At 42.0% G+C, this 243,793-nt stretch overlaps 2 protein-coding genes, 4 long non-coding RNA genes, 1 other non-coding gene and 2 pseudogenes across 17 annotated transcripts, besides 10 other annotated features; 4 read left to right on the forward strand and 5 right to left on the reverse strand.

Annotated features, from left to right (window-relative positions):
* Positions 1-4,393: 4,393 nt before the first annotated feature.
* LOC105370187 (uncharacterized) lies at positions 4,394-60,375 on the reverse strand. 3 transcript variants are annotated; one of them, XR_941932.3, is made up of 5 exons: positions 59,998-60,375; positions 53,605-53,766; positions 53,303-53,517; positions 51,595-51,742; positions 47,965-48,268 (listed from the first exon to the last, which is right to left on the reverse strand). It is a non-coding gene; the product is annotated as an uncharacterized LOC105370187 (long non-coding RNA). The 3 variants fall into 3 exon arrangements; XR_941934.4 differs by lacking the exons at positions 47,965-48,268; positions 53,303-53,517 and adding an exon at positions 4,394-4,808 and having other exon boundaries at positions 59,998-60,340; XR_941931.3 differs by lacking the exon at positions 53,303-53,517 and having other exon boundaries at positions 59,998-60,338.
* Positions 60,376-68,726: 8,351 nt separating this feature from the next.
* LOC107984619 (uncharacterized) lies at positions 68,727-88,555 on the reverse strand. Its single transcript, XR_001749860.1, has 2 exons — positions 87,082-88,555; positions 68,727-68,941 (listed from the first exon to the last, which is right to left on the reverse strand). It is a non-coding gene; the product is annotated as an uncharacterized LOC107984619 (long non-coding RNA).
* Positions 81,502-81,573, reverse strand: TRE-TTC2-1 (tRNA-Glu (anticodon TTC) 2-1). The gene has a single exon. It is a non-coding gene; the product is annotated as a tRNA-Glu (tRNA).
* Positions 82,079-82,408: an enhancer, noted in NCBI's record as "active region_7675". NCBI's record gives its function as "activates an Ori minimal core promoter by ATAC-STARR-seq in GM12878 lymphoblastoid cells {active_cell/tissue: GM12878}" and the evidence as "EXISTENCE:reporter gene assay evidence [ECO:0000049][PMID:35858748]".
* NUFIP1 (nuclear FMR1 interacting protein 1) lies at positions 102,824-153,046 on the reverse strand. Of its 2 annotated transcripts, NM_012345.3 has the most exons (10): positions 152,600-153,046; positions 145,647-145,729; positions 144,297-144,395; positions 143,465-143,527; positions 142,765-142,841; positions 129,419-129,511; positions 122,956-123,149; positions 113,297-113,413; positions 107,017-107,249; positions 102,824-104,897 (listed from the first exon to the last, which is right to left on the reverse strand). In NM_012345.3, exons 1-10 carry the CDS (start codon positions 153,009-153,011, stop codon positions 104,781-104,783), a joined length of 1,488 nt encoding a protein of 495 aa, NP_036477.2. In that variant the 5' UTR covers positions 153,012-153,046; the 3' UTR covers positions 102,824-104,780. The 2 variants fall into 2 exon arrangements, 1 of the variants encoding a protein (NP_036477.2); XR_941559.3 differs by lacking the exons at positions 102,824-104,897; positions 107,017-107,249 and adding an exon at positions 121,442-121,571 and having other exon boundaries at positions 113,330-113,413.
* Positions 136,709-137,003: a silencer, noted in NCBI's record as "tiled region #6953; HepG2 Repressive non-DNase unmatched - State 8:EnhW". NCBI's record gives its function as "represses a minimal TATA promoter and a strong SV40 promoter by Sharpr-MPRA in HepG2 cells {active_cell/tissue: HepG2}" and the evidence as "EXISTENCE:reporter gene assay evidence [ECO:0000049][PMID:27701403]".
* Positions 152,584-153,222: an enhancer, noted in NCBI's record as "H3K27ac hESC enhancer chr13:45563144-45563782 (GRCh37/hg19 assembly coordinates)". NCBI's record gives its function as "activates a minimal SCP1, AML or CMV promoter by ChIP-STARR-seq in primed H9 embryonic stem cells {active_cell/tissue: H9 hESC(primed)}" and the evidence as "EXISTENCE:reporter gene assay evidence [ECO:0000049][PMID:30033119]".
* Positions 152,584-153,296: a biological region, named in NCBI's record as "H3K27ac hESC enhancer GRCh37_chr13:45563144-45563782".
* Positions 152,847-152,916: an enhancer, noted in NCBI's record as "active region_7676". NCBI's record gives its function as "activates an Ori minimal core promoter by ATAC-STARR-seq in GM12878 lymphoblastoid cells {active_cell/tissue: GM12878}" and the evidence as "EXISTENCE:reporter gene assay evidence [ECO:0000049][PMID:35858748]".
* Positions 153,107-153,296: an enhancer, noted in NCBI's record as "active region_7677". NCBI's record gives its function as "activates an Ori minimal core promoter by ATAC-STARR-seq in GM12878 lymphoblastoid cells {active_cell/tissue: GM12878}" and the evidence as "EXISTENCE:reporter gene assay evidence [ECO:0000049][PMID:35858748]".
* GPALPP1 (GPALPP motifs containing 1) lies at positions 153,113-201,244 on the forward strand. 8 transcript variants are annotated; one of them, XM_047430436.1, is made up of 10 exons: positions 153,113-153,317; positions 167,880-168,012; positions 169,777-169,878; positions 172,370-172,454; positions 178,527-178,658; positions 179,007-179,171; positions 183,905-184,003; positions 191,360-191,578; positions 192,814-195,682; positions 196,811-201,244. In XM_047430436.1, exons 1-8 carry the CDS (start codon positions 153,230-153,232, stop codon positions 191,576-191,578), a joined length of 1,023 nt encoding a protein of 340 aa, XP_047286392.1. In that variant the 5' UTR covers positions 153,113-153,229; the 3' UTR covers positions 192,814-195,682; positions 196,811-201,244. The 8 variants fall into 8 exon arrangements, with proteins under 8 accessions (XP_047286392.1, NP_001303881.1, XP_005266501.1 ...); NM_001316952.2 differs by lacking the exon at positions 192,814-195,682 and having other exon boundaries at positions 172,370-172,575; XM_005266444.4 differs by lacking the exon at positions 192,814-195,682.
* Positions 153,223-153,859: an enhancer, noted in NCBI's record as "H3K27ac hESC enhancer chr13:45563783-45564419 (GRCh37/hg19 assembly coordinates)". NCBI's record gives its function as "activates a minimal SCP1, AML or CMV promoter by ChIP-STARR-seq in primed H9 embryonic stem cells {active_cell/tissue: H9 hESC(primed)}" and the evidence as "EXISTENCE:reporter gene assay evidence [ECO:0000049][PMID:30033119]".
* RN7SL49P (RNA, 7SL, cytoplasmic 49, pseudogene) lies at positions 165,725-166,022 on the forward strand (annotated as a pseudogene).
* Positions 201,245-209,740: 8,496 nt separating the features above from the next.
* Positions 209,741-211,589, reverse strand: LOC105370188 (uncharacterized). The gene is made up of 3 exons (XR_941935.2): positions 211,518-211,589; positions 210,168-210,316; positions 209,741-210,040 (listed from the first exon to the last, which is right to left on the reverse strand). It is a non-coding gene; the product is annotated as an uncharacterized LOC105370188 (long non-coding RNA).
* Positions 211,590-211,721: 132 nt separating this feature from the next.
* On the forward strand, positions 211,722-223,298 carry LOC107984596 (uncharacterized). Its single transcript, XR_001749861.1, has 3 exons — positions 211,722-211,811; positions 217,858-218,213; positions 223,241-223,298. It is a non-coding gene; the product is annotated as an uncharacterized LOC107984596 (long non-coding RNA).
* Positions 219,060-220,259: an enhancer, noted in NCBI's record as "P300/CBP strongly-dependent group 1 enhancer chr13:45629620-45630819 (GRCh37/hg19 assembly coordinates)". NCBI's record gives its function as "activates an origin of replication core promoter dependent on BRD2, BRD4, P300/CBP, MED14 and CDK7 cofactors, with strong dependence on P300/CBP, by STARR-seq in HCT116 cells {active_cell/tissue: HCT116}" and the evidence as "EXISTENCE:reporter gene assay evidence [ECO:0000049][PMID:35650434]".
* Positions 219,060-220,283: a biological region, named in NCBI's record as "P300/CBP strongly-dependent group 1 enhancer GRCh37_chr13:45629620-45630819".
* Positions 219,989-220,283: an enhancer, noted in NCBI's record as "tiled region #4080; HepG2 Activating non-DNase unmatched - State 3:PromF, and K562 Activating DNase matched - State 3:PromF". NCBI's record gives its function as "activates a minimal TATA promoter and a strong SV40 promoter by Sharpr-MPRA in HepG2 and K562 cells {active_cell/tissue: HepG2 | K562}" and the evidence as "EXISTENCE:reporter gene assay evidence [ECO:0000049][PMID:27701403]".
* On the forward strand, positions 224,304-224,661 carry RN7SKP3 (RN7SK pseudogene 3; annotated as a pseudogene).

Consider the following 243,793-nt stretch of genomic DNA (forward strand, 5'->3'; position numbering starts at 1 on the left):
TAAATCATTAGCAAACAAAAAGCGAGAAATGTGCATTGAAATGATGTATAATGTAACCACATTTATTTAAGAATGCATTCCAGTGTCAAACAGCAAATTTCAACAATGAGAAAACAGCAATTACTTTTGCACCAATATCAGCTGTACTTCCAAAATATGTACAGAATCCAATCACCTCTCACCATCCACCTGCCAGCATCCTGCTTTCACCTGAATTACTGTTTGGGGTCCTGACTGGTCTCCATCACCCTTGTTCTCCTATGGTCTTAACACAGCAGCCAGAGTGATTTTTTCAAGTGTAAGTTTTCTTTCCCACTTCACTCAGAGGAAGAGCCTGGCCTTCCCTGCCCCCAAGGCCCTGGGCTCTGGCACCTCAGCCCCACCTCCTGCCTCTCTCCCTCCCATCACTGCCCCAGCCACTCCGGACCAGCCTCCTTGCTGCTCCTGCGTCAGGCCTTACCTGGACTGCTCTGCTCCCAAGTCACCCAGGCCAGCCCCCTCACTTTTTCAGTTCTTCACTCAAAAGCTACTTACAAGGAGGCCTTTCTTGGATGCCTGTTTTAGTTCCTCCAAGCTGCTGTAACAAAACACCATAAACTGGGTGGTTTCTAAACAACAGACATTTGTTTCTCACAATCCTGGAGGCTGGGAAGTCCAAGATCAAGGCACCAGCGGACTTGGTGTCTGGGAAGAAATTGCTTTCTGGTTCTTAGATGGTGCTTTCTAGCTGTGTCCCTGCATGGTGGAAAGGGCTAGCTGGCTCTCTGGAGGCTCTTTTATGAGATGCTAATCCCATTCATGAGGAATCTACCCTCTTGATCTAGTCACCTCCCAAAGGCTCCATGTCTTAATACCATCACATTGGGGATTAGGTTTTCGACATATGAATTTGGGGGGACACCAGCATTCAGTCCACAGCACCACCATTTCTAACATCACAGCCTGTGCTTCCTTTTCCTCTTCACTGCTTTGTTTTCTGCCCACTCATTACTTTCTGACTCACTGTGTGTAAACTTGTTTATTTTGGTTATCTGTCTCCTCCAGTAGAATATAAGCTCCAAGATGTCAGGAATTTCATCTGTTCAACAAAATATCACTAGAGCTTGGGAAAGTATCTGGCACACACTAGGCTCTCAATTAATATTTATTGAGTGAATGAACAAATGAATCTTCCCCTTATCATACTTTTTAGTGCATACTATGTAAAAAGAAACATGAACTTTATGATGCCTACGGAATATAATTCAGCTAATGTTAGCTATGGCTCCAAATTCAGTTTCAGCATAACACATTTTTTGTTGTTGTTGTCTGAGACAGGGTCTGGCTCTGATGCCCAGGCTGGAGTGCAATGACACGATCTCAGCTCATTGCAACTTCTGCTTCCCAGCCTCAAACCAGCCTCCCAAGTAGCTGGGATTACAGGTGCACACCACGCCCAGCTAATTTTTGTATTTTTTTGTAGAGATCAGGTTTCACCATGTTGCTTAGGCTGGTCTCGTACTCCTGGGCTCAAGCAATCCACCTGCTGCGTCAGCCTCCCAAAGTGCTGGGATTACAGGCGTGAACCACCGCACCCAGGCTACATTTTTTTAAAGTAATATTTTACAAAATCCCTGCAAAAATATTAGTATTCAAGACAGCAGATTCTTCTTTGCAGTACTCAATATGTATAGGTATTTAATAATTTTCTCATTGACAAATGAATAAATGAATGCATAAATAAACAGGTGAGCCCACCATTCAAACCCGAACTCTGTTTTAATAAGAATGTGAGTGTCTCTCATAGGAAAGATGCACCAGAGAGCCATTCGAGTTTCATAATAGGAAAAAAGAATCAATATTCTCCTAAAATTTGGAACACTGCAGTACTTCTAGGAAAGGATTTGTGTAGGGAAAAAGCACCAATGTCATGTTATAATTAACTGCACAAAATCTAATTGTCAGGAGAAAAATGTGTTAGAGAATGGATGAGAAAAGGTCCAGGAGGAAAAACCTGGCTAGAAGTCAAGTGCTGCTTTAACAAAAAGGCAGATGGGGGAAGATGAAGGAAAATATGAATTATAACAACAAAGCTTTTAAAAAGTCTTATCACAGAGGAGTGAAAAGAGTCCACAAGGAGTATGCCTGAATGAGTGCTGCCCTTACGTGACATATTTACAGAACTGTTAAAAATGACAACAAAATATAATCAGCCTGGGAAGCTAGGGAGAAGACATCCTTACAGGGGGTAAGCGATGTAGCTAAAAAATTTTTTGTTGTTGTTTATTATGGTAAGTGTCAAATATACACAAACACATAGAGAATAGTATAATGAACTCCATCTATCTACCACCTCATCACAACAATCATGGCCTATCTTATTTCCGTTTAGTGCTACCCATTCCCCTTCCTCCACCAAATGAATTATTATGAAGCCAATCCCAGATATCACATCATTTCAATATGAATCTCTTAAAAGATAAGGTGGATACCTTTTAAAAATCACAACACAGGGCCAGGCATGGTGGTTCCCACCTGTAATCCCAGCACTTTGGGAGGCCAAGGCGAGTGGATCACTTGAGCCCAGGAGTTTGAGACCAGCCTGAGCAACATGGTAAAACCCTGTCTCTACAAAAAATACGAAAATTAGTTGGGCATGCTGGCACATGCCTGTAGTCTCAGCTACTCGGGAGACTGAGGTGGGAGGATCATCTCAGCCTGGTGAGGTCAAGGCTGCAGGGAGCCATGATGGCACCACTGCACTCCACCCTGGGCGACAGACTGAGGCCCTATTTCAAAAACAAAAACAAAACGAACAAAATCTGAACACCATACTATAAGCACACTTAAGAAAAAGTTAACAATAGACCTAGAGATACTGAAAATCAGCAATAAGGAATGAGCTATATTCTAGTCTAGATAACTAGAGGTACAGGGCACCTGACTACAAACTTCAAATAGGGAGACAAATTCAGCATCCTTAGAATTTGCACTGGCCCACCTGACTGCTAATCAACACCTCCAATTTCTCTTTCACTTGCTCATTTATGGTTTCAAGGTCATCTGGCCACAAAGTAAAGTAATATCAAGTAGACTTCTGAAAAGGGCTTGACCCCAGCTATGTCACATATTACTGTGTGAAACTGCGCAGAGCATTAAACTCTTGAAATCTCCTCTGTACAGAGAGGAAAATAATATAAAAGTATTTAGCTTGCAGGGTTTTTATAAGGACTAGATGAGCTAGTGCTTGCATTCACTCAGCGAAGCAAGTGCAAACTCTATTAACTTCTGCTATTATCATTGGAAAAGGTGGTGGTGGGTGACGGTATCACAATCAGGATTAAGAGTGATGATTTTCCTAGGCCAGGCATAGTGGCTTACATCTGTAATCTCAGCACTTTGGGAGGTTGAGGTGGGCAGATCATTTGAGGTCAGGAGTTCAGGACCAGCCTGGCCAGCCTAGCAAAACCCCACCTCTACTAAAAATACAAAAAAAAAAAAAATAGCTGGGCATGGTGGCGCATGCCTGTAATCACATTGGCCCCTCTACAGCTACTCCGGAGGCTGAGGCAGGAGAATCACTTGAACCTGGGAGGCAGAGGTTGCAGTGAGCTAAGATCACACCACTGCACTCCAGCCTAGGCAACAGAGCGAGACTCTATCTCAAAAAAAAAAAAAAAAAAAAAAAAAGATGATTTTCTGAGATATCTAAGGTATTCAGTTTTGAGCCAGTCACTAATACTTCTAGGCAAATTTTGATTGTGGATTTTTGAGTGCCCAAGTATCTTAGACTCCACTGAAATAGCCAGTAGAAATTATTTATTTTGGCTTCAGTAAGGCATGTTATTCAAAAGCATGTGACATTTTTATTGTAATGCCAATTTCCATATCTTGGCCAAGAGCATCCTAAAAATGGGCTATGTCCTAGTAAAAGCGTTGTATAGCAAGGAAGATGATCACTGTGAAAGAAAATACTGTATTCCAAAAGACCATTTTGGGGATTAAACACATTTTAGTCTTCACCACTAACAAGACAAAGGAATGAAATAAACACGTGAAAAACTTAAGAATGACCATCAGTTGAAGGCACTAAGAACAACAGGAAACAGTGGGGGAAAAATCTTAAGACTTTATAGAATGGGAAGAAAGTTAACCTTAAAAACAACAAACTAAGTCTAAAAGGGTAAAAGAAGCTAAAATAAATAGTCTCTGGGATGAAAAATCCCAGGGAGAGAGGGTGATGAACAAGACGTAAAAGCTGAGGATGTGTAAAGGGAGAGGGAAGCAAAGCAAGATCTGAAGCTGTCCATGCAGAAGCAGCATCACATTAGCCCCTCTACACAAGGGGCAATCATTCTGGGCTCCACCTGCGGCTTCTGAGAAACAGAGAAAAACTCAAAAAGAACCAAAGATGTAGTGGGGGAAAGTTGTTTAATTTATTTTCACTCTTTCTTAGTGCATCAAGGATTCGAGGAGATTAGATGGTAGGATTGCAGTGTCCACTGTCGTTCTTGCCTCTGGGACTTTGCACATGCTGTTGTTCCTGCTGCTTGGGATGCCTCGTTAGACCGCACGTGACTTTACTGGTTCTTGATCATTCTTTAGGAGTCAGTGGCGACATCAGCCCTGGAAAGGCTTACCTGACTTCTCAATCAGATAGGGGGCACTCCTATGGCATCTCAACTCCGATCACATTATGCCCTACTATTTACTTGCCTGTCTACATCTGTGTACTGTCAGTCCCCGGAGAATAGAAAACACATCTTGTTCACTACTGTGTCCTCTGCATCTAGCATAGTGCCTCATCAATGGTGGGCATTCATTAAATACTGTTGAAAAAAAAATCAACGCATACATTTACTCAATGCTTACTGTGTGCCAGCATGTAAGTAAACACTTACCATGTGCCAGGTTAAATGCGATTTCCATTTAATCCTTTCAACCCTATGAAGTAACTGTTGTTATTTCCTCCCCACCTTTTTTTGAGACAGAATCTCACTCTGTTGCCCAGGCTGGAGTGCAGTGGTGCGATCTCAGCTCACTGCAACCTCTGCCTCCTGGGTTCAGGTGATTCTCTTGCCTCAGCCTCCCGAGTAGCTGGGATTACAGGCACGTGCCACCAAGCTGAACTAATTTTTTGTATTTAGTAGAGACAGGGTTCCATCATGTTGGCCAGGTTGGTCTCGAACTCCTGACCTCAGGTGATCCGCCCAAAGACCTCAGCCTCCCAAAGTGCTGGGATTACAAGTGTGAGCCACTGTGCCCAGCCTATTTTCCCCATTTTAAGGTAGGAAACTGAGGTGCAGGAACTCTAAATTATGCAGTTGGGATTCAACAAAAAGTCTGACTCCAAACCTACCCCCTTCATTGATCATACTCATGGAATGAAAGGAAGAACTGATGGAAGATTCAAGAAGAAAATACACACATACAGCGCTCAGAAATTTCACTAAGCAGTGACCAACAGCAAGGTGAAAATGTTTTAAATATTAGTACCTGAAGGAAAGGACAAATATTATTTTGCATAAATGAAAGGAACAGAAAAATAGCCCCTTTTTTCCGGGTGAGAAAAATAAAAAATTCAGGATGCCATTTCTCATGGGGTCAGCTGTAGATCAACATTTACACCAATAACCCCTCACTGCCTTGCTTGAAAAACCTTTGTCTCCAATATCCTAAAGTATCATCACTGGAGGTTATTATTATCTAAAGGGGTATTCTTTGAGCACAAAAATGAGAGGTTATGTTCTCTACCTTCTAGAATAATAAAGACTTTTCCTCTTTTGATAGTTAAGAATCAAGAGAAGAACCTCAAATATTCTTAGGTAAGAACTAAAATACATTATGAACATTCATTCTGGATATGTTAATCTTGTTTCTAATCTAGAAACCAAAACATCTTTAAGGAAGATAGAATTATAGAAGGAAGCATAGCTTCTCAGGAAGTGTGACTCACCCATTACTGCATTTTTGTAAATACTGACCCATTAGGGACCTATTTTTACTCCTACAGAGTTAGGCCATTTATACAAACATTAATTATAAGTCAGTTTTTGTGTATTGTTATGTTTCCTTTTAAAAAGTTGATGGAGCCAAGTGCAGCGGCACATGCCTGTAGTCCCAGCTACTAGGGAGGCTGAGGTGGAAGGATCACCTGAGCCCAGGAGTTTGAGGCCAGCCTGGGCAACATAGCAAGACCTCTTCTCTATTAAAAAAAAAAAGTTGAGGGAATAGAAATGGCATTAAATATGGAACAGGTTTCACTGTTACTGTCAATTTGGGTTCACCTCTTTTGTTTGTGTGCGTGTGTGTGTGCATGCATACATGTGTGCTGAGTGACTGTCATCATACCACGGCATAAGTGACAACAGAACTGGGCAAGCCAGAAGAGACCAGGAGTGGAAGTCCTGCCAGACTCGGGAGATCAATAAAATGAATGGGCCAAGGCAAGGAGTCAACAATTATAGACAGACCATCTTAGACCTAGGCAAGAGGGCTCCTGGGCCCACACCAGAGAGAGAAGGGGCTCCTGCAGCCCCTTCTGGCCATGCCCTTCCCCATCATGTGAGAAATCTGTTGAACCAAAGGCATGGTCCACCTGGAGCCAACTCCTAGATTATGTTCCAGGTACCCAGGGCCCTGGAATTGCCTGCCCAAGCAGCCCAAGCCCTTACCAGGTCTGTGGAGGCCTCTCTCCAGAGATCATCCTCCCAAGGATGCACATCGCTGCCAGTGTGACTGGACCTCTAGGCCCAAGTGGTGGCGAGCGATCAGCTCGGATGTGTGAAATGGGGTGTGCATACTCGTGAGTGTTCAGCTTTTCACAGCACAAGACAAATTCAGAGCAGGAAGGAGCCAGCGGGGAGTGGGAGGAGAAGGGGGGTGGAGATGGGTCCCCCCCACTGCCATGTCCCGGCTCAGAACACTGAGGAGCTCAATACTTCTCAATTCAAACCTGGCCCTCCTTGTCATTATGAAGGGAGAAAGAGAAAAGCAAAGTGGCACCATTACCCAGACCAGTGTCACCAGGAGCTGGCTCCAGCTCTCAGATGGGTCCTGGTGTTCTCCAGTTGAACCCAAACAATTTCACAAAATACCAGCATCAGACAAGGCCACTCTGTGACCAGGATGGAGCAAGAGGAAAACAAGACCAGTCTGTAATCATATCTGAGCACAGACCAAAACAAGAACATTATCCAAACCACAACAATGACCACATCCCTTTATCCTTGCTAGTATGAGTGATCACTACTCCTTTACCAATCAGGGCATGAACCCTGCTTTGTTAAGATACTTACTCACTGAACTACCCCCACTTTCTGATGGCATCCATTTAATTCAGAGCAAAGTCATACCTCCTTGAACCCTCCTCGCAAGTCCTCCATCATCAGCCCAAATGCTCCAACAATTCCCTTCTACATGTGATTGAGATGCTCCATGGGTCCCCATGGGGTATGATGTCAGTGCAATGAGTCAACCCACCCAACTTTGTTCACTCCAAATATGTTCCTGGTGGTCTTTGCCTGGAGGGCATCGACAGAAGGTATATTTGCCAAGGAAGTAACAGCTCATAAACTTGCTTTCAAACATTTATGCACTTAAACAGGTGTCATATGGGCCTCTACTTGGATTCTCACCCAGCTCCTACAAATATGCCAGCAAACCTGCCTCTAAGGCAGGGCTTCAAGACGGCATGCCCTACTGTGACTGTTGACTTCTGGAGAGCAGAGCCGTGTCCCAAGGAGATGGACTTGGGAAACCCAGCGACAGAGTGGTTTCTAGGGAGGCAATGAGAACTAAAACAGGTTCCAAGGTGGACAAGTTGAAAATAGTGCTCCAGGGTCCCAGAAAATGTTTAGAAGGTCAAGTAAAATACGGTATGAGGACAGATCCTAGACATATGCCCATTTGGAGATGCCGGGGGGACAGCAGACACTCCATGTGAGAGTGGGCTCCACAGAGTGCTGTAGTTACTGATGCCAACGTGGGCAGGGTGTCCTCAGGGAGGGGAAGCTTACCAGAGAGGAGCCCTTCAGCATCCGCACGGAGGAGACCACAACAGGAATTCTAGGTTATAGCCATGACTTCCCAAAGATGTCCACGTGTCTGTATGAAGTGTTTTGTTTTGTTCTGGCATCTCTCTGTGTGCCATCTGATTGTTCTGAAACTTTTAAGGTAGCACACCTTTTCATTTGTCCTTAAGCAGGAGCTGAGGATGAGAGTACTCTTAAAGTGAGAACTTCAAATCATTTCTTTTTTCTTTCTTTTTTTTTTTTTTTTTGAGACCAAGTCTGGCTCTGTCACCCAGGCTGGAGTGCAATGGCACAATCTCGGCTCACTGCAACCTCCGCCTCCTGGGTTCAAGTGATTCTCCTGCCTCAGTCTCTCAAGTAGCTGGGATTATAGGCGCACGCCACCACACCTGGCTAATTTTTGTATTTTCAGTAGAGACGAGGTTTCACCATGTTGTCCAGGCTGGTCTCAAACTCCTAATCGCAGGTGATCCACCCGCCTCAAACTCCTGACCACAGGTATCTGCCTGCCCCGGCCTCCCAAAGTGCTGGGATTATAGGCATGAGCCAGCACGCCCAGCCTCAAATCATTTCTTTAAGTGTTAATATGAGGTTATTTCCTGGGTTTAGATATTACGACTCACCAGAATAGGTTTTAATTGGAAAGCAATTGAAAATACTTCCCCTCATGCTGAAGTTTATTCCTAATATGTTTTTAGTAAGATGTTAATACTTTAGTTATTACACAGGTAAGTAAAAAAATGAAAAGAAAAATAGCATTAGATGCACACCTATCATAAGTCTAGAACTGAGCTGGTTCATTTGGGTACATTATCTAGTTTAAGTAAGGAAACTAAAACGGATGGCTTGCAGAATTGAGCAGTTGAGCAATTGAAGCCTTCTAGATGTGCCTCTTTGGGTCCTTCCCTTAGTAGACCCTTAATAAAGGACTTGAAAGCCATCTATCGAGGTCCAGCTAGTCAGCCACTGCACCAACGCTGTCACCCAAAGTCCCTTGAGCAAATCAACTTGAATGATTCCCATGGCAGGAAGCTCACAGCTTACCTCATCTGAAACCTTTTTTTTTTTTTTTTGAGACAGAGTCTCCTTCTGTCACCCAGGCTGGAGTGCAGTGGTGCAATCTCGACTCACCACAACCTCTACCTCCCAGGTTCAAGTGATTCTCCTGCTTCAGCTTCCCAAGTAGGTGAGATTACAGGCACTTACAGGCACCTGCCACCACGCCTGGATAATTTTTGTATTTTTAGTAGAGACAGGGCTTCACCATGTTGGCCAGACTGGTCTCGAACTCCTGACCTCAAGTGATCTGCCCGCCTTGGTCTCCCAAATTACTAGGATTACAGGCATGAGCCACTGCACCCAGCCTTTTTTTTTTTTCTTATTTATCCTATTTATCTTATTTATCTTATTTATTTAATTTTTTAAATTTTATTTTATTTTATTTTATTTACATTTTTATTTTATTTTATTTTTATTTTTTTTCTTTTTTTTTTTTTTTGAGAAATGGAGTCTTGCTCTGTCGCCCAGGCTGGAGTACAGTGGTGCAATCTCGGCTCACTGCAACCTCGGCCTCCCAGGTTCAAGCGATTCTACTGCCTCAGCTTCCCAAGTAGCCGGGACTACAGGCATGCACCACCATGCCCAGCTAATTTTTGTATTTTTTAGTAGAGATGGGGTTTCACCATATTGGCCAGGCTGGTCTCAAACTCCTGACCTCAGGTGATCCACCCACCTTGCCCTCCCAAAGTGCTGGATTACAGGCGTGAGCCACCATGCCCGGCCTTTTGTTTAAAAGTAAAAATTCCAAGCTGGGCATGGTGGTTCATGCCTGTAATCCCAGCACTTTGGGAGGCCAAGGCAAGAGGATCCCTTGAGCCCAGGAGTTTGAGATCAGCCTGAGCAACATAGCGAAACCTTGTCTCCATTAAATTTTTTAAATAGATAAATAAAAATAAAAATTATATTCCTATACAAAAGTTGAAAGGGTAGCAGCACAGTGGATACGCTTCACCTAGCTTAGCCACTCTTTCTATTAACATTTGCCTTCTCTCCTTCTCTCAACACACACACACACACACACACACACACACACACTTTTTTTAGGTAGACCATTAAAACTAAGTTGTATTCATTCTGACACTCCACTCTTAAATACTTCAGCATGCATCTCCTATGAATAAAGAACTTCTCCAATATAATTACAGCACTATTACCACACACACCCAAGAAATTAATATTAATTGAATAATACCATCTAATATGCAGCCTTTATTTAAACTTCTGCAATTGTCCTGGACAGAATTTATTTTCTTGTTTCTTTCTTCCCCAGGATATAAGATCTTTTCAAGATTTATGCATCATATTTGATTGGTTTGTCTCCATCTTATTTTTCAAGCAATTATTTAGAGGAATTTTAGATTCAAGCCAAATTGAGAGGAAGATAGACTTGCCATATATCCCCTGCACACACACATGTGTAGCAGTCTCCCTTACTATCAACCTTCCCACCAGAGTGATACATTTGCTATAACTGATGAACCTACATTGGCACATCATTATCACCCAAAGTCCACAGTTTATATTAGGATTCACTCTTGGTGTTATACATTCTATATGATGGATAAAGGTATAATGACATGTACCACTGTTGTATCACAGAGAGTATTTTCACTGCCCTAAAAATCCTCTGTATTCTGTTTATTTATTCCTCCCCCACAACTCCTGGCAACAATGATTTTTTACTGTCTCCATACTTTTTCCTTTTCCAGAATGTCATTGTTGGAATCACATAGTATGTAGCCTTTTCAGATTAGTTCTTTTCACTTGGTAATGCGCATTTAAGTTTCTCCTACATCTTTTCATGGCTCAACAGCTCATTTCTTTTTAGCATGGAATAATATTCCATTGTCTGGATGTACCACAATTTGTTCACTTACCTATTAGAGGACATCTTGTTGCTTCCAAGTTTTGGCATTTATGAATAAAGCTGCTATAAACATCTGTCTACAAGTTTTTGTGTGAACATAACTTCTCAATTCCTTTGGGTAAATACCAAAGAGTGTGATAGCTGGATCTTATAGTGAGAGTATGTTTAGGCTGGCGAAAAAAAACAAAACAAAAAACCCCATCAAACTGTCTTCCAAAGTGGCTGTACCATTTTGCATTACCATCAGCAAAGAATGAGAGTTCCTGTTGCTCTACATCCTCACCAGCATTTGGTATTGTCAGTGTTCTGGATTTTGGCCCTTCTAATAGGTGTATAGTGATTTCTGCGTCCTATTTTCAGCATCACTGATTCCCAATAAATTTCTCCCAACATTGAGCCAACATAACCTCCCTGTAAATTTCACTTCTTGGCATTCTCCAGTGGTTCTCAATATATTCCTAACACACCTCTGCAAGTACGAGTGACAAGATTAAACAAACAGAGTTTAATATCTAGCTCATTCCAGACTTACAAATGGTTCTAAAAATGTCTTAGAGCAAAGGTCTCAAACTAAATGCCTGCAGGTTCCTTCCAGACAACAGATACATATTGCTTGTCCCATCCGGTGGGTGTGCACACATGTGTACATATGTATATACTCAGTGTGAATTTGTTGCCAGAACTTAAAAATTAGGATTTTTTTTTTAAAGATCTGGATTTCTGGTTCTTCCTTAAAAATGAAATCAGAAGAACTGGCAACACTGGCGCATATTCCCAAAAAACAACAGTTGGTTGGAATTGAGTAGCAGCTGTTGCCTTCAGATGGGCCTGGACCCCCATATTCATAGTCCACCAGCTGGATAAAGTCTCCTAGTGTTGGCTGCCATTTTTCCTTGTGATGTTACTGTCACTTTTCTTATTCCTGGATTCTCTCTCACCTTCATGTTTCCCACCTGGTCTCAGTAGGCATTTGTGTAACCCATGCCAAGTGCTTCTTTACATTCAAGCACCTACATATCATTGTTCATTCTTTTTTGTTTTGTTTTGTTTTGTTTTTGAAATGGGGTCTTGCTCTGTCACCAAGGCTGGAGTTCAGTGCCTTGATAATGGCTTACTCTAGGCTTGAACTCCTGGGCTCAAGTGATCCTCCTGCTTCAGATTGAGCAGCTGGGAATACAGGCAGATGCCACCATGCCTGGCTAGTTTGTTGTTGTTGTTGTTGTTGTAGAGTAGGGTTCTTGTTTTGTTGCCCAGGCTGGTCTCAAACTCCTGGCTTCAAGCCATCCTCCCGCCTCTGTGTCCCAAATTGTTGGTACTTCAGGCATGAGCCACAGTGCCCGGCATCCACCTTAATCTTGAACTAATCTTACAAAATATATAGGAATATTATTATCCTCATTTTTCAGATGAGGAGACTAAGATTAGTATGTAGTTTCCCTGTAGTAAAACAACAATTTGATAAGCTATAGGATTCTAGGAATGACAAAATGTGTAAAACCTGTGATGTGGAGGAGAGGATTCTTTAAGAGACAGTCAACAGAAGTATAGGGAATCTAACCCTGCTACAGACAAGAGACACCTATTTTAAGCAATGTTACATCATTTTCATTAAGGTTGTCGTAGATGGACTTGAATAGAGCCATCAGTTGGTTGCCATGGAAACCATGAATTAGTGAAGGCAGTCTAGTAGCCTGGGTCATGTGGATTTAAAAGAAAGAAACTTTTGAAAATACCTAACTAAAGAATTTCTGGAATGAGAAGAAGGATAAATTATTCAAGGTGCTTATGAATTCCGTCTGGGAAGCACATGCTGATCAGAAATCATGACCAAGGCTGAGGCCACGCGAATGAACCCTCGTGCTTTCCTGTTTTGCTTGAGAGCTCAGACGCCTGCTTGGAACTGAACCGAACATCTCGCAGTTCTGGCTGTGGGTCTTCGTGGGCTAAGTTATTGCAAAGAGATAAAGGACCTTTGTACTCATCTTAGCTAAACATGATCTTGTCACAGGCTCCTCTCCCTGACTTCTTCCCTTTGCTATATGGCACATCTGCTCATGTAAAAATATAAATCAACAAAGATTCACAAAGACCTTCTTGTCTATTGAAGCGGAACGGAGATCACAGGCTTCACTCCCAAACTCAACTTGGCTTACATGTTCTTGCTCAGATAATTAACTCTCCAATTAAACTCAGATCTGGAAAACAAGGCCACAAAGTCCTCTGAAATGTTGGAGCCAGGAACAAATGGACATGGTTTAACAGTCAGAGAACACCATGTTCCAGGACAGTCAAATATAGAAGCTTTCAGGGCCAGAAAATTCACCGAATCTCCAGAGTGATTTATTTTACAATTCAGACAAGTTTTAGGATAAAGATTTTAAAACTCATTTATTTTTAGGTAAACCTCCCTCCTTGCTAAAGAAATACTCCCTAACTGATGACCATAAGAGGAAGTCAAACTCCACAGTACCAATAATGGTGAGTAAAACAGAGAGTGCATTTCTCCAGCACAGTCCCCAAGATGGGTTCAGTATCAATTGCAAGTAAGCAATTGATATTCTTTATTAAAAATAGTCATTAATCTTCATAGTAATGACCAGCACAGAGAGGATCTTTGTTAGAAGTGAGAGCTCACTTGAGAAATCAATGCAGAATAAGACTGAGCCCCAGGGATGTGGAGGAAATACTGGTACCTGTGCACAATGTCACCAGATGTGGGCTCTTCAGGAATCACATTTCATTGGCTATGCAATTTTAAGAAAGCAACAGATGAAGAAGTGAGATTAAACCCTGGAAATAGTGGTGAACAGGATAACACAGCTTCTACACCCATGGAGTCATGAGCCCCCGGGAACAAGCATTTAGCACGTTTTTACAAGCATGTTCAGTGATTTAAGAGTTTAGAATCTATGGGTGGATCAAGTAAGAGCCGGTGCACTGGTTGAACCTCACTCTCCACAGTGTCCTGGACACGGGGTCACAAGGCCTGACTGTGCATGCCTTTCCCAACTCAGCAGTCAGTGACCTCATGTTGGTATCCCAAATTCAGCTCTGGAAAGAATATTCACACCACAAAACTTAGTAAATCTCCTCCTCTGGAGAGCTTCTTGTTGAACAATACCAGCACGCTATCGCTGAGAGAATAAAAGATGTAACACAGGTGGTAGTGCACGCCTATATTCCCAGCTACTTGGGAGGCTGAGGTGGGAGGATCTCTTGAGCCCAGGAGTGCAAGGCTGCAGTGAGCTATGATTGTCCCACTGCCCTCCAGCCTGGGTGACACAGTGAGACACCGCCTCTAAAAAACAAATTTTTAGAAATATGATTATTAAATCATAAAAGGTGAACAAATGTAAGGTGACAACAAAAAGCAGTAATGAGTAAAAAAAATGGTGCTATCTTTTTTTACTCTGAATGTTTATAAATGTAAACATGTAAAGAAAATAGGACAACAATATTATGGCATTTCCATAAATCTTCAGTTTTGGTTACCTCTGGTTTGGGCTACACCTATGTGCAGTGGCAGAATTTTAATTTCATTTCTGAAGATTCCCCTTATTTGCCCACCAGGGTAGTAGAAAACAAAGGATGTAGACATCCACAAACCTGAGTTCTAATCCAGTTCTTGGTGAGGAACTGGGTGAGTGTTATGTAAAGATCAGCATCTATCCACTCTGCTTCAGGGTACTCATCCGACAAATGGTAATAACGAAACATATGCTACCATCATGTCTACCATCATGAGGATGTTTCAAGAAGCCAAGAGTCATAAATATTTCGATCTGGAAACTGAGTGGTCAGCTGGCCCCACCCATCACCTTATGGATGAGGACAATGAGGTCCTAAGAGATTGAGTGACTACCCAAGGAACAGCTACGCAGCAAGTAGTAGAGCCACAACCTGAACCCGAGGCTTTCACCTGTAGTCTTTCCAGCAAGCCGTGCTATTTACGCATAGAATGAAAGACTGCTATATAAATGAATCAAAGAAGGCTTCTGTGTATTAGTCCCTCAGTTGTGTTTTCCTCCACTGCAACCTGAGACCAATTAGCTCAAAAGCCTGCAGGCACCAAACTCAAACTTTTATACATCCAGTTATTTTTAAAAATAGCCCAAACAAGTAGACTATTAGCCATTTAGAGCCCACCTGTTTTGCATACTCCTTGAAACCTCACCCAGCATCTGTTGGCCATTGATAAGATACAGCATTGCAATGATGAGACCCCAAGCTACTACCGCACTTTGGGGCTCTCTGATCCAGGGACTCGCCTCTGTGCTGCTGAACAACATCACCAAGACACAGAAGCCCCCTCACTGATCCCTCCTCTCCTTCTGGATGTTGGCCCCCTGGAGCCTCTGGCTATCTCATGTTGTGAGGGGCTTCTCTTCTCATGCAACCCTCACATCACCCAATAAAGCTTGTGTGTGACTGCCTCTTGTGGTCCCCTCTTTCCTTGATCAGCCCCCAAGTCCCTCAGACCTACAGAAGATACAAATGTGCAGAAGTGATAAACATGGACTAGGCAGGGCACGGTGGCTCACACCTGTAATTCCAGCACTTTAGGAGGCCAAGATGGGCAGATTGCTTGAGCTCATGAGTTCAAGACCAGGAAGGGGAACATGGTGAAACCTTGTGTCTACAAAAAAATTTAAAAATTAGCCAGGTATGGTGATGTGTGCCTGTAGTCCCACCTACTTGGGAGGTTGAGGCGGGAGGATGGCTTGAGTCCGGGAGGTCGAGGTTGCAGTGAGCCGAAATCATGCCACTGCACTCCAGCCTGGGTGATAGAGCAAGGCCTTGTGTCAAAAAACATTAATTAATTAATTAAATTAAAAAACATGGACTATATTCAAGGTCCCAGCATGAGCAGATGTGGGGAGCAAATGCCACAGAGATGTTTGGTGCCACCACTAAGACTAAGAACCAGGGCAAAACGAACCCCAAATGCTAGTTTCCTGACTCCCTGCAGGTCTTCTTACTACCGTGCGACAAGAGAAACTGATAGGTCTTAGTCTTGGCCATATGTAGATAAGGCCTGGTAACTTGGCCTGATCAAATTTTACACCTCTCTTATGCCATTCCCAGGTGTCAAAGAAGAGATTAAGAAGACATCCATATCACGAATTGGCCCCTGTGGCCACAAAGCATAGATGCATTCCCTTGGTGTGCATCTGGAGCACCAAAATGAAACTGAGACTCCAGGACAACGCAGAATTCACACAGCATGTGGCTGTCATTCAAAGGCAAAACTGCTTTAGAAAACTAGGGAAGGAATTCCAGCTTTAAACGGAATGCTTTACTCTTTTGGAAAGCTCCAAAATGAAAATTCCGCCCCTCAAAATGTAAATGCATGCACTTTTACAAATAGTATAATCATGCAAAACTACTCAGCTGCTTCAGATGTTTTTGGCAAGCTGGAGTACAAGTTGACAGGTAACTAGTTAGAATTATTCTCACTTCCTTTTGCCATGGGAGTGGGGAGAGGCCATTTTATGAATTTTTAAATGACAAGTTTGATGAAATCATAGAATAAACTATTTCAAGTATATTTTCCTGGTTTTGGCTACTAAATAATTGCACCAACATTTAAAAAAAGCTAAGCTGTAAATTCAACTGAATTTCACTTGGCTTGGAATCGCCACATTTTGAGATAATTTAACACATTCATCCTTTGTACTAAGAATGATAACTAATAATGGTGGTTGCCACCGGTTGATCAAATCTAAGGTTTTAAATATATTTACACATATCATATTCATGACAAATCCAACAAGATAGACAGTATCATTATTTTATTCCCATTGTAGAGATGTGGAAACTGAGGATGCTTAAGTAACTTGCTTAAGATCAGGCAGTTTCTCAGTCAATTCATTTTGGCTCTAGAACCACCTGCCCAATACAGTAGCCACTAGCCACATACAGCTATGAAGCTCTTGAAATGTGCCTAGTCTGAATTGAGATGTGTGGTAAGTATATATTTTGATTACTTGTATAAAGAAAAGAATGTAAAATATCTCACTAATAATTTTTAAAATATTGATTCCATGTTAACATACAAAAATAAAAATGGGCTGTTAAAATTAATAAATAAAATATGTATGCTATTACAATTAATTTCACCTACTTGTTTTGACTTTTTAAATGTGGCTATTAGGAAAGTTAACACTCCTGTGCTTGGGCCTCACATTATACCCCTATTGGACCACACCGTTCTACAGCCCCAACTCTACCATTTTTTACCCTCCAAAGGAAAGAGTTTATACTATTTACATTTACAAGAAAGTGTGATCTTCTTTCATTGCAAGATTTATGTATTGTCTGTATGTGGAGAAATTGAGGCATAAAATAGTTAAGATCTAAAGTTAAATATTAATCCTAAAACAAACTTCAAAGCCTGCTGAGAACAAAAGATTGCATCCTCTACTCAGCTTGACTTGTTTGACCTGCTTTCCAACCTGGACTGAAGCCATGGAGTTCAAGAAGTTTAGCAACTGTCTGAGGTTTAATGCCTAATCGAAAGCCAAACATAGCCGTTGCTTGTGTTTTTGCTCTTGTTTTATGCCCACTTATGCTATGCTCAGAGAGAAAAACACAGCAGGGTTGGGAGGACACCAGCTCGTGTGGCTTTTTTCCAGGGGTCATGTGTTGGGTTATATAGGATTCTCTAATTATTTAATGATAATCATTGGGTTTCCATTATCAAGGAAAATATATAAAACACATGCTGATGGGCAGATTCATTGAATGGCATAAGGACCCCTCAAGAAAGCTCAAGCTATTTATGAACCCTACTCATGACTCGGATACTGCATTAGTTCAGAGTGGAGGCTGGATTTTCACTTATTCCTCTGAAAGTCCCTAAGCAGAAAATATTTCCTGAAATATGAGCAACTCCTCAGGTGCCATCTAATAGAACAGGACTTGGCAATTAAAACCAAAGACATTCTTGTATTTTCTGCTGAGCTCCTGGTCCACCCCAGCCCCATCCAACTCTGAATATTTGACATCTGTGCTTATTTACTTAGTTCCCTGGAGTACCGGCAGCTTTTCTCTGTCACTGTGTTCACCTGTGAGAGGTCTATTTAAAGCGCCTTCATAATGTTCTGAACATTTACATTTGAGCCAAGCCCTCAGCTCGACCTTTCAACATTCTCCCTCTCTTATTTTTTCTCAACACCTCTCTCCCACTGCAGTCCTCTCCTTTTTTCTCCCTTGCAAACCTGTGAAGGGAGAGGCTGTGACACTGAAAACCTTCCTGGGGAGGTGGTAGGACTGGCCCTCCGCCCTGCAGCCCCTCCTTAATGAGGATTAAGTGTTCCTCCCTCACGTCCCAACACTGGGCAGCTGTCCCCAAGCCATTTAGGACCAGCCAATGACATGCCAGAGAGCTACACTGGAGAGAACAGAAGCCGCGTGCCTTTTTATTCATAGGACAGTGTGTGCTCATATAACCTTTCTCTGTATATAGACAGACCCAGCTATTAGCTTTCACAGTTCCTCCTTGTTTAACCTTATCTTTCTTGACTCATTGTATATTTGATGTTCCTAATGGACAGTATTCCATGTGGCACGGTGGAAGGCTACTGAAAGCCTGGAGGCACACATTCTAACTGCTGTTCTGCTGCTAACTTGCTGTGTGATCTTGGAGATGTCATCAAACTCTCTGGGCCTGTTTCCTCAATGAAATAGAAAGTTGGATTGAATGATACCTAGAAGTCCTTGCTGTTTTACAATTCTATGATCCATGAACTTCTCAGATCCTCTCTAGTAATTAGTATTCACTTCTCATAATATGTTTTTCCTGTGGCTGACTCCATGGATTTCCTTCTCTTTGGAGATTAGGGGCTGCCCAGTGATAAGCACACTGACCAGGTCCCCTCACAAGGTGATTAACATGACTGCATCCCAGGCTCCAGGACAAGGCCCAGGCGATACGCAGCTGCACACGAGTTAAATAGAAACATTTTTAAAAACACTTCAAGGGGAGGAAATTGATTTACTGAAGAGTAGTTTGTAGGAAACAGAATGTGGATAAGGCCCACATTAATTCATTGAAGAATCTCATGAAGTTTTTTTTTTGTTTGTTTTTTGTTTTTTTTTGAGACGGAGTTTCGCTCCTGTTGTCCAGGCTGGAGTACAATGGTGCTATCTCAGCTCACTGCAACCTCCGCCTCCCAGGTTCAAGCGATTCTCCTGCCTAAGCCTCCCAAGTAGCTGGGATTACAGGCACCTACCACCACACCTGGCTAACTTTTGTATTTTTAGTAGAGACGAGGTTTCACCACGTTGGCCAGGCTGGTCTTGAACTCCTGACCTCAGGTGATCTGCCCGCCATGGCCTTCCAAAGTGCTGGGATTACAGGCATGAGCCACCGTGCCCAGCCAGAATCTCATGAAGTTTTTATGGTTTGCTTTGTTTCTTTGTTTTCTAGAGTCTTGGCTGAAAAGAGGAAGCCCACCTTCTACCCCACGGGGTACTTCCAGAAGTACTGTGCGATCATCACAGCATGTCTCCCTGCTTCTGGTTCTCCCCACTCCGTCCCATTTTGCACACTGAGGCCAGATAAACATCACTAAAGCTGCTCCTATCACTGTGCCCCCTGCCTAAGAGCCTCCCAGCCCCTCTGGGCCACCTGGACTAAGCACAGCCCGCTTGGCCTGGCTGGTCAAGGCTCCCATGTTAAGCCCTCCATTGTCCTGACCAGCCCTTCTCACAGCTGCTCCCTGAACACAATGCCCAGGGCTCTCCCGCACACCCAACCCACTTGGCATTACCCTACACAATGTCATTGTGCAGTCTCCTCTCTCAGGAGGGCCCTCTACCCTTTCCAGCTGCTCAGTCCAATCGGTTCTGTAACATTCATGTCAAAACATTAACTTCATGATACACTTTCTCTTTCCTTCAAAACCCCTAAACCAGTGCTGTTCAATAAAAAATAGATGCAAGTCACAAATGGAACTTAAAATTCTCCAGTTGTCCTATTAAAAAAAGGAGGAAAGTGATGAAATCAGTTTCTGTAATATTATTCTATTTCACCCAAAATAGTTAAAATTCTTTTATCTTGACATGTAACAAACATAAAAACTAACAATGCTTTATTTTACATTCTTTTTTTTTTTTGTACCTAATTTTCAAAATTCATTTGTGTTTTCAACTTATAGCACATCTCACTTAGAATGCTAAATTGTTTTTTGGTTTGGGGGATTTTTTCAAGACAGAGTCTCCCTCTGTCACCCACACTGGAGTGCAGTGGTGTGATCATAGCTCACTGTAACCTTGAACTCCTGGGCTCAAGCAATCCTCCTCCTTCAACCTCCCGACTACCTGAGACTACAGGTGCATGCCACCACACCTGGCTAATTTTTTATTTTTTGTAGAATCGGGGTCTCCCTATGTTGGCCAGGCGGGTCTCAAACTCCTGGACTCAAGAGAAGTTCCTGCCTGAGCTTCCCAGTCTTGGGATTGCAGGTGTGAGCCACTGCACCCGGCAGGATGCTAAGTTTTTATAGGAAGTACTTGATGTGTATGTCAATCTCATAAAATTTACAATTAAAAAAGTAGTTTCGAGTGCCCAAGTTTGTTCCAAATATACTAAAAAGTCTGCCAATCACTGAGTCAAGTATTCATTTCTAAATTCAAACCTAAATGAATTAAAATAAGATAATATTAAAATTCCAGCTCCTTAGTTCTCTAGCCATATTTCCAGTGTTCTGTAGCCACATGTGGCCAGGGGGACAGTACTGGACAGCATAGCCACGAGCCTGTATGCCTCGGAGAGGTGTCTATCACATTTGGTCTTGTTCAAGGTTTCGTTTTTGTGTAACCTCAGCTAGATCACCTAACTCCCAGAAGGCAGAACTGTCTCATCCTGTCTCACCCCTCTATCCCCACTGTCCCGCCAGCCCCAAGCCTGACACACACCAGGCTCTGAGTCAATACTTTATGAATAATAGGAAGAATTAGCAGATGAGTAAATGATCTCATTCTTCCTATCAGGTTATTAATTATTTGAGCACATATTTTATTCTTCTCAGCAGTTTCTATTGTGCTAACACAGGGCCATGCCCATAATAGACAGTCAACAAGCATTTCTTCCTCGCTTAGATGAATTTAGGATGCAATGGCCATGTAGGTTTCACTCTTCACATTATTTTGTACTCAAGCACACAAGAAGCACCTGTGTCTCATACATCAAAAAGAGCTTTTAAGGCTTCACTTTTTAAAATTCATTTTAGTGTTAAAATCAATGGATTTAACCACCAGATGTGTTAGGATCATACTGTAAAGTTAGCATAGAAATACCTTCCTTCTTGAGCAGTGATCTCAGCGGGAAGTTCTGACAGATTCTCTCTTTCCCTCCTTCCTTCCCTCCTACATTCATTATTCACCAAATCAAACACTTGACTTCTGAAGACATACAGGCACTATAAAAACTTTAAACAAGGTGGAAAAAAAAAGAGACTAAGAAGGAAAAGAAACTAAGACTAAGAAGGAAAAGAGGACAATGGTACCACGTGCAAAGCCCCCTACTACCAAACCCTCCCAGGGCAGCCGGTCCACGCAAGAGGGTGGGGCCGGGTGGGCGCAGCAGGGGTTACACCAATTTCCAGGGCATCGGGTGCCTCATCTGAAGGTCAGTTTCTTGAGACAGAAATCTTGTGTCTATGGCAGAAGTATTCCTATAAGAGAATACGCTTCAATCTCATCAAATGTTTTCATAAAGACGTGGAATCAGTCCCATTTCTTCATGGAAAAATTCATAGTCAAGCCAGGTGAGGGCAAAGAAGCTGAGAGTGGTACAAATGCAGAGTCCTTGACCTTCAACGCTGAACATGAGCGTAGGGGCTCTAGGGACGTCTATTCTGAAAATTCCTAAGGACAAGTGGGTTAGGAGCTTAAAGAATTTATGATCCCTCCCATACCACAACCTTCCACTGACTGACTGCACCCCAAGAGAAGGATATCAGCCTTCATTCTTCCGCTCTCTTTTTTCTCTCTCACTCCAACAAAATGAAACTAATGATTGTTGTCGTTGTTGTTGTTGTTCAACCCTTCAAGGCCCCAATATGCTGCTGATGAATGGATTTGCCTTGAACTGAGCTACTCCTTGCCATTTATCCTAATTAAGTCCTTGTGACAGAGTGGGGATGCCAATTAAAATCTTCCTACCACACATTCCATTTGTCTCTGCACTAGTCCAGTGGCTTCTCACCATGGCTCTATTTATCCAACAGTACCTGACATCTGAGTAAGAGACAGCAGAGTCTGCTGCAGGGCAGTCGCGCAGCACAGCACAGATAATCGCTTGACCGGGATTCCTAGTGATTTCAATGTGGTTGGGGGCAGGGGCTGCCTTCTTTGTTTCTTGCCTTTTTGTTATTTCTAAATATATTGAAGGCTGTTTTCAAAAAACTTGTTTTGAACAAAATTGAAATTATAAGACTATCCAAGGCAGCACTTATAAATGGAACCTCACTTTTAAGCCTAAAATGTTCCACCCGAGTTGGAATTTCCTGCCAAGTTTCCTCCCTTGAATATTTTTCCTTATAGTTGCATGATTTCCAATTGATTTTATATTTAGTAGTGGTTCCCAGAAGCCCTAAGACAATAGCCATTTCAAAAAAAAGTTACATAACTAAATGAATCCTCACCTTAAGGGAATTATGGCAGTGAAACAAATGTGATTCAGAAGCTAATCTTTATCATCAGATGAAGGATAGACTAAAACTATCCTTAAGGCAAGATTCAGTGACTGGATTACTGAGGACCCTTTAGAGTAGAAGTGACAGAAAACCAACTCAAACTACTCAAGCAAAGTAGTCTCTATTGCCTTATATATCTAGCATATTTATGAATGAATCTGGACTTCAGGCAGGGCTGGATCTAGGTGCTAAAACAAAGTTGTCAGGATTCTCAACATTCATGTACTCCATTTCTCAGCTTGCTTTCCTCTGAAATTGTTAAATTTTTATTCACTCCTGTTTCAGCAGGCTTTCTTTAACATCTAGGGGGAAATGGCTATTGGTTATTCCAGACCATATGCTCCTGGCTTGGAAGTCCTGTTGGGAAGAGAAGATCTCTTTCCTAGTATGTAAATCAACCAATCCTTAGAAGGATCCTCGTTGGCACTGATTTTGTCACATGCCTTCCTCTGCAGTCGTCACTTTTTCATGGGAATAGGGATCCAGAATGGGTCATATATGCACAGGTGATTGGAGGGAATGGATCGTGAATGCAAACGTGATGGCAGGGCAGGGAGTTTTTTATCAGAAGGACAGTGGGGGATAAATACTACAGTGGCTACACCAAGGAATGGCTGGGAGGAGTAGCAACTACTTCCCTAAATTTTCATTTTAAATGTATTTATTAAACATCTACTCAGCTATGTAATGAACAAACCAAACACATTAAAATGCCTGCTCCCTCGCAGTTTATAATCCATTACAATAATCTTTATCAAAATTTAAAAGCCATAACAACTAAATGCAAAGTATGACCTTTAATGGGATCCTATATTAAAAAAAAAAACTATAAAGGACATTCTAGAGATGGTTGGGGAAATTTGAAGGTAGACTGTGTATTCAATTACATTGTTATAAAATTTTTGGAGTCTATTTACATTGTTTTATAGTTGTAGGAGAATATCATTTCTCTTAAGAGATGCATGCCAAAAGATCTAAGGCTAAACAATGATGATGATGCCTGCAACTAATTCTCAAGTGGTTCAGCAAAATCAAAGCGTGTGTGTGTGTGTGTGTGTGTGCGTGTGTGTGTGTGTGTTTTCATCTGCAAGCCATCCTTAAACCATGAAAACCATGGAATCCAATTAACAGTAGTAGGTTTAGAAAAGCAGTAGGTTTACATACCCTGGTCTAATGCAAGTCCCTTAACCCCCTTCCAAATTGATAAAAACCTTAGCTCAACCTACAGGAAATTCTAGAACCCCTACTGTCCATTACTATGGGCATTTAGTGAAATCAAGTTACCTAATCTAATCAAATCCTAATAGTTACCAAGAAGTTCTTTTACATGCTATTTCACATCATCCTTGTCTCAATATTAGGTAAGGAACAGGGCACCATTCAGGAGAACCCTCCACTCCAGAGACTCTACACGTTTTGAAAACTTTACCAACCTATGAAACAAAGCACATTCTTTCCTCCAGCTGCAGCTCTCTGTTCTTACTAAATCCAGAAAGGGTGTGACACCTCTGGATGAGTTTCCTATTGCTGCTCTAACAACTTGCCAACCCAGGTGTATTCTCCTGCAGTTCTGGAGGTCAGAAGTCTAAAATGAAGGTGTTGGCCAGGCTGCATTCCTCCTGGAGGCTCTAAGGGAGAATCTATTCCCTGGTCTCCCCAACTAGACTATGCACATAAACAAAATTACCAGGCACCTTTTGCAACTCCTAAAGAAAGCGCATGTCTAGGCAACAAGCATCAATAATGACTGTCAAAACCAGTGGATCACAAGTTGACTGGGGATTCTGAAAGGTCTGGGTAAGTGGCCAGGATAACATCACCAGGACCCTGTGATTAATCTTAATGTCTCAAGGGGAGAGAAATTCCACCACGTGAAGTGGTGCAATAGGAAGTACACATCACGGCCTGTGAAGAATTTTGCCCTAAAAAATATGATAACCTGAATGTGATCAAGCTTCTAGATCTATTTATCAGACTATAAGAAATACAGAGGATAGGCCGGGCACGGTGGCTCACGCCTGTAATTCCAGCACTTTGGGAGCTGAGGCGGGAAGATCATGAGGTCAGGGGATGGAGACCATCCTGGCTAACATATGGTGAAACCCCGTCTCTACTAAAAAAAATACAAAAAAATTAGCCGGGCGTGATGGCGGGCGCCTGTAGTCCCAGCTACTCGGGAGGCTGAGGCAGGAGAATGGCGTGAACCCGGGAGGCGGAGCTGGCAGTGAGCCCAGATCACACCACTGCACTCCAGCCTGGGCAACAGAGCTAGACTCCGTCTCAATAAATAAATAAATAAATAAGTAAATAAATAAATAAAACAAAATAAAATAAAAAAGAAATACAGAGGATATGGAAGGTTGTTAAATAAAATCTCAAGGATGCAACCAACCAAATCCAGTATGTGGGAAATTCTATAGAACAAAGTACTCATTTTCATCAGTAAGTATCATGAAAAGAAAATAGGAGAAAAAGGTAATTTAGACGAAAAGAGACGTATAGGCATATAATCCAAGGCTATGTGTGGACCTTCTTTGGATTCTGATTTAACTAAACCAACTATAAAAAGGCATTTTTGAGACAATTGGAGAAAGTTGAACACAGACTGTTTATGATAATATTAAGGGATTTTTGTTCATTTTAGTGCTATTTTTGTTATTTTAAAAGTCCTTGTCTGTTAGAAAATCATACTAAACTATTTATTTATTATTATTATTATTTTATTTTATTTTATTTTATTTTTGTGTGAGACAGAGTCTTGCTCTGTCACCCAGGCTGGAGTGCAGTGGCACTATCTGACTCACTGCAAGCTCTGCCTCCTGGGTTCACGCCATTCTCCTGCCTCAGCCTCCCGAGTAGCTGGGACTACAGGTGCCCGCCACCACGCCTGGCTAATTTTTTGTACTTTTAGTAGAGACGGGGTTTCACCGTGTTAGCCAGAATGGTCTCTATCTCCTGACCTCGTGATCCACCCACCTCGGCCTCCCAAAGTGCTGGGATTACAGGCGTGAGCCACTGCGCCTGGCCCATACTAAACTATTTATAAGTGAAAACATAATGTATAAGATTTGCTGCCCTCTCTCACCACTCCTATTCAACATAGTGTTGGAAGTTCTGGCCATGGCAATCAGGCAGGAGAAGGAAATAAAGGGTATTCAATTAGGAAAAGAGGAAGTCAAATTGTCCCTGTGTGCAGATGACATGATTGTATTTCTAGAAAACCCCATCGTCTCAGCCCAAAATCTCCTTAAGCTGATAAGCAACTTCAGCAAAGTCTCAGGATACAAAACCAGTGTGCAAAAATCACAAGCATTCTTATACACCAATAACAGACAAACAGAGAGCCAAATCATGAGTGAACTCCCATTCACAATTGCTTCAAAGAGAATAAAATACCTGGGAATCCAACTTACAAGGGATATGAAGGACCTCTTCAAGGAGAACTATAAACCACTGCTCGACAAAATAAAAGAGGATACAAACAAATGGAAGAACATTCCATGCTCATGGATAGGAAGAATCAATATCGTGAAAATGGCCATACTGCCCAAGGTAATTTATAGATTCAATGCTATCCCCATCAAGCTACCAATGACTCTCTTCACAGAATTGGAAAAAACTACTTTAAAGTTCATATGGAACCAAAAAAGAGCCCGCATTGCCAAGACAATCCTAAGCAAAAAGAACAAAGCTGGGGGCATCATGCTACCTGACTTCAAACTATACTACAAGGCTACAGTAACCAAAACAGCATGGTACTGGTACCAAAACAGAGATATAGACCAATGGAACAGAACAGAGCCTTCAGAAATAATGCCACATATCTATAACTATCTGATCTTTGACAAACCTGACAAATACAAGCAATGGGGAAAGGATTCCCTATTTAATAAATGGTGCTGGGAAAACTGACTAGCCATATGTAGAAAGCTGAAACTGGACCCCTTCCTTACATCTTATACAAAAATTAATTCAAGATGGATTAAAGACTTAAATGTTAGACCTAAAACCATAAAAACCTTAGAAGAAAACCTAGGCAATACCATTCAGGACATAGGCATGGGCAAAGACTTCATGTCTAAAACACCAAAAGCAATGGCAACAAAAGCCAAAATTGACAAATGGGATCTAATTAAACTCAAGAGCTTCTGCACAGCGAAAGAAACTTCCATCAGAGTGAACAGGCAACCTACAGAATGGGAGAAAATTTTTGCAATCTACTCATCTGACAAAGGGCTAATATCCAGAATCTATAAAGAACTCAAACAAATTTACAAGAAAAAAACAAACAACCCCATCAAAAAGTTGGCGAAGGATATGAATAGACACTTCTCAAAAGAAGACATTTATGCAGCCAAAAGACACATGAAAAAATGCTCATCATCACTGGTCATCAGAGAAATGCAAATCAAAACCACAATGAGATACCATCTCACACCAGTTAGAATGGCGATCATTAAAAAGTCAGGAAACAACAGGTGCTGGAGAGGATGTGGAGAAATAGGAACACTTTTACACTGTTGGTGGGAGTGTAAACTAGTTCAACCATTGTGGAAGACAGTGTGGCGATTCCTCAGGGATCTAGAACTAGAAATACCATTTGACCCAGCCATTCCATTACTGAATATATACCCAAAGGAGTATAAATCATGCTGCTATAAAGACACATGCACACATATGTTTATTGCAGCACTATTCACAATAGCAAAGACTTGGAACCAACTCAAATGTACAACAATGATAGACTGGATTAAGAAAATGTGGCACATATATACCATGGAATACTATGCAGCCATAAAAAATGATGAGTTCATGTCCTTTGTAGGGACATGGATGAAGCTGGAAACCATCATTCTCAGCAAACTATCACAAGGACAAAAAACAAATACCACATGTTCTCACTCATAGATAGGAATTGAACAATGAGAACACTTGAACACAGGAAGGGGAACATCACACCCCAGGGCCTGTTGTGGGGTGGGGGGAGGGGGGAGGGATAACATTAGGAGATATACCTAATGTAAATGACGAGTTAATGGGTGCAGCACACCAACATGGCACATGTATACATATGTAACAAATCTGCACGTTGTGCACATGTACCCTAAAATTTAAAGTATAAGAAAAAAAAAAGATTTGCTTTAAGATATCTTAGCAATAAAATGTGAAAATTGATGAAACAAGAATGGCAGAAGGTTGATGATTATCAAACATGGGTGATAGATATATAGCTGCTCAGCACACTATTTTTTTTTACTCTTCCTTGCATTTAAAATGTTCCATAACAAAAAAAAATTATATATATATAAATACAATGTGCTGGGGCAGAGATTATTTCCCACTCCACATCATTCTCCCTTCCTTCTTCATAAAAGAAGCACTCAATATTACTCTCTGTACTCCCAGAAATTACATTTCCCAGTCTCCCTTGCATCTGCATGTTCAAAAAAGTTCTGAACCATGAGACGCAGATGTATGCAGATGTAAAGTGTGGGACTTCTGAGAAACTCCTTCAAGGAATCTGACTTAAAGATATGCTTTTAGCCCTCCCCCCTCAACTTTCTCTTTTCTTGGTTCTGAAATGTGCAAATGATGGCTGGCACCCTAGCAGCTATACTGGACCATATGGTGATGTTGAGGATAAAAGACACACTAAGATGATGCAACACAAAAAATAAAAGGTTCCTGGGTTCCTGATGACTGTGGGGCTGTAGTGCCAGCCCTAGAGCACCTACTTCTTGTCATCATCTCTATAAGAGAGTATTCTTTTGTGTGTTTAAGCTACTCTAGTGGAGTCTTTGTCACCAACAACCTAAAACACAATATCTACATGATACAAGGGCTATACTGGAAAATAAGAGATTACTATGAGAAAAATAGGTAAAAGGGACGACATTGTGATTAGGACAGAGGATGAAGGGGGCAGGGAAAATTTCTTTGAGGAGCTGACATTTTCCTGAGATCTAAAACATGAATAAATGTTTGCCGTTGGTGTATGTCCATCAAATACTAAAAAAAAGAGGGGCTGAGTATGGTGGCACATGTCTGTAATATCACGCTTTTGGAGGCCAAGGAGGGAGAATCGCTCGAGCCCCAGAGTTTGAGACCAGCTTGGGCAACATGGTGAGAGCCCACCTCTACAGAAATTTAATTAAAAAAAAATTTTTAATTAGCCAGGCATGGTGATGCACACCTGTAGTCCCAGCTACACTGGAGGCTGAGGTGGGAGAATTGTTTGAGCCCAGGAGGTCAAGGCTGCAGTGAACCATAGAAAGTGAGACCCTGTCTCAAAAAATAAAAATAAATAAAAAGGAGGAATATTATGAAAATAAATGTCCAAGTAACATCCTGAAATTTGCAAAAATATTACACTCTTCCCAAGTTTCAAAACCTATTTGCTGAATGAATTAGGGCAGTGAATGATTAGAGTAATATGGGCTGTCGGTGACAGAAGCCAATTGGCAGTTGTCAGTCTTAATAACCTGACTCTATATATGCACTGTCCCCCTTTTTCAAAGTGTGGATTTCAGGAACTCTGTCCATTTTTGCCCAGAATAACTCTAATTCAATGGGAACTGAACTTTTCCACTGGGCTCTGAACTCTTCCCAAGCCACCCAATCTCTCCTGCCACGAGCACTGTCTCCTTGCGATGGTCCAGGTTGCCTCTCACCTGCCCCAAGACAAAGTATCCCAAGGTTAAATGTGGGACTCTGGAGAAACCAGAGAGGAAACAAGAGTGAGGCCCAACCACAGGGAGCCCAAGACTGGGCCCAGAGGAAGTGCGAGGGCAGGGGACTCGGGCTGAATGAAGGTCATCTGAATTTGGGAGTGTGTACCCAGTCTGCAAGATGGGAGAGCTGATCCCAGCCATCCTCTGACTCAAATGTGAACTTGCACCAATCGCTTCACCGCCCTACCCCTGAGTCTCAATGTCTTTTCATTTGTATAATGATGGTGAAAATCATGGTGGCACCCCTTTAGCCCTTAGGGATTCAGCTGTAAGTTTTCAGTTATCCCAATAACTTCGGGAAAGGCATGTTGGTACAGTTCATCCCTACAAGCAGAAGGCTGTCAAAGAGTTGATTCTGGACACAGCATCCAGAGGGTGGTGCAGAGCCATTTTTATCCCAACCCAGCACCTCTTGTTTCACCATGAATGGGAATCCTGGCTATCTTGTCTCTCTGGCCTTCCTCCCTTTCCGCCCCGCCTCCCAAAGCTCGCCTGTCTTTTCCAGTTCCTCTTTCCCCGGGACCGGGGAGCAACACAAAGTGTTGCCTCCAGGGGGGCAGGGCAATTGGGGAGGGTCTGTCCTGAGTCTTTTTTGAGCTTCAGAGGAGGAGACATCAGATTCTACAAAGTGGACTATCTACAAGAAAAATAGTCTTGCGAACATTGTTGGTTTTTTAAAGACATAAATTTGTTATATTACAGTAATAAATCACAGTCTCTGCTGTGCTTACCATATATTCCCTACCAAAGGAAAGGGGCAAGGGAGTGAGAAAGACAGAAGATAAAGAGGAAATAAAATTCCATTAAACTGTAGATATAAATTATCATCAAACACTGTGAGCTATGGAACATTTTGTGACAATTTGAATACAAACATCTGCCAGTTGCCTTCTGAGTTCACTTTTAAGGATCTTTGTGTACACTGGGCCCGCCCAGATCATCCAGGACAATCTCCCTATCTTAAAGTTAGCTGTTTAACATCCTTAATTCCAACCTTAGTTCCAGACTCAAATATAGAGAATGAGAAGACAGAGTCGGCAAGAGTAGGTCTATGCATCGACTAGTTCTCAGAATACTTAATAGCTAACTCCCTATTCTTTTTAATATTGTACTTTCTTGGCCAGGCACGGTGGCTCACGCCTGTAATCCCAGCACTTTGGGAGGTCAAGGCGGGCAGATTGCCTGAGCTCAGGAGTTCACAACCAGCCTGGGCAACATGGTGAAACCCCGTCTCTACTAAAATACAAAAAATTAGCCGGGCGTAGTGGCGGGTGCCTGTAGTCCCAGCTACTTGGGAGGCTGAGGCAGGAGAATTGCTTGAACCTGGGAGGCAGAGGTTGCAGTGAGCTGAGATCACGCCATTGCACTCCAGCCTGGGTGACAGAGCGAGACCCTGTCTACAAACAAACAAACAAAAAAAGTCCAAAATGGGCCTCACTGGACTAAAATCAAGGTGTCAGCAGATCTTCATTCCTTCTGGAGGCTCCGGGGAGAATCCATTTCCTTTTCTTTTCCAGCTTCTAGAGGCCACCTGCATTCCTTGGCTGGTGGCCCCATCCTCCATCTTCAAAGCCAGCAGCAGTGAGTTGGGTCCTTGTCATGCTGGCGTCTCTCTGGTTCTCTCTTCTGCCTCCTTCTTCCTGATTAGCAACTTTTAAGGACCCTTGCAATTACATGGAGCCCACTCACATAATCCAGGACAGTCTCCCTACATTAAAGTCAGCTGATCAGCTACCTCCATCCTCCTTTGCTACATAATATAACATATTCACAGCTTCCAGGATTCAGATGTGAACATCTGTGGCAGGCCATAACCCTCCATGCCACAACTTGCAAATCCCCTCTTCAGGGCTGGAGAAGAAAAGGCCTGGATCACAACAAACCATGTCGAGGTGTCAGGGTCAAGAGTGCTGTGTCTGCTCCTGCCCCCACCAACCCCTCCACACCTATGCGCTGGTCCCGGTACTCAGTCAGCCGCACTACCAACCCACAGCCTCCACTTCATGGCTTTTCCAAGTAGGCCTCTAGCCCCTGAATCCTCAGGCGTCCTAACGATCTGATGTTTCTAAAGGCTTCTTCCATCCCAGACCCCAGATTTAGCTTAGAGCAGGGGAGGAAATAAGGGTCAGCCAACTTCCTATGACCTCCGTGTCCCTCTGCCTCACTTACACATCAGCAACCTCAGCAGAAGTCTCCCGGCCGTTCTCTTCCTCACACCCCTCCTCCCTCAGGGCTGACTCCACAGCCTCAGCCTGAACCAGCACAGGCAAGGGAGGAAACGTCTGGACAGTGTGCCGAAGGAGCTCTAATGATTCAAGTTCTCCAGGCATAGTTCTTGATATGCTAGATTAATTTAGGAATTTCTTCCTCTCACCGCCCTCCCTTCCTCATTCCCGTAAGCCAGTAGTCTGGCTAAGGATTAAATCTAAAATATTTTTTTAACAATTAAAACTGACCAATTGCTTTATTGATCTATTGGCTATCTGCCTTTCACTCGAAGCTCCCAAAACCCATTGCTTCTTTGAGTGCCAAGCCCCCAGGCTAACAAGGTTTATAGGCTATGGAAACACATCTGAAAATATTTCTAAAGTACACTCTGATTTCTCTAATATAGAAATATGTATCAACTGAGAAGTAAAAAAATGGAGGGTTACACTAGAGTCCAGGACAATCTGAAACCAATCTGAAAAGTGGTTAAAGCAGCTTCTAGCAAAGCCCCGAACCGGAAGGGAAATTTCTCTACCTGTGGTACGTTACTCACTTCTCACAATAAGCCACAGACATTGGGCAGGTCAGGAGGGAGTGTTTTTAGTCACAGGCTGTGAGAACATTTCATGAGAAGGTATTAGAAGCTATTAGGCTTCTTGTTGCTACTCTTCTTGACACTTACAAATCATGTAAAACCCCCCATCATAACCCATTGCCATCATTTAGTTTCTGAATGCATTTGGCTGAATGTGCTGTGTACTTGAATTTAAAAGCAAGGGAGCTTTTCCTTTGAGATACTGTGAGGCAGCAGGGTTTGGTCTATGATTAAAAATCCAATTCAAAGCCCCATCATTCAGGGGCCAAATGATCTTGTTACATAAAAGGGCTTTTAACAGAATTGTGCACATCTTAATTATGGGAGGACTGGGATAGGGTTTGGTACCAACCTCCACTTAAAGGGCACGATAAAGAAGGAGCCCTGGAGCAGTGAGGGCCAGAACCTGTAGACGTGGCGGGGTCGGTGGGGAAGAACAGAAGGACGCATATCCTCTTCCTTGAGAGGAGCCTTTTGTGGCAGGCCACAGCCCAAGCCATAGGAGGCAGGAGAAACTGGGCACACTGTTCAATTTTATTTTTAAGGAAAAAGGAAAGGAGATTTCAAAGATTCAACAGCACTAATGGGTCAGTTTCTTCAAGCTGGGTTGATAAGATGTGCCTGGGGTCTTGCCAGGGAGAGGTCCCTGGGCAGTGCCCACAATTCATCCTCCCACGAGTTTGTTCTGTCTGTTGTATTTTGTTTGTTTGTTTGTTTGTTTTTAAGACAGAGTCTTGCTCTGTTGCCCAGGCTGGAGGGCAATGGCGCAATCTCAGCTCACTGCAACCTTGACCTCCCAGGCTCAGGTCATCCTCTCACCTCAGCCTTCCAAGTAGCTGGGACTGCAGGTGTCGCCACTACACCCGGCTGATTTTTTGTATTTTTGTGGAGACAGAGTTGCGCTGTGTTGCACATGCTGGTCTTGAGCTCCTGGGCTCAAGCGATTTGCCCACCTCGGCCTTCCAAAGTGCTAAGATTACAGGCACGAGCCACTGCCACAGCCTTTCTGTTGTCTTTCTAGTACAGTGTGGAATGTGTCACACAGGATTATTTAAAAGTCTGCCAAACCGGCCAGGCTTAGTGGTTCACGCCTATAATCCCAGCACTTCAGGAGGCTGAGGTGGGCTCATCACCTGAGGTCAGGAGTTCGAGACCAGCCTGGCCAACAGAAATACGAAACCCCATTTCTACTAAAAATACAAAAATTAGCCAGGCGTGATGACGGGTGCCTGTAATCCCAGCTACTTAGGAGGCTGAGGCAGGAGAATCGCTTGAACCTGGGAGGCACAGGTTGCAATGGGCCGAGATTGCACTGCTGCTCTCCAGCCTGGGCAACAGAGCAAGACTCTCTCTCTCTCAAAAAAGTCTGCCAAACAATGTTGGTAGTAGTGATGCTCAGTAACATACTGATAAGTGAAAAAAAAAAGCAGTTAACAATACAGTATATATTATATCATTCTAATTTTGTTAAAAGCATTATGCAGATATGCTTTACATATGTGAGTATGATGCTAGAAGAAAATGCACAAAAATCTTAGAGTGTAATACTCATGTGTGATTTTAAAATGTTTCCTTTTTTTGTATTTCTCAATTTTCTACAATCGATATGTGTTGCTTTTATTATCCTAAAAACAAAGATTAATTAAAGCAAAACGTCAGGTCAGCCTCTTGCTAGGGAGAACAAAGTTTAAATTCCCTCTTCTCCTCCTCCTTTGGCAGATGATTCCGTCTTCTAATGAATTGAAACCAAACTCTGCAGAAGAGAAGTGAGGGGATAAGAATTTCTGGGTGAACTTCTCTACACACGGGTAACCAAAGGGTTAGTGGGGCTGCAGAGGTTGGCAGGTCCCGTGGGTAGGGATGGGGCGGGTCCCATGTTGCTGAGAAACCTGCTCTTCTCTTTGGGGGCTGCAAGGCACTCATCCAGGGCCCTCTGCTGGATACAGAGGTTGTCCTCACAACCTCTGGGTCTGGGTGACCAGGGAGATTTGAAAACAGGGCAGGTGGCCAAGATCCTGGGCAGGACTAGTTGAGTCTTTGAGGTGTCAGGTGGGAAGCAGAGAGAGTGAAGTCACAGGCTGTGTTTTCTCAGCACAGCCAGTTCCATTTGGCAGGCAGGTGTGGAGGACAGAATGTCCACAGTTCCTGAGAGCACAGCAAGCCAGCTGGGCGCGGGCAGCTTCCACAGCCATCTCCCAAGGACAACATCCTGCCCAAAGGCAGGCTTTCAGAGAGGTCCCCGCCCCTGACTCCAGGTATTATGGTGTAACAGAAGGAGCTCGGCCTAAGTCAAATGAGTTACCTTCTAGCTGTGTGACCGTGAGCAATGGCTGAACTTCCTGAACCTGTACTCTTATCTGTAAAAATGGGAATAATATAGTAACAATCCCACTGAGTTGTTGGGAGTTTTAATGAGAATGTGTATATTAAACACACTCTGTAATTGTGCCATAGTAAACAAAGCCTTGTTATTCTCATAAGGAGACAGGAGCCTAACCTTCTGCGCCCCTATTCTCCATCAAGGCAGGACCTGATTAGGCAAAGGTCACAGTCGTGAGCCATCTGAACAAAGAAGCCCCTGTCCACTTTTGCCATCTCCTCTGCCACCCTCTCCTACACATGCCAGCTTCCAGCAGAGCATGCACTCATGGTCTGCTCCCATGAGAATGATGGGCACTAAACGTTGTGGAAGGGGTTAAATTAGAAGTTTTCTGCTGGGTAAAGTGGCTCACGTCTGTAATCCCAACACTTTGGGAGGCCAAGGCAGGAGGATCACTTGAGGCCAGTAGTTTGAGACCAGCCTGGGCAACATAGAGAGACCCCATCTCTACAAAAATTAAAAATACAAAAATTAGTCATGTGTCTGTAGTCTCAGCTGAGAGTCTGAGATGGGAAGATCACCTGAGCCCAGGCGTTTGAGACCAGCCTGGGCAACATAGGGAGACCCCCATCTCTACAAAAAATTTAAAACTTAGCTGGGCATAGTGGCACACACCTGTAGTCCCAGCTGTTTGGTAGGCTGAGGTAGGAGGATCACTTGAGCCCAGGGAGCTGAGGCTGCAGTGAGCTATGATCAAACCACTGCACTCCAGCCTGGGCAACAGAGCAAGACCCCAACTTGAAAAAAAATTAGAAGTTTCCACTGAAACACTGAGACAACAGACAGTAGACACTACATTAAGTTGTGAAGCAAACCAGCCTGGAGCCCTAGCAAAGGTGGGGATTGCCAAGAACAGTCCAGAAACTCAGATCCTCCTACTGTGGAGGGTATGAGGGGACTCTAGGAAGAGGGATTTGGGAGGACAACTTTTGAAGAATCCCTTGTTTGCTGAGTCCCACTCTCCCTAAAGAGAAAGGACAGAGGTTGGGTCCCCGTCTACCTCAATGCAAGAAAGCAGAGCTTTAAGGAGACCACCTGGAGATTGATGTGAATCCCTTCCAGTTTGGGGACAGGAACAGGGAAGGCTGGTGTCTGTCTCCAGGTGAGAAGTCTGAAGAGCACAGGGAAGCCTGGATAGGTGCTCCCAAGCAAGGGAGAGCTGCTGCATTGGGAAGGCACTGCCCTCCCAGGATCTACTGGGGCAAAATGTGTCTAGAAGTTCCCAGGGCCCCACTCTGGGTAGGGCAGGAGGAGGCTGTGTGGGGCTTCAAGCTGCTGTCCGCCCGAGAGCTAGAGGCAGACTGCTGGGACACGAGGGGCTGGGAAGGTCAGACTAGAGCTGCTTCCGAATTCCTGGGGATAAATGGAGGGGGTGGGAGGAAGGCTCCCAAGAACCCACAAAAGCTCCCAGGAGAAAACAAGTCAGCTCTGAGCCCCTGGCAGCACGGAGAGGACGAAGCCAGTTATGACCATGTCTGAGGCGGAAGAGCTTCCCGTCGCCCTCATCTCCCTCCCCACACCCCAACCCAGGGCAGCTCAATCGCTACTAGACCGTGAGGAAGCGAGCATGGAAGGAGGTGAGCAAGGAAGAGAAAGGAGGCGACCCCATGCAGATTGTTGACCATGGCCAGACCGCTGGACAGAGCAGAGGACTGCAGTGGTGACCAGTACATGAGCATGGAGATCTGATTTCTGAAAGTGAAAATGACTAAACAACATTGTATTTCCTTAGTGAATGCTTACCATTTGATGTTTCCTCGGCATCCATTTTAAATCTAGGTTTAACTTTCTTGTACCAGAAGCAGGGCTTAATCACCCTTGACACAGTTTCCAGCTCTCTGCCTCCTCCCAGGTCTTCAGTGTGGTCAATCCAGTTATCTCCTTTCTCCCTTCGGCTCCCAGGGGCCACCTCCCTCCGGGACAGCTGGACACAGCCTGCTTGACTCTCCCACTGACCCCCGCATCCTGCACGGACTGGGAAGATTTGCTGCAGTGACTCCACAGAGCTCGTGGTCACTTGCTGTACACCAGGCAATTAGAACTCCCTGTGGAAAACCTGCTTGGGTAATACCCTGAACCGCAATAAAAGCTTCAGCCACCCGGGCGCGGTGGCTCACGCCTGTAACCCCAGCACTTTAGGAGGCCGAGGCAGGCGGATCACGAGGTCAGGAGATCCAGACCATCCTGCTAACACGGTGAAACCCCGTCTCTACTAAAAACACAAAAAATTAGCCAGGCATGGTGGCGGGCGCCTGTAGTCCCAGCTACTCGGGAAACTGAGGCAGGAGAATGGCGTGAACCCGAGAGGCGGAGCTTGCAGTGAGCCGAGATCGCTCCACTGCATTCCAGCCTGGGCCAGAGTATGAGACTCCGTCTCAAAAAAAACAAACAAACAAACAAAAAAGCTTCAGCCTACAGGCCTCTCCCTCTCCTGCTCCCCATCCATCAGGCAAGGGCAGCCCCCTTCTTCCCCTTGGCCCTGAAAGACGTGCTGCCCTCTTCATTCTGACCGGTAAGACATCCACAGCTTCTGTTGTTTCGTGTGCTTCATTAAGTGGCCTCCTCTGTGTCTCACCTGACCCCCAGACCCATACCTCATTTCTCTCGTGGTCAGCACTCTCTAGAGAGTGGCTATCTCGGGAGGAATGAACTGCACACAGGTCAGCCAAGAGCCACAGGGAGTTGCCAGTATAAACAAGTTTCCTGTGAGTGGGACACCTGGTGACAGGCCAGACACCAAGGCATGAGGCTGTCCACGAGGATAAAGAAGCATTCTGTGAAAGGCACGTGGGAAACACTCACAGCCACCTCCCCTGGAACCCCAGCAGGAGAGGGCTAGAGTGTATAGCCACTTTCCTGAGCAAGACCGCAGGACCAGATTAGAGGAAAATACAGCACCCTCAGAGTCACCAGGGAAGCCCTGAGACCTTCCATCCGGACACACAGGGCAGTGGGAGAAAGAAAACCAGGCTGCTTTCCTGACTACACCGCAGGAATTTCCTTATTCAATGAATCAAGGTGCAAATTACACATTTACTGAGCCTGCTGAGCACTGTGGCAAGCCCTATTCCTAGCCCTTTACTATTATTAAATCATTGAACCCTTACAACCACCATATAATGTAGTATCCCTGTGTTTACGATGAGAAAACGGAGGCACAGAGAAATTAAGTAACTTGCCCAAAGTTCACATGGATGGAAAGCAGTGGAGGCTGAGTTTCAAGCCAGATCCATCCTTCAAACCTTCACTCAAGGGCTCCCCCAGCGCCATCTTTGAACTCTCCAGGATCCCAGAGCAACTCTTAGGGTGTGTTTCATGCTGAACTGCAATTGGTGCTGAGGCCCCAGTTAGGCAGTGATCTTCCTCGGCACAAGGGCTAGATCTCACTCATTTTTGTGGGACAGGACCGAACCTCGGGGCATCAAACTGTTTAGTCATGCCTGTCTCCTCTCCCCCGAAGACAGCTCTGGCCCCACACACCCTTGCTCTGCCCTGGCCCAACCGGCTCTTTGGGTTTAGTGATGGCGAGCTGGGAGCTGGGGCAAAAGACACAGAAGAGGCCGGAAGGCTAGGGAGGAGTTTTTCAGAGAGTTTGGGAGAGGAATGGGATGACTGTCAGGGGTGAAGAGAGTGGAGAAGAGAGAAAAGGCATAATTTAAGGTACAGGCCAGAATCCACTTAGGGGTGGTCAAGAATCACATGCAAGATTTGCTAGAGATTACATTTTTGGTGGCTGGACTGTGGCTTTTATTGTTCATTTCATTTTGTTTCTGTCGAACTATGCTCTGAGGCTGACTGTGTCCTGGCTTCCCAATCCTGCCGGATCTCTATTCCCAGAACCTAGTGTCTGATGCACAGTGGGTGCCTGGTAAATGTTTGCTGAACTGAATTGGAAGTACCTTGCTAAGAATTCTGTAACTCACAGCCCAGCCGCGTGCTTCAGAGGGTGAATGGGGACTGAGGAAAAGCTGGGAAAATAATCCCGGAAATGCACACTGAGAGGCAGCCTTGGGGTAACTTGACCTCAACTATTTAATAAAGACCTAAGAGTTAATTGGTGTGTGGTTTAGGGTCGGGCAGGCTGACAGGAGCCTGGGCTGGTGCTCACACTGTCAGAGCTTGGGCAAAGTGGGTAAGTGTAAGGCCTCCCTGACTCCTACACCTAGGCTTCAAATTGTTCCTCCGGGTGGTGTGAGTCAGAGGTGAAGGTGGGCGATTTGACCTCCCACAATCCCAGCTTTGCCACATCTGTGTGGTTAGAGCGTGGCCTTCCAGCCCTTTTTGATTAACTTATATTTACCTTCTTCTACTTTTAGGTAACCTTTGACAATGCCCACTCTTTGAAATGGTCCATCCAAGGGATTTCAAGAGGTCAGCATCTTGTGTCAGGTATTTTATAAAGGAGCCTTCTTTCCTACATGTGGAGCCCAGCTGGGGAGAAGTATGTTAAGAAGCCAGCCTTGAAATACCCATATGACACATCATCAATTCAAGACCAGTCCTCACTTTTCTGCCACTTCGTTAGGGGATTTTTTCAGACACTGTGGGACAGGAGGCCTTGAGAGGGGTCAGTGCTCTTTCTATCAGGAGTTCAATGAAAAGTCTTATCTTTGCCAGCCTCAAAAATAAGGTCAAGAAGAAACAGTCTCTCGGTTTACAGTTGGACAGTTGTAGCCTCAAGAACAAATGAGGTATTAATATTAGCTAGGAATCTCTGACAAGGACCAGAACTTGCATCCTCAGATATCTTCAGTGTTGTGGGTCTTCAGCACAGCCTTGAAGATAATTCCTAAAAAGGCTCAGTCCACAAAAATATCACCAACTTCAAAACAAATTCACATCACATCATTATTGCTCAGGAACAAATGCTTCAGATAAAAGTAGAAAAGCCAGATAACTCAAACTACAGAGGAAGAAATGAGACCTCAAACTTTTGCTGCCACTTGGGAACAACATTTTTTTTTTTAGATAGGGTCTCACTCTGTCACCCAGGCTAGAGTGCAGTAGAGCAGTCTCGGCTCACTGCAGCCTTGACCTCCCAGGCCTAGGTAACACTCCCACCTCAGCTTCCCGGGTAGCTGGGACTACAGGCATGCGCCACCACAGCCAGCTAATTTTTGTATTTTTAGTAGAGATGGGATTTCACCATGTTGGCCAGACGTGTCTCAAACCCCTTACTTCAAGTGATCTGCCCGCCTCGGCCTCCCAAAGTGCTGAGATTATAGGCATGAGCCACCGCACCCAGCAGGAACATTTTCTCCTCTCCTGCACGTTTTCAAGAATTCCAGGAGAGGGACCTTACTCCTTATTACTAAGCTAGCAAGGGGCTCTTTGCAAACACAAACAACAGAGAAATATTGTTGTGAACAGGCACTTGGCTGACTTTTGTCAGAGTGGTTTTAACTATTTAATACAGAAGATAAGAAATAGGACTTTGTTTTTCAACTTGGTATAATTTCAGTAGGAAGTTTATGTCTACTTTTCTGCTTAATGTGTTTCTTCTTAGTGTAACATGGAATTTTGGGGCAGAGATTAAGAGGTACCTGCTGAGGAAGATATTTATAAATTATGACAGCCTTCCCACGTCTGGTGGAGGGGGGCTGGAGGTTACCTGAAGGGGAATCATTACCCCCTCCCCTGCATCATATCAGGATCTCCTTTTAGTCTTATGAGCCACACAGTGTTTAAATTATATAGAGCCAGAACACATCTGCTGCCCAGAGGGAAGGAGACAATGGAACTGTTTGCGGCCAGATACAGGTTCCCGAAAAATAAATATCCTTTGGTTTGCCCAGCAGATCTCTAGGGACAAATGGGTCACTTTCATATTTCAAAATGGCATGCATACGGCAAGATGACAGCATACTTCAAAACAAGGCGCTGCGGAACGCCAGGGACATCTGGGCGAAGTCCTGGGCTTGCTCCTTGGTGGAGCAGTGTGCAAGGCAGATTGCTGGAGACACAGCAGGCATGCTCAGGTATTGCGAGTGAGCACCGAGGAACCGAGGCAGCTCATGCGGCACACCTTGGCTGAGTCCGACATGGAACAAGATATGGGCGGTCATCTTTCAGATACCCTCTGTAGCGGGGACCATCCCAGGGGAGGAACAAACCATGCAAGACTCGTCTCCAACAGCGACACCGTGTGGCAGCTACGCCAGCTGCAGGCGTGGGCCGCTCAGGCTCGTATCTGGCTCAGCCGGAAGAGGCAGGACTGAGTCCCTTTGGCTCAATAAGGCCCTGGGATCATAAGCCCTGTGCCCCAAGCTTGGGCAGCCGCTCGTGCCAGTTACATTCATTTTCATCTCTCTCACAATTGCTCTGTGTGTAAGCTCTATGTGTAGCTGTATTGATTTATGGGTTGCTTGTGTCTCTGAATTTCTGGCCTCTTGGTAAAAGTCAGGACTACCCTTAATAGGCCCTGTTTTGGGGCCGGGTGCGGTGGCTCACGCCTATAATCCCAGCACTTTGGGAGGCTGAAGCGGGCGGATCATGAGGTCAGGAGATCGAGACCATCCTGGCTAACACGGTAGAACCCCGCCTCTACAAAAAATTAGCCGGGCGTGGTGACGGGAGTAGTCCCAGAGAATGGCGTGAACCCAGGAGGCGGAGCTTGCAGTGAGCCGAGATCGCATCACTGCCCTCCAGCCTGGGCAACAGAGTGAGACTTCGTCTCAAAAAAATAAATAAATCATAAATAAAAAATAAATTAAATAAACCCTGTTTTTTGAGAGGATCTTATAGAAGTCCCTCAGAGTAGCAACAGTATACACACTGCTGGAAAAGTACCGTTCCTTCCTGATATGGTTTGGCTGTGTCCCCACCCAAATTTCATCTTGAATTCCCATGTGTTGCGGGAGGGACCCGGTGGGAGGTAACTGAATCATGGGGGAGGGTCTTTCCCATGCTGTTCTCGTGATCGTGAATAAGTCTTACAAGATCTGATGGTTTTGAAAAACGGGAGTCTCCCTGCACAAGCTCTCTCTTTGCCTGCCACCATCCACGTAAGGTGTGTCTTGCTCCTTCTTGCCTTCCACCATGATTGTGAGGTTTCCCCAGCCACGTGGAACTGTGGATTCTCCATTAAACCTCTTTCCTTTGTAAACTGCCCAGTCTCCGGCATGTCTTTATCAGCAGCATGAAAACGGACTAATACACCCCACTGACTGGGTAAAAAAAGGACTCAGTGTTTCCAGGGCTCAACTGGCTGCTGGAATGCTATCAGACCCCTCCTCTTCGGTCCATAAGCACCCACCCCACTCGAGGTGGTAAGAAACTGTAACCCCTAACTCTGCTCTTTGCGCAGGGATCTCCCCTTTCTTTCCCCTGGGTCTCAGGAGGTCAGCAGTGCCAATGCAGCTTTCTCCTGTCTTCCTCAAATGCTGTGAGTGTGAACTTCCTGCACAGAGAACAGCTGCAGTGGGGTCCACCCTGGGACAGTGCTGCTCAATCAGGTATCAGTCAAGTGAGCATAAAGACTAATGTCACATACCTCTCTTCCCTACAGCAGAAGAAAGTGCCTGAAAAAGAGACCGAGTGGGCTGGACTAACCTTTAGTATTTAAGTACCGTTTTCTCACATGTCTTAGTCACGTAGGGAAGCCACTAAAAGGTGAATTGTAAGTGGGGAGAAGAAAATGGATCTGTGGAAATTAAACGGAAACTTATTTGAAATATGATGGAGGTGACACTCTGCAATTTGCCTCCCAGCCCAGGTCACAGACTTTCCATCCATCTCAGTGTGTCTCACTCTTCACTCAAAGCACCTGTTGATGCCAGGTGTGCTGGCTATCTCAGAAGACCATGAATGAATATAGGATTCTTCAGACGTCCCTATTTTGTTAGGGAGTATAATCCCAGGGAGCAGGGCCAAGGGAGAAAGGGAAGGAAGCAGAGAAGGAAAGAGAACCAACTCAGGAGGGCCAGTTACTGAGCTGCCTGCCACCAGGTGCCAATGATGGCTACATCTGTGGGCACTCATTCAAAATATATTTAACACTCATTAAACCCCAGGTGCTTCTCACAGAGAAATCATGTGAATGGCATCTAAAGTCTGTCCATGGGAATGCAGGGAAGGGAAGAATTGACCATCATCTCTTGCCTTCACTGGGCAAAGATTCACCCCAGAGGGCATTAACTCCCCAACACTTCCAGCTTGCACATGTATGGGCACCAGGCAGGTCTCTGCCCTGAGCCGGGAGGTGACCAGTGTGCACATAGGCAAGGCACTGTTGTACCTGTGTGATGTCAACTGGAGCCCATGTGCCACAGCAGCTGAGACAAGAGGCAGGTGAGGGCAAGAGGATCTGAAGCACCATCCTGGGAAGCATTAGAAGAACAGGACTATAGCAACTGTTTGCAACTCTGCACTGGGACATCTAGACCTGTGTCTTGGTGGCAGCCAGTATAATGTGAAAAAGCCAGACTCTCCCAGAGACCCAAGTGACACCAAGCACGTACTAAGTCTGAGCAGTAAATGGGACTTCACAGGCCTTTGTGGTCTTCTGAAAATGTTCTACGCTCTGGTTCATAATCCACATCCTCCACCACTTTGGAACCCAGCAGAATCATAATCCAACCCTCTCTCCTCCAGGAAGGCAGTTAGAAAAGAGGTGTCACAAGTCTGCAGTCAGCCCATGTTCAAGTACCAGGTCTGCCACCTACTGGCTTCGTGACCTTCTGCAAGATTCCTAAACTTGCTTGAGCCTCAGTGTCTTCCTCTGTAAAATGGGAAGTTGTGCTATCAAATGACATCATTGAATGTAATGTTTAGCCAGCCCATTGTCCAGCTCCAGCTCCCCATAAATCCTCCACAAATAGAAGTTGTTGTGATTATTATGCCGCCAAACTCTGTGTACCTCCGGGAGCATCAGGTTTCTCAGGGGAAAATTAGGATGGTGTGATACACCGAAAGGATTCTAAACCTTTAAATATATCATCAACTTCTCCCCCCTTGTGGGCAAATAGGAAACTTGGCAACAGGAAAATGGGCTGAAACAGAAATAAAATTGGGTAGTAAAATTAGCATCACATTTTTCCATCTTTGTTCAGGCCCCATCAGGAGTGGGTCAGTTCTGGAAGAAGGGAAATGAATTCATCCTAAAAGAGAATCTGGTATTCTTTGCCCCACTGTCAGACTCAGTGTTTCATCCTCAAGGTGATGCTTGTGAATGACTTCATACTTTTATGAAAATAGTCCCGAGTGCTTAACTTTTCATAAGCAGACATACCCTATTCCTTGACACAAAGAGGATCCATGCTACTTTGCTTTTTGAGTACTTAACAATCAAGGCCGGACACAGTGGCTCACGCCCACAGCAATCCCAGCACTTTGGGAGGCTGATGCAGGTGGATCACTTGAGCCCAGGAGTTCAAGACCAGCCTGGCCAACATAGTGAAACCCTGTCTCTACTAAAAATACAAAAATTAGCCAGGCATGGTGGCTTGCACCTGTAATCTCAGCTACTCAGGAGGCTAAGGCAGGAAAATCTCTTGAACCTGGGAGGCAGAGGTTGCAGTGAGCCGAGATCGTGCCACTGCACTTGAGCCTGAGTGACAGAGTGAGACTCTGTCTAAAAAAAAAAAAAAGAGGAAGAAAAAGAAAGAAAGAAAGAGAGAGAAAAAAGAATCGTAGCTTTTTTTTCTTGCTTTCAGTTAGTTAAGGACCTTATTGCCCCCCCCCCCACCCCCGCCAGGTGTCTACACAGCTCTGAATTTGTGCCAGGCCTCACACTGGGCTTGGGGATAGGGAGCTGAGCCTCTAGGGGAAAATTGCTTAGAAGGGAACACACGTCCCGAGATAGGTGCACATAAAGAGGCAGGCATTTGTTTAACAGACACTCACTGAGCACTTCCTAAGCCCAAGAGCTGTGCTGAAAGTCAAAGACTGAGTGTCAACCGGGCACAGTGGCTCATGCCTCTAATCCCAGCCCTTTGGGAGGCTGAGATGGGAGGATCGCTTGAGCTCAGGAGTTCAAGACCAGCCTGGGCAATATGGTGAAACCCCATCTGATTTTAAAAATAAAATTAAGACAACACAAAGCCTTAGTGCCTGCCCTCTGCAAACTTAGTGTCTAGAGGAAGATACTGACAAATAGATGATTACAATACAACGGGGCTGAGAATGGGAACGGGAGAGCACAGCAACATGCCCTTTCTAGAGATGTAGCTCCAAGAGTCCACACCAAGCTTCAATGCAGCTAAGCCAGCCTACACTCAGTTCCCGGCACACCTCAGTCTTCCAGTCTCTGGTTATTGGTTCAGACCACTCCTTCCACTTAAATGGAATGTTTATATTTTATGTTTATCAAATAAGCATCCATTTTTTAAAGGATTAATGAGCATTCATCTACAAGATCCTTTTCTACCCAAGTCAAAGCCACCAATTCGTATTACCAAAATTTCCCAGGGCCCAGGGCCATGAGGTTTAGAGAGAGGGAGAATTTCCTCTCACCCCATAAAAGGCCTGCTTAGCAAGCTCCTCTTTCCAGTCTCAGAACTTCCCAGAGATGACAATGTGCAAGTCCATACCCTTCGGTGGAAGTGTTCCACCCCATGCCCAGGAGCTGTATCAGGGGAGGCTATACCCATGCAGTGTGGGGGGCGAGGGAATGGGGATGTAGCTCTATCTCCCAAATTACCCAAAGAATGGACAGCTCCTTGCCTTTTCATTTTCAAATGTTTTATTGATACATAACATTCATATAGAAAATTGCACAAATCATAAGGTATAGCTAGATGAATTCTCTCGAAGGAATACCTCCCTCCATAAAACTACCCGGGTCAGCAACTATGTTTACACTTTTGATATGTCTTAAACTCTAGGTTATTCCATCTTAAAGAGTTGAGATTTGCTGAGCCCAGACCAAGTCTGTGTGGTCCCTTCTCCAGCACGAGGCCAAGGTGATGCCAGCCTGCTCTTCCTATGCGCTTGGGGTCTCTGCTCCTCCTTCCAGCAAACAGCGAAGTTGGACCTAATATACACAGCTCCACAAGAACCACAGCAGTGTTTGCAGACAAGCCACAGTGTGAGTCCACAGGCAGAAAGAAGCCGTTTCCCAAAGGAAACATTGGCTGCAAAGATATACCTCTGCCTACCATGAAGACAGTCTTTGAATCCTTAAACAGGGCAGCAATGACTGCTTCCAGCCATAGCCTCTCAATTAAACAGCCCATTCAGGTAGACTTCTCTTAAAAAGGGACAGTTTCCATTAAAAGCATATTCAAGACTTTACCCCTTGCATGACTAGAAACCCTTGAGGGTGCTGAAATGATCTTTTCCCCATCTTTTATCTAATCCCAGAAATGTTTCAAAGAACTACAATTAAATTTCACTTTCCCCCAGAGGCCTCTGAAAGGAGGACGCTTCTCCCTAGCACACGACATAGGACAGGGAGCTTTGCCAGGAGATGGAGGCAGCAGAAGAGACATTTCACTGCGATCCTGGGACCACCTGCCATACCCACAAATACTCTCTTTCCTTCACGATCAGCTAAAGTGCAATTCCTGCTCAGCCTTTCATGCCCACTCCAGGGACCTCATCTGGTATTTGCCAAACACTTTCTCATATACTAAATCTTTTCACTTGCCCTGGTACTTTATGGTTACCTAAGGCTCAGACAAACTCATTAACTCCACAGACTTCCCAAACATCCCCTTGGTGCCAGACACTGAGTTAGGAGCTGAATACATCAGGGACAGCTTACTGATCACCAAATTTTATCTCCCCTTTTAATAAAGTTGTCCCTGGGAGCTGGCTTCCAGACCAGGAACTACATCTCCCATCCTCCTTGCATTAGATGGGGCCACGTGGCCATTTCTCAACAAAGGTAAGTGAGTAAAAGTGATGTGTGTCATTCCTGAGAATAAGTGTTAAGAAGTGTGGCTGCCCTACCCCCTCTTCCCTTATCCACTGGCTGGATACAGAGGACTCCAAAGCAGCAAGGCATGGAAAAGCCACAGAGTAGGAGCCAGAGTCCCCAGATCACCAAGGAAGGGAAAATCACCCACCAACCCAGAATATCTGCATGGGCCTATTATGTGATTGAGAAATGGATTTCCGCTGTGCTAAGCTACTGAAATATGTGGGATTATTTGTTACATCACTAGTATTACTCTGACTTTACAATGAACAAGATATGCTCTCTATCACAGAGATGCTGATGTACAGAACATTTAGTCTTGCATTTTAGAAATCTCTTTCTAGGTCGGGCACGGTGGCTCACACCTGTAATCCCAGCACTTTGGGAGGCTGAGGCAGGCGGATCACCACGTCAGGAGTTTGAGACCAGCCTGGCCAATATGGTGAAACCCCATCTCTACTAAAAATACAAAAAAATTAGCCAGGCATGGTGGCGCACACCTGTAGTCCCAGCTACTTGGGAGGCTGAGGAAGGAGAATCGCTTGAACCTGGGAGGCAGAGGTTGCAGGGAGCTGAGATCGTGCCACTGCACTCCAGCCTGGGCAACAGAGCAAGACTTTGTCCCAAAAAAAAAAAAAAGAAAGAAAGAAATCTCTTTCTAGCAACAAGATGGAGAATAGACTGAAGTGCCTCCTAAGAAGGAAGACACATATAGATATAGATATAGATACACACACACCTATATATGTATATATACCCACCTATATATACATATATCTGTCAGCTATTAATTTTATTTTTTCAAATCCAACATTTATTCTCCCTTCTTATAACATCCTAATTTTTCTTAATCCATGTAGTTTAAGTAGAACTGATTAAGTAGAACCAGTTCTAAAGGTCAATCAGAGCCATCAGAGCTACACTGGGGCCTTTTCTGGAAGAATGAGAGAGAGGCATCCTCTTTCCTCAGTGGTCTACTAAGAGATAGATTGTGGGACTGGTGCCCATGGCAGCCATCTTGCCTCCATCAGTGGAGATTGCTGAAAATGGAATGAAGGAGGAGAGGAGGTGGAGCGGGTTCAAACATCTGGCCTATGATCCATTTTCCTCTCAATCACTAGGGGGATTTGTAGGGAAAGAGGACAAATGACCTGGTCTAATTTATTTGTAAATATGCTGATAACTGACCTCTTGATAAATAGTTTCAAGAAGAAAAGTCCTTATTTATGGAATGTTGTTAGCAAGATTTCCTTGGCCTAGAACTGCTTATGGTAAACAAATGTAGAATCGATGGATAAATGAGGCACATAAAAATTGAAAATGGCACATAAGCTCAGCAACAATCTTGGAAGAAAATGGAGATGTCTCATAATATAAACACTCCTTGCTGTGTAAGATGAACACAAACATTACTTAGAGACCTCATCTTATTGCTCTCAGCCAGAAAGTATGTCTCATACAGGAAAGAAGGACCTGGGGAACCACATGGGATATCTCACAGCTCTCTCTGTATTCAGTTATCTATTGCTGTGTAACAAATTTCTTCAAAATTTAATGGTTTAAACAACATCGTTTTATTCTCTCTTGTATTCTCTATGGGTCAGGAATTTGGACAGGGCACAGCTGGGTCAGATTTTCTTTGCTCCATAGTGTCTGAGGCCTCCCCTGGAAACACTGAGAAACTGGAAGTGACTCAGTGGCTGGGGCTGGAATTGCCGGAAGTCCTGTTCACTCGCATGTCTGGAGATGGGTGCTGCCTGGGAGCTCAGCCCATGCTAAGGATGGCATTCCTCCCCACGTGGCCTCTCCACAGCTTTCTTTGCTTCCCCACAGCATAGTGGCTGGACTCCAAGACTGCAAATCCCAAGAGGAACAGGCAGAAGCCATATCACCTTTTACGACCTAGACCCGAATGTCATCTAGTGCCACTTCTGTTGTGTTCACATGCCCACCCAGGTGCAATCGAAGGCAACATGGACCTCACCTCTTGAGGGAAAGGTGACAGTGTCACACAATGAGAAGGGCACATGGGATGGGAGAGCTTGCTGGGGCCATCATGGAAAGTGCAGTCTGCCTCATGCTGGTTTCCCCTGTGCCGTCAGATTGCTTATATATTTGAAATTACTAGCAAAGGTGAGATCTCCAATTTGACAGAGGAGTTCAGAGTCAAGAGATAATGAACAAGAAAACGACTTAATGGGCCGGGTACGGTGACTTATGCCTGTAATTCCAGCACCTTGGGAGGCCGAGGCAGATGAATCACTTGAGACTGGGAGTTCAAGACCAGCCTGGCCAACATGGCGAAACCCCATCTCTATTAAAAAGTACAAAAAATTAGTCGAGCGTGGTGGTGCACACCTGTAACCCCAGCTACTTGGGAGGCTGAGGCAGGTGGATTGCCTGAGCCTGGGAGGTGGAAGCTGCAGTGAGCCAAGATCGCACCACTGTACTCCAGTCATGGTGACAGAGTAAGACTCTGTCTCAAAAACAAACAAACAGACAAACAAACAAAAAAGAAAGATAGTTAATAACCATGTCTGTGCTATATATCTGACTGTGCCTGAAGTCAAAATAATCCTAGCGCTGCCCAACTGCATGAGCCAATACATCCTCCTTTTTATGTAAGCCTGTTTGAGTTTTCTTTCCCTTGTAATCAAAATATTTAAGAATAACATAGTGTGTATATATTATTTACCACCCTATAAGGTGGTACTTTAAACTGTTTTTTGTTTGTTTATGAGATGGAGTCTCACTCTGCTGCCCAGGCTGGAGTGCCATGTGGCACAACTTGGGCTCACTGCAACCTCTGCCTCCTGGGTTCAAACAATTCTCCTGCCTCAGCCTCCCGAGCAGCTGGGATTACAGGCAGGTACCACCACACCCAGGTGATTTTTGTATTTTTAGTAGAGAAGGGGTTTCACCATGTTGGCCAGACTGGTCTCAAACATCTGACCTCGGGTGTTCCACCCACCTTGGCCTCCCAAAATGCTGGGATTACAGGCATGAGCCACCGTGCCTGGCCACTTTAAGCTGCTTATAAAAATATATACATACTGGGCTGGGTATGGTGGTTCATACCTGGAGGCCAATAGTTCAAGACCAGCCTGTACCACATGGCAAGACTCCACCTCTACAAAAGAAATTTTTAATTAGCTAGGTGTGGTGGCTCATGCCCTGTCATCCCAGCACTTTGGGAGGCTGAGGCAGGAGGACTGCTTGAGGCCAGTAGTTCAAGATCAGCCTGGCAACATAGTGAGACCCTGTCTCTTCAAAAAGTAAAAATAGAAATACAGATTTGGTCAGCAATAATACTTTTAAAAGCTGACTATAGACAAGACATTCTGCTAAGTGCTGAAGATAAATGGATCAACACAATAGGCAAGATTTCTGACCTCATGGAGCTTCCTTCCAGCAAGAATCATTGTCATCGGATAAGTGACAGTTGAGGCCATGAGTGTGCATGAGGCCAACCAGGAATGTAGTCTTGGGTAAGTTGCAGACCATATTTCAGGGCTAAGCTGAGGCAAGGATCCCTCAAAGGAGATTGAGAAGTAATGGCCAGAGAGGGGAGATTAAAACCATAAGGAATGTCCTAAAAGCCACCCAGGAGAGAGTATGTAGACTATATATGAAAGTGTTTAGGCCAGGCACGGTGGCTCACACCTGTAATCCCAGCACTTTGGGAGGCCAAGGTGGGTGGATCATGAGATCAAGAGATTGAGACCATCCTGGCCAAAATGGTGAAACCCCATCTCTACTAAAAATACAAAAATTAGCTGGGCGTGGTGGAGGGCACCTGCAGTCCCAGCTACTCGGGAGGCTGAGGAGGGAGAATCGCTTGAACCCGGGAGGTGGAGGTTGCAGTGAGCCGAGATCGCGCCACTGCACTCCAGCCTGGCAACAGAGTGAGACTCCATCTCAAAAAAAAAAAAAAAGGTTTTAGTAAGGTATTATGCAATAATACCTTCAATAATTATTATTTTTTGCTCTCATCTCTACCTTTTTAAAATCATTTTTTAGGTATTTGCCTTACCTGAGTTTCTTGAGGATGGGGACATTTTCCACCTTGGTGCCCTTGAATGACCTGGTGAGTGTCTTCCATGCTAAGTCAGTGTTTGTGGAAGTATCATGTCTATTCATTATTGTGAGTGAGAGAAAGAGAGAGAGAGAGAGAGAGTGTGTGTGTGTGTGTGTGTGTGTGTGTGTGTGTGTGTGTGTGTGTGTTAGATAATCAAGCTACTTGAGGGCAGGGGCTGGAGAGAGGCTTTGGTTTGAGTTCTTTATCATCAGATGCCCTAGCAATTCAGTCACTCAATCAATATGTGTTGAAGTTATTTATCCTCTGTTCCAGTAGCTAAGCCTTCATGTATGATCTCTGAGCTCAGATGTGCCGCCTGTAGGGAAACGCTTTGTTTACTGCTCTCTAATCCCTGTTGTTCCTTTGCACAGGGTGTTCTCACAGGACTATTTTCGTTTCATTGTTAGAATCAAGGTTTCCAAGACTAATAAGCAGAGCACTTGACCTAAACAAACCAGTTCAGCTGAGATATGAATAGGCAGCCATAGCTGCACAGAAATCATGACCAGAAAGGACCTAAGGGGCATCTAGTGATGGATGAGTCTAGGCCAGCCCCCTTGTTACACAAGTGAGGAATAAGTATACAGAGAATTTCCAAAAATTGTCCAAGGACACAGCTAGTTAATGGCAGAGCTAGAATTGGAATTGAATACACAGACTCCCAGGCCTTTGATCCTTATACCATTCCCAAGGTTTCCTCTTAAACTGAGTTCATCTATAAGCCTCGAGTACTGCACCCTAAGTGATTCTGCAATTCACATATGATGTGATTAATGCTCCAGAGGGACTGCTAATAGTCCAGCTCTCTGGGTGGGCACAGATGAACGAATACATGAATTGCTGATCACACCACTGCATGGTTATTTCCATACTTATATACTAATGTTTCTAATCAACATTCATTATGGCATAATATTTGTAAAGGCCTGAGACTGGAAAGTTCTTCAGACTCAGATCTTATACTCTTTGCAAGACCTTTGTATCACCATCTTTCTTTAAGCAGCTGCCACTTTAGGGCAGCTGGATGAGAAAATACCATCAATCATGCAAAGCAACAGCAGCAGCAGCAACTTTAAAGTGGTCGTCGCTCCTGTCATCTCACCTTAGGTCCTAATCCTTTTGTGACACGATCGTCTTCTCCAGTGGCAACTAATTATGATGTCACAAATAGAGGATTATAACTGTAGTCGAGGAACAAACAGTAGGAGAAGAAAGATCCTGTTTCCATGTCAGTGTTTCTGGAAAATTTGCTTTTAGGGAAAACACAAAATAGAAAATTGACTTTAATTTCACATTTAATAATAAGAAGAATAAGAATATCTAACATGTCTTGAGTCTCTTTCTAAGAGCCAAATACTTTGCTGAGTTCTTTTTCACATACGTGATCCCAGTTAATATCTATAACAGTCCTGCAAAGGAGAAATTAGTCACAATTCACCAAAATGGAAAAGTAGATTTAGAAAGGTTAAGTGAATTCTCCAGAGTTTTTATAGCTAGCAAGTGGCAGAACCAAAATTTCCTACAAGTGAGCTATGGGATGAAATTAGATCTTCAAAATGTGGAATAAGATATGGAAAAATTCCATAGACCCATAGGTTCTTAAACCACAAATGGCAGACAGAAGTTATTGTCCCTTTTATAGATGAAGTTCCTGACACCTGGAGATGTTAAAAAGCTTTCCCAAATTCCCAGAGTTAGTAAGTAGCAGAAGAAAAAAACAACAACAACACCGTTCCTTTTTTTTTTTTCTGAGACCTGGCTTTGTCACCCAGGCTGAAGTGCAGTGGCATGATCTCTGCTCACTGCGACCTCTGCCTCCCAGGCTTAAGCGGTCCTCTCACCTCAGCCTCCCAAGCAGCTGGGACTACAGGCATGCACCACCGCACCCAGCTAATTTTTTTTGTTTTTTTGTAGAAATGGGGTTTGGCTTTGTTGCCCACACTGGTCTTGAACTCCTTAGCTCAAGCAATCTGCCCACCATAGTCTCCCAAAGTGCTGGGATTACAGGTGTAAGCCATGGCACCTGGCCAAAAAACCTTTTCTGTTCATACTCCAGCACACTGCCCTATAAGTAACTTTAATCATTACTGAGCATCTAATATATACTAGGAACTGTTCTGGACACATAAATTATCTCATTGAATTCTTGCAACAATCTTATCAGGCAGTTATCACTATCCTCATTTTATAGATTAGGAAATTGAGGCAAAGAGAAATGGAAAATTTAAATACACCAAAACCCAGGTCTCCCTACCTCTGGTTTGACTTATATCACGTTATGTACTAAACACTGGAAGACTGAATTTCCTTCATCATCAGAAAAATAAGCTTTCACTCACCTACCACGTGCTTCAAATTTCTGCCATTTGATTCATTCCTCCCAAATTATGATATTATATTATTAGAAGAAAATGTCTGCCAGGTGCAGTGGCTCATGCCTGTAATCCCAGCACTTTGGGAGGCCGAGGCTGGCAGATTGCCTGAGGTCAGGAGTTCAAGACCAGCCTAGTTAACGTGGTGAAACCCTGTCTCTACTAAAAATACAAAAATTAGCCAGGCGTGGTAGTGCACGCCTGTAGTCTCAGCTACTTGGGAGGCTGAGGTAGGAGAATTGCTTCAACCCGGGAGGTGGAGGTTGTAGTGAGCCAAGATAGCACCACTGCATTCCAGCCTATGTGACAGAGCAAGACTCTGTCTCAAAAAAAAAAAAAAAAGTCAAACGTCCACCAATATCCATCTTCCCCTCCTCATTACTAAGTCCCCTTGCAGTTTGCAGTGGAATGTAAGGAGAAGCAAAACATGCTACCTACCTCTGGCCTCCACCTCAAGACCATGGGTGTGTCTCCTTTGTGTGCCCTTCCCTGTGGCTGGACATTGACATGAAGGCACCTGAGCTTCAGCTACATGGATGAGAGCAACACCCTCAGAGATGGTGGAAAAGTGAAATGGAAGAAGCCTAAATCCTTGAATGACTCTTTGGAGCAGACCCACCTACCAATCTGGCACATTTACTTCATACTGTTTTCTGAGAAAGAGGAAAAATTCTGTCCTTTTTGAGCCACCAAATTATTGAGCAATAATAAATATCTATTGTTTTAAGCCACTGAGTTACCTTGTCACATAGCAGTAGCAGCTGATGCAGGTAGTATACTGAACATCTTTCACCAGGCCTCTTCATGGTTCTAGCAACAGGAAGTGACTAGCTAAGCAGAAGATAATTTCTTGAAAGACTATTGCATGATCCATAGAATTAAGAGGAAGCCTGCAGACGCAACTTCAGGAAAACAGGCAGGAAGAAGGGAAGTTAGGCAGTTGGACTTATGCCCCAAAATTATTATACCATAGGAACCACTTGGCGATGTCACCCCAGTGGCCACTGCAGGACCCTGGACACTAGACTCCAGAGCTAACAGCAGGAACTGGACGTCATATGTGTCACCATGACCACCATGGCTCCTGGAGTCTGTTGTCACTGCTATCAGAACAAATTTCCCCCCATCCTTGCTTCCTTGCCTCTCTTGTGCCAGAGTCTAAGCCAAGGCCAGAAACTCCGACTGGCCATAGCTAGATTAAGTACCCAAGCTTTGCCTGCTCAGGAAGGGGGTACGTAGCCAGCTTTTTCAGCAATTCTAGTCCCATTACGACTCCTATAGGAGAGATGTTCAGTTGTCAGGCAGCCAAAACATAAAAATAAAAAACTACAAATTGTCCTCCCAGAAGAAAAATGCTTCCAGATCAATATGGTTCTGTGGAAACTCTCAGGTTTTAAAAGCTCTCTGATGGCTGTTGGTTCCTCCAAGCTCTTTATATTCAACTTCCTGGTTTATCTTCATCAGGGGCTCTTTCCATTATGAGTGACAGAAACTTAATTAAAACTATTACGGTATTTTTTTCAAAAAGAAGAGGGCTTACAGGCGCAAACAAGTAAAAAGCACAGGCATGTCTGGGTTCAAGGGCCTGCATGATGTCATCGGGCCCCTTCTCTCCCAGTCTCTGCTCTGTGTCCTCGAAGGCCCTCCATTGTCACTGTGGTCCCCCCGTCACTGTGGCAAGACACAGGGCTGCCTCCTGAGGCATGCGTTCTCTCCTCCTCATGCACCCAGACCAGAGAGAGATCCTCTCCCCAGCAGTTCACAAAAATCTTGGGATGGCATCTCAATGGGATCTAACATGTCATTGCTGAGCCAGCCACCAAGGGCAGGGAGTACAGCAGGTCACATTGCTACACCGAAAGACAGCTCCAGCTGGGCACAGTAGCTCACCCCTGTAATCCCAGCACTTTGGGAGGCCGAGGCGGGTGGATCACAAGGTCAGGAGTTCAAGACCAGCCTGATCAACATGGTGAAACCCCATCTCTATTAAAAATACAAAAATTAGTCGGGCGTGGTGGTACACGCCTGTAATCCCAGCTACTCGGGAGGCTGAGGCAGGAGAATCACTTGAACCTTGGAGGCGGAGGTTGCAGTGGGCTGAGATCTTGCCACTGCACTCCAGCCTGGGTGACAGGGTGAGACTCCGTCTCAAAAAAAAAAAAAAAAAATAGCCAGCTCCACCCAAACCAAAGGGCAGTCAAACCAAAGGGCAGTGAATGCAGGCTTGCATTCACTCAGGAAAAGCAGGCTGCTAATATCAGAGGGAAAAGGGAAAGGAAGCCGGGTAGGCAAAAACAAGAGATGTCTATTACAAGGGTCAATCAGCGGCCTAGCCCAGGGTCCCACGGGTTGCAACAGAGGTTTTAAAATATAAACCAAATAAAGGAGCCCCAAGAAATCAGGGGTCTATCGCCCACCTTCTGTGAAGCTTAGCTTTGCACTAACAATATAGACCTAAGCATTTGTCTGAAAGGATAAAAACACAGTTTGCTGTAGTAGAACAGGGTGTCTCAACCTCGGCACTGTGGACATTTGGGGCTGGCTGATTCTTTGTTGTGGGGGTTGCTGTGTGCGTTGTAGGATGTTTAGTAGCATCCCTGATCTCTGTCTGCCCACTGGATGCCAATACCACTCCCACCTTCAACTGCTGCTGTGAAACCAAAAATGTCTCCAGACATTGGCAAACATCCCCTGCGAGGAGAAATTGCTGCCCCATCCCCCACTGAAAACCACCACGGTAGAAAGCATGAGAGCAGAAAGTTCTAAACATGAGGCTCAGCCGGGTCCCTCTGAAGTCCTGGGGCCTACACAGTTGGAGTCCGGGACAGGAGAACTGGGTTTGTAGAGGCTGGATAACAGAGCCAGAGATCTCCAGGCCTGTTCAAATCCTTGTTTGGGCCTGGCCTCAGTGGCCCCAGGGTCTCTCCTCTAATTCAAGTTTAACGTGATCACAAGTTCTACCACTTACTGAGTGCCTTACAAGGCCTCCCCAGGTGCACTTTCTCACTTAACCATCACATCGACACTCCAGTACAGGTGTTACCTTCATTTCACAAAGGCAGAAACTGAAGCTCTGAGAAATTAACTGCCCCCAAAATCACAGTTAGTAGGCCGGGTGCAGTGGCTCACCCATGTAATCCCAGCACTTTAGGAAGCTGAGGTAGGTGGATCACTTGAGCCCAGGAGTTCGAGACCAGCCTGGCCAACATGGCGAAATCCCATCTCTACTAAAAAATACAAAAAATTAGCCAGGCATGGTGGCACACTCCTGTAACCCCAGCTACTCAGGAGGCTGAGGAGGGTCAGCTGAGCCCAGGAGGTCAAGGCTGCAGTGAGCCGAGATCGCACCACTGCACAATAGCCTGGGCAACCGGAGTGAGACCCTGTCTCAAAAAAAAAAAAAAATTACAGTTAGTAAATGCCCGAACTGGGATTCAAATCGATGTCTTGGTCTCCAGGGTCCTTGCCCAGTTCCAATATACCCTGGGGCCTCTCTGCATTTCCACCTTTGGTGGTATTCCCCATCCAGGCTCCCATGACTGTGGTTTCTGTTCCAGGTTCTCATTTCTTTGAGATTTTATTTTATACTTTCTCTTATTCTTCTCTCTGAACTATGTGGATTATGCTTTAAGAACTTAAATCTCTTTATCTCTCTACAGGTCTAAAATAACAAAGGAACCTAATGACAGTAATGATAACTATTGCTCACCCTCACATGAATGACCATACTTCACTATTTCTCTTGGAGATCTGGGCATTTTAAAGATTTGTTTCATGCATTGATTTAGAATTACAGGATTTAAATTTATCACTTAAGAGGCATCATAGCATGCTGAAGGGGCAAATGCCTGGGACTCAGAGGACCTGGGTTTTCACTCTGGTCCTGCTGCAGACATGCTGTGTGACCTCAAGAAAATGACTTAACATCTCTGGATCTCATTTGTTCAACTATAAAATTGGGAGTCTGGAATTTTTTTTCCTCATAGAGACAGGGTCTCACTCTGTTGCCTACGCTGGAGTGCAGTGGTATGATTGAAGCTCACTGCAGCCTCAAACTCCTGGGCTCAAGTGATCCTCCTGCCTCAGCCTCCTGAGTAGCTGGGACTACTGGCTCATACCACCACACCTGGCTAATTTTTGTATTTTTTGTAGAGAAAAAGTCTCACTATGCTGCTCACACTGGTCTCAAACTCCTGGCCTCAAGCAATCCTCCCACCTTGGCTTCCCAAAGTGCTGGGATTATTGCCTGGAGCCATCACACCTAGCAGCCTGGAATTATCAATCTACAAGAATTCTTCCAGCAATTTGATGAAGGCACTAGTCTAAAGTTAACTCCATAACCATTTAAAAAATCTTTAAAATATTCAGAATAGGTTTAAAATAAGTAGCAAGTGCTGCTTCACCGGGAGGTGGCTGGAGAGAGCTCTCTGAGTAAAATAACAGCTTATAGTTGACTTCAGTTCCATGAGGACAGAGAAGGGGGCAGGGCTGTGTCACCTGAGTCTTGATATAAACATTAATTAAAAATGCATGCCCAGGCAGAAGGAGGACACCCGGTGCATTAGTGATGGCCCTCGGATGTCTACGTTGCAGGATTGACAGGGATCTGGACAGGAGGCAGGAGGTGAAGCATGCCTTGAGGCCCTGCCGAGGAACAGGGTGGACAGAGAGCCGGCTCAGAAGTCTCTCCCCATGGGGTTTAGGGTGTAACCCTGGCACAGAAGGAGCCGACCACTGAGTATTAGGTGAGCATGTTTCATTTAGCAAGAGACGTGGGGACAGACACTGCATCTCTCACACCCCAGAGCACTCACAGGCCAGCCCCCAGCCTTCTGCCTCGAAGCCTGCAGGCCATGACAGAAAACAGCTACACCACAGTCAGAAACGGGAGCCCTGAAGCAGAAAGGCCTGTCCCTCCTGCCAGGAGCCAGTGACCTCTGGAGATAGGAAGGACTTTGTAGCGTGGGCACCCTCCCTCGCTCTCCCTCTCTCTCGCTGATCCCTAGGCCAGCTGCTGTCCAGTCGTTTCTGTTTTGAATCCTCTAATGGATCCTCAAAGCCTAAGAATCGGAAACTTATCTAAGCTTTGTGGTAGAGAAGGTTGGAGAACTCGAGGACAAACCCCTGGGGAATAGCCAGAGAAAGGAGTCTCCCCCTCTTTCTGCCTCCACCATAGGCCATGTCCCTTCCCACCTCCTGCTGCCTGGCCACAAACTCCATGTGGGACTATGGCCCAGTGGATCTGAGAAGCCACCCACTTCCTCCCCCGGCTCCTCAAGTCCTGTGCAAATACAAAGGTCAAGCTAGGTAAGCACAGGTTTCTGTCCTGGTCACAGTAACAGGGAGTCTGTTGCAAGCAATGGAGAGGATTTTGGAATGTCGCATAGCTCCTGGCTGGGCAAGGTGGCTGGGAGTCATCCCGCCTGCAGGTAGACAGAGGGTGTGGAGCTCAGGGATCATGAGTAAGCAGTGGGAAGTGGACATTGGTTTTTGTTTTGGCTTGGGGTGTGGGTTTTTTTTGGTTTTTATTTATTTATTTATTTTTGGGACAGCTCTATTACCCAGGCTGGACTGCAGTGGTGGAATCATAGCAAACTCCTGGGCTCAAGTGATCCTCACACCTCAGCCTCCCAAATAGCTGGGACTACAGGTGTGTGCCAACACGCCCAGCTAATTTTTTAAAGTATTTTGTAGAGGCAGGGGGTCTCACTATATTGCCCAGGCTGATCTCAAACCCCTGGCCTCAAGTGATCCTCCCGTCTTGGCCTTCTAAAGTGCTGGGATTACAGGTGTGAGCCGCTGTGCTCAGCCCAAGAACGGACACCTTGAGAGTGGCTAGACTTAGAGTCTGTATAGCAGAAGCACGTAGGCTGAGAAGACGGATTACAAAAAACATCATAGTAAAATTTCCTCCTCAACACAGATGAGATGCTGTGTTTCCAGTGCCAGATCACTTTAGGATTATCAGGAAGTACAATGGTGAGAACAGTCATATAAAAAGTTTGCAAAAATTCTAAAGTCACAGCTAAAAGAATAGTCAGCAGTGGCTCCTCTGTGCCTTCCAAGCTTTTAGCGATGTGCTAAGAAAGCTTCACTGACTCCTCCAGGCAGAATGAAGCATCCTCCATCCACTCGACCCATACCTCCTCTATTACATCCAGAGAGGGTGTGGCCTTCATCTGCTTTGTTTACCCTTGGACTCTCAGTATTTGGAACAGACTCTGGCACATGGGAGAGACTCAACTATCTGAAGGTTGGATGAATAAATGAATGATGATTTATAATTATTCATCTTCCTACTAAACCATATACCCCTTTAAATAATTATTTTTATATCCACAGCCCCTGTAGCAGTGTCTGGTACACACTACGTGATGATTAAATGTTTTCTGAATGAAGTGAAAGTTTCTGACGCCAACAGCAGGCACTGTTTGCTCTCTGGCTGTCCTGGGAATTGGGCACTTCCACCCCACACCCTCATCCCTCATCTAAGATTTAGATGAATTTCTGAGTTTTTCTCTTGACAAGGAATACATTCACTTCTTTCCCCTCCAAACACATGTGTGCGAATCATTTGTTTTGGCTAAAGATCAAGCCAGGCAAACACCTAGCCCCCTCTAACGTCAGAAAAACAAACATAGGATAAATTGAGGATGCAGCTTCAAGAGGAGAAAATGTCTACCCCTTTTGGCTCATTTGGGGAGTTTATTTTATAAGAAACTGTATTTGTAGGATTATAAATGAGAACGTCCAGACCTCCCAGGCTCTATGTGGGGACGCTAAACCTCCCCCATCAATCCCCTCAGGGTGTGTGGCTCCGGGACAGCACCCCCACCACCATATCTGCATAATAGACATAATTACTATTATCAGGGTGAGTGACAGAAACACTGTCATTAAAGATGTTGCATAATCTTACTTTTTTGTTTTTGCCTATGGTAAATTAAGATAGTTTTGCTCTTGCCTTGAAAGGATTCAGCTGTCCAGCTTCTCCTCCCATCCTCCTTCCTCCCGCCCTCCCAACCCATTTCCCTCCCCCGTTCCCCCAATTCCTCCTCCCTTTTGTTCCTATACCCATTATCCATGGACTGGACTCCCAATATTTTTCTCTGGACTCTAACCAAAAGCCTCACCTTTGTCCTTTCAATGTTGGGTTGAGACGTGTTCCCTGATTGGGTCACCATCCTCTGTTCAGGAGTCTGGGGAGCCATTCCTCCTGACCCCCACCCCCGCGGGCTGTCCAACTGTCTTGTCCTGGAATTACTGCTATGTCCAGGCTTCCGGAACTTCAGAAACGCATTTGTTGCACAGAACTCTCGGCTGTGGCTTGTTGGTGCAGTGGGAACTGAGCTTTATTTAGGTGGTGGTGTTTGAAGTAACTCCAGTGGTAGAGAAGCATGGGGCAAAGGCTAATCTTTGGCTGGAAGTGGATACCAGTTCTGAAAAGCAGGGAGTCTGAGCAGAAAGCCCACATGTTAATAAAAAACTAAAAGCAATTATAAAATTACCATTCGTATCAGTTTCCTAGGGCTGCAATTACTAAAAATTACCGTTAACTGGGTGGCTTAAAACAAGAGTGTACTCTCTCACAGTTATGGAGGCTGGTGCCACACACCATGTGCCACACGCCATGCTCCCTGGGAAACCTCTAGGGGAGGAGCCTTCCTTCCCTCTTAGCTTCCGGTGGCTCCTGGCTATCCTTGGCATTCCTTGGCTTGTAGATTTGTCACTCCAATCTCTGCCTGTGTCTTCACTTGAGCTTCTTTCCTCTGTGTCTGTCTCTGAGTGTCCCCACCTCTTTCAAAAACACCAGTCATTGGATACAGGGCCCACTTTAATCCAATATGATCTCATCTTAATTACATTTGCAAAGACCCTGTTTCCAAATTGGAGTGGACAAGAATTTGGGAGGGACACTGTTCAACCCAGTACACAATTTAAAAGACATAGGAAGAGAAACAAAATTTTAAGGCATTTTCTCTGGGTTTTTGTTTTTTTTTTTTTTCATATTCTCTTGCATAGCTTTCATATATCCTCTAGGGGAGAAGGGAAGCAATAAAAGGATATATTTTAATTTCTTGGTGGTAAAAATAAACTAAACCAATTTAAAAAAAAATAAGAAGCATTGGTTCTCAAGCAGGAGCAATTTTTGCCTCCGAGGAAACACTTGGCAATGTCTGGAGACATTTTTCCTTGTCATGACTAGGTGAGTGTCGCTGGCACCTAGAGATCAGGGATGCTATTAAACATCCTACAACGCACAGGTCAGCCCTTCACACAAAGGATTATCCAGCTCAAAACATCAGTAGTGCCGAGGTTGAGAAGCTCTGATCTGGCATGTAGAAAATCTCTTTAAAACCACGCTTTGATCATATTTCTCTCCTACTCAAATTGCTGCACATTATCTTTGAGAATTCAAGCTCCTTGGCCTTTCAAACCTTCCAGAATTTTCCCCAGGGTTCTCTTTCCAGCCTTGTCTCTCTCTCTCTTTTATTTATTTATTTATTTATTCTATTTATTTATTTTTGAGACAGAGTCTCACTCTGTCTCGCAGGCTGGAGTGCAGTGGCACCATCTCGGCTCACTACAACTTCCACCTCCCGAGTTCAAGGATTCTCTTGCCTCAGCCTCCCGAGCAGCTGGGACTACAGGCGCCTGCCCCCTTAGCTGGCTAATTTTTTGTATTTTTAGTACAGACAGGGTTTCGCCATGTTGGCCAGGCTGGTCTGGAACTCCTGACCTCAGGTGATCCTCCCGCCTTGACCTCCCAAAGTGCTGGGATTACAGGCGTGAGCCACCGCACCAGGCCTCTCTCTCTTTTTTTTTTTACAGCAAGAATTGTTTTTATTATTTTTCTTCAAAATTGCCTTGACTATTTTTGTTTTTTTTTTACTTTTATTTTTAAGTTCAGGGGTACAGGTGCAGGCTTGTTACATGGGTAAACTTTTGTCATGGAGGTTTTCTGTACAGATTATTTCATCACCCAGGTATTAAGCTTAGTATCCATTAGTTATTTTTCCTGATCCTCTCCCTCCTCCCACCCTCCACCCTCCGAAAAACCCCAGTGTGTGTTGTTCCCCTCTACATATCTATGTGTTCTCATCATTTAGCTCCCACTTGTAAGTGAGAACATGCAGTATTTGGTTTTCTGTTCTTGTGTTAGCTTCTAAGGATAATTGCCTCCAGGAGCTCCATCCATGTCCCTGCAAAGGACACAATCTCATTCTTTTTTATGGCTGCATAGTATTCCATGGTGTATATAGACCTCATTTTCTTTATCCATTCTACCATTGATGGGCATTTAGGTTAATTACATGTCTTTGCTACCAGCCTTCTGTCTTACTACTCCCTAACATGAACCTTTCCTGCCCAGCCCCCGGCTTGCACATACACTGCTCAGGCCCCTCACAGATCACTCTGCTTTGAAAATGTTTCCTTCCAGCCTTGCCTCAATCTCAAACCTCACCTGTACTTCAAGGACCAGCCCAAGCTCCACCTCCTTCTAGAAACTGTCTAGGACCAGCCCTCTCCCCTTCTCTCAGTAATCTCCAGCCATGTGGGTCACTGCACTGCCTAGCTAACACAGGAAATTACCTCTTCTTCTACCTCTCTTCTCCTCTTCTACCTCTATTCTCCTGGCTCGTTGTGTGGCTGACCGCTTCTTACTCTTTAGGTTTCAGCTTAAATGTCATCGACGCAGGGAGGCCCTCACTGACCTCCCGTTTACTCACCACGTTCTCTGTCATGGCTCTCTTTGGTTCCATCCTCATACTTGGCCCTGTAGTGTATCCTGTCTATTTAACTCAGCTTCCTTCCCTGCCTTTTTTCTCACACTGAGAAGAGGAATCTTGTCTACCTTGTTCCTCAATATATCCAGCCCCTTCACAATACCGTAAGTCTGATTTCCAATAAGTATTCTATCTGATAAATGAATGAAAAAATGAGTACCTTAACTCATAAGTAGGTGATTTGTTATTGAACTCTCAGGGTACATCTCTCTTATTCTCAAGAGCAGAGCTGCCTGCCTACTAGCACAGAGTTATGCATTGGGTAGGTATCTTGTAATTATGAATAAGTGCCTACCACAAATTTAATATCTACGGAGTTTACATTTGAGTATTTCTAGATTTAGACTCCACAGTGATCCTGCTTTATAGTTAATTCTAAATGGTTGATGGTGGGAGCCTGAAGCAGAATTCTGACTGATTAGGTAAATTACCTGGTAGGCGCTACATTCTAATGAAGATTTCAAAATTGCTTGCAGCCATGAAAAGGAATAAGATCATGTCCTTTGCAGGGACATGGATTAAACTGGAAGCCATCATCCTCAACAAACTAACACAGGAACAGAAAACCAAACACCGAATGTTCTCACTCATAAGTGGGAGTTGAATGATGAGAACACATGGACACAGGGAGGGGAACATCACACACTGGGGCTAGTTGTGGGGTGAGGGGCGAGGGGAGGCAGAGCATTAGGACAAACAGCTAGTGAGTGCGGGACTTAAAACCTAGATGATGGGTTGATAGGTGCGGCAAACCACCATGGCACACGATACGTCTGTAACAAACCTGCACATTCTGCCCTTGTACCCCAGAACTTAAAGTAAAATTAAACAAAACAAAATAAAATTGCTACACTTGTGCTGTTTAATGGCACTAGTATACCTCATATATTATCACTGGGCTTTATTGTAGGAATACATTTTCATCGGTCTGCTTGTCAAAAATCTATCCAGTTCTTTGCTCTGCAAAGACCTGACAGAGAGACTTCCACTCCCATTTTATTTTCCTCCCCTGGGGCAGATGCAAAGGAGAATTTTCACTGTATTTACATTGGCATTTTGCCATAATTTCCTCCATCGCCTGTGACAGAGAGGCTGTCTACTGATATCCCTGTTCCTTTTCTTTCATGGCTGTAGAATTTTCAGTTGGGCCACCTAGTTAGAAACCACATTTCCCAGCCTCCTTTGCACTTAAGCATGGCCAGGAGATAAAGTTATGGCCAGTGGGTTGCAAATGGAAGGTATGTGTGCAGCTTCCAGATCATGCACTTGAAAAATGAGTGTCTTCCCTTTCTTTCCTTCTCTGGCTTAAATGTGGATGTGGTAGTGCCAACCATGCAAATGAAAACAACATCCAAAGATGGCAGAACAACAAAGTGGAAGGCAACTGGGTCAACAACCTCATAGCCGCCATGCAGCCCAGATGAGGGGTCAGAAGGTTCCACAAGATAGAACTTTCTATTTTAAGTGACTGTTATTTGGGATCTTTTTTAAAAAATGCCCTTGTAGGCCCCACACTTTTCTACCTTCCCCATTAAGAAAAGTCAGCAGTATCACCTCCATTTTGCTAAACCGAGGTCAAGATAGGGTGTGCCCCTGTTGCTCAATGAAATCAGCAGAAATTCTAGATGTTGAGCCACCGTCTCCTGCGACGCGTTTCCTCGGCTTCTTCGGCCGCCCAAGCTTCTTCTCTTCGTTGAACTATCCTTACCCTTCTTTCAGCTCCTGTCTTGATCTTGCCCGGGGACATTGATAAGCCTGCACAACAGATCTGAATAATGGATACTTTGAGAGACGCTAAGCAGGCTTATCTCCTACTAGCAATATTTTTTACATTCCCAGATGGAATTTGCCCCATTCCTTTTTCTCAGCTTTCCCTGAGGTTTCATTTACCGTACCAAAATAGAAGCACAGTTTCTTTCGCCTTAGAGATGCCTCCAGAACATGTGATCTGAGCTTGTCACTGTGGATTGTTTTCAGGTTATTAGAGACCCCTCAGACATCAAAAATATCAAAGCCCATTCACCATTTGTTGAACAGAGATGATCATCATGTCTCTAAGTAGTCTAAATGAAAGCAGCCAAGAAAAAAGGTGGGGTAAGTCAACTCGTTCCTGCAACAATTGTTTGTCAGGCACCTGCTCAGGTACCATCCTAGGCACTGGGGATACACTGGTGAACAGACAGTCAAGGACACAGAACTCTCATTTTAGCTGGAGAGAGACAGGCAAGGAAGAAGAGAAGGAGGAGCAGAGGAAGAAAAGAGAGGAGAAGGGGAAAGAGAATGGGAAGAAGAAAAATGGAGAAATTTCAGACTGCTAGGAAGACATTCAGTATGCTATGAAGAAAACACAGTGGGTATGGATCAGGGAAGGTCTCTCCCAGGAGACACTGATTGACTTGAAGTTCCAATGACAGGAAGTTGTTGGTCCGGGAAAGGGAGCAGCAGATGCCAAAACCCCCAGGTGGGAACACACTGGGTGTGTTGAGGGGAAGAACCAAGACGCTTATGGCTACAGTGCAGTGAATAAGGGGTGAAGGGCATGAGATGGAGTCAGCTCATACTCCTTCCGGCCCCTCTTTTCACACATTGGAAAGGTCAGGGAAAGAAGCAGTGAGATGCCCACCTTTAACTATTGTTCTTCCCAACAAGAAGAGAGGAGCTGAAGAAACCTCTGTGAGTCTGGGTTCCTGGGCCCAGTCCCCATCTATTCAATGTCCTTTAAAGAATACTCTGCCTGCAGTGTTTACACTTGTACGCGTGGTAATTCTGATAGTGACAATAAGTATTGGTAATTGACAGCATCGCTAAACTTCCATATTGAGTGTATCCTCCTCTTCCAATTCCAACTCCTCTAAGATACATATCTTTCAGCACACTCAGATTGTAAAACCTCCTTTTTATTAAGGCTGAATGTTTAATGGAACAACTAATCCTAAAAGCAAGGCTGAGAGTGACAAAAAAGAATCTTGCCTTGAAACCCCTTTTCTCTGCATTTAGGACATGGCAGCTCAGATAGCCCCATCTCAGCTTTGAGCCACCCAAGACAAGGGTTCCAGTCAGGTCTCTGGGATAGATGAAATGGGCTCATATGACTCTGTCTTCAGACTTCAGGTTTACCTTTGAAATGAACGTAAGTATCTCAGAGACTAATGTCAGCTAATTGGTATGTAAATTATTGAATATACTTTTTCTCTTTTCCTGGAAATCATGATAACTTCTTCCTCTCTCTGCGGCATACCTGTCATTCTCCATAAATTCAAAGAAATCACTGCAGACCTGTCTGTGGTCAGTTATTCATTGCCTGTGCTGTCAATGGGGAAAGCACATGGACTGGCCACAGTCCCTCAAGTCTTGTGGACACAGATACTGTGCAAGTAATGTCTGGGGTGAGAACCATTAGGGAGGAGAAAATCAGGTCCCTTTGCAAACAACCATCTTCAATGTCCAGCCCTGGGCCTAGAGAGCTAGGTGAGTTCTCACCTTGGGTGAGAGTTCTTAAAGGTCTCACCCATCATGAGACATTTGTTCTGTCCTTTAGAGATTATTTTGCTTTGTGATGTATACTGGAGGAAAAAAATAGGAGCAACTAGTTTTGCTTTCTAGCATCCGCCTCCATTACCCTATCTCCCAAAGCATGACCCCATCCCATTTTTCTTACTCCAAACATCATCAAAATATGGGCGATGTAACATAGAAAATGATGTGGAATGGTGGGAAAAGGCCAGCATTTGGCCTGAGATGATCTGGGCTTTCATCCCAGCTTTGCCTCTGAGAAGCCCCTCCACACTCCGAGGATAACTCCCATCCCCACTCTCACGGGTTATTGTGAGGATCAATGTGATCATTTACATGAAAATGCTTTGCAGACCATGGAGCATTATTCTCATGTCAGCTGCTGTTCCACAAGTCGTAGCGTATTCTGGACTTCAGCTTTTCCTGACACTCAGATACAGATTCCTGCTATTCTTTTGTGACACCCTTCATGACATGCCCCTCCTTCCATCTTTTGTTTGTGTTCATTTAAAATCCAGGCTAGAATGGCTTTCCCTCAGCGCCATGCTGGTTCCTTTAACTGCCTCTCTTATTTTCTTCCTTGTTGTTATTTTCTGTAATGTTCCAGATGAGATGTCATTGCAGGCTTCACAACCTTCCCAGGGTCTTTCGGAGTCATCCCCCAATCCAAATCCCAGGCACCCCCCTATTCCATTTTACCAACTTGGAAAATCAGAAAATTCCTTTCAATCCAGATCAGAGTTGTCTCTCTCAGACTGGTGTCAAGTAAAGATTTATCAAACCCTTGGCTTGTCCATGAAGTCTGTCCCGTTTGCTGTGGCCCAGGAGGAACTCTACAGAAGCCAGGGGGTCAGAATTCCTTTTCAGGGTCTGACATGGTGGTTCACAGCCTCACTTGACCAGAACGTTCATCCGCACACTCAAAGTTTTCTTGGCACTTCCAGACCTACTGTGAATCAGGCCCAGCCAAACCAAGAAGCCTTGCTCAGCCTGGCCTTGCTGGCTGCCATGTCTTTGTTCACTGCAGAGCATGACCTCAGCCTCCCAGGCAGTTTGCAGCAGCTGGGGCAAGCTTGAGAGCTGATTTACACTTGGTCTGGGAGGCAAGTCCTCTCTCTCAGGACCTACCAGAGGCAGCTCAAGCACGAGCTTCCTTTCTTCATCCAGGCTGGCCACCACTGACCCTGGTGGCAGCTGGCCAGCCGCATTACTGCCCTCTCTGTTCCTAACAGCCACAGAGGCCTTTGCGTTGAAGCTCTTGGAGTCAAAACAAGAATGTCCTAATCCTCTGCTTGGGAAGCTCCAGCAGTTGCCAGGTGACATCATAGGAGGGGACTGGGGAGAAGTCCTGAGGCAGGCAGGGAAGCAGAAGCTGAGGATTAAGCCGGTGTTTAAGTACAAACATGGGAAAACTCAAGCATACAGAAAGGAAACTAACATCACTTTTTTCCACTTCACTTAAAGAGGTTGCTGGATAATCGCAGTTCAGATGCAACTCCTTCATTAGAGGTGCCTTGTAGCCAGCGACAGTGACTGGGGAAGGAAGCAAGGTGCATGATAAAACACTGGGGTGTTAGGGGAAGGGGAGGAGGGAACATCATGATGCTGGCAAAGACACTATGGAAGCAGGTCCTTCCAAGCTGTGGGCAAACAAGCCAGGGACCCAGCACACTTCAGCTGGGGTTCTTATCCTAGAATCCACAGCTTTCTTCCTGGCCTGGGCGTGTGGTTTCTGGAAACATAGAGAAACATAACCAAAGAGCATCCCAGTAAAACGCATATGGTCCTTGAGCAAAAAGCCCAATCATGGCAGAGTGGTGGCTGTACCCCAGCTCCCAGCCTCTGACCTTTGCTTTACCAAGCACCTCTCTTTAGAGTGACTTATAAGGAATCTCAGAGGGTATGCCTGTGTTTTCAAACAAAGATGCAGAGCTGTTTGGTTACTATGCAGGAATGAGTCTTTCTTCTTTCTTTCCTTTTTTTAGCCTCCTTAATTCAATCTACCCATCTTCCATACTCATTACCAAATGTCACCGAATCCCCTGTGTCAGACAGAAACAACAATTGTTTGCTTGAAACACAGGTTCATTTATATGCTGGAATATGACACATCTTACAAATGGCAAATCGAGAAGCATTCTGAAAAATAAGCACTGGCTGGGAAAAAAAATGTAACTTTATATTGTCCAAAACACTCAACGGGGAAATGCCATTATTTTCACTTGCTGCAATCAGAGCCATCAATAGACCTCATCTTTTTTAATTCTGAGTACTTTTTAAAAAGTGTGTCCGTTTAGGTTCTGGCAACTAAAGCCTGAGGATTTTGTTGTTGTTTTGGTCACAATTTCGGAACTGTTTAAGGATTTTCTTGGAGTTATTTAAGAAAGTGGCCCCTTTTCTTCTTTCTTTCTTTATTTTGTTTTGTTTTGTTTTGTTTTATGGAAATATTGACCCATCAGGTTTTACTTAAATCCTCCTTGGTTATGGGCCTCCGAAGACAAAGCCATATCCATGGCAACCACAGGCCACACAGCAGAAGAAAGAACACATCCAGACACAGCGCATAATAGCTCTGTTTACTGATGACTAAGATCTTGAAAGCACTACTGTACATTCCAACTCCCAGCTCAGGGCAGGACTCCAGCCCGTCCTCATCTTCCAAGTCCAGCATCTATAATCAGAGCCACAGAAAGGGAGAGAAGCCCTTTTCCCAGCCCTGGTCTGCTCCTCCCTGGGGGTGAGGGATATGCCGCTTCCATCAAGGCTCTCGATGGTCCTGCAAGAAACAGTAGGCCAAAATGAGAGGGAGGCTGGATAGGGACGAGTTATGTGGGGAAGTACTGGAGCCCTTACAGTTCTAGGGGTTTCTCTGCCTAATTCTAGCTGTGGTGGCTGCCTTCTGAGGTCGGCCCTGCAGAAACAGCCTCACACTGAGGCCATGCTCCAGAGACAGGCCTTCAGACCCCGAGAGGTACTTGAACACACAACAGCAAGTTCAAGTTCACATTCAAGTGTTTTGTGACTTACCCTTTGACCCCTTCACACACCAGCATACCTCATTCCATCACTCTTTTCCATGTGCCAATAAAATCCTGGTAAACACATAAGCCCAAGTAAAAGGCTGTGCACACCAAGTGCCTCCCAGCTTCCTGACACACGGACACAAAACAAGAATGGATACAGCTCTCCTCAAACTGCTAAACAAGAACAAAGAAGTCTCAGGCTTGCAAAGATCTCTCAGGCAGCCCAGCCGTTCCTCTGGAAAATGAGTTCGTCAGAAAAAAACACTTGGAATGGAAAGGACTCAAGTCCAGAGGGCTTTTATTTAAACCCCAAACACACAGAGCCCTCTACGGTAAGGTTTCAGGTGCCCAGATCTGGGAGGCAGGGGCCACGGAAGATGGGGAGCAGCCAGGGGCCTGCGATCCAATCCCATGTGCCCTGCAGGGACTCCCAGGCAATGAGAAAAGCCATCTCTATGGCTCGTGAATTGTGGAAGCCACTGCTAAGGGGAGGAAGAAGGAACAGAATCAGTGCTTCATTTGCAGCAGCTTGAGTTTTTATCTGTTTTCTGTGTGTGATTCTACATGCATATTTGATTGAATTTTTTAAAAGTTCCAGCAGTTAAAACACCTTGAAAATCACAGTTTGAGAAAAGAAGAGGAATAGCAGGAGGAGGAGGAGGGAGGAGGGGTAGGAATACAGGTGTGCCAACTGGGCGGCATGCACACACACACACATTAGCTAATTTAGCCATCATCCCATTAACCTTATCAGGCAGGCACTGTGTGTTCTATTGCTTTCTATAGATGATGCCGGGATTTGAACAAAATACAGAACTTTCCCCAAGGTCACACATTGGCAGAGTCATCCCAAGTCATGCATCAAGGCTGACGCTGCTCCCCAGGGCTAACTAACTCTCTCCCCTCCCCACCAGCTTTATTTCTCTGCAAACTTGTAGCTGTTTGCATATGATTACAGAAAATAGGAAAGGTAACCTAAAGAAAGGTAACACGGGCTGGGACAGCTCTACCAAGAAATTCCAAATATTAAGCGCTTGCTAATGTGCAGTACTCTCCAGGCTGAATCAGTCACTGTGACAACCTTTGATGGCAAATGTATTCTGACTTCTAAAAGCTCCATCCTGAAAAGCAGGACTCTCTGTTTCTTGTCATCAGTGCCTGAGGTACTCTTTTAGATCTCCGTGCTTTGGAGATGTTTAAGCTGCTCCAATTTTTACCATTACAGAGAACTTCGTAGAATTGCTGGGAATTGGAGCCAGCTCTCTATGCACAGGGAATTTTCCACAGTGTCCTTGCCAGAAAGGGAGCGTGAGCTCAAGTTACAAGGCCAAGTGAAAAGGATTTGTGAAGGTTTCCTTTCAGAGCCGTGTGCTGGGCAACCACTTACAACGAGGAACCAGCTTTTGGACTCAAAACGGCTGGTGAAAGTAGCCAAGGCTCTGTGCCCAGATCTGCTGGCTTTTTTATAATTTGAACTAGTTGGAAAACTCACTAGAGAAGGTTGGGTTTAGCAGGAGCATCAGGGCTGCCAGAACGGGGGAAGTAACAATGCCCCAGTATCAGGCTTTTTGCTTGGTGTCTGGTCATTGAGTTCATTTTGCTTGCCAGGGGCTTATGGATCAAGCAGAAGCTGGAGAATGAATCTGTGACACGAACTTCATAAAGAATCTTGCACTGGCTGCACGGTTGATCCCTCAGAACATCTCCAAGGGTTGTTGAACTTGTTTCACCCAGTTCAACTTTGGGTGAAACAAGGAAGCAATTGGTGGTGAGGAAGGGAACAGAGAACTGCGATGCCAGGGACTCACATCTACACCTGGTCACTCAAAACTAAAGAACCAACAGAATACAGCAGCTGCTTCGTCTATGTGCTGATGGAGCAGTGGAAGCATAGGTATTCTCTTCCAGGCCCTCTGACTCCTTTCTACCACTGACTCCCAAGCCAATCACCCTCATTCAGCAGTGACCTACCTTTGTCTTTGTGTCATGCACTTAGGTCCGCTGGCAGATTGTTGTGGTAGTCAGCGTATTGAACCCACATAATCTATAGGTTCCTTATGTTTATTCTTCTCACTAAACTTTTTAAAACTTTGTTTTGAAATAATAATAGGCTCACAAGAAGTTGCAGAACGCTTAAAATTTAACAATAATTTACTTGAGATAAGACCCGTAGCTTTTGTTTGTTTGTTTGTTTGTTTGAGACAGAGTCGCTCTGTCGCTCAGGCTGGAGTGCAGTGGAGCAATGTCGGCTCACTGCAACCTCCGCCTCCCGGGTTCAAGTGATTCTCTTGCTTCAGCCACCCATGTAGCTGAGATTAAGGGGCCCGCCACCATGCCTAGCTAATTTCTGTATTTTTAGTAGAGATGGGGTTTCACCATGTTGGCCAGGCTGGTCTCGAACTCTTGACCTCAAGCGATCCACCTGCCTCAGGCCTCCCAATGTGCTGGGATTACAGGTGTGAGCCACCATGCTAGGCCTAGAGCTGTGGTCTTACTCACTGTATCTTCCTTTCTTGGAGGTCTGTTTGCTCTATGGGGGACACAACATGAGGACAAGAGTAACAGGAGACTAGACATTCATGAACACTTAGGGTCTAACTTTCTTACAAGCAGAATGATTTTATATATATATATATTTATATACATATATGAATACACACATATATATGTGAGAGACAACCACTCTGGAGAAGAAATCCATATATATACATACATATATATATACACACACACACACATACATATATATGTGAGAGACAGAACCTCTCTCTAAATATCCAAGCTTTTCATTCTGTTTTTATTATTGCTGAGCCTCCTAGGAAGTGAATTTTATTTTCCCTTTTTATTACTGTATTTGTCATATCTGACATTGGCCTCTTTCCAGCTTGTGAAAGTACCAGTTGTTTCTGCTAACCCTTAAATAAGAGCTCAAATTATTGTAATTCTCGATATAGAAATTCATTCTGATAAATCTCCCCAGGGCCTTCCACACCCAGCTAAGGAATAGCAGACCAAGACTCCACCTTACAAGAATTTAAGTTTAAAAAATAAATAAATAAATAAACAAACAAAACACCTTCAATTTTCATTTGCGAGAGAATAAGGGAAGGTGCACTCTGACAAGAGGGAAGTTACCCAGAGGAAAAAAATCAACGGGATCTAGGTTATGCGGTTAAAAAGTCTTCAAATGCTAGAGAAGAGCATTTTGTGAGTGGTTGACACTTTTTGTTTACTAAAAAATATCACCTATAACCAAAATAGCATTTCCTGTGCAAGGCCCAAGGCATCTAGGTTTCGTTTCAGGGTGAGAAGAGGGACCACCCGCCTTGCCCTGGGGGAGGGGAGGAAGTGGTGCAGCACAGCTGGCTTGGAATCTTGTCCCTTCTCTGCCATCATTGCGGGTGATGCTGTTGTTCATCATTGTTCATAATCTGTATCTTTGCCCTTCTTTGATACTTGATGTATCAAAGATGTAGATTTCTGGAAGTAGAATTACCAAGTGAAAGGAAAGGCATGCTTATGGCTCTTACTATGTATTACATGCTAAGCAACTTTCCACGAAATGTGTACCAATTCACCTTCCCAGTGTATCCCACAGTCACACGCAGAGCCTGCAAGATGCTAAGTGCCAACATTAAAGCATTTACAAAATTATTGCAGGGTCTTTGGGGAGTCAGGTTCTTTGACTGATTCCTCACATAATATAACAAGATCAGAAGGGATTGGAAAATTTGCAGGCTTTATTGACCAAGACTTGTGAAAAATGGAGTAACAAGCACCCCAGACCCCCTGTTAGCTCATACTGTAATGTTGCAAACATTAAAAATCACATCTTCCTCAAGGCACTTTACTCCATCTGTCGGAAAATGATCATAATAAATATCAAATCTACAATGACTGCAATGGACAGGCAGGTCCTTTGAGCCATGTGGTGCACATTTGCTACTCTCAAGATGTCTGCCACTGCAGGTCTAGAGGATTCTATGCCAAAGTTTATCTCTGTCACTGAAGGCCAGATACACGACAGAACCTGTCACACCTGCTGGTGCACACACTCAGTCTCCCTCCTTCCTCCACCACTCCGTGATCGCACCAGCCAGGCACTGCTCAGTTAGAAAACCCCTAAGCCTCCTATTTGCCTGGAAATTACAGTTGCCCCCAGAGGTGTCTGCTTTCAAAGGTGTTCCAGTCTGTGTTTCCTGCCCTCTTAGGTTGCTCCATTTAGATATCCCAGCAGTGCCTCAAATTTGTCAGAGGAGACAAATCTCATTCTCTCTGCCCCACTTCTCTGTCTCTCTGGGGATGCTTATCATCTTGGGGTTGTCAACAAATCATCCCTTCCCTTCACGCCCCACCACCAAGCTGTTGCCAAATTCTGATTATTCCTCCTTCACTTCTCTTAGTGTTTCGCTCTCTCTCCACCTCCCCTGAATCAATTAACCCCAATCAGGACATTAATGAGCACAGGTTATGGAAAATTACTCCAACTTCTGATAACTGTCAAGTTTACTGCTCCTACCTTAGACTCAATGAACACATTGAAGACAATCCCCCTGTATGAGTGCTTACAGTGGAAAACAGCACTGGATGGAGAGGCACCCAGGGGCAAGAAATAAATGGTGAGGTCGATGCTTAGATTCGCTAAGCTTATGCATAATGAGAGAGTCAGGTGGAAGGTGGTGCAACTGCACGGGCTGCAGGTGTTCAGCCAACAGAGCCAAAACCCACTGGGGGCTTCCCTGACAACAGCAAGGTGAGCTCCCCAGGTCCACTGTTAAGTGCTGCAACATCTAGGCAAAGTTCTGACAGGCCCCCCTTTGCTGCACACAGCAGCATTCCAATTCTGCAACTGCTTTGAAGCTTCCAGTGGAAATCCTAATGCGGGCGTCATCCCCGCAACTAACCTGCAGTTCTGATGACGCAGAAATCCCCAGCATCAGATTCACCCCAAGGACCTACTGTTTCCATTTTAAAATTCAGGGCACACAAGGCAGGCCTCCCATAAAAGCTGCTGCTCCTCCCAGCCCCTCCTTACCCCTCTTTTGGGAACTTCCCCTTGGAAAGTTGGGAGAAAAGATGGAGAGAGGTCAGAACCAGCATGTTCCAGGTTTCCCCTGAGCTGCTGCTCTGAACACTTACCTATCTTTTGGCAAACAGTTTGTGGCAATAGACAATCCTTCTTCCTTCATCTCTACTGAAAAGAAAACTGGAAGAAATAATGAGTGGTAGGCCAGGTGTCGTGGCATACACTTATAGTCCCAGCACTTTGAGAGGCTGAGACAGGCAGATCATCTAAGATCAGGAGTTCAAAACCAGCCTAGCCAACATGGTGAAGCCTCATCTCTACTAAAAAATACAAAAATTAGCCAGGTGTGGTGGTGCATGCTTGTAATCCTAGCTACTCAGGAGGCTGAGGCAGGAGAATCACTTGAACCCAGGAGGTGGAGGTTGCAGTGAGCCAAGATCACGCCACTGCACTCTCGCCTGGGTGACAGAGCGAGATTCCATCTCAAAAAACAAACAAAGAAAAAAAAGAATTTGGCTTTGCCCAAAGAGAGGTCTGGCCTTTGCCTTCATCTTCTGGGATGAAATCTATGTCATTTCTCATAGGAGGATCTTTGTTTAAGGCAGGGGCTGATCCCTTCAGATTGTAGGGTGGGGCTGGCCATACTCAGTAGTCTTAGGGTGGGAGGTAGTCGTGCTAGAAAGACCAACCATGTGCCTTAGAGTGGGGGCTTTGTGTCACATGGTATCACTCAAGCTGGAGGCTGAGTTCAATCACACAGACAATCAATCAATCATGCGTACATAATGAAGCCCCAATAAAAACTCTGGATAACAAAGTTCAGGTGAGCTTCCCTGGTTGTCAATACTGCATGTATCTTGTCACACATTAGTATCAGGAGGGCCCACACACTCCACATGGAAAGAGGGCAACAGAAGTTTTGCAGTTAGAACCCTCCCAGACTCTGTCCCTTCCTTTGGCTGATTTCAGTCTCTGTCTTTTCCCTGCAGTAAACCATAACTGTGAATATTGCAGCTTCCACTGAGTTATTGGAATCTTTCTAGAACATCATCAAACCTGAGGGTGGTATTGGAAACTCCCCCAAACTTGCAGTTGGTGTTAGAAGTGAGGGCAGTCTTGAAACTGTGCCCTCAAATATTGCAGATTTGCTAAATCTGGGCAAATAGCCTTAAAGCAAAGCATACTGTGATCTGGGTTAGTCCACAAGGAAAACTTTATTTTAGGACAAAATTGCCAAATTCTGAAAATGAGGGTTCTGGAATCCATCTCAAGAGACCTCTTAAAACAGTCTCATCTTCCTTCCAAGGTGTGGTTTGTGCTGACCACAGCAGAGCACCAGCCAGAAGGCCCTAGAGTCCAGAAGGTCCTCATCCAGGGGGTGGACCTCTCTCCACCCCTAAACCTCCAGAGCTTTCCCATCACATTTAGAATGAAATCCAACCCTCTTACCCTTTTTGTGTGTTTGTGCGTGTGCTATTTCCCACTACAGTGTAAATCTAGATAACTGCCAGCACATACTAGACACACTGTAAATGTTTGCTGAATACATGAATAGCCCAAATATAAAGAATATAGAAATGCTTATTTTTGCCAGCAAGATTTCATCTCTGGCTTAATTTTTTCTTAATTGAGATATAATTCAGATTCCATACAATTCAGTCTTTTACAATTCAGGGCTTTTTAGTATGTTTACAAAGTTGTGCAACCTTGTAAATATGGTAAATCACCACTCTTTATGTTAAACTACCACTATTTTAATTTCTCTGGCTTAACTTTAATACCAGTTCATCCTTCCTCTCTACCTTGTGGTTCTAATAGGAGCTGCCAATCATAATACCCCATATTCATCAACCCTAGGCAGGGCCCAGGGCCTAGGCGAGGTCACATTCCCCCAGCACTTTCCAACAGAAACTAAGAAAGACCTTCCTTCTCGGGTGGGGAAGCTGGGAGGAATGAGTACTGAGCCAGAGTGCCCAGATCCCTTGCCATGTGGAAGCAGTTGGTCCATGATAGCTAAGAATAAATCTGACACACAGAGAGAAAACACTGATTCTGATTGTCCCCAAGGCCAGCCATCCCATTCTACTTCACACAGTTTGGTTACATTAGCCAACAATCCTCCCCTAGTGGAGTTCCAATGGCTTTCTGTAACTTGAAACTTAAGGTATTCCAATCAATAAAGTCCTTGTCCTGCTCACACATCCTTCAACACATGCTTATTAAGTGTTTACTGTGTGCACGGCACTGGCCTTGGAGAGTAAAATCTAGCAGGGCCACAACAAGTGTGGTAAATGCAATGAGAGGGAAATGTGCAGAGAAAGCATCTCACCCACAGTCAGGGCAGAAATGACATCTAAGCTAGGACCTAACTTTAGAAAGGAGTAAGTATAGGAAGAGAAGTACACAAGATGCCATGGGAATCAGAAGCAACCAGCATCCACAGGAGAGGTAAGGGAAGCTATAGGAACCATGTGATGTTCGAATTGAGCCTTAAAGGATGGATAAGATGTAGATATTTAGAGAAAGGGCATAAGAGCGTCTCAAGTAGAAGAAAAATTGAGTAAAGGCCAGATACAGGAAACAGTGTGAAATTAACAGGAATCTAGGATACATGGAGGGAAGAGGTAGGAATTAGGCTGCAAAGGCAGATTGGGAGCACTCAGCAAGACAAAGCTCTTCGGGTTTAGGGCAGGGAAGCAGCATGTTCAGCTCTGCGCTGTAACAGCCAGGAGAATGCAAGATAGAGAAGATGGGCAAGATGGGGTCAGGGAAACCAGTGTGGTGCCTATTGCAATAGTCCAGAGAACAAGATGATTTAAACCAGCAGAGTGGCCAGGGAAGTAGATAAGAATATATGTGAGCATAACTGAAGAGGTAGAAATAAGATTTAATAAAATAATAAAATAAATAAATAGTAAAATAAAATAAGCTTTAATTAGACGTGGTGCGAGTGGAGGAGAAAGAGGGACTAAACATGCCAATGATGACAATGATGATGATGGTGATGATGATGACGGTGATGGCCTTAAACTGGGCTAAGCCTTTTATGCGCATTATGTCATTTAATCTTCACAACCCTATGAAGTAGGTCCCATTCTTATCCCCACGTTAGATTCTAGAAAACTGAGGAACAGAGAGATTAAGTAACTCAAACAAGGAGATCTTGGATGACACTAAAAAATAAGTAATCCAAGTAGAAAAGGACTTGGGAAGGAGAAAGAGGTCACTTTTGCACATACTGTGTTGAAGTTGCCTATTTGCATAAAGCTGAGCCCCCAACTTCAGTTTGACTGTATCCCTATGAAACAGGAATAGTCTTACCTACATTTTCTTTCTTTCTTTCTTTCTTTTTTTTTTTTTTTTTTTTTTTTTTTTGAAACAGAGTCTGGCTCTGTCTCCCAGGCTGGAGTGCAGTGGTGCGATTTCGGCTCACTACAACCTCTACCTTCCAGGCTGAAGCCATTCTCCCATCTCAGCCTCCTGAGTAGCTGGGACTACAGGCGTGCACCACCAGCTATTTTTTTGTGTTTTTTGTAGAGACGAGGGGCAGGAGGAAGCGATTTGTGTTTTTTGTAGAGACGGGCGGCGGGGAGGGGTAGAAGACGGTGCCGGGGTTGGGAGGGTGTCTCGCTTTTTTGCCCAAGCTGGCCTGGAACTCTTGAGCTCAAGCTATCCACCCACCTCGGCCTCCCAGAGTGCTAGGATTACAGACATGAGCCACCATGCCGGCCATACCTACATTTTCTTAATGAGTACACAACAAGTTGCAAAATCCCAAGCTTTCTTAAATCAGGATAGATTATGTTGATTGCTCCCCCATCTACCATGGCTGTCACTCTGCGACAAAAGGAAATTAGATTCATCTGATAAGCTTTGTTTTTCACAAAGTAATGTGGGATGATTACCCAGTGCCCTGTGGTCTTCTAGAAGTTTGCAAATTGATTTTTTGATTATTTGTTCCAGTGATTTTCCAAGTAGTCAGTGTTTTTCCAAGTTATTCAGCTTTACAGTGTGGGTGAGTTAAAATTCATATTTGCTTTCATATTAATATATGAAGTGTTAATGTAATTATTTAGGATATTTTTGCATGCGGCATCAGATATACTCTGAGGGAACATACATATGAATCTGCATGACTATAAATACACTTGTTGAGGGGCACAAAGCAATTTTCATGTGGAATCCATCAGAGTTTATGACTATATGCAAAAATGAAAGCATACAGGAACACATGGTTAGTTCAAATACCCCAAACAGGTTAAGCTCATCACTTTCTAGAAATGATTATATATGATGAATTTTTTTAAAAAAAAACTTCACGTAGAAAAATTACTACTATGTTTATGCAGCTATGCTGTGAACACTGACCAAAAATACAAGAGAATATTTTTTTGGCCAGGCACGGTGGCTCACGCCTGTAATCTCAGCACTTTGGGAGGCTGAGGCAGGCGGATCACTTGGGGTCAGGAATTCAAGATCAGCCTGGCCAACATGGTGAAATCCCATCTCTACTAAAAACATAAAACTTAGCTGGGTGCGGTGGCGCACACCTAAAATCCCAGCTAGTCAGGAGGCTGAGACCCGAGAATCGTTCCAACCCAGGAGTCAGAAATTGCAGTGAGCTGAGATCGCGCCACTGCACTCCAGTCTGGGTGACAGAGGGAGACCTTATCTCAAAATAAATAAATAAATAAATAAATAAATAAATAAATAAATAAATAAAAATAATTGAATCTTCTCTGCACTCAATCCCCCTAAGCCCCGCTCCTTGACGCCAGGATTTGGAGAGAGTGGTGTCTGGCTAGAGCACCAGACAGGAATTCAATCTTTTGTGGATACAATCTAAAGTCCAATACTAGGGAATCAGAGAAATAAAATCTCAGAATAGATGTTTCCCGGGTAAAACGAGGGTCTAAGTTAAACGACTGCTAAGGGCCTTTCCAGCTCAAATAGTCTATGAATCTAAAGACTATGAGGATGATGAATGGAAGTTATGGCAAAATGTTTTACAAAAAGGGAAAGCCATAAAAATGCCAAATATAACTGAAGTAACCATCTCCCCACAAAGTGAAACCCTTTCATATCATTAAGTACCTGTCTTCAGAAATATCTACTATGCTCTGAGTCCACCAAATATTACAGCCATCTCAAGAAAGCTTCTGTCAAATCCATGAGGTCAAAACTCTATTTTATGAAAATGAATGATTAATAGGATGAGTAGACATGACAGCCTTCATATAAATGGAATTCACCTGCCATCTGAAAGCAGTTTTGTCTTGCTTTTTGGAGACAGGATCTCACTAGCCCAGAATGGAGTGCAGCAGCAATCATAGCTCACTGCAGCCTCGAACTCCTGGCCTCAAGCGATCCTCCCACCTCAGCCTCTTGAGCAGCTAGGACTACAGGCACGCACCACTGCCTGGCAAATTTTTTTTTTTTTTTTATTTTTTTATTTTTGAGACGGTGTCTCCTTACGCTGTGCAGGCTGGTCTTGGTCTCCAATTCCTGCTCGAGTGATACTCCCACCTCGGCCTCACAAAGTGTTGGGATTATAGCCATGAGCCACTGCCCCTGGCCTAAAAACAAGTTTAAAACAAACAAAAACTACACAGCTTCTGCCTGGCAGCCCCCGGCATCAGCTATCCTCCCTGGCCTTGCCCCTTAGGCTCAGGAGCTGTGAGAGCTGCATTACCCCTTCTTGTTTCCCTAAACCCTAAGAAAAACTTAAATAATCCTTGATTAAGCACTCTGCTAAGAATATATCACGAGTTTCCTACAGGGCCGCGATTGATACAGGGATAATAATATCATCTGAGAGTAAAATAATCTAAAATAATAATCAAAAAATAAAAATAGGCCCGGTGCGGTGGCTCACGCCTGTAATCCCAGCACTTTGGGAAGCCGAGGTGGGTGGATCACCTGAGGTCAGGAGTTCTAGACCAGCCTGACCAACATGGGGAAACCCCATCTCTATTAAAAATACAAGATTAGCTGGGCATGGTGGTGGGCCCCTGTAACCCCAGCTACTCGGGAGGCTGAGGCAGCAGACTCGCCGGAATCCGGGAGGCAGAGGTTGCAGTGAGCCGAGATCGTGCCATTGCACTCCAGCCTGGGGGACAAGAGCGAGATCATGCCTGTAATCCCAGCACTTTGGGAGGCCAAGGCAGGGGGATCACGAGGTCAGGAGATCGAGACCATCCTGGCTAACACGGTGAAACCCCGTCTCTACTAAAAAATACAAGAAATGAGCCGGGCGTGGTGGCGGGCGCCTGTAGTCCCAGCTACTCGGGAGGCTGAGGCAGGAGAATGGCGTGAACCCGGGAGGCGGAGCTTGCAGTGAGCCGAGATCGCGCCACTGCACTGCAGCCCGTGCGACATAACTAGACTCCGTCTCAAAAAACAAACAAAAAAAATTATAGTCTTTATTTTAGTCTTTAAATATAGTCTTCATTTTAGATAATCTCATCTAATAACAAAGGGATGCATTTATTTGCATAACAATTGGAAACTGTCACAAGTCAATACTAAGACTTCTAATTCTAATCTAGCATATCACAAATTCTTAAAGTTTTTTTAAAACAATGTGTCAAATAAATATATCAAGAGTAAAATGTTTTGGTTTCGTTTTGTTTTGTTTTGTTTTGCCATCGGCTGGAGCCTCAGTATTTGTTATAACCTAATTTTCTTCCCCGCCTTCCAAACTGGTTTAGTTAACTCTCTGCATCACAAACACAACAAATTGTACATTGAACTACCCTGCCTTTAATATATGTATTTTCTAGAAATCTTGTTGTCCTAGAATGACTTTAGGTAACTTAAAAGCCCTGCAATGCCTCCCTCCCTCTCCCAGCATCCTCCTAACAACAACAAAAAAACCCTATAATGTTCTAAAATTGCATCTTTCCTTTTTCTTTCAAAAAAGAGCACTCTTTTGGTCATTTGCTCATCTTCACAGTACAAGGAGAAAATACTGGAGAAAAACCAGCGGGTGTATTTCGGCATGCGACCGCTTGGTTCCCCCGCTTTCCTTCACCTCTGACCTAATCTCTCACTTCAAAAACTGACTTCAAGCTGTTGCCAGATACGTCCCTTCCGCCGCCTGCCGCAGGTGGCTAGGGTCTGAGCACACTTGAACCTCACACCCGCCCCAGGGGTAGCTCCTTGGTTCCCTTCAGCCCCGATGTGTCCCTCGTGCTTTGAAATGGAATTACAGTTTTGGTTAAAAACATGCCTTTTCCGAGTTAGGAAGAATCTAAATCGACTGAACGCCAGTCTAAAATTTCGGCGTTCCCACACCGGGAGTCGAACCCGGGCCGCCTGGGTGAAAACCAGGAATCCTAACCGCTAGACCATGTGGGAGACGGCAATAGCGACTCCAAGCCTAGACAAATTGAGTCTTCTCGGTCGGCTTCCGCCCACTCCATCGCGTTCATCCGTAGGCGTCAAACCTGCTCCTGCGCCTGCGCGGAGTCTGCAGCGGTTTAAACCGTTCAGGTTCGCATTCTACTGTTTCTCTCCTTGCAGGGGCCCTTGAATCTTTCTTCAATCTACTCTCGCGTCTTTCGTGATCTCATCCAGTCTCCTGGTGCTAGGTACCATGTCGACACCAATGTAGACACTAGATTGGATGAGTCATTGTTCACAATTCCTCACAAAACTCCTGCAAAGTCCAAAAGAACTGGGGTTTGAATGTTAGAGGCTGGTGAAGAAGTGAGGACCACGGGGCGTCATAACACCGCGCAGTGGAGGCCACGCTGCACTGGCCGGTGTCCGCCGACAGGGTGTGTGCCACAGACGCGCAGTGCCTTGCCCGAATCTGTCCCTCCCCTCAGCGCTGGTCCAGGCTGGCCACAGGCACCACCCCGTCCCTGAAAGTGGATCTTTTCCTCTGAAAAAACAGGAATGAGAACTGCCCGGAAGCCTGGAACATTCCAGGTTCTGATGACTCAGCGGCTGAAGGCAGGATTTGTGTCACCGAAAGCAGCCAGAGTGGCGGTCTGTAAATGTAGCTTAGAAAAGTGGAGAAAGTCTCTTACTGCAGGCGTTCATGATAGATGGAAACTCCGTGTGGTTTCCAAGGCCCTCCTCGATTTGAAGCATTTCAAGGGAGCGGTTGATGCCTTAGCAGTCTACTGTTTGAATTAGGGAAATGCAAAGAGTCAGCCATTGGGGATAGCCGGCGGAGAGGAGCTGTGGCTCTGGTGTCCTCAGTGGCTTAAGCTACACATAAGTTGTGTTTACTAGCAGAAACTGTGTTAATGGAAGTCTGGGGACAAATTGTGGAAGTTTCGAACAGTTCAACTAGCAGAGGACACTTTGAAGCCCACTTAAAAGCTAAGATCACTCCTCACACCCCCAACTGCCGCAGGGACTTAGAAGGTCCTCCTTCTCCCTCTCAGGCTAAGGTTCATCTGTGACATTCATCCTCAACAGAGGAGGGGCGAGAATAGACTGGAAATAGAAATTGTTCTGCCTCGCACTCATTACCACGAAGAAGCTCCCCAACAGGGAATGAACGCAACCCAACATAATTAAAAGTGAATATGGGCCGGGCGCGGTGGCTCACGCCTGTAATCCCAACACTTTGGGAGGCTGAGGAGAGTGGCTCACATCTGAGGTCAGGAGTTCGAGGCCAGCCTGGCCAATGTGGAGAAACCCCCGTCTCTATTAAAAATGCAAAAATTAGCCGGGCGTGGTGGCGCACGCCTGTAATCTCAGCTACTTGGGAGGCCGAGGCAGGGAGAATCGCTTGAACCGGGGAAGTGGAGGTTGTAGTGAGCTGAGATCATGCCACTGTACTCCAGCCTGGGTGACAGAGTAAGACTCTGTCTAAAAAAAAGAGAAAAGAAAAAAAAATGGGAATGTGGCTCTGAAAAAAACCAGAAGCATTGACAGCAAACCTACTCTGTGTATCAGACACATTCAAATGTGTTTATTTAATCCTCATAGTGTACCTATGAGGTAGGTCTTACCCACATTTTAGTTGGTTCTTCCTGTACTATCTTTGAACAGAGTACAGAGTTTCTTAATCAGACAACTGCTTTCCTTTTGAGGATATTTGCTTTGGAACACCAAAGAAAACTCTCCAAAACAAACGCCCTCAACTACGGAATACCTGACATCTGTGGTTCTCAATTTGAGGGCTCAGATTTCATAAATACTTTTCAGTTTTATATTTCCCTTTGATGATAATTCTTTTTAAAAAAGACATCTTACAGGTTTTCAAGATCTAATTTCTCACAGTAACCCATCCATTGGACGGGCACCATCCTTAGGATGTAACCAAAATGTGAATTTACTCTTGGTTTCTCACGATCACTAAACTGAAATTTGTTCCATTTTTCTCTTTACCAGTGGATGAAAACTCAAGCAGTAGCAGAAAGCCCTATGGTCACTTTATTTTTATTGTTTATTTTGAGACAGGGTCTCACTCAGTGACCCAGGCTGGAGTGCAGTGGCTTGATCTCGTCTTACTGCAGCCTTGACTTCCCAGGCTCAAGTGATCCTCCCATCTCAGCCTCCCAAGTAGCTGGGACTGCTGGTGGCACTCACCACCAAGCCCAGCTAATTCTTGTCTTTTTTGTAGAGACAGGGCTCCACCATGTTGCCAAGGCTGGTATCGAACTCCTGGGCTCAGGAGGCCCACTTTGGCCTCCCAAAGTGCTGGGAGCCCTGTGGCCACTTTAAGTAATAAAACACAATCCAGCGCAATACACTGTTTAACAGCTCAGTCCTCATTCTCAAATAGTTTGCCCCAGCCCAACTTGGGCATGATTTCCAGCTCGAAGTGGTGGTTTGCTGGAGCAGGCTCTTACTGCCTCACAGGAGCCCATGGTGGGCTTCTCTTCCTAACTCTGTGTTCAGTGACATCATATTGGTAGCCTGAGATGGCCACACTGGGAGTATTTACCCCATGGAAATAGGTAAATGCTACAAGGCAGGGCTTTTTCCTTGAAAAGCCAGTGTGCTGGTCAAAAAATAGCAATGTGCTGGTTAAATATCACACCAGGAATGAGCCACTTCTTTCTTTCTTTGGCCTTCTGCCTTTCGAGGCTCTGGGGTCCTCCAAGATTGGAGTGTGGGGAGGGGAACGAAAAGGGGCACAGGGCCGGGTGTGGTGGCTCACGCCTGTAATCCCAACACTTTGGGAGGCCAAGGCGGGTGGATCACATGAGATCAGCAGTTCAAGACCAGCCTGGCCAACATGGTGAAACGCCGTCTCTACTAAAAACACAAAATTTATCCGGGCACAGTGGCAGGTGCCTGTAATCCAAGCTACTTGGGAGTCTGAGGCAGGTTAATTGCTTGAACCGGGGAGGCGGAGGTTGCAGTGAGCCAAGATCGTGCCACTGCACTCTAGCCTGGGCGACAGAGTAAGACCTTGTCTAAAAAAAAAAAAAAAAAGTGGGGGTGGGGCACAGAAGTTCCTACTCAACTGGCATTGTCCAATGTCAGCTTCCAGCTCTCTGGGCCTAAACTTGTTTTAGGGCTGACTCCTTTTCTCAGTGGTACTCTGTGGGTTTCTCAAAGGCTTCCCTGGGCCTCTTGGACAGGGCCTCACAGAAGGGGGTAGCAGTGTTTGCCCCGTGTGGGCCTCAGATCACTGGTATTAGGATCGTCAGTGGCTTTTTTCACCTGCAGATTCCCAGCCCCACCCACCCAGGACTTACAAATGAGAATCTGAATTTTCACAAGGACTTCCCCCTCCAAATGATTCTGATGCCAGTAGAGTTTGAGCAACAATGAACCACACGACAATAAATCCCCTTCAGTCGCTAAAAGCCCATGATCCCTGAAGCACAGTTTCTATCATTTCCTGTTCCTGCTCAAAAGCCTGGAAAAATGGCATCTCGTTGCTTGTTGAGTAAAATCTAAATTCTCTGGGCAAGCTTTCCAGGCTCTCCATAATCCAGCCCTGACATAGCCTGCTAATACTATCCCGCCGCAGCCCTCTTCAGAGGGGCCACATTCCAGATCACCCGACCTGCTCTGTCCTTCCCGTTCCTTTGTTCCACCTTGCTCCACACCACCCTCCCACTCTTCTTTCCAAGCCCGACCTCAATCCCAAGGCCAGCTCAGCCTTTGAAGTCACCTCAGGTCCTCTTGTTCACAAGGCACTCCCTCCCGCTTCCTCTGAATCCCAAAGCACAGACCTTTAAAAAATGGTGATATAAGCTTACGTCTTGCCACCCTTATTATTTCAGTTATTTAGTAGGAAAGTCCATGAATAAAAATCAGATTTTGTAATCCCCCTGGGAACCCAGTCCTGCACTCAATCATTCTGTCACATAGTCCTTCCTTTTATCTAACTTAAATACTTCCTGCTGTACTTCTATATGAAAGCTGCCACCTTTTAACCACCAGCAGGAACAAAATGTTCCTGGGAGGAGGAAAAAAAAAAAAAAAACATGAATTTTTGAAGTTTGGCCAGACCAGTAAGTGAGCTGCATTTCTTTAGTTCCACACACACAAAAAAAAAGCCTTCTTGTTGACACAAGAAACAGTTATTCCTGTTCCCATGCATCTAGGTCTGATTTTCAGTGGGCAACTGTCCCATTTTATCCACCATTTGATACTGGAAAAAAGCCCCAAACACATTGTACTTGCCAGGCATCTCCATTAGCCAAAGCAATCTGGGGTGTGATTCAGGCTTGTGTTTGCCAGTCATTTAGGAGTTAGAATGGTTTCCACTTTAGTAGGCCCAGGAGTCATGCTTTATAAGGCCATCACAAATAAGCACCAATTAAATTCCACTCTCCCAAGAACAGCTCTGGCCAGCACAAACTCAGCCTATGGCACAAGGTTAAACCTCAAAGCTCTCTTGAGTAACAGCACCTGCCCCTGCTGACCAGTGTGAATTAATCTTCATGGCCTAACACTAGGTTCAGTTTCTAAAATAGGGTTTGATCTCAGGAGGCCACTGGAATGACAGAGCTTCCTCGAGGGCTTGTTTAGATCATAGAATTCTGCCCCTCCCCTCTGTGCCAAATCTAGCAACTCCTACTTGTTCTGTGACTCAGGGCAAACATCCTTGAACGCTCAGTGCTGGGTGAGGTGCTCATTCTGGATTATCATTAGGTTGGATGGAGTTCCCTGTTTCCCTTCCTGTGGTAGACAGTAAGCTCCCTCATGGCAGAGTCTGGGTCTTACTCTGTTGTATTCCCAGCTTCCAGCACAGTGCTTGGCACACATAATGACTTAATGAATCAGCATTTTAATATAGTAACAATTTAATTCTCACAATGGCCCAATGAGATAGGTACCAATATTCTTCCCATTTTACAAATTAGAAAACAGAAACATAGGCGATTAAGTAAGTTACAGAAGCAGGATTCAAATCCAGGCATTTCATCTGGGCATAATTACTTAATTAATCTTTTTTTAATATATATATTTTTTTCATGTAAGACTTCCTGCACCAACTTAATGAGTCTCTTAAAATATCTTGGTTTCTTTGGGGATCCTCCTATAAAAGTAACTTTTCCCCTTAAATCAGCATATAACAAGAGAGAACTATTCCTCAGCTAGGTGAAAATATCTCCACAGCATCTTTCTTTACACATCATCAGCACTCAGTGCATGTTTGCATGATTGATCGCTTGCTTCATTCATTCATCCAATAATGAATCAGTCCATCTCAGAGAAATAGTCTTGGTTTCTACCTAGCACCGAAGTGGCAAAGCAAACTAATTGAGAGTCTCAGAAGGCCATAATTTTAATATTTAAGTAACAACAACAAAGAACAAGAAACTACATCCCTGTCTCCTAATATCGCTGGCACACACTCTCTTTCTTCCCCTACCTTCCCTTCACCTGATCTGATAGCCCAAGACAGGAAGAGCTTCACCAGCCCATCATCATACTCACCCTCATTTGTGTGCTCCTACCAGGGCTCAGACCTGGTTTTTCTTCAAGAACACACTTAGGAATTGTGAGTCCAAGCACTTCATGGCCTGACATCCGGAAAACTTGCCCACCATTGTAGGTTCTTGTTCCATGTTGCCGTTGCTCAAATATTGAAATTATGGCCCGCCGAGACCCTCAGTTAATTTGCTTTGCTCCTGAGGTGCTAGGTAGAAATCAAGTTGGACCTTGTATTGGAGGTTAAAGGTATTTCTGGTTTATTTCTGGACTTCTCAGCAGTAGTTCAGAGTGGAGTGAGCTTTCTAAACTCATTTTCTTCTTTCCTCGTGAGATGATCTATCTCAATAATCTTCAATAGGTCCATGGCCAGGGATTATGCCAAGTTTAATGTTCATCATGACTACCCGATATATATTTGACAGTGCTTGATATAAAAACAATAGCTATCACATATAGGATTCACTATGTGCCAGATAATTCTAAACACTTCAATAATTAACAATTTAATTCTCACACTGACCCAATGAGATAGGTACCAATATTATTCCCATTTTACAGATTAGAAAACTGAAACATAGGGAGGTTAAGTAACTTGCCCAAAGTCTGACAACTTATAAATAGTAGATGCGGGATTCAAACCCAGGCATTTCATCTCTGGAGTCTTAATGTATTTTCATATACCTTAATAAATCTACCCCTACTATTATAAGCATATTGCATAAAACAGGGCACTGTCATAAATAATCATAATGATAATGCCTTCAGCAACAATGGCAGCATACATTCTGAAGCCTGATGGCATCTTCAAAGGAGAATGAGGAAGAGGTTATGGGATCTTCTTAAACCAATAAAAATAAACATTTTGTGATCTAAGACTTCATAGATGCTAACATTGGAACGGAGAAGATGTCTGTCCCTGGTCCCTTCTTCCCTCCTCATCTATCCATTTTCAGAAATAGGGGCTGTTCAAAAATAAACTAATGTTTCTCTCTCTCAACCCAGTCTAGAGACAGAAATCTCATCAATTCCCCCTGCAACCTCTACTCAGATAGAGCTTCACTATTGTTCACTGATTGGTTAATTGATTGGTTCATGCAATCAACAAACCAGGCTAGAAGATTCATGAGGCATAAAACATCCTATCCCTCTAAAGCTGCAACCTTCTTGGCATCTACACATGGGCAATTAATGAGGACCTCAGGATTCACATAGCTAAAGCTGAGCTCCTGAGAGTCCATCCCCAACCGCACTCCCCAGCCAGCTCCCTCTGCATCTTCTCCATTCCAGTTAATAGCAGCTTTATTCTCCCCATTGTTCCAAGCCAGAACCCTGGAATCACCCTGGATTCCATTCTCTCTCAGCCTACCTCCAACCCCTCAGAAAATCCTACTGGCTCCATCATGAAAATAGACCCAGAATTGGATCACTTCTCCCATTCCCCTGGTCTGAGCCACCATCCTCTCTCACCTGGGTTAGACTGTGCGCCACCTCCCCACCTCTGCAGCCTATTCTCAACAAGGCAAGCAGAAGGAATCTTAAAACAAATCAGCTCATGCCACTTCTCAAAATCTTCCAGTGGCTTTCCATCTCACTCAGAATAAAAACCAAAATCCTGACTATAATCTACAAGGTCCTGCATGACAACCACCCCCTCCCATTCATTCTCCTCCCTCCCCATGCACCGAGGCTCCACTTGCCATTCTTCTAATCCTCTAGCTATGTCCTCACCTCAAGGCCTTTGCACTTGTGTGGGGAGGAAAGAGCTTTCCAGCCACCTGCATGGCTTGCTCCCTCACCTTCCCCAGGTCCTTTAGAAATTATCTTCTCAATGAGATCTTCTCTGTTTACCCTATCTGAAGCTTCAGCAAATGTCCTGCAGTTTTCCTGCTTTTCACTTTCTCACTAGCACATACTGATATTTGACATACTGTGTGTGTGCTACATTTATCTTGCTTGTTGTCTGTCTTTTCTACCGTGGCACAAACATTTTTGCTGTTTCGTTCACTACTATATCCCCCGCCTGGAACAAAACTTGAAATTTAGTAGACATTCAATAAATATTTGTTGAACAAATGAATGAATAAGGACAGTAACACAGATGACAGCATTCAAGGGTATGCTGAGTGATAATGACCACCATGAGAATTAAGAGGCATTAATTCTTAATTCTCTCCATGAGAATTAAGATCACTTCTGGTGAGGGCAGTCACAGAAATGTCAAAAAGAAGGTAGGACTCTAGGTGGTGGACAGAACCTAGCACGCGGGATGTAAATGAGCATAACTCGGAAGCAGATTTGGAGAGGGGCCATTCATTAGAACATGTAGTTAATTTCCGAGCAGTTGATAGACAGTTCCCTACCATGAGAAACTGTTGAACAATAATATCTTTCTTTGGAGTTCTTCTGAGGATAATAATTTTATAAAGGGACTCGGATGTACTACTGAGTACAGGTTAAGTCAGCTGCTGATTACTGGCGCAAGAGGAGCTGAATCTCCTTTTAGCAATCCTTTAAAATTAAAAGGCTATTCAGACTACATCAGAACAGCACTGTCTTCCATTTCCTGTTCTCTTAAAGGTCAGGGTCTTTCCACTCTACCTACAAGTAAACGTTTAATCAACAGCATTTCCTAGTGATCCTGCAAACACTCATCTGCATTGCTATTAATCTTTTCCCCTATTTCCCTGGACAAAACGTTGAGCAAGGAACAGTGCTTGCCAAAGTAGAAGCAGAAATGCAAGAGAGAAGCTACGCAGCAGATGAATCCGAACCACCAGCAGCAATATTCCTATGGAAATAAACAAAGACAACTAAATGAGAAAAGTTAAAAGCGGTTTATTCAGAACTTGCCATAGCAAGGGAGCCAGCCACCATCGCTTGTGTTTTGGTGAGACTCCAAGGCAGGCAGAGGAGCGGGAAAGCTTTAAAGTGAGAAACAGGGAAGGTTTCAGGTGTGCCTTGATTGGAGGCTGTCTGCATGGGAGCAGGCTAACTAGAAGAGGAACATCTTATGGGATTTTAGTGGGGGCATATCTGGCTTTCTCTGGTTGGTCCTAAATTAAAAGTAAGAACAAAAATTAGAGGCTGGGCGTGGTGGTTCACGCCCTGTAATCCCAGCACTTTGGGAGGCCGAGGCAAGCAGATCATTTGAGGCCAGGAGTTCAAAACCAGCTTGGCCAACATGACGAAACCCCATCTCTACTAAAAATTTAAATAACTGGGCACAGTGGCGCGTGCCTATAGTTCCAGCTACTCGGGAGGCTGAGGCACAAGAATCGCTTGAACACGGGAGGCGTAGGCTGCAGTGAGCCAAGATTGTGCCACTGCACTCCAGCCTGGGCAATAGAGCAAGATCCTATATCAGGCTGGGCGCGGTGGCTCACGCCTGTAATCTCAGCACTTTAGGAGGCTGAGGCGGGGGGATCAACTGAGGTCAGGTGTTTGAGACCAGCCTGACCAATATGGTGAAACCCCGTCTCTACTAAAAATACAAAAATTAGCCTGGCTGTGGTGGCGCATGCCTGTAGTCCCAGCTATTCAGGAGGCTGAGGCAGGAGAATCGCTTGAACCCAGGAGGCAGAGGTTGCAGTGAACTGAGATCGCGCCACTGCACTCCAGCCTGGGTGACAGAGGGAGACCTTGTCTCAAAAAAAAAAAAAAGACCCTATTTCAAAAAATTAGAGGAGCTGTAAGTTATTAATCAAGTCCTGGGGCTTCTTAGTACAGAAGCTACTATTTAGCTTCCTGGATTGTTCTAGAGATAGCAGTGTGACTTCCTCCAAGTCTGACTTACAGCAGGCTGGTTTCCTGGGCTGTTTATTATGGAGATGGGGCTGTTTCCTGGGCAGGTTGCTGCAGGTTGCGGGCCAGAGCTCCATTTTTACATGTGGTCCAGCCATTGCCCATCTGTGTACACAGTCTCTCATTTCCAAGAGGGTCAGCAGTCTCACTGCAGCTTCAAAACTCCTCTGCACGACAAGATATAATCCAGCGTCCCCTCACTTCTTCCTTCCACTTACCAGTCTGCGCCCCTCTCCTAAGGCCCAACAATGCTAAATTTTCCCTTCGTTTTTTCCTCACTGTAGCATCTCTCCTACCTCACCTATTTGAGCAAGATATCTCTTTTATATTTAAAATCCTTTTGAAAATCACCTTCAGCCAGGTGCGGTGGCTCACGCCTGTAATCCCAGCACTGTGGGAGGCCGAGGCGGGTGGATCACCTGAGGTCCGCAGTTCAAGACCAGCCCAGCTAACGTGGTGAAATCCTGTCTCTACCAAAAATACAAAATTAGTCGGGCATGGTGGCAGGCGCCTGTAATCCCAGCTACAAGGGAGGGTGAGGCAGGAGAATCTCTTGAACCCTGGGAGGCGGAGGTTGCAGTGAGCCAGATCACACCACTGCACTCCAGCCTGGGCGACAGAGCAAGACTCTATCTCAAAAAAAAGAAAGAAAGAAAGAAAATCACCTTCATGCAGTCTCCGATACCAGCCCCCTCCCAAAAAACTCCGGTTCCCCTTTTCTCTCTACAGTGTTTATGGGTCCATTATTTATTTACAGGTACACATACTTATCACGGGGTATTAACATAAATAACAGTGGCTATGTTTGTTTCCCAAGATTGCTCAGAGCCTGGGATACTGCCAGAGAAGTGCTTAGTAAATGGTTCTGAAGGATAAAAGACAGAGCTATGCCTTGGAAAAACCGAGAGCAATGCCAGTCAACCAGACAGAAGAGTTTCACATCATCTGCTTAACCCTGGGTGATAGCTTTTCTCCTCAGACCTTCTTTTATTTTAAATTTAGAAACACACCAGAGGCATTTCAGAACTGTGTGCATCCTCTGCATTTGGAAAAACAGTTTCCCAGCTCTGTTTGAGGAGTGGTAAAATAATATATAACACCCAATATTATATGTATATAAACATTAAATAACATTTAATAGTTATCATAGGTGAGAATTTAATTAAATCAGTATCTGGATCTGTAAACGAAATCCAGGTACTGATTTAATTAAATTTTCACCTATGATAGCTATTAAACTAAAGCCACATGGCAATAACAAGAATGAAATCAGCCTTCCACATTTACAATCAGAACTACAAAATAAATTGAGTAAGTATAATAAAGACGAACATAACAGCATCGCAATATGACAATGCTCTTTACCTAGATTCAGATTGGCTCCTGAAACACCTCGGATCATCCATCAGGAAAGCCTGATGTGGCCTGAGCTTTTGTCCAGTACTCAGTACCAGCACTATAATAAGTTCTATTCAATTAAAATAAATATATGGCCGGGCACGGTGGCTCATGTCTGTAATCCCAGCACTTTGGGAGGCCAAGGCAGGCAGATCACCTGAGTTCAGGAATTCAAGACCAGCCTGGCCAACATAGCAAAACCCCATCTCTACTAAAAATACAAAAATTAGCCAGGCATGGTGGCACACACCTGTAATCCCAACTACTGGGGAGGCTGAGGCAGGACTACTGCCTGAACCCAGGAAGTGGAGGTTGCAGTGAGCCGAGATGGTGCCACTGCAGTCCAGCCTGGGTGACAAGAGTGAAACTCTATCTCAAAAAATAAAAAATTTAAAAAAAAAGTAAAGTAAATAAATTTTAAACCCTCCATTATAAAGCTTTCAAATACATATATGGTCAAAATCAGTTCACAGCTATTTTAAAACTGCAACAGTATGTGCACTACCGCTCTTTTTTAAGACATTCACCCAGTTTATCTGGGTTCAAATTCTAGATTCCAAAAGAATGGCCATTATGTGTAAACACCGAATCGGAAGAGTGTAAAACTATCCTGTTTATTTTATAAGTTCTGGCCGGGCACAGTGGCTCACGCTTGTAATCCCAGCACTTTGGGAGGCCAAAGCAGGCAGATCATGAGGTCAGGAGTTCGAGACCAGCTGGCCAACACAGTGAAACCCCGTCTCTACTAAAAATACAAAAATTAGCTGGGTGTGGTGGCAGGCACCTGTAATCCCAGCTACTCGGGAGGCTGAGGCAGGAGAATCGCTTGAATTCGGAAGGTGGAGGTTGCAGTGAGCCCAGATCATGCCACTGCACTCCAGCCTGGGTGACAGAGCTAGACTCCATCTCAAACAAATCAAAAAACAAAGCAAAACAATAAAACAACAAAACAAAAATTTATAAGTTCTGAGTGTTTACTCTCTGTAATTTTGATCTCCTCTGAAATCCTCTGTTGAAGATAGAAACCCATCATCTGCCTGGAACTCAGCCAATGGCCAGAAAGGATACAAATAATAAATACCACTTCTCATTTGCATACTGCTTTATAGTTTACAAATCAGTTCATGTGAAAGTCATGTGGGCCACAAATGGTGGGTGAGGCATAATCAAACATCTGCCAAGTTCTTTCTCTTACAATATGGCAGTCATTAACAGGGTGGGGGACAGACACGGGAATTTGCGCAGTTCTCTGCAAAGCCCATAAAATTGTATGCAATCTTAAAAAGTAGCCAGTGGGGCCATCTTCCCTGCAGCATATGAACATGTTTCTTTCTGCCTCCTTCCAGCATGCTCTACAAAATAGTCCTGGTAATCGCCCATGTTACCAAGTCAGCTGTCCATGGCTGCTCCCTTCCCCGACCTAAAGAAAGATTCAAGTTCAAGTTAATGCTGGAGGACCCCTAGGCAACTGCCCAACTCCCTCCCAGGCCACTCCCTCCTCCCACTTTCTAACCTGTAGTCAAATAGCCTTTTAAAATCCTGTGCTGATTATTTTTTATCCTTTGGGATGCTGGGACTGGGACTCTGCAGCCCAGGCTTATTTTGGCAGCTGGCTGTCTCTGTTTGGCTCTGCCAGGAGGGGTACTAGAGGAAGGGAGCTGTTGGCTTCCTGTTCCTAAGAGTGACCATGATCACACCACCTCATCCCGGCAGCAGCAGTTGCTTCCAGTGTTTCCACCATTTCCAGAAGCAGCCTCACCACCTCCTCCCCATCTCTCTCTGCTCAGAGACACCAGCACCTACTGGCTGGCATCCCCTCCTCAGCATGAGGCATCGGGGCCAGCCAAGCGGGACCTTCCTAGCCCAGAGGGCTGAGTCCTCACCCTGCAGGGCCCTGCTCCAAGCCCCTAAGTTTCAAAAAATATTTTTTCTGACTTTTGTTCACCCAGCCCCAAGGGTGATTGCTGTTTCCTATTCTTCTTTTTTTTTTTATTTTTTGAGACAGAGTCTCACACTGTCACTCTGGCTGAAGTGCAGTGGCATGATCTCGGCTCACTGCAACCTCTGCCTCCCTGGTTCTAGTGATTCTCCTGCCTCAGCCTCCCAGGTAGCTGGGATTACAGGCGTGCCCCACCAGGCCCAGCTAAATTTTGTATTTCTAGTAGAGTCGGGGTTTCACCTTGCTGGCCAGGCTGGTCTCAAACTCCTAGCTCAAGTGATCTGCCTGCCTCCACCCCCCAAAGTGCTGGGATTACAGGTGTGAGCCACCGCACCACACCCAGCCTGTTTCCTATTATTCTTACCTCTGTGATACCTGAGTATCCCCACTTTGCCTTTCTCTTGCCTAATACCTGGCTAACAATCCTTTCTATTAAGTTATCTGTTGAAATTCCTATCGTGGTTTCTGTCTCCTGACTGAACTCAGACCAATACAAGTCCCTTATAGGAACTCTTTCCATCTGCCTTCTTATGAACAATTAAGAACACAGCTGCTGTTGCAATCTCCCAGGAGGTCTTTATCTTTATTAATTCCTGTTCCAGGGGCTGGTCCTCAACTTGTTAGGCTCAGAAATTGGCTGTGTCAGCAAAAAACAAAAGGGAATCTGTCCCTCATGTCACTGTCGTGAGGAGAGAGACATCTGGGCCAGCATGACCACAATTAGCCTGCCACAATTTCATGGATGCTGGGAGGCACAAAACCTCTGAGTCAGAGACAAACGGCTTTCTATTCATGGCCTTAGCAGTAGCCAGAGTCTCAGTATTTGTACTGGTTCCTCAAGCCCCAATTGCCACATGACACCGTGAAGAGGACTAGGTGACATCTGCATATGCAGTGGATCGAGTTGCATAGGGAACCCTGCTCTTAGGAAACGCATATATTTTATAATGGGCAGTAAGCCTGCCTGCCCTGTGCTCCATGGAGAGCCACCGTGTCTCTTTTCCAAGGCTGTGTGCTACACAAACATCCTTGAAAAGATAGTCCAGCACAAAGGAAGCGTGAGGGACCCTTGGAGAACTATCTCCCAACGCTCATCTAGAGCTTGCAAGTCAACATGGACTTCCAGTGAGGGTAATTAGTTGGATGATTCAATTGGTTTCCATAGCAAAGATCTATCTACAGGAACTAGAGTAATTGAGTCTTTGGGCCAGGGTCCCCCTGATCTTTTCTTATTTAGTGCCATTGTGACTCTCTGAATCTAGATTTTTTTTTTTTTATTTACAGCATACCAACTCCCCCCAATTTTTTTTTTTTTTTTTGGAGACAGTCTTGTGCTTTTGCCCAGGCTGGAGTGCAGTGGCGCGATCTTGGCTCACTGTAAACTCTGCCTCCTGGGTTCAAGCGATTCTCCTGGCCTAGCCTCCCCAGGAGCTGGGATTACAAGTGTGCACCACCACACCTGGCTAACTTTTGTATTTTTAGTAGAGACGCGGTTTTACCACGTTGGCCAGGCTAGTCTCAAACTCCTGATCTCAGGTGATCTGCCCACCCCTTGCCTTCCCAAAGTGCTGGGATTACAGGCATGAGCCACCACGCCACAATCCCTTTCTTATTGACATAGATATGGTTTGGACATTTAAGTATTGTTAGTCAAGCCTTGTTCTAGCCAGTAACCAAACTACCCTGTCTCTATAAAGTGAGTGCGTTTTCTGGACATTACCAGTTATGAGATTTAGAGGGCAGTCCTATTTCCAATTCGTTGGAAATCACCTTACTATCTATCCTTTGGCACCACCTATCCCCAATTCCATAAAAAGCCTTAGTTTAAAAATAAAATTGCTTTTGCTGTTTTTCCTTAATATAAAACTTAAAAAATTACTTTTATCTATAGATTGTATCTTTACAACACACATTGTGGTTTTTAGAATCTCAGGGAAAAAATGCTATCTTAAATGTTAGTAGACTAAGATTCTTGACCTCCTAAATCAGTGTCAAATGTGAGATCATAGCTGATGCCTGGCCTATGTAGTCAGCACTCAATAAATAGTAGTCGTACTGTCAGGACTCTGGAAAATAAGAGAAATGAATCTGAGCAAAAAATAGGAAATTATAAGAATAGCAGTATCTTCTAGAAACACGCAGGCAGAAATGCAGCCAAGTTTGGAATACCTACCCTGCCCTTGCCACTCTGTTTGTACAGTGTGACCCCATTCATTGCTGCTCATTCAGCTACTATGTGCCAGGCACAGTGCCTGAGGCCGGAACACAATAGGAACACAAACAGATACGGTTTTTTACATTGTAAAGCACAGAGGTTACAGTCTAGTGGAGAGAGACAAATCAAATTATCACGCAAGGAAATAAAAAACTGCCACTGTGGTAACTGCTGAGATAGGCAAGTACATGGTGCTGAGTGTGTATAAAAGGAGTGACCCACTGAGGGAGGTCAGCAAAGGCTTCCTGAGGAAGCGATGACCAAGCAGAGACTCAAGTTTAAGCAAGCAATAAGACAATAGGGAAACGAGAAGAGCTTTCCAGACTTAGAGAAGAGCAAACGCCTCCTGGCAGGCGGAAGCACACTGAGGAAGCATGGCTGGAGCTCAGGAAGATGAGGAGACCTGCCAGATCACAGTAAAACCAAGGTCACAGAACGAGGGTTTTGCCCACAGCTACACAACTTCTGGGATACTTTCCTTATACTACCACCTTCCTAGTCAACAGACTTCATTTTCTTTCCTCTCCAAACCTTCCCCTGGGACAGAGGTCCATCAGTTAATGCTCATTCCAGGGTAAAAAAGAAATCACGAAGTAGAACATGAAAAGGAAATGCAAAAACTTGAGCCACAAAAACTGGAGACCTCGCTATGGAATTTTTCTTTGTTGAGTGTGCCCAGGAGTCTTGGGGATGGTCTATGTCAGTGGTATTCAAAGTGTGGTCCCAGGACCAGCCACATCAGCATCTCCTAAACACTTATTAGAAAAGCAAATTCAAAGGCCCCACTCAAAACCTATGAATCAGAAATATGGGAGGTGGAGCTCAGCAATCTGAATTTTAACAAGCAAAAAGCCCCACAAAAAGGGTTCCTGTTGCACAGACAATAGTCTAAATCAGTGCTTCCCAAACCTGTCTGATCATCTGAAGCAACTGGGAGCTTGTTAAAATATTCCTGGGCCACACCCCAATACCTACAAAAATTGAAATCTCAGGGCAAGGCTTGGGAATCTATATTGAGATGATCATCCTGGTTTGAGAACCACTGGTCTATATCAAAGTAACACATTGTCTGACACAGTGAGCAATTAATTCCAAGTGTCATTTGTCCTTGCCAAGTAATTAAGGGTAGTAAGTACCTCAGGCTCTGCCAGTCCAACTCAGTACATTATTTGATTTATATCTTCCATCTCCTTAGCTCTTCCCAATTTTAAAACAATATAAGACACTTCCAATTTTGACATTTGTTGAGAAATTTCTCCTTGTCTCTCAGTCTTATATCATCACAGCCACCACAAACTGTATGAGACTTAATAAGTGCTTACCAAATTCAAGCATTATGCTTTTAGCTGCAGTCTAAAAATCTGTTCTGGAAAATATCCCTTTCAAAATATCAAAAAGAAAATCATCCAGCCTTGTAATACAAACAGGCACCCAATTCAGAACTTTTTTCTCTGCCTCTGCGAGGAAATGGATTTTCTACTATCGTGACTCAGTATTTTTTATTTATTTATTTATTTATGAGACAGAGTCTCACTCTGTCGCCCAGGCTGGAGTGCAGTGGTACAATCTCAGCTTACTGCAACCTCCACCTCCTAGGTTCAAGTGATTCTCATGCCTCAGCCTCCGGAGTAGCTGGAATTACAGGTGCCTGCCACCATACCCGGCTAATTTTTGTATTTTTAGTAGAGATAAGGTTTCACCATGTTGGCTATGGCTGGTTTCAAACTCCTGACCTCAAGTGATCTGCCCAGCTTGGCTTCCCAAAGTGCTGGGATTACAGGCGTGAGCCACCACACCCAGCCTCAGCACTGTTTTAAATAAACATACAAATAAATATGGGATGAATTAAGACAATATTACGTTAACAAACAAAAAACCTTCCAGAGCTGAAAGAACAGATAATATCATAGATTCATTTTCAAGTATCAGCATTTTCAAGAATTTTCCCATATGCTGAAATTTATGCAGCTGATCTACAAATAATATTGACTGGTCTCTTAGAGGTAATTTTACATTTCTCAGAAGCTCTTAAGCAAGACAATGATATGTGACTCACTTCCCACAAGATTTAAGAAGGCCACAGCCCTGGTAAGAAGTGAAAAAAAAAAAAAATGAGTGGTCGCCTTAACATGTAAAAAGTGTGTAATTATTGGTTAGGATAGTTTCAGAAAGTTTAGTGGTTACAGGCAGCAACCTTTGAGTACATAAAATCAGAATTTATGAAGTGGCTGCTGCTATGACTCTAATAAAACAAGGAAGCAATTTAATAGTTTTAAGAAAATGGAAAAGAGCACAGGAAGGAAGAAAAGATAGGCTTGAGTAAATTACTCTGCCCCTGAAGATAGAAAAAAAAAAAAAAACACTAACTGTAAAATTGTATAATAATAATGAACTGTTTGCTGTGGTATATGGTATTATCATGTTCAAAGGAAAAAAACCCTACAAAACCTAGAAGGCATTATCAAGAAGATAGGCCATGTTACCTGTAAAAGTAAGGGGATTAGAGCAAAAACAAAAAAAGTTGAAGGTCCTCTTCTCTACTTCTATAAAATAGAGAATTTAAAAGAAAAACCTGACAGATCCCTATCTCATACCATATGGAAAACAGATTAAAGACTGATATGTAGTATCACAAAAGTAATAGAAAAAAATATGTATTGGGGGGTGACACAAAGCCCCAAAGCCAAAGTAACAGATCCAACCTCTGCAAAAGTTAAAATACTAGCAAGAAATTGAAATATTTAACAAAAGATTGAGATCTATAATAAAGTATTTGTACAAATCAAGAATAAAAGGCAAAACAACAGGAAAATAGAGAAAGGATGAGAACAGACAAGTCACAGAATACAAGGGCCAAAAATATACATATTTGAAAAAATGCATGGCTTCACTAGTGTCAGGGAAATGCAAGAGAAAAAAAGGCATTCTCACCTGACAGAGTAACATTACCATATTTGCTGTTGTGGGATGTTCTTGACTCTCAGTAAGGTCATCTAAATGTAACCTGTGTTGTGTTTGAAAAGTCCAACACTGGGATCCCTGCACTACTGTTCTGGACTGGGGGCTGCTGACTGACTGGATCAGTCCTCAGGGTAGAGGGTGCTCCAGAAGGAAAGGCACAACTCCCTAGCCAAAAGCCATGTGGGGTATGAAAAAGGAGGCCTGGACACTACCTGGTCCTTCTTCCAGTCTCACACTCTCCTGAAGCACCTGAATGATAATCCCCAGCTGAACTCTGAGGAAAATTTAAATTTTTTTTTCTAAATTAGGATACATCTTACACACTGGCACATTTCACGCATTGGCAAAACTAGTAGAAAGATTTGTAATACATTGGTAAGAACATGGGTAAAAAGAAATTCTCATGTACTAGTCAAATAATAATTTTCAGAAAGTAAAAAACATAACAAAGTAAGCACAGGTCAAAAAACTTATTAAACTTATTACCATAGGACCCTGCAAGATGACAAAAGAGAATGTCACAGAAGAATGCTGGAATAAGATCTCATAGTTAAATGCTAATGTGGTTAATGTTCTACAAGGCTAAAAAACTGTAACCTCTTTTCTATCACAGAAAAATAACATACCACTCTACCAGATCATCGTTTGCAGCTTATCAAATGATGTACAAGTTAACATCTAGCTCTAGAGTCTGGGCCTTAACAACAGTAAATCATAGTCACAATATGTTAATTACCCATTAGGTGAATTTGTTTGACAATGCTCTAGTACACTGTTTCTCAAACTTTTTTGTTGTTGTTAATTTTTTTTTGAGACAGAGTCTCCCTCTGTCACCCAGGCTAGAGTGCAGCGGTGCAATCTTAGCTCATTGAAACCTCTGCCTCCTGGGTTCAAGTGGTTCTCATACCTCAGCATCCGGCACAGCTGGGATTACAGGCATGCACCATGCCCAGCTAACTTTTATATTTTTAGTAAAGACAGGGTTTCGCCATTAGATTGTACATGAATCTAAGTGCACCATTAGATTCTCATAGGAGTGCAAACCCTATTATGAACTATGCATGCAAGGAATCTAGGTGCACTCCTTAGGAGAATCTAATGCCTGATGATCTGAGGTTGAACAGTTTCATCCCAAAACCATCCCCCTGCCCTGTGCATGGACAAATTGTCTTCTGTGAAACTGGTCCCTGCTGCCAAAGAGGTTGGGGACCACTACTCTAAATCTTCAGCCAGTTAACAAGCTCCCTTCTCAGTCAAGGTTAAATGCAGAAAGACAGCTTATACAAATGCAGGGAAAACATACACCAACTACCAAGAGGGAATCCCTCTTTCCTAGCTAAGGGGGAACATTTAAGGACAACAGACAGCACACAGAGCCAATGATAATCAAAGGGGAAAACAAGGAACAGAAAATGTGAAAATTCTGATTGATCTCCTCTGAGATGTAAGGGTACTACATGTATGAAACAAGAATTAGAGGATGGGCGTGATGGCTCACGTCTGTAATCCCAGCACTTTGGGAAGCCAAGGCAGGTGGATTACCTGAGGTCGAGAGTTTGAGACTAGCCTAGCCAATATCGTGAAACGCCATCTCTACTAAAAATACAAAAATTAGCCGGACGTGGTGGTGCGCACCTGTAACTCCAGCTACTCTGGAGGCTGAGGCAGAAGAATCGCTTGAACCCGGGAGGTGGAGGTTGCAGTGAGCCGAGATAGTGCCATTGCACTCCAGCCTAGGTGACAGGGCAAAACACTGTCTCAAAAAAAAAAAAAAAAAAAAAAAAGGTGGGGGCGGGGGAGGGAGGGGCTGGGGCTGGGCATGGTGGTTCACACCTGTAATCCCAGCACCGAGGTAAGCAGATCACCTGAGGTCGGGAGTTCGAGACCAGCCTAATCAACATGGAGAAACCCCGTCTCTACTAAAAATACAAAATTAGTCAGGCATGGTGGTGCATGCCTGTAATCCCAGCTACTCAAGAGGCTGAGGCAGGAGAATCGCTTGAACCCAGGAGGCAGAGGTTGTGGTGAGCCAAGATCGCACCATTGCACTCCAGCCTGGGCAACAAGAGTGAAACTCTGTCTCAAAAAAGAAAAAAAGAAAGAAAGAAAAAGAAGAGAAAAAAGAATTAGAGACAGCAATCTTTAATATGTAAATACAAATTACTAGCAAGGCGAGGTGGCTCACACCTGTAATCCCAGCACTTTGGGAGGCCAAGGCAGGAAGATCACTTGGGGCCAGGAATTCGAGACCAGCCTGGGCAACATAGTGAGACTCCATCTCTACAAAAAATTAAAATTTAAATTTAAAAAGTAGCCAGGCTAATAGTGGTGTGCGTGCCTGCGGTCCCAGCTAATCAGGAGGCTGAAGTGGGAGGATCACTGGAGCACCAGAGTTTGAGATTACAGTGAGCTATGGTCATGCCACTGCACTCCAGCCTGGGCAACAGAGTGAGACCCTGTCTCTAAAAAATAAAGAATTACTAAATTTAAAATGAAATAGAAGAGCTGAATAATAAGGTAATGGATATGTTCAAAGAGTGAATTAGTGGTCTGGAAGGTGATATCTGAAGAAATCTTTCAGAATAAATAGATCAAGACAAAATACAGAAGTATAGTGTAGAGGGTAAGTTAATAGGTTTGACATCCACCTAAGAAAAATAATTTTAAAAATCTTATTTAAAATTGCCTTTTAGTACAAGAATGGTACAATGACTCAGATGAAAGGACCGTGGGGGTAAGCAGCATGAATGACAAATGTCCCAGAGATCTAGACACAAATTGGTGAAATTTTAGGACTCCAAGCATAAAAAGAAAACCCCAAAAGTTTTTCATGAGGAAAAAATAGGTTACTTATCAATAAATAAAGAGAGGTAATCGGATTGGTGTGACTTTAATCAACAATACTGGATAACAGCAAATGATTGTTATAGCTTCAAAATTCCAAAGGAAAATGATTTTGAGTCTAAAACCATAACTCAATTTAAAAAACTTTAAATTGAAGATTCAACATTTAATTACTTGAAGATATGCAGCAGCACACCAGAAAACTAATCCTGGGATGCAAGAGAAAGCAATCAGAAGAAAACAGTAAAACTCACAGTGGCCTAATAACTATTTACACATACGCACCAAGATCCCAGGGATTAATCTAAAACTAAAATCGTATCTGATTACATCACAAAAAGAGGCTGAGGTGGGGAAGTGAAACAATGCTAAGGTTACTGACTTAATTGGGAGATGGATGGAAGATGTGGCTACTAATTAACTCTAAACTTAAAGAAAAAAGGTAATCACTAAAGAAATAGCAATAGGTTTAATTACTTCCAAACCACTGGAGGAATAACAAGGAGAAAAAAATAACAAGCCAGTAAGATGACAAAATAAAAACAAGAGAGCATGATATATAGAAAATACAAAGTAAGACAGCCAGGAATAGTCCAAATGTTTTAATAATCTCAATTAATATAAATGTATTAAATTTCCCAGAGCTGGTTTGATTAAGGAAAATAGAAGTCAATTATAGAGGATATGAGAAAAAGTAAAGTATTTCAGTTATAAAAGGCACAACTCACCAATAGTCATGTAATGCTTACATTTCAGAAACTGATTAAACGAACAATAAGATAGGAATGTAGAAGGCAGAAAGTTTGAACAATTAACAAGCTAAATCCAAAAAAACCTGTACCCAAAACAGGCAAAGCACCCCTCTACCCACCCAAAACTCATAGAATATTTACAAATATTGACCATATAATTCCATAAAGTAGAAACCATACAGGCTATATTATATCTCCTTAGAAATTTTAAATACACTTGGAATCTGAAATACCCATTAAAAATAAACAATAGTCACCATAGCTAAAGACTGTCAGACATACAGCCAAGGGAGTACTCAGGAGTATTTTCAGTCCTAAATACATTTATTATCAGGAAACAAGAAAAATGGAAAATAAAACTGTTTCTATAATATACCTTAAGGCAGTGTGGGGATCAACAACATCCCTGGAGATATGGTCATCAATGAAAGTAGTCCAGGAGTCCATGAATTCATTTATTAACCCATAAGCCTATAAAATGTGTATGCTAACTAGTAATAAAAGTACAAACTGTGTTATATTTTAGAATATCAACTCAGTTGTAACACTAGTTACTTCATCCTGAGTTGGTTGGGAATCACATCTTTGAATATATCAAAATTAAACTGAGTTCCTTGAAGTCAGACATGGCCTTATTTATTTGTATACCTTTAATATAGGCACAATAGAGGTACAAAGAGTAAGCACTCAACAGTGTTACATGAATTGAATTAGTTAATGTATAAGGCAGATAATTTCCCAAAATATGGGGCTCACTGGAGGAGTAGGGTGAAACAGAATAAACAGATCTGTATGGTGGGTACAAGGCTGGAAAACACTGGCTAAACATGAATCTTCATCTCAGGTCTGTGACGTCACTAGGGTCACATGCCAGGTGTTCCAAGATTCTGGAGAGGATTTTACCAACATGGAGGAGCTATCAGCTTTCTTACCTTTCTTCCTTGACAGCAAGATTCATGAACTTCAATAATCACAATGTTAGGAAAAGTTAATCTTCAACTATAACAAACTAATTTTTTACAAATTTAGTCCCTTTTAGCTGTATGTCAAAAGGACAGACCAATAGCTACAGCTAGTACAATGACTAGAACACAAGCTCAAATTCCCTGGTATTATAGGAGACAAAAAGATCTCAATAGCTTTCATTTACTTTACAATTTTTAAAAAGCTTCAATTAAGTACTTCAATTTTATCTAAACATAAAGAGGCCCCATCTGTATTAATATTTTAAACATTCAATATTTGAGCTATGTAAGTCGTGCTAGTAGGTGAATTTAAACATGTCTTAAATAAGGAATATTTACATTTCGAAACCTTCTGATTGTATTAATTTGATCTGGTTTATTTTTAAAATATTCCCCCTTGCTACAGAACATCTTCCTTTTCTGCATTAAAAACAAAATGGCTGTATTTCTCTGCCCAACTTTGCTTAGCTGAATCAATCCTTTTAAAAGCTTTCTTCTTTACTGCTAAACCTATCTTCAATTCTTAACTAACACAACATCAGTCATTCTTACATGAGAACAATACATTAAAATAAATACAAAGAAAAAATTCTCCCAGCAAATACTAGATTCAATCCCAACAATACAGACACAGTCTTAAAAAATCAGTTATTTTTTTATTTGCATAGAACCAAAGGAAAGACTTAAAATTCCAACATACATCCTACGAGGCTTACAATTTAATTACAAATCCAATTTTGACGGAAAAAAGGGTTTTGGTTTTCCTCTACTAACGAGGATGATACTGTTTCACATGCTTCAGTTATGTATGCTGAAACACCAGATGCCTATACATCTTTACTTTTCGCAGAATTAGTATCCAGTCCAAAAAAGTCTTTTTTGATGATGTACCGAACACACTGCAAAATCACATTTCTTTCATGTCGAATGTCCGGAGCTAGAAGCTAAAACACAATTTAAAAAAAGATGAGGTAGTAAATAAATTATATCTGGGAAATACAATCTAAAATATTGCATGTACCCTCACCATATAAAGAAGACAGAACAATAAGAAATATGTATTATATTCACTATTTTGCTAAAAAACGATGCAAGAACATGTCCTTTTAATTTATATCAAGACTATCTAGCTTTTTATTTATTTATTTATTTTGAGACGGAGTCTCGCTCTGTTGCCCAGGCTGGAGTGCAGTGGCGGGATCTCAGCTCACTGCAAGCTCCGCCTCCCGGGTTCACGCCATTCTCCTGCCTCAGCCTCCCGAGTAGCTGGGACTACAGACACCCGCCACCATGCCCGGCTAATTTTTTGTATTTTTAGTAGAAACGGGGTTTCACCGTGTTAGCCAGGATGGTCTCGATCTCCTGACCTTGTGATCCACCCGCCTCGGCATCCCAAAGTGCTGGGATTACAGGCGTGAGCCACCATGCCCGGCCAAGACAATCTAGCTTTTTAAACAGTACTAACGCTTATATTTGGAGTCCTCTCTAAGAGTATCTAGCATAGGACAGGAAAATAGGTTTAAACGTCTGCGATTCTTTTTTTTTTGAGACAGAGTTCCACTCTTGTTGCCTAGGCTGGAGTGCAATCATGCGATCTCAGCTCACCATAACCTCCGCCTCCCGGGTTCAAGCAATTATCCTGCCTCAGCCTCCCGAGTAGCTGGGATTACAGGCATGCTCCACCATGCCCGGCTAAAAAGTCTGCAATTCTTTAATCTAAAATTATGTCAAAGAGGATTGCCCAAACCCAAATTCATAAGCAGTCTAGAAATTGGTAAGTACATCTATTTACATGTAACAATGAAAATAGCAGTAAAAACTTCCAACATTCCTTGACTTTTATAACTTTCCATTTTTGTGCTTATTGTAATTAAAAGAAAGCTAGAAATCCCTGGTATTTAGAACAAGCACATAATCAAGGAATCACATGTAGTTTGCCAAAAAGGAATTTATTTTATTTTCTGGTGTTATTGATAGAGTTCAGAAACATCATACAGAAACTTTCAGTGGAAAGCTCACTTAATTTACCAATTATAAGGTAACTTTTTAAAATGTAATTTACTATGTATACAAAATGGAGCGTATATTTCAGATCCATTTTAATAGGAAGCAACTGTGCTACATGTAGCACCTCAAGAGTGTAGCCACTGAACACTTTAGCTACAAAATAAGTACTTAACTTGTAAGTCAAAACCAAACAGACTTTTCACAGAATGTCAAGTTTTATAACTCCACTAAAAAATGTAAAATACTTCTATTGCTTAGACATGAAAATCTTTGATTTTCAAACAGCTTCATGTCCACTACTGAGAACTTGAAGATGCATTGCTTCCTCTTTATAATTTGAAGAAAGCTATTAGATTTTTGAGCACATAATGCTGAGAATAAAGCCACGAATGCACAGAATAAACACAAATAAATAAAGGTGTACAAAGAAAAAAAATTAGCATGGTAGTGCATGCCCATAGTCCCAGCTACTTGGGAGGCTGGGGCAGTAGGATCACTTGAGCCCAGGAATTCGAGGCCACAGTGAGCTATGATCACGCCACTACACTCCAGCTTGGGTGACAAAGCAAGACCTCAACTCTTAAAAAAAAAAAAAAAAAAAATAGGTGGAGGAGGGAGGGAAGGAAGACAATCCCAGAAGATAACAAATGAGAATTGTCAGAAAACCTTAGGCCTTTCCTTTTTGTTACTGTATGGTTCTCAATAGACATTTGTACTAAAAATCTTTTTTTCCCTTCAGCTTGCCATTGTACTTTTAGCTGTGCTTTCACTGGAAACTTAAAAGAAAGTCAATAAACCTCAGTAGATACTTCCTTACCAACTAGTGAAACCTAAATTTATTTTAAGTGGTTGTAAAAATTACATTATTCCACATTCACTGAATATACCAGCTATATGCCAAATGTAGCTACAGAATTAAGATACAAAGTCTCCAAGGTCAATGTGTCTCTGGTAACCTTAAAACAAACACACACACACACACACACACACACCCCAGTGGCTCTATCTTTATGATGTGAGAACACAAAGATTAGAACCTAAAGAAAAATAATTTACCATTTCCAAGAGATATGGATGGTGTGTTCTTGGTTCGAATAACGTTTGATAGTTGTGATAATCTTTTTTCCTCTTAGGGTTTGTTTTTTCAAAGCTTTTCTTTCGGTTCTCACTCTTGGCTTCTGAAAAATTTCTAACAGTTGCTTTAACATCTTGACTTGGACTCTTAGGAGCACTGCTATCAAGAACCTGGTTTTCTGCCAAAACGTCTGCTTCAGTCTTGATGGGAGTTTCTAAGTGTGATGAAAAACAAACACAAAAATAAACAAAACAAAACAAAACAGGTAGACCTTTCAAAAGCAACCAACAAATCCATAATAATCCTCCTAGCCATAATATTGTTCACTTAATAACTTAAAACTATGAAAGATTTTTGCAAGGCATTTATAATGTATTCTAGTATTTTTCAAATTGGAAGCTGTAACTACCAAAAATTGAGAAGACTACCATGAAGAGCTACAGAAAGTGATCTCTATGAAAGAAATAATGCCAGATGGAAACTTGGATCTATACAAAGGAAGGATAAGTGCTGGAAAAAGTAAATATGTGAATAAATATAAAAGACTTTTTTTCCTCATTGGCAAAATTTTAAAACTAAAGCAAAAATATTAAGTGTATGTGCAATTTATAACATCTATAGAAATAAAATCTCTGACAACAATAGTAAAAAGGCAGAAGGAATATGTAAGTAGTATACACTGTAAAATCTTAAATTACATGTGAAGTAGATATCATTTGAAAGTACACGATGAAAAGTTAAGCTGCATACTATAAACTGCAGACCAACTCCTAAAAAGTAAAACAAAGAAGTCAAAAGGATGAAAGAAGATACCAAGCATATACCAATCACATGAACGCCGAAAGTCTGTATTAATGTCAGACAAAAAAGACTTCAGAACAGTGAACATCACCAGGGATGAAGTGGAACAGTTCATAATGCTAAAGGGGTCAATTCGTCAATAAGACAAAGAATAACACCTAAGAACAGATTTTCAATATGCATTGCAGCGAAAACTGATAGAACTGAGAAGAGAATTAGACAAATCCATTATTATGATTGAATATTGAACGTTCCAATCTCAGTAATTAAAGAAAAATTGGACAGAAAATTCGTAGGGATACAAAATATCACTAACGATTAACTCAAATTGACAAAGAACACCCGACCTAATACATTTTCTTGTCAAGTTCATATGAACATTTACCTTGTGTTGGGCCATAAAATAAGTATCAATAAATTGAAGAAATTGAAAGTATAGAGATATGTTCTCTGACTGTAGCAGAATTAAACTAAAATCATTAACAGAAAACTAGCTAGAAAACCCCCAAATATTTAGAAACTAAACAACACACTTCTAAATAATCCAAGAGTTAAAGAACAAATCATAAGAGAGATTAGGAAATATTTTGAAATAAATAAAAATGAAAACATAATGTATCATATTTGTGGACTACAGCTAAAGCAGTTCATGAAGGTACATTTATGGCTTTCAATGCTTAAATTAGAAATGAGAAAAGTCTAAAATCAATTATCTATGCTTCTACTGTAATGTGTAGGGTCTGAGGAAAGAGGAAATACTAAAAAGTGAAAATCAGTGGATTAGAGTGAAAATCAATGACAACAGAGAAAAACCAACAAAACCAGAAGTTGGTTCTTTGAAAAGATTAATAAAATTAATAAATGCACCAAGACTTTTTGAGAAAAAGAGAAAAAAATCAATTAACAACTTGAGAAATAAAAGAGGAGGACATCATTATAGATCCTACAGATATCACAGGAAATATTATGAACTATATACCAATAAATTAACAACTTAGGTGAAGCAAATTCTTTTGAAAAACACAAATCATCAAAACCCACTCAAGAAGAAATAGGAAAATATGAATAGTCCTGGACCTATTAATGAAATTTAATTCATAATTTAAAACTTTCCCAAAAACAAAATGCCAGGTTCAGATGGCTTCACTACTGAATTCTACAAACAAGAAACAAAAAGAAAAACTGGTAGAAATCCTACACAAACCCTTAAAAAAGAGGAGGAAATAGATCCCTACTCATACCAAATCTCTTACAATAAAAGAAAACCATAGACTAATATCCCTCATGAACATGTATGCAAAACTCCTTAATAAAATATTAGATCAAATCCATCAATGTATTAAAAGGGTAATAGACCATGACCAAGTAGATTTTATCCTGGGAATACAGGCTGGTTTGACATTTGAAAATCAATTGACATTTCACCATTATTAACAGAATAAAGGAGAAAAACCATATGAACAGTTGAAAATTCACAAATTTTAAGCTCAGAATCTTCACCTCTCCCCACTCCCCAATAGTTATACTATTTACTTACTATGAATCAGTGTGATATGATATAAAGAATTCTATTCTAGAAGTTGGGAGACAGGGTTCAATTGCCTAGACAAGAGTGGCAAAACCCATAATACTCAAACATTACATAGGACTGAATGTAGAAATTATATTTGAAAAGAAGTATAGGGACAAGTGTTAAAAGCAGACTCTGGTGCCAGACTGTTAGGTTCAAATCCTAGTTCCATCATTTACTAGCTGTGTGACCTTTGGGCAAGCTACTTATCTCTACCTAAATCTCTTCATCTATAAAATAGAGATGATAAATAAGAAAAACCAGGACACTATTTTCTATTATTCCCTTCCCCTCAAGTATCGATCACTCAATTCAGGAACACAAAGTCAAATGAATCAGAGCTTATAATTGTCAATTTTCTGCTAAGAAATGAGGACGGGACTAACATTTATATTTTTCTCTTTCTTGAGATTTACAACATTTCCCAGATAAGTATCATATATTAATGTAATGTTCACCAATTAAATTTTAAATATAGCTCATTCAGTTCTATCAAACATTTAACACCCTTTTTGGTTTGTGGCCTTCTGAAATAGTCTTTAATTTGGAAATCTCCCCCATTATAGCCAAATCAGTTTGAGGAAACATAATTTTGGGGAGTTGTAAAACTGTGCTTAAATTCTAACACAGTTAAAAAAATGCTAAAATGCTAACATGCAGAATAGATATTAAACCAACCCATTTGGAAGTATTTCTTATTAAATTTGTATCTTAGTGATTCTTACAGACCCTGATGTGAGTATTACCTCTTCCTTTGCTTCAGTCTTACTTGAGGGACACTTTCCTTGTTTAAATATCTTTCCAGAAAAATGCTATCCATGTTTAAGATTCCAAACACTTTCATGCTAATTCTTAAGTCAAGACAGATCTTAATTATGAAGACACAATTGTTAAACTCAGGAAGAAACAGATTGTTCCTATATATTTAGAATCCAGGTAAATAAGCAGCCTTCTAGATACTATTTCATGGTTAAAAGACCACTTTGTTTCCTTGGTATTATTTATTTAAAACTCCCTATGTGTCAATATCCCATCCTAGAGCCCAGAATTAATACTGAAAGCTAGAAATTTGCTAGTGACCTGGATGGCTTAATAAAGCTGAATTCAAATTATATAAAATAATTCTTAAGACTTAGGAATGTGAAGCAAGGGTTTTTTCCTTAAAGCAGGACATTTTAACAATTAGTCAAAATACATTCATACAAAATCTTATATATAGTTTAACAGATAATATCCTTTGTTATCTATAAAAGAAAAGTCTACGCATTATTGTGCAGGATGACAGTAAATGCCAAAGAGAGAAAGACTATAATGGAAGGCAATGAAAGTTGGCTTCTTCGGACTTTTAAGACTCCAAACCTATATGTCAGGTCTGCTACATACCAGCTTGCCAAGCTTATTCCTTTTTTTTTTTTTTTTTTTTTTGAGATGGAGTTTTACTCTGTCACCCAGGCTGGAGTGCAGTGGTGCGATCTTGGCTCACTGCAACCTCCACCTTCTGGGTTCAAGCAATTCTCCTGTCTCAGCCTCCTGTGTAGCTGGGATTACAGGCGCACACCACCACACCAGGCTAATTTTTGTATTTTTAGTAGAGATGGGGTTTCATCATGTTGACCAGACTGGTCTTGAACTCCTGACCTCCGGTGATCCACCTGCCTCGGCCTCCCACAGTGCTGGGATTGCAGACATGAGCCACCGTGCCCGACCAAGCTTATCCTTTCTATGCTTAAGGTTCTATAAAATAAAGAGGTGATCTCAAAGATCCCTTCCAGTTTCCTTTCTTCCAATTTAAAATGATGGCAGTCTCAAAATGAAGACATGAGTATAAAAATACTGTTCCATCTTAAGAAACAGAGAAGCAAGCATTAGTCCAGCCTGTTTTTATGGGATTCTGTAATTCTGGTAATAGTTTTCTTTGCTATCACCTGTTATGAATACAACTGATAAGCAGGAAATGTAATATGTGTTTAAAGAATAACTCCATCTTCACACCAATGTATGAGAAACAAGAGCACAAAAAAATGCTATTTTTCTTAAAATTAAAATAGGCAACCATCTGTTAAGGAATACTGTGATAAAGCCAAAGTAGCTTATATTTCAAAATTCAAGTAGCTATTAAGAAGCTACCATAGTAAGCCATGGCCCACTTAAAAAAGAAAAAACTTCCCATGTTACAGATACATGTAAACACCATTTTTCATATTAAAGCCTAACGGCTCCTTATTCAACATCTTCCAAATACATAAACATTGATTATCTCTAGCCTAGTCAACATTAAAAGTGCTGCCATCTCCATCAAACTACATTTCCTTTTTTTTTTTTTTTTTTTTTGAGCCAGAGTCTCACTGTCACCCGGGCTGGAGTACAGTGGCACAATCTCACCTCACTGCAACCTCTGCCTCTTGGGTTCAAGCAATTCTCCTGCCTCAGCCTCCTGGGTACTGGGACTACAGGCACGTGCTGCCATGCCCGGCTAACTTTTGTATTTTTTGTAGAGATGGGGTTTCACCATGTTGGCCAGGCTGCTCTCGAACTCCTGACCTCAGGTGATCCACCCTCCTCAGCCTCCCAAAGTGTTGGGATTACAGATGTGAGCCACCGTGCCTGGCCCATCCAATTACATTTGAATCTTCTCTTCATTCTATATAAACACTTTTAGACCTGTATTCTTATTCTCAGCACAGCTCCTACTTTGATTACACATCTTGTCCTGAGACATAGACATGAATTTTCTCACGGCTGGTAAAGTCTAAATAAAATGACCACACAGAGCCAGGTGTCCACAACAGTGGAACATAGATTTATTCATTAAACATATGCTGGATTATTGATATAAACCTTGGATTAAAAACTGCTACACTGCATCAGATCAAGAGCCTACTCATGGCTCTTTCAGGTAGCCCTGAAAGAGATGCTGAAGGAAATTAAACTGGTTTATCACAATTAAATTTCACAATGAAGCCTCACACGTTACCATCCGTAACATCATCTTTAAAGGTAAGACATGTATTCTGAAAGTTACTGACTTCTCAGAAAGACTCTTGAAAAGATTCAATTTCTTCCGACCTTTAAAATGCACAAGCTAATGCAGACACAAGTATAAGGTTGTTGTGTTTTCCAAATGAGATAATTTATGTAAATATGCTCTAGGAAGAACAATGCCCTATATGCATTAAAAAAATTGTATCACACTCTTTGTCATAAAAGATCTCTCTCCATCTACCAAAGATGCTATAAACACGTTATAACAAGGGTTCTTCAGAGCAGAGAGAAAAAAATGAATTTTCTTTTTGCCATTTCGTTTAGAATTTTCTTCAGTTCTGTTAGTGGATATTTTCTTTTCCTTCCTATTCTTTCATTATATTGTATTTTTTTTTTTTTTTTTTTTGAGACGGAGTCTCGCTCTGTCGCCCAGGCTGGAGTGCAGTGGCGGGATCTCGGCTCACTGCAAGCTCCGCCTCCCGGGTTCACGCCATTCTCCTGCCTCAGCCTCCCAAGTAGCTGGGACTACAGGCGCCCGCCACTACGCCCGGCTAATTTTTTGTATTTTTAGTAGAGACGGGGTTTCACCGTTTTAGCCGGGATGGTCTCGATCTCCTGACCTCGTGATCCGCCCGCCTCGGCCTCCCAAAGTGCTGGGATTACAGGCGTGAGCCACCGCGCCCGGCCTATATTGTATTTTTTTGCCTTTTTATTCCCAGAGTAGCAACACATTTCTTTATTACTCCAGAGTTCCTTTAACCCATGTTAACTTTACTTCTGATTCAAATGGAAAAGGAATTTGAAAACCAAATAAAGGATGCACATCCTGGATGTTATTAATGCGCAGCATGCACAAAAGGCAAAAAGCAACAAAACAAAACCCTGTAACAACACACACCATGACTTACCTTCTGGCTCACTCTCTGACCCTGAAAGACTGCCATAGCTACTCATTAGTGAGCATAGGGCTGGTGTCACTTCCTTGGGTATCACAGAATGTTGTGGTTTCTCCTCCTTATCAGACTCTGAAGGGAAAAGAAGTCAGATTCAAAACATCTACCACCATAAAAAAGCTGTCCATCCCCCATTCCCTCATTTGTTAGTGAAAATTAAGTAATTTCTGATCATTTCCTTAATCTTTCCAAAAGACTAATTCTAGGGGGCCAGAAACACTTCCCCTTGGTTTAGACATCTTCATGGGCCAAGAAACCATTTGCCCCAGAGGAGACAGTGAGGGAAAAGGAAGCTATATAGAGCTCAGTTACTTAGCATGCTTCACAGGTTATACAATCTGAGCATACTCTAAATTAACTTAATTACATAGTCTTTGCTGTTCATTTACAGGTAGTAGGAAGACCCAAACTTTATTTAACTTCACTGGATTGGGATCACTGCCTCTGAAAATTAGGTTTAGAAATAAATGAAGTATTAAAATACCTATGCTTTTAACTGTTTTTAAGACTGTTTTTGGGGATCCAAATAATATTCAAAGCATTCTATAGGCTTAGTCAAACAGTAATGCTGGAATTAATCCACCCAAAGTTTTTTTAGAGACAGAGTCTTGCTCTGTCACACAGGCTGAAGTGCAGTGGCATAATCTCGGCTCACCACAACCTCTGCCTGCCAGGCCCAAGCAATTATCTTACCTGAGCCTCCTGAGTAGCTGGGATCACAGGCGTGTGCCACTATGCCCAGCTAATTTTTTGTATTTTTAGTAGAGATGCGGATTCACCATGTTGGCCAGGCTGGTCTCAAACTCCTGGCCTCAAGTTGATCAGCTTGCCTTGGCCTCCCAAAGTGCTGGGATTACAGGTGTGAGCCACTGTGACCAGCCCACTCAAAGTTTTTATTATTTAAAACTTCTAAGAACTTAAATAAACAAGGCAACCATGAGAATTTACCAAGCATAATACTAAAGTGCCTGCCAAATATAAAGTGTTTGATCCAGGCCCAGCAAGCCTAGTTGTAGCCCCAGGACACCACCTATTACATTTCTTTTTGGCAGCTCTAACAATCTAGTAACTCTATTCTAGACAACCAATAAAAATAAGGCCTCACTGAAGACAATAAGTAATTTGTCTATTTAATTAACCAACTCAACCTAAAACCAATATAAAATGTTTCAAGACTAAGCATTTAATGTTCACCAAGTCAGTCTAGGGGAAACCAAAGCATGCCAGTAGGAAATGGGAATATCTTTCTATGTGAATGTTCAACTGCCACCTTCTGCTGGATGGAGCTAAATCCTCTCTCCTCACTACACACCATCACACCTATAAAAGTACTCCTTGTCAATTTTAAGCTAAGTTACCTTTACTCCTTGATTAATAAAGGGAAAGGAAAGTATGAAGTTTATGTGAATTACTAGTAGATTAAGCAGAAATCCACCACAGTGTTAGTATGGAGACTTCCCATTCATTGGCTGAATGATGAAAGAAAAAACTGCAGCATTTATTTCCAAGACTCAAAGAGAGGTAACAAAAAGTACAGTAATAGTTGAATATTATGCTCTTCAAAAGCATGATCTGACCTAATCCTTATGAGGTATGTGATGAGGGATGAAACAAAAATCCAGAGAATTTGAGTAACCTTTCCTTAAGATAACTATAAATCAGTTGGGTCAAATTTAAAGCCTGGCTATCTGACTCCAAATCCAAATTGTTACCAGTGAGCTAGAATGCTTCCCACAGACAAAGTCTTCTTAAAATGAAGCCATCCTATCAAAGTGTCTTTATGGTCCACAATAATGCTAATAATGTCTCCCAGCTATAGCTCCATTTCTTTCCTCCCTTTTATAGTAAAACTCCAAACAGTTATTTGATATGCAATCATACCTTGGAGATATTGTAGATTTGGTTCCAGACCACTGCAATCAAGTGAATATGGCAATAAAGTAAGTCACACAAATTTTCTGGTTTCTCAGGGCATATAAAAGTTATGTTTACACTATACTGTAGCATATGAAGTGTGCAATAGCATTATGTCTTAAAAAATGTACCTTAATTTAAAAATATTTCATTGCTAAAAAATGCTAAAACTCATCTGAGACTTCAGGGGATTGTGATATTTTTGCTGATGGAGGGTACTGTCTTGATGTTGCTGGCTGCTGACTGATCAGGGTTGTGGTCACTAAAGGCTGGGGTGACTGTGGCAGTCTCTCTGCCTTGACTGCTATTCCCTTAGGTATCAGCCTCGCATTTCATTCAGATGTCTTAATGTCACCTTATTAGAGATGCCTTTACTGATCACTTCAGATAAAAGCACATATCCCCTTTTCTGACCACCATTCTCTATTATTTTACTCAGCTTCAATCATCTTGATAATTCTGTTTTTTTGTTTTTGTTTTTGTTTGAGACAGAGTTTCACTCTGCTGCCCAGGCTGGAGTGCAGTGCATTCTACCTCCTGAGTTCAAGCGATTCTCCCCTTAGCCTCCTAAGTAGCTGGAATTACAGGCACGTGCCACCACACCAGGCTAATTTTTGTATTTTTAGTAGAGACGGAGTTTCACCCTGTTGGCCAGGCTGGTCTCGAACTCCTTACCTCAAGTGATCTGCTCACTTTGGCCTTCCAAAGTGCTGGGATTACAGGCATGAGCCACTATGCCCAGCTCCCACATTTTCTATATTACTTTTATAATCAGAAAATAACAGAAAAAAATAAAAACAAAGGGAAATTGACTCTGGAAAACTGTATTCTTCACAATCCAATTCATGAAGCCGAGGGCAAGGCTTTAATGTCCTTTCCCTCCTCCCTTCTTTTTTAAACTTTGTATTTTGAAACAATTTTGGATTTATACAAATGTTGCAAAGATAGTACAGAGTCTCCATATATCCTTCATCCAGCTTCCCTGATGTTACCATCTGACATAACCAAAGTACTTTATGATAGCTAAGAAGTTAACACTGGTACCACACTAGTATTTAAACTATAGACTGTAATGTAATTTCACCAGCTTTTCCACTAACGTCCTTTTTTCTGTTCCAGGATACAATCTGCTATACTACATTGCATTCGGTTGTCATGACTCCTTAATCTTCTTTAAATCTGTGACAGTTTCTCAGTCTTTCCTTGTTTTTCCTGAACTTGATACTTTGAAGATTATTGTCAGGTATTTTTAGAATGTCCCTCAGTTTGGGTCTGTCTGACATTTTTGAAGATTAGACTGAGGCTATGGATTTTGAGAAGGAATACCACAGAGATGTGCCCTTCTCATCACAACCCAGGTCCATAATATCAGTAGGACTTATTACTGGCAATGTTGACCTTGACCACTTTATGGTCTGCCTGCTTTCTCTACTACAAAGTTACTATTTTTCTCTTTCATTATTCTATTTCTTGAAATGAGTTACTAAGTTTAGCTCACACTCCAGGGAAGAAGAATTAAGCTTCAACTCAAGTAAGGAATATCAAAGAATTTTCGACATATGTTAAAACCATGGTAATTAATAATTATTATAATTAATAAATATTTTGGGGGGAGATATTTTGAGGCTATAACAAATATTGTTTCATTTTAACGTTTCACCACTAATTTTACCATTCATCAGTGGATCTTGCCCAAAACAATTATTACTGTGGTGCTCTAATGCTGACTTGCTATTTCTCTCATTTCTTCTACATTTAATAATTAGAATTATTTTGTAAGAAAGACCTGTCCCTCCTCCCCCACATTTATTTATTTATTTAGGCACTCATATCAGTATAGACTCATGGGTATTTATTCTATTCTGAGGGTTATAATTTATTATTATTTATTTTGTGGCACCAATTGTTCCAACTTTGGCCCTTGGGAACTCTTTCTAGTATCCTTCTGACATACCCACATCTTCACATTTTTTTAGCATTTTCTTACTTTCTGGCGCTATGAGATGCTCTAGGTTCAGCTTATATTTTCCCTGTCCCAACCCCAGAATCAGTCATTTCTCCAACAGGCTCTGGTTCCTTTACCTGGAGAATAGTATTTGGAAACCACAATTAGAGTGCTAGGTATACTTGTTCCTAGGAGTGTCAAAGCTCACTATACTTGACTTACCTAAAGGGTAAGTTACAAATTCACACAAATAAACAACTCTTTCCCTATTTTTTCTTCTCCACTCAGTTAAATGTTTAAGGGACAAACCATATGTAATAACACTTTGAAAAATACTGTCCTTTTGGCACTCTCAGAACATCTCCTACAGTAACTTTTCATCTTAAAAAGAAAGAAAGAAAGAAAGAAAAGTCCCTGGGATCTACCTAGTAGTTCTAATGCAGGCATTTTTAGCACCTATAGGTAAAGACTATGCTGAAGGCATTGTACTGGCTGACAAAATAATACTCAAGAAACTTCATTTTATAAAAACAGCTAAAACATCTTTCTAAACTGAAAATACCAGCATAGAGATAGCAGCAATTGATCTGACAGAACCAGACTTTAGCATTTTTATAAAATACGAGCTCAAACAATTTCTTTTACCATTAAAACATTAGCGACACTTTTCTTAGGGTAAATCTCACCTCTCTCGTATACACACATCATGTTCCCACCATCCCCCCCTAAAAAAATCTAATGCAATGATCTAAAAATTATTCTTAGACTATGAGTTTCTGGAAGGCAGGGAGACTCCTTTGAAATCCTCGGCATTATAGTGGATTACAGTGCTGGGTAAGCCAAACGCAGGACCTTATAAATCCCCACTGAAAGGAAAGTAGCAAAATAACATTGCCCTTTGAATGCCTTGTCCGCTCTAAACACCAACTGTAAAAGCTTCCTATCTGGCTTCTTCCTGTAACTTATTTCTTTACTTACTTATCCGTACCCCCTGCCCACCAACCCCCATCCCACGATTTCCTATTGCCTTTATGGAGCAAAGCACAATTATATGCTCTAGCCCAAGATTTGCAATTAAGTATTCTTTAAAAAATGCAATATATTTTCAAAGTCACCCTCAAAAATAGGGACTTTGCTTTATAGTCTCCAGCTCTCAAAGAAGACAGTTACCAGTGGGTATCCATGACACCTGATGTGCTGGGCCAGTTTATTTTCTTATTTTAATGCCTACCTTTAAAACAACCTAGGTTACGTGAGTGCATAGTTAGACTTACGTCCCAGTGTTCTACGACAATAGCTGTATTTCAACAAATGACTAATAAGTTGGGTTGCCTTTGTCTTGTGGATGCTGAGGCACTTCAGTCACAGATGCTCAATGCTACCTTACTGACCCACTTTCTTCCTAGCTGAGACAACTGACTTACTGTTTAAAACTACAGGCTAGGAAAGCCATAAACTTGTTGCATATATATTTTAAACAATGGCAACAAAATGAACTGGATGCTAACTAATGAGATACCAAAATAAACAAAGAAAAAACAATCCTTAAGTTAGGCCAGTCAGCAGAATACACAAGGAAATAAAAAAATATGCTAGTAAGGAAATCTAATGACAGACAATAAGCCACACTCAAAACTGATAAATTGGGAGACTTCTTTAAATAAAAGGCTTTCCCATCAAAACAATGTCAATTCTCAATTCAAAGTAGCTGCACAATTACTGAGAGTACACATGGCACCAAATACAATACAGAAAAGGTGAACCCAGGCAATGATTTTCCAAGCATGATCTGAAAGTTATGAAGATCCTCTAGAACTTGAGTCTTGTTTAAAATGTGAGTGCTGATGTCTGGATTAAGTTCTGAGCCAGAAAAAGGCAAAAAATGGAAGCAATAGGGAGAGCTTTATTATTAAAGTGAGCTTAGTGCTGAAAAGTATCAACTGCCATATGAGAACAGTGGGTCTTGTTATCACAGTGCTGGCCGCTGGCCTGCCACTGACAACTTGAATAACCAGATTTTAAGGTTGGCTGGCTCTTGCCCAAGGTAAGAGAAGCTGCCTCCAAACAAGTGGAAAACATATATTGGAGAGTGGAGAATATTTACGGCAGGGGTGTCCAATCTTTTGGCCTCCCTGGGCCGCATTGGAAGAACTGTCTTGGGCCACACATAAAATATACTAAGAACAGCTGATGAGCTTAAAAAAAAAAAAAATCACACAAAAGAATCTCATATTTTGGCCGGGCGCGGTGGCTCACGCCTGTAATCCCAGCACTTTGGGAGGCCGAGGCGGGTGGATCACGAGGTCAGGAGATCGAGACCATCCTGGCTAACACGGTGAAACCCCGTCTCTACTAAAAATACAAAAAATTAGCCGGGCGAGGTGGCGGGCGCCTGTAGTCCCAGCTACTCGGGAGGCTGAGGCAGGAGAATGGTGTGAACCCCAGGGGGCAGAGCCTGCAGTGAGCCGAGATTGCGCCACTGCACTCCAGCCTGGGCGACAGCGAGACTCCGTCTCAAAAAAAAAAAAAAAAAAAAAGAATCTCATATTTTAAGGAAGTTTACAAATTTTTGTTGGGCTGCATTCAAAGCCATCCTTGGCTGCATGCAGTCCATGGGCCATGGTTTGGACAAGCCTGACTTAGGACATATGAAAACGGGGATAGATTGTCTGTAGCTATACCTGCAGTGAAAAGTTAAAGAACCTATGGCCTAAAACAACGGTCCCCAGCCTTTCTGGCACGAGGGACCAGTTTTGTGGAAGACAATTTTTCCAAAGACAGAGGGTGGGGGGTGGATTGGGGATGGTTTCAGGATGATTCAGCACATTACACTTACTGTGTACTTTATATTACTATTACATTGTAATATATAAAATAATTGTACAATGCACCATAATGTAGAATCAGTAGGAGCCCTGAGCTGTTTTCCTGCAACTAGACAGTCCCATCTTGGGATGATGGGAGACAGTGACAGATAATCAGGCATTAGATTCTCATAAGAAGCACACAACCTAAATCCCTCACGTGCACAGTTCACAATAGGGTTCACGCTCCTATGAGAATCTAATGCTGCTGCTGATCTGACAGGAGGCGGAGCTCACAGGTAGTAAGGCAGGCAATAGGGAATGTGTAAATACAGATGAAGCCATGCTTGCTCGCTGCTCCCCGCCTCCCCATCCCCGCTCCCCCCTGGGGTTCCTAACAGGCTAAGGAACTGTACCAGGTACCAGTCTGTGCCCAGGGGTTAAGAACCCCTGGTCTAAAACAGATTTGGAAAATGTCAAAGTCCAGAGGAAATCCCAGGTAAAGGATAAGGTGAATTTAAATGACAGCTTTCCTACAAACTTAAGCTACCATAATTTGATCATTGGCATTGTGATTTCCTTGGTTATAATACAATATTATAAAAATTAATAAATTTTTAAATATTCAAAATTATAAATTTGTAGTCTATATGGGTAATTTTTATATTCAAGATACAGGTTCTCATCTTTGACACTCGAAATAGGCATGTTCCCATCCTTGACCCTCATTATAGGTAAGGGTTTCAACATTTAAACCAAAACAAAATTATTTGAGATTTCTCTTTCTTTTTTCTTTTTTGAGACCGAGTTTTGCTCTTGTTGCCCAGGCTGGAGCGCAATGGTGTGATCTCAACTCACTGCAACCTCCACCTCGGGGGTTCAAGCAATTCTCCTGCCTCAGCCTCCCGAGTAGCTGGGATTACAGGCATGCACCATCACACCCGGCTAATTTTTGTATTTTTAGTAGAGACAGGGTTTCATCATATTGGCCAGGCTAGTCGTGAACTCCTGACTTCAGTTGATCCACCTGCCTCAGCTTCCCAAAGTGCTGCAATTACAGGCGTGAGCCACCATGCCCAGCCTGAGATCTCTCTTTCAACTGCTCCTCAGAATCCAACTGAATTATTTCTACCAATAAGGATGAGAGGATTTACCACTGTTTCTCATGTCTAAGGCATCTACTGAGGACTAAGACAAGCTTAAATAGAAGCAAGATACAATCGTCTTTTAGTTGGTGTTTTACCAGATTAGTATATACTGAAATACTTTTTTTTTTTAAATAAAAAGGGAAAACAGAATTAACCATCTACCAAAGCTAAGTTAACAAAATGAAGAACAACAAAGACTATCCAATATCGGTCTTAGAGTCCTTCAAGTGTTCATTTAGAAAATTGCACAAAGTAAAAGATTTACATAATTTTCAAATTAGTAACTTACTGATTATAATGGTAGTCTTCACATTTGTGTTTTAAGTGTTTTAATGACATAAAAGCTTATATTTGAGTACAGATGGTCTTTTGTCATCAAGGCCACACATTACAAGTCTGAAGAAGCATGTGAGCTCTCTCTAAAATTTTTTGAAAGAAAACAAACAAAAAATCAGTGCCCAAGAGTACACTCAGCACTGGCTCAAAATATCATCTGCCTTTTTCTTGCTCTCTCTCACATCTCAACTATCCTAGACTCAAACAATATTTTTTTATACAAATTCAGACTTCATATTTAGAGGATGTGTAGTGTACTGGTGGAGTGAGACTCATATGTTCAAATTCTCATTCTGCCACTAATGAGCAGAATGACTAAGATAAACTATTAGGTTGATGCAAAAGTAACTGCATTTTTTACTATTACTTTCAATGGCATAAACATACTTAGTCTCTATGTTCCTCATTTCTAAAATGGTAACAGTAACGGTATATGTGTAAAAGGCTGTCATAAGAAGACTTCATCTATATAAAGCATATAGAGCTCAGTAAGTGCCTTATTCAGTGTTAGTTGATATTAATATATCATCATTAATGTTATTAAATTTTATCTTCTACTTAGCCTAATGTTCCCTTATGCAATGATCTTTTTCCATCCTAATTCAGTCAACGAATTAGTTATCCTCTCTTTTCTTGCCACTCGTAAGTTCAAAAACTTGCCATGTGATTATCATAGAAGCCAACATCATCCAAGCTAAACAGCCTACAATCAAATCTACAATGTCACTAATGTCAATTCACTCACTAATAATCTTTGGGTATTCCTTTGCAGTACAAAGCATATGCAATTAGATAAAGCCTCACAATGTTACTGGAGAAAAATGTAGTAAAAATATTTACATACACATTTCATTTTTCAGGAAGAGAAATGGAGTCTCAAAGGCTAAATGATATCTGTATGTGACACCAGCATTTTAATGCTTTTATTTTTCAACTAATAAGCAAGTTAACTTGCCCTATATGTTTTAGAGGAAATTCAAGGACAAACATATATAAATATAATCTATGCTCTGAAGAACAGTACTGATCAAACATAATGAATTAGTATTTTTTGCCCAGAGATCATGCTCATGCTCAGTAGCATAAAGTATACTGACTTCCGTTAGAATTGCTGCTTTATAGGTAAAGGGAAAATCCACATATTTGGGCAAATTTGAATGCACAGCATTAATACATTCAAAACAATCTTAAGAAATTTCTAAGATTACCTCATACTAATGAAAATTATCCAGCAAATACAGTCCTTCTCCTATAGCCTCCCTGCCCCATGTGCCCACCCAAGACTCAGAAAAGATGTTCTGAAATGACGTTTTAAACAAGATGCTCCTATTAAAAACAAAAACAAAAGCATCATTCTGCATTGTTATACATTTGATATTAAACTTTCCACAAGCAAGGCTGTGAATAATCAACTTCAGCATCATTGTCTATACACTTATAAATACGTTATTTTCCTGTTTAGCTTACCAGAATCACTGTTTATCAAAACACCAAGAGGATCTGCATTTGCCTCCGGTGGACCTTCTAGCTTCAAATCACACAAGTGACTGCCTGATCCAGTGACTGCTCTCTGTCTAGAATTGTCGTTTTTCCATTTGTGATTCTTGCCAGGACTTCTGATCTTTGCCATTTGTGAATGTCTGGACATCCCCTTCATCTTGCTGGAGTAAGAAAATTGCAATTTTTAATATAAAAGGCACTGACCTTCCAAGAAAATTTTGAAAAAGACTACTAGATACAAAAGAAACCTAGCTGTAAAACTGATCACTTGTAGCCTAGTACATTAAAGAGACGAAAATAAAAGAAATTCCAGTGACTTTCAAAGACAGGGAAGCCTATGATAGAACTTTAGAAGGACAGCACCCCACAATATACCACACCTTCTTGATTCTACGCTGCAAATTTCTACCCATATTGTTATCCCTCTGAAATTGGGCTGTGTCGTATTATCATTAAAGGCCAATTTAACTGGCAGCATTATTTCATTCTTCTATTGTACATGAAAGTTTCTTTTTTCTTCTCTTTTTTTTTTTTTTGAGACAGAATCTTGCTCTGTCACCCAGGCTGGAGTGCAGTAGCATGATCTTGGCTCACTGCAACCTCCACCTCCCAGGTTCAAGCGATTTTCCTGCCTTAGCTTCCCAAGCAGCTGGGATTACAGGCACGTGCCACCACACCCAGCTAATTTTTGTATTTTTAGTAGAGTCAAGGTTTCACCATGTTGGCCAGGATGGTCTCGATCTTCTGACCTCGTGATCTGCCCACCTCGGCCTCACAAAGTGCTGGGGTTACAGGTGTGAGCCACTGTGCCCAGCTCAAAGTGTTTCTCAGAGTTTATAAAGTATGTTCACTCTTGTCTACTCATTTTATTTTGAGACGGAGTCTCACTCTGTCGCCCAGGCTGGAGTGCAATGGCATGATCTTGGCTCACTGCAACTTCCACCTCCTGGGTTCTAGCGATTCTCCTGCCTCAGCCTCCCGAGTAGCTGGGACTACAGGCACCCACCATCAGCCCGGCTAATTTTTGTATTTTTGTAGAGACAAGGTTTCACCATGTTGGCCAGGATGGTCTCGAACTCCTGACCTCAGGTGATCCACCCACCTCAGCCTCCCACAGTGCCAGGATTATAGGCATGAGCCACTACACCTGGCCTTGTCTACTCATTTTTAAGGAGTTAAAGTTTCTGAAGCATTTACAAATATGACTTGTTGGACCTTCATGAACCCTCTGAAATAGGTAACACAGGTACTATTTTCTCTGCTTTATAGGCCTATCAGAACACATAAGCCTATTGCAATTTCACAGCCAGCTCAAATCAAGTGCCCTCTCAACAGCTACAACTACTTTTAGAAAGAAAGCAAGTATTGGCCGGGCGCGGTGGCTCACGCCTTTAATTTCAGCACTTTGGGAGGCCAAGGTGGGCGGATCACTTGAGCTCAGGAGTTCGAAACCATCCTGGGCAACTTCGTCTCTACTAAAATACAAAAAATAAGCTGGGCACGGTAGCAGGTGCCTGTAGTCCCAGCTCCTCGGGAGGCTGAAGCACAAGAATTGCTTAAACTCGGGAGGTGGAAGTCACAGTGGGCCGAGATTGTGCCACTGCACTCCAGCCCGGGCAAAGTAAGACTCTGTCTCCAGAAAAAAAAAAAAAAAAAAAAGAAAGCACGTATTTATGTGAGCATCTTCTAATTTAAACTGTGTGTGTGTGTGCGGGGGCGGGGAAGACAGTTAAAAAAAGGTTCCTTCATAGTAGACAATAACACAAGGTATTCATTGGTGGGACTGAGTTTTTGCAAAGATAGGCTTTTGACAGTTTGCCATTTATTGGGCAAAATTCATTTTTCATTAATAATGGAGGATGCAGTAAATAATTAGAAATCTGCATCTAAATCTCAACTTTGTCAGTTATGGGCTGTGTCTGCTGTACAAATATTTGTAAGCCTAAGCCTGTTTACTCCTTTAAACAGAATGGGAATTATAGGGACATAGAATTCAGATAATATAAATACAGTACTTCACAGAGCAAGATAACACATTAAGCCCTTAATAAATGGTAGTTTACTATCATAACATTTTTGAAATAATTTGTTAAATCAACATGTTTATATATCTGCAATCCAGAGATTTTTAATCCCTTTAGGGTCATAATAACCCTTGGAGAATCTCATTACAAAAATTAATATATATGTATAGTCCAAATTTTGCAGAAAGCCATGGACCAATCTCCTATGTCCATCCACAGATGTCAGGCTAAGAACCTAACAGTGTCACTGCAAAGAAAACAGGTCTAGTTTCTGCCTCCAGCCCACTGGCCCCATAAGGATAATGAAGAGATGCCACTTTCTTTGAGCTCCCATTCACGGATGCCTTCCCCGTTATCTTTTCTCTTACAGCATCTGACCACAGCTAGCTTCTGAATGATCATCATTAAGGTATTCACTAATAAGTAATGAGTTAAGAAGATCCTTCACTAATGACATCTATAAGACTTAATTGAGAAAGTAGTGTATCTGTTATTTGCACTCTATTTCACCTTCAAGGGAGTAGTTCTGTTATACCACGACTTGACAATCATTTGAAAAGAAAAGTTTATGTAATCAACCATCTAAAAATAGTTACAAAAGGCATAATGTAAATAAAAATGTAGATGAATATAAAATGGAGAGATTAATAAAAAAAAGATTCCATCCAAAAGAAGGCAAGAAAGGAAGAACAAATTAAAAACCCAACTATATTAGGAATTACATTAAACGTAAATGAACTAAGCACTAGTTAAAAGGCAAAGATTTTCAGTTTGGATTACTAAGAAGACAAAATTACATAATATATAAGAGATACACTTTAAATATAGAGACACAAAAAGTTTAAAAGGAATAGGTTGTTGAAAACACGATCCTTTCTCCACTGCATTATATTGCCAGATTTATCATAAGTTAGGTGATTGTTTCTCAGTGGATCTGTTTGTGGGCTCTATTCTGCTCTACTTATCTATTTATCCTTGGACAACACCACACTATCTTCATTACTCGAGCTTTCTTAGTTGCTGTTCTAGATCCTTTGTATTTTCATATGCAATCATGCACCACATAATGACATTTTGATCAACAATGGACCACATATATGACAGTAGTCCTATAAGATTATAGCAGAGCTAAATAATTCCCAGTAATGTCATAACATCATAAAGTAAAAAATTACTTTTATAAAACAATTTAGTGTAGCCTATGTGTACAATGTTTGTAATGTCTACAGTAATGTATAGCAGCCTCCTGGGCCTTCACATTCACTCACCACTCACTCGCTGACTCACCCAAGGCAACTTCCAGTTCTGCACGTTCTATTCATGGTAAGTGTCCCATTCAGGTATACCATTTTTTGCCTTTAATGGTGCATTTTAATGAAACTTTTCTATATTTAGATACACAAATACTTAGCATTGTGTTACAACTGGATACAGTAACACACGGTACAGGGCTGTAGCCTAAGAGCAACAGGCTTTACTGCACAGCCTAGGTGTGTAGTAGGCTGTATTATCTAAGTTTGTTTAAGTATACTCTATGATATTCATAACGACAAAATTTCCTAACCCGTTTCTCAGAATGTATCCCTGTCATTAAGTGACACATTGTAATTTTAAAGCTTATCAATCTCCCCCATCCCTCCTCCACCAAAAAAAACAAAACAAAAAAAAAACTTGCTGGAATTTTGACTGTAATTAATTGGATTTGGGGGAGAATTAAGATAATTATATTGTTTTCCAGTCCATGACTATTATATATTGCTCCATTTATACAGGCCTTGAATTTTTCTGAGCAATGTTTTGTAGTTCTGAGTGTAGAATCTTGCACATCTTTTGTTAGGTTTATTCCTAGGCATTTGATGCTATTCTAAGTGGTATCTTTTAAATTTTCAATTTTTAATTGTTGCTACTTTATAGAAATAGAGTTGATTTTAAAAATATTGATCTTACATGTATTTGGCAACCTTGCTAAATTCATTTATAAAAGTGGTAACACTGGACATCCTTATCTTGCTTCTAATCTTAGGGGAGGTGGGGGAGTGATCACTATTGCACCATTAAGTACGATGTGGCTACAGAGTATTGATAGATATCCTTTATTAGATTAAAGAAATTATTTTCTATTACTAGTTTGCTAATATGTCTTTTTTATGAACAGGTGGTACATTTTATCGAACTGTTTTCCTTACTCATTAAGTTAATAGCATTTTCCTCCTTCACTTTGTTAATGTGATAAATAAACATGCTCCTGGAATAAATCCCATTTAGTCATGATGTTATATCATATTTTTACATATTTTTACATATTGCCAGATTTGATTTGCTAACATTTTGTATAGGATTTTTGTCTCTCTGCTCAAGAGTTGTGTTTCAAAATTTTCACTTTACATATTTTAAAGCTATGTTCTAGACACATACAGATTTAGAATTGGTATGTCTTCTTGTTGTTGCACTGACTCTTTTAACATTACAAAATATTCCTATTTATCCCTAATAACACATCTTGCTTTAACATCTATTTGGTCTGACATTAATATTGTTATACCAGGTTACTTTTGGTTGGGGTTTGCATGGTATAACAATTAGTGCTGGATCAACTGTAATTCATATGTGAAAAAGTTTTAAAGGTCCTTAAACCCTACACTATGTACAATAATTAATTCTAGACATATACCAGAAACACAAAGCAATAAATCTTCTAAAAGAAAACATAAAGAAATAGTTTTATGATCTCCAAGTAAGCAAAAGTTTTTTTTAAGGCAGAACACACACAGCACTGACCATAAAAATAAAAGATTAATAAATCAGACTTCATGAAAATTGAAATTTTTATTTATAAAAGACACCATTAAGAACTTCTGTTTCTGGCCAAAATAAAGTAACAGGGACTGAATTTATCCTCCTACCTGAAATAACCAAAAAACTAGCCAAAATGAATAAACGATGGTCTCTATGACACAGGGCATGAAGCAACAAGAGAAGTGAGCCCTGAAAGACAGAAAATAAATGAATAGTGAACCCTGCAACTGCCCTTGCTTACAGCCTTAAAGAGTTTCCAGACTGCGGAGAAGAGGAATCCAGATGGGACCTGGTAGAATCCCTGAATTGAGGAACTGGAGTTGAGACACCAGAGAGAGCAAGACATCTAGAGCTTCAGGATGTACCTGAGAGGAAAAAACTACAGAAAGAGAGAGAACTCTAGAGATTTGCAGAGGATTTACCCTGGACTATTTAGCAGAAGACTGATTGGCATGTATTTGTCAGGAAACTATCCAAGGTTGGGGGAAAAAAACGACCCAAAAGGATCAGAGTTATCAGCACCTCATCTTCACTCCGAGTCATAACTAGGGCCTGTTTGTACCTCATATTTCACAGGGCATGGGGTAAGATACCCAGTAAGATATTACATCAGTAGTGAGTAGTTAGTTTCAGACTAAACACTGCTCTGGTTTCATCTAACAAAATCTTAAAAGCAAGATCCAGAAGGATGAAACCGTTTCTAAGTAACTCAGTTGTCTTCCCAGAAAAAAGTTCAAGAACATTTATAGAAACACAAAAATATACAGCACCTGATGTGGTTTGGTTGTGTCCCCACCCAAATCTCATCTTGAATTGTAACTCCCACAATCCCACATGTCATGGGAGGAACCAGGTGGGAGGTGATTGGGTCTTTCCTGAGCTGTTCCTGTGATACTGAGTGAATGAGTCTCATGAGATCTGATGGTTTTAAAAAGGGGAGTTTCCCTGCACAAGCTCTCCTGTCTCTGCCTGCTGCCATCCATAGAAGATGTGACTTGCCCCTCTTTGCCTTCTTCCACAATTGTGAGGCTTCCCCAGCCACGTGGAACTGTAAGTCCAGTTAAACCTCTTTCTTTTGTAAATTGCCCAGTCTCGGGTATGTCTTTATCAGCAGCGTGAAAATGGACTAATACAGCACCCAATAATGTAAAATTTCCAGTGTCAAGTATCCAATCAAAAATTACCAGGCATGGGGCCAGGTGCGGTAATCCCATCACTTTGGGAGGCCAAGGTGGGCAGATCACGAGGTCAAGAGATCGAGACTATCCTGGCCAACATGGTGAAACCCCATCTCCACTAAAAATACAAAAATTAGCTGGGCGTGGTGGCGCACGCCTGTAGTCCCAGCTACTCGGGAGGTTGAGGCAGGAGAATGGCACAAACCTGGGAGGTGGAACTTGCAGTGAGCCGAGATGGCGCCACTGCACTCCAGCCTGGGCAACAGAGCGAGACTCCATCTCAAAAAAATAAATAAATAAAAATAAAAATAAATAAATTTATCTTTTTAAGTAAATAAGTTACAAAAGCAAAGATTTCATAATTGAGTACATAAGGGTTTTAAGATTTTGTTTTGTGCTCCTTTTCATTATTCATAAGCATAAGGAGCTTACCCATATTGTGTTGTTGTCAATACTGCTCCTCTCTTCTCCTTTTCAAGTTTTAACTTCTTCTTCCTTTCAATATTGGCCAGAGTTGGATAGTTTCTAGAAAATAATAAAAGTTAATTATAATAGGGCTTTTAGAGTACAATTTTAAATAAGCAATCAAGCAATTGCTGAATTTAGCAATTTTGTTTAACACCTAACACAGCAAATTATAAACCTTTAACTGCTTCTACAATTTTTTAAGAGGGAAAAAAGTACTTATAACAATGTTACTCAAAGTGTGGACCACCTGCTAATCCACAAACTTTGCTAGCAGTCTGCAACTAGACAAGTGTACACTGGAATTTAAATCAAATATATCATACAATGTGCTCAAACTGATTTAATTCATCTATATGGCATGTACCCATAAATACTGTAAAAAAAATTTTTAAGTCTATTCAATTTATTCTAGTCATTACCTTTTATTTCCTTCTTATTTATTTATTTATTTTTGAGTCGGAGTCTCGTTCTGTCACCCAGGCTGGAGTGCAATGGTGCGATCTCAGCTCACTGCAACCTCAGCCTCCTGGGTTCAAGCAATTCTCCTGCCTCAGCCTCCCAAGTAGCTGGGATTACAGACACCTGCCATCACGCCCAGCTAATTTTTGTATTTTTTGTAGAGATGGGGTTTCACCATGTTGGCCAAACTGGTCTTGAACTCCTGACCTCAGGTGACCCACCTGCCTCAGCCTCCCCAAATGCTGGGATTACAGGCGTGAACCATCACGCCCGGCCAAGTCTATCCAATTTCTTATGCAAATACATGCTAGGTATATCGAAGTTACCAAGACGAGGAGGAGACAGTTCTCAAAAAATATACACGGTGGCTCATGCCTGTAATCCCAGCATTTTGGGAGGTTGAGGTGGGCGGATCATTTGAGGTCAGGAGTTCGAGACCAGCTTGACCTACGTAGTGAAATACCATCTCTACTAAAATACAAAAATTAGCCAAGTGTGGTGGCGGGCGCCTGTAATCCCAGCTACTCGGGAGGCTGAGGCAGGAGAATCTCTTGAAACCAGGAGGTGGAGGTTGCAGTGACCTGAGATCGTGCCGCTGCACTCCAGCCTAGGTGACAGAGCAAGACTCCCCCTCAAAACATAAATAAATAAATAAATAAATAAAATAAAATAAAAAATATACTGTCTACCAGGAAGATAAGAAAAGCACACAAATAGTGATAACATAAGACAAAAGTACCCAAGAGGGTATAAAGACTGGGGGGTAGGGGTGGAATGGAAAGACTATATCTAATTGGAAAAATCCATAAAGAAAAGAAATGAAAGAAATTGGTCTTAAATGGTAACAGAAATCAGAGTATGTTAAGTAGGCCAAACAATGCAAACAAACCAAGACTTCAGAAAGTGAAAGAGGCCGGGTGTGGTGGCTCACGTCTGTAATCCCAGCACTTTGGGAGGTCAGGAGTTCGAGACCAGCCTGGCCAACACAGTGAAACCCCATCCTATTAAAAATAAAAAAAATTAGCTGGGCATGGTGGCGGATGCCTGTAATCCCAGCTACTCAGGAGGCTGAGACAAGAGAATTGCTTGAACCCAGGAGGTGGAGGTTGCAGTGAGCTGAGATCACGCCACTGCACTTCAGCCTGGGCGACACAGAAAGACTCTGTCTCACAGAAAAAAAAAAAGTGAAAGAGATATCTGGACAATGACAAGTAGTTAATATGGTATGAAACACAGTTACAGGCAATCAGACTGGAAAGGGAGACTCAGGCCAAAATGTGTCTTGAATACCAAACTAGAAAGTTTATATTTAATTCAGCAGGTGATAGAGAGCCACAGAAAGTTATGAACAGGGAGAGATATGTACAAAGCAGTGATTAAGATGAAATCTGACAGAAGTGTGCCAGATGAACTGCTTTCTTTGTTTCTCTGCACAGCTGTGTGGAGATGCAGACACCAAACTTTCAGGAAGAGGGCAATAGATTCTAGGAGTATAAAAAACATAGAAGGAAGGGAACACAGCTCTCTACTACCCCGTCTGGCTGCTGATCAGAGTAAGTTTGGAGAAACATCAACAAATGTGTTCTGCCATTGCTTCTAGGACACTTCTCTACCTTCTGCCTTTTTTTTTTTAACATTTGCAACACTGACTTGAATAGCACAGACAATATATAAAGCCTATGGGTGGGCCATACTGAAAGACAGGAATGGAAATGACATTGGGTAAGTGGTTAAGTAATCAGAAAAAAAATGTAATGAATTTCAATGAGGACAGTGTGAAGCAATATATATCCAGTCAAGAAAAATAGACTCCATAAAAAAAGATGATTAATGTACAAACTATAAATAAACATAAAAGGAAAAGATCAAGGTCATAGGAGATAAAAATCTGACAGTCAGCAATACATGACTACATTTTTCGAAAGCAAACATAATCTAAGGTTATAAGAAGTAGACTCTGGCACTTGTACGAGTGTGAAATCTTCCTCCAGGATACTCAAAAGCAGTCAGATAATCTCAGGGCACTGTGTCCAGTTCTGTACTTCTAAACTAAAGGAACACTGAGAAGAAAAAAAAAAAAAAAAGACTTGGAAGGGATTCAGAAGAGACTCAAAGATGATTAATAGGATGAAAAATAAAACCTCCAAAGAAAGATGAAAGGAACTATTTGCAACCTTTAAAAGAAGATGAGAAGCGACAATAAAAATAGTTTTACAGAGAGGATGGTCCAGTTGTTCTCAAACTGAAGAGAATATGCAGAAGTAGAAATGAGAAAAACAGTAATGATTTTTACAGGCCTCACAGTGGCGAGACATGTAACTCACAGCTACTCAACACCCTCCACAATTCTCAAATTTACTTATTACTTAAGTTTCTTCAACATTTTTGCAGAGTATTGCAGACTCTTACCATGTTGGGCTATATGTTACATGATAAAATTTGGCACTACAGTGTACTACGTACCAGAGAGCAGATGCTAGGTAACTGCTTTTCATTGGTAAAGAATTTAAACTTGTTATAGCAAGTGGATTTTAGGTAAGATATAAGAAAGAGTTCCCTAAGTGAAACATCAAAGATGTGATGTGTAGAAACTCCTTTGATGGAAGCCTTTTAAAACAGCTAATTTTCTCTTTCAGGCAGACTGCAGTATCATGTTCCTAAAGGTAAAGAAACTTAACTTCCTAAAATTAAATATCATGTTCCTAAAGGTAAGGAAACTTGTCTTCCTAAAATTAAGTATCATGTTCCTAAAAGTAAGATTAGAGTTTTAAAAAGTTGTAAGATTTTATTTTTCTTGGTGCTGAAATCAATAAAATCCTCTTCCAAAATTTATTACATTCTTATTTACACAGAATCCAGATATTTAAAACTAGAGAGAAAAATGGTTGCTAAAAAGCACATTATCGCAAAAAAGAAAAATCAGAAACACAAGACCTAATTACACACATAAACAACAGTAGGAAGCCCCACTCCACCAACATGAAGCTGAGATAAATGAATAACGAAAAAAAAGGAGTTCTGATGAAGGAGTTCAGGTTCCTAAAGTACAAGAAATAACAAATCCAAAGACTATTGAAAAAACATAAATTATGTCTTACATTGCAGTTACATACATGTAAAGCTTAGTCCAATATCTCCTGTTAGAGAATGGATAATATGAAGTTATAAAGACCGTGACAAGGGAAATTTTCACAGTTGGTTTTTCTATATTTTTATCTACTAAAATCATTTTCTCCCTGTACTTCTATCTTTCCTCAGTTCACTAAGAGGAAATGGTCCTGAAACTATGCTCTTTTCCTTCCTCTCTTCTTTCATTTTTTACCTCTTCTTCACCTTCCTCATTGCCTATACCTTATGCCTCCAGTGACAATCTTTAAGCACTACAGAGCCAACACATGGGCAAACCGTCCTAACCATTATCTTAGCACAGACCATTCTGGTCACATTATTCTCTCCAATTTTTTCCTTATGCTCAAATCACGACCCATTTATTGGCTTTTCCCCTCTGCCTGTTCTATAAAACATAGTTACTCTTCCCACTCTCATTAAACCACAACTGCTTCCACACAAGCTACACTATTGTACTTTTCTTTCTGAACATCAAAAAGATACAGCATTCTTTAGAGCAGATCTCCTGTGTTGGAATTCTGCATGAACCAGGGAAACAAAAGGATTTCCTCAGAGCCACAGTAAGCGTTGAAATAAATTGTAAAACTACTCCACCTAGTGGACTCCCAGTCTGCTGTGAAAAATGTTCCACTGTTTCTATAATAAAAGCAAGGTTTTGGAAACAAACCTCTACCACTCATTTTCCCTAAAGCCAAATCATACAGCATTGGTACTACATAGGACAGGAATTAAGAAAGAATAACTTTTTTTGGTGGCTTTTTTGGGGAGGTAGGGGAAAGGCTATTAATGGAAAGCCTTAAAAGTTATTAAATTAAATACACTCGGTACCCCTGAGTCTGACTAACCTGAAAAATACAGAGATGTAGAAGTAAGGACAAAGATGTACTTTTGTCAAAGATAAGGAAGCCATATGCCAAGCAAACCTTCAGTTTTCTTTAAGCTTTAAAATTCTTACTCTGTGAAATCTTTCACAAGCTTTTCCTAACAGAGCAACTACATAAAGACCTTATTTTTCCTGCATGTCAAAGAATATAGTGGCTTCATCGGAAAGAATGTAGCTCTCACACAAAGATCAAATTCATGAAATAAGGACTATTCTGCCACACCAATGTGGAACTTACTCTTTTTAGGAGTTCAAGTAATATTTTTTAAAAATTGAGAATGACAGGAATGTAGAAAGTAAGTATATTTTTGTAACAGGGTTTTTTTGTTTGTTGTTTTTTTATTGAGACAGTCTCACTCTGTTGCCCAGGCTGGAGTACAGTGGCACGACCTTGGCTCACTGCAGTCTCTGCCTTCTGGGTTCAAGCAATTCTCCTGCCTCAGCCTCCCAAGTATCTGGGATTACAGGTGCGTGCCACGATGCCCAGCTAATTTTTTTTATTTTTAGTAGAGATAGGGTTTCGCCATGTTGGCCAGGCTGGTCTCAAACTCCTGACCCCAAGTGATCTGCCTGCCTTGGCCTCCCAAAGGGCTGGGATTACAGGTGTGAGCCACCACGCCCGGCCCATAATAGGTTTTTAAAAAATTGCTAGTGGGGATAGTATTTATGCATTTTTGAGAAATCTATCAAACATACCAAAAGAAAAGCAGTATTTCCCATATCCTCTAATAAAATATACATACAGAAAAAATATATATGAACTCTTCAGAATATATTAAAGAGCAAGAACCTGAGAAACAAACTATGGAAGAACCTCAGATGAACTCACCCAGTGCCCAAAGAATTTTCAGAGCACTTACTAAACAAAGCAACATCACAGGTATAAATAAACTTCATCCAAAATTGCCATCTTCACCCCATTTCCTCATTCTCTTTAAACACCTCTAAATTTCACAAACCTATAACCTCACTTATTCCCTCAACAGATTTTGCCCATTCCTCTTCCAAGGCACTTCTGCCTGCTGTCATAGCATACCTCTGGAAACCAGAGCTAGACTCTATCCCCTCAGCCCCCACCTGTCCTACATAAAAAGAGCCACCAGCAAGCCTATTAAATGCTTGCTCAAACCAATCCTTTATTCAGAAGGACAGAGCCGCTTCCAAAATTCACTTATAGTTTTGAAATTCCACTGTGCCACCAAGAACTAAAGCAAACACTGACTATTCTCCCCCATTCCTTAACAATTTTGTTTCAGGCATCCCATCAACTCCACTGCCACTGAAGGTGGTCAAGCAGCCCACTTCTAGCCAATGAGATCTATATAAATTATCTCCTGGTTGGAAATAAAAACAAAGCTACTGTTTTCCCAGTGAAAAGGGGGGAAACTAGGCTACGTGTACCTTTTGTCTTTTTCTCTTCTTTCTGCCTATTCTGTGGCTTAATATTTGCATATGCAAGAACATTCTGGTGACAGGCAAGAGGAGAGCCGCCTACTCCGGTGCAACAAGAGACAGCCTACGTCCATGGTACTGTCATGCAGCAACAGCAGCCCTGGATTTATTTTTTTTTTAACCTTGGGAAAATGACACCTCTTTGCACTAAGCCATGGTAGTAAGGTTGCCATTCCATTTCCTAGAGCATGACTAGCTAATGCAAGCACCACTGCACCCTACCATCTCCTTTTATCTGAATACTTTCCATGCTCAAATAGGCTTATCTTGATTTAAAACTATCCTCCTACACAGTTTGGCAGTTTCTCATAAAGTTAAACATATGCTTACCACATGACCAACCAATCTCACTCCTGGATATTTATCCAAGTCAAATAAAACCCTATATTCAAAACAAAAACCTATACGTGAATGTTTATGAAGACTTTATATAAAGGCTAAATACTGGAAACAACACTCAACTGAGAACGGATAAACAAACTGATATACATCCATACTATGGAAAAGAGTAATACTCGGCAATAAAAAACAAACAACTGCTACATGCAACAACATGGATAACTTTCAAATGCAGACTAAAAATAAGTGAGTCAGACTAAAAAGGCCACATACTGTATGATTCCATTTATATGATGTTGCTGCAAAAGTATGAATATAAGAACAAAAAATAAATCAGTGGTTGCCAGTGGGTGGAGGGGAGGCTGCCATCAGGGCATAAGGCAATTTTTCCAGGTGAAGAAACACTGTTCTATATCTTGATTCTGGTGGTATTTATATGACAGTATATATTTGTCAGAACTATCCACTAAAAAGGGTGAATTTCACTATATGTACAATATACATTAAGATAAACTGGGGGAGGGAGGCCTCTTATAGGAAGTCTTGAAAAACAAATAGACGGCCCTCCCCTCCAAAAACTCAAATATCCCTTGACCAGTCAGGATTATCCCTACATAGCTAAAATTAATGCTTCAGTTACTTGTAGTCTTATGGCCACCTCATGTGTATTTATTCATTTCACACTACAGTGAGAACCTTAAAGGCAAGAAGTTACTAGTGTTTGTTTTGGTGAACTCAGCCACATATAGCAAAATCTTTGTCCTTTCAAATACTGAATGTTTACCTCTAATTTTCAAACTAAACTATTGTCAAGAAGTTATGCAAAGATAAGCAAAATGTCTGTTAACATATATTCAAAGGTTGCTGAGATTTCTTGCTAACATTAGAAAATCAAACTAGTCTTCTATCAGGAACTTTAAATAAATACATGCTGCCTATGCTAGTTTTCATCTTCAAATATTAATGTTTCCAAAGTTTCTCTAGCCAGTGGAAATTTTTTCCTTTAATCATTTATTCACGAAACCACAAGGGGGCATAGTTCACATTCGTGTAGGGAAAAGCCATTAATACTTTAAAATACGGATGAATTTGGTTTGTCCCAGTGATGGTCTACCCTACCCTATGTAGTGAGAATTTAATGTTCAAAACCACAGCAGTTTAAGTACTATTAGTTACACTATAATTTCCAAGCATAATTATTAATCATATCAAAATATTTCTGCCCAATTTCTCTAAAAACAACAAAGATACAGCTCAAACATGATTTATAAATACAAGTCTCAGTAAGACTTCTCCAACCACTTACTTGTGTGTACCAAAACAGAATTATACCCATAAGAAAAATATCTTCAAGCACCATTTACACACACTAACATTTATAAGCATTCCCTATAACTATGGCACTATGGGATAGAAGCAGCCAGGTAAAAGTTGGTTCTTACATTTCAGAGCTCACACTTAATTCAAGAATAAAAGACACATATGCAAAGAAGTTCACCAACAGGGTCATAATAAAGGATATCTGTGCTAAAGAGGCAGAAAGGAGATACCATATTCAAAGAAGGGCAAGACATTTCTCTAGGCAGATGAGAAAAAATATACCCAAAAGTGGATGGATTTCAGATGAGCTAAGAGCAATGAGCAGAACTTTAAAGATGGAGTAGGTAAGATCTTCTAGAAGCAGCAGCACGAACAAAACTAAAAGGGCGAAAGTTCACAAACCCTGTATGAGATATGATAAATAACAAGTTTGACTGAGACAAAAAGCCCCTATAAGCAAATAATATGGAAATAATCAGAAAAGACAAGTTAAGCCCACATTATAGGATTCTGGTTTCCAGTTCTATGGAGTTTTATTCTCATAGGCATTTCAGCTGATTAAAAATAAAATCAGTTTAACAAACTTTTAAATTTTACACTACACAGTCATCTACATAACTAAGAAACATATGCATATTGAACATCTAATTTTGCACCACAAAACAACAAATACAAAGAAAATACCCTAAACTTCTCTTTGGTCAAGTCAACTCCTTAAGTCAGATAGCACTGCCCAAGTGTTCACTTGCAGACTACATTTCAATTGTGTGGTTTTCTTGAACAGGATGTAGCAACTGAGCCAGAGCTGGGATTTTGCCAGATGAGTGCAATGGAGGATAATGGAAGAAGGAAGCTGAGATATCGACAAGAGCAGCCGAAGTGAAATAGGCTGGGTAGGAAGTGAAGGAAGAAGGAAGATAAAAGAAAAACAAGGTAAAGAGGATGGGAAGCCTCAACTATTCCAAGCCCTGGTAGAGATCACAGTGAGCTGGACGGATGGAAAGAGGAGTATGTCCAACTTTAGAATCCAGGATGTGGTCATGAAAGTAAGTGGCTGAAACTGCATGAAGGTGAAGGGCACTGGAAATTTGTTTTGTTTTGTTTTTTTGAGACAAGGTTTCGCTCTGTTACCCAAGCTGCAGCGCAGTGGCGTAATCACAGCCCACTGCAACCTCAAACTCCTGGGCTCAAGGGATCTTCCTGCCTCGGTCTCCTGAGAGGCTTGGACTACAAGTGCCCACCGCTGCACCTGGCTAACTTTTTATTTTTGTAGATACCAAGGGTATCACTTGGTTGCTCAGGCTTGGCCGTTAGAAATCTGAAAGTGAAAAGGTACTGAATGAATTCAAAATATACACAATTCCACTGCAGCATCTAACATGCCAAGGGCGAGTGACAAAGGCAATCAATCCCTGGGGAGGGTGTGAGACTTGAAGACAGATGGCACAGAGCTCAAAGGAGAAAGGCCAAGGAGTAATCATCTGGAATCCTCATCAAGGAGGCCCTGTGTATGTCTCAACATCAGTCACTTTTAGTTTTTGTTTTATTTGACCTTTCCATCGCAATCTGCACTGCTAACCATATCTTCCTTCTCAAAATTTTCCCCTCCACTGGCTTCCAGAGGAAGTTTTCTTCTACCTCTCTGGTTCCCACTCAGCAGGCTTGTTGGATTTTATTCTCTATTAGACCTTCGGATGTTGGAAGGGCTCAAGGTTCAATATTAGGCTACCTTCTCTTTTCACTCTACCCTGTCTCTGTGGGGAATCTGTTCCATATTCCCAGTTTCATGACTCAAAAAACTATCTCCAGTCTAGTCTGGTCCAAGTCCCAATGCCTACTCAACATCTTCAAATAGATGCCTCAGGATCTCCTCAGACTCAACAATGTCCAACCCAATACCTCCAAAGCCCATCCTCTTCCAGTGTTCCCCACCTCAGTAATAAGAACCACCTTTCATAGAGGTGCTAAGCCTAGAAACCTGGAAGTCTCCTAAAACCTCTCTCCTCTTCAACCTCACAATCATTTAATCCCCAAACACTGCCCATTTTCACCTCCCAAATGTTCTACATCCACCTAGTTCTCTCCATCCCCACAACTGCCATCTTTGTAAAGCTTCTATTTTCTCTTACCTATACTCACAGTTCCTTGAACATGCTAACCTCTGTCTGACCACTAATCCCTGCCTCTCCTTATCTTTTCCTAGTTAGTTCTGAATTCAGCTACCCCTGCCTTTGTCATGAAACACCCTAATCTTCCAGACTAGATGAAGTCCCCTTCCTCTTATATGCTGAGCAAGGGAATAGCAGAGGATAGTGGGAGAGTGAAAGTGCTATAGACATCGTAGAAAAGAGTAAAGTTGGTTACCATTAATTTAATAGCAGTTCCACATTTCCCAGTTTAAATTATTTAATTTATACCACCACAAGATAGAAGAACCGAAGTTGGCAAATCAGGAAGTCACTTCAGACCTTCCTTATACCCTTCAGTAAACTCAAAGCTTCAGAAATTTAACTGTTTAGTTAGATAACTTTTAAGTTGCTTTACAATCAATGCTGACTAGTAACCGCTACCATTCCCCTCAAGAGAATTAAACATTTATAAAAGGGACTGACACCAATAAGTTGAACCAACCTCTAACTGATCAAAGTCCAGGCTAAGTAGTAGGGGGAAAAAACCTAGTGTCTTAGCAGTTAGGCCACTTCCATCCCATCCAGCAGGATACAATCTTCCATACCATCGTCATCAGCTCTTTATAATGTACATATCAGAAACGAAGTGGAGTTAACTTCTTGTTTGATTACTGCTCTATGCAAAAAATGAAAGAAGAAGGAAGGAAGGAGAAGGAGAAGAAAGGAGGAGGAGAAGAAAGGAGGAAGGAGAAGAAGAAAGGAGAAAGGAGGAGGAGGAGGAGGCGAAGGTGAAGGTGAGGAGGAGGAGGAGAAGGAAGAGGAAGAAGAGAAGAGGAGGAGGAGGAAGAGGAAGAGGAGGAAGAGGAAGAAGAAAAAGAAGAATAACAACAACAAGAGGAGGAGGAAGAAGAAACAACCAATAGATAGAAAAGAAACAAGCAGAACAAACAAAACATTTTTTAAAAAGTCCAGCTACTTGGGGAGTGGTGTCATGAGGAGAAAACCTTGTATCTATAAAGAAGCTACCTACAGAAGCCAAGGAACTTCAGATACCGTGCTTCAAAATTCCTATGTCAAACTACTTCATGGTCTCAGTCCATTTTATGTTGCTATAACTGAATACATCATAAGATTGGATAATTTATAAAGAAAAGAAGTTTATTTCTTACAGTTTTGGTGGCTGGGTGGGAACTCTCTGCAGAGGCCCAAGGCAGCAGAGGGGCAAGGGGGCTCACAGGAGACAGGCAAATTGATCTTTATAATTGACTCACTCTGATGATAACAAGCCCACTCCCTTGACAATTCACTACTCCTTTAATCCATTAATCCACCAATCCATGAATGAATTAATCCATTTATGAGGGTTCTGCCTTCATGACCCATCACCTCCCAAAGGTTCCCACCTCTCAACACTGCCACACTGGGGACCAAGTTTCCAACAAATGAACTTTTGGGGGACACATTTAAACCACAGCATGGTCCACACTCCTTCAACTTCTAAGTTTGACCTTGCAATTGGCTAAGGCTCCCTTATCACTGCCAAGGTTAAGTATTCCCACACTACACTGTTTAAGTACTTCAGTCAACAAATATGTATTTCTCACATACTAAATTCTAGGCACTGTGCAAAGCACAGCAGAATTAAAGATGTATAAGACCAGGGCCAACTACAATGTAATGTGACAAATGTACTATGGTTGTATAAATAAGCTATGTATTTGCAAAGGAGGTAGTAAATAATGCTTTAGGGTAGTGTGTTTCAGGGACTGGCAACCAGCCAATCCACACACACCAGAGTAGAAATCAACTACGTCACTAAGCATGATATTTAGTTCAGCTGGTATTTTTTCATTTTTTTCTTATCAACAAAGGAAGTAATATACTGATTTACATTCTGGTACAAGCTCTTTTGTTACAGACTGGCACTCTGGTAGCACTGACATAGAGGTGGTGAAAAGTAAGGAGAGAGTAGTAAGTCAGGCAACCTTTAAAACAAGCCTACACGATAAGTAAGATTTTGCCAAAGAGATCAAAGAAAAAGGTATTCTAATATACTCTACTACAGGTGGCCTAGATTCCTTCATTTGCTAGCCACAGATGCTCTTGAAATGCTATATTATGTCCACCAAGTCCCGTTGACTGGTTGGACCTGACTTGTTTAAAAATTGAATTCCTCAGCTGGGTGTGGTGGCTCATGCCTGTAATCCCAGCACTTTGGGAGGCTGAGACAGGTAGATCACTTGAGGTCAGAAGTTCGAGACCAGCCTGGCCAACATGGCGAAACCCCATCTCCACTAAAAATACAAAAACTAGCCAGGTGTGGGGGTGCACGCCTGTTATCCCAGCTACTTGGGAGACTGAGGCAGGAGAATCACTTGAAACCAGCAGGTGGAGGTTGCAGTGGGCTGAGATTGCGCCACTGCACTCCAGCCTCAGTGACAGAGACTCTGACTCAAAAAAAAATTGAATTCCTCTAACTGTCCCTTCACCCTTATCCAACTCTTTCCTTTGTACACAGTATTAATACCTGATACACTTTCGTTGAATTATATTTATTCTCAGTTCTGAATCTTCGTGCTTCTGCTGGTCTTCCTCAGAATTACCTCTAAAGCCTTAAAGGGCAGCATCTAACTTTTTCACAGAAGAGTACATCTGGCACATCACCACCCACGACAGTGGATTTAAAGTGAACCTTAAACTAAGGCGAGCCAAGTACAAATGTAACCTGCTGCTCATAAGAGTCTGAAGTATCTTTCTTGCCCTTTAAGGATAGTTCTTCTTGTTTTCATCCCAGGCTCTCTTCATTTTTTAATTCCAGGAAAAGAGCAGTTGACTTTAAAAGTGCAACTGATCATTACAGTAGTTCTGCATAGTCTTCTGCTTCAGGATGAAGTGTTCTAGTATTTTCTGAGAAGGCAGTATAACAGTGCCCTAGTGGAATTTCAAGTATATTACAGCTAGACATCAACTAAACTTTCTTCCTTAGTAAGTGTAAAACCACAGGTTACATGGTGATGCTCAAATTTCTTTAATCATAGGAATGAATTCCTGATCTTCTCATTGTTAAGAACAAGCACCTGTATCTCTTATCCTTAGCACCTGTGCATCTTATTTAGCGGTAAGCCTGGGATGAAAACAAGAAGAACTATCCTTAAAGATCAAGAAAGATACTTCAAACTCCTTTGAGCAGCAGGTTACATTTGTACTTAGCTCACCTTAGTTTAAGGTTTCAGTTTAAATCCACTGACATGGGTAGTCATGTGCCAGATGTACTGTTCTGTGATAATACACTTCTGTATAATACACTTTTTGGTAAGAGTACCCACCCATTATTGCCTCAACCACTGAACATCTGACAGGTGACATGCAGTAGCCCCCCTCAAAGAGCAACATACAGTCCCATTATGACACATTTGCTACTTAAATGAAGAGTTCTTATTAGGTCTTCCTAAAACTACGTTCAATAATAGTCTTACATAATATGCCTTATGGTCCTCTTCCCTAGTTCCAACATTCTAAGGGAATTCAATGAATTTAACTACATTAATAAGCCTTGTCACAGTAAAACAGTTATTTCACCAGTTCTGAACTCTACTCACTTCCTTCTTTCTTCCCTCCACCGTGCAATTTCCTCTGGAGTGTCTAACTTGATCTTCTTCATGCCAGGAGCATGCATCTAGGGGGAAAAAGCCTGCTGAACATCAGGAGGCAATATCATATGCTTTTGACTAACTTGGAGACTTTGTTTCTACAAGTAAACTTATGTTGGACACAATTTTAAAACCAAGTAAGCAGGTTGTATCTATTTGTGTTATAACTTTTCCTTTAAAGGAAGAAGAATCTATCATGTATTTAATTAGTGCTATTAATAGAGGGAAAAGGGGTAACATAATTTTGATTACAAAGTAGATATGCCACCCATTCTCTCAAATGACATTAAACACCCAAATGAATGACTTACCAATCAAAACCTAGAGAGGCCACTAAAGATATGAGTAGACGTGACAATCTGTAGCAGCATGGTGTAGTAAAGCAGTATACAATTTGGAGTCAAGAAACTGAGGTCCAAGAATCAATTCTCAGGCCTTGGGCAATTCATTTTTTAAAATATTTTAAATGGGGCCAATATAAACAACCATAGTTGTTTGTGAGGAAAAAGTTGAATAAATGATGTCAAAATCCTTACAAAGTACTCCATTAGTGTTACCTATTATTAGGTATATAAATAAACAGTTGTGAAGATAACAGATCAATAAAAAGAGCATGTATTTAAAAATAGGATAAAAAAACAGAACTTACATTTCTCCAATGGAACTGGACAATCTTCTCGTGTGCAGTAAAAGAGCAATCTAATTCAGGGCACTATGAGTTTTTAAAAGAAAAAAAAAACTATTTAACAAATGTTTTCCATGTTAAATTTACCCCACTATACATACACAGACATATTCTGGCTGTATTACATAGTTATCCCATCTGTATAGTATTATCTCTGCATACAAAAATGACTCCAAAACAGGGCTGCCTTTAGGCAAAGGAATGACACTCTCAGAGTATGTGGCACAATAATATATCTTATTTACTTCTCCATTTGAGCAAAGGCATACATCAATAAACCTGTGAAATGCTCTTAATTCCTAAAGTTGAGGGGCATTCCCAAAAACAGAAAAAGAACCTTTCAAAACCAAAGGCTTCCTTTTAAACCTTTTAAACATTTTGGTTAAAGTTTTCTAGCTAGTACCTGACAAGGTGTGGACCAGCCTTTGAGGGTGATAGGCACAGCCACATTACACAGTATGGTTTAATGGTCAAGGGCAGACTTAAAGGGGAAAGAACTCATTAAGATGCACAAGGTAACTAGAGGAGAGGACAGCCTCTTCCCAAGCAGTAGAGGTACACACATACAAAAAGCTGTCAGAGCTCCCTTCTTTGCTACCATCTTACCTCGTCCCTGAAGCAGCGGGATCCCCACTTTCAAACCCCAGGGTCACTGCCCCTATCTGTCAAGTTGTCAAACTATATCTCTACAGAAACTATAAACTTTAAAGGAAAACAAGCTTGGCATTTCTACCAAATATACAGATAGAAGAAGCACAATTGCTACATCAGTTTCAGGACAACTAAGAAAACCTACTTTTGTATGTTCAGACATGTGTTTGTCATACTTTTCTTGATTTTTAAAACCACGATCACAGGTATCACAAAAAAAGTGAAAAACTGGTTCCTTTCTTTTCTGCAAACAAAAACAGAGAGGAATTAGGCTTTTGGTGAAAAATCTGTAATCAATAATAAAAACATAACTATCATTCTAGTAATACACACTTTGATGTTTCCAATAACCCTTTCGTGTGGGAGAAGCTTGTGAGTATATTTCCAATGAAGAGATTATTCTATTTCTTTCTTTCATTTTGTTTTTAACAAATATATTAGTGAAACCCAGGCATAATTTTAAACTTTTTTAATCCAAATAGTGCTAATATAAATTATGAGCAGATTGCAAATTGGTTATCTAATTAAGACTCAGTACAGAATATGTTGAAATGATCTGAAAATAAATAGAATAAAAACAGCAGCTCATCTTTTAGAAAAAAATAACTACAGCTGACCCTTGAACAACACAGGTTTGAACTGCAAGGGTCCACTTATAAAAGGATTTTTTTCAGTAAATATATTGGAAAATTTTTTTGGAGATTTGTGACAATTTGGAAAAACTCACAGATAAACCACATAGCCTTAGAAATATCAAAAAAAAAAGTATGTCAAGAAGGTATAAAATATATGTGGACACCATTTCATTTCTATACTAACCGACTATTTATGTTATTGGTAAGACTTCCAGTCAATAGTAGACCATTAGTAGTTAAGTTTTAGAGGAGTCAAAAGTTACACACAAACTTCTGACTGCACCTCTAACTGTTGCGTTGTTCAAGTATCAACTATATGGCCAGGCATGGTGGCTCACGCCTTAATCCCAGCACTTTGGGAGGCGGAGGTGGGCGGGTCACTTGAGGTCAGGAGTTCGAGACCAGCCTGGCCAACACAGTAAAACCCCAACTCTACTAAAACTACAAAAATTAGCCAGGTGTGGTGGTGCGCACCTGCAGTCCCAGCTACTCTGGGAGGCTGAGGCAGGAGAATTGCTTGAACCCAGGAGGCGGAGGTTGCAGTGAGCCAAGATCGTACCACTGCACTCCAGCCTGGGCGACAGAGTGAAACTCCATCTAAAAAAAAATAAGGTAAAATAAAAGTATCAAATATATATCTATTTCTAAAACCACAGAAAAGAAACAAAAATTTAGTTATGTATTATTTTTGAATCCCAATTTGCTATATTCATGTTTAACCATAAAATTCCTTTTTATAGCAAGGCTCCACTGTGTCAATAATGGAAGCAAAACACTGAAGACAGTTATGACAGAAATGCAAGATATGAAACAGTAACATAGGGACCAAGGGGTCAAATTCAAGAACATCTTTCAAATACCTTTTTTTTCTGTTTTCTACTGGGAGGTAAGCTGAAGTCTGTGAATTTTGCATCATACTTTCGTGGATAATAAGAATTTTTAACTAAAAAAAAAAAGATCCATAAATGTTTGCAACAATGTAATTATTTAAATTATAATTAAATTTTATCTACTACAGCATGTTACAAATATTTCAGTAAAAACACTAGTAAACTACCCTTCTAGGAAGAATACTAGTTCAAACAAAATAACAAAGATTAAGATTAGTCTACCAAATGACTATTTTTCAAACAAAGAAAGACTGGTGTGATTATATGTCCACAGAAACTTTAGGCGTCAAAGTGCAGAAATGGACAACCTAACCTGATGAAATTCCTTCGGTTATTTCAAATATTAGAAATGTAACCAGTAAAATCCCCAACACTGCTCCTTCAGCATCAATTTCGCACCAGGAAAACAGAACCTTGTGAAATATATCTCCTCTCAAATCCCACTGTACTTTTCCATTCTTATTACCATGCCCCAAGTCAGAAATTCTGATCTTCCACCAGATTACTCCTATATTGTCTTCCAGTTCATAAGCCCCCTCTTCCAACAAACCTTACATACTGACACCAAAAAAAAAAAAAAATTCTCCAATCCTGTCACAACCTGGCTCAAAAATTTGCATATGGACCAGGCGTGGTGGCTCATGCCTATAATCCTAGCACTTTGGGAGGCTGAGACAGGAGAACTACTCAAGGCCAGGAGTTCATGACCAGCCTGGGTAACCTCACATGACCCCATCTCTACAAAAAAATTTAAAAATTAGCTTGGCATGATGGCATGCACCTGTAGTCCTAGCTACTGTGGAGGCTGAGGTGGGAGGATCACTTGAGTTCAGGAGTTTGAGGCTGCAGTAAGCTATGATCATGCCACTACACTCCAGTCTAGGCAACAGCACAAGACCCTGTCTCTGTCTCTTTTAAAAAAATTATTCTTTGTATAGAGATGGGGTCTCACTATGTTGCCCAGGCTGATCTCACACTCCTGGGCTCAACCGATCTGCCTGCCTCAGCCTCCAAAGTCCTGGGACTGCAAGCGTGAGCCACCATGCCCAGCTGACCCTGTCTCTTATTTTATTTTATTTTTTTTGGCGGGGGAGATGCAGTTTCGCTCTTGTTGGCCAGCCTAGAGTGCAGTGGCACAATCTTGGCTCACTGCAACCTCTGCTTCCCAGGTTCAAGCGATTCTCCTGCCTCAGCCTCCCGAGTAGCTGGGATTACAGGCATGTGCCACCATGCTCAGGTAATTTTCGTATTTTTTAGTAGAGACAGAGTTTCACCATGTTGGCCAGGCTGGTCTCGAACTCCTGACCTCAAGTGATCCACCTGCCTCGGCCTCCCAAAGTGCTGGGATTACAGGCGTGAGCCACCGCACCCAGCCCCCCGTCTCAAATAAAAAAAAAAAAAAAGTTGAGGGAGGGGCTGGCATGATGGCTCACATCTATAATTCCAACACTTTGGGAGGCCAAGGCGGGCAGACCACTTGAGCCCAAGAGTTTGAGATCAGCCTGAGCAGCCTGGCGAAACTCTGTCTCTACAAAAAATACAAAAATTAGCCAAGCTTGGTGGTATGTGCCTGTAGTCCCAGCTACTTGTGAGGCTGAGATGGGAGAATCACTTGAGCCCAGCAGGTTGAGGCTGCAGTGAGCCATATATGTGCCACTGCACTCCAGCCTGGGCCACAGAACAAGACCCTGTCTCAAAAAGCAACAATAATAAAGGATGAGTTTGACCTTCTCTCACTCTCTCTCACCATGTGATGCCTTTCTTGATGTCACCATGCAGCAAGAAGGTCCTCAACAGCCCCTTGATCTTGGACATAACCTCAAGAACTATGAGCCAAATAAATTTCTGTTCATTATATATTACCCAACAGGTCATACTCTGTTATGGCAGCACAATAGGGACTAAGACAGCTTCCTAGAGACCTTCCATGAGATTCTAATTTATTTTCTTACCCTACCCTTCCCCATACCTTTCACATACTCTGCTTCAGTCACACCAGAACCCTGCAATCTCCAGAACTTGCCTTGTACTGACACCTCTTTCTCTACCTAGGAAACATCTCTTCCCAAATTCTATACATCTCCTAAGACACTTCTTCCAAAAGCTTTTCCCAATTTCCTCTACATTCTGAAATCAGCTATTATATGCCTCTATCATCAGTCACACTGTATTTTGATTCATACTTATAACATATCTCATCTGACTCAGCCAAGTCCGTATTTCCAGCATCTGCCATACAATAAACACTAACTGTTTGGGCCAGGTGTGATGGCTCATTCCTGTATTCCCAGTGCTTTGGGAGGCCAAGGCAAGCAGATCACTTGAGGTCAGGAGCTCGAGACCAGCCTGGCCAACATGGTGAAACCCAGTCTCTACCAAAAATACAAAAAATTAGCCAGGTGTGGTAGTGCGTGCCTGTAGTCCCAGCTACTCAGGAGGCTGAGGCAGAAGGATCCCTTGAACCCAGGAGGTGGAGGCTGCAGTGAGCCGAGATGGTGCCACTGTACTCTAGCCTGGGTGACAGCAAGAGACTCTATTTAAAAAAATAAATAAAATAAAATAAAAATAAAACACTAATTGTTCAGATTCAGTTTAATGCAGAATTGAATTTTTTTTTATTATTATACTTTAAGTTTTAGGGTACGTGTGCACAATGTGCAGGTTAGTTACATATGTATACATGTGCCATACTGGTGTGCTGCACCCATTAACTCGTCATTTAGCATTAGGTATATCTCCTAATGCTATACCTCCCCGTTCCCCCCACCCCACAACAGTCCCCAGAGTGTGATGTTCTCCTTCCTGTGTCCATGTGTTCTCATTGTTCAATTCCCATCTATGAGAGAGAACATGTGGTGTTTGGTTTTCTGTCCTTGCAATAGTTTACTGAGAATGATGACTTCCAATTTCATCCATGTCCCTACAAAGGATATGAACTCATCATTTTTTATGGAATGCAGAATTGAATTTTCTGCAAAGTTGGAGAATGGTTTTAAATTAACACTCTTGTAGCTTGAAATATGATCTATATGGTGTCAACACCCAAATTTATAGCTCCAGCCACAAATCTCCCCTGAAAGTAGACTAATAGCTAAAAGCCTATTCAATATCTCTACCTGACACAAATATATTCCAACTTTAATTCCTGGACTTCCTTCCAAATCTGCTCCATCCACATTCTTACCTATCTCAGTTAATAGCAACTCCATCCTTCCAATTGTTTGGCAAAAAAACTTTAAATTATCCTTCTCTCCTCTTTATCTTGCATCCCATATATCCTATCTTTCAGTAAATCATGCAGTCCCCACCTTTAAGGTATAAAAGCACATCTCATTTCACTGCACTTCGTTTTACACAGCTTTTTGCAAGCTAAGGGTCTGCGGCAACCCTACATCAAGCAGGTCTATCAGCACCATTTTTCCAACAACAATGTGCTGTCTTTGTGTCACATTTTGGTGATTCTCGAAATATTTCAAACTTTTTCATTTTTATTACGTCTGTTATACTGATCTGTGATCAGTGATCTTTGATGCTACTACTGTAATTGTTTTGAGACACCATGAATCGTGGCCATATAAGATGGTGAACTTTATAAATGCTGTGTATGTTCTAACTGCTCTACCAACCGGTGGTTCTCCTCTCCCTCTCCTCAGGCCTCCCTATCCTCTGAGACGCAATATTCAAAAGTAGGCCAATTAATAACCCTATCATGGTCTCTAAGTGTTCAAGCAAAAGGAAGAGTCACATGTCTCTCATTTTAAATCGAAAGCCAGAAATGATTAAGCTTAGTGAGGAAGACACGTTGAAAGCTGATACAAGCCAAAAGCCAGGCCTCTTGTGCCAAACGGCTAGCCAAGTTGTGAATGCAACTACTGAGAAAGGGTCTCACTGTCAGCCAGGCTGGAATATAAAGGTGCAGTCATAGCTCATTGCAGCCTCAAACTCCTGGGCTCAAGGGATCCTCCTGCTCTGCCCTCCTGAAGTGCTGGGATTACAGTCGTGAGCCACCGTGTCTGGATGAAAAGTTCTTGAAAGAAATCCACAGTGATTCATAGATAGTGATTCCTCTAATGGATCTGAGCAAAGTAGATTAAAAACCTTCTAGAAAGGAGGTTTTGATTCACTATTCAAGATACCATTAAGAACATTCATGATTTATGGAAGGAGGTCAAAAGATCAACATTAACAGGAGTTTGAAAGAAGAAATTCCAACCCTCATAGACGATTTTGAGGAATTCAAGACTTCAGTGGAGGAAGTCACCTCAGATGTAGTAGAAACTGCAAGAGAACTACAATTAGAAGTGGAGGGGCCAGGCGCAGTGGCTCACGCCTATAATCCCAACACTTTGGGAGGCTGAGGTGGGTGGATCACGAGGTCAGGCGATCGAGACCATCCTGGCTAACATGGTGAAACCCCATCTCTACTAAAAATACAAAAAAATCAGCCGGGCGTGGTGGTGGGCGCCTGTAGTCCCAGCTACTAGGGAGGCTGAGGCAGGAGAACGGCGTGAACCTGGGAGGCAGAGCTTGCAATGAGCCAAGATCGAGCCACTGCACTCCAGCCTGGGCAACAGAGCAAGACTCCATCTCAAAAAAAAAAAAAAAAAAAGAAGTGGAGCCACAAGATGTGACTTGCTGCAATCTCATGGTAAACCTTTAATGGATGAGAAGTGGCTTCTTATGGATGAGGAAAGAAAGTGCTTTTTTGAGAAGGAATCTACTCCTGGTGAAGATGCTGTGAACACTGTTGAAATGACAACAAAGGATTTATAATATTATATAAACTTAGTTGATAAAGTAGCCTCGACTTCCTGGGCTCAAGGAATCCTCCTGCCTCAGCCTCCCATGCTTCTAGGACCACAGGCATTCCACCACGCCTGGCTAATTTTATTTTTTTTGTAGAGACGGGGGTCTCACTTTGTTGCCCAGGCAGGTCTCAAACTCCTGGGCTCAAGCAATCCTCTTGCCTCTGCCTCTCAAAGTGCTAAGATTAGGCTGGGTGCAGTGGCTCACGCTTGTAATCTCAGCACTTTTCGGAGGCCAAGGAGGATGGATCACTTGAGGTCAGGAGTTCGAGATAAGCCTGGCCAACATGGTGAAACCTTGTCTCTACTAAAAATACAAAAATTAGCCAGGCATGGTGGCGGGCACCTGTAGTACCAGCTGCTCGGGAGGCTGAGGCAGGAGAATCACCTCAACCTGGGAGGTGGAGGTTGCAATGAGCCAAGATCACGCCATTGCACTCCAGCCTGAGCAACAGAGACTCTGTCTCAACAAATTAAAAAAAAAAATAAATAAAGTGCCCAGATTATAGGTGTGAGCTACCCTGCTCAGCCTAAAGTATTTTTTAATCAAGGTATGTAAGTTGTTTTTTAAGACATAATGGTATTGCACACTTACTAGACTATGGTATAATGTAAAAATAACTTTTTTGCCCCATAGGATCTGCAGGAAAACATACTTTTACATGCAACGGAAAACCAAAAAAAAAATAATTGTGTGACTTGCTTTACTGCAGTGGTCTGTAACTGAACCCACAAGAGCTCCAAGGTATCCCCAGATCTAGAATCCAACTACTTCTCACCATCCCTTGGGCTTCACCCTGGTCCAAGTCTCCAATATCTCTTGTTTAGAAAAGTAACTACAATAGCTTCCTAACCGGTTTCCCTTTCAGTCAGTTCTCACCAACAGACACATTAATCCTCTTAAAACGTAAATCAGGTCATGTCAATCCGCTGTACTACCCACCTCACAACAGTAAAAGTCAAAGTCCCACGATCTACAAAGACATACCAGGTCTTACCCTCCTCCCCCATCTTCTACAATTATACTCCAGACTCAGTCCTCTGTAGCCACACTGGTTCCCATTCTGATGTATAGCTTCTAAGCCTCAAGACCTTTGCACTTGCAGTTCCTTCTGCCCGTACCCCTATTCTCCCAGTTGTATGCATGGCTGTGATCTCTCACCTCCCTAAAGTCTTCGCTCATATGTCACCTTCCTTATGACTAACAATGACATTTAAAACTGCACTACCTGGCCCGGCGTGGTGGCTCATGCCTGTAATCCCAACACTTTGGGAGGCTGAGGCGGGCGGATGCCTGAGCTCAGGAGTTAGAGACAGGCCTGTCCAACACGGGGCAACCCCCTTTCTACTAAAAATATAAAAAATTAGCCGGGTGTGGTGGCGTGGGCCTGTAGTCCCAGCTACTCAGGAGTTTGAGGCATGAGAATTGCTTGAACTCGGGAGGCAGAGGTTGCAGTGAGCCTCTCTGCAGAGACTGCATAGGCTGGAGTGAAGTAGATCGCGCTACTCTTCACTCCAGCCTGGGCGACAGAGCGACACTCTGTCTCCAAAAAAAAAGAAAAAAAGAAAATCCTGCACTACTTACCATTCTTCTTTGTTTTATCTCTCTCCATGCCACTCAACCTTCTAATGCACAATATTTTATTTTGCTTATTGTCTGTCTTCCTACACAAGAGAGATAATATTAAGCTCCATAATATTTTTTGTATGTTCTGCTCACTGCTATATACCCAGATTCTGGTACATAGTCGGAATTCAATAAATAACTGCTAAATGGAATTAACAGTCAACAGGAAAACATTCTAGTCAGACATATTTTGAGAACAAAGGATTTACAATATTATATAAACTTAGTTGATAAAGCAGCCTCGACTTCCTGGGTTCAAGGAATCCTCCTGCCTCAGCCTCCCATGCATCTGCGACCACAGGCATGCCACCATGCCTGGCTAATTTTATTTTTTTTGTAGAGACGGGGGTCTCACTTTGCTTTGAGATGCTAATGACCAGACTCCAAGAGTGCAGAGGCAAGGCAGAGTAGAGAGAGGAAGCAGAGAAAGGGGAGAGGAAAGAACGGGGGAAAAAGGTAAAGGGGTCGACTCACGTGGAAAAATAGCCTACCTGCAGGGTTGAAGGACTTCTGATGCCGAGGAAACCTATCAGAAGACTGTCTCCAATACCACGATGTGGAAGCATGGAAATTCCAAGGCTGGCCGCTGGGTTGAGGCTGAGAATCAAGGGGAGACTGGGCGTCGAAGGGGGGTTGCGCCCCGGGAAGAATCTGGGCGTCGAAGGGGGGCGGAGCCCCGGGGAGAGACTGGGCCTCCATGGGGGGCTGCGACTCAGAGGAAGGCTTTGACCCGGCTGCGGGAAGCGAGGACGTAAGTGGTGGTGGCGGTGGCGGCAGCATTGCCCAGAACATCCAGCTGTCCCGCGGCGGGGCAGTGTCGCTCAGGGGCCCTAACGTGGGAGTCAGCTCGGGAGACGCATGCCACCCGATAGGAGTCTCGAAATCACTAGTCGGCTCAGCCATACCACTGGCGGGTCCGGAGTCTAGCACGCGACTGTGGAGCAAGCATTAGGCGTCACTTCCTTTACCGTGAACTACAAGGCTCAGCCAACCACAGGCTTTACGTCATTTCTCGGCGCCGGGAAACCTGCCATTCTTCGCTGCTGATCGCGGGATTCTTTTTGGATAGGGTTGACGTTCGTGGATAGACTCATATCTGTGACCAGTGTCCGCCACCGCGGATGGCAAGAGACCTGATCGGACCGGCCCTGCCGCCCGGCTTCAAGGCCCGCGGAACAGCGGAGGACGAAGAGCGGGACCCGAGCCCTGGTAAGCGGCGGCGTCTCCGCTGCCCACCAGGCCCATCTACCCACTCCCTGGCCGGGCCCTGCTCGCTGAAGAAAGTCGGAGGCCTAGGAGGGCGGAGGAGTGGGGAGTGGGCGCGGCCTGACCCGAGAGAACTTTTCTCTTCCCAAACAGTAGCAGGGGGGAGGAGGCTGGGGGACCCTCCTAGAAACGAGCTTTGGCGTGGTTTGGCTTCGTGATGATAATACATTCTCATTTAGCCTTAATATGAGCTGCACGCTGCCCTAACTGACTGATACCCACTCAGTCATTTAAGCCGTATAAGAAAAAAACTATTTTCCCATGTTGCAAATGGGTACGCCCAAGCCCATGCCAGTGTCTAGATCATACTGCTAGCAAGTGATGGAGCGCGACTTAGAAGGAAGCGGTTCTCTTAACCTCTGTGCCATATTGCCTTCTGATTACAAGAACCTTGCAGATCCTGTTCTCTCCAGCCCCCGACCTGCCTTCCTAGCCTCTCATTCTGTTATTGCATCTGACAAACACAGCCCAATACTCAATCCAGTCTGAGTTGCTGCGCAATTCCTTAACGCTCTAGGCTTCTGGGCTTCCTCTGGTTGCATTCCTAAACATAACTGACAAACTTCTCCCCATCCTTCAAGGCCCAACTTAAATGTCACACCAATAAAACCTTTCCAGATTCCCCGAAGCATTGTCATGCCTTTCTTTTTGCCCTCGGGTTTTTTCCTAATTACATTGCATATTTAGTACACTGTATTTGAATAATTTGTCGACATAATCTGTCTCCACCATTGCACTATGGTCTTCTACCTGAACACGCAACAGGCACTTGGTATATACGAAACGAATGCTTCTCGGATTCCGGCATGCATACCTATCTGCTTTAATGTTTATTCACATTTGTAGACTAGCACCGACACCCAGTTGGAGAAGAGTAAAGCTGAAAGAGTAACCCTGCCATTTCTGAATCTAATTTTTCTTCCTGGTCTACCCGGAGGCTATGTTTCTACTACAGGCCCCTTTCCAATATAATTTCTGTCATAACCACTTTAAAAATTATGCCTTCCAGCTGAGCGAGGTGGCACAAGCCTGTAATCTCAGCACTTTGAGAGGCTGAGACGGGGCGGATCACTTGAACTCAGGAGTTCAAGACCAGCCTGGCCAACATGTTGAAACCCCATCTCTACTAAAAATACAAAAATTAGCCGGGCGTGGTGGCGGGCGCCTGTAATCCCAGCTGCTCTGGAGGCTGAGGCAGGAGAATCGCTTGAACCCAGGAGGCGGAGGTTGCAGTGAGCCGAGAGTGCCACTGCGCTCCAGCCTGGGCGACGGAACGAGAGTTTGTCTCAATAAATAAATAAATAAAAGTAAATGTGAAAAATTATGCTTTCCTTCCTGTAGGAGATAGCTTTAAAAAAATAAAATAAGGCCAGGTGCGGTGGCTCACGCCTGTGAACCCAGCGCTTTGGGAGGCCGAGGCGGGCGGATCACGAGGTCGAGAGATCGAGACCATTCTGGCCAACATGGTGAAACCCTGTCTCTACTAAAAATACAAAAATTAGCCAGGCATGGTGGCACGTACCTGTAGTCCCAGCTACTTGGGAGGCTGAGGCAGGAGAATTGCTTGAACCTGGGAGGCGGAGGTTGCGGTGAGCCGAGATCGCGCCACTGCACTCCAGCCTGGCGACAGAGTGAGACTCTGTCTCAAAAAAAAAAAAGAAAAAGATTCTTCGTATATATTTGTTGAATGACTTCTCTTCGTCAAGCACAATATCTTACACGTAGTGTGTCATTTTAAACACATAATCTCCCCTGCTATAATTCCATTCCCTTCATAACCGCCTAGATGGCTGAACCTAAAACGGTTGCCAAAAAATCTTCATATATCATTTTTATTTCATCTATCTGGATTTTTAAGAAGTTTGCCAGTACCAATGGCCTTCACATCCACTATATCACACCATAGAAGCTGCACTTGGACCATCTTCCAGTTATTACCTGCATCACCACCCCTCCTACAACCAGAGGGTAACTGCTTCCTTGATTTATAGCATCACAGATTCGTTTTGCATGTTTTCTCTTTCATAACTGGCTTCCTATCTTGGTACTACATTACTTTGTGAGATTCATTCATGTAGATTAGCATTATTATAGATTGTTGAAGTTCATAATCTGGTCTTTAAACAAACAGAATTATTATAGGTTGTTTCTTTACATTGCTATATAGTCATCCATTAGATGAATGTTCTGCAATTTATCCATTTTACGTTGGATGAACATTTGAGTAATTTCCATTTGGAGGCTGTTATAAAATGTGCTGCTATGCATTGTAGTATATGTCTTATGGTAGATACTCCCAGCTTCCAAAGTCACCAAAGTTCTCAGCGTGTATGAGAATTCTAGTTGTTCCACATTCTAATATTTAGTTTTTTTCTTTTAAATCCGGTGGTTTGTAGCAATATCTCATGGTAGTTTTAATTTGTATTTCCCTGGTGACAAATGAAATTGACCACCTTTTCATGTGTTATTTGACCATATGAATACATGCTGTGTTCAGTCTTTTGCTTATTTTTCCATTGAGTTGTCTGTCTTCATATTGATTTATAGAGTTCTTTTTATAGTCTGGATATGAGTCATTTTCCAGATAGGTGTATCAGAAATATCTTCTCTAATTCTGTGGTTTTTTCACTCATGTTGGTATGTTTTGATTAACATAAGTTTTTAATTTTAATATATTCTGACTTTTAATTTTTTTCTTTTATGGTAGAATTTTTTGCATCCTATTTAAGCTATCTTTGCCCACCCCAAGGTTATAAAGCTCTTCTGTGTTTTCTTCTAAAAGCATTATTGTTTCAGCTTTCACATTTATATTTGCAATTCATCTGGAATTGATATTTGTGTGTGGTGTGAGATAGGGATGAAAATTTTTTGCCCCTGTAAGGGTATCCTGGCACCATTTATTGAACAGACCATCCTTTCACCACTATCACCTTCCTTATAAATCAGGCAACCATATATATGCATCTAGTTTTTTTTCTTGTTTATTCTGGTAAAATATACACATCTGTCATATTAACCATTTGTAAGCATATAGGTCAGTGGCACTTAGGTACAGTCACATTGTTGTGCGGTCATCACCACCATCCATCTCTAGAACTATTTTCATCTTGCAAAACTGAAACCTATTCCCATTAAACAATAACTCCCCATTCTCCCCTCTGACCCAGTCCCTGGTAACTACCATCTACTTTCTTTTTCTGTTAATTGGACTATTTTAGGTACTTCATTTAATGGAATCATACAGTACTTGCCCTTTGGTTACTGGCTTATTTCACTTAGCATAATTTTTTCAAGCTTTACTTATTGTAGCACGTTAGAATTTCCTTTCTTTTTAAGACTCAACAGTATTCCGTGTATGTATATACTGTATAGACTACATTTTGTTTATTCATCTGTTGCTGGACCCTTGGGTTGCTATGTATGCTATTGTGAATAATGCTGTTATGAACATGGGTGTACAAATAATCTGTTCAAGTCCCTGCTTTCATTTCTTTTGGTCGTATACCCAGAAATGGGATTGCTGGACCATGTGGTAATTCTACAACATTTTGAGAGGCCGGGCACGGTGACTCACACCTGTAATCCCAGCACTTTGGGAGACCGAGGCAGGTGACCTCACCTGAGGTCAAGAGGTCAAGACCAGCCTGGCCAACATGGTGAAACCTCGTCTTTACTAAAAATACAAAAATTAGCCAGGCGTGGTGGATTACCCAGAGATCTTGTTAAGATGCCAACTCTGATTCAGGTGATCTGGGACCTGTAGTCCCAGCTACTGGGGAGGCTGAGGCTTGAGAATCACTTGTACCTGGGAGGTAGAGGTTGCAGTGAGCCGAGATCGCGCCACTGCACTCCAGCCTGGGCGACAGATCGAGACTCCGTCTCAAAAAAAAAAAAAAAATTTGAGGAACTAGCATACTGTTGTCTACAGCAGCTGCACCATTTTACATTCCCACTAGCACTGTACAAGGGTCTGTTTCTCCACATCCTCCCAGTGCTTGTTAATTTCTGTTTGTCTTTTTTTTTTTTTTATAATAGTCATCCTAATGAGTGTGAAGTGGTATCTCATTGCTTTGATTTGCATTTCCTTAACGATTAGTGATGTTGAGCACCTTTTCATATGCTTATTGGCTTGTGCATCTAGGTTTAAGAAACTTGGGTCAGGCATGGTTGTTTACGCTTGTAATCCCAGCACTTTGGGAAGCTGAGGCAGGCATTCTTGAACCCATGAGTTCAAGACCAGCCTGGGCAACATGGCAAAACCCCATCTCTACAAAAAATACAGGTAGTGCATGCCTGTAGTCCCAGCTACTTGGGAGGCTGAGGTGGGAGGATCGCATGAGCCCAGGAGTTGGAGGTTGTAGTAAGCTATGATCATGCCACTGCACTCCAGCCTGGGTGATAAAGTGAGACCCTGTCTCAAAAAAAAAAAAAAAAAAAAAGGGAGAGAGAAAGAAAGAAACTTGAATTTAGAGTCTAATTTCTTAAAAAAATGCCCTCTCGCGGCCGGGCACGGTGGCTCACGCCTGTAATCCCAGCACTTTGGGAGGCCGAGGCGGGCGGATCACCTGAGGTCAGGAATTCGAGACCAGCCTCAACGTGGAGAAACCCCGTCTCTACTAAAAAAATACAAAAATTACCCAGGTGTGGTGGTGCATGCCTGTAATCCCAGCTACTCGGGAGGCTGAGGCAGGAGAATTGAATTACCTGGTCTTCTCTGTTCCTGCTGCCTACCATGTCCCATCCTACCTTGAAGTCTTCATACATGTTGTTCCCTCAGTTTGAGTGCTTCCTCCCATCCCTTAGTTTCGTTCGTTTTGCTAGTTTTCAGAGCTCAGTACAAAACTTCATCTTGGGATTCAGGTGTTATGGGCCTCCTCACGTGATAAACATAAAGTCACACAGTTTTCCAAAATACATGGTTTTCATAATAAAAGTATTCTTGAAATTATTTATTCGTGGTTTTTTGTTGTTGTTGTTGATTTAGGGTCATTGTTCAGAATATCACATTATATATATCGTTAGATAATTAGAAATGTGAGGCATTGGAGAGAGAGCATTTTATTTTTTTTTTGAGACGGAGTTTCGCTCTTGTTGCCCAGGCTGGAGTGCAATGGCACAATCTCGGCTCACCACAACCTCCGCCTCCTGGGTTCAAGCTATTCTCCTGCCTCAGCCTCCTAAGTAGCTGGGATACAGGCGTGCACCACCACACCTAACTAATTTTGTATTTTTAGTAGAGAGAGGGTTTCTCCATGTTGGTCAGGCTGGTCTTGAACTCCCGACCTCAGGTGATCCTCTCGCTTTGGCCTCCCAAAGTGCTGGGATTACAGGCGTGAGCCACTGCACCCAGACACAAGCCCCTATCTTTAAACACACACACACACACACACACACACACACACACCCCTTCTCTTTTGGTTTCTATGATACCATACTCCCCTCATTTTTGTCTCCTCTTTGGGCAGCTCCTCTTCATCTCGAATAGTTTATCTTCAATTAAACCTTCAGGTGTTAAAGATTCTGAAAGCTGACTCCTAAGCCCTCTTTTTTTTTAATACTCTATTCTCTCTTTTAAGTGATGATATTCCCACCCATGGGGTGAAGGTTTTTATATAAGAACTTAGATGCTTATCTAACATCTTTGTTTAATGATTCCCAGTGAGAGTTCCTATCAGAATCTTTAAAAAAGGAGATGAACTTCTAAAAAAAATCTTTCAATGTTCTAGCCAGTCTCTTCTTTCCTCCCCTGACAGGATTTTAAAGTATTCCAAGTTCAGGAGCAAAGACTAAATTACCCCCTAAGTCCCTGGGACTGTCCCAGTTTTAGCACTAAAAATCCCACATCCCAAGAAGCCCTTCAATCCCAAGCAAACCAGCACAATTGGTCACCCTATTTCTGTCTTCTGTAGCAGTGCACCTTAAACTTGAACATGCACATGGATTACCCAGAGATCTTGTTAAGATGCCAACTCTGATTCAGGTGATCTGGGTGAGGCCTGAGATTCTGCATTTCTGACAAGCTCCCAGCTGCTGCTGCTGCTGCTGGTCCTGCTGGTGCCAAGACCACAGTGTTTGTGGTGAGGGATGGGAGCACACGTGGCTTTCTCTATCTGTAGTTATTGTGCTGGATTGTTTGCTGGTTTGCCCCACTAAACCATGAGGAAAGGAACCACGTCCTAAGCCTCTGTAATCCCCAATACTAGCAGGGTACCCAGCACAAAGTGGGTACTCAGTAGATTCCTTTTGGCGGAGTAGAGGACAGTAAAAATTCCTGGTCAGGCGCAGTGGCTCATGCCTATAATCCCAGCACTTTGGGAGGCTAAGGTGGGAGGATCACTTGAGCCCAGGACTTCAAGAACAGCCTAGGCAACATAGTAAGACCTCATCTCTACTAAAAATTTAAAAATTAGCCAGGCATGGTAGCATGCACATGCAGTCTCAACTACTTGGGGGGCTGAGGCAAGAGGATTGCTTGAGCCCAGGAGTTTGAGGTTGCAGTGAGCTGTGATCACACCACCGCACTCCAGCCTGAGTGTTAAAACAAGACCTTGTCGCAAAAAAAAAAAAAAATTCCTTAAGAGGGGCCCAGGATTTATGGGGGTTGGAGAAGCCAGGACCTGCATGAATACAGCTAACCATAATCCTTTGTATGGAGTCTGGAAGAAACCTAATGGCTGGCTGGGAACGGGATTTTTTTTTTTTTTTAAACAGCATCTCACTGTCATCCTGGCTGGAGTGCAGTGGCATGATCTCAGCTTACTGCAACCTCTGCCTCCTGGTTCAAGTGATTCTCCTGCCTCAGCCTCCTGACTAGCTGAAATTACGGGGATGCACCCTCACATCTGGCTAATTTTTGTATTTTTAGTAGAGATGGGGTTTCACCATGTTGGCCAGACTGGTCTGGAACTCCTGGGCTCAAGTGATCCATCTGCCTCAGCCTCCCAAAGTACTGGGATTACAGGCGTGAGCCACTGTGCCCAGCCTCTTTTTTTTTTTTTTTTTTTTTTTTTCCAGTTTTTAAAAATTGTGATAAAATACACATAACATGAAATGTACCATCTTAACCATCTTTAAATGTACAGTTCAGTGGCATTAAATACATTCAGATGATTGAGCAACTATTACCAACATATCCACATCTCTTTTCATCTTGTAAAACAGAAACTCTGTACTCACTAAGTAATAACTCCTCATTCCCCCCTCCAGCTCCTGACAAGCACCATTCTACTTTCTGTCTCTATGATTTGACTACTTTAAGTACATCATTTGAGTGGAATCATACAGTATTTGTCTTTTTTTTTTTTTTGGACTGGCTTATTTCACTTAGCATAATGTCCTTAAGTTTCATCCATGTGGTAGCAGGTGTCAGGATTACCTTCAAGTGAAGATTCCTGAATCCAGTCTGTTATCTGTCCTGTGTTCCTCACACTCTGCTGTCCCAGAAGGAGATCTGACAAGCATGACCAGAGTAAAGAGGAGTGAGGGAGCACACAGGTCTGAGATGGAACAAGTTAACTTCATTTGAATACTCTGAAAATTGACTGCTGGAAAATGTCCCCCAACGTCATGTCATTAGAAACCCTGGGGTGCAAATATTTTCTCAAGAGCGATCCACAGACTCCATATGCTGTTCTATGGAAGCTGAGTGGAGCCTTGGCCATTTTGACTCTAACTCCAGTCTCCTATCTGCAGTGACCTTCACCTCCACTAATTTCACCTACATTTTAAGCTGGAGTAGTGAGTCTACCCTACTCCAGCTCCAAAAACTCAAATTCAAATCTCATTCTCAGCAAGAACCCCTTATTCATTCATTGTTCTCACTCAAGTTACTCCCATTTCATTTGCTTTTTATTTTTGTTTTTTAACCTCATTGAGCCTTCCATCCCTAAGTACTTCTATCCCTAAGTACTTCCATCTGAGAGGAGTGCTTACATCCCTACTCCTGTTAGACTCCATGGTCCACCCATTCATCCACTCTCTTGCTGGTGCTCTCAACTGCTTTATCCCATTGGGTATTCTGCCAAACCCATCTAACAAAAGCCCAGCCCTGGATCAGTCCAAGTGTTTACCCCTTGTGAGCCTACAGCCAGGCTTCCTAATGCTGCTAGAAGAAACCTCACGCCTCCACAAGCTAATGCTGCTAAAAGATGGCCTGTTCCCTAACTGGGTCCATAGGTCTGTCCAGTAATCCTCACAGGCTTCACCTCCTTTCTCTTCCCCAATCTGCAACCTTGGCTTTTTAAAACTTTCCCTTTCTTTCTAAAACTTTTATTTTTCCGTCTACTTCATTGAACAAGTAGATGCCATCATAAGAGAACTTCCTCAATTTTCTGTTACTGTATCTAAAAACTATCCTAAATCCACGCCAAGCTTTTTGTCTGCCCTTTGGTAACAATAGAAGAGGTATACTGCTTCCTTCTAAAGCTAATCCTTCCATTTTTACTCTGACTCCCTTCCCTGTCCTTAGGGCTGCCTGCCCTTAGCATTTAACCAAAACATTCAAATCTTTCCCATCTTTGAAGAAAACTCTACTTCATATCCCCCTCTAGCTGCATCTTTTTCTTTCTCACTGTCTCTGGGTCTTCTATTTTCTCCTTAACCCATTGCATTTCTGCCCTCACCAGTCCACTGAGACCCTCACCAATTCAAGGCTTCCTTTTCAGTCCTAGTCTTCCTTGACCTCACAGCAACATTTGGCCCCTCTCTATCCTCTCTTGGTTCCAACCATCCTGAACACCTTTCAGTTTTCTAAATGTGATGACTCTTTTGCTTTCAGGCTTTTGCAGATGCTTTTCTTTCTGCCTGGACTACTCTTCGTCCAGTCCCCACCTTCTTTGCCCAGCTAACTCAGGTCCCACCCCTACATCACTGCTTCTAGGAAACATTCTTTGATGTTAACTACCTACTGCCTGTAAAAGATGGGTTGGGTGCCCCTTCTTTATATTTGCATGATTTAACCATGTCATGGGGTCAGCAAACTTTTCTTGTAAAGGACCAGATAGTAAATACAGTTGACCCTGTAGATCTGCAGGTTCTGAGTCTTCAGGTTCAACCAACTCTAGATTGAAAGTACAATATTCAAGGGAAGTGGAACCAAGGCCATAGCCACAGATTTTGGTAGCTGCAAACAGGGGAGTTGGTCCTGGAACCAATCTCCCGAGAATACCGAGGGACAACTGTACTTTTGACTGTAGGTCAGTAGGCAAAATCAAGATTATTGTAAAAGTATGTGTACAACAAGAAGGAAGCAAACTTCACAAAATTTTATTGTTGCAATCTAAAACATAATACCATATAATTTTTTTGTAATACAGGTCTACTAATGAGAAGAACAGAATTGGTTTTGGGGGAGTAACATTTCATTTCATCGGAGTTCAAGTTAGCATTCCTAGTCATCAGAATCAGTTGTGGATGTTCATCTGTTAATGCTGATCTGTAATGAGATTTTTATGTATTATACTGAGTTCATTTTTTTATATGCATATCACAATTCTGTGTGATATGAAAGGGAAATAAGTGAAATATAAGGAACGCGTAACTCCTGTTCTCATGGAATTTATAATCTATTTGGAAAATTATCATTGCAATAGGAGAGCCTCCTTAATGACGACAAGCATCACTGCTTTAGGAGAGATATGGAATAGTTCATTACATGTTCCCAAAATAATTTTTTGAGATTATTCATAGTTCAGAAGGATATCTATAAAAAAGTGAAGCCAGACATGTCCTTACTTTTATTAGGGGGTCTGTATTGTGGCGTATACTGACTGACACTTTTAATATTCTTCTCTTTTTTCTTGAGACAGAGTCTCACTCTGTCACCAGACTGGAGTGCAGTGGCGTGATCTTGGCTCACAGCAACCTCCGCCTCCCGGGTTCAAGTGATTCTCCTGCCTCAGCCTCCTGAGTAGCTGGGACTACAAGCATGTGCCACCACGCCCAGCTAATTTTGGTATTTTTAGTAGAGATGGGGTTTCACCATGTTGGCCAGGATGGTCTTGATCTCTTGACCTCATGATCCGCCTGCCTTGTCCTCCCAAAGTTCTGGGATTACAAGCATGAGCCACTGCGCCTGGCCCCTTTTTTCTTTTTTATATCGCCATCTCAGTATTCTATCATTTCATGATGAAATAGTTGTTTATTTTGAACAACTCAAATAGAAATTAATGGTACTATGTGCTGAATGTTACTTTTTTATACTATTTTTCCGTGATTATTTTTAAAAGGCCAGGTTTTCTTAGATGAGTTTTATCTTCATCTGCTTATTATCTTTTTAAAAAATGTATATCTCGTTTGTTTCTTTAAAAATCCATGGCAATTTTTTAGTTGTAATAGCACCAGGTGTGGTGGCTCATGCCTGTAATCCCAGTGCTTTGGGAGGCCAAGGCAGGAAGATCACTTGAGGCCAAGCGTTCAAGACCAAGCTGGACAACATAGTGAGACCCTGGTCTCAAAAAAATAAATAAAATAAAATTTAAAAATTATCTGTGCATGGTGGCAAACACCTGTAGTCCTAGCCATGCAGGAGGCCGAGATGGGAGGATCGCTTGAGGCCAGGAGTTCAAGGTTACAGTGAGCCATGATCACTGCTTTCTAACCCAGGCAACAGAGCAAGACTAAATAAATAAATGAGTGAATGAATACATAAATAAAAGGTATGTGTGTACGTTATAATACCAAGAACAGCACATATTTAGACCATATTACACATCTAATTGCTTAAAATATATAAAAGAATAATAAAATTTTTTCTTGATACAAACCTATCCAAAATTGGCCAATAGTATACAATTGATAAATTACATGGATAGCAGTCACATATAAGAAGAGAAAGAAGCAGAAGAGGAAAAAACATATCTTCCCTCTTTAATGTACTTAGAATCAAGAAGATGAAAAGAGCCAATCACTCCTGTGGGGTCACACATGAGGTTAGAGGTCACATATAGTCTCTAAATTATAAATAAATTGGGGAACACTTACATACTAAGACATTAAGTCTTCTTTAGTAAACCCTAAACAGCAGTTGGAGATAGGAATCCCATCCATGATGCTTGATGTTTTCCTTTTTGCTGTAACGCAGCATGCCTTAGAGTTATTCTTTTCTAAGGCATGTTATTACCTGTTCTATAGTAATGCACCAAGAGAGATAGGAAAAATTTTTTTGAAATAGGCCAATGATTCCAAAACTAGCCTTAGTTTCTCCCCTGAGCTTTACACTGTAATAATGTTTGGCTATGTCCCCACCCAAATCTCATCTTGAATTATAGTTTCCATAATCCCTACATGTTGTGGGAGGGACCTGGTGGGAGGTAACTGAATCATGGTGGTGGTTACCCTCATGCTGTTCTCGTGATAGTGAGTTCTCATGAGATCTGATAGTTTTATAAGGGGCTTCTCCCCCTTTCTCTCTGCACTTCTCCTTCCTCCTGCCATGTGAAGAAGGATGTGTTTGCTTCCCCTTCCACCATAATTGTACGTTTCCTGAGGCCTCCACAACCATGCTGAACTGTGGCTCAATTAAACCTCTTTCCTTTATAAATTACTCAGTCTCAGGTATTTCTTCATAGCAGCATGAGAACGGACTTACACACCCTATACACCCTAGTATGCCCAAGTACCACTGATAGCACCACCTAAATTTTTAAGGCTGTATGAAACTTAAAATGTGAAAAACAAACTCTCAACTCTCCCCTCCCAGCCTATTTTCTTCCCAGCCTTCTCCATATTAGAGAATACCATTGCCCTTCACCTGCCTAGCTAGTCAGGCACAAAACCTAAGACCTATCCTTGGTTCCTTTTTTTTTTCTTCTCACCTCTAACATCCAAACCATTAGCAGTCCTCTTTGCCCTTACATCAGAGTATGTTGCAAATCAAACCTTTTTTTTTTCTTTCTTTTTTTTAGATGGAGTCTTGCTCTGTCGCACAGGCTGGAGTGCAATGGCGTGATCTTGGCTCACTGCAACCTCCACTGCCAGAATTCAAGCAATTCACCTGCCTCAGCCTCCTGAGTAGCTGGGATTACAGACGCACACCACCATGCCCAGCTAATTTTGTATTTTTAGTAGAGACAGGGTTTCACCATGTTGCCCAGGCTGGTCCCGAACTCCTGACCTCGGGTGATCCGCCCACCTCGGCCTCCCAAAGTGCTGGGATTACAGGCGTGAGCCACCACACCTGGCCCACACCATTTTTTATCAGCTTTCTAATGCATATCCCCTGTTGCTGATCTCTCTTGTCTATTGTCCACAAGCTGACAGTTTTTTGTTTGTTTGTTTGGTAATTCATATCATGTCTGTCCTGACCCACAACCTCCCAATGACTGCCTGTTGTAATTAAAATCCAAACTCCTGCTGGATGTGGTGGTGCATGCCTGTAGTCCCAGGTACTCAGGAAGCTGAGGCAAGAGGATCGCTTGAGTCCAGGAGTTCTGGGCTGTAGTGCGCTATGCATTCTGGTATCCACACTAAGTTCAACATCAGTATGGTGACCTCCGGGAGTGAAGGACCACCAGATTGCCCTAAGGAGGGGTGAACCAGCCCAGGTCGGAAACAAAGCATGTGAAAACTCTGGTGCTGATCAGCAGTGGGATCGCACCTGTGAAAAGCCACTGCACTTCAACCTGGACAACACAGTGAGATCTCGCCTCTTAGGGAAAGGGAACAGAAAAGGGAAAGGGAAAGAGAAGTCCAAACTCCTTATTGTAGCCTGTACTAGCATTTATTGAGCACTTGCTATATGCCAAAGACTTTGTTAGGTGTTTTGCATATATTAACTGATATAATCTTCACAACAGTCCTGTGAGGTTGAAACTATTATTAACCTCATTTTACAAAGCAAGAGTGTAATAGGAAGGTTAAGTAACTTATCCAAATCACACAGCTAGTAAGTGGCCAACCTGGAATTCAAAGCACAGAGTCTGCCTCCAAAGCAAGAGTCTGGCCCCTTTATACCATCCAACTTGATGTCGTCATTTTGCTTTTCTTTAGCCACACTGGCCTTTTTATTCCTCAAGCACATCAGGCTTGCTCCCTGCATAGGAGTTGTGCACTGGCTGTTCCTCTGTCATCTCATCATTTAAGTCTCCATTCAAATGTCTTTTTCTCAGAGAGATTTTTGCCTTACCACTGTCTTTAAAATTACCCTCCCACATATACAGTGTCACCTTTTTCCTATTTTCATAGTAGCATTTACACTATCTGAATTGATCTTAATTCTTTTAATGTTTGTTTCTCTAGAAGTATTTACTTAATAACTGTTGTTGGATGGATGGTTGCTGACTATTGAGTATTGGCTAGTATAGTGGTTAAGGATATAGGCTTTGAAATCAGACTCCTGGGTTCATGTCACAGCCCCACTACTTAGTTGTATGAAGTTAGGCAAGTCACTTAACAATTCTTGGCCTCAGTTTCTCCATATGTAAAATAGAAATAATATCTCCCTTATAGGATTGTTATCAGAATTAAATAGAATAATGTGTATGTCTCTTAAAACAATTCATAACACCTAAGAACTCAAACCATGTTATTTGTTATTTATTTATTACACTTAAGTTTTTGTAGTAACAAATATTACTATTACTATAATATTGAATGAATGGCATACCCAGAATACTCTTTGGAAAATCATGTTTCCAGGCCCTCCTCCAGGCCAACTGGGTTAGAATATCTGAGAAAAGGGCCCATGAATCTTTTAAAAATACATAGATTTTAGGGAGTCTGATAAATATCCAACCTTGGGAACTATGATAGTAGGCTTTTAGCATCACTATTTAGGATCAACCTGGACAGTTGTGTCTGTGTGACATCATCAGTGACATCATGACACTGCAGTGACACCATATAGTAATTTGTAATTTTGCTGAGATGTAAAGTGAGAGCAAGTCATTCTGATAAGTGGACCTAGAAGACCCTTACCACTCTCCCTAACATCCCCATTACAGTGCAGCCTCATTCTCTTCCCTGTATCTCTGTTGGCAAGCAGTAAAACTTAGAGTGACTCTAATTTTATTTCTGCTTGGAAAATCATCTCAAAAAGAAAACTAACCAAGAAATATGGGGATGCCAGGAAAGATTTTTTTTTTTTAAGTAGTGGTTCTACCGTAAACTGTAAGAAAAAAAAAAATCATGAAGCCATTGGGGTTTTTTTTTGTTTGTTTGTTTGTTTTTTTGTTTTTTTTGGCAGGTGCACCAACCAATGCAAAAACTGCACATTATCAAGGAAATTACATGCTATTGCTATATCTATAAGTTCGGGTTTATAAGTTCAGATATTAACAAAGCTTTTGTGAATCTCATGAAAGAGATTGTGTAAGACATGATTTCTGCCTTCCTAGAGCTGGAAAGACAAAACCACTGTACACAAACAACAGCAATTGAGATTAAAGTGAATAATAAATGATAGACAGCCAGTGCTGTTTATTTCAGAAAAGAAAGTGAAAAATATCAGCTAGAAGGGTTCATTGAAACAGTAGTGGCTAGTGATGACAAACAACAAGTGTTCTTTAGTTGCAGGACCAGCTCTGCCCCCTAATTATAAAAGCAGTAGTTCAGATTCATCAGACAGCGATGAAGACAGTAGTTCTTTGTACGAAGAAGGAAATCAAGAATCTGAAGAAGATGACAGTGGTCCAACTGCAAGGTCAGTCATTTAATTAAATTAAATGATAGACCAAACTTCAGAGCTAGTATAAGTTGGCTGGAACAGATAGCTAGTAAGGGGATATCATATTTCCATTTATACAGCACAGGGAGAAATCATTTTGTGTGGCATTTCATCCTGAATTATACCTTTTACAAAGAAATTTATTCTAGTAGTTTGCAGCTATAGAGATATCTAGAATTTCAATATATATGTATATTTTTTCCTGAGACAGGGGCTCACTCTGGCGCACATGCTGGAGTGATGTGGCACGATCTTGGCTCACTGCAGCCTCTGCCTCCCAAGCTCAAGCGATCCTCCCACCTCAGTCTTCTGAGAAGCTGGAACCACAGGTGCCCGCAAATTTTTGTATTTTTTGTAGATTTTTTGGTATTTTTTGTAGAGATGGGGTTTCATCATGTTGCCCAGGCTGGTCTCAAACTCCTGGACTCAAGTGATCTGCCCGCCTCAGCCTCAGAAAGTGCTGGGATTACAAGCATGAGCCACCACACCAGCCAATAAAATTCTTACATAAATGATTTTTCTTAAGATGTCATTGAAGTGCCAAAATAGGCTACATAAACCATAGAATTTCTTATTAAAATTATATATGCAGTGTATGTTTTCTTTAAATAAACTAATGGTTTTCTTTTTTTTTTTTTTTTTTTTTTTTTTTTTTGAGATGAAGTCTCACTCTGTAGCCCAGACTGGAATCCGGTGGCACGATCTCAGCTCACTGTAGCCTCTGCCTCCTAAGTTCAAGTGGTTCTCCTGTCTCAGTCTCCCAAGTAGCTGGAACTACAGGTGTGTGCCACCATACCTGGCTAATTTTTGGATTTTTTAGTAGAGACAGGGTTTCACCATGTTGGCCAGGCTGGTCTTGAACTCCTGACCCCAAGTGATCTGCCCGCCTCGGCCTTTTAAGGTGCTGGGATTACAGGCATGAGCCACTGTGCCCAGCTGAATGATTTTCCTCTAATCTGGCCTTACCCACTATGAGTCTATGTAAATGAGAAGTCAAATCTTTGTTTATTATTGAGTAACAAGCTTTTTTGATTCATTTTAAATATTATCAGGTGGAAATAGCAACTTAAAACCCTTCCTTAGATGAGAATAAAAGTCACAGTCATAAACTTTTTACTGAGAAACATCTGACCAATAGACTTTGAAACTGCATTGAGGGGAATCTTTAATACCACAGAAAATATAGAATAGTGATATATTACTGCTGTAAAGAAATAACCAATCTGTATTTTAGGCCAAAAATAAATTCCAGGAAAAGACTAGTTACGAACTATTGTCGTAGGCCAGGTGCAGTGGCTCACGCCTGTAATCCCAGCACTTTGGAAGGCCAAGGTGGGGAGATCACTTGAGGTCAGGAGTTCGAGACCAGCCTGGCCAACATGGTGAAACCCCGTCTCTACTAAAAAATACAAAAATTAGCTGGGCGTGGTGGCGCTTCCCTGTAATCCCAGCTACTTGGGAGGCTGAGGCAGGAGAATTGCTTGAACCTAGGAGTGGGAGGTTCCAGTGAGCCAACATCACGCCACTGCACTCCAGCCTGGGCAACAAGGCAAGACTTCCTCTCAAAAAATAAAAAAAAAAAAAGAACTATCGTAGTATCCAGTTTTTATTTGGCAGGATTAATTTATTGTTGCAGTGTTTATACAACTAGATTTAATGCTTTTTTAAAAAAAATTAAAATGTGCTTTTGTGAAAAAAATTTTGACATATATGCATAAAGTTATACTACTATGTTTTCAGAAAACAGAGGAAAAATCAGGATGATGACGATGATGATGATGATGGGTTTTTTGGACCAGCCCTTCCTCCTGGATTTAAAAAGCAGGATGATTCTCCTCCAAGGTGATAATGTGTAATATTTTAGGCCAGTCTTTCTTTAAATATTTTAACTAATGAATCTTTAATGAATTAAAGAATTGTCTGAAATTATGTTTTAACTGAAATATTTATATAACATTTTGAAATGGGTCATTCACCAGGAAAAGAAGTTGTTTCCTACAATAAAAATAATTATTTACATGTTTATGACACTTTCATAGTTTACAAAAAACTTCCACATCTGTTATTTGATATTCACAAAAGTGTTTTGTGGTAAACGAGGTGGATCACCCCTCTCCCCACTTTATAAACAGATAAGGTCACACACATAGTAGCAGACCTGGAGCTAGAATCTTGATGTTGTGACTTTTAATTCAGTTGTTTTCTTAATTATTTATCAATAGAAGAAACACATCCCCATGTGCCATGTTAGACAATTGGACTAACTTCTCTGAATCTTAAATTTGTTATCTGTAAGCTAGGATAACAGCATGTACTTTACAGAATTGTGATGATTGAGGTTTCATAGTTACATACCTTGACTTTGTGTGTGGGTGTTTAATTTATATGGAGCCTGGCACAGAGTAAGTATATAGTAAATATTTATTCCTGTCTTCTTCCCAGAATTGTAAAATTTTTAAATGCCAAATATAAGATCGCACATCAAATTGTTTATAATTCATAATACTGTATACCAATATGCAAGAACAAGCAGAAAAGGCTTTTTATTTTATATTCAAAGTTTATAATCACATTTGGCAGCTCCTAACTTCCATTAACTTTAGTTGTTTCAGATATACAGGGATAGGCAATCTACAGTCCCCAAACTAAAAATGATTTTTGCATTTTTGAGAGTAGCTGAAAAAACAAAGACAGATATGCCACAGAGACCCACATGTGGCTCTCAAAGCCTAAGAGTTACTATCTAGCCCTTTATAGAAAGTTTGCTGACCCCTAGGATGTAACATTCCTTTTAAGAAAACATATTACTTAAATGTATACCAATTTTATTCTTAAGAATATTATTTTGGCAATAATAAAATGTATGTGTAAAATAAACAGCTGGCATTATATATTGGAGTTAGAAACCTTTTATAGTATCATAACATGCCATGGTTTTATTCCTTTACTATGTTTTATGATTTTATATACCAGTAATTTTATCACCACCAATCCCCTGAGGCCAGAAAGTTAAGCTATAATTGCATTTGTAGATTGCTAAAAATTGTACTCAGAAAAAACCTATGCTGTACTCATAGCTTATAAATGATACCTAATTTTATCTTTTTAACAGTGCCAAACTTCCCTGTCTTTCATAAGCAAATTGTTCTGCTCAAAGAAGTTTCATGAATCAAGACAAGAGATTATTAAATGGTCAGGATGGGAACCCAGACTTTCTGACTGTCAGTACTGTTATTTCCCCTGCCAGGATGCCTGTCTGTGGGGTTCTGATAGAACATGGTGCAACCTGGAAATTTTAGCTTAGGACTTCAGTGCCATCTGGGTTGGTAACACTGGCACAGTGACAACTATGGAAAAAACATTTGTACAAAAGCAAGGATGAAGAATCTTAAAAGTGTGAAAGAGAGCATTTTTTTATTTTTTATTTTTATCTTTTTAATTTTTTCCTTCATAAAGTAAGGCTGTCTCCTTTTAAGACCCAGTGTTAAGGCAAGTCTCTCTTTTGAAGTGATGACAGTTGCCTCATTATTTGGCAGTAGGGCAGCTGGAAAGAAAATGCACTTTGACATCAAGTAGACCAGGGTTTAAACTCTAGCTCAGCCACTTACTAATTGTGTTAATCTTGGACATGATTTTGCTCATCTTAAAAGTGGAGTGACTTACACTGACCAGGATTGTTTTAAGGAAACAGATGCACTGCTTGAAATATGGTTAGCACGGTACCCTTTTCCCTTTCTGTGGGTCTTAATGAACTAGCTGCATTCTTCTACAGTTCCACATCATTACTGAGGACAATGTATAGATTTTTAATACTGCCATGTTATATAGACCACAGATTGCTGGCATTGTCTGCACATGCTATATATGTCCTTAGAAGAACTCAATTTCTACTTTGGTAGTTCTGACCATAATTATAATGCCCCTAAGGTATCTTTCACGGGATAATGAATCTCAAAACTGAAGGAAAGCCAAGGCACAAAATAAAAAAAGACCATCACAGATTTTAGTACATCAATTTTTTTAAAACATTGCCATTTTTATTTAATATAGTTCTTTTTAGGAAGTGTGCATATGCCAGTGTCACAAAGATTGAGAATTATTGGCTTAGTCTCTAATTATTGACTAACAAGTAGAAAAGTCAAATGTGAAAATTAGGTTTTTAAAAGACGTCTAGCAGAAAGATACTAGGTAATACTAGTAAAAATAAAGTGTTAAATAAAATTCTTATTTTCAACATTTGTCACTATTTGGCTTTATTATTTTTGTGAACTTTTATTCTTATAACTGCTTTTTAAAGTCAGGGAGAATGATAAAAGTACATTTTATTTTTCAGGCCCATAATAGGTCCTGCATTGCCACCTGGTTTCATTAAATCTACACAGAAAAGTGACAAGGGCAGAGATGATCCAGGACAACAGGTATCATCATCCCATTTCAACTCTAAGGTTTGGAAAGTTTTCATTGAAAGAATAAGATGTATTGTAACAAACTCCAAACTTTATGCATGCAGTTACTACAACCACTGGACTCAACTGTAATGTAAGACTCAGTTATATTCAGATTAATTTAAGATTGTAACATAAGTAGATGAAATAAAAAGCTGTTCACAAACCTGAGATTCTGTTAGGAAAATAACAGGATTGACGGGGTGTTACCTATTCATACTTCTTATCTTTGAAGGGGGACTTTAAGGTGTTAGAAGGATGGAACATGAAGAAAAGTTTAAGGAATGATTGTGATTTGGCCTTTAGGAGAGAAGGTTGAAGAGCTTTTTAACAATGGTCTTTACCTTGAAATTTACTTTCTCCTAACTAAGCTTTAGTATCTGTGTATAAAAAAATGCACTGGTGGATAAGTGATTTTAGGAAAAGATAGACCAAATGACTTTGGAGTAAAGTATAAAGGCTGTTTTTCTCCTTAACAAGAGTTGAGATTTGTAGAGTACTTTACAATTTGTAATGCATTTTCCCTGTATGTGGACCTTATTTTATCTTCTCCACGGTTTCATGAAATAGATATTATCTGCACCTTACAAATGCTAAAGACCAAAAAAATTGGGTACCTTACCCAAGATTACACAATTTTTACTGATCAAAGCCATGGCACAAACCCAGTTCTTATGACTTTAAATCACTTGTTCAATCTGTTATACTGCAGTGCCTTCCTATGTATGAATTCATATATTCCAGAGACTCCTGTTTATCTCCACTAAGAATTCAACAGTTACACTGAGGTTGTTACTCAAAGGATGTATAATGCAGTGGTTAAAATTATGAATTTCAGAGTCATTTACTTATTCTTTCAACAAATGCTCATAGAACACCCACAGTGTGGCAGGCACATAGTCACAGAAATGAATCTGTCAACAAATTATTTTGTTCCTATCTTCATAAGACATCCAGGACTCAGCCACTTCTGCTCCCACCCTGGTCCAAATAACCATCAAATTTCACCCCTTTTATTGATTTTCATGCTTTATGTAGCCCTTTCTCCTCTATTACCCCTTCTCAACACAACAGCTGAAGGGGTCCAGATGAAACAAAGGCAGATCAAAGTCAGATCATGTCACTAACACTCAAAACCACCAAATTACTCCTCCTCTCCCTAAGTCAAAACCAAAGTCCTTTTAGGGCCCTATACAGTCTGGCCTCTATTAGCACTCTGATTTTATCTTTTGCTTTGATGTGACCACACTGGGCTCCTTGCTGTTCCTCCTCAAATACAGCAGGCCACTTCCTACTCCTGAGCCTTTATGCCTGCTGTCCAAGCCTATGCAAAATGGTCTTCTCCTACATATCTATGTGGCTGGCCTCCTAGACCTTCAGTTTTTTTGCTGGAATATTATCTTTCCAATACAGTCATCTCTGGCCTCCAAATTAAAATATGCTAACCTCCTCTTCCCTTCTTTAATTTTCCCCATAGTATTTATTACCACCGAAGATACTATTAATTTTACTGCTTCTTTTTGTTTATTGTTGACCTCTTTCCGCTAGAATGTGGCTCCATAATAACAGAGATTTTTTTTATCTTATCACCAGTGCCTTATACATAGTAGATATTCAGAAGTATTTGTCGAATGAATGAATGAATCAAACACAGTGCCTGCCCTCATCACACTTACAAGGTAGTGGGGAATACATACATCAGTTTCTAACATTGTCAATTATTCAAAAGATGAGACAAAATATAAATGGAACCATGATGGGGGAATGTAATCTGAAAATGAGAAAAAGTCTTTTTCAGCCAGGCGCAGTGGTTCATGCCTGTAATCCCACACTTTGGGAGGCCAAGGCGGGTGGGTTGCTTGAGCTCAGGAGTTCAAGACCACCCAGGGCAACATAGCAAAACCGCATCTCTACCAAAAATACAAAAAAATAGCTAGGCATGGTGGCACATGCCTGTGGTGCCAGCTACCTGGGAGCTGAGGTGGAGGATGGCTTGAGCCCAGGAGGTGGAGGTTGCAGTGAGCTGAGATCATGCCACTGCACTCCAGCCTGGGTGACAGAGCGAGACCCTGTCTCAAAAAGAAAAAAGAAAAAAAAAGAAAAGGTCTTCTTATCTGAGTGAATGTCTACTAACCTGAAGTTTGATGAATTGGAGCTAGTTCAGCAAAGAAGGCAAGGAACATTGTTCCAGAGAGAGCAGATGGTTTATTTGAAGGCAAAAGAGAGTGTGGAGAGGATGAAAGTTAGGGTTAAAGAAGTTCAATATGGTTAGAATGGAGAATGCAGGGAGAATGGTGAGAGAGAAGGTGAGGAAAGTAGGTAAGAGCTGTTCAAAGCTTTGCGTTGAGCCTAGCTTGGGTACGCTTAGCTTCATGATCAGTAACATGCAGGTCATTACACTTACTTCATAGGGTTGTTATAAGGATTAAATCAGAATAGTAGTTGTATTAGTCCATTTTCACACTGCTAATAAAGACATACCCAAGATTGCGTAATTTATAAGGAAAGAGGTTTAATTGACTCACAGTTTAGCATGGCTGGGGAGGCCTCAGGAAACCTACAATCACGGTGGAAGGGGAAGCAAACACGTCCATCTTCACATGGCAGCACCAAGGAGAAGACTGAGTGCCCAGCGAAGGGGGAAGCCCCTGATGAAACCATCAGATCTTGTGAGAACAAACTCACTATCACAAGAACAGGATGGGGGAAACCACCCCATGATTGAATTATCTCCACCTGGTCCCTCCGACACGTGGGGATTATGGGAACTGCAATTCAAGATGAGATTTGGGTGGGGACACAGCCAAACCATATCAGCAAGTATTCAACTTCAAATAGCTCTCATTATTACCATTGTTCTTATTGCCTCCACTATGGATGCCATGAGTGTAACTGAAGAATTTAGGCTAAGTACGAGGACTCCTTTCTAACAAGGGCGTTGAAGAAAAAATTACCAGAGGAAGGACTTCCAGCCATATGGAAGACTGAGATGACATCGTCAGGCTAGGCTTTCCCTGCCATGAACACAAAGGAGTGCTAGGGGAAGAAATAAAATAACAACCATTTTAAAACACAGCAAAGCTCAAAAGGAAGAAAGGAAAATTCACACATACTAACAACATTGAGGGAATTCAAAGCCAGACACAGGTTTACACAGCAGGGGACTACAGTCGTTTTAGAGAACCCAGTCATAAACCCTAGAGAATCTGGGAACAGGAGCCCTGGCTTCTGGCTCACTCAGCCAGAGGAGATTGAATTGAGCACCATGCATAAAACCTGCAGCCTCAAAGTTCTGCTCTGTCTGTAAAAGGAGGACAAGGGGACTAGAGGACCAGAGAAATGTAACCCACTGTCCCTAGGAAGGTGGCAAGGAAATTTGCTTCTGCCTAGAGCCTTGTCATTCTATCTGTAACCTACTTTCAAATGGTTCTGAAAAAAAGTGTGTGTCTGTCTATCTCGTGGGGAGAGGGACAGAAAACAAACCAAAAAAAATGAATGTGTTAAAATGTAATGTGCCACTCAGTTGGTAAATCTGAGTGATGACATATTGGTGTTTATTGCACTCATCTTAGCACTTTTATATAGGTTCAAAATTTTTCAAAATAAAAAATTGGGGAAAAAAATTTTCAAAGGAGTAGCACAATTCAGCATTATTCACACTTGGAATTTTGTCCTAACCTACCTAGTTAGCAAATGAGTAGCTTACATCGTTTCCTTGGTGGTACACATTCTACATTCCCTGGCTTCTTTTGGTAGAAGGCGAGGGTCAGGCTGGGACAGAGATTACACTGTAGGTCCATATGTGAGGTGTTCTTGCTCTGATTGTTTGCCTTATAATTTCCCTTTAATTGAACCTTTTTCAAAAGACCTTTCTTTTTCAGTTTTGAGATTTTCGTTTCTCAAAGATGGGCTTTTCTTTGCCTCATTCCCGGCATATACCCCCAAATTAAGACATACACAATAATATTAATGGTTGACATTTCTTGAGCACTTACCACAAGCCAGACACTGCAACAGCAGCATAAACTTAACTTAATCCAAACAACAATCCAGGGAGGTAGTGTATCAGCTGAATGCCTTCAGCTACAAATAACAGAAAATCCAACTCAAAATGGAACTTTATCTTAACCTACTTAGTTAGCAAATGGGTTAATTTACTTGGTGATGTATGTTCTGTATTCTCAAAATAAGGAAAATATGTTTCATACATAATAAGAGGTCAAGAGGTAAGATCATCCCAGGCTTGATTAATTCCTTCGCCTCGTGATATCATCAAAGGCTCCAGTTTTTCCACCTTCCTGCTCTATAAGAGAATTAACAGTATGTTAATTCTGCCTTCATCATACCAAGCAGCCTGCCAAAGTTCTAAGACTGAGGCTGACTGCCTTCATCATACCAAGAAGCCTGCCAAAGTTCTAAGACTTATAAGCAGCTGGCAGTGTCCAGACACAGAAGAGGAATGGTCCTTTCCCTGTGCCTCTTTTGTAGAGAAAGGAAAATCTCTACCAGTTTCCTACAGACCTTTTGTGTTTATTTCACAAAAATTGTGTCATGTCCATGCCTAAACCAGTCAGCTGAGCAAGAAGAATAAGACCAAAGTGACTACTTTGTAATATTTTGTAAACATGTCCATACAATAGTTACTACTTTTTTTTAGTGACTGGACTAGAATTACCAATATTTTTCCCCAGGTGTTAGAGAAGGCCCCAGTTCCCTAAGAAGGGTGTGGCTTTAAAGAGGATAAAGAAAATGCAGGCTTCTCTTGGCAATAGAGTAGTTATTGGTAGAAGCTGTTATAATTTCCATGCCAAAGACAGGAAAATCAGGGCTTAGAAAGGTTAAATAACATGCCTGAAGTCACAGGGCTAGTACAATGGCAAATGAGGCCTTCAACAAAGTCAGCCCAAAGTATAAACTGGTAAGGTACCTAATTTCTATTGTAATTCTGGATAAAATGTGCACCATTTTTTTTATTAAAAGAAATAACTCATCCAGGACACCAAAATAATTTAATACCCATAGATAGGAATTGGGCATATTCTGTTTCTGATTTTCAGTTTAGTGTGTTTGGCCTAATTTTCTGTTTGCTTCTCCATCCCTGCTTTTGTTTGCCCCTGAACGTAAGTGATACTTATTTCTAAAAATTGCAGGCATCATCCTACCAGGACATGCTGAAATTCTACCTTTATTAAACCATCTCTTATTAAGATGGAAGTGAGACGATCATTAGCTTATTCCACTAATACTGTATTGGTACCATGACTCTTAGAGTTTGTGTTTTGTTTTGTTTTCATGTCTCATAGTTTTAAAATTTCATTATAGCTTTTACATCTGAACATTTTGCATCACCAAATATTTATATCTGTAGGGGGTTATAAATATGTTTAATATAATGTCTGTAACATCAGAAAGCTTACTATTGTAGATATAAGCTAGAAACACTTAATGCTAAATCACTAACAGTTGAGATAAAATAATAGACAGGCCACTGTTGTATACATGGAAAAAATATACTGGCCTTGATCTTGGAATGTTTCATTCTTGGATAATAGTTTTATTACACTCTAAGCCTAAGTTTCCTCCAAAAAAAAAGAAACCAGAAATAGTGCCATTTTACAGTTTTGTTACAAGGATCAAATGAGGTATATGACAAAATCCATAGTTATTAAGAGTATGTTTGTGTGTGTGTGTGTATTAGAGTAAGCCACAAGACAGTATATAGTTGTCTAATTATTGTACTATGCTGAAAAGAGCTCTAAGTCTACATCTGTGTCCTTCAGGAAGAGAGTGAGGTCTGTCATGGACACAGGAAGAGAGGTGGGAGGTGGGAGAGAGTCTGCATGCCATGGATTTGTCATCTCTGTGCTAGGCACTTGAGGAAGGTGAGGAAAAAGTCCTCATGGTTCAGTGATGAGCCAGCAATACATTGTTTACTTTTTTATTTTTTATGGATAATAAGTTTCAGTTAAATGCAGGTAATTTAGAATTATTTTTTATAACCTGTAGCTCTGCTCTTGGTTTAAAGGTAATGTCTTGTTTTAAAAGGAAACAGACAGCAGTGAAGATGAGGATATTATTGGACCAATGCCTGCAAAAGGACCAGTTAACTATAATGTAACGACAGAGTTTGAAAAAAGGGCCCAGAGAATGAAAGAAAAACTGACCAAAGGAGATGATGTAAGTTTTAAAAACACTTTAAGAAATACACTAAATAGATTAAAAATCTAAATTTTAGAAATAAACACTAAACTATATAACTTTTAATATATTTTGTTTTTATGCATAACATTTTTTTAAATTTAGGAGTTAGAACCCAGAAACTCTAAAAGAAAAATAACAAATTGGATGAACGTCTTTGTAACTTATATGACAAATATATGTGACAAAAACATCGATCCTTTATATTAGAGTTTGTTAAGTAACTTTAAAACTTCAATTGCATGACACAGTTGCTTGTACATATATATGTACTCATCTTATACACGATATGTACTTTCTATGCTGTGTTTTTTTTTTCTCTTAAAGGATTCATCTAAACCCATTGTAAGAGAGTCATGGATGACTGAACTTCCTCCAGAAATGAAAGACTTTGGTCTTGGGCCAAGGACTTTTAAGAGAAGAGCTGATGACACATCTGGAGATCGATCAATCTGGACAGATACTCCAGCTGATAGGGAAAGGAAAGCTAAGGTGAGAGGTTTTGTTTGTTTGTTCATGTATTTCTGTTCATGTTGGCTGGATTTTGAAAAGATATAATGCAAAATTATTTAAGGGTACTATTTTTTAAAATTATGATTCCAAAAGGATAATGCGGATTTTCCTCTGGAGGAAGAGTATGAGGAAGGAAAGTGACACCAATTGCTTGCTGTTTACTTACTATTTCCCAATAAACGGTCTCATTTAAACCTCAAGAAAACTCTGAGACATAGGTATAATGGCCTTATTTTATAGATGGAGAAACTATCCTCTATGAGGTCAACGTTTCTAGGGTCACAAAGCTAGTAAGTGATGAAAAATAATTTCATTTTAGACCTTTCTAGCTCCAGATTCCCTGGTCTTTTTACACCATACTATCTTTATGAACATATATCTTTTAAAATATTTTAGAAAAAAAAAACAAAGCTGCAGATTAACCTAGCAAATTAAATGGTGCCTAGAGAATTTCTCTCAAAATGACCATATCTCAGGTGCACTAAGCTTCATGTTACTGTCAAGATAGACAAGAACCACTGTCATTAATACAGTAAGTTATCCAAAAAATACCAGCCGGCCGCAGTGGCTCATGCCTGTAATCCCAGCACTTTCCAAGGCCAAGGCAGGGCGGATCACCTGAAGTCAGGAGTTCGAGACCAGCCTGGCCAACATGGTGAAACCCTGTCTCTACTAAAAATAAAAAAATTAGCCAGGCGCGGTGGCATGTGCCTATAATCCCAGCTACTTGGAAAGCTGAGGCAGGAGAATCACTCAAACCCGGGAGGCAGAGGTTGCAGTGAGCCAAGATTGCGCCGCTGCACTCCAGCCTGGGCAACAGAGCGAGACTCCATCTCAAAAAAAAACAAAAAAACAAAAATCTGTATGCATAAAATACATTATTTTTAATCTTCTGTTCTTGAATCTTTTTCTGTTTATTACAAAATATTTCATTGTATATTAGGAATTAAACCAGTATCCCCAGTACTACTCCTTCAATTTAATCCATCTGTGGGTTTTGGTTTTTTCTTTTTGGTTTTTTTGTTTGGTTGTTTGTTTTTTAAGAGACAAGGTCTCTCTGTCACCCAGGTTGGACTGCAGTGGTGCAATCACAGCTCACTGCAGTCTCAAAGGATCAACCCTCTTGGGCTCAGGTGATCCTCCTGCCTCAGCCTCCTGAGGAGCTGAGACTACAGGCACACAACTAATTTTTTTTATTTTTTATTTTTGTAAAGACAAGGCCTTGCTATGTTGTTCAGGCTAGTCTCAAACTCCTGGGCTCAAGCAATCCTCCCAAAGTGCTGGGATTACAGGCGTGAGCCGCTGTGCGCAGCCTCTCTCTAAAGGTTTTAATTTCTGTAAGACATCCCATTCAATTCTCAAATGCTTGACTAATTGTCACCTTATGATTATAAATTCATCAGTTCTGACTAAAGCAGTTCCACACTTAGTTCATTCCACTAGCTCTGTTTGTATTACTCATCAGTACCTAGAATTGTCAGGATTTCTGTTTTCAATCTGTAATGATCAATTTTCCTGTTTTGTCAGGAATTGTATTTGGTTTCAGGTGATAGAAAGAGTCAAGAGCTCCTTAAGGACTTTCCATTTTAGTGGATAATTGCCTGTGAAATAAACAGTGGTACCCTTAAAGTGTGGAGGGCATGTTTCAGTCTCCACACTTGAGCACTCTGCCTGCATATTGGGCAACATTATACATAATTTCTTTTTTGTCCTAAGATTAAAGAGAATCTGAGAGTTATAATAGGAAGGTGAGGTGAACCAACACATATAGGGGCAGGAGAGGCAGCAAAGGATGTGGATCCAAGAGAGCCACAAAAACCTTGAAAGGGTGGTGTTGGAATGCCTATTATTTCTTAGCTGGTTTTGAAATAATAATTATTTATTGGAGTTTTTATAATTTGGCCTTTAAGATTGTCTCCAAAAAGACAATTAATTCCCTTGCTTACATGCCTTTTTATTTGTGTCCATATTTATTTGTTCTTTTTTATATCCTGTTTCTCATTGGAGATGAATAGATGTCTAGCTTACAGCCAGATATGTAGGGAGTCTTCCTTGGAGGAAAATATCATGGAATAATGGAACATATGGAAACCAGGCTATATTGTTTGAACTTAAGAGATTTTAATCCCTATGACTGAGTTCTTTAGACCTGGTCATTCTTTTCTGTGCTGAAATGTTTTGTTTAGTATTTGCAGTGGACTCATAAAGGGATTAATAAGTCTTAAATTTTATATAATACTACATTACAGAATATAGTACCACAGACATATATTTATGTCACAAACTATATAGTATCACAGAGCTATTCATTTTCTGTTGTCTTTGATCCCGTGTAAAGTTCATGACTAATTTTTATAACAGATCTTAGCCATATTTCCTTCTTGATAGGTTCCCTCCATTCCATCCTACTTCTTATATTTGATTTTCCAGCATACCTCTCATACCTCTACTGTTCTCACATTAATTTAGCCAATATGGCCTAAAAGAAGATTGCTGTTGTCTGGGCGTGGTGGCTCACGCCTGTAATCCTAACACTTTGGGAGGCTGAGGTGGGCGGATCACAAGGTCAGGAGATCAAGACCATCCTGGCTAACATGGTGAAACCCTGTCTCTACTAAAAATACAAAAAATTAGCCAGGCGTGGTGGCGGGCGCCTGTAGTCGCAGCTACTCGGGAGGCTGAGACAGGAGAATGGCGTGAACCCAGGAGGCAGAGCTTGCAGTGAGCCGAGATTGTGCCACTGCACTCCAGCCTGGGTAACAGAGCGAGACTCTGTCTAAAAAAAAAAAAAAAAGATTGCTCTTTAGAAAGTAATGAAAATGTTTTACATACATTAATTGAATGAGATCAGTTAAGTCCTCACTTTCCAGTCTTGACGATATCTACTACCTCTTAATATTAAATGGTTAGGTTTTTATCTCCATTGTACCATAACATCACTTTTCTTTTTTTATAAGTAAAACATCTATTTTCTGGGAAAATGTAGAAATGAGCTATTTCTATGTTTTTAACTTACTTTATTAAATACAGTGTTGTTTTAGTCCATGAGGCCTCCTAAGCAAATAAAAACAATATAAGAATATGCTTAGAGACCAGTGGTTTTCAGTAGTTTTTATATGGGCCTTCCCCATTCCAATTTGGGAGCATATGCTCTAGAATATTCCTGTAACATTTTTTTGAATTAAAATGTGTTAGACTAGGCACTTCATGTGTGTGTGCTAATATAAATGATAGTTTTGTTTCAAATTCCAGTTGTTTCTTGCTGATATATATAAATATATATACATATAAATATATACATATAAATGTATAAATATATACATATAAATATATATACATATAAATATATATACATATAAATATATATACATATAAATATATATACATATAAATATATATACACATATAAATATATACATAGAAATATATAAATATAAATATATACATATAAATATATACATATAAATATATGTATATATATTTATATATATTTATATGTATATATATTTCTATGTATATATTTATATATATGTATATATATATTTTTTGAGACAGAAGCTTGCTCTGTTGCCCAGGCTGGAGTGCAGTGGCACCATCTCAGTTCAATGCAACCTTTGCCTTCCAGGTTCAAGCAATTCTTGTGCCTCAGCCTCCTGAATAGCTGGGACCACAGACACTCGCCACCACGCCCAGCTAATTTTTTGTATTTTAGTAGAGACAGGGTTTCACCATGTTGCCCAGGGTGGTCTCGAACTCCTGAGCTCAGGCAATCTGCCTGCCTCTGCCTCCCAAAGTGCTAGGATTGCAGGCGTGAGCTACCACGCCCGGCCTCTTGCTGCTATATTTTGTATATTGATCTTGTATCCTGCAACTTTGCTATACTTGCTTAGTAGTTCCAGGAGTTTTTTTAGTAAATTCTTTGGAGTTTGCTACGCAGTTCACAGTTTGCTACACAGTGCTAGGATCTGTGAATAAACACAATTTTTCTTTTTTTTTTTTTTTCTCAAAATGTACACCTTTTATTTCCTTTTCTTTGTTTTTTTTTCCCCCTCCAGGGTGATTTTATTATTTTTGAAAACAGTAATGTAGGATATCTTTTTAAGCCTTATTTTCACTTCTACATCTCACCACTGTTAAGTCAAACTCATCCTGAGTTCAATAAATAGGTTGATTGAGTGGAGTGGGTTTTTTTTTCCTTGTTTTCAAGAAAATCACAGACTAGAGCAGTAACTGATCTCTTATCAAGTATGTTAATATTTTGATTTTTTTTTTTTTTTTTTTTTTTGAGACCGAGTCTCACTCTGTCTCCCAGGCTGGGGTGCAGTGGAACGATTTCGGCTCACTGCAACCTCTGCCTCCCAGATTCAAGCGATTCTCCTGCCTTAGCCTCCCCAGTAGCTGGGATTACAGGCACCCGCCACCATGCCCAGCTTTTATATTTTTAGTAGAGATGAGGTTTCACCATGTTGCCCAGGCTGGTCTCGAACTCGTCACCTCAGGTGATTCACCCGCCTTGGCCTCCCAAAGTGCTAGGATTACAGGCGTGAGTCACTATGCCCGGCAAAGTATGTTAATATTTCTGATCAGAAGGGATTTCACAAACCTGGCTTAGTTGTGTCTCTTGTTACTTAATCTAAGTAAAAATAATATTTATTTTTTGTTTTATCTTAATCTTATGATTCAGTAATGTGTTATCTGTGTTCATTCCTCAGGAAACACAAGAAGCAAGGAAGTCATCCAGTAAGAAAGATGAAGAACATATATTATCAGGAAGAGATAAGAGACTGGCTGAGCAGGTATCTTCATACAATGTAAGTAAGAAAATAAGATATATAGAGCCAGGTGTGATGGCTCTTGCCTATAATCCCAGCTACTTGGGAGGCTGAGGCAGGAGGATCACTTGAGACGAAGAGTTCAAGGCCAGCTTGGGCAACATAGCAAGACCTTGTTTCTAAAAACAATTTTTTTAAATTAGCCAACTGAGTTGGGAGGATCACTTGAAGGCCTCCCTGCCTAATGTCTCAAAAAAAAAAAAAAAGGAAGCCAGAAGCAAAATATATAGCCTTTTTTCCCCTATCTTTTAGTTATCTGTTTATTTTTTTCTCTTTTACTTATTTCTCTTTCTTTTATATGTCTGCCTCTTTACCATGCACTTTTTATACATCTATCCTGAAATACACTATGTTGCATATATTTTTGTTTTAATAAAATTCTTCTGTGTTTTTCATGAATATTTCCAATTCACATTTTACGTATTAAATTAGCAGAAATCTAATTATTAGAGATAGGTAGCACTTGATGAGAGAAAGCAAGACCCCTACTCACTCATGGAGATCTTCCATTTATAAATGTTTACATTATAAACAGATTTGGAATGTTGGATGTAAATATTTAAATATGGGAGAAAAAATGTTTTTTGAATGTAGTCCAATCTAAATTTATAAACTAAACAGTCAGTATTCATTTGGCATATTATTTTGTTATCTTCTGTCTTTTAAAAAAATGGCAAATGTTGGATGGTGCCTGCACAAAAAGAAAAAATGATAAATGTCCCCGCTCAAAGAATAAATGTAAATTACTGAACCCATTGGTCCCTGAAAGGTGTTTAGGAAAATTATTTTCTGTTCCCAGTGTATTAAAGAAAATTCCATAAGCTCTAAAATATAGTTAGCTTGATTTATATATGTTGACCAGTACCACAGTGAAGCATGCTTAAAACATTTTGGGAAATTGACCAAAAACGTAGCCACTTGAAGTATTTATGAAAACTGACCAGCTCAGAAGTCAAATATCAACAAAATCGAAGGAATTACTATCATTCAACCCAAATTATCTGACCACAAAGAATTGAAGTTTGGATTCAGAATAACTTAAAAACCCACTATGGCCAGATGTAGTGGCTCATGTCTATAATCCCAGCACTTTGGAATGCTGAGGCGGACAGATAGGTTGAGTCAAGCTATGGCTGTGCCACTGCACTCCAATCTGGATGGCAGAGTGAGACCTTGTCTCAAAAAAAACATAAAAAAAAAAAAACCTGGAAATCAGAAAAACTCAAAATTTAAACTTTGCATCAAAGAAAAAATGATAATGGAAGTTAGAAAAATGTAGACCTGAATGACAAAAATACAACATATCACAATGTGTGGGATGCCATATGAAGCGGTATTTAGAGGGAAAATTTAGAGCCATAATGAGTTATGTAAGAAAAGACCAATGGCTAAAGATAAATAAGCTAAGCCTTTTTCCAAACTGGCATTTCTTATCAAACTAAACAGACATGTACCCTGCTATTTTCCTCCTGGGTATTTACCTAAGACAAATGAAAACATATCCACACAAAGAGTTGAACATGTTATTCTTAATAGCCTCAAAAAAACTTATCCAAGAATGTTCATAGATGCTTTATTCATAATAGTTAAATACTGTAAGCAGCTCAAATGTTGATCAGTAAGAGCAAGAAAACCAAACTGTGGTATAAATGAAACTACTCACCAATAAAAAGGAACACATTACAAATAAATACAACATGGATGAATCTCAAAAGTCATACTGAGTGAAAGAAATCTTACACAAGCAAGTACATACTTCTTATTATGTTTATATAGAGCTGTACAATAAGCAAAATGCATCTATGGTGGGAAAAAAATCAATGCTGATAGTCGGAATAGGGGTATGGAATTTGACTAGGAAACAGCATATGCCTGAAGTGATAGAAAGGTTCCAGATTTTGATTGGAGTTTGAACTATAAAACTCATTGAATATACACTTAATATTTATGCATTTTATCATATGTATATTTATCTTAAATATATATATAAAAAAACAAATATTGAACTCAAATGCATGCTTAGGTATTTAGGGGGACATGTAGTGATGTTTACAGTTTACTTTAAAATGCATCCAAAAAATTAGGGTTCTAATCTGAAGCCTGAAAGCTGAAATTCCAGATACTTTCTATTCAAAGTATTAATATAGTCTTAAGACTAAGCCACTCTAGAAACCTTAGCTTTTGATAAGTCGAGCAGTCTTTAAAATACTTTAATGAAGACAAAAACCAATCAAGTAGAAGTTTGACATTAGTTTTCAAAAGCTGTTACAAACCCATCTTATTCAAAAATTAATTGCTCTTGGCCAACCATGGTGGCTCACACATGTAATCCCAGCACTTTGGGGGAGACTGAGACGGGAGGATCTTCTGAGGCCAAGAGATAGAGACCAGCCTGGGTAGTATAGCAAGACCCCATCTCTACCAAAATAAAAAGGTGAAAAATTAGCCAGGTCTGGTGGCACACACTCAAGGTCCCAGCTACTTGGGAGGCTGAGGTTGGAGGATCACTTGAGCCTAGGAGTTTGAGGTTACAGTGAGCTATGACCACACCACTGCACTCCAGTGCAGGGTCTACACAGAGCAAGACCTGTCTCTAAAAAACTTTTTTTTAATAAATAAAAAATGCTCTAAATATTGTATATTGTTAGAAAATGCAAACATTTGTGTTAAATGATTAAATGTGGTAAGTCAGCAAATTAGTCATTTAGCAGATTAATCTCTTACATCAGCTGGCTTTCAGCTTTTGATTTTCAGTGAGTTGACTGCTTTTAGGTGTTATTTATTATTTTATTATATTTTAGCACTAGTTTGGTCCTGTGTGTCACAATATGCAAATTATCCTAAATCAGACCAACAGTAGTACACCTGAAACAACTGATATAAAAGTTTATTTCTTTTATCATCATGAATTTGAGCACTTGAATTGTTTGGATTGATTGTATAATAATAGTCCAGTGATTTAATGTATTCCTCTGTCTCTATTGATGTTCAATTTACTAATATAAGGAATCAGTACATTGAAACCTGACATCTTTATTTCTCCATTTTTGTTTGCTTTTTGTTACCTTACATACAATTTTGCTCATCATTATAAATCATTTTCCTCAGTAGTGGCTTTAGGTAAAGTAGTAAGATCCCTACAACTCCATTCTTTCTCACATCTCCACACATCTGCTGAAACTTTGTTCTCTATTTTCTCCAGGTCTTTGTTATATATTTAGGCCTTCCGCTTCCAACTCTTGTTAGCCTGTCAACCTTCATCATTACTACCTCACTAAGGACTTATTATCTCACTAGCAAGGAAAGATGTGAAAGCAAGGGAAGGGAGGAGAAATATGGAGAAATGGAGCTAAAAGATCAAGTTTTGATAGTGTAGCTTTTTTACATTTATACATACATATAATGCTACATATATGGTTTTCCATCCTAAAATTCACCTTACTACACTCCTTTGTATTGGCATCCTGTCTCCTATTAATACCAAACTACTAGAAAGAATGATCCACAAGTAGGTTCCACATCCCGTGGATCACCTCTGTCAGAACTTGGGTGGTAAAAGCAAGGTTTCTGAGACCCACAGTTGGCAGTTTTGATTCACTAAATTTATGATAGGACAGGCAATCTATATTTCTTTTCAACCCATCAGTGCTGGAGACCAGCAATCTTCAAGTGTTTTTGCTTGGTATCCCCTAAAACTCTGTGTGTGTGTGTGTGTGTGTGTGTGTGTGTGTGTGTGTGTGTGTGTGTGTGTGTGTGTGTTTTGAGACTGAGTCTCAATCTTCAAGTGTTTTTGCTTGGTATCCCCTAAAACTCTGTGTGTGTGTGTGTGTGTGTGTGTGTGTGTGTGTGTGTGTGTGTGTTTTGAGACTGAGTCTCGCTCTGCTCCATTGCCCAGGCTGGAGTGCAGTGGCGCGATCTCGGCTTACTGCAGTCTCCACCTCCTGGGTTTAAGTGATTCTCCTACCTCAGACTCCCGAATAGCTGGGACTACAGGCACATGCCACCATACTAGCTAATTTTTGTATTTCTAGTAGAGATGGGGTTTCACTGTGTTAGCCAGGCTGGTCTTGAACTCCTGACCTCAGGTCATCTGCCCACCTTGGCCTTCCAAAGTGCTGGGATTACAGGTGTGAGCCACGGCACCTGGCCCTAAAACTGTGTATTTTTAAATTTGACATCTAAAATTTTTATCATAAGGGCCAGGCATAGTGGCTTATGCCTGTAATCCCAGCACTTTGGGAGGCCGAGGCAGGCAGATCGTGAGGTCAGGAGTTCAAGACCAGCCTGGCCAACATGGTGAAACCCCCCTCTATACTAAAAATACAAAAATTAGCTGAGCGTGGTGGCGGGCACCTGTAATCCCAGCTACTCAGGAGGCTGAGGCAGGAATCACTTGAACTCAGGAGGCTTGCAGTGAGCCGAGACCCCGCCATTGCCCTCCAGCCTGGTGACAGAGCAAGACTCTGTAAAAAAGTAAAATGTAAATTTAATTTACTCTTTTAGTGAAAGACTTTTTTTCTAGTTAGTTCCTGGTCTTTGGATGAATGTTACTTATTGCAAGAATAAGACAGGTTTCATACAATGTGTACTACTTGGTTGACTGGTACACTGAAACTTCAGACTTCACCACTGTACAATTCATCCATGTAACCAAAAACCACTTGTACCCCTAAAGCTATTGAAATAAAAATAGAAACAAAAAAAATTAAGACAGATTTTACCATCAATTGTGTTTTTTTATACTTCTAAGAGTTAAGAAACCAGGTTTTTATGAAGAAGTAAATGAGAATGAACCCATTTTGTTATAGCGATGTCATTCAGTTCTTTGAACAATTTGAGTTATTCTCTTAAACCTCATATTGATCTGTTTACAAAAAGTATTATTAATAGCCTCTTAACTGTCAAGTCATTAGGATCTCCTTTGATTTTTTTTCCACATTGATCTTATTAATAAGTTTTCTTGGAAATAAGATCTTTCCAAGTCTGTATAATGAGAATAACAACATTTAATTTACAGAGATGTTGTGAGGATATAGTAAATGCTCAATATATCTAACATTTAGCATTTATTTATTGTTTCTTATATAGCCAACACTGTACTAAATCCTGTGTATTCATTAGATCATTTAACTCCTCCCTCCCTCCCTCAAAAATTTAGAAATTATTATTATGACTACTACCATTTTACAGCTGGGAAAATGAGACTTAAATTACTTGCCCATTGTTACCAGTGTTGAAAGCAGCAGGACCATCATTGCAATGCAGATTTTTCTGAATTTGGAACTTAAGTTTTATTTCTCCATGCTCCGTGTATTGATTATCTATTTTTTTTTTTTTTTAAGACAGAGTTTTGCTCTTGTTGCCCAGGCTGGTGTGCAATGGCATGATCTTGGCTTACCGCAACCTCCACCTCCTGGGTTCAGGCGATTCTCCTGCCTCAGCCTCCAAGTAGCTAGGTTTACAGGCATTCGCCACCATGCCTGGCTAATTTTGTATTTTTAGTAGAGACGGGGTTTCTCCATGTTGGTCAGGCTGGTCTCGAACTCCCGACCTCAGGTGATCCACCCACCTCAGCCTCCCAAAGTGCTGGGATTACAGGCGTGAGCCACTGCGCCCAGCCTTGATTACCTATTTTTTCTTAGCAATATTTGATGATTTTTTTTTTATCTCCTTCAATTTTGTTGAACATAAAGAATTGGAAAGCACTTGATTTGCTAATCAGTTTGTTTCTAAAGACTTTATCAATATTTATAAAATACTTAAGAAGTACTTTGCTTAACCCAGTATATTGAGCAGAAATAGGAAAATGTGAATAGTGTCAATTTAAATACATATTTACTAATGTATCTTTTGTACATTCTGCTAAAACGTTATGGCTCCAGATTGAGTTCAGTTAATTTATGAGACATGGCTGTCACATAATCTAATTGACAAAGTCATTTCTGGTTGTCAGATCAGCCAGACCAGACTTACTTTCTGATTCACTTTTTCCATTCAAATAAATGTGTTAATGACCATTCATATGACACTCTGAATTCTGATCTAGGTGCCATTTTACCTTCTAGATAAAATAAGATACTGTCACTTTCAGCATTTTTTACTAGTGCCTTGTTATTTTGCTTTCACTGAGGTTTCTTCACTCCTTCCCCCTCAAGTACATTCTTTGGCAGTAGGAAGGGCCTGGAAGAGGTATGGTTGTTAAGCAAAAATTGTCTTTTCTTCCATTACCCACTCTTCAATATATCTGAATTCAGAACATTTCAATAAAAGGTAAAATACCCATTTCTAAAGGACACTACACTCTTAGGAGAAATGTGTTTCAGACACAGAAGGACACAGAACCCTCCTGTGTTTACAGTTTCTTGATTAAAGGAAGTTTCAATCATACCGGTATTTTAGGTTTTTTGTCTCATACCCTGAAGACTTTTGCTTTCCTAAACAATATTCTATAGCCTCCTTTGTTAAATGAGAAAGGGCTATAATGAAAGGGATGGCATCTTCACAAGAGGTAGTCTAGGCCAAATCAATTGTAAGAAAGACTACATGAAGAAGTAGAGAATCATGGAAAAATAGCCTTAAAATTACCCATGCCTTCATACTCCATAGACTCTACTCTCTGTAGCACCCAGGGATACGTATACCCCAGATTGAAGGCTGCTGGTCTGTACTACCTGCATCTCCTTTTCCATCTCCCTCCCTGCTCCTTCCATCCAGGACTGTTCTATCCTTTACCTTAGTCAATACTCAGTGGTCTGTAGTCAATCCCTAGTTTATTAAATCAATTGTTTTTGCTCAGACTTTGTCTTACTAGATACATCTGAAAATGTGAACACCTACCCTAGCTAAGAAGAAAAAAAATTGAGGGAATTAAGGGAAAAAGAGAACGACAGAAAACTGAAAGGAACAAAAATTATCTTAGCTTATGGAACATGCCAACATATGCTGCACAGGCCTTGAATTTTGCCACATCCGTGTTCTTACTACTTTTCTTTTACCTTTGTTTTTGCTTCAGCCTGACAGTGCCTTTCCTTCCTATCCGTCCATTTAGCCTTCAAAGACCAGCACGTCTATGAAGTGACAATATGATTGCTCTTTCTTTCACACCCCGTTCTTGGTTTGTACTCTGATGTTTAGTATTTAAATAACCATAATGCTTTTCATTACATATTTTCTTTATAAATGCTGTCTTGGATTTGGAAAAAAAAAAACTACTGGGGTTTGTAAATAGCCCTCCTTAATGTGCACCATTACTATCTATTCCGTTTCATGGTCATATTCTGTCAATAATCTATATACAAACTATAGTTTTTATTTCTGCTCTCCTGCTCTCTCCAGGAATCAAAAAGATCAGAATCTCTTATGGACATACATCATAAAAAGTTAAAGAGTAAGGCTGCTGAAGACAAAAATAAGCCTCAAGAGAGAATACCATTTGACCGTGATAAAGATCTCAAGGTTAATCGGTTTGATGAAGCTCAGAAAAAAGCCCTAATAAAAAAATCTAGAGAACTAAACACCAGATTTTCACACGGCAAAGGCAATATGTTTTTATAAGTAAGTATATTTCAGTGAGGTATATTTTAATACTGATCAATGTGAACTTTTCTAAATACTCTATTGTCTTTAATAATTGTGCTGAAATCTATTTCCTTTTATAATAGATTAAAAATTTTATATTTTTATAAGTAAACAGTGATTTTTGAAAAGTCAGCCTTGTGGGATGAAAAATATGTCTTACTGGAAAAATCCCTCATAATAACCTAATAGGGCATTGCTATTAAAAATGCTAAAATAAAAATTCAGCTTATGAGAAATGGCAAAGGAAGGTGTGGTTTGATACTTGAGTAAATATGCATGCTTTATTAAAGATGAAGAAAGGCTTGCTGGTTGTTTGTATGTTAAACAAAATCCCAACTAGGAAATGTTTGTTGCTTAGAAAGGTCCCCTATAAGTTAAGGTTCAAAACTATTCCAATATTCATCCATAGCCCAATCTGACAAGGGTTCAGAATGGTGATTAAGAAATTACATAAAGCTGGGTGCAGTGGCTCACGCCTGTAATCCCAACACTTTGGGAGGCCAATGTGAGAGGATCGCTTGAGCCCAGTAGTTTGAGACCAGCCTGCTTAAGATGGTGAGACCCCGTATCTACAAAAAACTAACCAGGTGCAGTGGAGCACACCTATAGTCCCAGCTACTCAGCAGGCTGAGGTGGGAGGATCCCTTGAGCCCAGGAATTCAAGGCAGCAGTGAGCTGTGATTGTGCCATTGCACTCCAGTCTGGGCAACAAAGTGAGACCTCGTCTCTTTAGAAAAAAAAAAAGAGGCCAGTGGCTCACACCTGTAATCCCAGCACTTTGGGAGGGTGAGGCGGGTGGATCACCTGAGGTCAGGAGTTCGAGACCAGCCTGAACAACATGGTGAAACCCCATCTCTATTAAAAATATATATATATAAAAATTAGCCAGGTGTGGTGGCACGTGCCTGTAATCTCAGCTACTTGGGAGCCTGAGGCAGGAGAATTGCTTGAACCCGGGAGGTGGAGGTTACAGTGAGCCGAGATCGTGCCACTGCACTCTAGCCTAGGTGACAAGATCGAGAGACTCTGTCTCAAAAAAGAAAGAAAAAGAGAAGAAAAGAAATTACATAAAAGCTGAGGTTGCTTCTTAATATCTTTATGATTTTTAATTGTATTAAACCTATATCAATATTCAAATGTGATTTTTGAGGAAAATATGTTAAATTTAGAAATATTTTCCAACTTACTGAGTTTTCTTATTCTTACCTCAGGGGGATTTCCCTGTGCAATGAAGAAAAGTTGAAGAATACTCTTTGTCCATCTTTATTTCTTTGTTTTTGGCTTCTTAAGATTAGAGATTACTTTAATCTTAAAAAACATACAAATTTACCTTGTTCTGTATGTCCTTTTAAGGTCATGTGGAAACATAAAACGAATGTTTTTTATGTAGAACAGAATATTCTATGTGCCTTTAGCTTCTGTGGAAGTATGGGGAATTATGGGCTTTTCTTCAAATAATTATTTTAAGAGGCTTCCATTCCCCCTGATTTTTGTGGTGTCTCACAAGTACCCTCTAAGGTCTGGTCAGGACTGACCACCAAATCTCTACCACAGCCTGGACCTCCTTGTGAAATATACCTAACCTGCCCTAGAGTCAGTGTGTCAAGTCCTTACTGTAAATCCATGACTTTGAAATTTGTTGTTTTTTCCCTTTAAACTGCAGCCAGTGAATACAAATTTACTTGAAAATAGAGGGTATGGGGTTTTGCCTGTTTTGTAATCAGTTTGCTTGTTTTAGCACTCAGGGCTTTTTATTTGTTATTTAATTTTTTAATTGTTTTTAAGTCAGAAAGATCTCTGGGTTATCTCATGTGCTAAGGAAAAACTATTTTGCTTTTTCCAACTTTAATAGTTAGTATTTCTAGGGGAGGCAATCAAGATAAGATATGCCATTAACTGTTAGCATTGTGAAATCTGTAAGACTCAATCTCTGATCTCAACCAAAGCTTTCTGAGTCCTGGAACTTTGCTTTGGGACAACTTTACTTTACCCATTTATATGCTGTACTTAACAGTTTGTAGCTAATTTATGGGGTCATATCTTTTTTTTAGCTAATTTACGGGGGTCATATCAGTCATGAATAGCCTTTTTTAAAAATTTAATAATCCCTGAATACAAAAATGGAAATGGAAAATTTATAATCATAACCCCCCTAATTGGGAGTATTATAAGTTTGTAATGCTTTAAGCACTGCCTCTTAAGATGATAAATTTATAAGATGAGAAATTCTATTTAAACTATTAAACTATTGTTAAATAAATGCCAATTCTATAAGTTATATTTTCTTGCAGATTAATCCCAATTGTTCCACTAGTATTCTAGTTTTGATGAGACACAAATTTTTGTTGTTGTTTATTTTTGTTTTTTTGAGAGATGGAGTCTTGCTCTGTCACCCAGGCTGGAGTAGAGTGGCGTGATCTCAGCTTACTGCAACCTCCGCCTCCTGGGTTCAAGCGATTCTCCTGCCTCAGTGTCCCAAGTAGCTGGGACTACAGGCGTGCACCACCATGCTCAGCTAATTTTTGTATTTTTTAGTAGAGATGGGGTTTCACTATATATTGTTCCAGGCTGGTCTCGAACTCCAGACCTCAGGTGATCTACCTGCCTCGGCCTCCCAAAATGCTGGGATTACAGGCATCAGCCACCATGCCTGGCCAAGACACAAATTTTTAATGGAAAAATATTCTGATTCCCAGTTCATGTAAGCTTTATGAAAATTGAGTATATTGTTTATATGATGGTACAAATTATTCTTCCTCTAATAATAGCAGTACAGTATATTTTTTCCATAGCATCAGTGTAAACCATAGCAAACTAAAGGAGCATTGCTATTAAAAAGATGAATTAGCTGGGCGCAGTGGCTCATACCTATAATCCCAGCACTTTGGGAGGCCGAGGTGGGTGGATCACCTGAGGTCAGGAGTTCAAGACCAGCCTGACCAACATGGTGAAATCCTGTCTCTATTAAAAATATAAAAATTAGTCGGGCCTGGTGGCGGGTGCCTGTAATCCCAGCTACTCAGGAGGCTGAAGCAGGATAATTGCTTGAACCTAGGAGGCGGAGGTTGCAGTGAGCCAAGATCACACCATTGCATTCCAGCCTGGGCAACAAGAGTGAAACTCCATCTCTAAATAAATAAGTAAATAAATAGATGAATTTTTCTCCTAAGCAAATTGAAAAAGCTTCTTGTGTACTCAAAATTGAACAGAGCTACCTTTTGACTAAAAATGTCATTTTTAATGAGCAGTATTTTCTGAACACAAAATTTTGTACAAGAGTGTCTCCATTGCATTAATTTAATTTTGTTATAATTTTTTCCCAATGAAAGGAAAAAAGTATTTTGTAGCTCCTCTTCCTTATGTAAATTCTTAACATATATTTTTGAGAAATTTGCATTTTTTAAAGTAAAATTGTTATCTTTGGATACTTACTTTTCTTTGTTTTCCTCATTTAAAGAGAATAGGGATATTTCTGTATTATATATTTACTGTTTCATCCCTCACCTTTGGAGTGACCATGACCTTGGCATGAAGGAGAGAAACCTCTGCTTTCCGCCTATTGCTTCCAGGAGTTACTACCTTACTGGCCTTGGAGATAATGCTCTTTTGTGCCAACCTGAGGATAATTTTAACAAAATGTAAGGCCAGTTTCAGAGGTTGTTTTGCCCCACAGAGAGACTAATCCCAATACAAGAATATTGACAACAAAAGGACAAAGTAGTTATTGCACAGGACGGAAAGGTGTCTTTATTTCATCCCCTCCCCACTTCCAAAGATGCAAAAGGCCTAATTGAATCAAGTCTCCTTTCCATCTGGCAGGAGACATTTTAATAAGGACTTTTTAATTTCCTACATTTCTTGGCCAAGTGTCATAGGAATGTGGCCTCTTTTGAAATTTAAAAATGAAGAAGAAAAAAAGAGCAACACTAAGTTAATATAATGGAGCAGATACTTTTAATGTTCTTACCATTGAATATGCCATTTAAGTTTGTTATACTTGAAATTATATGATTTTTGTCCAGCTCTCTAAATTGTCATCTCCAATAGATTTAGATGCTTCAAATAGTAACCACATTACTGGTAAGTAAACGGTGGGGTTATTGGGTTTAGCAAGTGGGGAAGTAAGGGGTGAACAAAACACGAGAGATGGTGGCTACACCCCTACTAAGACTGCCTTACCAGATAAATGAAATCCTTTTTGTATTAGGCACAACATGGTAAATTAAGTCTTGCTCTAAAAAAAAAGAAAAAGAAAAAAGAGAAAAGCCCTGATCTAAGAGTTTTTAGATGCTAGCAACCTTGTTTAGATGTAGATCTTGTTTAGATGTAGCAACCACTTGACATTTAATTTATCATCTTAACCTTGAATGATTCTTTGTTTTGTTTTTTGTTATTGAGATGGAGTCTCACTCTTGCTGCCCAGGCTGGAGTGCAGTGGCGTGATCTCGGCTCACTGCAACCTCCACCTCCCGAGTTCAAGCGATTCTTCTGCCTCAGCCTCCCAAGTAGCTGGGACTACAGGCGCCCACCACCGTGCCCAGCTAATTTTTGTATTTTTAGTAGAGACGGGGTTTCACCATGTTAGTCAGGCTGGTCTCGAACTCCTGACCTCAGGTGATCCGCCCACCTCAGCCTCCCAAAGTGCTGGGATTACAGGCGTGAGCCACCGCGCCTGGCCTGAATGATTCTTTGTATTAACGATTTATTTAGAAGTGAGGTTGAGATTGGCCAGGTGCGGTGGCTCACGCCTGTAATTCTAGCACTTTGGGAGGCCAAGGCAGGCGGATTGCCTGAGCTCAGGAGTTTGAGACCCAGCCTGGGCAACATGGTGAAACCCTGTCTCTACTAAAATACAAAAAATTAGCTGGGCATGGCGGTGTGCGCCTGTAGTCCCAGCTACTCGGGAGGCTGAGGCAGAAGAATTGCTTGAACCCAGGAGGCGGAGGTTGCAGTGAGCCAAGATCGCGCCACTGCACTCCAGCCTGGGCGACAGAGCGAGACTCCATCTCCAAAAAAAAAAAAAAGTGAGGTTGAGATTTGCATGGTACCAAGGCTTACATGCTTCAGAATAGATCAATGGTTATTGTATAAGTAATTTTATCCTAAAACATTATGACATTTTTTGTTTCTTATTGAGGGTAGATAATGTTAATATTAAACTACTAATAGGAGGCCCTTATCACTTCTCTTTTCATTTTTTCCATGCAGTGATAGGTATTATTAGAAAAAAGTTATTTCTTGAGTTACACCTAAGAGGAAGAAGTAACATGATGGAAAGTGGTTGGAGATAGCACCCAATTAACATCGACAGCCAAGTCTTCTATTTCAGAATATTGATTTATTTCGCTTTGGCTTTTGATGCCATCATGAGATTTAAGTCTGCAGTTTCAAAAGCTCATGCTACTTAGATGATTTTTGCAGCTTAAAAAATTGCTTGTGACTGCAGTATGTACACAGTTAAAAAGCTGTTCACTGCCCCTTTCAACCTTTTCATTTTGAGCTTTACTAAGAGAATGCTTTTAGGAACAGAATTCCTAAAGTGTAATTTTTTATGTATAAATAAAGTTTTATCTATATCTGAGAAGTTGTAGTATTTATTTTTGTTTTAACATTATTAGCTTTTCTGAAGCAGGCAGTATTGGTAAAGAGAATATTCTGTAAAGGTTTATTCCGGCCAACCAGATCATTGTAGGCTATTGTAAAAAACAACAACAACTTTAACTCCAACTCGCTTGCCAGGTTTTCATTATCTAATATAACTATACAGATATTATCTGTTTATTTAGAAACACAAGACAGACAAACTGGAAATGTTCTTGAGAGCACTGTGACACTGGGTTATAACCAAGATTCCATTGTTCTTCATATCACAGGACCTGTAACAGTGGGTAGGTTTTTTCTGGATTGTTTGAGTATGAGTTTCTTTGGTTTGGTTTGGTTTGGTCTCTCTAACTCCCAAATTGAAAGTGACCAAAAGAGATGCTTTGCAACATCAAAGCTAAGCATTGAATGATAGGAATCTGAACATGTAGGGTCAAAAAGAGAGCCTTTGCTTTCTCAGATCATTTCCCTATAATAAGTATTTCTGGAGGAACTTATATGTTTGTTCATTTATTCAATAAACATTTATTAAATGCCTCAGTGTATGCTAGGTGCTAAGAACACAATGGTGAACCAGGCAGGCATAGTCTTCCTCCCTGGGAGAAGATTCTGTGCTGGTCCCTTATAGGGTATTCACAGATAAGTAAAGCAGATTCCTTGATTTGTGATTTTATATTCTAGTGGGAGAGCAGAAAAAGATCTGAGTAAAAAAGATCAAGTAATTGCACATTGTTGATAGGTGTTAGAAAGAAAACACGGTAGTGAAAGACTAGAACAAGTAGTTGAGGATGGGAATTCTATCTAGTTAGAGTGATAAGAAGTCTCTGAAGATGTGTCATTTAAGCTGAAACCTAAAAAAATGAAAAGCTAGCAGTGTGAAAAGTGACTGATCACATATGCAAATGCCCTGAAGCTTTAGTTCTTTGGTGTTTGAGGAACTGCTCCAGTATGGCGGGTATATTGTGAGAAATATGATGGTTCAGGGTTGGGTCTTCATAGTGTCTACTGATACTATGAAGCCTATATAGGAACATCTAACCCAGTCCTGGGAGGTGAAAGGAAGCTTCCTAATGGAGAATACTTTTTTATTTTTATTTCTTTTTTTTTTTTTTTATTTTTTTTTTTTGAGACAGAGTCTCCCTCTGTCGCCCAGACTGGAGTGTAATGGCGCAATCTCGGCTCACTGCACCCTCCGCCTTCCAGGTTCAAGTGATTCTCCTGCCTCAGCCTCCTGATAGCTGGGATTACAGGCACCCGCCACCACACCCGGCTGATTTCTGTATTTTTAGTAGAGACAGGGTTTCGCCATGTTGGCCAGGCTGGTCTTTTTTTTTTTTTTTTTTTTTGAGACGGAGTCTGGCTCTGTCTCTCAGGCTGGAGTGCAGTGGCGCCATCTCGGCTCACTGCAAGCTCCGCCTCTCGGGTTCACGCCATTCTCCTGCCTCAGCCTCCCCAGTAGCTGGGACTACAGGCGCCCACCACCACGCCCGGCTAATTTTTTGTATTATTAGTAGAGACGGGGTTTCACCGTGTTAGCCAGGATGGTCTCGATCTCCTGACCTGTTGATCCATCCGCCTTGGCCTCCCAAAGTGCTGGGATTACAGGCGTGAGCCACCGCCCCCGGCCTCCAATGGAGAATACTTCTTAACCAAGTTATAAACATGACATTGGAGTTGGCCAGATGGTTCTTACACCAAAGGTCTACTCTGCTGGCCTTCCAGAATTGCCCAAATGTGTCTGAATTCACTCTTAGGCCCTTGCTCTGCAAACACCCTGTATGTAACTCCACTAATAACTGTCATTAGTTATCAGAACATTAATACATTGATCTGAACATTGAGCCTATACTTTATCATCAAAACCATAAATATTTAAGAATAGCTGTTTTTTTAAGAAGTTGTTGTAAATTACTTGTTTCCTCCTGGGCCTAATTATTGAGGGTTATTTACATTCTTTTTAAGAACTGAATAGCACCAGATGAATTCAACAATTATTAGTCAAGTCTCTAGAATTCTGGACATAGCAGAATGTTTTTACTTAGGGACTGAAAAATACAGTAGATCAGTCTGTCTCTTAATTTGTAATCCTTAAACTATTTCTATCAGAATCACCTAGGAGTTCATTTAAATGCAGATCTCCAGGCCCAAACCTATTGAATAGGAATCTTTGGGGTTAGAATCAGAGCATCTTCACTTTTAACAATTATCCCAGGCCATTCTTTGTAAATTCAAGTTTAAGAACCACTGCATTTATGGGCAGACAAGGTAGCTCACACCTGTAATCTCAGCACTTTGGAGGGCCAAGGTGGGAGGATTGCTTGAGGCCAGGAGTTCAAGGCTACCCTGGCCAACATGGTGAAACCCTGACTCTAAAAAGAAATTTAAAAAAATAATAACCACCGCACTTACATGTGTTCCTATAAACAATCCCCTCTCCTTTGTTATATGTTCTGTTTTCCTATTATATATTCCTAAATACATAATCACTTTACTTTGCATAGCAACAAACACCAGCACCAGCAATACTTGCCTCTTGAAGAATGGATTGTCACTTCTCTTGAGTGAATGCCTAAAAGCATTCACCCTTCAAACATCTACCAGCCAGTTGCTACAGTGATCAAGATTCTACTGCCATTGATAATTCAGTTTCATTGCACTTTGCCCTCTCTTCAGCACCTTTTAAAATAGATAAGTCCCTAAGAGGAATAGTCAGATTGTAGTTCCTTGTCCCTGGCTGACTTGGGGCCATTTAAGACTGAATGCCTCAGGAATGCAGAACATTGAAAAGGCAGGGAGCACAAAAAGGGAGCACTGGTGGGCTATAGATGATCTGCAAAGGATGGTCTCTACCTTATGACTATTTTCCTTGGGGGAATTAACCAGTTAATGTTACTTTGAGGTCTTAGATAACTGTGCTTTGGCAGCTAAGGTATTAACTTCAGAAGCAACTGAGTTTACTTTTAGATACCAGTTTCTGTATTTGCTGACAAAGAAAAGATAACAGTAGGTAAAAGAATGTTAAAAAGAAACAAAAGGCCAGGCACAATGCCTCACATCTGTAATCCCAGCACTTCAAGAGGCCAAGACAGGAGGATCACTTGAGGGCCAGGAGTTCAAGACCAACCTGGGCAACGTGGCATGACCCTGTCTCTACAAAAAAATAAAAATTAAAAATTATCTGGGCATGGTGGCATGGCATGCATCTGTAGTCCCAGCTACTCAGGAAGCTAAGGCAGGAGGATCACTTGAGCCCAAGAGTTCAAGGCTGCAGTGAGCTATGAACATGCCACTGCACTCCAGCCAGGGAGACAGAGAGACCCCATCTCTAAAAGAGAAAAAAAGAAAGCAATAAAATTCTGCAGAACTAGGTAGGAAAGACAATAAAAGCTACAAGGGTGCATCATTGTTTTGAGATCTAGACAAATTTCGAGAACCTATTCAAGAATATTGAAAAGTATTTCAAAGTTCATTTTCATATCTCTGATTACTTACCGCTGTCCTGCCCTTTAAAGCACTTCCATTTGTTTTCTTTATGATGGGGTAATGTTGGCCAAACAGGCTATATGATAAAGTATTTAGTCCTAGTTTTATCTTCATACAATCAGAGCTCTGAGATGAAAATAAACTTGTTCCTTTTTTATCACTAGGTACAAAACAACAAATGAAGTTGCTTATGTATATAATATGATGATTTTTGTCTTTTTAGGTAATGGCTGAAAGCAACACATTTTGCTAACCTAAGGATAAATAATACTATAATACCTAATTCACACTACACACTTAACAAAAGCAATTTATCATCAGCCTAAGATTGCTAATTTTTATAACAGGTACAGACATAATTAACTTAATATTGACCAGCAAATAAATCTAGAAATTGTGCTTATTCTTTAGTATTCATTTTAACTGAATTTAAATTAGTGTTTTTCCCTAACAGCCTTGTATATTGCTTAATAAAATTGTCATATTTGAAAACAGAGATTCTTAAAGTTTAAAATGCTTGCAGTCAAATGACAGTTTATCAATAAAGATTTAAAACTATCTTTTAACCTGTCAGTTTGTAAGATGCTAATCAATCCATTATACTGTGTTGCCTCTAAGAAAATGACATGAAAAGATGGTTTCAGAATATTTCTTTCTACCAGCAAATCATAAAGAGCTTTTTAAAATCACATTTATAGTCTTTCCAGTGAGCTTATGTGAACACACAGTGGGGCTGCATCTTTATTGAGTATTTACCAGAACTGAGTAATATCTAGGCTTAGGTGAATGGAAGGTGATAGTTGAACAAAAATGATGACCAATTTAGTCAGCAAAATCGATGTCTTTCCAACTTTGATGTGAATCAGAATCCCCTGGGAGCTTATTACAAACATAGATGCCCTAACCTTCCAGAGGATTTTGTTTTGTTTTGTTTTTTTGGAGACAGAGTCTCATTCTGTTGCCCAGACTGGAGTGCAGTGGTACACATCTTGGCTCACTGCAACTTCTGCCTCCCAGGCTCAAGCGATTCTCCTGCCTCAGCCTCCTGAGTAGCTGGGACTACAGGCATGCACCACCACACCAGGCTATTGTCTGTGAGTAAAGACGGGGTTTTCACCATGTTTGCCAGGCTAGTCTCAAACTCCTGGTCTTAAGTGATCTGCCCACCTCAGCCTCCCAAAGTGCTGGAATTACAGGTGTGAGCCACCATGCCCAGCCAATCAGAAGTTTTGATTCCATCTATAGGTTTGGGGTTGGGCCCAATAGATGGTTGGGCCGTCTATTTTGGGCAAGCTGCCCAGGTGATTCTGTGTACCCTGAAGTATGAGAATCCAACTTGGTTTGGTCTGAACATGACATTTCTAGAGGTTCTTAAAGCTTAAAATGTTTGCAGTCAAACCACAGTTTAGAGTCTAACATTAATAGAATCAAGATTAAGATTTCTAGAATCAAAGATGTTGGATGGTTGTCAGATTGTGGCCACTGAGCCTCTTGATTCAAAAGATAGAAGGCAAAACTCATTTTCCTAGGCTCCCTTGCTGCTAGAGCACAAGTATGTGGCCTGGCCTCTGCCAATCAGATGCACCCACGTGCAGTTGGTATTCCAAGAGATAAGGGAAGAAGTTGGCATTCCCAGAATCGTCTTCTGATGGGCATATTAGTGGACACGGACTGATCTTCAACAGCAGCAGAGGCGGCATGTCTGGCACCCAGTCCCAAGCATCAGTGGTGTCAACTGCTGTGGCTGTGAGACTGGGGTTTCTCTAGAGGAGCATTGCAGTGTGGGTGGATATATTCCTGCTTATATAACTTCTGGTCAGCTTAAACTAATCAGAGTATACTACTTTGTTTGCAACTAAGCCCTGACTAACATACGGAAGTTATACCATGCCAGTTAACCATGGTATAAACTTTGGAGACAGCAGCCTGCAGTCAATTCCTATGTAAACACTAGCTTTGTAAACCTGAGAAAGGTTCTTAACCTATTTCAGCTGTAATTTATTTGTCTCTTAAATGGGCAATAATAACTCACAAGATGTTACCAGGATTACATGAGATGACATATTTAAATAATTAGCACAAAATCCAGCAATAAATGATGGTGTCGTTATTGTAGCCCCCTGGCTATTAGATGCACTCAGACAACTCTGGTAAACAGGCTCACTTATTTCTTACAACCTCAGAAGATTCCTGTATTGGGACTCTTTGCAGTAAGTGATAGCAACTCAACTCAAATTGGCTTAATCAAAAAAAGATAGTTTATTCACTCATGTGGCCAGGCACAGTGGCTCACACCTGTAATTCCGGCACTTTGGGAGGCCAAGGCAGGAGGACTGCTTGAGGCCAGAAGTTCAAGACCAGCCTTAGCAACATAGGAGACCACGTCTGTACAAAAAATTTTTAAAAATTAGCTAGGGACCGGGTGCGGTGGCTCACGCCTGTAATCCCAACACTTTGGGAGGCCGAGGTGGGCAGATCACGAGGTCAGGAGATTGAGACCATCCTGGCTAACACGGTCAAACCCTGTCTCCACTAAAAATACAAAAAATTAGCCGGGCGTGGTAGCAGGTGCCTGTAGTCCCAGCTACTTGGGAGGCTGAGCAGGAGAATCACTTGAACCGGGGAGGCGGAGGTTGCAGTGAGCCAAGATTGGGCCACTGCACTCCAGCCTGGGCAACTGAGTGAGACTCCATCTCAAAAAAAAAAAAAACAAAAACAAACAAAAATTAGCTGGACATGGTGGTGTGAGCCTGTAATCTCAGCTACTTGGGAGACTGAGACGGGAAGTTGAGGCTGCAGTGAGCCATGTTGACGCTACTGGACTCCAGCCTGGGCGACAAGAGTGAGACCCCTTCTCAAGAAACTAATTAAAAATAAAAGATTTTTTTTTAAATAAAAATAATAAAAAACAAAAACAAGTTAAAAGGAAAAAAAGGAAGCAAAAAAAAAGAAAAAAGAAGATAAAGATTTATTCACTCATGTAATGAAAAGTCCAGACTGTAGCCCTGGCTTTAGGCACAACTGGATCTGGGTGCCCAAAATGTGTCACAGGATTCTGTCTCTCTTCCTCAGCCTGCCTTCCTTTGTGTGAATTTCATCCTCAGGTGGGCTTCCTAGACAGTGACAAGCTTGATAGCAGCATGTCTAAAGTGACGTTCTGCCAGTTTAACCAACCAGTGAAAAGAAAGCTGCTCTTTCCTGCCAAAGTCCAAGAACTGATGCTGATTGGCTCATCTTTGGTCACTTGTTCACCCTAAATCAATCACATGGACAGGAGATAAAACACCCAATAGCCCAGGCTAGTTCCTGTCTCTACCCATGGAGCCAAAGGGTGGGTTAAACTCTATCTAAACCACCTAGAACAAAAACTTGGCAGGGTAGTTCCCTAAAAGAAAGTGGAAATGTTATCATTGGAAACAAAGATTACACATACTATAAAGGCAAAAACATCTGATGCTATGGCTCCGTCTCACCTTTGATTCCCACCAGTTTTCTAATGAGAATACCAACATTGTGTTTACCAAACTGCGGTCTCACCCACCTAACCTGTCCATTCATCTCAGGTTTACCAATGTTAGCATCTGGCCATTGTGAACCCCCTTTTCATTAGATATCTGCTAGTCCTGTCTCATGGTTATGAATTTTCATGTGCAGAGGGGATGGGGCACATGCACACATCGACATGCTTCAGAGATGACTCAGCCAGGGTGGGTGCCACCCAGTAAGATGGCGTTGTTTCTAAAATGCCTGCTCCTCCCTCCTGATTTGCTTCCATCACATCCTCTGACATCAAGAAGTACATTTAGCACAAACAAGGTAGATGAGAAATGAGCTGTCACAGTTTATTCACCACATTCTGCTGCAATTTATAAATCACAGTACAATTCAAAATGATTTATTTAGCCTTTCCATCTAAAAAAAAAAAGAAAGGGAAATGAAAAAAATATGAAGGATTACCAGCTCCAACCCAATCAATAGCAAGGAAGCCTGCTTAACTCTGCCAATTAATCGTGTCTCTTGGATATGAGATGTCCAATGACAGGAGGCTTGGAGAGAGGTTAGCCAAAGTCAAAACCAGATTCACCGTCACTTCAAGCTCAAGGGGTCTAGAGTTAGCTGCTCCCAGCTAACCATTATCATTGGTTGAGGGCACTGGTAGGCCACTGGATTCCTCAGCTTGTTCTGCAGTTCTCTAGCCTCTGTGTACCACAATGTTTCCCTAAAGGAAACTGGAGGTATTGTTACCAAAAGAAGATAATGTATTCTGGGTAGGTAAAAACATAAAGAGGAAGAAAGAAACTACAATCAGTAAAAAGCCTGACATAGAGTAGTTCGAAAAGGAATTGTTAAAGCATTGTAGAGAGGTAGGTATTTAATAAATGGTTGTTTATAATTAGCAATCAAATGTGATGCTATAATCCTGCTGGCCTCCCATACATGGCCATTAGATAACTTGTAAATGTATTATTCTAAAGAGAATAGAAGGGCAGGCGTGGTGGCTCCCACCTGTAATCCCAGCACTTTGGGAGACAGAGGCAGGGGGATCACTTGAGGTCAGGAGTCCAAGACCAGCCTGGCCAAGATGGCAAAACCCCATCTCTACCAAAAATACAAAAATTAGCCAAACATGGTGACACATCCCTGTAGTCCCAGCTACTTGGGCAGATGAGGCAGGAGGATCACTTGAACCCAGGAGGCGGAGGTTGCAGTGAGCCAAGATCATGCCACTGCACTCCAGCCTGGGTGACAGAGCAAGACTCTGTCTCAAAAAAAAAAAAGGGAAGGTATTTTTTTTCTTACATAGGTAAATATCCCTAAATGAGCTTTGTTTATACTGCCTAGTAAGCAGTTGAACTTCAGTGTGAGCAATAATGACATTAATTTAGGCATTTAATAATACAAATTATACCTATTAGAGTGTGAGTTTTGAGTTCTCAGTAATAATGCAAAAAAAAGCGGGGGGGGTGTAGCTATAGCCAAAAAAAAAGCTAGTAGAATATTGGATAATAGAAGAGAGAAAAGAAATACAAAAGAAAAAAAAAAGTGCTACACTTGGACAAACCTATGGTGGATCTATCTAGAAAACTGTTTCTTGGCTGGATGCAGTGGCTCACACCTGTAATCCCAGCACCTTGGGAGGCCAAGGCTGGTGGATCGCCTGAGGTCAGGAGTTTGAGACCAGTGTAGCCAACATGGTGAAACCCTCATCTCTACTAAAACACAAAATTAGCTGGGCATGGTGGCTCACGCCTGTAATCCCAGCTACTTAGGAGGCTGAGGCATGAGAATCACTTGAACCCAGGAGGCAGAGGTTGCAGTGAGCTGAGATCGTGTCATTGCATTCCAGCCTGGGCGACAGAACAGGACTCTGTCTCAAAAAACAAAAACAAAAACCTGTTTCTTATTCTAGTTTTGATACCTCAAGAAAAAACATGGTAAGAAAAGAAGTTCTAGAGAACAACTGAATTGATGAGTAGTTCTTGTCTACAAATATTTATCGAGCTTCCACAATGTGTGAGACTGGTCTGGAGATAAATATAAAAGACATGGTCCTCAGCTTCACAGTCCAATGGGAGAGACAGAGACACAGAAATAGCTCTAATTATGCAATGTGGTGAGCAGAGAACAGAGATATGCGCAGGACACTGATTGAGGTCACAGAGGAGAGGCACTAGGAATGGCTAGAGATGAGCTGAAAACAGACAGAACGAGAGAGGAATACAAAGTGGCCTGTGGGTGTTGTTGCTGCTGTTGTTATGTGTACATTCAGGAGTGAGAGAAGCCAGTTTGAAAAGAAGAAGCAATGGAAGGGGAGAGCTGGAGTAACTAAGAGAGAAAACAGATCCAACGGGAAGGCTAGAGTTACAGGATGATGTATAGTGGGTTGGCCCAGAATAAACAGGGAGAGGGGCCCAACCTCCTCCAAACCCAGAGAAGAGCAGATAAAGATGGTTATGGGCAGTGATAAGCTTGGAAGTAGAGGGCCAGAAAGTTAAGGGAGATCAGACCTGGCATATTCAATTTGTTGGAGTAGAGGTTTTTAACCTTTCAGGATGTTGACAATCTGATGAAAACTACCAATGTTTTTCTCTCAAAAAGGCACATTAGGCCGGGAGCCATGGCTCACGCCTATAATCCCAGCACTTTGGGAGGCCAAGACAGGAGGATCACTTGAGCCTGGGAGTTCGAGACCAGCCTGGGCAATATAGTGAGACCTCATCTGTACAAAAAAATAAAATAAAATAAAACTGCCTGAGGGTGGTGGCGCATGCCTGTGGTCCCAGGTACTTGGGAAGCTGAGGTGAAAGGATCACTTGAGACCCAGAAGCAGAGGCTGCAGTGAGCCAAGATCACGCTACTGCACTCCAGCCTGGACAACAGAGCAAGATCCTGTCTCAAAAAAAAAGAACATTACCCAAATTTTAACATATAATTTCAGTTTCTCAACCTGCTGAATCCCAACCACAGACACCAGGCGGAGAGCCTGCATTCTACCCAGGTAAGACAGGTCATTTGCTGACAGTAAGGAATTGGGGGGACACGGGGTGCTTAAAGATTTGGAATAAACACTGCAGCCCAAGTGAGAGGGACCAAAACAAAGACAAGCAGATGACAGAGCTAAAGTTCCTGGCCTGGGTTAGAAACCGTAGTGTGACATGTCTGTCAGCACAACTGTGCCAAGGTGAATTGCAGCATTGATCCAGGCTGGGAACTTAAGAGAGTAGAATGCCCATTAGGAACACTGAAGTGATTAACACAAATTCCAGAGCAGGTAGTGAAGAAGACAGCCCAGGAGGGGACTGACAAACTGGGAGAGAGGGCTTTGTGAGCTGGAAGGGATGCTACCTCACATTATACCAAAAACTCCTGGAAAAATGCAGAGCTCCTACCTCCTCCCTTGCTGAGGTAGGCACAGCTGTCAGCTCTTTGGATCTCTCACTAATTGTCATAACCCATCTTCCCTTCACGGTCCCATCTGGGTCTCCTCTGCACCTCTCCCTGACCACTTGCTTTTCTCCCTCCACATACAAACATGCTCAAGGCTTTCCCACATTCAAAAACAAAAGAACAGGAACATTGAACCTTCCTTCAAAGACAAGGTTAGATGGACTTAAAGCTCATCTGCTGGCCAGGCACAGTGGCTCATGCCTGTAATCCCGGTACTTTGGGAGGCAGAGGCGAGCGGATCACCTAAGGTCAGGAGTTCAACACCAGCCTGACCAACATGGTGAAACACCATCTCTACTAAAAATACAAAATTAGCCAGGTGTGGTGGTGGGCGCCTGTATCGCAGCTATTCAGGAGGCTGAGGCACGAGAATCACTTGAATCCAGGAGGTGGAGGTTGCAGTGAGCCAAGATCACGCCATTGCACTCTAGTGTGGGCAAAAAGAGCGAAACTCCACCCAAAAACAAACAAACAAACAAACAAAAAACTCATCTGCCATAGAAAATTCTGAAACAGACATATATATAAAGATAGCATTTCAAATCAGTGGGAAAAAAATAGATTACTCAATAAATGGTGTTGAGACTACTGGGTAGACATGTGGGGGAAAAAAATACATTAGATCTCTGTAAATCAAAATAAACTCCAGATAGATTAAACCTTTCTTTCCCCTGGGGCAGAGTCTCGCTCTGTTTCCCAGGCTGGAGTGCAGTGGCGCCACATCAACTCACTGCAACCTCCGCCTCCCAGGTTTAAGCAATTCTCCTGCTTCCGCCTCCCCAGTAGTTGGAATTACAGGCGCACGCCACCACACCTGGCTAATGTTTGTATTTTTAGTAGAGACAGAGTTTCACCATGTTGCCCAGGCTGGTCTTGAACTCCTGACCTCAAGTGATCCACCTGCATTGGCCTCCCAAACTGCTGGGTTTACAGGCGGAGCCACTGCAACTGTATCACATATATATGATACAAAATAAAAGTCTTTTCGGTAATGTTGAAATTGGCAAGAACTTTCTAAGAATAACATAACATCCAGAAGCCCTAAAATAAAACATTGATAGGCCGGGCAGGGTGGCTCGCGAGGCAGGGTGGCTCGTGCCTGTAATCCCAGCACTTTGGGAGACCCAGGTAGGTGGATAACCTGAGGTCAGGAGTTCGAGACCAGCCTGACCAACATGGAGAAACCCCGTCTTTACTAAAAATACAAAACTAGCAGGGCATGGTGGCGCATGCCTGTAATCCCAGCTACTCAGGAGGCTGAGGCAGGAGAATCGCTTGAACCCAGGAGGCAGAGGTTGCAGTGAGCCAAGATCACACTATTGCATTCCAGCCTGGGCAACAAGAGCAAAACTCCGTCTCAAAAAATAAAAATAAAAATAAATTTAAAAATAAAACATTGATAAATTGGTATATATTAAAGAAAAATTCTGCATAGAAAGCATAATCAAAAGACATGAATATTTGCAACTCACATCACAGACAAAAGCCTAAGTTCTTAGCATTTAAACAGCTGATAAAAATAAGAAAATAAAAAAGAACCAGCAAGCTAATAGATAAATGGGCAAAGAATCTGAACACGATTCACAAAAGCAGGTAGTGGGAAATTGGCTCTCTCATGCATTGACAGTCAAATATAAATTAGTGTGGCTTTTTTGTTTTTTTTCTTTTTTAGATGGAGTCTCGCTCTGTCTCCCTACAGTGGCGCGATCTGGGCTCACCACAACCTCTGCCTCCCAGGTTCAAGCAATTCTCCTGTCTCAGCCTCCTGAGTAGCTGGGACTACAGGCACGCACCACTGCGCCCAGCTAATTTTTGTATTTTTAGTAGAGGCGGGGTTTTACCACATTGGCCAGGCTGGTCTTGAACTCCTGACCTCGTGATCTGCCCATCTTGGCCTCCCAAAGTGCTAGGATTACAGGCGTGAGCCACCACACCCGGTGGTGTGGCCTTTTAAAGCCCATTAAAAGAGGCCTGGTTAAATACATTGTTACCTCCATTCTACCTCTATTCTACACTGCTATTTAAAAGAATGAGTCAGTTCTATATATCCATCTCCAAGATATAATAAGAATACTGAAGTGTAGAATCATGTGTTACCAAAAAAAAAAGTAAGGAGGGCCTACTCGGTGCTCTCTCCACTTGGATGATCCGCGAGCACTTCAAACACACACAGCAGGACCAAAGGATAATTCAATATTTGCTTTAAATCAAAATCTGCCTATAGAAGCAAAGAATATCTCTGGGAGAAGGCACAAGAAACCAGTAAGTATAGCTGTCATATTCCAACCTCTTCCCCTAATATTCCCTCTTTCTATGAATCAGAAGCACAGACAACAAAGTCGCCCAATCCAGGGCCGGAGAGTCATTCTGGAACTTGGTTAAGAACGTAATGCCATAGAAACAAATCTGTAAAATTCAAATTTGATGACATTACTCACCTACTTAAAGTCATTCATTTCTGCCACCCTCCTCACACCCCTTCCCTCCCTCCCCCTGCCCAGTGAAGAGCCTGTTCCTGCAAGGAGGTGCCTACCATCTCTGCTCTGGATGCTTGCAAATGTCCCGAAGAGGCTTTCGTATGTGGTCTAATACTGATAGCTGCTTCTCAGGTTTTTCCGCCAGCACTGTCTGTGTACCTGCTTCTGCCTGAAGAGCTGTTTGGAAGGTAGCAAGCATATGAACCTAAATGAAGACAGGAATTACTACATGTTATTCTCTGGTTTATTTTGATGACAAAGTCCCCCTACTGATAAAACATTGCATTATTTCATCTTTCAACCTTGAGGGACAGAATCCTTGAAGACCCAGCTCAAAAATGTTCTCTAGCGCCGGGCGCGGTGGCTCATGCCTGTAATCCTAGCACTTTGGGAGGCCGAGGCCGGCAGATCACGAGGTTAGGAGATCGAGACCATCCTGGCTAACACGGTGAAACCCCGACTCTACTAAAAATACAAAAAAATAGCCAGGCGTGGTGGCGGGCGCGCGCCTGTAGTCCCAGCTATTAGGAAGGCTGAGGCAGGAGAATGGCGTGAACCCGGGAGGCGGAGCTTGCAGTGAACCGAGATCGTGCGACTGCACTCCAGCCTGGGCGACAGAGCGAGACTCCCTCAAAAAAAAAAAAAAAAGGCCCCTAGCTCGATAGCTTACACAGCTTTCCCAGCCAGTAGGTCACCCCACTGTCATTCTTCCATTAGCTCTTGGGACTGTTATGCGCTGTTTACTTGTTTTGCAACGGATTATGAACTGCGTGAAGGCAATATCCTATCTTTTGTATTAGTATTATTTCTAGGGCCTAGCTGAAATATAATAGATACTCAGTGAACTTTGTAGGAGGGAGGGAGGGATGGATACATTAAAAGAAATGGAGAAAGTCTTCTTAAATCCTAACAGTACAAACTTGAGTTCTTTTCTAGGTGAGGTAGACCTGGAAATGTTAGCGATTCCACAAGGCGGCACTAGAGTTCCACCTGTCTCCCTCCGCCGAGAAAAGCCGGAGCCAACTAAGTCTTGCCCCGGCTGGTACCTTGTAGCAGATGCCTGCTTTAGCCGAGTAAGCCAAGAAAAATGATTTGAATGAGGACTGAGGGAGGAATGAGTGCAGGGAGGCCACAACACTGTTATGGTAAAGAAATGATCATTTTAAAGGGACTTCAATAGAAAGCCCCCCACCCCCATCTCTGGACAACATCCTACTCCTAGCGCTGGGAGCCATGTATCCAAACAATAGGGTATTCTTTTCTCAGTCCAGTTTTTCCGCCTCCTCTAATTAAGCAAAACACTAAGGCTCATAAAATATTGGGTTATCATTCTAGCTCCACAGTATTTCCCAATTGAGTGCTCTCTTCCTTATTCCATGATAGATCACAGCTGTCACAAATATTACCATTTCCTCCTTGGTAACCTCCCAAGAGGTCACTGAAACTTTCATCCTGGACCTCTGAACCCTAGATTTCTGTGTAGGCTGACAAGAAAGAAAAAAAATCCTTTTAAATTTCAAATATATATGTAACTCCTATGAGAGACCTGGAAATGTAACCATGGAAACCAGAGCATGAGTGTAACCATGGAGACCCATTGAAACCAGCTGGGCCATTACCATCTAGAAGCTGGTGGGGATGTGGCAATTAGAAGGACTGTTAGCCCTAGTTAATGTGGTCAAGTGATGTCAATTGTTTAGGTGAGTGTTTTACAGACATTTAAGTAATTTCTGGGTACTGCCAATGCTTTAAAATGTTCGACAGAAGGCCTTTTCATAGGACTTCCTATGTTAGACTAATTTCTGAAGGATCCTCCACATCTTTCTCCCCAACCCTCTTACCACACCTCCAGAGTCATGACTTAATCAGTCATTCATTCAGCAGACACACGCTAATTGCCTTGTAATCACCTTGGTGTGCTGGGCACTACTGGATCCCATCGTATACATTATATAATATGGTGTATATACAGATATATACATTATCTGTATATATCCCAGTTCATATACATTGTCTGTCCTAGCAGCTTTAATGCCCAGGCAAATCCTGAATAAAAGGGTCCATTTATCAAGAGGCTTCTTTACCAGAATCTGTCAGAATTTGGGTTTGTGCTTTCAGTAAGTGAGATGAGAACTAGACTTCTTTCATTTTGAAGGAAATGTTCATTATTCCAATGTCATAGAAGTCCTTCACAAAGTCAGACCATTCTCTCCGTCCCATTTCTTTTCTTCTTTCCCTGTGTGCATTACAACCCCATCACTCCTCTGGCAACCACAGGTTCAAAGGCCTTGATGACAGTTTGTCAGGGGAGCTGCTTTGTTGTGTGTTTTGAACACCAGTGTGGTGAAAAGGTAGAGTGCAGTGTCAAATCACCTGTGCCTGCCACTTACCCGTGTGTCACCCTAGACAAGCTATTAAACCTTCCTAAGCCTCAAGTTTCCTCATCTATAAAGAGGAAATAAAACCAATCTCTTTAGGTTATTCAGTGACAACTTCACTCAACTGTGAAACTTTAAACTGCTACCAAGTTTTATCTTCTGGTTTTATCTTTACTTCCCGATATCACTCAGCAGTCTTTCATGTTCTTAGCCCTTTCTCCTATTTTACTCAACAGGTGGTCTAAATGTTTACAACTTCCAACAGTGCATTCAAAACCAGCCGAGCATGGTGGCTCACGTGTGTAATCCCAGCACTTTGGGGGGCCAAGGTGGGAGGATCACTTGAGCCTAGGAATTTGAGGACGGCCTGGGTGAGACCTAGTGAGAACCCATATCTACAAAACAAATTTTAAAATTAGCTGAGTGTGCCTGTAATCCCAGCTACTCAGGAGGCTGACGTGGGAGGAGGACTTGAGCCTGGGAGGTGGAGGTTGCAGTGAGCGAAGACTGCACCTCTGCCCTCCAGCCTGGGTGACAGAGTGAGATCCTATCTCAAAACAACAACAAACAAACAAACAACCATCTGTCTCAGCAGAAAATGATGGAGACAATGATGACAACCGCAGTTGTTGTATGAGGCTTATTATATACCAGACACTGTTCTAAGCACTTCACATATTTTAACTCATTTAATTCTTACCACAAGCCATTGAGGATTATTGTCATCTCCATCATACAGATGAGAAAACTGAGGCACAAGGTGTTAGGGAAATTTCCCAAGGTCATAAGCTACAGAATGGCAGAAAAAGCATTTGAACCCTAGTAGTGCCTGCAAAGTCTGCCCTTTCAGCCACTGTTCAATAGTCAGGCTTTCTCTAGTGATAATGTTCACTGTGAATAGAGTCCAACGGATATGAATGAACTCCCTCAGATGTCTCCTGTTCAACGCCAACATCTGCCTGCACTAACCCGCATCTTCATCAGCCCCTAGTCCATGTTTCAGAAGAAAAAACCAGCCTTCCTCTAATCCTCCCACCCCAATTTCAAGTTCCTTGCTCCCTCAGTTACCCCTTTGTTTCTGATCCCCAATCCTTCCTCTCACTTGGCATCTTCCTCTCAGTATGTCAGCAGGTGCAAGCCCATCCTGCCTTATATATTTTTTCCCCATTCTTGAACTTGGCTAAAATGTCCTACCTTACTTTTTAATTTTATTTTATTTTATTTATTTATTTATTAACTTATTTATTTTGAGACAGAGTCTCACTCTGTCGCTCAGGCTGGAGTGCAGCTCACTGCAACTTCTGCTTCCCAAGTTCAAGCGATTCTCATGCCTCAGCCTCCCCCAAGTAGCTAGGACTACAGGCACCCGCCGCCATGACTGGCTAATTTTTGTATTTTTAGTAGAGACAGGGTTTCACCGTGCGGCGCAGGCTGGTCTCGAACACCTGACCTCAAGTGATCTGCCCACCTCGGCCTCCCAAAGTGCTGGGATTACAGGCATGAGCCACCGCGCCCAGCCCCTACCTTACTATTTTCAACACCACTTGAGTCTCTCTGCTTGTTATCCTCTCTCCTCTCCACAGTCAAGTTCCTGGCTCGAGTTGTCTATGCTTGTCTCCACCCCTTCATCTCCCATGGGTGCTGCACCCTCTGAGGTCTGGTTTCCTCACTTTACTGCAGTTGCTCTCCCGGTGGCCCCCAAGGTTGCTAAAATAAATGGCTTTGTATTTATTTATTTTTATTATTTATTTATTTTTTTTTTTTTTTGAGATGGGGTCTCGCTCTGTCACCCAGACTGGAGTGCAGTGGCGCGATCTCAGCTCACTGCAAGCTCCGCCTCCCGGGTTCCTGATAAATGGCTTTTTAAAAGCCTCAGTCCCACTTCTCTCTGTAGCATTTAACTCTGTTGATCACTTTCTCCCCTTTAAAACCTTCGCCTCCCTTGGCCTGACCTTCTTCTGTGCTTCCACTCTGGATTTTCCTTCTCTGTCTCCTTTACTGGCTCCTCCCTCATGGCCTATTCCTTACTTTGGGGTATGCTTCTGGACCCTTAACCTGCTCTTCCTCTCTCTGGGCGCTGTCAGTATCATGTCTGTATCTTCAACTAAGCCTCCATTCTGAATTCACATCAATGGATAAAAATGGCAATTGACTATCTCAGCTGCGTGATCTGTGGACTCCCCATCCTCAACTCAACACTGCATCCACCCAGAAGCCCAAGTCACAATATCTGAAGTCATTCTCCAGTCCTTCATCCCTCTGACAGGCATCCCCATGACCCCTCATATATAGCTTTCTGTTCCTTGTCCTGACCCCTCCACTACTGCCTTAGTCATCCTTTCTCTCCTAAAATATTAAAATCACCTCACCAGTCTCCCTTCTCCTTAAGCCTCAACCGTAAGGATACCAGTGAGATCTTTCTAATATGCATATCACTCCATTCCACAAAACCAAAAGATCCCTAATGCCAACATAATGAAACCAATTCCTTTGCATATGACCTGACTCCCATCTCTCTCTCCAGCCTCACCAGTTGTCTGGCCACCTCCCTAACCCCTGCCTTTCTAGCACCGTGGCTACAGTACTGGGCCAGATGGAATGGCCCCAATCATGTCTCTCACACCTCCCTACTTGGCACATCCATTCCTTCTTTCTGGAACATTTCCCTAGGGTGTTCATCCGGCAGACTCCTCCCCCGTATTCTCTACTTCCTCTTTGCCACCGCCCTTCCCTCACAGGCCTGGCTTTCCTTGTGCCTTTTACATACTCTCATCCAACAATTCTCGCTTGCATTATAATCGTTGGACTCATCTATTTTCCTTTTTAGACTTACTAGTTCTTCAAGGACAAGTACTACTTATTTGTTGTCCTTGTATTTTTTGTCCCATCAGTGCCCCACAAAATTTCTCGACAACGGTAGACATTTACTAAACATTAGATATTAATATTGTTATCAAGGAGACAGCAGAGAAACTGCCTTGGCAGCTAACACTTTCCATCATTGTCACCACCATCAACATCAGAAAGCACACACCAAATGCCTCTGTAACTGAACAGAGACCTGACCATGTCGTAACTTAGACCAAGTTAGTAGAGATAGTATCCTCATGTGTGTGACGTACACTCATTGGTATACAGACCTCATCAATGCACAGACCAGGTTACACTAGATGACTTCTTTTTTTTTTTATGAGACAGAGTCTCACTCTATTGCCCAGGCTGGAATGCAGTGGCGTGATCTCGGCTCACTGCAACCTCCACCTGCCGGATTCAAGCAGTTCTCCTGCCTCAGCCTCCCGAGTAGCTGGGATTACAGGTGCACGCTGCCACACCCAGGTAATTTTTGTATTTTTAGGAGAGATGGGGTTTCACATGGTGGCCAGGCTGGTCTCGAACTCCTGACCTCAGGTGATCCACCCACCTCGGCCTCCCAAAGTGCTGGGATTACAGGCGTGAGCCACCGTGCCTGGCTAGTACTAGATGATTTCTAAGGTCTCTTCAAAGTCACATCCTGTGAATGGAGGCATTAAACCAAGACATCCAATTAAATCAACCACCATGTGCACACTTATGACGCACAAGCTATTGCACTAAATGCTGTAATAAATGGATAGGAATGAACACTTACCAGTATTTAGATCAAAGGCAAATACAATTAAAGGCCATTTCAATATGAGACTGGGTAGGTAAATAGAAGACAAAGGAGGATACTCATTCAATTAGCTCAGCTGACATTTGTCAGGGCCCAGCTCTTTGCTGGGTCAATGTTGGAAGCTGGGTGGAACAATGAAAACCATGTGGTCTCTGTCCTCTATATGCTCCTGGCCCAGCAAGGCAGACAGCCACACAGCCTTCAAATGCAAAGGGCAGGGAAAGAGGGCTGCAATCAATTCTGTCTAGAAAGGGAAGGCAGGTCTTAAGAAATTTCTCAGTCATGACATTTGGTCTGGCTCTTGAGGGGCTAATGGGTTTTCTCAAGTGTAGAAGAGAGAGTTCCACAGCGAGGGAACAGAATGAAAAGGAGGACATAGGCTCCAACGCTGAGGCACCTTGGAAACCATTGATTTTCCCAGGTCACAAGCAGCAGCAGCTGAGCCACCATCCCGAACTCCACATGAGAACATCGGCTTCATGAGCCCCACAGGCAACGTGTACAGGGTCTGGAGAATGATGGCTGGGGCACAAGGTGTGGGTTCAGAAGTGGAGAAAGCAGGGTCACCAAGGTTAATACATGTCATTATTCAGGTGTGCAGAAAGTAAACTATTTTTTTCTTTTCTTTTTTTTTTTTTTTTTTTGAGACAGGGTCTTGCTCTGTCACCTAGGATGGAGTGCAGTGTTTTGATCATAGCTCACTGCAGCCTCAAACTCCTGGGCTTAATCAATCCTCCCACCTCAGCCTCCCAAACAGCTGGACCACAGGCTCGTGCCACTACACCCAGCTAATTAGCTTTAAAATTTTGTAGAGACAGAGGTCTCATTATGTGACGTAGGCTGGTCTTGAACTCCTGGCCTCAAGAGATCCTCCCACTTCACCCTCCCAAAGTATTGAGATTACAGGCATGGGCCACAGAAGTGACTAAATATTTAATACAATAATTTGGCCATCCATGTAGGTCACCTATGTCCATGTGTGTGTCTTATGCCCACCTTGCCCTCTGCTTCTCTCCCTAAGGGAGCATGGAAGATTATGGTTTTTATAACCTCATGATGGCCAAAAAGAGTTGGGGACTTCAAGAACATAGGCAGCATCTCTTTCCTTCATAGTGCCCCTGGCAGGGCTGGCATTTGAGGCTGAAATTCCATGGCTATCCTAGTCTAACTTAGCTTGACCTGGCCCAGGGGTGCTGCCTGGACTATGAACACTTACTGGGTCCCCTAACACAGTCAAGTCTGTCTGTGTTTCCCATTCAACCCTGGCTTGAGTGCTGTTCACTGCACAGTTCTTTGCTGTGGAACTACTGCTCCTCCATTATGTCAATCTCCTCAGCTAAACTCTAGATTTTATCTGTAACATACTGGCATCAAGGGAGGCTTTAAACAACTAACTCTCAGAGACTGTCCAAGATGAAATGGGTGCACCCGGGAGTCATTCGAAATACTTAAAAGCCAGTAAAGTACAAGCACCATACAATCAGCATGGAAACTGGTCCTTATGAATCAAAACTGGCTGCAACCTCCCCAAGTGGCTCTGTGAGTGCAGAATGGTACAGGGGCATCCTGTAAGAAGGCCCCTATCCTCCCCTGATTTACTGTATACTACCTGCTCTCCAGGCACGTTTCTGCCCACTCTGTTTTCCCATCTCACTCCTCTTGTTCTCTCCACAGTTCCTCACACCTCAAAAGGCTTTTATTTCATTTATCACTCAGTTTTTAGGTGCAAGGAACAGAACCGACGCTGCTGGACTTAAGGAGCAAAGGAATTTATCAGAAGGATATTGGATGGCTTGCAGGAACCTGAGAGGCCCAGAGCCAGGCACTGAGGCTCTGCAGCCAGGAACAATTGCCCACAAGAAAGCCTTAGAAACACTTCTGTGCTGGACCCCACAAGTTCCACCACTGACAACACGGGATCAATAATGCGGCTACGGTCACTGCCATCATCTGCTCTGTACCGCACCTGCTTCTTCCAAACCCCTGATTTCTCATCAATCAGGGTTAGGGAAGATGTCCCTGACTGGCCTGTGCCTTCAGTTGTGCTCAAGGAGCTGGAAAAGCAAGATCTGGTACTTTCTGATTCTCTAGTGGGAATGGGTTCTGCTCAAATAGAGAAAGGGGCTTTCAAGGTTGGCCTGTCAGTATGACTAGCACACTCTACTCTTCCCTCCTGGTTTATTTTCCCACTATAGATAGAGTGGTACTTATCTAGCTGTCCTAGCCTTAAGGGGTGGGAATGCCAGGTTTACAAATAAAAATACAGGTCAGGCACAGTGGCTCACGTCTGTAATCCCAGCACTTCGGGAGGCCAAGGCAGGCAGGTTGCTTGAGCTCAGGAGTTCGAGACCAACCTGGCCAATGTGATGAAACCCCATCTCTACTAAAAACACAAAAAATTAGCCAGGCATGGTGGCACACACCTGTGGTCCCAGCTACTTGGGAGGCTAAGGCACGAGAATTGCTTGAACCCAGGAGATGGAAGCTGCAGTGAGCTGAGATCGCGCCACTGCGCTCTAGCCTGGGCAACAGAGTGAGACTCCCTATCAAAAAAAAAAAAATACGAGATGCCCAGTTATATTTAAATAAACAGCAAATTTTTTAGTGTAATTATGTTCCATGCAATATTTGGAACATATTTATTCTAACAAATTATTCATTGTTTATCTAAAATTCACTGGGCATTCTGCATCTTCTCTGGCAGCTCGCCTTAGGAGTATCTTCTCTATGCTGCACTGCCTTTTCCTAAACTGAGCCAGGCCCCGGTTTCTGAGTGTGATAAAGATGCTGAAGTGCAAAATCCACCTTCAAGATGAAAGCCAGCTGCCTGATCCTGGTTTTGAGTGCCAAAAATTCGAAATTACCCAGTCTTTCTCTCGGCTTTCCTCCCATAACAGATGTGCATGTTCCCTAATCAGACAGACGCCTGGAGCCAGCTAAAGTACAGGTTGTGTCCTTGGGAAAGTGAAGGAGAAGCACATTAAAATTTAAAAAAACGATTACCCAGTTGCAATAACTAAAAGTAGAGTAAGTGGTGCAGAAAGATTTCATGAATTTTTATACTGGGCTCTCTCAAATTCCAGTACCTCAAGTTTCCTGTGACTCACACTTTACAGGGCTTTAATAGGTGGTGAAGCTATAAAGTAATGAAACTGATTTTCATGTGTTACCACACATACATGGAGATGAGTCAACAACTACTTTTGCTCTCACCTCCCACGTCCCAGGGTGGATCCATTACTCAATTGCCGATCTGTTCCTTTAATTCAAAAAGGCAAATGATTTTCAAAGCCACTGCATTTCAATATATTATAGACAAGATGCTAAAACTGTTTCCTAAGCTTTCTTAAAATTATAAATAACACAAACGAGGCACACAACTTTGCCAAATTCTTCTAAAGCAACCCACACAAAGACTTTACTCATTTACACAAGTCTTAGACGAGGAATAATTAGACCTTCTCAAACCAATGTCAGCTCTCTCTGGGCTGCCAGACAAACCACCGTGGGATGTTTCCAAGCCACAGAAAACAAATGGTATCTGTGAGAGCTGGTGCTCGTGCTGGAATATCTTTCACTAGCCAGGCTCCATTCCTTGGGAAGAAACCCCATCTATGCTTCTCCTTAAATTAAGCCTTTTTTCAATTCCTCAAACATGCCTTGTCCTTCCCATTTTGGGGCCTTTGTGCAGTGTTCCTCCTTCTGGAACCCTCTTCTTTGCTTCATCCAGTGACCTGTCAGATCTCCGCTCAAAATCATTTCCTCTGGAAAAAGTCAGTTCCCTAAACCTCCTCACCCCAAGCCCTGTGGCTGGATCAGGGCTCCCTGTTACATGCTTTCAGAGTTCATGCTGCCACTCCTTCTTAGGCTTATAAGGCTATTGTTGTGTGATTTGGGGATTAAGGCCAACTCCTGTCTTACTCAGTCATGGATGTTTTGGCTGGGTGGCTGCTTGTCCGAAACCCCATCTCCCAGCCTTCCTTGCAGCTAGGTGTGGCCTCGTGACTGGAATCTAGCCAATGACTGCATTCAACTTCTGAGTGTAGCACTTAGAAGGAAAGGAGGGGAGCCTCCTTTTTTCTGTTTCTCCCTTCAACAGCCTGAAGGCAAATGTAATGGTGAACTGATAAGGGACAGGACAGCAGAGGGACAAAGGGAGCCTGGGTGTCCATCACCATCAATCCACCAGACTAGCTCCACTCACTATCTGGATTGTGAACCTGAGAACTGCACGACTTTCCTGGTTTGGTGGTGGTGGTGGTTGTTATTGTTGTTTGGAGACGGAGTCTCTGTTGCCCAGGCTAGAGTGCAGTGGTGTGATCTCGGCTCACTGCAACCTCTGCCTCCCAGGTTCAAGCGATTCTCCTGCCTCAGCCTCCCAAGTAGCTGTGATTGCAGGCGCATGCCACCATGCCAGACTAAGTTTTGTTTTTTGTTTTGTTTTTTGAAACGGAGTTTCTCATCACCGAGGCTGGAGTGCAGTGACGCGATCTCAGCTCACTGCAACCTCCATCTCCTGGGTACAAGTGATTCTCCTGCCTCAGCCTCCCGAGTAGCTGGGATTACAGGTGCCTGCCACCACACAGGCTAGTTTTTCATATTTTTAGTAGAGATGGGTTTTTACCATGTTGGCCAGGCAGGTCTCGAACTCCTGACCTCAGGCAATCCACCCACCTCAGCCTCCCAAAATGCTGGGATTACAGGCGTGAGCCACCACACCCAGCCTAAGTTTTGTATTTTTAGTAGAGATAGGGTTTTGCCATGTTGGCCAGGCTGCTCTCAAACTCCTGGCCTCAAGTGATCCACCTGCCTCAGCATCCCAAAATGCTGGGATTACAGGTGTGAGGCACCATGCCTGGCCATGACTTTCCTGTTTAAGCCACCGTACTGAGTCTCATGAAAGTAGCCTGTATCTAGCAAATGCAGATTGGAACCCAGAGCCACTTGATCTCAGAATCCAAGCTCTGAATGACCACCACATGATGTTTTCCACACCATGGGCCTCTTCTCTATTATACATGTTACAATACATCTTAACATTTCACAGATCATATAGCAGACCACTTTGATGAACGTGGGGCTCACTTCCTGGATCTGTACTAGATCCCAGAGTGAATATGGTGCCCTCCAATTCATGCAATTCTCCTGCCTCAGCCTCCCAAGTAGCTGGGATTACAGGCATGCACCACCACACCTGGCTAATTTTTTGTACTTTTAGTAGAGACAGGGTTTCACCATGTCGGCCAGGCTGGTCTTGAACTCCTAACCTCAAGTGATTCACCCACCTCGACCTTCCAAAGTGCTGGGATTACAGGTGTGAGCCACTGTACCCAGCCACGTTGTATGTTTGCCATACTTTTTCCTTCTCACTCAATTTCCATCTATGTTTTTAAACCCCTGAGAGTCTCTGATAAGGTCCTCAGGACCACCTTTGTTTCTATTATTATTAATAAGTAACTTGGTTCCCAGCGTGCCCTCACCCCTGCCCCATCACACTCAGGAGAAAGGAAAGCTGACCATGATGGAGAGTCCTGATCTTTCTTGGAGGCCAGCATCACTCAAGGCTGTTCCACCCCACTGCTATAAGTTTGGTGAAACCAAAGCTAAAGAGAAGCCTCCTGATATCAGGAAGCAAGTAGTTAGCCTTTTCTGCATAACTTATTTTTTTTTCTGTTTCACATATAATTTTATTTGTTTTTTGTTTTGTTTTGTTTTGTTTTGTTTTTGAGATGGAATTTCACTCTGTCACCCAGGCTGGAGTGCAGTGGCACGACCCGGCTCACTGCAACCTCCACCTCCCGGGTTCAAGCAATTCTCCTGCCTCAGCCTCCCAAGTAGCTGGGACTACAGGCATGCACCACCATGCCCAGCTAATTTTTGTATTTTTAGTGGAGATGGGGTTTTGCCATGTTGGCCAGGCTGGTATCAAACTCCTGACCTTAAGTGATCCACCTGCTTCGGCCTCCCAAAGTGCTGGGATTACAGGCGTGAGCCACCGCGCCCAGCCACATATAATTTTACATAGATGCACATCATTGGCTATTTGGGCGCAATGCTTCCTCTTTTTTTTTTCTGCTTGATTTCCCCCTTCTCTTCTTCTCCTTTCTCCCCTCCAGCAGCAGCCATTGCTCCACTAACACACACAACAAGCCAGATCACCAACCAAGTATGCACACTTCTGTATTTTTCTCCATGCTTACAAAATCTTGTGTAGAAATTGGGAGTTTGGACATTTTCTTCTTCATAAAAGTGAGAACGTGGCTGGGTACGGTGACTCACACCTGTAATCCCAGCACTTTGGAAGGTCGAGGTGGGTGAATCACTTGAGGTTAGGAGTTCAAGACCAGCCTGGCCGACATGGTGAAACCCTGTCTCTACTAAAAGTACAAAAAATTAGCCAGGTGTGGTGGTGCATGCCTGTAATCCCAGCTACTTGGGAGGCTGAGGCAGGAGAATTGCATGAACCCAGAAGGCGGAGGTTGCAGTGAGCAAAATTTGTGCCACTGCACTCCATCCTGGGCATCGGAGTGAGACTCCATTAAAAAAAAAAAAGTGAGAACATATTATATACACTTTTCTGCATCTTCCTTTTCTCATTCAACTATACCTCATGAACATCTATTTAAATCCATTGGTTTAGATTTATTTCATTATTTTTAATGGCTGATGCTGATTAATAATTCATTATATTGATATGCCATAAATTATTCAGCCATGGGCTTTGTTTTGTGCTTTTTGTCACAACAAATAATGCTGCAATAGCATCCACGTGAACTAGTGGTTTCATCTCTGTGGAATAGATTCCCAGGCATGAGCTTCCTGGGTCAAAAGCCATGTTTAATTTTAATCAACATTGTCTTCAATTGCAATGGCTTGATTCCTTCACATTATCCTTTTTTTCTCCCTAGCTTCCTACAATTCTTCATTTTCCCCTCTTCCCTGCTACATCCTTTCTTGCTTCTATTTTCTATAATTAAATTAAAAGGCTGAAATGTTTTATTTTAGGTCAGTCTTACAGGCTAAAATGTAAAACATTTGTGCTACTATATAAAAATGCAATAAATATTATATAATAAAGAAATCCCCATTGTTTTAAAAGGCTTAAAGAAAGAAGCCCTCTTCTGCCTGAGACCAAGTAATCAACAATGTAACTACAGGTTTGTAATATGATACCTATTTTTCCTCTCTTTCGTAGTTAATCAAAAGATACATTCACAAATTCTCAAACGCTATGGTAACTGAATATTATCAGTAGCAAATTATGCAGTCCCCTGCCAAAGTTTCCTAGGTAATTAATTATATGAGATATTGCTTTTCTGGAGCATCCTCTGCCCCCAAATCCCACTCCTAGGACGATTTATTCATTTGGCAAATATCTATACAGCTATTGTTATGTGCTAGGCACTGTACTAGATGTGGGGCATATACCAGGGAATAAGACGGACAAGATCCCATTCTCACAGAATGCCTAGTAGAAGGAAAAAATAGTGAACAACAAGTTATGCATGTTTTTGGATAATATTATTTTAGTTGGGGTAAAATACACATAGACTGTACCATCTTAATCATTTGTAGATGTACAGTTCAGGGGTATTAAGCACATTCACATTGTTGTACAACCATCACCACCATCCACCCACAGAGCTCTTTTCATCTAGCAAAACTGAAACTCTGTACCCATTAAACGATAACTGACCGCCCTCTCCCTCCACCTGCTAGTCAGCACCAGTCTTTCCTATCCCTGTGAAACTGACCACTCTAGGTACCGCATACAAGTGAAGTCACAGTATTTGTCTTTTTGTGCTATGTCACTTAGCATAATGTCCTCAAAGTTTATTCATGTTGTACTGTGTGTCACAATAGCTTTCCTCTAGAAGGCTGAATAAAATCCCATTGTAGGCATACACTGTATTTTATTTATCCATTCAACTGTTAATGGACAATTGGGTCGTCTCCACTTTTTGGATAATATTTTAAAGCTATTTTTGACCAGGCACGGTGGATCACTCCTGTAATCCCAGCACTTTGAGAGGCTGAGGTGGGCGGATCGCTTGAGTGCAGGAGTTTGAGACCAGCAGGGCAACATATGGAGACCCCATCTCTACAAAAAATACCAAAAAAAAAATTAGCTGGCCCAGTCTCTACAAAAAATACAAAAAAAAGAATGTAAGGGCAATCTGGCTGCAATATCTGTCACCCTACTGATCACCAGGGTTGATTTGGCTAATCTGGCTGGCTAGGAAGGTGTCCCCTTCCTCCCTCACGGCTCCATGTGCGTCCCTCCGGAAGCTGTGTGCTCAGTCAAAGGGGACGACCATCCCCAACAGAGGAGGACTGGTCTTCGGTCAAGGGTATATGAGTAGCTGCACTCCCCTACCAGAACCTCCATTCAAGCTCTCAAAAAATACGGGAAAAACATTAGCTGCTTGGGAGGCTGAGGTGGGAGCCTGAGCCCAGAGAAGTTGAGTGAGCCATGATTGTGTCACTGCACTCCAGCCTGGGAAACAGTGAGACCTTGTCTCAAAAGAAAAAGAGGTATTTTAAATTTTTTTAAAAGAGGTTTAAGTTTCCACACTAGACTTATAAAGCCAGTAAACACTGGCAAATTATTCTTCTCACATAACTTTAACTGCACATTCCCTGACAGAGTAAATATATATTTGACCTACTATTTTTAAAATATTAACCATTGTTTTTTCTCTCTAGCTATTTCCTTCCTCTCCCTGTGTTCTCCCCATTTAAATAGTGACGCTGGCCAGACACACTGGCTCACACCTGTAATCACAGCAATTTGGGAGCCCAAGGCAGGAAGATCACTTGATCCCAGGAGTTTGCGACCAGCCTGGGCCACATAGCAAGACTCTCATGTCTTACCAAAAAAAAAGCTTGGGCAACATGGCGAAACCCTGTCTCTACAAAAAATACAAAAAATTAGCTAGGCATGGTGGCATACGCTTGTGGTCCTGGCTACTAGGTAGACTGAGATGGGAGGATCGCTGGAACCTGGGAGGTAGAGGTCACAATGAGCCAACATCACGCCACTGCACTCCAGCCTATGCCACAGAGCAAGAGCCTGTCTCCAAAAAAAAAAAAAAAAAATAGTGAGGCCGTGTTCACTGCTTAGAGGAGGTGTTAGCAGCAAAAAGCCTTTTCCAAGGGTCTCTCTGGCCATGGCGTCCAATAGCCTAGGTACTTAAGTAGAACCATATAGGACTTTAGATTATCTTAACAGACAGCTTTATAGACAGGTAACACTGAAGATAAGGGGGGCACCCCCAACACCTTCCCCTCTTCTCCTCTTCACTCCAACTATAGAGGCTTAGTCCTACGTAACTATAGAAACTTTTGGGGTTGGGCGCTGTGGCTCATGCCTGTAATCGCAGCACTTTGGGAGGCTGAGGTGGGCAAATCCCTTGAGGTCAGGAGTTCAAAACCAGCCTGGCCAACATGGTGAAACCCCATCTCTACTAAAAATACAAAAGTTATCCAGCTGTGGTGGCATGCACCTGTAATCCCCGCTACTTGGGAGGCTGAGGTGAGAATCGCTTGAACCCGGGAGGCAGAGGTTGCAGTGAGCAGAGATCATGTCACTGAACTCTAGCCTGGGCGACAGAGTGAGACTCTTGTCTCAGAAAAAAAAAACAAAAAACAAAAAACAAAACCCTTTAGGACTCCCAAATTGACTGAAATTATGATTCTATCACCATGGTTGAATGAGATTTTTTTTTTTTTTTTTTTTTTTTTGATACGGAGTCTGGCTCTGTCTCCCAGGCTGGAGTGCAGTGGCGCGATCTCGGCTCACTGCAAGCTCCGCCTCCCAGGTTCACGCCATTCTCCTGCCTCAGCCTCCCGAGTAGCTGGGACTATGGGTACCCGCCACCACGCCTGGCTAATTTTTTGTATTTTTAGTAGAGACGAGCTTTCTCCGTGTTAACCAAGATGATCTCGATCTCCTGACTTCGTGATCCGCCTCAGCCTCCCAAAGTGCTGGAATTACAGGTGTGAGCCACCGTGCCCGGCCGAATGGGATCTTAAAATATAAATTAAGTTATATTTCTTGCTCACCTGAGGTGAACTGAAACCCCTACTTCTATATGCAGTTAATGAGTCTATTATAATGGTATTATGCTCTGTGAAAGAAGGACTGGAGTTCATGAGAGCCTATAATGGGCATCCGATCTTGGGAGAAAAGGGGGCAGCAGGCGATTGGGTTAGGCTTCCTTGAATTTGAGCTCAGATCTCAAGGACGAATATGAAGTAACTTGACGAAGGATGTGGTCCAAGCAGTTGTATCTCATCTCCAGTGCTTTTAGCTCCAACATTCTCATGTCCTTTCCCCCCACCAAAAATATTCCCACCATTACTTTGTTACCAGGAAAACTTGTCCAGCCACATCCCCTTTCAATAGCCTTAGTTTCTCAATTCTTAGATGCCCAAAGTGTCTTATGGATGTTATCATTTTCTAAGAGTTTTACATGGAAAATTTTCTTATTTGTTATTTATTTTATTCTTTTATTTATTTATTTTGAGTCAGGATCTCGCTCTGTCACCCAGGCTGGAGTGCAGTGGTGCTTCTCGGCTCACTGCAGCCTCGACCTTTCAAGGCTCAAATGATCCTCTCACCTCAGCTTCTCAAGTAGCTGGGACCACAGGTGCACACAACCACACCTGGATAAGTTTTTGTACTTTTTGTAGCGATGAGGTCTCACATTGTTGCCTAGGCTGGTCTCGAACCCCTGGACTCAAGTGATTCTCCAGCCTCAGCCTCCATAAGTGCTGGGATTACAGGCATGAGTCACCGTGCCTAGCCTATATTGAGAATTCTCTAGATGTTTTAAGATGCCATCTTGATTTTTGCAGCATATCTGTGACACATCTAAACATTTTCATACAACACGGGCATATCAACTCACATATTTTCCCCTCATAGTATTCATATGGAACCATAATACTCCACCTTTCGCCATACGAATCTACCATGTTGAGTAGCAAATGAAGGAAAAATATTTTCCCACATCATTAATTACTCCACTTTTAAGCAAATACTTTTCCTCTTTGGCTTTAGAACAGCTATTATGGCTGCCAGCTGGGATTCCCAGGAGGTTTAAGAGCATTAATCACCAGAATATGCTTTGTTCTTTTTTAAGGAAAATAAGACTAAATTAAGTTGAGCAAGATGGCTCATGCCTGTAGTCTGAGAGACTCAGGAGGCTGATGTGGGAGGATCGCTTGAGGCCAGGAGTTCAATACCATTCTGGGCAGCACAGTGAGACCCCCATCTAAAAGACTAAATTAAAGACACACTCAGGTATTTTTCCCCTGGTTAGAAGAGGCATAAAATTTGGTGATTAACTTCCTAATACCCACTAGTGATTTTTTTCAGTTACTATAATTTTAGTAATTCTTAATTGAAATATCAGCAAATTAAAATTTAACTATTTAGCCTAAATCTATTAATATTTTCTGAGCTCCAAACTCCCAAATCCAATTGCCTTCTGACTTTATTTATTTATTTATTTATTTATTTATTTATTTATTTATTTTGAGACGGAGTCTCACTCTTGTTGCCCAGGCTGGAGTGCAGAGGTGCAATCTCAATTCACTTCAACCTCTGCCTCCCAGGTTCAAGCAATTCTCCTGCCTCAGCCTCCTGAGTAGCTGGGATTACAGGTGCCAGCCACCATGCCCGGCTAATTTTTGTAGTTTTAGCAGAGACGGGGTTTCACCATGTTGGCCAGGCTGATCTCGAACTCCTGACCTCAGGCAATCCGCCCACCTCGGCCTCCCAAAGTGCTGGGATTACAGGTGTGAGCCACTGCACCTGGCCACCTTCTGACATCTTTTAAATTTCTCATGGGCATCTCAAGGTAATTATGTCCAAAACTGAATTCTTGATCTTTCTCTTCAAATCTGCTTTTCCACCAATCTTCTCATATTGATAAATATTATCAATATTCACCCATTTGCTCTATTTTTGGACTCTGGAAGGCACCACACACACTGTCCTTCAGCCTACAATGCACTTCTCCCACTCTTTACCTGAATGGCTTCTGTCTATCTTCAGCTTAAATGTCACTTCATCAAAGAGGCCTTCCCTGACCCTCTCTCAATCCAAATGGCATTCTCTCCTGTCCCCATACGTCTCTGTCACAGTGCTTATCACAGTTTTTCACGGTGTGTCTGAGGACTGCCCGTGCATTGCCTGGCCCCCCAGCCCATGTGTGAGTGTGGAGGAAACAGGAACCCTGGCTCCTGCTGTCAGTGCCCAGCAGAGTGCTTATGGCAAAGCAGGGGCTCAGGATTTTTTGGATGAAGGAGTGAATTGTCCATATCTGTGTTTCGTAAAGTAAGGGCCACAGAAATCATTCTCTTGGATGACAATATATGTTTCCAGACAGAAGGGTTCTGCGATCAAATAAGTTTGTTAAATAACTGAGTTAAACAAAGTTCAACAGGTTTCTGTACTGCAGGACATCTCAGAGCCTATAATTTATTAAGGAACACTGTGAATACAGAACCTGAAAGGGGAAGTGTATGTGATGTTTCTCAAACAAGTTACATTACAGAATCCTTATTTTACTGTCTTTTTATTTATTTTTTTTCTTTAGATGGAGTCTCACTGTGTCGCCCTGGCTAGAGTGAAGTGGCGCAATCTCGGCTCACTGCAACCTCCACCACCCAGGTTCAAGCAATTCTGCCTCAGCCTCCTGAGTAGCCGGGATTACAGGCACGTGCCACCAAACCCAGCTAATTTTTGTATTTTTAGTAAAGATGGGGTTTTGCCATGTTGGCCAGGCTGGTCTTGAACTCCTGACCTCAGGTGATCCACCCACCTCGGCCTCCCAAAGTGCTGGGATTACAGGCATGAGCCACTACACCTAGCCCCTGTCTCTCTTTTTCTTTCTTTCTCTCTTTTTCTTTCTTTCTCTTTCTCCCTTCGTTCCTCCTTCCTTCCTCTTCCTTCCTCTCTTCTTTCTTTCTTTTTCTTTCTTTCTCTCTTTCTCTCCTCCTCTCTTTCTCTCTCTCTTTCAAGACAGGGTCTAACTCTGTTGCCCATGCTACAGTGCAATGGCACAATTACAGCTCACGGACTGCAGCCTCAAATCCCAGGCCCAAGCAATCCTCCCACCTCAGCCTCCAGAGTAGATAGGACTACAGGTGTGTGCCACCACACCTGACTAATTTTTTAAAATTTTTCTGTGGAGATGGGGTTTCACCACGTTGCCCAGGCTCTTCTCAAACTCATGGGCTGAAGCGTTCCTCCCACCTCGGCCTCCCATATTGCTGAGATTACAGGCATGAAACACCACGCCCAGCCTATCTTTCACGATGAGTGTTCTAAAGACCATATGGTGGAAATTCTAGCAAACAACAATAATTTGGCACTTAATAAATGGTTGGGTGCAGCAGCTCAGACTTATAATCCCAGCAATTTCGGAGACTGAGGTGGCAGGATCCTTTGAGTCCAGGAGTTCGAGACCAACCCGGGCAACATAATGAGATTCTCTCTACAAAAAAAAGAAAAAATTAAAAAGCCAGGCATGGTGGCACACACCTGTAGTCCCAGCTACTCAGGAGGCTGAGGTAGGAGGATTGCTTGAGCCCAGGAGGTCGAGGCTGCAGTGAGCATGATTGCACCACAAATGTTTCTTTTTAAAATATATATTTATATGTATTGTGCAGTCACTACCTAAGCCTTCTGTAAGCATCATTTTATTTACCTTTCACAATATTCCTAGATGTTATGTAGTTTATAGATGATCAAGCAGCTTGTAAGAGGTGCAGTCAGGGTTTAAATCTGCTCATTTGACTTCAAAGCCTGAGCTCTTAATTACTAAACACAGACTCTCAAAAATATCCTCCAGAGGGTGCGGCAGTGCATGCCTCTAGTCCCAGCTCCTCAAGAAGCTAAAGCAAGAGGATCACTTGAGTCCAGGAGTTGAGTCCAGCCTGGGCAAAATAACATAGACACCCAATCTAAAAAAAAAAAAAATCCTCCATACTTCTTCACACTATCTGCACATATAACCTGCTCTAGAGATAGAGGCAGCTCCACTTGTAATACAGTAGCATGTCTGACATGAAAGCTTTCTTGTAATATTATCTTTTCATGCATGTAGTAGTTTTCTATTATTGTGTAGCAAATTACACAAACTTAGTGGCTTAGAACAACACTCATTTCGGAGCCCACAGTTCTATAGGCCAGAAGTCTGGGCAGATTTGGTTGAGTTCTCTGCTCATGGTCCCATTTGGCTGATATCAAGATGTTCGCCAAGCTACATTTCTTGCTGGAAGCTCTCAAAAACAAAACAAAACAAAAAACGAAAAACTTCTTCCAAGCTCATTTGGGTTGTTGGCTAGATGCAGTTCTTTGAGGTTGAAGAACTGAGGTCCTTCTTTCCTCTCTGGCTGTTAGCCAGGGGCCACTCTCATCTCCTAGGGGCCACCCATGTTCTTGGCCACATGGCCCCTCCATCTTCAATGAAGAGTCTTCGTCACATTAAATCCCTCTCACATTTTCTTTTGTCTTTCTTTTTTTTTGAAATGGAATCTCGCTCTGTCACCCAGGCTGGAGTGCAGTGGCATGATCTCGGCTCACTGCAACCTCCATCTCCCAGGTTCAAGTGATTCTCCTGCCTCAGCCTCCTGAGTAGCTGGGATTACAGGCGCATGCCACCACGCCCGGCTAATTTTTGTGTTTTTAGTAGAGACAGAGTTTCGCCATGTTGGCCAAGCCGGTCTTGAACTCCTGACCTCAAGTGATCCGCCCGACTTGGCCTCCAAAAGTGCTGGGATTATAGGCATGAGCCACCACACCTGGTCCCCTCTCACATTTTCAAGTTTTGACTTCCCCTGTCTCAGACCTCTAGACCTAGACACAGATTTAAAGAGCTCATGTGATGAGGTCAGGCCCATCTAGATAAAATCTCTTTATCTTAAAGTCCACTGACTTGGGATCTTAATTACATCTTCAAAATCTCTTCACAGCAATGCCTAGATTATTGTTTGGTTTACTAAGTGGGAGAAAGTGTGTGTACACTTGGGGTTAGGTATATTGAGAGCTATCTTCGATAGCTAACTTCTGCTGCCCACATGCATTCTTCGCCAGATCATAGGCCATCCAAAGGCAGGAACCATGTTTTGTTCTTGTGCCTTTCCTGTCAGTACTTGGGACACAGGCACTCGCTCCTTGTTTCCAGATGGTTGGTTATCACCACCCTCCCACCACCGCGCATAGGATCCTCACTGTAATTTCGTTGTTGTCAAGCTTTCATTTATTGATTTTTCTGTGATACTTATCTAAAGAATGACTAGGAAAGTTAAATCCTTAAATCCAAATTCAACTTTTTTCAGTAATTACTCGGAACTTTGGTGTCACCACTCTAGGAAATTGGGAAGAAAGTTTCAAAATTCAATAAATTTTACAGAGAGGAGCTGTGGACCAAGATCTAGAAAAGTCCACAATTTCTTCCCTTGGGTATTTTAGAGTAAAAGTATCAGAAAAGGGGGTCTACTTGGAAGTCTGGGTACATTCATTACAAATTTCCCTTGGTGGGCAGATAAAATACGCCAACAGCTAAAGACTGTAGTCAATGAATACTTGCCAAGTATAACAAAAAGTGCACTATGTACTTCCATGATGACTTCCTGCCCACGAACCTGGTGCCTACAACAGGATCAAATTGGCAGGTGCTGCTCTGTTATGACCAGGTGGCTCATAGCCCTGAAACCTCTCTTGTCTCAGGAGTGCTTTTCATGACAAGAGGCAGTGTCAATAATAGCAGCCTTATTTGATGCATATTGACCATCAGTACGTGACAGTGACTCTCCAAATAAGTTTGGGAACAAGAGAGAATCCAATAATATATATATATAATAATTATATATATATATATATATTTAATTTGCAAGCTCAGCAGGATTCACAATAGCAAAGGTATGGAATCAACCCAAGCATCCATCAATGGATGATTGGATAAAGAAGATGTGGCATATATGCATAACAGAATACTTAGATGAAATGGACAGATTCCTAGAAACACTGAAACTACCAACATTGACTCAAGAAGGAATAGAAATGAGCTCACTTCTTTGTGCATTTCATGTAAGTTATCTTCTTTGAAGAAGATTGGCTGTAAAGAGAGAGAGATGTGGTTACTAAAGGAAAGAAGTGGCCCCTGGAGAGTCAGGGTTCCTGTTTTTAGGATGCAGGAAACTTGAACACGGTTGAGCAATAAAGAACCAATGTAGTGAAGGGGCTGAGGACATAAGAGGAGAAAGAGAAGCCGGGTGCTGAGGAGGCAGGAGATGGATGGTATCTGGTAGGACAAAGCCAATCTCCTGCCTGCCCACAGCCACAAAGAGTCAGGTATGGGAGCATGGACAGCCTCTGGGAGGGCCACCAGAAAGGCAGTATCTCTAGAGAGAGGCAAGTCTCGAGGCAGGGAGATGCAGAGGGTACAGACTAAGAGACTGTGTTTTTCAATGGACAGGCATCTCAGAGGACATAAAAAGAATGATTAAAACAGAGGCTGGTAGTAGGTGGAGGTACACTTGGGTCTCGGTCACTGTGGAAGCCAAACAGACTGTATTTTATTTCAACCTGGGCAGCATGCCGTCCTCCAAAGCCTTCTCCTTCTCTGATATTCCAGGCTGGGTTGAGTGACCCTCACCTACACACATTCTACCCTGTGATACTTCTATTATAGCAGTTAATTGCATTGTATTTTAATTGCATATTTACTTGATGTTCTCCACTACTAGACCATTACAGCAATTAGTATAATCTTTACATAAGTGGTTTTTGCAATTTTCTTTTCTCACTAATTTTTTTAGATCTCCAAGTCAATAATTATAAAGAAGAACTTTGAAAGAAAAACTTATTATGGAAAATTTTAAACATGTACAAAAGCAGAGGGAATAGTATAATGAATTTCTATGTACTTACTTGTCATCCAGATTCAGCAATTATTAATTCATGGCCATTCTTCCTTCATCTATACTCCCACCCACTACCCAACCCCAGTTCCTTTGAAGTGTATCACAGGCCCCACATCATTTCATCTGAAATGTTTCAAAAAGATAATTCTGACCAGGCGCAGAGGCTCACACCTATAATCTCAGCACTTCAGGAAGCCAAGGCAGGAGAGAATTGCTTGAGCCCAGGAGTTCAAGGCCAGCCTGGGCAACATAGGGAGACCCCATCTCTACAAATAATTTAAAAATTAGCCAGGCATAGTGGCATGCACCTGTGGTCCCAGCTACTCAGGAGGCTGAGGTGGGAGGATCACTTGAGCCCAGGAGTTTGAGGCTACAGTGAGGCATGATCACCCCACTGCACTCCAGCCTGGGCAAGAGTGAGACTGTCTGAATTTTTTTTTTTTTTTTGAGACGGAGTCTCACTCTGTGGCCCAGACTGGAGTGCAATGGCATGATTTTGGATCACTGCAAACTCTGCCTCCCAGGTTGCCATGATTCTCCTGCCTCAGCCTCCCGAATAGCTGGGATTACAGGCATGCACCACCATGCCTGGCTAATTTTTCTATTTTTAGTAGAGATGGGGTTTCACTATGTTGGCCAGGCTGGTCTCAAACTCCTGGCCTCAGGTGATCCTCCCGTCTTGGCTTCCCAAAGTGCTGGGATTACAGGCATGAGCCACGGCACCCAGCCTGAAAAATTGTTTTAAAATAGGAAGATAGGCCAGGCACAGTGGCTCACGCCTGTAATCCCAGCACTTTGGGAGGCTGAGGCGGGCGGAACACAAGGTCAGGAGATCGAGACCATCCTGGCTAACACGGTGAAACCCCGTCTCTACTAAAAATACAAAAAATTAGCCGGGTGTGGTGGCGGGCGCCTGTATCCCAGCTACTCGGGAGGCTGAGGCAGCAGAATGGCGTGAACCCAGGAGGCGGAGCTTGCAGTGAGCCGAGATTGTGCCACTGCACTCCAGCCTGGGCAACACAGCGAGACTCCGTCTCAAAAAATAAAATAAAATAAAATAGGAAGATAATTATATTTTTAAAAACATAACCATAATATCATTACAATATACTTCTTAAATTAACAATTTTTGATATTTGATGTTAACCATCAAATATCCAGTCAATATTCAAATTTCCTGAATTGACTCATAAACATTTTTAATTTTTAAAAAATCATTACAATTGGTTATATAGCTACTCTATTTTATTTACTTATTTATTTAATACCATTAAATCTCTTTTAATCTATAGGTTCCCTCTTCCCCTCCTTATTTCTTCATGAAATTAATTTTTTTAAAAAACTGGAGAATTTGTCCTACAGAGTTTCCCACATTGTAGATTTTGATGGTTGCATCCCCATTGCAGTATTTTATGTATTTCTAAAGAGGGTCCTTTTTAAACAGTATATAGTTTACCCTGTTAAAATATTCAATTTAATTCTCATAGCACAATTATTGACATATTTTCTTAGGACCTTGTGCCTAAAAATAGCAAGAGCAGGCAAGGTGTGGTGGCACATGCCTATAATCCCAGCACTTTGAGAGACCAAGGCGTGTGGATCACTTGAGGTCAGGAGTTCGAGACCAGCCTGGCCAACATGGTGAAACCCCATCTCTACTAAAAATACAAGCATTAGCTAAGAGCGGTGGTGGGCACCTTTAGTCCCAGCTGCTCAGGAGGCTGAAGCAGGAGAATCACTTGAACCCAGGAGGCGGAGTTTGCAGTGAGCCGAGATCACACCCCTACACTCCAACCTGGGTGACAGAGCTAGACTCAGTCTTAAAAAATAAATAAATAAAATAAAATTAGCAAGAACCAACTCAAGCTAGCTATCTTAGTTCAGGCTGCTATAACAAAAATACCACAGGGTGGATGGCTTAAACAACATTTAATTCTCATAGGTCTGGAGGCAGAGAAGCCAAAGATGAAGGTTGTGGCCGGTCCAGTATCTGGTGAGGGCTTGCTTCCTGATCTGCAGATGGCTGTCCTCTTGCTGTGTCCTTACACAGTGGAGAGCAGAGAAAGACAAGCAAGCTCTTTTGTGTCTTTTTTTTTTTTTTTTTTTTTTTTACCTGAGACAGAGTTTTGCTCTTGTTGCCCATGCTGCAGTGCAATGATGAGATCTCAGCTCACTGCAACCTCTGCCTCCTGGGTTCAAACGATTCTCCTGCCTCAGCCTCCTGAGTAGCTGGGATTACCGGTGGCCGCCATCATGCCCAGCTAATTTTTTGTATTTTTAGTAGAGACAAGGTTATCATGTTGGCCAGGCTGGTCTTGAACTCCCGACCTCAGGTGATCCACCCGCCTAGGCCTCCCAAAGTGCTGGGATTACAGGCATGAGCCACTGCGCCCAGCCTCTTCTTTATTATTATTATTATTATTATTATTATTATTATTATTATTTGTTTGTTTGGTTTTTTCTTTTGTTTTTATATTCTGGATGTGAGTATAACATCTAAATTTTTTTTTGTTGTTTTTTGTTTTTTGTTTTTGAGACAGGGTCTCACTCTGTCACCCAGGCTGGAGTGCAATGGTGAGATCATGGCTCCCTGCAGCCTCAACTTCTCGGGCTCAATTTCCCGAGGAACTGAGACCACAGGCACGTGGCACCATACCTGGCTATTTTCTTTTTTTTTTTTTTTTTTTCAGTAGAGATGAGGTACCGCTACATTGCCCAGGCTGTTCTCAAACTCCTGGGCTCAAGCAATCCTCTCACCTTGGCCTCTCAAAGTGCTGGGATTACAGGAGAATACAGGAGCAAGCCACCATTTCAGCCTCTTATGTCTCTTCTTTTAAGGGCACTGATCCCATCACAAGGGCTCCACCCTCATGACCTAATCACCTCCCACAGGCTCCATCTCCAAATACCATTACTTTAGGGATTAGAGTTTCGAAGTACAAATTTGGGGGAAACATAAACATGCAGACCATAGCAATAGCCCAAGCAGAAAGATGGAACTTTAGAAGTCGGCAAACTAGCAAAGGCTGCTGGCTACCCTCTCCCAGCCCAGCCCTGCCCCGGGAAAACTGGATTATGATTGAACAATTCTATAAATTTTTAACACCTATGTTCTAGTAGGGAAACACAGATAATAAATAAGTAAAATATATACGATGGCTGATGGTAATAAATGCTACAGAGAAAAAGTGTATGGACCTAGGAAACTACAAAGGCTGCAAGAATTCTTCTCCCCTTCCTCCAAGGGAGAAAGAGAGAGTGGTTAGGATCTGGTGCTGGGGACAGGCTGGGGGAGGGTGCTGTTCTGTCTCCAGATGATTACAATTCAGAACTAAAGTTAGATGATACCAGCATGTTGGGGAAGGGAAGCAGGGTTGGTTGGAGACAGAGGGGATGCTGTTAGACTTGTCTTAGATGCAGAGAAGATAAATATTTTAATCCATTTAAAAAAGTGATAGGGAAAAATAAACATAATTAAAGGTCTTAATTCAATCTACCTAGTGGAAAGCTGGAAAGAAGAGATATATCCAAAAAATTAGAGTATAAAAAACATAAAATAAGGCAAGGCCGGTGGCTCACACCTGTAATCCCAGCACTTTGGGAGGCCAAGGCAGGTGGATCACCTGAGGTCAGGAGTTTGAGAGCAGCCTGGCCAACAAGGCGAAACCCCGTCTCTACTAAAATTACAAAAATTAGACGGGCATGGTGGCACATGCTTGTAGTCCCAGCTACTCAGGAGGCTGAGGTAGAAGAATCGCTTGAACCTGGGAGGCGGAGGTTGAAGTGAGCCAAGGTCGCGCGCCACTGCAATCCAGCCTGTATGAAAGAGCGAGACTCCATCTCAAAAAAAAAATATATATATATATGTGTGTGTATATATATGTGTGTGTGTGTGTGTATATATATATGCACACACACATATATATAATAAGTGGCAAAAATGAATGACAAAAAAGTAGAGAGAAATAAAAGTTGAATTCATCAATCTGAAGATAAAAACTTTCAGAGTTTTTTTAAATTAACAAGATCTAGTAATGTGTAAACTATATAACAACAGACCCACTTAAAACAAAAAGGATATAGACAGGTAAAACATAAAAAGGTAGAAAAAGATGAAGGCATAGGAACAACAAGATAACACAGACCACAACTTCAATATTAGAAAAAATAGGACTCAAAGTTAAAGTATCATAAAGAGGACATTAAATATTGAAAAACGGAACAATAGATCAGGAAGATTTAAAGATCATGAATACATTACATATAGCAACTGTATTAGTTCTTGCACTGCTATAAATACCTGAGACTGGGTAGCTTATAAAGAAAAGAGGCTCTGCAGGCTGTACAGGAAGCATGCCTGGGGAGGCCTCCGGAAACTTACAATCATGATGGAAGGTGAAGGGGAAGCAGGCACATCTTACATGGCTGGAGCAGGAGGAAAAGGGGGCGGGGAGGTGCCACACACTTTTAAACAACCAGATCTCGTGAGAACTCTATCACAAGACAGCACTAGGGGGATGCTGCTAAACCATTAGAAACCACACCCATGATCCAATCACCTCCCACTAAGCCCCGCCTCCAACAATGGGGATTACAATTCAACATGAAATTTAGGCAGGGGCACAGATCCAAACCATATGAGCAACAACAGCTCCAAAATATATAAAGCATCCATGAACAAAATCACAGAGATAAACAGATGGGTAAACAATTTTTTTTTTTTTTTCTGAGACAGAGTTTTGCTCTTGTTGCCCAGGCTGGAGTGTAATGGCGCGATCTCGGCTCACCACAACCTCCGCCTTCCAGGTTCAAGTGATTCTCCTGCCTCAGCCTACCAAGTAACTGGGATTACAGGGGCCCGCCACCACACCCGGCTTTAAAATTTCTCACTTTTGTACTCTTTCCCTTTATTTCTCAGACCGGCTGACACTTAGGGAAATAGAAAAGAACCCACGTTGAAATATCGGGGGCTGAATTTCCCCCGATTAAAAAAAAAATTATTTGAAATAATCACTTAACAAATATTTATTGATCACATATTATGTGCCAGATGTGTTCTAGATATTGGGGGTACAGAAGTGAACAAAACAGTCAAAATTCCTATCTCCCAAATTTATGGAGACAGATGCAGATCTGTGGTTGCCTAGGACTGGAGTAGAACAGAAATTAATGGTAAAGGGGCACAGCAAACTGTTTGGGGTGATGAAAATGTTCTAGACACGATCACGATTGAACAATTCCATAAATTTACCGAAATTAAAAGAACTCTCATTCTACTGGGAGGAAATAGACAATAAATAGAAGTAAAATGCACACACAAACGCTATAGAGAAAATAACCCAGGGAAGGGGCATGGAGAGGGAGGAGGAGGGGCAAGTTTAAATAGAGTGGGCAGGCAAGGCAGGGCTGAGAGGGTGTCATTCAAATGGCATCTGGAAGGAGGGAAAGAACATTTGTGAAGCTGTCTGGAGGACAATGATTCCAAGCAGAAAGATAAGAAAACAAAGAAACAAGCAAAAACCAAATCCTGAAAACAAATGAAGGTAAGAAATCAGAAAACAAGGCCAGGAGCGGTGGCTCATGCCTGTAATCCCGGCACTTTGGGAGGCCAAGGCGGGCAGATCACAAGGTCAGGAGTTGGAGACCAGCTTGGCCAACATGGTGAAACTCATCTCTACTAAAAATACAAAAATTAACCAGGCATGGTGGTGCGTGCCTGTAATCCCAGCTACTCAGGAGGCTGAGGCAGGAGAATTGCTTGAACCTGAGAGGCGGAGATCACAGCGAGCCGAGATCGCACCATTGCACTCCAGCTGAGCAATAGAGTGAGACTCCGTCTCAAAAAAAAAGGAAAAAGAAAAGAAATCAGAAAGAAGTAACAAGTCACAAACGGAAGAAAAAAAATCCGTAAAAATAAAGGCAGAAATTAAAGAGAACACCCAAAACAATTACACAATAGAGAACATCAACAAAATTAAAGCTGTTTCATAAAAAAGAACTGACAAAACTAATGAAGAAAACAGCAGACAAGAAGTCACCAAATCATGAAATGGAAAAATAAATACTATGCAAACACGACAGAGTTTAACATAACAATAAAATAATAAAATGAGGCTGGGCGCAGTGGCTCATGCCTGTAATCACAGCACTTTGGGAGGCAGAGGTGGACGGATCACAAGGTCAAGAGATCAAGACCATCCTGGCCAACATGGTGAAACCCCGTCTCTACTAAAAATACAAAAATTAGCTGAGTGTGGTGGCCGGCGCCTGTAGTCCCAGCTACTCGGGAAGCTGAGGCAAGAGAATCGCTTGAACCCAGGAGGCAGAGGTTGCAGTGAGCCGAGTTCATACCACTGCACTCCAGCCTGGCAACAGAGCGAGACTCCATCTCAAAAAAAAAATGATAAAATAAAATGGCAACTATCTGACAACCTACATAAAAGAGGTAAATTTCTGAAAAAAGAAAAAATCAGAAAATCCCAAAATTAATACAAGAAAGAAAAGACATTTGAAGAGACTAATAATTTAAAGTAATTGACGTGATTATCAAGGACATCCCCAACCTCACTCCCAACATAAAAGGGCCTGCTCAAAGTGGTTTAACTATTGAGTTGGCAATTTTCAAGGAACAGAAAATAACCATTTATGTGCGAATCATTCTAGAAAATAGAAAATGAAGGATAGCCTCCTTTCTTGAGGCTGGGATAATTTGATTTCTAACCCAGACAGTGTCAGAACAAGAAAAGGAAATTATGGGTCCTTTGCACTTGTGAGCACGGATGTACAAATCGAAATAAAATATTAACCATCTGAATCCAACAGAAAGTTACAAATATTTCATAGTTAAAAAAAAATTAGGCTGGGTGCGGTGGCTCACGCCTGTAATCCCAGCACTTTGGGAGGCCGAGGCAGGCAGATCACAAGGTCAAGAGATCAAGACCATCCTGGCCAACATGGTGAAATCCCAACTCTACTAAAAATACAAAAATCAGCTGGGCATGGTCGCGTGCACCTGTAGTCCCAGCTACTCAGAAGGCTGAGGCAGGAGAATTGCTTGAACCCAGGAGGCAGAGGTTGCAGTGAGCCAAGATCATGCCATTGCACTCCAGCCTGGTGACAGAGCAAGACTCCATCTCAAAAAAAAAAAAAAAAAAAAAATCAGCTGGGTGTGGTGGCAGGTACCTGTAGTCCCAGCTACTCAGGAGGCTGAGGCAGGGGAATTGCTTGAACCTGGAGGGCCGGAGGTTGCAGTGAGCCGAGATCTTACCACTTCACTCCAGCTTGGGCTAAAGAGCAAGACTCTGTCTCAAAAAAAAAAAAAAAAAGTACATCATGCTCAAATAGCATTTGTCGTAGGAATGCAAGTGTAGGGCAGCATCAAACTCTCCACATGGAGCTGGGCACAGTGCCTCACACCTATAGTCCCACAGTTTGGGAGGCCAAGACAGGCAGATCCACTGAACACAGGAATTTGAGATCAGCCTGGGCAGCATGATGAGACTCTGTCTCTACAAAGTAGCCACGTGTGGTACCATATTCCTATAATCCCAGCTACTTGGGAGGCTGAGGTGGGAGGATCACTTGAGCCCAGGAGGTGGAGGCTGTGGTGAGCTGTGATCACACCACTGCACTCCAGCCTGGGTGACAGAGTGAGAACCTGTGTCAAAAAAACAAACAAAAACTCTACACATGGGTGACTACCTGACATGCGATAAATGTTAAGTATTAGTTATTATTATTGGCTGTTAATAATGGCAGAAAAATGTAAACCATTACAACTTTGGAAGAGAATTTGACATTATCTTGTAAACTTGAACATTTACATAACCTCCAACTCAGCAATTCCACTCCAAGTAGTATGCCCTAAAATTAGCAAAATGTACTTGTGTACGATTGTAGACATATACAAGAATGTTCTTAGCAGCTGTCTTTAAAATAGCTAAGGAAAAAAAAAAGGAAGTAACCCAAATGTCCATCCCCAGGAACATGAATAAATAACTTGTATTATAATCAATCACACAATGGAATGCTGTTCAGCAGTGGGGTTGCAGGGAAGAAAGTAAGGGTCAAAGATCAGCTGGGTGCAGTAGCTCATGCCTGTAATCCCAGCACTTTGGGAGGCTGAGGTGGGTGGATCACCTGAGGTCAGGAGTTTGAGACCAGCCTGGCCAATATGGTGAAACCTCGTCTCTACTAAAAATACAAAATTAGCCGGGCATGGTGCCGAGCACCTGTAATCCCAGATACTTGAGAGGCTGAGGCAGGAGACTCACTTGAACCCAGGAGGTGGAGGTTGCAGTGAGCTGAGATCCCACCATCGCACTCCAGCCTGGGCAACAGAGCAAAAACCCTGTCTCAAAAAAAAAAAAAAAAAAAAAGTAAGGGTCAAAGATGAAAGTGAAAAATTTGTTAAAACCGGGAGAAGTGATTTGCATGTCAAATGAGCATAGTATGCTATTCTCTGCAAGTGAGAAGGAAAGAAATTAAAAGATAAGGATTTATTATAAGGATACACTGTTACTTCATAGACTCCAAAGACAAGAATGTAGCCAAGGAACTAAAATTAACACCTAGGAAGCTTCTAGGTCTCTTTCTCCATCTCTCATCTCTACTCCGTATGGATTTGTTATACTTTTCTCTCTCCATAAACTTATTTCCTCTGTATCTTCTGCAGGTTCACAGTTAGGACAACTGCTTCACACTTGTTAAATGTGTTAAGTTGTGGTTCTAACCATGTGATATCAGAGTATGACATAATTCTTCCTAGGTCCCAGTTTAAAATTTCCAGAAAAAAGAATTCTACAGAGTGTCAAGCAGTTGCCCCCCAAACTGTGGATCATATGGAACAAATTCAGCTGCCAGAGGTCTACTCCTGTAACCTATGGATCCAGGTGGCAACCCTCGAAAGAGGGAATCCTGATAGCTGCGCAGGTATCTATTTGCAAATGACCCATGCAAGTATCAAACTGACATTCATGTACAGATCAAAGGACAAGGATCTCGACTCACTCCCTAAATCTGGGTTTCCAAGTGCAGTCATTTTGTCTACACCCTCAACCTACTTGGAGTGATTCTTAAAAGACTCAGGGGAGTGATCCATGTGAAGTGGCAGGGCAGTCTAGATAGAGGAAGCACCACAGTTAGAAACAAGGAAGAAAAAAAATGTGCATCAAAACAGGAGTGGCTGGACCAAGCGCAGTGGCTCATGCCTGTAATCCCCAGCACTTTGGGAGGCCAAGGCGGGCCTCCCACTTGAGATTAGGAGTTTGAGGCCAGCTTGCCAAACATGGTAAAACACTATCTCTACTAAACATACAAAAAAATTAGCCGGGCATGGTGGTGCACCCCTATAGTCCCAGCTACTCAGGAGGCTGAGGCAGGAGAATCACTTGAATCCAGGAGACGGAGATTGCAGTGAACCGACCACTGAACTCCAGACTGGGCGACAGAGTGTCTCAAAAAAAAAATAAAAACAAAAACAGGAATGGCTGGACCCCTGTTGTGACTACTGCACAGATTCCATATTGGGATCCCAAATGGAGGAAAGAAACGCAGATTTGAAACAGTCAGATTGTGCAAGGGTTTGTATGCCAGCCATTTTGAACTTTGGTTTGAAAAATAGGAAAGGTTTGAAAACCGAAGGTTCTGGAGCATGGAAGTGTCATGATATCATGTACAGTTTAGAAAAATAAATCCAACAGCAATGCGGAGGACAAAGCATTAGTGTAACCACCAACGTTAAATGACTAAAACTTATAGTCTCCGGTGATTAAAATTATTTCTTGGATTTAATCTAGTCTTCAACCTAGTTTGTATTTATTGGCAAATATCTCCCAGATAAATCGGAGAAGTTGTTAAGCAGTCATTGCCCTTGGCCAGTAAATATGCAGTTTATTCACAGAATCCTCCTCTTCACCACCTGCGGAACAGAAGGAGAACATGCACTTTCACCCCCGCATAGTTAGAGGACACTATAAACAAAGAGTCCACGAAGAAGCTTCATCATACCTCACGGGAAAAGTTAGCACATTGCAAATACCATGCAGTTTGTTTATGGACCATGAGTAGGAGATGCTCTGAAAGTAAGTGATATGAACAAGCCATACTTGAGGCAAGATGCTCTCAATGGGCTGTACTTCTTCTATATGAATACCAGCATTTCATTCTAATCCGCTTATTAAGGTAACATGTTCTCTGTATGTGCTCATTTTTCCAAACTTAGGTAATTTACTAACATCTTGTTTCAATTAAGTTTCACAGCCCATTACTTTTGACTAGCCAATAATATCCCTGTGGTGATAATACTACCTATGCATTTGTGAACTCTTCTTATAGTCCATCTTTGTTTAAACTAATACCACAACAGTTCATGTGCAGACAGTTGCTGGAGCAGAATTTTATTTCATTATGCAATTCTAAGTAGCTGAGGCATAGTCAAGGTTCATAAAAGGGGAAAAAACAGAGCAAGAACAACACATTGATGGTAGGCAGGAGCATAAGACAATTTAGATTCTCCATGCACAGCTTTGTCCCTTCTGCACATAGAAGGCCAGAAAGCATCTCTTCATTTCTTTTTCCACTGGGATTTCCTCCTGTCATAGGCAGAAGGGCAGTTTTTGTCCCCTTACATAATGAGGAATACAAAATGTATTTTTATTTTATTTATTTATTTTTATTTATTTATTTATGTTTTTGTGACAGAGTGAGAGAG

Source organism: Homo sapiens, chromosome 13, assembly GCF_000001405.40.
Source record: "Homo sapiens chromosome 13, GRCh38.p14 Primary Assembly".
Classification (NCBI taxonomy): Eukaryota; Metazoa; Chordata; class Mammalia; order Primates; family Hominidae; genus Homo; species Homo sapiens.

Excerpts from the sequence above, each read along its gene's own strand:
- GPALPP1 (XM_047430436.1), top strand. The coding sequence starts at position 153,230 with ATGGCAAGAGACCTGATCGGACCGGCCCTGCCGCCCGGCTTCAAGGCC. Across the intron at positions 178,659-179,006 it reads AACTGACCAAAGGAGATGAT|GATTCATCTAAACCCATTGT; the intron begins GTAAGTTTTAAA and ends TTTCTCTTAAAG. Across the intron at positions 179,172-183,904 it reads ATAGGGAAAGGAAAGCTAAG|GAAACACAAGAAGCAAGGAA; the intron begins GTGAGAGGTTTT and ends TTCATTCCTCAG.
- NUFIP1 (NM_012345.3), bottom strand. The coding sequence starts at position 153,011 with ATGGCTGAGCCGACTAGTGATTTCGAGACTCCTATCGGGTGGCATGCG. Across the intron at positions 145,730-152,599 it reads GAAGTCCTTCAACCCTGCAG|TTAAAAATTCTTATTATCCA; the intron begins GTAGGCTATTTT and ends TTTTTTTTTTAG. Across the intron at positions 144,396-145,646 it reads GTAGAAAACAGAAAAAAAAG|AAAAGAAAGGAACCAGTTTT; the intron begins GTATTTGAAAGA and ends TTTTGTTTGCAG.